The sequence below is a fragment of the Tenrec ecaudatus genome, chromosome 5 (genome assembly GCF_050624435.1).
Source record: "Tenrec ecaudatus isolate mTenEca1 chromosome 5, mTenEca1.hap1, whole genome shotgun sequence".
In the NCBI taxonomy this organism is placed as follows: Eukaryota; Metazoa; Chordata; class Mammalia; order Afrosoricida; family Tenrecidae; genus Tenrec; species Tenrec ecaudatus.
The window spans coordinates 145,340,528-145,591,092 of NC_134534.1; the positions used below are offsets into that span (position 1 = coordinate 145,340,528).

General features: G+C 48.3%; 6 protein-coding genes, 1 non-coding gene and 1 pseudogene across 17 annotated transcripts; 4 read left to right on the forward strand and 4 right to left on the reverse strand.

The window, feature by feature from the left end:
- The first annotated feature begins 674 nt into the window (after positions 1–674).
- Positions 675–27,969, forward strand: ACOX2 (acyl-CoA oxidase 2). Its single transcript, XM_075549969.1, has 15 exons — positions 675–774; positions 2,808–3,017; positions 4,824–4,986; positions 5,209–5,360; positions 5,740–5,847; positions 7,716–7,835; positions 8,091–8,206; positions 8,656–8,828; positions 10,729–10,891; positions 11,665–11,855; positions 13,200–13,379; positions 14,837–14,942; positions 17,802–18,019; positions 23,971–24,100; positions 27,754–27,969. The coding sequence occupies exons 2-15, from the start codon at positions 2,858–2,860 to the stop codon at positions 27,814–27,816; spliced, it is 2,043 nt and encodes a 680-aa protein (XP_075406084.1). The 5' UTR covers positions 675–774; positions 2,808–2,857; the 3' UTR covers positions 27,817–27,969.
- Positions 27,970–29,262: 1,293 nt separating this feature from the next.
- Positions 29,263–45,254, reverse strand: KCTD6 (potassium channel tetramerization domain containing 6). 2 transcript variants are annotated; one of them, XM_075549970.1, is made up of 4 exons: positions 45,031–45,254; positions 33,211–33,280; positions 32,198–32,239; positions 29,263–30,678 (listed from the first exon to the last, which is right to left on the reverse strand). In XM_075549970.1, exons 2-4 carry the CDS (start codon positions 33,235–33,237, stop codon positions 29,992–29,994), a joined length of 756 nt encoding a protein of 251 aa, XP_075406085.1. In that variant the 5' UTR covers positions 33,238–33,280; positions 45,031–45,254; the 3' UTR covers positions 29,263–29,991. The 2 variants fall into 2 exon arrangements, with proteins under 2 accessions (XP_075406085.1, XP_075406086.1); XM_075549971.1 differs by lacking the exon at positions 32,198–32,239.
- Positions 45,255–88,602: 43,348 nt separating this feature from the next.
- On the forward strand, positions 88,603–101,382 carry LOC142449272 (DDB1- and CUL4-associated factor 13-like; annotated as a pseudogene).
- Positions 101,383–104,665: 3,283 nt separating this feature from the next.
- Positions 104,666–109,076, forward strand: PDHB (pyruvate dehydrogenase E1 subunit beta). The gene is made up of 10 exons (XM_075549972.1): positions 104,666–104,771; positions 104,859–104,912; positions 105,772–105,879; positions 105,960–106,022; positions 106,126–106,161; positions 106,283–106,568; positions 107,103–107,213; positions 107,541–107,632; positions 108,181–108,322; positions 108,546–109,076. Exons 1-10 carry the CDS (start codon positions 104,730–104,732, stop codon positions 108,689–108,691), a joined length of 1,080 nt encoding a protein of 359 aa, XP_075406087.1. The 5' UTR covers positions 104,666–104,729; the 3' UTR covers positions 108,692–109,076.
- A 1,323-nt stretch (positions 109,077–110,399) lies between these two features.
- PXK (PX domain containing serine/threonine kinase like) lies at positions 110,400–209,184 on the reverse strand. Of its 7 annotated transcripts, none has more exons than XM_075549980.1 (19): positions 208,994–209,184; positions 174,208–174,258; positions 170,904–170,951; positions 159,907–160,093; positions 150,123–150,200; positions 148,109–148,182; positions 147,287–147,361; positions 143,520–143,624; positions 142,839–142,940; positions 138,959–139,120; positions 138,534–138,651; positions 137,260–137,338; positions 134,566–134,614; positions 131,205–131,282; positions 130,567–130,653; positions 130,056–130,125; positions 127,168–127,227; positions 112,768–112,807; positions 110,400–111,631 (listed from the first exon to the last, which is right to left on the reverse strand). In XM_075549980.1, exons 1-19 carry the CDS (start codon positions 209,093–209,095, stop codon positions 111,451–111,453), a joined length of 1,746 nt encoding a protein of 581 aa, XP_075406095.1. In that variant the 5' UTR covers positions 209,096–209,184; the 3' UTR covers positions 110,400–111,450. The 7 variants fall into 7 exon arrangements, with proteins under 7 accessions (XP_075406095.1, XP_075406094.1, XP_075406089.1 ...); XM_075549979.1 differs by having other exon boundaries at positions 127,168–127,230; XM_075549974.1 differs by lacking the exon at positions 112,768–112,807 and having other exon boundaries at positions 110,400–111,640.
- LOC142449458 (U6 spliceosomal RNA) lies at positions 123,709–123,815 on the forward strand. Its single transcript, XR_012784620.1, has one exon. It is a non-coding gene; the product is annotated as a U6 spliceosomal RNA (small nuclear RNA).
- A 2,799-nt stretch (positions 209,185–211,983) lies between the features above and the next one.
- HTD2 (hydroxyacyl-thioester dehydratase type 2) lies at positions 211,984–224,266 on the reverse strand. The gene has a single exon (XM_075549981.1). The coding sequence runs from the start codon at positions 224,264–224,266 to the stop codon at positions 223,721–223,723; it is 546 nt and encodes a 181-aa protein (XP_075406096.1). The 3' UTR covers positions 211,984–223,720.
- Positions 224,267–224,272: 6 nt separating this feature from the next.
- RPP14 (ribonuclease P/MRP subunit p14) lies at positions 224,273–232,601 on the reverse strand. Of its 4 annotated transcripts, none has more exons than XM_075549984.1 (6): positions 232,446–232,601; positions 227,527–227,623; positions 227,351–227,435; positions 225,556–225,632; positions 224,882–224,960; positions 224,273–224,404 (listed from the first exon to the last, which is right to left on the reverse strand). In XM_075549984.1, exons 2-6 carry the CDS (start codon positions 227,610–227,612, stop codon positions 224,348–224,350), a joined length of 384 nt encoding a protein of 127 aa, XP_075406099.1. In that variant the 5' UTR covers positions 227,613–227,623; positions 232,446–232,601; the 3' UTR covers positions 224,273–224,347. The 4 variants fall into 4 exon arrangements, with proteins under 4 accessions (XP_075406099.1, XP_075406097.1, XP_075406100.1 ...); XM_075549982.1 differs by having other exon boundaries at positions 232,378–232,601; XM_075549985.1 differs by lacking the exon at positions 232,446–232,601 and adding an exon at positions 232,186–232,300.
- Positions 232,602–250,565: the final 17,964 nt, after the last annotated feature.

Genomic DNA, 250,565 nt, shown 5'->3' on the forward strand with positions numbered 1-250,565 from the left:
GTACAGATGTGCTTTATACAATTGATGTATGTATATATATGAACTGTGAAAAGAATTGTATGAGCCCCAATAAATTGTTAAAATTAAAAAAAAAAAAAAAAGAAAATGCACTGCGGCACCATCAAGACCTGCTCATGGCTGCATTTTTGTTGCCCAGGTTTCCAGTCTGGTGTCGCCTTGTCTTCCGAATGTTTTCTAGGAATCTAGAGTCTAGTGCACGGTTTCAGGTTTGCACCTGGTGCAGCATGCACCGGCCAGTGTGTATGAGAAAGGCACTTTAAAGCATGATCCTGGCTGAAAAGTGTGTATTATTTTTGGGGTTTTTTTTTAACGATCCGCCGATTCGTGGGTAGTGGCAGTTTCTTTCCTTCGTTCGGTAAAGATTCCAGTCTGGGAAACCCTATGGGGCAGCTGTACTGTCTCATAGGGTTGTTATGGGTCAGATGGTCACCGTGGAAGCCGGTTTGGTTGGTGTCCTGGTGGCGGCTGTGCCGTTTCTGGATTCCGAATTCTTGTTGAGGCTCTGGGCGGCCGGGACCCGCAGGCAGGGGGGCCTAGCTCCTCCCGGCCGCGCAGCGCCGGGCCCGCGGGCGCGCTCCCGCCCCCGGAGCCCGACGCGGACGTCTGGGGGGCGACGCAGGCCCCGGCCGCCAGGGGCGTCGCTGACCCCGAGGCCCGGCCCCGCGGGGGGAGGAGCCTGGAGCGGGCGGGGCCGGCGACCAAAGTGGGGTGCCGCGAGCGGACCTGGGCTTTCGGAGCAGACAGCCGACGGCGGTGAGTCCGGCCGGCGGGGCGGCGGGGCGGCGGGGAGGGCTGGCCCGCCCGGGCGCGGCTTGCTTGCACTTCGAGGCCCCGCGCTACCGAGCATCGGGGCCTCAAACCTCGTTGCTCGTACCCGGTGACGGGGGAGTCAAAGTAGAGCAGAGTGAGCGGGGCTGGCAACCTGCGGGGCGGGGGGGGGGGGGTGCTCGGAATCTTTAAGGGGGAACCCTTTGGGCGCCACTAGGAAGGTGACATGAAGCAACACGTGGAGGCGGTGTTGAGCGGAGAGCCCCACATCTGAAGTGTTGTGGGCCGAGAGGGCCCAGCCAGGGCCTTCTGGGGGAAAGGTGGCCCGGGGTGCCCCAGAGATTGGCATGGAAGATGCCAGGGACAACAAGAGGGCGGGAGGACTGGGCAGTGTACCAGCTGGACCGAGCAGGAGCCCCGAGGAGCCGCTGCAGGGACCCAGTGGCGAGTGGCTGTGATGGAAGTCTGGGTATGACTGCCCGTGGCTGGGCCACCTCTGGAGCCACCTGCCCTTTCTCTAAGACGGTAGTCATAAGAGCACGTCCAGATGGTTGGGGTGAGGATACCAGTGCCTCAGAAGAGTGACCTGCAGCATTCGGGATAGATGGACAGCACACATGCTGTGAGCAGGGCCTCTTGGGACCCAAGAAAATAGTCAGTCCCCTTTATTTAGCATAAGCAAGCCTGTTGCTAACACTCCTAACAGTTCAGAAGTTGGGGCTCAGGGCCCCAGAGAGTTAAGTCACAGCCGCAGGGCAAGGTGGGTGCAGTGAGGGAGAGAGCGCCTTTATATCAAGGAGCAATTTCATATCAGGAAGGCTTCCAAGCTCAGTTCAACTCAAGTCCGAGGTCCGATGCTGGGTGGAGCATCTGCGGACTCACATAGCCAATAAGGCAGAAAGGTGAGGCAGGTAGAGGGAGATCTGCCAGTGGGTGCAGAGTTTTATGGATCTAAGGTCAGTGGAGCACGACAGGGTGACTGCTCCTAGGGTCAGGCGGCCCACAAGGGGCCTGGAGACAGGCACAGAGTCCTAGGAATGTGAAGGGAAGGGAAGGAGAGGGGAAGATCTTTTCTCATGGGTGACACGGTCATTATATGTTGGGCTGTGATTCACAAGGCCCACAGTTCAAAACTACCAGCTACTCCAAGGGAGAATCCCATAGAGTTCCCAGCTCAGGGCCACTTCAGACCCTGTCCTATCGGGTCACTATGAGTCGGCATCCAGTCAATGGCAACGAGTTGGTTTTCATATGCTTGTTTCTGGTAGAAAAGGCCACACCCCCAAGGACTGTGACCTGATTGACAGGGTCAGGGGGGCTAAAGTCTCAATGCCACAGAGGGCTTGCTGTGAAGGAGACAGGGTTCACTACAGGTGGGGAGCAGGCTCTCCTGCCCGCCCCCAGCTCCACGGTCCTCACCTCAGTGGGGTTGAATGAGCCCCAAGCCCGGTGGTCAGGTGAGTGAGGTCAAAGATGCCCCCACCCCCGTGAGGCCCCACAGTGGGGCTGCAGTGTGAACAGGGCCTGTGCTGTGCACTGGCTCAGATGAGTTTCTTCACTTACATCAATTCCAAGCAAGGTTCCCCAGGCAATACTCGGAGCACCAGCTGCAATGGATTGAGCTCATGGAAACCTTGTTGGCATTCATTGAGAAAACACAGGTTGAGCAATTGTTGCAAACTGCCCATTGTCATGCTTCCTACCCTGCCAAAGGCTCACTGAGAGGCATGAAGCGTGAGAGCCATGGTTCTCAACCTGTGGGTCGTGACCCTGAAGGACCCTTTCCCAGGGATTGCCCAATTCGTATCAGTAGCAAAATTACAGTGATGAATTAGCAACAAAAATAGTTTTATGGTTGGGGGTCACCACAACATGAGGAACTGTATGAAAGGGTCAAGGCATTAGGAAGGTTGAGAACGAACAGCTGCCTTAGAGGGCAGTTGGGAATCTAAAGGGATTGCTTTCTTCCTCCAAGCAGCCCCTGCTGACTCTCAGCCCTGGGCTGTCTTGTCACACAGGTTCAGAGCAGCCAGGCTGAGGTACTCTCTCCTCAGACCCCAGTGCAGGAATGGTCACCCCCATGCACCGAGTGTCAATGAGGGATACCTGGAGCAGGCATGTGAACCCTGACATGGAGAGTGAGAGGCGCAAGCAGTCCTTCGATGTGGAACGACTCACCAACATCCTCGATGGAGGTGCCCAGAACACTGAACTCCGCAGGAGAGTTGGTAAGGAAGGGGGTGGGCATGGGGAGACTACAGTACCTGCTTTCTGCCCCAGAATGCTTTCCTTAGAAGAGCCATTCACCAGCCCGTCATTCCATTAGGTGGTAAAAGTGCCTTTACCATAAACCCATCTGAGGGATAGAAGAGTTCTAGGTTCAACCACTAACTAAAGGTGAAGGTTCAAGGACACCCAGAGGCACCTTGGAAGAAGAAAAGCCTGATTCGGAAAAAGCAGCCACTGAAGATACTATGGTCGGTCGGAACAGCGCTGTAACCCCGGGAGAGTGCAACTAATGTCACAAAGCAAAATGTACCAAAATTGCTGAGCGGAACACTAATGTGCTCTGTAAACGATCAAAGTACAGTTTTAAAAACAAATAGACATGACTCTGCTGGATGCTCGCCCTCATGAAGAGAACGCTGCAGATATGAGCGCTATCAAGCAGTGTGGTGAGAAATCGAGAGGGTAGCTAGCTATCAAAGAATAGCGTCTGGGGTCTTAAAGTTCAAACAAGCAGACATCTAGATGAGGCATCAACTAAGTCCGCATAGAAGCAGCACACCCTCCCGTGTGATCCAAAGACTGTAAATAATCGAATCCAAATCCGTAGGAGAGAATGGTATCAGAGCTTAAATTTATAAACACCCAGTTTGCGGAAGACGACGGATGACAGTGGAAGGCATCCATGTGCCAGGTGCACACTTAGATTATGCCTCTGGTGAACCCTGACCATAATTGAGGAGTGTGAATAGCCTGGTTGTCAGACAAAGAGTATTGTAATGATGATTAACCTTGTAAAGATAATTGTTATCAGAGAACATTGTAAAAATGATTAGGTAGAGAGGTTAGGTTGAAATGCAATATCTTATTGGATCTTTCTTTTGACCTATTAAAGAGTTGTTAGTTTTTGTTGTTTTTAAGTGAAGGGGAAAGTCACATGATGAAGCCTCCAGTGGCCCTCTGACCACAGACCAGGGGTGGGAATAGTCTAGCGTGCAGAGTGCACTGCAGGTGCACTTAAGCTAAAATATATCATTTGATTTCCTCTGATCCATTTTAAAACTTCTAGTTTTTAGTATTTTCTACTTTCTTTTCAATTGAGGTTTACCTGTTGTTTTGTCATTGTTCTTAGTTTTTGTTTTATTTTTGTGTGTTCCTGTTTATGAAACACAGGATAGGTAGATAGAGACCTGGATTAATGGTCTCTTAGGGCCATGGCAAGGGAAGCTGGGGGGAAATCGGGGCCTCACAATGAGTACAAGCAAGAATAAAGCATTCTACAATTGATTGTGGTACTGATTGTATAACTCTTCTTGATATGATTGAACTACTGAATGGGATGATATGCGGATAAAGGGCCAAGAAAAACTGTTTTGAAAAGAGAAAAGGAGGCGAAGGGTTGTACAACTCAATAGAATGTCGTCAGCGTCTTGCCCAAACTCAAATTGAGGTTCTGCTGTATGTATTCCCAACATCAAAGATACACCCACAAACTAAATAAAAAGAACGTACATGAATCTCTGTGGGGCACAGTTCTACTCTGCACTTAGGGGGTTGCCTGGAGTCAGTGTGGATCTGGCAACCACTGCTTATGGGTGGGCAGTAGTAGACCTGGGTGCTGGTCCTGATTCTGCAGAGCTTTATAACCTTAGGCAAGGCCCTTTCCCCACCGATGGGCCACAGCTGTCCAACCTGCAACCCGACAGTAATGCAGGCTTCCTTCCCAGTCCTGTGGTGAGTGGGAGAAAGTTGCGAATGCATCAGGAATCTCACCTGTGTCCTTAAGTCTTTGTTCTCTCTCCTGGCAGAGAATATCGTCCACAGTGACCCAGAACTCAGCATTAAGGACATTTATTTTATGTCCCAGAATGAGCGATATGAGAATGCCATTCGGAAGACAGTCCACATCAACATGATAGCCCGGCGCCTAGGCTGGCTGGAGGATGGTCCGGAATTAATCTATGTTCACAGGTACTCACTCTTGGGGCATCCCCGCCAAAGAGGAATCAACCTGGGAGCATCATGACAACACCCCTTGCCGTCCTCCCCCCCAGCTCCATGAGCCAGTTTTTCCTAAGAGAAGCAGCACATGTTGGGAAACCAGGATGCCAAGTGCGCCTTTCCTCTTGACCCCTTGTCCCCACACTCCTGTTTCACAGCAGGCTTCTCAACAACAGCGTCTCTCCCCAACAGAGCCCTCGCTGGAGACTTGAGCTTCAACATACACAGGGTATTTCTGAAAGCCCTCAGGAGCCTGGGCACAACGGAGCAGATTGCCAAATGGGGGGAGCTGTGCCAAGATTTCCAGATCATCACAACATATGCACAGACCGAACTGGGACATGGTGAGCCGGGGCCTCTGCCTATGGTGCTTAGGTTGTGCATCGGATAACTCCCGAGGGCCTTGGCCACCTTTGATGATCAGTAAATTTAATGTGGCCACAGTCCAGCAGCCTAGAAGAAGGGCTCTCTTGTTCTGATTTGCACGCATGCATTTTGTGGGCAGTGGGACAAGTCATTCCTTCCGGAAGAATGCCTTGTCGTGGGCTGGCCATGAATTCCCGACATCCACAGGTGAGGAGGGAACCAGGCCTGGGTAAGCAGCCAGGAGCTGATGGGCACCCCACCCTGGGTGGGTGCCTGAACACCCTGGCCTGCTCAGGAACTGTTGCCAGGGGAAGAACCCGCCTGACCCAATGTATGATTCCCCGTTTTGCTCCCAAGGGACATACCTTCAGGGCTTGGAGACTGAAGCCACCTATGACCCAGCCACTCAGGAGTTTGTGATACACAGCCCCACACTGACTTCTACCAAGTGGTGGCCTGGGGACCGTGAGTATCCATTCCCTCCTGCCCTTCTCCAGGGAGCCGAGTGGGCAGGCAGAAGAGCATTGGGCCCATGTCTAGCAGACCACGCCTTGCGGCCCAGCTTTGACTGTGACCTTTGGCCAAGACAGTTTCCCTCCCTGAGCCCCACGTCCTCACTCTGTAAAATGGATGAGGGGGTATTATGAATTTTATCAGTGGGTGGCTGAGAAGTTCCCAAGGGACCTCTGAAGTAGGTGAGGAGTCCACCCAACCACATCCAGACACCCAGCCTAGTCCCGCCGGGCTCCCCCAACACCTCCAGAGCTGGTCAGCTACTGAAAGAAGGATTAAACTTGTCACCAGCTGGAGGGGGGGAGGCGACAATGAAAGTGAAATAGCCCTCCCCACCCCTGCAAAGCCACCAGCCCCAAACCTCAAGGACACTGCCCACAGAGACCACCAGTGTGGCACCTTCCCCTGTGACCGCCAGATGGCAACCATGCCATGCTTCCCTGGAGCCCAGGCCCTCGTTGTCACGCCCCAAGGAGGGTGGGCGGTCCCAGCAGTATGAGATCACCTCTGTGGACAGCAGTGCCACTTGGGTGGCCCGGTCAGTGAGTCCCTGTGTTGGAGTTTATAAGGCAAGTGTGAAGCGTCCAAACGAATGCAGGAGGGGAGTTGGGGCCAGGGGGCTGAGAATGGGGAGGAGGGCGTCCGCCCTGGAGAGAGAGGCACTTGCCCACGTCGGCCCACACTCCCGAGCCTCGGCTTCCGAACCTGGAAAATGGGGCTGGTGCCCACCCTTGGAGAACTAGATACCCTCTCTGGACAGCTCCAGAACAGCCTCTGGCCCCACCTGGCTTTTGAGACCAGGACCCCATCTATGTTGGTTTTTAGCAGATGATAACTGAGTAATTCATTAGCAGTGGTTTGGTTTGGGTTTGGCTCTGGGGGGGCTGGGGGAGGATTTTTTTCACAGTCCCTTTGGCAAAGTCACTGAGCGGTGTCCCCTCTGTGTGACCAGTGACTTTCCAAGGCCCCGCCCACACCCACCACCTTAGGTCCCAACCCGGACCCTACCCAGTCCATTCCGGCTCACGGTGACCCTGTGCGACAGAGAGCAGTACCCCGGTAGGGTGTCTAAGGCTGTCAGTCTCTTGGGGAGAGAAGATCTCGAAGGCTGAACCGCCAGCCTTCGCACGGCCAGCTGAGCGCTCAACCACTGTGCCACCACGGCTCTGTAGCAGGCTGTGGTCGAACGGAATTTTAAGATTCCAAGCTCCCTCAGGGCATTCCGTTTGAGCTGTCCCACTGAGATCCATAGGCTTTGTCCAGCTTGGCCTTTGGAAGAGAGGGCTCCCAGGGGGGCATGGGTGCAAGAACCAAACTGCCGTCCTAAAGTCCCTCCAGCGCAGTAAGTGCACAAAAGTATGTACAGGCAAGCGCACCAAAGCCCCCTTGGATCCGATGCCCGTTTGTTTCCAAGAGTGGCCAGGTAGGCTGATTGAGTCCGGGGGTGGGGCAGGTAACTAATCACTCACGCGTGCCCACTTCCGGTCTTCCCTCAAAGCCCGTAGCACCTCCACCACGTGGCCCCACCACGTGGCCTTTTGCTTCTTAGCACACAGCAACCCGTGCCTTACACACTGTTTTCAGGGAACCTCCCAGGGAAAAGGCCTCTCCCAGTCCAGGCTCCTCGGTGTCTCTTCCCCAGCCCCATGCCTTCTAAGGCAGCCAGGCCGAACCCACGCTGGGCTCACAGAGGCCCTCCCCAGCCCCAGGCCACCACGCTGCCTCTGCCCAATATGTGCTGGACCTGGGTGCAGGTGGCAAAGGCTATCTGCTCTGTGCAAGCTCCAGAAGTCACGCTGGGTCTCATCCTGTGCCCACAGTGGGACGGACAGCCACTCATGCCTTGGTCCTGGCCCAGTTGATCTGCTCAGGAGCCCGGCAGGGCATGCACGCCTTCATCGTGCCCATCCGGAGCCTCAAGGACCACTCCCCACTACCAGGTAAGCTGCAAGCTGCTCCCTCAGGGGACCCCACCAAGCTTGCCCGTGCTGGGGCCCCAGGGGGCCAAGGGAGGAGACAGGCCCCAGACAACTCTTCCCCTTGAAGGAGAGCCAACTGGCTGAGTGACCCTGGACAAGATTGAACACAGGGCTGTCCTCAATCTCCTCCCCTGTGAGACAGGCTGCCTGCCACCCAGGTGGGCTGAGGCAGGCCCTCAGGCACGGCTCCCTGACCCACGTTCCGGCTCTCTCTAGGGATCACCGTTGGTGACATAGGGCCTAAGATGGACTTTGATCACACAGACAATGGTTTCCTGAGGCTGGACCATGTGCGAGTCCCCCGGGAGAACATGCTGAGCCGCTTTGGACAGGTGGGGCCTGCCCTACCTGGAGGGGGGTGACAGAGGGTCTGTAGGCCCACACTGACTCTCGAGCTGTTTGTGCACCTGCCTACTGTTCCTTCCCCACCACACACCCCAAAGCTTGGGAGTCTGGAACCTGGGCATAACCCCAGCGTAGAGACTGCATGATCTGGGCGAAATCGCTTCTCATCTCTGCACCTCAGAGGCCTCATCAGGCCTGGGGTGGCAGGGCGATCCCAGGAGGGGAGGTGTGGGGATGGAGAAATGTTGGGGGCATTGTCTGCAGGTTGGGTCATGGGGAGACCAAGGGTGTGCCCCTCGGAGCAGTACACACACAGTGCGTGGGTGTGTTACCAAGCTGCACTCTGGCTGGCCACCGCATGTGTCTGTGTGGCTGCTGAGTGGTTTGCGGGTGTGGGGGCAGGCTTAGACCCAGCAGCTGGCCTGGGTCCACACAGGTCTTGCCCGATGGCACCTACACCAAGCTCGGAGCAGCCCAGAGCAACTATCTTTCCATGGTGGTGGTGCGGGTGAGCCTCCTGCTGGGCGAGATCTTACCCCAACTGCAGAAGGCTTGTGTCATCGCCATACGCTACTCGGTCGTCCGCCGCCAGTCCCGCCTCCAGCCCAGGTAAGGGTGCCTGTAAGCTGCTCACAGCAGACATAGCCACCTCTCAGTCCACAGTGGCCCTGACACCACCACCTCTGCCAGAGCCAGGTGCAGACGTTATCCACAACACACACACACACACACACACCCCACACTCCCCCACACCCCACTCCCTGTGAGGCCTTACTGGGCACCTCCAACCCCAGCTGACTGCTGGGTCTGCCAGTACTCAGCCCCATTGGCTCTGCATGTCTGTGTCTGACCCAGTATGTCTGGCCTTGTTCAGCCTGTGTCTGTCAGAGTCTGGGATCTGGCTGTGATTGGCTGAGCGGCTCTAGGTCAGCCTGTTGTCAAGCTAGGCCTGGCTGTGGCTAGCTGAGCGTGTCCTGTCCAGAGGTGTCTGCCTGAGTGTAGATGAGACTGTGTGTGGCTGAACTAGTCTGATTAAGTCTGCTGGGTCCATTTGCTTGTATATGGCTGCCTGGCCACCCTCCCACCCCCACTCGACTCCGCAGCACAGGTACCCTGCTATGCGCCCTCTGCATATGCCTGTATACAGCAAGGATACAGGATGCCCAGTCACATCTGAATTTCAGATAAACAAATCCCAAATGCACACATAGACTCACAACCCACACACAGCCATCAAGTTGATTCTGACTCACACTGCCCCAGCAGAACTGCCCCACAGGGTTTCCAAGCCTGTGATCCTGACAGAGGCCAAGTGCCACAGAGCAGCTGGTGGACTCAAACGGCTGACCTTGGGGCTCACCGCTGAGCGCTTAACCACAGCACCACCAGGGCTCCTGCACCTACATCCAGAGTGCAGCAGCATGGCGCCTAGGCCTATGCCGTCCCAGCGAGAGGCAGGAAGGGGGTGGAGCTGGACACAGCGTAACTGACCCGAACCTATGGGCAGAGGGAGGGCTGGCCTTCAGGCTCAGCTCTGCTAAGTGACCTTGGGCAAGTCCTTGGCCACCACCAGGCCTTGGTTTTCTCACCACTAAAGCCAGGCGTGCCCTCACCAGAACTGGAACTTGAGATTTGCTGGTGTTAATGCTGCGGCTCAAGGCTCGAGGGCACCTTGTGCAGTGAGCAGACCTGGGGCCAAACTCCGCCATGTGCTAACTGCAGAAGCTTCGACCAGCCCCTCAGCTCTTGGTTCCTCATCTACAAAACGGGGGTGCCACAGGAGCTGGCTCTGGGGGCCCTGTTGTTGGTACAGTATCTAGTCACCCCCTCAACCTGGCACCCTGAGCGGGCCCCACCTTCAATACCCGGGCTGGAGAAGCCAGAGGCACTCCTGAGGACGAGGGTGCTGGGAAGAACCTGGCCATGTCTGTCTGGAGCTCATTTTTCATAGCTGGGGACATGTCCCAAGGATGTTAGGGACAGAGTGGCTGCCCCAGAGAGGAGCCCCCAGGCCCCTCCCCACCAGTCCTCTAATGGAGGCAGCACATACCCATCCAAACCTTCCAGCCCACAGCTGGGCACTGAGGCTCCCACGTGCCAGACACAGCCTTGGGCACTGAAGACACAACCATGGGCAAGACACTCCGCACTCCAGCTGACATCTGAAGAGCTATCCTTTCACCCTTGGGACTGCATGGCCACCATCCAGCAGCCAGAGTCCTGGGCGTCATTTGGGATGTTCCAGTTGTGAAAGGATGACTGAGTGTGGGTCGGGTGCTTTATAAACCTCTCCACAGGGGTGGCACCCAGGGGCAGGCTTGTCAGCATGTCTGCCAGGGAACTCAGGGGTGCTCATGCTAGATGGGGCAGAAGCTTGGTAACAGTCTTGTGTTCGGGCAAGTCAAACAACGCAAACACACCCCCGTTAACTGTGGGTTCCTGGAGGTTTTCTGGCTTCGGGGACCTAGCGAGGTGTTCGTGGTCACCCTTTCTCTTCTCTCCCCATTAGTGATCCTGAGGCGAAGATTCTGGACTACCAGACACAGCAGCAGAAGCTCTTCCCTCAGCTGGCCACAGCCTATGCGTTCCATTTTGGGTCCTTGCGCATCCTGGAATTCTTCCAGCAGGCCTACAGTGCCATTCTGGACGGGGACTTCAGTTTGCTGCCTGAGGTAACCGCTCCCACCGTCCATCATCCCAAGGGTACCTGAGGTGAGCTGTATCCGGACACAGAAATCCACTCCTCCCACCCCCAGGCCCCAGCAAGCTTAAAAAGTGGTAGAGAAAATAACCACCCATTTTATCTAGAACACGGAGCAACAGTCTCTGGTCTGCTTTTGAGCTCCAGAGAGTTCTGAAAACCAAAGCCAGCTTAGAACTCATTCGCTGGCCCAGTTTGACTTGAACCGGCCCGACTTACCCCACTGAGCATGAATCCGTTTTGCTGTAGACATGTTTGATCATTCACTTGCCCCAGATCCCACTGGGGAGGATTATAAATCATGTACCTTACATGCCCTCTGTCTCCTTCAAAAAGCCTATCTTGTTCTGATGCCAAACACAGCTGGCCCCTGGTACCTCGGATCAAGGACTGTCAACTCAGCGGGCCAAGCACAGCTTCCTTCAACCCTTTCCTGGGCCAGCTCCCCAAAACCTCTGCTCCCCAGAAGAATCTGTAGCTCCTAGATGGTGGTGGGCCTGATCGCCGCATCCCCTCTTCCTGGTCCTGTTCTGGTTGCTACATTTGCCAGCTGTGTAGCTTGGCAGAGGCCCGTAAACTCTGAGCCCCAGCCGCCTCCCTGCTGAGCTATGCGCAGAGACAAGCCCTACCTCACTCACAGAGCTGGGCTCAGTGCACAGGCAGCGGGCTCAGGCAGCGGTGAGCACAGCGGTCTCTGGAGGATATGGCTCTCACAGCACCTGACCCTGCCCTCCGTTCCCGCAGCTCCATGCACTGAGTGCAGGTATGAAGGCCATGCTGTCTGACGCCTGCACCCAGGGGACCGAGGTGTGCCGCAGGGCCTGCGGCGGGCACGGCTTCTCCAAGCTCAGCGGCCTGCCATCACTGGTCACCAAGGTGACAGCCTCCTGCACCTACGAGGGTGAGAACACTGTCCTCTCCCTACAGATGGCCAGGTGAGGCTCCTGGGGACCCATCCAGCTTCTGCTTGGGTTGGGCCTCCCTCTGTTTCCCACAGAGGGAGTCGGCTTTAGGGAGCCCCGTCCAGGGTTTCCCAACTGCCACCATGCATTGCTGTGCACCTCCGGGCCTTCTCCACGACCCACTGCGGCTTCCAGCCAGGTAGCCTGACCTCTCCCTCCAGTGGTAGCACTGTCTCCTCACTGGTCTCTCAGCCTCCACCCTGCCCCGCCTCAGTCCTGTCTCCAATGGCTCTTAGAAAAAAGTCACACTCCACACTGGCCTCCGAGGTCGGTCCCTGACCCTGCTTGGGCCGCCCTTGATCCTGCCCTCACTTTCTCCAGCCACAGGGCCTTTGCACCTGTGCTCACTCCACCCGGGATTCTCTCCTCCCCATGCCACTGCGAACACGACCCCACGGAGATGCCCTCTCTGAGCACGCCATCTGGCACAGCACCACCCTGACCCTGTGAGCCGATACCACTTCAGTTCCTTGAGACCCATTATCACCATCTGCCCTGGTCTGCTCCCCCCTCCAGACAGGAAGCTCCTGGAGAACAGGAGCTCCCTCGGGGTTCCCCCAGGCCTAGCCCACAGGAGGCTGCAGCCTGAGAGGAAAGATGAACGGTGGGCTCAGCCTCTCCACACAGGTGGTCTCTCCTGAGCCCTTATGTCATGGGCCTCGCAGGGGACACAGCTCGTCACCCAGCCCAGCTCCCCTCTCCCCAGGGGTTTCCCACCACGTAAAATGAGGGTTTGCTGGCAAGCGTGCTCGGTGGCATTTATTGGGTAGATGTCCACAGGTTTATTGGCTAGGCTTGTCAAAATTATGAGGAGTGGACCTCTGCACAACAGCCCCTTCCCCGGGAGTGCCATCACCCGAGAGATGGGGGCAGCCACGCCTGGGGCCTCACTCTGGGCTGCAGGAGCCCAGGCTCTGACCTCAGGGGAGCTCCGAGGGAAAAGCCAAAAGTCGCCTGTAATCCTCCCACTCGTGTTCGCATTCCTACATCTGGCCTTTCTCCCTTGGGCCGGCACAGGGTGGTCACTCTGCAGTTCATCCTCAGTCCCCGCACAGGACAGTCCCGCCTGGTGCAGACACTGGGTTCACTCTTCACGGGGGTAGATGTCCAGGGTCCAGGTGGAACACCCCAGCTCGCAGCCCCAAGTCACTGCAGCCTCGGGTGCACCTGGGGAAGTCCTGGGCCAGGGGACCTCCAGTGAGGGGGCTGGGCCGACAGCCTGACCTGGCTCTCCCAGAGTGGGGCATTGGAGCCTGGCTTGATTGCAAGTCTCTGGAGCCGGGGTGACCCCAAGGTCTCACCTACCACCCATTCTAGGTTCCTGGTGAATAACTTCCTGCAGGCTCAGAGGTCCTCAGGCTCCACGTCACAGAGGTCGCTTCCTCAGTCTGTCACATATCTCGCTGCACCAGTCCTGGCCAGGTGCCCAGCACAGAAGGCAGCCGACTTCCTCTGTCCGGATCTCTACGTAGCAGCCTGGGCACATGTGGCGACCAAGTGAGTGGCACCCTCCCACCCGGGGGCAGCTCCTGCCCTCACAGGGCCTTCCACAGACCACCACCACCTTGTCTACCTGGTCCCCCCAGTCCAGCCACTGTGGGAGGAGGGATGGGGAAGCCACACCCATCAGCCACGGTCTACTGTAATCCCTCAGAGGACATCACCTGTCCCCCACCCCCACCAGTGAGGAATCTGCAGAACCTTTAGGGTGCGGGTGAGGTGCGGTAGGTGTTTGCTGAACAGGCATACTTCAGGGAGATGGCCAGGACCAGCCCGTCGCAATACAGCGAGTGTCGCTGTAAACTGCATCGTGTGGCTTTCCTGGTTCACCAGTGCATGTCTGCGCCGTAATATCACGGAAAAGTCTGAAGAACTGAGACGCAGGCAGTACCTGCTCCTCAGGAAACCTCCCCTGGTTACAAGACATCGTAGCTGGGAAGTGAAGACAAGGCAGTGCCATGAAGACATTGCACCACATTGTCCCGGGAAGTTAGTCCTCTGATGTGTCTGTCCGTAAAGCTGGAGACAGCAACACTCACGCGTCCAACCAAACTCACTGCCATTGACCGATGTCGACTCCTAGTGACCCTGCAGGACAGGGTAGAATTGCCTGTGGTTTTCCAGATGGTAACACTCTGAGGGTATAAAGGGCCCTCTCTCCCTCCCAAAGAGCGGCTGGTGGTTTCAAACCGCTGACCTTGCAGGTCGCAGCCTAACATATAACCACTCCTTTGAAATATCCCACAATCTGAAATTTATTTTCAAAGTAGGACTGCATGAAGGAGTAGAGACAGTGTTATTTTTTGGATCAAATGAGCTCCAGGGGACACAGACCAGACCGAGGGCTCATCTCATCCATCCTGTCATTCCAGGCACCTCCTGTGTGCCCGAAGTGTCTAAAACGTGCCAGGGCGGGGCAGCTCACAGACAGACCATCATGGAGAAGGCAGGAGGTGCACCTAAGTAATTAAGAAGGAAACCTTCTGAACTCCTCCCCAAATTTAAAGTAAAATACTGGAAAAGAAAACTCAGGATTAAATGGGGGGGTCTTCTAGCCCCCCTGAGGCCCTAGGAATAGGTAGCAGTTGTGCCATGAGCACCAGCATTGTGGCACAGTCACTCGGTCCATAAATAGTGCCCTGTCCGGGATACTCCAGGAGCCTGGCAGCGGAGTGGACTGCTAACCACGAGGTCGGCAGTTAGAACCCACCCGCCGCTCCTTGGGAGAAAAATGAGACTGTCTGCTTTGGCGAAGTCACAATCTCGGAGACACACAGGAGTGGTTGGACCCTGTCCTCTGGGGTCACTGTGAGGCAGCACTGACATGATGGCAGTGACAGGAAGTGTGCCCCAGGCACTGTTGGATGCACTCAAACTCCCCACTCCCACCCCCAGCCATTGAGTCAATAAAGGGAAGTGTGAGCCCCATTCTCGGCCTTTCTCTTTGACCTCAGGCTCATAAAGGACTCAGTGCATCAGCTACAGACCCTGATGCAGTCCGGCATGGACAGGCCCGAGGCGTGGAACCAGACCACCTTCCAGCTCCTCCAGGCTACCAGGGTGAGCTACCTGTCGGTGTCAGCCCCACGGCAAATCCCGGCTCCGCCCTCAGGCCCTAGGCTGGCTCTGTGGCTGTTCTAGTTCCCTGCCAAGGCCTCAGTCAGGGATTTTAATGAAAGGACTTAACTTCAAAGCAATCTGTTGGCAGCTCTTAGGGGGAAGGAAATGTAAGGAGAGAGTGTTACCGGATTTGCTTCAGGTTGTTCGAATATCCGACCATCCTCAGATGTCTGAGTCCGTTTCCACGTGCCTTGTGTTTGTGCATAACGCCTCCTTGAGCCCTCGCTCTGCACCGGGGCGGGGTCCTGGGCTGGACACAGTGAGGTGCCCCCTTCCCCGCCCATACCAGAGCCAGGCGGGGCAGCACTCCACCAGGAAGCCCAGGCTGCTGTGGGCTCTCTGCTCCCTTAAAGAGCCACAGCCTGGGCAGCCCCTCGGGGCCGTGTCACACTCGGCTCGATGGCAGTGGGTTCAGGTTGTGATTTGTGGGGACTCGGGTCCAGTGTGCACCCAACCACGGGGCGAGGCTAGGTAGGGGGTTGTTCCACTGTGCTTGGTTGTTAAGAGTTGGGAGCTACAGCCAGGCAGCCAACAGCAGCAGCAGGGGGTCCCAGAGCATCTCCACCTGCCGTGAGGCATCAGAAAAGGGGCTTGCCCAGCTGAGCTGAAGTGAGTCAGGGCTTTGGAGGGCAGGCAGTGAGGCCAAGGGAGCAGCGGGTACAAAAGCAAGAGGAAGAAGAGGCCTGCTGCTGCCTGCAAGGAAATGCAGGTCCTCCCTCTCTTGGAGAGGAGAGGAGAGGAGCATTTCTGGCCAGGGCTGGGCCGCCCACCTGTGAGGAGTCTGGGGGCTATGTCACAGGATGGATGGGAAGTTCACCCCAGGATTCTTAGCTGGCCTAGCAGACCATTGGGGAAAGAATGGGGTCAGGCTGGAGACCATTTAGGAGGCAGCGGCAGCAGTCTGGGTGCACAGAGATGTCAGTTAGAGACGGGAGAACAGGCCTCAGGAGCAGGGGGTCCGCAGCTGAGTCCTCTCCAGCCGGAGCTTGGGATGCCAGCACCGCCCATAGCTGGAAAGCCAAGGTTGTCACCCAACTCCCAGGCCTCAGCCCCCACTCCCCAAAGGCAGCCTTTGACTAGGAGCTGCTGGAGGGCTCCTTCCTTCCCGCCAGGCTGGGCAGGAGCGCCACCTGTTGACCAGGCACCACCGATTTGTAAGGCAGAATTGAGGTCATGATAATGGGGGGGGGGGCATTAAAGAACTAGAGGAAAGTTGTTTCATCAGTGCTATACTGCACCCTAACTGACTCGTCTCTTCCTTGTGACCCTTCTGTGAGGAGATGTTCAATTGTCTACAGATGGGCTATGGGTCTCCACTCCTTGCCCCCGCCCCCGCCGCCAGCTGTAATTCTTTATAGGAGTGATAATGCTTGTCTCTCTCCCTAAGAGCTGTTGGTGGTTTCAAACTGCTGACCTTACAGTTAGCAGCCCAGAGTGTGACCACCAGAGCTCCTCAAACAACTCACTCCTGACTCATAACAACCCAAATGACAGTCCCGGTGGGTCCTGAGCCTGTAACTCTTTTGGAAGTAGAGAGCCTCTTCTTTTTATCTCAGAGCAGCTGCTAGTTTCAAACTGCTGACCTTAAAAGGTTAGCAGCCCAAGGTGTAGCATAATGGGTCGAAAAAGGAAGAGTCACATTCCACAGTTTCTAGAAGTGTGCCTTGCCTACAAATGGAGCGGGCGCTGTTTGCCTGCGTGAGATCACGTAGTACGGACAACCCCATGGGAGAGATGAATCCCAGAGCTAGGGCATACTTTTCCCACACACACCAGGGAGGTAGCCCTGCCCTCAGCGTTAATGGGGTGAGTGACTGGGGTGCGCAGGGCTGGGGGAGAAGTGTGAGCTCCTGGGGAGCTGGTGTGGTCTCTGAAGTCAGCATGGATGGGACATTATGCTATGCCCTGGGGGAGCTGTATGCTCTATAAAATTAACGCTCCACCAGGTCTCACCTGGAAACCATAAATGTGCAGGCAGAGGGAGAGCCACTTGGGGGGGGGGAGAAGGAGGTACTGAAATCAGTAATCAGTAACACCCAGGGGGAAAGGAGCACCAAGCAGTCAGAAGGAACTACAGAAGCGAGGCTTGGAGGGGCGGGGGCTCTCACAGACTCAGGGCCATACTGACTTCCCAATTAAGTCAATACTGATTCCTAATGACTCCACTATGACTTCAACAACTGCAGACCCATTTGCGTACCTGTCAAGTGCAACCTTGCTTACTTGAAGGCTACACTCTAACTGGGGTACATTTTGTGTACATCTTGAACCCCTACTTTCTCACTCTGACACACACATACACACACGCTGCCCAGAACATCCTCAAAAGCTCACTGCCCATGTGAGTTTCTGAGACCTTAACTTTATACCGGAGTAGAAAGCCCAGTCTTTCTCCCGTGAAGAGACCTGCAGTTTAGAACTGCTGACGTTTCGGTTAGCAGCCCAACTTGTAACCACTGCTCCACCAGGACTCCGCCCTAAACATGGTCAGTAATAAATACCTGTATTCTTGAGCAAGCGGTGCTGTGCGCTTTCTCCCCAGGCCAGCTGCTTCTAATACTTATGCATCCACTCAGTTCTAGTGGAAGCTGCCCCAAGCAAAATGAGGAGACCAAGGACCAAGTTCCAGCATCTGCCAGACCCTGAGACACACACATACACACACACACACACACACACACACACACACCCCAATACACCACCGCTGGAAAACGCAGGGCCACAGTAAGCCCATGACAGCCGCCTTGCCCATGTCCAGAATGACTTGTGGCGTCGGAAACCATCCCCATGTCTTTGCAGGCACACTGCTGCTACATCATGGTGAAGAGCTTCACACAGACACTGGAGGAACTGAAACAGGAGCCGGCGATTCAGCAGGTGCTCAAACGGCTCTGTGACCTCTATGCCTTACACGGCCTCGTGACCAACTCAGGCGACTTCCTCCAGGACGGCTTCCTGTCCGGGGCCCAAGTAGACATGGCGAGAACATCTTACCTGAACCTCCTCAGCCTCATCCGGTGAGTGGCTGAGCCGCCGAACTGAGTCAGTAGTCTTCCGAAACGAACGCCGCATCCTTTGTTGGCAGGACACTTCAAACTCCAAGCCTTGGACACTCAAAATCTGGCTAGCTGGGGGTCTGGTCAAAGCAGCCCCCGCCCCAGGGAGGTCTGCACACTAGCTCCATGCCAGCATAAAGCATTCAGGTTAGTGAAAAAGAATTGGGCAAACATGTTAGAAGTCATGAGGCTGAAGGCGAAATGACGCCACTTCCTGATGTGAACGCTTCAACAGCGCCACCAAAATAGGAATGGTGCGTAAGGAGAGGGAAGCATGCTACACGTTCCTAACAAGGCTCCTCGTCATTGCTCGCGTCCCAGAAACACTGCGTGCCTGGTGCTGCGGTGCCAAAGGCTTTCCCATCACCGTCACTGAATCCTTAGCCCTGCGAGCAGGGTGCCATCAATGGCCCCCTTTACCAGGCAGGAAACTGAGGCGCATGGGAGTTAAGTCACTCAGCTCAGGTTGCACCATCAGCCAGAGGATGAGCAAGCAACTTCAGGCTTGTCTCAGCCCAGAGCACGCGTTCTTTACCTGCATGTTAAAGTGAAGCTTTGGGGTGTGATTTCTTTCAAACATCCTGTCTTTGGTAAATATGCTTAAGCAAAGTCTTACCAAGTTTAGTATGCGTACTTTAAACATCCCTCAACTTCAAAGCAAAATTTAAAACGACTACAGTTTATTCATGGATTTGTAGGACAATGATGCCATTTGGAAATGCAGTGTGAATGCAATGCAGTTTAAGGTCATGAAATATTAATGCCAGGCTTTTATCCTGTTATTTTATGCACATGCTGAGTGGTTACTTTAAAAATATAGCAGAACCAAACCTCCAATGTGATCAGGATATCTTTAAGCAACAAAAGTTAAAATAGTACAAACCATAAAGTTAAAAACGGGCTAACCTAAGAACACAGCCTCTTTTAGACTCCCCTGGGCAGAAAATATGATGCCTGGTGTGTGTGTGTGGGTAAGGGGGGTGGGGGGGAGGTAGGTGTATGACTTCTCCCCTACAAGTTCCCATGGTATATATTATTAAGACTAAGAGAACAAAAAGGAAACATTTGAAATTTGTTTAAAACTAAGATTTCCATGATGGAGAAATCATGTTACATATCGTTTATGGTTGTTCATCAGTCCCTAAAAGCACTTATCAATAAGGGTGTGTTTAATTAAATCATCAAAACTAACACTTGACACGTCACTTCTGTTATTATCTGGTATTGAACTTTCCTCTGTCTGGTGAACGCAATCATGGAAACCATTACTAACATTACTAAGTGCGGTGGAATCAAGCTCAAGTGCGTCTGATACTCTGATCTGCTTGTGCTTTGAAAGAGCATGTAGAAGACGGTGCTCTGCTAGCCCTCACGTGATGAGGAACTCACCTCACGGCATGCGCATCAACAGCAGCACTGCTAAGCCTGCCTTGGCTCCGGAGGCTTAAAGTTCCAGACAGACAGCACTGACGCCAAGAGGCAGCTTAGGCAGACAACAGTGGTCTGTGGTCTGTGCTTCTATGCTGGTCCTTAAGCAACCTGTCTACCAACCCAAACCACACCCACGGACATCCAGTCCGACTGACAGTGACCTGAGAGGGCACAGAACTGCCCCTTTGGCTCCTCTTAACCGGGACAGACCGCCTCAATCTTCTCCCATGGAGTGGCTGGTGGGTTCAAACTACTGGCCTTGGAGTTAGCAGCCAATATGTAACTCACTACACCACCAGGGCTCCTCCGTAGCCTGACTGCTACAGGGCAGTGAGGAGTGTAACAGACTCCATGCTTTGAATAGCTGTCACAATTCCCGGCCCTGATTGTTCATTGCGATCATCACATTGCTGAGAGGTCAGGTGGCACACTGTTCTAAATGACACCAAGAACCAGATCGCTCGCCTCTTTCTCTCAGGCAGGGGCAGTGTTCCCTGTCCTAGAGGGTCGCTGTGAGTCCGCACTGACTGGGTAGCATTGGGTTTGGTTTTTTGGCTGGGTGCTTCCCTGTGATTTAAATGGTCATAAACTCCTAGTTGGGGACTTTAAGGTACAGATGGCAGGTTGGCCAGACAGGCTTACTCATGCAGCAACTGGCACGAACCCACAAAGAAAGAGACAGAAGGGAAACATGGCAGAAAGACAAACAGGCACCCCTGATGCTGCAGACACAAATAAATCCTGATCCAGAAGTGGGGAAAGCCAGGGAGAACCAAGTTACACTGGGGAAAGCCAAAAAGAACCAAACTCCACCGAAGACTCCCACGCCACAGCTGCATGAGCCAATCGCCCCCTCAGGGTGGAGGAGGCTCGGCTGCTAAGATCAATGGAGTCTATTGGACATATCCGATTCCCCACTTCACCCTCTGAAGTTCTGTGGACTGGGACACATCCGGCCAGGAGGGAACACCAGGCTCCGGGAGAGCCCCGACCAACATCGAGGCGGAGATCGGAACAGGCAAGAATCTTGCTATTCGGAGGGAACAGACTGCAGGGAGAAGACTTCTAAAAAAAAAAAAAGTAATATCCTCACGTAATTAAGAGGAGATATTGCAACCACACACCCAAGAATGATAGTAGATATGAAAATGATAGAGGATATGAAAAACTCAACTGACGTTAGTAAGATAAAGTTGCAGAAGTCTCACAAAGAGATGAAGATGGGGGTGGGGGGGAAGAAGATAATAATGAAATAGGGGATGGGCCGCCCTAGCTAACCAGAGTGGCACCGCAGCCCACACAAGGCCTCGGCCCTGGAAATGGGGCAGGCGGGTCCAGACCGGGATGTTAGAAGAGCCTGTCAGAGCGGCAGGCACGCTTGTCTGACACAGAGTCGGAATCATTTGGACAGTCACTGTGCTGCCACTGGTCTTTCCAGTCTGATCTAGAAAGAAAAGACCGGGAAAGCAGCGGCAAGGATCCTTCATAAAACAGCTCACGGCAGTGTCTCAAAAAGGAAGTGTATGAGTGTGTCTGAAAAGGAGAGGGAGCACGGTGTCCGGCATGGAAGAAGCTTCCGGGCAGAGAATAGGCCAGTATGTGCTTGACAGGGCTGTGTGAGGAACAGAGAGGAGGCCAGGAAGGCCTAGAGCAGGGTGACCAAGGTGCAGAATGGGAACCAAGGTCAGAGCTAAGGGTGCACGTGGCGGCGGGAAGGGCAACTGAGGCAAGGATTGAAGCCGTCGGCACTGGACAGACACAATCTGAAGTTATCTGGTGTCTGTTTTAACACATCGTCCCCGTTGTCTCATGGACCACGGACTGGGGAGGGGGCAAGAGGGGAAAGCCAAGGGAGAGGGAGCGGGAAGAAGACCGATTGGGAAGTCCCTGGCTCAGGGTTGGCATTTGAAGCCACAAGACTGGATGATGCCATAAGGAGTGAGTGAGCACATGGGAGAGGAGCGGCCCAGGCAGTGAGTCTTGGGACTGTCCCATGTACAGAGGCTGGGAAGTCTCAGAGGTGACCAGGGCAAGAAGGATTTCACTGGCTGGTATGGGAGGAGCCCTGGTGGCATAGTGGTTATGCGTTGGGCTGCAATCTGCACGGTCAGGAGTTCAAAACCACCAGCAGCGCTCTGAGGGAGAAAGACTGGGCTACTCCTGTAAACAGTAAGTTTCAGAAGACCCCCACTATGAGTCAGCACTGCCTGGATGGCAGTGAGTTTGGAAGGGGTGGGGGGTGGGAAACCTGCACACACCCAGGTCATGAGAGGAGCTGAGTGGGACTAACAAGAGGGACCAAGGCGCTCCGTCATCAAGGGAGCCAAGGCACGGGTGCCATGGTGGAGAGGGAAAGGGGCCGAAAGCTGGTTTCGAAGATGGGCGAACTGACAGCCTGTTTGTCTACTGACAGCAGCGACCCTGTACAAAGAACTTGATATTGCAGACCAGAGGGAAGGCAGGAGAATTTCTGGAACAGTGTTCTCCAAGACTGTGAGAGGGGAGGGAAGTGCATCTGTCCTAAGAGGAGAGAAGACGATGTAGGTGTAGCTACAGGCCTGGGCCTTGAGGAAACTCTCTTACTGCTTCTATTTTTATTAATGAGGCAGCTAAGTAACTGTGAAGGCGGGAAAGGTGGATAGTGGCAACTGAACAAGGAGAAGGTATGAAATAATCCCCTAAGACAGTGGTTCTCAACCTTCCTAATGTTGCAGCCCTTTAAGACAGTTCCTCATGTTGTGGTGACCCCCCAACCATAAAATTATTTTCATTGCTACTTCATCACTGTAACTTTACTACTGTTATGAATCAGGCGACCCCTGTTAAAGAGCCATTCGACTCCTAAAGGAGTCACGACCCCCAGGTTGAGAACTGCTGCTCTAGGAGAATATCAGTGTGAGTGAGCTAGAGCAGTGTAATACGGCTGCTGGGGAGCAGCTAGGGCCCGCCAGAGCCCTCGTACCCTCGTTAGGATGGGTTTTCCCAGTGATCGGCTACGTGGAGGTGCAGATTTCGCGGAAAATTGAAGATAACAAGGAATGGTGTTTGTTCAACAAGGTGGTGCTGTTCATCAGGCTACTAATCATAAGGTCGGTGGTTTGAACCCACCAGCCACTCCTCAGGAGAAAGATGAGGCTGTCTGCTCCCATACAAATTTAGAGTCTTGGGAACCCGGTCTCGGATTACTATGAGTTGTAACTCAGTGGCAATGGGTTATATTAGTATTACAAGTTGCCTCTGAATGATGATTAGGGGCCATCAAGAGTTCTTGGGGAAATGGAGACAAGAAGGCTGACTGGTGATGAAGGCACAACTCTTCCTAATAAGACTGAATGAGTTGTATGAGATATGGTAATTACATCTTAATAAAGCCCTTGTCTTAAAAAAACAAAAAAAAACAACATCCAAGCACCTCACATGCTCTGTCAAACAAGAGTTAGGGACAGTAGAATCACATATTACGTTTTATATCCTGTGCTAAAAAGAAAGCATATGCACAAAGATTCACTTAATAGGTTAAAATAAAAGTTTGTTGCTTAAAGAGGGGGAAGAATTCTAGAAATCAGAATACTAGAGAGGGAGTAAACTAAAAAGATTGAATTTTTAAACTCTATTATTGTCAGGTCAGTTCCAATTCCCAGTGATCCTGTAGGACAAGGGGAAACGTACCCCATAGGGTTTCCAAGACTGTAGATCTCTGTGGAAGCCCACGGCCACGGCTTTCTCTGGTGGAGCAGCTGATAAGTTCAAACCAGTGACCTTTTGGTTAGCCGACAAGCACTTACCCACTGGGCCACCAGGCCACCTCCTGCTAGAAAGAGTAAAAGGCATGGGTTGTGGAGCCGCTGTGGAGGCTGATGGTTCTGCGTGTGTGATGTTGACAGTGAGTGAGGAGGGGCTGGTGTAGGCCACGCTCAATGGAACAGAAGATTCCAGCAACTGAGACCAGCGAAGCAAGAAGCGCAGGAGAGGGGTGGTGGGGAAGAGGCCAGCTGTGGTCCACGTGGTCACAGCGGTGGAAGGTCTGAGTCCTGGTCTATCAAGGTTGTGTCTGTATTGGGAGGCAGTGGGGAAGGGAAGACGTGGGGAAAGGGGGAAGGAGGCCTTTTGTGGTGAAGACTCAATAGGTAAGACTTAAAATGGAGCCATCCAGAAGTAGCAACCAGCACGAGATAGCTAGAGACTTTCGGTTGAATATGAAAAACACCAGCTAAGAGACTGACACTGCCGCTGGGGAAAGAGATGGAGGTGCGAGACCGGGCCATGTTGTTTTCAGAAGAACCACCAAGAACAGATTGACTCCTTATCCTGTCAGGGTAGAGCTGATCTAATAAGGAAAACTAAGAGAACCAGAGCTGGACTTGCTGGAAAAATGAATAAGGGCCCCATCTCAAATAAGATGTTGCTATTTCATCATCTCTGATTAATCAGATCCATGACAGCGATCTAAAATAAGTACTCATGAAATTTTATTTTCTCAGAAAGGACGCCATCCTGTTAACAGATGCTTTTGACTTCACTGACCAGTGTTTGAATTCCGCCCTGGGCTGTTACGATGGAAACACCTATGAGCGGCTGTTCGACTGGGCTCAGAGGTCACCAACCAATCAGGTAGTGGGGTGAAACAAACTCCCTGAAGCTTGGGAGGGGACGGGGCAGAGGACAAGCAGTGAGCGTGCTTCTGTGCGTCCCCATTTTAATTGATTTCCACTAGGTTGGAAAGCACTTGGCAGAGTGAGTCTGTTTAAAATATTTTTAGAGAATGCATCAAGGAAACCAGCAGCGGGGGTGTGGCTTGGCGGGAGTGCCGGCCAAACGCAGGGCTTGGAACCTGGTGCCGGGACCAGGGAGGCAGCGTCAAGCTTGGCACACGCAAACTGCCTTTTAAGTAACAAAATTCAGGAGATAATCAATCCCGCTGGTGATTTAACCACTCCATTTTGTACTCATAAAAGTGGGTATTCGGTGATAGGATGCTTGCAGGTGGGGGGTGTCCCTCTTCAGACCCTCCCCTTCACCCCAGGGAGCACAATGCCGGTAACAAAGACAGAGGCTGGCAACCCTCAGTGGCCCAGGAAAGCCATATAAATGACAATGCAAGGCTTATTTGAAAAGGTCCCCAGCCGTCCTAGGGGCGGATACCAGAAGCCTGTGTCCCTGAAGAGAAAGGTGGGGGAGGAGAGCTTGTAAAATCCCAACCTTTGGGGGCCAGAGTCCCAGGCTCTCTGCAGTGAGCATCCAGGGCAGAGTGACAAAGGGCAATAGAAGAAATAGACCCCGTGGTGGAATCTGGAACATGCAGTAGTGGACTGGATCTAGCTGATGAAAACGAAGCCAGCCCACAGGTATGTGATGGGTTAAATTCTGCAGTGTTCGTCAGAGGGGGAAGCTTCTTTTAACCTTGTCAGTCACTTCTCAGCAAAGGTGTGGCAACATCTCGTCAAACCGGCAACTCTGGAGCTTTCATTCACACTTAGCCTGGCATTAGACTTGCCTGTAACAACTCATGTCCTGTCATACGTACCCCTTCATTTAGCAAGCACACCAAGTGACAGCACAGCCATCGGCTCCCAGGGTGATCACCCCGCGGGACAGAAGACCAATCCATTCGTTAGTCCTAATCCCTCAGAAGGCAGCCGGCTCACTCAGCGATTTCCATAAAGAAGGCAGGACCCACTGACGGCTCCGCCAATCCAGACCTTCTTGCTGCATTATTTTTGTCATGATTAGATCTTCCCACTTTCGAATATTTGAATCCTGGCATGAAGATACAGGTCTTCCCACTCCTGTTAGCCAACACCCACCCTCCCTCAGGTCTACGGATAACTGGATGTTCGACACACACACCCTGCTCAGACAACTGTCTGGCAAGGCTGAAACGGGACAGCTCAAACCTGTCTTGCTGGTCACACAGGGCAGCATTCTAGATCTTCTGATTGAGCATTCTCACTAAGGAACACAAGGGTTTGGAAGTTGTTTGGCTTCATTCTAAACCTTTGCGTTCATAGAATCGAATCTCGACTGTAGGAGAAAACTGAGGCAAGCTCTTCCAATAAAGTTACAGTCTTGGAATCACAGGGGCAGTTCTACCCTGTCCTGTAGGGTTGCTGAGTCACATTCGACTCGATGGCCAGGAGTTTGGTTGGGGTTTTATGAGCGCCCTAGTGGTCATTGGATGCGTATGTGTGAACCCACCAGCCACTCTCTGGAAAGAGGTGGGGGGTGCCGGAAAGTGTGCTCACCTAAAAGATTCACGGGCTTGGTAAACTTATGGAGCCGCTTGAACTCAAGTCGACCCAAGGGCCGGGGTTTATTTGAGAGCAGATGTTGGACAGTGAGGGGCAGGGTCAACCCATAGCGTTAATTCCCAAACTCCCAACTCCCTGACAAGGAGTCAGTTCCCACTCCTACTGGCCCTCTGGGGCAGAGGCGAAGTGCCCTGTGGTTTTCAGAGACTGTGACTCTTTCTGAGAGTCGATTGTCTAGTCTTTCTCCTTCAGAGCAGCTGCTGGCCTTACAGTTAGCAGCCAGCCTCCAAACACCATCAGTAGGGTTGATAAGCCATCCGTGCGCTCACCCCACTTTCCTTCCACTGGCCTGCTGAAAAGGGATCCCGCTCCTCATCCCGTGAGCCTCAGCGGAACAGGCACTCCACATTAAGGGCTAAGTAGACGTGATTTCATGACCTACAGAGAGGAGGAGGGACCTGCTGGATAGAAAACACTGCAGATGCTCACCGGCCTAGTGCACTGCACGTTGCCGCCAAGTGGGCTGGGGCTCGTGGCAACCCCACGTGACACAGCAGAGCTGCCCCGTTGTGATTTAAGGACATGCCCACTGGTGGGTTCGAACCACCAAGTTTCCGGCTAACAGCTGAATGTCTTAAGCCCTGTGACTCCAGGGCTCCCTTCCCTTCCATTCCCTTGCTAAAAACGATGACAGGTAGCTTTCCTACACAAGATTATAAATGACCTTGGAGAATGGTTCCTTGAAAATGATACTTGGTTCCTGTTAACAGAGAATCACATGACCTTTCACCGCACCCCAGCTCCTCCCGAGACCACCAGCACAGCACTCTTCAAGTGGTTTTTAACCTGCTGTAAGGAATGTTGAAGCTGCCCTCAGAGCCATCTTTTCTCATTTGCAGGAATAGAAAGAGGCACTCTCTATCAGTATTTGAAATAAATTAAAACAGCAGCTACATTGAAACCTGCCTTGTAGACACAAAGCTGTAATTGGGGGTATATGTCACAGGTTCTGTCTGCCACAAAGGAGGCGCTGTGCTAAATTAGATGTCTGAAGAGTAACAGGGGACCCGCCTGTTATAGGTGGAGGGTGGCGCTTTAGCTCCAGGCAGGATGATGCTTCTCCTTCAACCAACAGCTAGGAGGGCACTGGGCTTTGGGGCTTTCTTCCTCAACAGGATGCTATTTCAAGCTACTCTTCAGAGTGAACCCCCACTGGCTCTTTCCCCTCCACACAAACTCACATGGAAGTGAATCCCTAGGAATAAAAGTAGAGAAACCAAATGAGGGCCTTGCCCCACCAGCCCACCAATAATTCCATTTGTTCAACCAATAGCTAGATGTACTAAACACATATGCTGGTTGCCTGATTGATTCAAGGATTCATTCATTCAACAAATATTTATCAAGCTCATGCTTTGTGCCAGAAACCCACCTAGGTATTCAGGATACAATGGAGAAGGAGACATGAATCCCAATTTCAAGGAGCTCACTGTTTTAGTAGATTAGATGGGCAAGAGATTAAACTAGTACACACTATGAAAAATAAAACCAGACCACGGGGAAACAAGTAGAAGAATGGGGTGACCTACTCGGACACCTGATTGCACTTTTGGGATCCTTGGTTTTATGAGTGGTGTTGAACCTTTTTCTCCTATTAAATTCCCAACTCACTGCCGTCGAATCAAATTCTCACTCCTAGGGACCCTGGAGGAGAGGGTAGAATGGCCCCATAGGGCAAAAGCAAGCGCTAGACTGTGTTTCTTGTTTCTTTGCTGTTTTCTTGTTTTAATCAGCCACCTGCATCCACCATGGAAAATCTGCACGAGAAAAGGAAGGCTGTCCTTTGGAGAAAATGTGTCTCCATATGCTCACACACAAGGAATTTTTAAAATAATTTTAAAAATTAAGGCGCTTATGTAACGGCACTTTTTAGAAGCTAAAGGCTTGCTTTAAAAGTAAAAGTGATTAATCCTCACAGGAATTTTGCCTCAGTAACACACTTCTTACCACCAACAGGGGAACCCTGCCTACGAGAAACACTTACGACCACTGTTACAAAGCAGGGGAGCCAAGCTATGAGGCATGGCCGCCCAGACTTGAGAGGTACAACAGCCACCACCCCCGTGATAATGCTACTGTGGCAACAGAAATAAAATGGAATTTTAAAGCAGATTGTTGATGTGCATTTAAAAGAGCAGCCTTACTTTTGGGGGACACATCTGAAGTTATTAAACGATGAAATGATCCTGTCATTTACTTGCAAACAATCGTGTGTGTGTGTGTGTGTGTGTGTGTGTGTGTGTACACGTACGGGGAGTTATTACTGAAACTGGCCCATGGGCACAGGGCACTGTGCATCTTCCCCATAAAACAGTGCAATATCCATCTGCAGTATCTGCTTGGTTAAACTCCGGGGTTTGCTTTTGATCTAGCAGAAGTCAATAGTCTCAGGAGCCTGTGTCTAGGTCCGTAGCACACAAAGATTCTAGGCCTTCAAAGCCCACACACCCACGGTGCGCACACACTCCTTCCCTCCAAAGTTCCTCTACTGAGTCTAAATAAGACGTAGGGTCCTGCGCATGCAGCTAATAGGACTTTTTAAAACCCAACTCGCCCACAATGAAAGTTATTGAAAATTCCGTAACAGACTGCAGTAGCTCAAGTTGTCCATATGATCAAGCAAATGTTTTCCACGTGTCACTTTTCATTTCCAGTGACCGTTGAACTGGGAGAGAGGAACAAAGCTCCGAAGGGTGTAAGGTTTTCAATTTGGAACTAGCATGGTTCCCTCTTCAGACCTGTTTTTACCCCGTCATTGTACTTGGATTGCCTCTCAGCTCGCTCAGCAACTGACTGGTCTTTGGGGCAGCCATCGACTCATTTGAGAGACGCCTTTTCTGAAGGATAATCTCATCTTCATGTCTCTGGATTTACTAAAACCCCAGCCATCTGTCAGTAACATTAAGGGAGTTGAACTTCAAGATGATGAGCATGGGATAACTACAGGTTCCTGGATGTTGGTTATATGTGGAGCCTCAAAATAACTTTTCAGAGCCAGTGAACACAGTTGACTTGTGTCCTCTCAGTAAAATATATTGAATTTCTAATCTCTACACTTAGGAGTGTGACCTGTTTTTCAGCAGCGAAAGGAAAGGTCAGACTGGAGTAGTGGCCCTAATGGGAGGCGTGGCTGAGAAAAGGGCAAGACCAGAAGAAATGCTCCGGAAACTGAGCAGACAGGCAGGCTCTTCCCCTGAACAGAGCGTAGCCCTCTCACACGCTGCTTTAGACTTCCAACCTCCAGAACAGTGGAAACTTCCTTTCTGCTAACATGACACTGTAGAATTCTGATCAACTCTTAAGTATCCCAAGGTTCCACTGAGATACCTCCATCAAACACAAATGTGCTACAGACAGTGTGCACACACTGGAGCATAAAAAATGCATATTTTAGATGAAGATAATCACCTTCCCCCAGTTAAATAACAATAATCAATCCATACAAACCTAATTTTCATAGTTCACTTTTTTATTAGCTTTTTCCTGGTTGACCGCACACTTGAGAAATATATACTGCACCAGGCTTAAAAAGTAAGATTTCTACCACAGGGACATTTTGTATTCAGAATCCAATATAAATATTTCTATTCAGACATTGCCATGGCTACAGATATTTGGTTGCTTGATTTATATGCATAGAAAGAAACAGTTGTCCTAACTGCGAAGAGCAGTACTTGACAAGGACTTTCAGCCGACTGGGACCGTTGCCCTTTCAGATGACCAGACCGCTCACTGCTCAGGAAACTAAGACACCCTACATGATGACCTGATTTTGTTTTCTCGGAGGCATCAGGAATCCTTTTGTGTATCCTTTCGTGCTGCATTATTTTTATTTGTTTGTTTTGTTTTGAAACTGTCTAGTTAAGTTAGGGGCCATTTAAGCAGAAATCATTGTAGCACGCTAATAAAAACAAAGCTCTGTTACAGGGTAGATTATATACCATACTGATTTCAGACTTCTTTTTATAAAAAAGCTATCTGGAGATGGAAGAGGCACATGCATACTCGGGTGTGGAGGAAACAGAATGCGGGGGAGTCTGCTAATGCACAGACCTGCCTTCCTGGTCCTCAATGCCTTCAAATAAATACAAATACTTAAAAAAAAAAAAAGTCCCACAGTGTCATTTTTTTTTAAAGCCATCTCCTTCCACCTGCTGGAAAGGGCACCTCCTGGCCCTGGTCTCCAGGAGGTGCTCAGTCGTCCGTCTTTCGGGCCAGCCTGCAGAAAGTCCAGTTGTGCTCCACTGTGTTCTCATTGGCCCGCTCGCTCATGTGGTGCACTCGGGTGTTGCGGATCGTGAATCCCTGCTTCGTAATGTACTCCATGAGGTGCACCCGCAGAGAGACTTCCTGGTGGTAATCACAGGGTCCAAAAGTGAAGGAGACCTGGCAGTCCCTGGTGTCCATCATGTGCTTATTCCACTTGGTGAAATAGTTGGAGATGCCTTCTAGTAAGGAGTGAACTTTTGTGGTGATGGTTAACTGGGTTATGATGACAGCCACTGGGTTGGAATACTTCGAAAGCTTCCGAGTACTAGATAACTCCACAACCTCTTCAAACGTATCCACGGGATACAAAGGTTTGGGGTCATTGAGACACTGGATTAGGGGCTCAATCTGATAAAAATCGGCTTCTTTCCGAAGCAGGTCAAATTCCTTAAAATCCAGGGGTAAGGTCAGCTCTGAAGTTCGTAAGAAGTTGAGGACGTATCGGAAAAGAGGTCCATCTCGATCGATGAAGTAATTGCCTTGCGGGTCTCTAGCAGTGGGGAAGTCCCCCCCAAACATAGCGCCAAGCATGGAATCAGGGTAGCGGGTCAACGTAGTGAGAGACGTGGTATACAAGTGTCCACCTACATTTAAGGTGACTGGGTCAGTCATCTGAAACAGGGTTAGGAAAGGATCAGTCATCTGAAATTTGCTTTTCAATCCTAACTGACAAATTAAGAAAATCAACAGTAACGAGCAAAGCAAAGCATTACTCCCGGCAGTGCAGTATTTAGACACCCTACGATGCTAGTGATGAAGTCACTTCCTTTCAGTGATAAACCCACCCAGAAAAAGGGATTGATATTCACTTTCAATATTGAGGGGGTAGCATAAAACCAATTCTTTAAAGACTATATCAAATATCTGAGCTAGGTATTTCCGGAGCCATTTCATTTCAGGCCCAAGATGGACAGAATTTTCAAGTCAGAGCATGTTACTGTAGGAAGGGAAAAGCCAAACAGAAATATGCTCGGGTAAGTTTTTTTCCGATTTAAAGTAAAAGACTTTGTTCAACCTAAGATAGAATAAAAGTGATGGAAATATGGCTACTTTCAATGTAATTTTCCTTCTCAAAAAAAAGGGAGAGAAATTATGAAATTCATTTTAAAATTAAAACTTTGCCAGGCGTGATGGGAAAATTCAGGAATGGTGAATGGTGGTGGTTGAACACGGTGAGCACATTTAATATCCTGGGCCTGCACATGTAACGACGGTTAAAATGCCACGCGCTTTTGTTCTGTTTACTTACTACAGCTGAAATAAAGGGGGTGGAGGGGGGTTGTCGGGATGGAAACACTGTTTTTGAAAACTAAGTTAAAATGTACAGTTTAGTCGATATAATCTAGCTACAAACCCATCAGATGCTCAAGGCTAGCAGCAGCTTTAACACTGCAGACAGTGATGGGGCGTGAACACATGGCATTTAATGGTGAGTTGTCGGTAGACACCCCTTGCTTTTGCTCTTTAACTGTCACATTTAAGGAAAACCACTCAGACAGACCAGCCTCAGGTGCTCTAGGCAGAGAAAAGATTTCTTTCCAAAAGGACAGAAAACACCCAGCAGAGCGCAAGTGAGGCAAGAGGCCTCTTCGCAAGCGGATCACCTCCATCCCCACACCTGCGAGGCCCTTTCAGTAGTCCGTGTGCCATGAAGGAAGGTTGCAGGAACAATACACTTTAAAGACCCAAAACTCTCCTCTCTCAAATAAAGGGTTATAAAAAAACTATCTGGTGAATTTAGATGATGTTTCAATAAATACACCCCCCAAAAGGCACCCCAAAGCAGCAAAATAAACAAGGGTTCAGAGCCCCAAAAAACGGTGGGAAGGGGTGGGAGCTACATACAGCCAAGGGCAGGGCGCCATGGTCCATTGACTACCCTCCTCACCTATTCCGGACCCGGGGAGGGGGGGGACCGGGGGTCTGCTCGGCCAAAAGGGCGGTGAAGGAGGAGATCAGCGAGACTGTCCGTGAAACCTGCGCCCGCAGACGTGGAGACGAAGCCAGAAAGGCAGCAGGAAAGGAGAACTCTTTGGACAAGAAAAGTGCAAGCCAAAAGGGAAAGCGAAGCAAAGGGAAAACAGGCTGAAGTAAGTAGCTGACCAAGGTAAATAACCAAATAAAGATGTACCTGCCGAAAATGCAGAAACGGAATACGAGGAGAGTCCAGCCTCTGAAGAAGAAGCAGAGAGAGAAGCCAAGTCTGGTTAATGTGTATACCATGCCTCATCAGTGGGCCCTGTTATCTAGCTCCCTTTTGTACAATCCAGAGGAATATTTTTTAATCAACTATTTTGTAAGGCAAGTTTTTAGTAGCTCTAGAAACATTTTTAAGGCGGAGGAAATCCCACTGTCCCATTTTTTTAAAGTATAAATGCTTATTTGTTAAGACGTGAAATCATTTACTGGTTGTTTATTTTTTGGTACAACCAGAATATAGTGGGATGTTAAATTGTGGGAAGAGCTGACTGTCTTGGGAGTCAGCCTATATTCCATGGGATGGGGGAGAGTTTTTGTAGCCCTAATACAAAACATACTTAATGGTAAGTTGAAGTCACTGCCATGTGCATTTGGACGACCTGAACATCTAACATTTTGTTTCCATGTTTTTCTTTTTAAATAGAGTTGTGTCTGAAACCCATCCTGTCATCCTGGGTTTCTTGTCGGAACTGTGTGCGTTCTGTAACACCTTTGGTCATGTCGTCCGGCTTTCACGATCACTTTGTCATGTGCTGTGAAGGGCTGAACATTTGAGTGTGTAGTATGCCGGATATTAAACTGTGAATAAGTGGGACTTAAGATGTAACAGCTTATCGACATTTGAAGATAATGGTACTTAATAACTTCTTTTTAAAAATTTCCCTCCAAATTTAAAGCTGGAAAGTCATTGGAATTTAGAAACAAATTGTTATCTATATGCCATTTTAGGATTTTGGTACATGCATTTAAGAATTGTGGGGGGAAATTGTTCATAATGTCTGTACTGATCTCAAAACAACCACTAAAATGCCAGTTACCAAAAAAAAAAGAAGCAAGTGAGATTATTAAAATTTATCACTTTCATTTCAATTATTGACACCTCAGATAGGTAAATAGAAAGAAGATACACAGAGCCTTCAAAGCACATCTGCTCCAGGGACTCACCATATAGCCCCAGTCTCCATTATCCATCTGCTCCAGCACTGCGTCTCTGGGAGCCCAAGTTCCAGGAGAGCTTCGGGAGGAGAAAAATAGACACGTGATCACGGATAGAATGATGAAAATAAAAGCAGAAAGGTTTTCTCCCACCCCAGAGAGCAAGCTAAATGCCAAGACAATACACTTCTCTTTGCTCAACTAAATTTTACACTAGCAGAGATTCCATTTGGGGAAGGACCTCCTATCTACCTACAGATTGGCAGTCTTTACAAAGACCAAGAACGATCCTGTAGTTAGAGGTGAGGGGAACTAAACCCACTGCCACTGAGTCTATTCTGATTCGTAGCAGCCTTATGGAACTGCCCCTTTGGGTTTCTGAGACTGTCAATCTTTTGGGAGCAGATGGCTTCATGGGTCTCTTGAGAATCGGTGGATGGATTTGAACCGCTAACGTATGGCTAGCAGCTCAACCCCACCAATGCTCCTTAGAAGAAAAGGAAGTACCCAGGAAATAAGCTAGCCGTTCAAATCCTACCTATCTTCTCTTAAAATACCGTTTTTAGGATTTATATAGAATATGATCATTTGTACAACCTGGTCCTTTTCAAAAAGGTCATGTAAGAGAAAGGGAAAGTTTTCATTACTATTTCAGCCCTCCAAATTTAGGAGTCTAAGTAAAGACATTAAAAAATCACTCACTTTCCAAGAAGAATACATCAAAATAGGGCGTTTAATACCACAGAAAGAGCACGTATACTTTTAAATAATGATGTGTTTCACCTTTGCACAATAATTCAAACACATGAAAAACAAACAACTTTCAGATAACAATGCATCTCGCGTTGTACAATCGTCAAAACACACTTTCAGTGCCAAATCATCAGAGCACAATTTAGGGCTAAGAACTCTAAATCCGGTTGAGAGTCCCTCCTCAGCTAGCATTTTACGGAGCGAGCGCCGCGCCAGCCTCAAGACATTGATAAACACCCAGATCCAAATGGTGCCAGTTTGAATTTATTTTTATCGGCAACTCAAAAGCACTTAAGCAAACAATTTCCCAGCTACTGAATTGCTTTAGTCAGTTCCTTTCTCACGCACTTCAGCTCCCCAATCAACGTGCAAAGCGAACTGCAGGGTAAATTTCAAAAGCTCTGGCGAGAGGCAGCACAGCAGCATGGACTTCTCCTCGGTATTTGTCCAGGAAAAGCAGCTCTAGTTTTCCCACTTTGAGAGGAATCTGGCACAGAATTCCCAGAACAGGCCCGGCTATGGAAGATCACAAAGGCTCTTTCTCAAAAGGTCACTCAGGCATGTAGGGAACATTTGCATAGCACAGCAGGAGCTGAAATCAGAGCCTGAAGCATCTATTTCTCTACCTTGCAAATTTTTCAAAGCAAACAAGCTAAAATGTGGACCAGTGGACTACAACAAGGAGGTCGGTGTTTATTCTCCACACTCAGCAACTGGCTATGGATCGGTCTCTACATGCTCTCGCATGAGAAATGGAACAAATGTCAACCCCGGGGCTGTTGCCATAACCTCATCTTCCTCCGCCTGGCTTCACAAACATCCCTGGAAGTAAAGCCTAAAGAAACAGGCGGAACCGATTTGTCTTGCAAAGATCTAATTCAGTGATCATGATGAACCAGATCTACAGTTCTGGTAAACCGTTCATCTCTGACTTCCTCCCATCATCTAAAATAGTCGCTCCAGATAGCCTTGAAAATAATTCGTTTCAGCCAACATTGTAGACCAAGGGGTGGGGAGCCTCTGAGCAACCTGGGTGCACATTAGATGGGCAATTCTTGCCTTCATGGAGCTCCAAGTCCATGGAAAAAGACAACGTGTAACCATGGAAGTACAGAACAGAATTCAAGAGCGCTATCAACAGAGCCCTGCTGGAGTGGATTAAGTGAGGGCTGCTAACTGTGAGGTCAGCAGTTGGCACCCACCACGAGGGAAAGATGAGGCTGTCTGCTCATCTAAAGACTGACAGTCTCAGAGACCACCTGGGGCAGTTGCGCTTTGCCCCAGATGGTCGCTGTGAGTCGAGTCAACTCAAGGGCAGTGGGTTGGGTTGGTTTTTGAAATGATAGGAGTCCTGATGACATCGTGGTTATCCCTTGGCTGCGAAGCAGGAAGGAGACAGTTCAAACCCACCAGGCCCTCCTCGGGAGAAAGGTGCCACACCCTGCCTTACAAGCTCCACGGGGCAGTTCTACTTTGTCCTAAGGGGTAGCTATGCGTAGGTGTCAACCCGACAGCAGTGGGTCTGTGGTTTGTATAATCCATAGACCAACAGAAGCCTGTTAGAAGAAAAAGAAGATTCTAAATAAGAAAGCTGGGGGAGGAGGGCCAGTGGGAACACAGCTCATTCAGAAGACAACCTGAGAAGGGATTCTGAATGAAGAAACAACCTAAGTACAGGCAGGGGCGTGAAAGCTTTTCCCACCACAACAGCTGTGGTAGGGTAAGCCAGAGCATGAGCTCGGATTCCTAAGAAACAGAACAGATGAAGTACCCAAGGCCCCGCGGCTGAAAATGAGCAAATACGAATTTGGGTTTTCTGACGCATAGTCTAGATCTTTCTGTAAATTCTCTCTAAGGGTAGAATCCAAAAGACCAGAATCTAAAAAACATTAAGTTGAAAGGGTCAACTTTAGCTTTCCTACAGCCACCTCTCAAGGGAGAAAGACAAAACTTCCTACTTCTGTAAAGAGTTACAATCTCTGAAACCCAAAGGGACACTTGGTTCTGCCCTATCTTTTGGGGTCACTATGATTCAAACTGGACAACAGCAACGAGAGACATGGTAAGAGAGACAGTCAGCTCTCAATACCTATCCACCCTAGCAAGGGGGTTGCTGTATTTACAAATTCACAAACTTGGTCTGTGTGAGTACAGGCTTATAAAAATTTCCCCAATGCTCCTTTACCTCGCCCCACACACAAGGATAAATTCGAGGTGGATCACAGACCTAGCAGTAAAACCCCAAACTATCAGGATCATCAGTGAAAACAATGGCAGGGACTACATGGACTATGAGTAATAATGAAGGAGATACACCCAGAGGAAGAGAAAACAGACATGCGGGACACACCAGACTGTGATCACGAGGTGTCGCAGGGATCAGGTATCAGGCATCAAGGGAAAAAAAATCCTATCATTGTGAACGAGGGGGAATGCAGATTGGGGATCCAAAGCCTATCTGTGGGCAATTGGACATCCCTTTGCAGAAGAGTCATGAGGAGGAGATGAGCCAGTCAGGGTGCAGCATAGCAATGATGAAATATACAACTCTCCTGTAGTTCTTTTTTTTTTTAAATCATTTTACTGGGGGCTCATACAACTCTTATCACAATTCATGCATACATCAATTGTGTCAAGCATATTTGTACATGCGTTGCCCTCATCATTCTCAAAATATTTGCTCTCCACTTAAGCGCTTGGTATCAGCTCATTTTCCCCCCTCTAGTTCTTAAATGCTTCCTCCCCCCTACTAGCATGATACCAATTCTACCTTACAAATCAGGCTGGACCAGAAGATGTACACTGGTACAGGTAGGAACTGGAAACATAGGGAATCCAAGATAGATAAGCCCTCAGAACCAGTGACGAGAGGGCGATACCGGGAGGGTGGAGCGAAAGTAGGGTAGAAGGGGGGAAAGGATTACAAGGATCTGCATATGGCCTCCTCTCTTGGGGACTGAAAACAGAGAAATGGGTGAAGGGAGATGTCAGGCAGTGTAAGATATGACAAAATAATAATAATTTATAAATTAACAAAGGTTCATGAGGGAGGGGGGAGCAGGGAAGGAGGAGGAAAATGAGGAGCCGATACCAAGGGCTCAAGTAGAAAGCAAATGTTTTGAGAATGATGATGGCAACAGATGTACAGATGTGCTTGACACGATGGATAGATGAATTGTGATAAGAGTTGTACGAGCCCCCAATAAAATAATTTTTTTTAAACCAAACACTTGTGTGCCTCAAACGACTTCATCAAGAGTTTAATAAGCAAGAGTTCACAGACTGGGGAAAGATATTTTAGTAGTGACTTATCAAAAATCTTATTACTAAAATCTACAAAATCCTGCAACCTTACAAGAAAAAAAATGAATAGCCCACGGAGGTGGGCAAAAGACCTGAACAGACGATTCACAAAGGAGGAAACCTGAATAGCCAAAACACAAAACACATGAGAAAATGTTCCTGATCACTGGTCATCAGGAAATGCAAAATAATTATGAGAGACCACCTAACACCCATAAGGATGGCTCAATTAAAAACCAACAGAGCAACAAATGCTGGCAGGGGTGTGGTGAGACAGGAACTCTCATTCACTACTGGTGATCTTGTAAATACATAGTCACTGTGCAGTGATTTGGTGATACCTAAGATAAATGGAAATTGAGTTACAGTATATACTCATGTATAAGTCGAGTTCTTCAGCACAAAAAACGTGCTGAAAAACTGGGGTTCGGCTTATACACAGGTCAGTGGTACCCCAGCAAGGTGTAACATCTCGCTGGTGATTGCCATTTCTCCACTATTCATTCAAAGCCCCACTGACACTGCAGGTTTTGAATGTTTGTTTACTCACATCTAACCAATCAGAGCCGTCCTATGACGTGGATGGCTCCAATTCACAGAAGCACCCTAGTGATTCACTTACGCCAGCAGCTGAACTGGTAAGGATGTGTCTGTGGCTGCGCTCCATCTCTCCCCTCTGGTCTCTGTGTTAATTCACATCCTGCATTTCCCACCCTAGGCTTATACTCGAGTCAATCAGTTTTTCTGGTTTCCCAGGTAATAATTAGGTACCTCAGTTTATACTCGGGTCGGCTTATATTCGAGTATATACGGTACCTTAAGACATAGCAATTCCACTCCTGGGCACATACCCAAAAGATAGAAGCAGGCTATGACCAAAACCTGCATTCCCATGTACATAGCTGCATAGTTCACATTGGCAAAGAATTGAGAACAGCCTAAATGTCCATCAATGAATTTTAAAACTTTGGTATATACACACAATGGAGTACTACGCATCCCTAAAAAATGATGACAAGATGAAACACCTCATCTTGTTGGAAAGAATTGAAGTGTATTATGCTGAGTGAAGTTAACCACGTACAAAAGGACAAGTACAGCATGAGCCCACTGAGATAAGTTCAAACAGCAGAATGGACATAGGCGAAAATGCACATTATCGTACAGTCCCCAGGCTGAGGGCCAGACACTCTGGCAAGAGCCAGACCCAACCCAATCAAAAGAAAAAGAAAAAAGATGCAGATAACACCGATGCTGAAAGACATCTTCCCCATACACACATCCTCCCATATGCCTTTACGGCCCATAGAGAGGTGGGGAATGAAAAAAGAAAAATAAACGGCAATGGGGGACTGGGGCACTAATCCACCCAAGGAGAGGGTACTGTTTATGTCCCCACAGAAGAGGCAGATAGAGAGTAGACTACATTCCGGTGAGCCAATCCTTGAAGCCTACGTTCCTGCTCAGAGCAGCTCGTTCACAGACAGGAATGCAGGGCCAGGCCTCAGATCGACATGATGTCCTCCCCTGGATAACAGCACTGCAGAGGAAAGCACTGAAGGTGAGGTTCTGGGAGTGCGGCTGGCCTGACCCACCCACGCGGGGCAAACCAAGAAGGGAGTGCAACAGACCAACAATGGGAGCAAAGCCACAAAATCCCTGAGGAATCCCAATTGTGGACTTCTGGCTTGCGGGGTAGCACTTGGCACCTCATCTGAACTGGTTAGGGGACATTCACAACGGGGCCACAATGAAAGTCTAAAGGTATAATAGGGTGGGGTGGGGTGGGGTGGTGGCACTAGACTGCTCCATCCTTGACTGCAGGAAGTGCAACGGGGTCTTATAGAAGGCGCACCCCTTGGTCACAAATGCTGCAGACTAAAAGGCAAAGAGTATACGTGCTGTTAGGTAAGCTGGTCCTGGGATATGGAACCCAGAAAGAAAGGGGGATTAGACTGAAGATTTTAGCAGGGCCTATTCGCTATTTAACAGAGAGATTCTCCTCTACTCTGGGGCAGGACAACAGTTAGACTTGGAACAGGTAGGGTAAGCATCACTTCTCGGCCTTTTGGCTAAGATCAAGGGTAGACTAAGCAATCCTGAGGAGACAGCAACGGGACCATTGGTTTAGGGGAAGAGGTAGAGGGAGGGGAGCAGTGAGCCAATAATGACAGGGACAGGGGAACAGCAAGAGATCTAAAATTGATGGTTAGAAGGTGTAGCATTCCTGGTTGTATGTGATCAATCGAAATGTATCTGAGAGGAATGGTTAATGCTAGGTAAATATGATAGTGAGGTAGAAGGAAAGAAAAAAGAATATAGTAAAAATTATATAAATAGGTATAAGTATAGATATGTACATATGTAATTATATACATATATAAAAACAGGTATATTTGCCTATGTATATATATTTATGTAAATATGCTAAGGAAGCAGATGGATTTGGGGCCTCTGCTTAAATCTTACCTCAGTACAAGAACGGTTGGTTTCAATAATGTGGCAGTGTATGACACTCACCTTCCCGACACTATCACCGAAGATTAAATGTGTGCATAAGCAAATGTGAAGAATGCTGATGATGCCTGGCTATTAAAAGATAAGAGCGTCTGGGGTCTTAAAGGCTTGAAGGTAAACAAATGGCCATCTAGCAGGGAAGCAACAAAGCCCACATGGAAGAAGCAGGTGTCAATGGGAATAGGTATCAGAAGTTCAAAAAGAAGCAATCAAATGGACGTGAAGGCACCTAGATAAAGTGGAGACCTAAAACCCACCTGTAAGATAATCGGACAGTCCCTCACAGAAGGGCCACATGGAAGGGATGATACATCCAAGAAGTAGTATAGCACTGATGAAACACATAACTATCCTCTAGTGCTTTAATATTTCCTCCCCCAACTATTATGGGCTTGGTTTTACCTCATTAATCTTATTAGACCTACAAATGTTCATTTGTGTAATTAAGATTGTTAGATGCATAAAATCCAAGCTAGATAACCCTTCAGAAGCAGTAATGGGAGTAATGGTCCCAGAGGGTAGAGGGAGAGAGGGGGTAAAGGGGAAGTGATAGCAATAATGACTGTATAACCCCATTCAAGAGGAATGACTAACAGAATTGTAGGATTGGATGGTGCAAGCTACGACATACATATATATAAATATGATAATAAGGGTTCCTGGGGGTAAGAAGGGAAGGGGTAAAAGGGAGCTGATTTAAAAGAGTAATGGAAGAAAATCCGTTTTGAAACTGACGTGGCAGAAACTATACAATTATGCTTGAACTATGTTATAATATCTGTAAGAGCTCCCAATAAAATGATTAAAAAAAACAAAAGCATTTCCCCAAAGCAAAGAAATGGCAGGAACCTACTCACTACCGTGTTGCATGGCTGCTGCCTGCCTTAAGTGACATAAAAAACACCCACCGGTTAACAGCTGATGAGTTAAATGGGAACTGGGAGACCAGAGGGAGGGGAAAAATAGATCCTGTCCACTATTAATCTTTCCTTTTGCCTTTCTTTTTTTACTGCTAAATCAAAAGATGACTTCTTGAGCAGTCATAAAAAGAAAATTAGATGATGCCCCTAAATCTGCTCTACAGTAAAAGGCAAGGTTCCGGAAAAAGGATGTAATGAAACCTCAACCTTAATAATTCAGGAAGGCAGTTACGTAGTCTGTGTAAGTCCATGTTTCTTAAAAAGCCCCCGAAAGCCACCCTCTAAGTGTGTAAAGCATTTCAAAATAAAATGGAGCCGAGTTACTCTTAAGAGACTTCAAATGATAACAAACTGTAATATATATACACATACACACACACACACACACATTAAAGACCCTTAAGAGGAAAAAATAGTACTGATTGCTTTGTATTTTATTTCAATTTCTGACTTCTGAATATCAGAGTGTGTTCAGAAACAAACCAACCAAAGAATCAAAAACAAAGACGTGGTAGAAAGCATTCTGAAAAAAAAAAAATGTTTTTAAAGCATTCTGGTTGGCCCAAAGCTATCAGCCTCTGAATTGGTAACGTTTGGGAACAGCTCAGCGGCAACCGGATGAGTGAAAGACAACAAGAGCTTCTATCTTTTCTATCAAATCACTTCCCAGAGCTGCTAACAATTAGAAAATGATTCATTTGCTTTTCATCTTCTCTCCCTCCTGGCACAGTCTCCAATGGAGGGCTTAATGAGAAGTTGAGTGCCAACCAGGCAACAGAAGGAGGATCTTGAAGTGGGCATCAAGTGGGCCTGTTTGATGATGGTAAAGAAAACCTTACTTACCATTTCGGAAACCCGCCAGGAATGGAAATTACAAGGTGACGATGGAAAGGGGGAAAAAGCCCTTCAGAGTGAGTCAGTACTAGCGGTCATTTGAACATGATCATGAAGCTCACAGAAAGGCTTCTGACTCTGAAAAAGCACTTCACCTACAATTCTGACCTGTGGCACACGTAAAAATGCTGTGCAAGCAACTTTCCTGAGGGCTAGACAGAGGCACCCAAGTTTAAGCTCCAAAGGTTAATTACAGCTAACGTGTAAATTCTGGCAGTCATGTGAACAGGTAATTAAGGAAAACTCACACTGAAGAACGCTTACAGGGCTCATGGAGAACTGTCTAAAGTAGCAAAGTTGAAGAACTGCACAATTCAACCATAAGCAAGTCAGACAACAACCTAAGAACCCCTAGCAGCCAGTCTCCTCGTTGTGGCAAAATTGTGATTATTGGCTTTATGATTATGAAGAACCCATTGAGCCCAACCATCACTTGTGCTATGGACTAACCCTGAGAATCCCTGTAGCAAGAGGCCTATTCCTATGGAGCCGCCCTACTTGCAAGGCAAACCGGCAAGCCCGAATCAGTGATGACAAGAACCCCTCGCGACTGCCTCTCCTGGAGTTTTCAAGGAGCCCTTGGAAATGTCTTTCTAGGGAAACCCTGAGGTCCGGCACTCAGAATCGCAGGCTCAAATTCTCGCCACGTAAAAACACTACCTCAAAATTACCTTTGTAGGGAGCTTCTCTGTTCTTAAAACGTGGGAGTTTGAAAGTGAAATACTCTTTACAGTCACTAGTTCAGAGACATCTAAAGGAGTCTTTGGGGTTCGCATTCGCACACAGGCTGGCACACGCAGACCGTGATTACAGGGTTAAGTTCTCCTTCACCAGACCACTGCAGAAACGGAGGTCCCTGTTCCCCCACCCCCAGCCCCCACAGACACACACTGAATTTCTCTTTCCCCTCCCTCAACCCTGTGTTCTGGGACAGGGATCAGCAAACTTCTGAGAAGGAAGAGACAGTCCTATCCTTCACAACAATTTAACATTTTTTCAAGGGCCATAAATACATTTTTACAAACAAATGAAATCACCATTATCTGAATGATGTCCTTTAAATTATACTTTCCTCTATTTTTATGCTTAACTTTACTTCAGAGCCAAAAGAGCCGCATATGGTTCCAGGGCTGCGGTTTGCTGACCCTGCTCTAGAAGCAAGCTCTGGGTTACAAAAGTGGCCTGAGTGCTAAGTAGCTGAGTGACCCCAGGCACAAAATCATCCTCATAAGATTCCCTAGTTCAGTTTCTGTGAGAGAAAACCAGGATAACAGCAGCTTCTGAAAAGGAAGGAGGCTGGATGAGGAATAGCCTCAAAGGCAAAAACTGACCTACTAGGAGACAAACATCAAGAGTAGCATTAGCCGGCAGGGAAGGCACGGGAGGAGAGCTGGATTTACCAGGTAGGGTCTGTATTGCAATTCTACTCCCTTAATAACTGCATGACCTGAGAGGGAAATCAGGAGTCCTGGTGGCATAGTGTCTTACGTTGCGTTACTACTGCAAGGTCAGCAGCTCAAAACCACCAGCCACTCCAAGGGAGAAAGATGAGGCTTTCCACTCCTGCAAAGGATTATAGTCCCTGAAACTGACTGGTGCAGTTCTACCTTGTCCTACATATAGGGTAGTAGCCCTAAGTCCGAATCAACTCCACGGCTGTGAGTTTGGCTTGGAGGGTTTGCATGGTCAGTCATTCTATTCTTCCACCTTCTCCTTTGGGGAAATGGAGAAAATAAGTGAGATCATGAACACACAGCTGCAGGCACACTGGCAAATATACAAATGCATCAACAGTAGTATAAACTAATGTTCAGCAGTAAACTGATAAAAGTGTGTGTGAACACCAGAGAATCCTGAAGGCATAGTGAGAACTGCTAACCACAAGGTCAGCAGTTGGAACCCACGATGGTTGAGGCAGTCTCAGAAAACAGCAGGGGCAGTTTTACCCAGTCCTATCGGGTCGCTATGAGTCTGAATCAACTCGATGGCAAGGGAGTTTGAAAGCTTGCTTTTGCTTTTGGTTTACGTGAACACGAGTCATTCAGGGCATTTACATGGAGACAGAACAAACATGGAGGAAAACTGCTCCTTAATGTAGGCTTTCCATCTCAGCTAGCTCCTTCTCTCCCCTCCAGAGTGCCAGGAAAGCGAACTCCCCAGGAGAGGCGAGCCATTTTCCAGAGACCACCAGCCATCTGCGCTCTGGACCACAGCAGGGACGTCTCAAGCATGACTCAGGATTCGCTCCAGGGTGGAACCAAATACAGCCATGTATTCCACTCTACATACACCCAACTGGCCAAGTCCAAAAGGTGCAGGAGACATGACACACGGAACCACCCTAGGGGTTCTTTCTGCACTCATGCTTCGGTGCAACGCTAATTCACGAACATTCCAGTCGCACACACCTTAGGAATGGCACCTGCGGCGAGCACGACCACTGGGACCCTAGCTAGCTCTGTGACTGCACAAAATGCCCTACTGGTGGCTGCAAGTTCCTCCAACCTGCCCCCCTGACTGCAGGAAGGACGGCTTTCCTTTGCTGAGCTACACGTTTGGAAACCTCTCAAATGCTGGGCTCAGGTCTGTGTTAAATTATGTCCCCTATGCTTTTTTCCCCCTATCACAGGATCGCTGGGGTCGGGTCGTGCAATTTGTGACGGGAGGGTAGGGGGCGGGCGGAATATGCAGGGGGGGCGGCGGGGGACAGGAAAGTCTAGCTCAGCCCAATGCTCTTCCATCACAAACTCCTAGAACTGTGTTAGAAACGGTAGCTTCAACAGAAACATAAGTGGGATATCTAAATAGGATCTGTCACGTTCCGCTTTCCCCCTTCCCCCCCCCCAGACACGGCCCCCGCCCCACGGCCGTGAGTTCAGCAGGTGCTTCAGGGGCTGCCGATCACCACGGCCATCGATCACCAATGACAGGCAGCCTTTCCAAATGCCTGGCCCACGCAAAGCTGAGGGGAGAGCGCTCGGCTGCACATCTGGGGGTCTCCTCCAGGCAGAAAATTGCCTCCGGCGGGTCGGAGCCCAGCCGGTCGGAGCCCGGCCGTGTGTGGGCAACTGGGGCAGGCAGCAGTTAATGGGCGCCACCTCCCCCCAAAATAGCCAGCCCGAGCCCGCCCAGCACGCGAGTCCCCACCCGGCCCCGACGTGGAGCAGGAGATGCTCGGGACCCAGCGCGGGACGCGGACCTCCGGGGAGGAGCGCGCAGTGGAGCCGGGCCCGCAGCGAGCGCGCGTCCCCGCCCGGCCAGGCCCGGCCGCTCGACCGCGGGCAGCCCCGCCGAGGGCTCCCGCCGGCCCCAGGGAGCGCGGCCCGCCTCCACCGGGCTCCGGGTGCCCCAGCCCCGCTCGCCCGCGGCTCGGCGCGGGGTTCCCCTGACGCCGGGCCCGCCCGAACCCCAGCCCCTCAGGCCCCGTGCCCGCCCCACTCACTGCGCCGCGGTGGCGGCCCAGCCGGGAGTCGCCGGCGGCCCGAGAGCGCGAGCGCGGGGACGAGCGAGCCCGAACCCAGGCGGCGGCGGCGGCGGCAGCGGCGGCGGCGGCGGCGGCAGAGGGGACGACTAAGCCCGCACCCGGAGTTGCGGCTCCAGCCGCCCAACGCGGGCGGGCGGCGCCTCGCGAACGGGGCCGCGGCGCCGCGGGCGCCCCCCAGCGGCGGCAGGGAGACGGAAGCCCGTGGCCCCGGCGGCCGGAGTTGCTCTGCTGGGCAAGGCCTGGGCCGCGCTCCGCCGACGCCTCCAAGCCCCGCCCCTCGGCCCCAGGCCCCGCCCCGAACGGCGGCCTGGCGAGCACCCAATGGCCGGCCAGCTCGGGAAGACGGCTCCGTCTCTTCCTGCAGCTCCTTCTCCGTTCCTTAGTGAGCACTTCCGAGCCTCCCGAACACGTGCAGGGCCTGGGAGTGTGTGTAGGGGGGAGAGGGGGGCCAACCCGGGAACCCGGCTACCAAACGGAAGCGGGCCCTAGTGAAGGAGGAGATAGAGGAGACTCAGTGACAAATGAGGAGGGAAAGGAGGGGTAGGACCAGGGGATTTAGAGGTGGCCTAGGAAGACGGGCATGGGGCCCCAGGCGAGCCCCTCCTAGCCCTGCTTTACAGGTGAGCCAAGCCCGGCCCAAGCAGCCTCCAGGTGTTGCAAAATCCCAGCCGTCCAGGGAGGGGCACTGGGGAAGCCCCCAAGCCACCAATCTGGCCGGCCCAGCGGGCGGGCAGGGGCAGGGTCCACACCGGCAGCAGAAGGGCAGAGCTGACTTCAGAGCAAAGGTGCAGTCCAACAGCTCTGAGGCCGGAAGGAGCTCTGGAGTTGAGGCTGGTGCGGGTGTGGTCTCCGTTTCTCTAGGAATCAACGCTGCAGGGATTGAGGAAATATTTAAAGCCGTCAGGTAGCTAGTTTAGGGACAGGGGGCTGTCCCTCTCATGCCTGCAAAGGCCGCCGTACTACAGGAGGTTGGAAAGAAATTAGACAACCCTTAGACACCTAAGAAGACCCCAAACTGAGCATGCGACTTCCCAAGCCCACAGCCAGGTGCGAGGTACACCTGCGTGGCCAAACTAGGCCATCTCCCAGGTGGGCTTCAGCCAGCCAATGAGGTCAACCAATACCATTAATCACGCCTCCCCAGCCAGGCTCGAAATACGCTGGCTATAAATAAAATAAAGATTCTGGCTGTGGGAAGGCCAGTCTCTTATTCTCTTTTTGCCCTGCTCCTGGGCAGTGGCTGGGCGGAGTGTGGGGGCACACACTTGCCGCCTGGGTGTGCCCACTCCGGGCCTGCTTGGGGCCCATATGCACCTACTCGGGGCCCACAGTCCTTCTACCCTGCCTCCTGACCACTGGTCGCTGCGATCCCCCACCCCCCGAGTTCCACATGTGTGCGTGCTCGTTCCCAGTTGTGAGAACTGCCCCGTCCTTCATAAAACCCACATGGATTACAAAACGAGCTTCGGAGTGAACTCTTTCATCGTGCGAAGCCAACAAACGCGGCAGTACCCACTCCAGAAACCTAGCAAAGCCGCAGAGCATAGCATGGACTTCGTCCTCAGCCTCCTTTTTCCAAGTCCCATGCCTTTTTGCTAGCTAGATAATTGGCCTTCCCAGGAAAACACAAAAAACCCACTGCCTGATACGATTCTGATTTGTCGCAATTGGGAAGCTGTAAATCTTTATAGGAACATCTTCCTCAGAGCAGCCAAGCTTGTGGTTAGCAGTTCAATGCTTTCCAGACCTGCCTTCCTTGTCTTCCCAGGTGGGGCTAGCTCAGTGATTCTCAACCTGTGGGTCGAGACTCAATTGGAGGTCGAAAGACCCTTTCACAGGGGTCGCCCAATTCATAACAGCAAAATTACAGTTATGAAGTAGCAATGAAAGTAATTTTATGGATGGGGGATCACCACAATGTGAGGAACTGTATGAAAGGGTCGCAGCATTAGGAAGGTTGAGAACCACTGGGCTAGCTAAAAGGCTTTCATTTTCCTGTTCTATGAGTCAGATTCTGATTCATAGGGATCCTATAGCGCAAAATAGGCTGTCCCTGTGCCGTTTCTGAGCCTGTAAATCTTTACAGGAGTAGAAAGCTCATCATTCTGTGGCTTTGAGCAGTTGACTTGGCCGTTTACAGTTCACCTATAACCCACTACTCACTCTGAGTCAGAATCTACTCAATGTCAGTGAGTTTGGTTTGGGTTTTATGAGGCCATACGATCAGATGGCAGTGAGTTTGGGTGTTGTGTGGTTCTTCACCAGAAAAATCATTTATCTTATTTATGCGCATCGAATTTCAGGTTGGCTTGTGGGTGACCTGGCTCTGGGATTTAACTTTTATCAGCATAATCATCACAGTTATGTCAGATATTTGATTTTCTCAGAAAACTCAAATTGATAGGCTAAATAAACAACATCCTTAAAATAATTAAGTGTTATGCAAATATAATTTACAGGTTTGAAAAGATTAAAGTAAGACAAGATGAAGATTCAGGGAAATGTGTGTGAAAATAATACATGCTGAAAATGTGACAAATATACATAGACTAAAATTTTGAAGGAAACATACTGAGTGAAATGGGAATGTGAGTGACATTACTTCTTAATATTCTAAGCTGTCTATAATTTCAAGAATGCATAGGTATTGAATTGTAATCAGAAAAATACAATTTTAATTTTTTTTTACAAAAGAAAAGGTAATTTTGGATGGCTGGCTGCAACAAAAAAAAAAAGGAAGAAGAAAAGGTCATTTTGAAATGATCGTTCAGATTTCCAGATCACTCAGACATTCAGATCTCCAGGACTGCCGCTGACTCACTGGGGTCTTGAAAGAATGGCTTCCCCTCTCGAGTCTTCTGTCTTCCTAACTCAAAACCAACAGATTCATTTTGACAGTGGTTTTATCAGACCTATTTCAAAGTGAAGATTTAATTGCAATTGTAAATTATATCTTTAAATGTTATACTCTGTAATGTGTTGATGACTTTTTAAAATGTAATTGGCTTTTGTATAGTGATACTCTGAAAACTTGAGGAAATTTCTTTTAGTTATAATTAGCTTGTAAGGTCTCTTGAATTTTCTGTATAAATCAATGCTTCTCAAAGTGGAAGATACCGTCCCCTAGGGGAGCACCGGAATGACTTAGGTGGACTGAACAAGCAGGTAACTACACTCCTGGATTATGAACTATAGGACAAAGGGGCAGCAGAAGGCCAAAAATATTTGGGATCCTATGGTATAAGTAATCCTGGTGTCATCACGCCGTGACAATTTGGTGTCTCCCTAGCCAGGCTTTAGTCATTGCACTGACTAAAGCCTTCAAAACAATATTGAGTAGCTGTGATGACATCACTGTGACAATGGTGGGCATTGCCTCCCTGTTCTTGACTGTTTCTGATGCTTCACCGTTAAATATGGTGCTTGCTGTAGATCACAGAAAAGAGGCACCGTTTTGTTTCTTAGTATATTTAACAATGGATGTTGAATTTTAACAAAGTGGGTTTTTCTTCCTAAGAGAAGGAAATATTCTCACAGATTTTAAAATATTAAACCATACATGCATTGCTTGGACAACTTGACCATAGGGATGGTTTGATTTTGTTTTGAATATGCTACCAGATTCTGCTCGCTCATGTTTTATTTGGGGTTTTGCATCAGTATTGGTGATGAGTAAGATGTGCCTACTCCTCTCCTTGTCTGTCCTTGTCTCTCCTCTTGTTCTCTCGTCTACGCTCAAAGTTATATGAGCCTCGTGAAATAAATTAACCACCTATGTCTGTTGACAAGTTAAGACTGGAGTTTGCTGTGGTCTGAATATTTGTGGGATTCTTCTGTAAAGTGTCTGGATCTCTTCGTTTGAAGCCTCGGGATCAGCAGATGAATCGCCTCAGGACTTGATCTGACATGAAACAATCTTTAGACTTCTCCCTCACCTCCATCTCTCCATCCCAGGCCCCCGATTCCAGTGTTTCCCCTCCTTTACATCTTTTGTGGTCTCCCCTTCCTCCCTCTAACATCCTGCCTTCATCACTCAATCTGGCCTCAGGGTCCGTCTCTCCACCTCATTAGTCCTCATTGGGAGCACCAGGAGCCTCCTTGTTGATGTGGAGTCTAAAAGAAATCTCACCTAGTCCTCGGTCCGAATGGCAGTGAGTTGAGCGTTCAATCTTCTCTGCAGTGATATGGTTCACTTCCTTCTACAGACAGCCTCTTCCCTTGCCTTCCAGGATGCTCTGATCTCGTTTTCCTCCCTCATCTGAAGTTCCTCCTCTCAGGCTCCTGAAGATGTTCCTCTTGCTTTACGTACCCTTTATGATGACTTGCCATCCCAGGCCATAATTTCTACCCTCTCTGCTCTTCTCCACAGACTGACTCTTCCATACCTGCCTCTAAGATAAAGGTTCTCAACTGCATACTCCAACCCATAATTCTCTCCTGAACCCCAAACCTACAGGTCCTGTATATTCTGTAGCCTAGACTATGTGACAAGCCCTTTGCTAAGTGCTTGATCTTCCAAGGCAGTTATCTATGAATAATAGGAATGTGGGATTATGAAGTTTGACTCTATAGAAATTGAAAGTCACCAAAAATGAAATAGAATGACTAAATGTCAAAGTCCTAGGCATTAGTGAGCCGAAACAGACTGGGACTGGCCATGAATTTAGAGACCATCTCACGAACAGATTTGGCATACAGGATGCTAATCACCGAAGACCAGATGAGATGGTGGGATGACATCAAGAACATCATACACCAAGAAAGCCAAAGGTCATCAGAGAGAGGAAAGAAAGAAAAGGCCAAACGATGTCAGAAGAGACTCTGAAGCTGGCTCTTGAACTTAGAGTCTCAAAAAACTCACTGCCATCAAGTTGATTCTGATTCTTAGTGACCCTATGGGACAGAGTAAAATTGCCCCTGTGGGTTTCCGAGATTGTAACTCTTAATGGGAGTAGAAACTCCTAATGGGAGTAGAAAGACTTCTTCATTCTCCCACAGAATGGCTGTTGGTTTCGAACTGCTAATCTCAAGGTAGGCAGCCCAACACGTAACTACTATGCCATCCAAGCTCCTTTGATCTTAGTGTAGCTAAAATAAATGGAAGGATGATGAAGCAAAAGAACTGAACAGAAAAGTTCAAAGTGTCTCAAGAAGACCAAGTAAAGTATCATCATGAAATGTGAAAAGTCTTTGCCCTAGAAAGCCAAAAGGAAAGAACATATTCGGCATATCTCAAGCTGAAAGCACTGAAGGAAAAAACATCTACCCTGAAGTTGCAGTGTTGAAGAATTCTATGAGCAAAATATTGAATGATGCATGAAGCATTTAAAGAAGATGGAAGGCGTGCACAGAGTCTCTCACTATACCAAAAAGGATTGGTTGACCTTCAACCCTTTCAACCAGTAGCTCATCTGGCCTTCGGGCATTAGCATCCTGTATGCCACTTCTGTTCTGGAGATGGTCTCTAAATTCAGGTGGGATATCCTCATGGTCGTATTTTTGACTTTCATGGAATCATCTCAATTTTCTGCAGCTTCCACCTAAACTTACATAACCTTTCAAGGGGTAGCATATCATCAAGAACCAATGGTCCTGAAGGAAGAAGTCCAAGCTATACCGAAGGCATTAGCAAAAAAACCAAAACTCCAGGAATTGGAGAAATGTCCGTCGAAATGTCTCAGCAGACTGATGCAACACTGGAAGCACTCGCTAGTCTACTCCAAGAAATTTGGAAGACACGCGACCAGCCAACCAAATGGAATAGATTCACATCTGTGTCCTGTCCAAAGAAAGGCAACCCAACAGAAAGTGGAAATTTTCAAACAATATCATTTATATCCCATGCAAGTAAAATTTTGTTGAAGATTATTAAAAAATAATTGCAGCTGTACTTCAACAGAATATTCTTTCTATTTTTCATCAACAGAATTTTCAAGCCGAATTCAAAGAAGATGTATAATGAGGGATATCACTGTTAATATTAGATGGATCTTGTCTGATAGCAGAGAATACTAGAAAGATGTTTACTTGGGTTGTACTAACTTATGGTGGACCAACACAAAAACGGGTCGAAGGGGTGGTTGTCTACTTGAGGGGTAAAATTAAAGAGACGTCAGATGAGGTCAAGCCTGCGAGTCCTCATCTCTGGCACGGCCATGACTTCGGGAGCCAGGTCCACGCAGAGAGAGCAAATATATTTCTAACCAAGGTTTATATGCGCTCGGGTGTGCAAGCCCCCCTAGTTACAGATAACCACTCCCCTAACAAAGTGGACTGTCCCCTAACCTACATGTCCCTGAGTACACAGGAGTAACCTAACACCAGTGCCTGGGGCAGGTCAGGGGAGTGGCTGTCTTCAGAGGCCAGAGAACAGTAACATGTCTGCTTCTGTAGCTAAAACTGCTGGCTACATAGCAGCCGGCCATGTGCTTTTAAGAGGTTCCTTTAAGGTAGACTATTATGGGAGGATACAGTGGGAAACCATATTAATTATGAGAATGTGATTGGGACTCACCTCCAAATTACAAGGGTGAAGGTCTTCCTCCACCCCAGAAACTCAGCCTGCTAAGCTTCTTATTATATGAGAATAAAGAATTCATCCGTAGACACTCTTCCCATTATCTGCTTCCCACACTATGCAAAGGCATCTCACTGTGGATCATAACCAACTAGGGATAACATTGAGAAGAATGGAAATTACAAAACACTTCATTGTGTTCATGTAGAACCAGTACACAGACCAAGAGGCAGTTATTCAAAGAACAAGGGGGTAGTGCATGGCTTAAAATCAGGAAAAGTATGTGTAAGGGTTGTATCTTTTCATCGTACCTACTCCATTTGTATGCTGAACAAATAATCAGAGACGCTACACTATCTGAGGAAGAACATGGCATCCGGGTTGGAGGAAGACAACCTGTGATATACAGATGATGCAACCTTACTTTCTTGTAAGCCAAGGACTTGAAGCCCTTGCTGATGAAGATCAAAAACTACCTTCAGTATGGATTGCAATTCAGTGTAAATAAATCCCAAATCCTGGTAACTGGACCAGGACACAACATTGGGATAAATGGAAGAGACAGTTGTTGTCAAGGATTTCATTTTACTTGGATCCACACAGCAGCAGTCGAAAATCAAAGGACGCATTCTATTAGGCACATCAGCCGCACATGATGTTTTTAGAGAACAACGCTGTCGTTTTAAGCACTAAGGTGTGCCTGATCCAAGCCATGATATGTTCAGTTGCCCCGTGTATGTGAAAACTGGACAACAAATAAGGAAGACTGGAAGAAGAATTAATGTATTTGAATTATGGTGTTGGGAAGACTTTTGGTGTGTTAATCCGGGTTGACTAGAGAAGCAAATCCAGAGACATTCATGTGTACATAAGAAAGAGCTTTATATCAAAGAGTAATTGTGATTGAGAAAACAGCCCAGTCCTGATGAAGTCCATATGTCCAATACCAATCTATAAATTCCTCTTCAGACTCACACAACCCCAAATTCAGGAAGATCAAAGGCCAGTGGGTAGAAAGTCTTGTGGATCCAGTGGCAGTGGAAGCATCCCGATGCTGGCAGGGGTTTCCACGTGGCTCCTCCAGCTCCAGGGCTCTAGCGTAGCTCCATGTGTCTTGTCAGCAAGAAGATAAAGCAGAGTCTGTGTGTATCTGGTCTCCAGAGAACTATCTCCGTGGCACCTCCAAATGAGGTCATTAAGCCGTGACCTAACTGGCTAGACCCCACCCCTTCATAAGTTGACACCATATCATGTAACTACCACAATTGGGAAATACCATAGACTGCCAGAAGAATAAGCCTTTTTGGAGGAAGTTCAGCCAGAATGCTCCTTAGAAGTGAAGATGGCAAGACTTCATCTCACATACTTTGCACATGTTATCAGGAGGTAACCAGTCCCTGGAAAGAGACATCAACCTTCATCAAAGAGAGGGTCAGGGGAAAAGAGGTGGATTCTCGGTGAGATGTGCCACAACAGGCTCAAACATAACGATTGTAGGGGTGGGGCAGGACTTGGGAGTGTTGCATTCTGCGGCACACAGGGTCGCTATGAGTTGGAGCTGAAATCTGTAGCTCCTAGCAACAATAACAGCATCCATTATGTATCGCTGTATAATAAATCACCCCCAAATGTAAAGCCTTAAAATGTACCTCACAGTCTCTATGGGCCAAGAAAGGTGTCTCTGGCTTAGGATCTCTTAGGAGTGTGCACTCCAGCTGTTGGCTAAGGCCTTCCTGGAGCTGGGGAATTCCCTTCCAGGTTTCCCCACTGGCTTCTTGTGTGAGGCATGAGTTCTTACTACATGGGTGTCTCCTGAAGACAAAGTAGCTGATGGCCCTCAGAGCGAATGAGCTAAGAGAGGGTATGGCAGGGAAGTCACAGTTACGTCTTCATAACAAACTCAAGGGTGTATCATCACTTCTGCCACGTTCTCTTGGTCCCACCCACACCCTCGGTTCCACTGTGGTAGGAGACCACACGGTGCGACGAGGAGGAGGAGGAGATGAGGATTATCCGGGTAACCCTGAGGTCTGGTCAGCACACCCTCGCAGCAATCTGAGGGCAGATTAACCTCCTCATCTCAGAAAACAAGGCAAGGAGAGGGGCAGCACCTTGATGGAAGTCACACAGTTGAGTGTGGGAGGAGCGATTTGAACATGGAGCGGCCTCGCTCTGATTTTCTCCTCCTCCATGGCCCCTCTAAGAGGGTCCACCAGCAGCCTCACCCTCACCATGTGCAAACCTCACCATGGCTCCTTCCCACCCCCAAACCTTCTGAGTCCCAGCTTAGCGGCTGGTGCCACCATTCATCCATCTGCCCAGACCAGAAGCTTTGAGTCATGCCTGCTCCTCCCTCCTCCTCCTCCTCACTTCCTAGTGCCAAACAATCCAGTCCTGCCAAGTCTTCCTTCCTCCTCAGTGCCACCGGGATCCATCTCCCCTCCTCTCCACCGCCATTGCTAGGGGCCCGGTCAACTTGTCCGTCGTCGCAGGCACCTGAAGTAGCCCCTCACCGATCTCCCTCATTCTCTGTGTCCCATACTGCCCACGCAGTCTGTCCCCTTCCCTCTGACAACACCCAACTGGTGGTCACCTCTCCTCTGTCAGTTCCTTCCGTGGCTCCCACCATCTTCACAATCAAGTCCACGTGCCCTCCACTGTGATGTGGCACCTGCCCACTTGTCCGGCCTGGCCATCTTGCAGTTTCTGGAGCCCACTGCCCATTGGTTCATCTCAGGGTTTGTTTACACTCTGTCCTCTCTGCCTGGATTACGCTTTCCTCCGACTCTTGACCTACCATGGACTTCAGCACATCACCGTCTGCTCAGCGAGGCCATCGCTGACTCCCCAGCCAGGCAGAAGTATCCTGGCTCTACCCCCACATTGCCTGGACTTCCCTGTCCCCACTTCCCAGCTTCTCAGCTGGCCCAGGAGCTCCTCCAGGAGAGTGGCTGTGTCAGCCTGCCTTCAACAGGACCCAGGACCTCACAGAGCGAGTGGTCTCTAGCACGGACTCCATAACTCTCTCCTTCCCTTCCCTCCAGCCGCATGGACAACGATGTTTCTCAGATGAATGATGGGGTCAGCTCCCCTCCAGGTTCTTCCTGTTTGCTGTTCGCTCTGCTGGAATATCCTTCCCTCCGGTCTGCCCGGCTAGCTCCTCTTCACCCACTAGGAGCTAGGGTTATCAGATTATGCCAATAAAAATACAGGACATTCTACTAAATTTGAGCTTCAGATAAACAGCAAATAGTTTTTTAGTGGCACCCTGGTAGCATAATGGGTACACGTTTGGCCTTGTGGTCAACAGTTTGAAACTACTAGCCACTCCTTGGGAGAAGCTGGGGCTTTCTACTCCCATACAGGGTTGCAGCCTCGGAGACTCACAGGGACAGCTCCCCTCAGTCCTACAGGACGCTCTGAGTTAGCATCGACGGGACAGCCGGGAGTTTGGTGGAGGTGGTTCACTTTTTTAGTGTAAGTATGGCCCAGACAGTTCATTAAATACAGGCTTCTTTGTACCTTCTCTGGCAACCTCCCAGCAGCCAGGACCAGATCCCTCCACCACCACCCCACCACCTCCCCCCACTTTGAGCCTCCACGCCTTCCCTTGGGTCTTCTTGCCCCACCCCCAGGCTCTGCCCGCCATGTGCCCCCGCTGGACGTCAACCCTCCCTGTTTTGAAAGTGTCAGGTAGCAGGTAGACGCTGAGCTCCTGGACAGGGAGGTCTGTGTCTTAGTCTTGGTTCACTGGGTCTCCTTGTACTGGAGTCGACCCCGGCCCCCGGGAGGAGGTCAGGGAGGTTCACCGAGCAGAGAAATGACCGTACAGCGAGCGAAGAGTGCAACGTGCACGGGAGGAAAGCAGGAGCCGGTGAGGGGGCGGCTGCCAGGCAGCGCCCACTCTCCGGAGGGCTCACCACGGGGGTGTGCGGGCCCCTGCCTCCCTTCCCCTTCCGAGGGGTCTCCCCTCTCCCCAGCCTCGGGACAGGAGGACTGGAGCAGGGCTGCATAAAGAAGCAGGCCTGTTCCTTTGAGGAGAGGTGGTGGTGGTCCACACCAGCCTCTGGGCATTGAAATGGGAAGCCCGTGGGATGCAGGAAGTCCCCTGTGGTGAATACTGGCTCCAGCCAACCACAACGTCCGCGGTTTGAGTCCAACCAGAGGTGCCTTTGAAGAAAGGCCTGGTGATCGCTTGCCCCCACCCGAATCAGCCATTGAAATCCTCCGGATCTGGGACTCCTGGGGTGCACAGGAATCAGAACTAACGCAACAGCAGCTGGCTTTTTCAGGGGTGGGGTGGGGTGAGGAGGCGGTAGGGCAGGCTGTCTCTTAGGCCCCATCCTGCTGTGAGGCTTAGGAAGAGGCTGGTGCGAGAGGTGCCCGCCCCCCACCCCAGAGGCAGAGCAGGGAAGTACAGGAAGGGCTCAAACACCAAACCCACTGCCCTGGAATGGGTTCCATCCCGCAGCGACTGTAGGGCTGGGAAGAACTTCCCCGTGGGTTTCCAAGAGGGTTAAATCTCTACAGGAGCGGCCAGCTGCTGCTTCCTCCTGAGAAAACGCTGGGAGGTTCTCATCGCTAACCCAGGGTGTCATCCCCTACACCACCAGAGCCCTTCCATGGGGGGCTGGCAAAGTCCAAATGCGCCACCTGAAAGTAAATATTACACTCGGGACCCTATGGCCATTTCTATCACCGCCCCCACAGCCCCTCCCAAGCTGGGAGTGGTCCCCAGGGACCACGGAAGGCAAGGGACCCCAAATCAGAGACTTGCTGGACTTCCAGACCCAAGACTTTGCTGAGCTCCTTCCAGCTACACTCTGTGGACTACAGGGAACATCCGAGGTCTGAACCACAGAGAATTCCCACCACCATCACTGCCAGGCGTCCTCGCTTGTGGGTGGGTCCTGTCTCCATGTATGTGCGCCTCTTGCGCCCTGGAAGCACTTTTGGGGCTCCGTGCCATCGATCTCACCAGCCAAGGAGCCGGCGGAGGTTTATAAACAGTCTGTCTTGGGCTTCGACTCATCGTCGCCCTGACTCAGAAATAAATGCCTAAACAGAAGCAAATGCGCCTAGCCCTCTTGCCCTTGCCCCTGCCTGGGGGCTGGCGGCCGGGGCCCCTGTCCACACTGACCCGGCTCCCGACCACCCCCTTGCACAGCTGACTCTCACAGGCAACAGCTCCCAATGCCTCCCCCACTTCCAGCCATGGCGGCGCATTGGCAAGTTTGATGACAGTGGTTTTCCTTTTTATAAGGCTTCTAATTACCTGTTATTTCTGGCCTTCTCTTTAATCGGCTTCCAGAACTCTGCTGGCAAACTACCTAACCAGGGGGAGGAGTCTGGTTCTCACCCGTCTTGGGAACGAGGCCCTGTAGTGGGCCCTGGATGTCACCAGCCTTTCTACCAGTTTGACTGGTGGTCAGAGGGAACAGGGCCTGCATTAGACCGAGACTCAGCAGCTCTGGCTCAGGGTGCCACCTTGGAGAACTTCACTGGCCTTGGGAATCCTGCGTCCCACGGGAGGGAATACAGCAGCCTGCTCCCGTTCTTCCCCACTTGCAGAAGGCCAGGCAACTCCAGATCCCGATGTGATGCCTCATCCTCCCTGACAGCTCAGCGCCCCAAACACTTGTCGATAACACATTTCAGGCCTTGTTTGTCCTCCCATCCCGTTCCCAGTCCCAACCCACTTCCTCTGCCTGTGTCTGCTTGCTTGGGAAACACAGCCCCTGCCTTTTCTGTCTATTCCCCCCACCCCCCTTGGGTAGTGTCTCCTCGGGTCCCAGGAGCTCCCACTCCCAACACATTTCAGTTCTCTCTCTCTCTCTCTCTCTCTCTCTCTCTCTCTCTCTCGCTCTCTCTCTCTCTCTCTCTCTCTCTCTCTCTCTCTCTCTCGCTCTCTCTCTCTCTCTCTCTCTCTCTCTCTCTCTCTCTCTCTCGCTCTCTCTCTCTCTCTCTCTCGCTCTCTCTCTCTCTCGCTCTCTCTCTCTCTCTCTCTCTCGCTCTCTCTCTCTCGCTCTCTCTCTCTCTCTCTCTCTCGCTCTCTCTCTCTCTCTCTCTCTCTCACTCTCTCTCTCTCTCTCTCGCTCTCTCTCTCTCTCTCTCTCTCTCTCGCTCTCTCTCTCTCTCGCTCTCTCTCTCTCTCTCTCTCTCTCTCTCTCTCTCTCTCTCTCTCTCTCTCTCTCGCTCTCTCTCTCTCCCTCCTTCTAGCCAGGGGCACCGGTGCTACCTCCCCACTTCTCACCCACCCAGGAAACTGTGAGCCAAGGAGTGGTGCCTGCCTCTGATAGAAGGTTGTGTTGCCTTAAAGTGCCCTTAGGCTTTGCGGGAGGTGCAAATAATAATATTTGTAAAGCTGCTATCGTATCAGATCTGTTCCTTCTCCAGGAGCTTCAGAGGGAAAGGGTATGATTACACGGCAGGCACGTGATTTTAAAACTGCTAAAACACCCCTCTGGTTTCACAGGGGGTGCGGGGGGGTGGGGTGGGAGCGGTTCAGCACCTGGGGGCTAACACTGCCTCCTTTGTTATCTCAGCAAAATTGAGAGCATCCAGTAGAGAGGTAACTATAGTAACCGTGGAGAGAGCTACATTTTGGGATCCTGAATTGTGTTACACATGTCATTTATTTCCTATTACTGACATCTGGTCCCCAGACACAGGAAGCGGACTGGGTGGGGCCCTGGCCCGCTCTCCAGCCCGGTCACTTGCCAGCAGTTGGGGCTTGCCACTCTGAAGCCTCTCTCAGTCCCCTCGGCTGTAAAAGGGAATGAAACAAGGCCTCTGCAGGGTGGTCATGGCAGGGAAACAAGCCCACTGATTGAGGAGAGGCTCTGGTCATGCAGTTTCTGGCACGCAGCGAGCGCACAATGAACTGGTGGCTCTTATTTTAATAACTAATTGCTGTACTGCTGGGTTGATAGGATAAATATAGAATGGAAGCTGTGGGAGGCAGCGGAAGGACAGGGCTGACAGAGGGGACGTTTTGAGACTGATGATTTGATTGCTCCAAGACCTCTCAAGCCGGCCATTTATTTTGGTTGCAAGGTGAACATCATCCACGTTGATGGTCATTACGGGACAATGGCTTCCAAGGATGTTCTTCCAGCACTTGTGAGACGAGCCAGACCTGTCTCTCATAACCTCTCTTGAGTAACATGCACACAACCTAACTCCGAACATGGTAAAATTAAGCTGGCACAGTGATATAACTATATGGAATAATAAAGAGAAAAAAATATACCGAGAGGAATTACTGAGAGCTGAAGGAAGGTCGAACATGATAGTGGGACAGGAGGAACGTGGTATACAGAAGATTTCTCCCAAGTTCTCTCCCCCAAATATATGCCAAACCTAGCTGCTTGCTACAAGTGGTAAATGACTATACACTTGGAGGTCAATGAAAGTGGGTCAGAGGTTATTCTCCCTGAGTTAGTTAGTTTATTGTGCTAACCTGGTTGATAAACACAAGTGGGGTTAATTGAAGGGCGTAGGGATATATGGCTCGGTGAGCCTCACCTTTCTAGTTCTCGGGTCTCTTGTTCTGTGATGGTCAGACCAGGGTGCAGCTGCCTTAGCCAGTTCCCTGCTTCAGCTAGCAAGGCTCACTTCCTGCAAGACACCCCCAAGGATAAGCCGCATGGACCTACCCCAATGCAGCCCTGGGTGCTGGAGCAGCCGTGTGGAGACCCCCGCCAGCACTGAGATGTTTACACATTCACTGATTCGGCTTTCCTCCTGCAGTCGGCGTCATAATGTGTGTTTTGTGAGATGGAAGAGGACTTTGTAAATTGGCGTTGGACATATGGGTTAATGTTGGACTTGTGGTTTGGGGCAGCACTGGGTTGGGATGTTTTCTTGATATGCACTTACCCTTTATATAAAACTCTGAGGGGAGAGGGAGGGCAGGCAAAAACCAAAACAAAACAACTCTCTTACACATAAGAGTTGCTGTGGATTTGTTTCTCTAAAGTACCCAGACTAACACATTCCCTAAGGATTATCTGTCATCTAGAGCAATCAGACTGTGTAGTCTGTCCCACCCTAAGTAGGGAACACTCCCTTCTGATAAGGATAGTAGTAGATTGTTTCCCTGAAGGAGAGCCCAGGGAGGTCAAGCCCACTCAAGGGGGACCAAGGTTAGGCTGTCATCATGAATCTAGGGTCCGCCCTTGTCACATGTATATTTAGTCCCTCCTCTTCCTATTATGTGCACACCCCTAGCTCATCCCCTTCCTGTTACACTTATGCCTACTGTACATGCCTTTCCTGTGATGCGTATGTCTATTGTGCATCCCCTCCCTGTGATGTATGTCTTTACCTGTAACTAGGGGGCATGCATGCCCCCAAAGATATATAGGCCTTGGTTAGAAATAAATCGCTCTCTCTCACTCGCTCTTGCCCTCTCGTCTCCCACCTCCATGTGTACCACCAAGAGGAGATGAGGTGAGCATGCTATCGTGAAATGTGTCTGACTTCTTTATTTTACTCTCCTCTCCCATCTCTCCCATTTCTCTATGACTTTACTATAATCTTTGTATATCTTAACCATACAATTGCACTTACTAAACCCGTGATAGTGTGAGGGGCTGGCTTCCCCCACAAAGGAAAGTAAAAGGAAATAGAGGAAAGAACTAGGATGTAAAAGACATTTATAGAGGTATAAATAGAGGCACATATATATGTAAATACATTAATATATAACTATAGGGATATAAGCTTCTATGTACATACATGTTAAGTATTAAGGAAGCAGATGGACATTGGTCCTCTACTCATGCCCTTCCTCAATGCAAGAACACTTGGTTCTAATAACCTGGCATTCTGTGATGGTCGCCTTCCCAACATTATCACTGAAGTCAAAATGGGTGCATAAGCAAATGTGAAGAAAGCTGCTGGTAACCAGCTATTAGAAGATATGTCTGGAGTCTTAAAGGCTTGAAGTTAAGTGACCATCTAGCTGGGAAGCAACCAAGCTCACATGAAAGAAGCATGCCAGCCTGTGTGATCATGAGGTATTGACAGGATCAGGTATCAGGCATTAGAACACCCAAAACAATCGCACTGATGTGAACGAGTAGGGTTGGAGTGGAGACCCAAGGCCCATCTGTAGATAACTGGACATCCCCTCACAGAAGGGTCACGAGGAAGAGACAAGCCTGCCAGGGTGCAGTATAGCACCGATGAAACACACAATATTTCTCTAGTTCTTTAATGCTTCCCCCCACACACACACACTAAACCCAGCTCGACCGGAGCATGTGCAATGGTACAGATAGAGTACTTGACACACAGAATCCAGGATAGATAACCCTCCCAGGAACAGTAATGGGGGTAGCAATACCATGAGTGTAGGGGGAAAGTGGGGGGAAAGGGGAAACTGATCATGCAAAGATTGATTTATAACACACCCCCTCTCCCCCCAAGGGGGATGATGAACAACAGAAACATGGGTGAAGGGAGACAGAGGACAGTGTAAGATATGAAAACAGTAATAATTTATGATTTATCAGGAGTTCACGAAGGTGGGGGGGGAAGAGGAACTGATACCAAGAGCTCAAATACAAAGAAAATGTGTTGTAAACAATGATGGCAACATAGGTACAAATGTGCACGATACAATTGATGTTGGCTGTTTGTAAGAGTTACCCCCCCCCCAAAAAAGAGCCCTCAATAAAATGATTTATAAAAATATAAAAGATTAATTACTATTACCCCAATGGTGTAGTTGTTACTCATTAGCCTAACAACAAGGTCAACAGTTTGAAACTACCAGTCGCTCTTCCAGAGAAAAATGAGGCTTTCTACTCCAGAGTTGAGTTAACCATCTCAGAAATCCCTGGGGACCGTTCTACCCTGTCCTTTAGGGTCAGTAGGAGTCAGCATGGACTCATGGGCAGTGGGTTTGGTTAGAGTTTCATTACCTGGGGAGAAAAGGAAAGCCCGCTTGGGCCAATTTATTTTTGTTTTTAGTAAACGTTGTTACTGAAATACAACATCTGTTTAGAAAGGTGCCCAAATCATAAGTGACCAGCTGGATGCGTTGTCACAGTGAGTGTGCCTTTGTAAGCAGCACTGAGCTTAGCGATAGACCCTCACCAGCATCAGACGCCTCCTTTCAGACCAGTCTTACCCTCTCTCCCCAGCTGTTTCTCTCCTTTCCCCTTCCCTCACTTCCATCTTGCCCTCCTTTCTTCTCCTTCAAGATATACTATAAAAACCCAAAAGGCCCCTATTGTACAGATCCATTTTGACTAAATCGATACAATTGTGTGACCATCACCAGCCTCCAGTTTCAGGATATCTCCATCACCACCACCACCACCACCACCACCACCACCCCCCCACCCACACACACAAAACCCAGCTCATCCTCAGCCCCAGGCAACCACTGTTCTGTCTCTGCCATGCTCACACTGGGCGTTTCGTCCACGTGGGGCTGGGCAGTATGCACTTGGCTGTGTTTCGATCAATTTGGGGATCGGTAAGTCTGTGGGTAGGAATCTGGCTGTTTCTCAAGTGTGGTGCATGAAATCACTTTAGGAGGTGTGTAGACAAAAATGTGATCTCTGAGTTGTACTATTGGTTCTAAGCTTCACGAAAATAAACGCAGCGGGGCTTCACAAAGTTCAAGGAAAATTTCAGTGATCTTCTCATTCCATTTTTTTCATGAACTTTTTGAAGCCCCTTAGTAGATCAAGCCCATGGCTTCACAGATAATATAGCTTAGAGCAGGGGTTCTCAACCTTCCTGATGTCGCAACCCTTTCATTCAGTTCCTCATGTTGTGGTGACCCCCCAACTACACAATTATTTCTGTTGCTACTTCATAACCGCCATTTTTCTACTGTTATGAATCGTCACATAAATATCTGATATGCGGGATATATTTTCATTATTACAAATTGAACATAATAATACATAGTGATTAATCACAAAACAATATGTAATTATATATTGTGAAATATTTATGCTTTTCGATGGTCTACGACGCAACCCCTGTGAAAAAGGGTCCCAAAGGGGTCACAACCCACAGGTTGAGAACCACTGGCTTAAAGTGACAATCAGTAAAAAAGAAATTAATCCATGTAAGGAAACTTATTAATGCCCATAATAGATATGCATGGATAAGGCAACAATTGTGAGGGTGGAGCCAGTGACGTAGTGGCTGCTTCTGTGAGCCCTGAATTCCCTGCACACTCATCAACAGAGAGCCCTTGACATGGAATATTCCGATTCTGCAAGCCATCCCAGTGTCTGGCTGTTCTTGAGGATGGAGTGCATGGAGATACACTTGTGAGCAGTGCTCGCCCCAAAGATGCTAGCGTGACCAGAAGAACCAGAATTCAGGAAGGGGAGCGAAGCTGTGTTTGCATGATGATGGATTTGGCTGCAGGGAGACTAGAATTTAGTCAGGTAGAGCAGAGGGAGAGGAAGGGTCTAGCAAACACAGAAGCCACCGAGTTGATTTAGACTCCTAGCGACCCTCTAGGACGGGGTAGAACTGGCCCTGCGGGTTTCCAAGATGGCAAGTCTTTACGAGAGTAGAAAGCCCTGCCTTTCTCCCGTCGAGCAGTGAGTGGTTTCACAATGCCGGCCTTGCTGGTACCACCCGAGTGTGTAACCACAGTGCTGACCTGCTGGCGGTAGCAGAGCTGAAAATGGTGGCGAGCTGGAGACAGGGCTGGAAATGTTAATAAAGGAGCTGAACACATACAAGCAACTATGAGCAATGTACCATGAAAAGCAATAGGAACTGTAGTCCGAATGTTTAGGCTGCCTTAGTCCTTTGTGGGATGGATGGATGGATGGATGGATGGATGGATGGATGGATGGATGGATGGATGGATGGATGGATGGATGACCGTCTGTTGTATGTAGACATCCCACATCTAACCCATCTTTCCTCACCTAGTTTTTCTTTATAATGAAACTTGGATTTCATTTTAAAAAGTCAACTTCTTCCACGTGACTTAGGAAATGGTGAGCTAATGCCAAGCTCAGAGAGAAGACTGACTGGTTTCTTTCCATCTCAGTGGTCTCATTGGGCCACTCCCATGTGATCTAGTTCTGGTCACTGAAATGTTGAGGATCTATCAGATGGGAGAGCCATGGGAAAGTTTCCCTGGCTCCTATGAAGGGGACACTGGAAGAAATGACCCCCTTTCTACCTGCATGTTGCTATATCTACAAGTGATATCTTTGGCTGCAGCTCCAGTGAACCCGGTACTCAGGAGCAGACACACCCTGAGGAGAGCACCTACCCTGCCTAACCCAAACCTGCTGCCGTAGCGTCGAATCAGACTCATAGCTACTCTATGTAGGGTTTCCAAAGCTATAAACCGTGACAGGCGCGCCAATCTCATCTTTCTCTAGAGCAGGGGTTCTCAACCTTCCTCATGCTGCGACCCTTTCATATAGTTCCTCATTTTGTACTGACCCCCCAACCATAACATTATTTTCACTGCTACTTCATCACTGTCATCTGCTACTGTTATGAATCAGGTGACCCCCGTGAAAGGATCATTCGACTCTCAAAGGGGTCAAGACCCACAGGTTGAGAACCGCTGCTTTAGAGGAACGGCTAATGGGTTTGAACCACTGAACTGTGGTCAGTAGTCCAGCACCACCAGGGATTCTTCAAGACCTACCTACCCTAGAGAAGTCCAGAGAAAGATAGGGACGCAGACACCACCGAGCTGCTGAATCAGCTTGCACCTGGGATCATGTCGTTTCTTGCCACGTACACCAGTTTGAGGTCAGTCATTTTTCTTTCTTGAGCTGAAAGCATCCGGCTGGTAGGCCACAGTCCAGCTGTGCTGATAAACCTGTCCAACGAGCTGGCATCTTGTACTGAAAGAGCTGGCAGGAGGACCTGACATTTAAAGCCCAAACTGGTAACATACTCTGAGAGCGGGGCTTGCTCAGCAGAGAAAGGATCTAGGCCCACTGAGGCTGCCGAGCGCACACAACCAGCCCCAGAGAGCCACTCTTACTGCTCCCATCTTCCAGATGAGGAAACAGGGACCCAGCGAGCCCGCACACCAGCAAGTGCCAGATCCAGGCCACTGGAGTCAGCTCTGTCTGTTTGTCTGTCTGATCAGAACCCTGCAGGGTGACCCGCAGACTGGGTCTGGCTGGGAGCCAGGGAGCAAAACTAGAAGATGGTTGGACAGGCTCTCAAATGGGGCAGGGGTGGGGGTGGGGACTAGAACTGAAAGGGTTTCTTAGACTTTTTTTTTTAGAGAGGGTACTTCCCTCACTTTGCTGCCACATCTGAACCAGGCACAAAATGATTCGAAGATGCAAACTTCCCGGTGAGCTGTAGAATCCATCCGTCAACAGCTATTTATTGAGCTTTGGACGTGGGCCCAGCTGCCAGGGGAGCTGCTGGGGTGGGGCGGGTGGGGGGGGCTGCGCTTCAGAGTCCCACGGAAAAGGATCAGACCATAGTGCCAACCGCAGGCCCGGGTGAGAATAATGATCGAAATATAATGCTAAACTGCCACACCTACTGTAGAGAGAGGTCTGGCAGCTCCTTAAGGACCTGGGATAACCAAGCCTGGGCTCTAGTCTAGAATCAGGGAAAGTGGGGTTCAAAGCCCAGCTCCTGCCATGTGCCCCTGAGGAACGTTATCCCCATTGAGCCTCAGTTTTCTCATCTGCAAACTGGAAAGGCCAATAGTGCTTCTTTCTAAAGCCTGTGGTGCTGATTTGGTGGGCCGGGGCTGGGGCCGGGGCCGGAGCCCGGTCCGTTTTGTACCCCGTGCAAAATTCCTATAGACGTTGGGGGCTGTTCCCTTTCATGATTCCTTATGAAAAAGCGCATGCCCACACTTATGTACTCATCTAGAACAGAGCTGGAGTCGGCGGGAGAGTGGTTACAGATCTGGGTCAGGCTTGCGAGGTGTGAATCGTGTCCTATCCTTCCCCCTTCCATTCAAGAAGACCGCACTCTGGGACTACTGCCTGGAGTGTGGGGCAGCCTCGGGAAGATTCCCAGGGCCCCAGGGTGGGAGAAAAGCAAGCGAGGGCCCCAAAGCCAAGGGGCCACGTGGGCAGGACCAACCGCACGCATCCCTTGGTGTTTGACTAAGTGGACAGATGACTCAGACCCAGAAAGTCCTCCTGTGTTGGCCTCGCTTAAGCCCCCAGGACAGTGCAAAAGCAGTGTGTGTGTGGAGCCCACAGGAAGCGCAGAGGGCTAAGCTTTTACACAGGCCCAGCAGGGTGGAGGCCTGGACTGGGGGGACAGAGTTCTAGAAAAGAAAGCAGTTTCTGGTCCCCTTCAGTTATGGACTGAGATTCAAACCAGCCTGGCAAGCGGAGTTCGGAGCTGCTTGTTGCCAGGAAATCAGGGTGGCGACAAAGGCCCACGGATCCTGGCAAGGTGACCCGTAGAGGAGATGAGGGGAGAGGGCCCCCTGACCACAAGGTCCCAAGGAGCCTTTGGTGTGGGCCTGGGCACAAACAAAGAAGAAACAGCAGGAGCAGAGGAACAAATAAGCCCGCCTCCTAGAAAGTCCCGCCCCCATCCCCCCACCCCGCCTTTCACACCTAATTCTTAGGAACTCCAGAGACTGGGGGCTTTCAGCCAGGGCTTGGCAATTAAAACTGTTGGGGTGGCACACCTTTCCAGGCAGGAGAATGTGGTGGAAGACCTGTGAATTTGTGATTTGACACTTCTGTGCAAATATCAGACTCACTCCGCTGGGCGGGAAGGTGTGCGGAGAGCCAGCTCGGGTTTCCATTAGGCCCCAAACCCTGCTGTGAAGTTCAGTTCTTTCCCAGATGAAAATTGAACCAGCAAGCTCTTTGAACCAGCAAGCTCTTTAAATCGGCGCTGACAGCTTAAGCCCAAATGTATGAAGCTTCAGGCCACAGAGCAGGCCCTGTGCTCCAAGAGTGCACGGTGAGGGGTGAGCGGCTGTGACTCAGAAGAACGAGGCCTAGATGTCATTGCTGTCGTCACTTCAGCAGTCAATATCAGAGAGCCTGGGAAACGGCCTTTGAGGGGACAGGGCGTGAACCTGTGCGATAGCAAAGTCTTAGTCACCTAACAAAAGGACAGAGTAGCATGAGCCTGGAGCCTGTGCTCTTAACACAGGTGAGTGCGGCTGGCTTCACTCCGGGGCTCTACCAACTGAGACTGTAGTGCAGGGACAGATGGGGAAACACCTTTCTGAGGCTCATCTTGGGGACTAGGAAGATGTAGGTAAGGAGGTAGGGTTTGCCCTGGTAGGCATGCTTCGGAAATGGCTCTCTGAGAGGCCTAGGAGTTGAGATGGTCCTTATGCCTTTTGTTGTTGGAAGTCTGGGAACGGAGCATTTGGGAATGAGCCTGGGCTTTATGAGGTGCCTGAGAACCAACCAAGACAATTGCCCAGAGGCCTGCACAGTGTGTTGTAGCTCTCCACACAAGGTTAGCCTGGTGGACAGGAAAGAGGGCTTCTGAAACCCCGAGAAGATAAACATGGATTCTGGAGGCTGCCAGAGAAATTGGTCCTGACTTCTCTTTCCGTATTCGTCTAAGGTTTATTTCATTGATTTCCTTAGAAAATCAAAGAGCTTCAGGCTCTCGTGTGCCTGTGACCCTGGTGCCACTTGAACTTTAGTGAATAATATTTTGTATAAAAAGAACACTGTGGTGCACCCACTCTAGAAAACAACTCGGGCGAGTTCTTGAAAATGTAGTCCTGCAATTGCCATTTGACCCAGCAGTTGCGTTACTTGGCATCTATCCAGAGAAATGAAAGCTTAGGTCCACGTAAAAATCTCTACATGATTATTCATAGAAGCTTTATTTGCAATTGTCTAAAACTGTGGGGGGACGGGACAAGGTGTCCCTCAATAGAAGAGAGGTTAAACAAACCGTGGTATATTCATGTCAGCAACAAAGAGAAATAAACTACTGACGCACAGGCAACAGCTTGGGTGGATCTCGAGAGCTAAATGGTAAATGCCAGTGGCGGTATGAAATGACAAACGTATCGAGATGAACTGAATAGTGGTAGCCAGGGATTGGGGATAGGACGGGGAGAAGTGTCATTTTAAAGGTAGTACAAAGCAGAGCTTTGAGATGATGGAATGACCTTGATCTTGATTGTAATGATGGTTATAAGAATGTACACATGAAATTAAATGGCTTAGTTATACACACGGCACATGCCGCAAGACACATATGTATTATGTCGATGTCACTTTCCTGGTTTTGATATTGGACTATGGCTACATCCCATGTAACCATGAGAAAGGGGTACACCGAACCTCTCGGAATAATCTTTGCAGCTTCTTGGGAATATGTGAATCAAAACAAAAACCCAGCTCCCTGCCCTCATAGAGACTCAGACTCACAGACGCCCTGGAGGATGGAGTAGAGCTGCCCCACCGCGGTTGCTAGGATGGAAGATTGATGGAAGTATCTTGCTCACCTTTCTCCAGAGGAGGGAAGAGCCACCCACCTCTCAGTGAGCAATTCAACCCCTGCACCATCAGGGCCTTTACATGACTGTATCATGATTTCAACAGAAAAAGTCTAAAGGAAAATTGTGGTTGAAATTATTCCCTGGTTTCTCAAAGTTTTCGTGGTAGACACTGTAGAAATTCCAGGGAGGAGGAAAGATGGACCTGCCTCTTGTACACAGAAAGATTCTTTATTGTTATTATTTTTTACATCTTCACAATATTCCATTTCATTAGTATACCAGAGAGAGAGAGACCTTTGCCCATGAATACTTATGTTATTTATACTTTTTTTGCTATCGTAAACAGCTATTAAAAATTAGTCATTTTATCCATTGTTTCTGTGATTAAGTCAGCAGTACAAATTCCTTAAGGTGGCAAACCAGTTTTCTTAATAATTACATTAGATTACTATAGTTATGCTGTAGTTTAAGCAAAATATAATTTTTTCAAGGAGCCCTCAAATTGTATAAACATTGTTAGTGGTGAAAATAAGAAGTTCAAGTCTACTACATCAGAAAATATTTCGAGTTGGTTAATTTAAGATACTCATTCATCTATTGATTTAAAGTACCAAACTCACTATTGAAATACAGTTCATTTTTACCTAGATCCAGAAACGATGTGCTGAAATCTTGTCCCCCTAAACAAAACAATTCACATTGAATAAGGCCAGTGTTATGATCATGAATCCAGAAAGGCATCTTCAAACCCCAAGGACATAAAGGAGTGCCAACGTGTTAAATAAAATGTTTTTCCTTTAGGCAAAACCCTATTTTTTATTAATCTAATCACGTGATCTCAATCTAAATGTTTGGAATGTTAAGAAGAGTCTGCTTTGTGCCTGGAAATGGAGTGCTCTATTCACCCTCTCAAAGTTCATGGTACACTGTGTGGGTGAAGTTTTCTGGGCAGCCTTTCCCTTTTCAGCCTTTGCTGCCATGAAGCCAAAATGTGGGCTTGGAGTTTGAGTTTTGCAACCCACAAACAATGTGGCAAAGGCCAGGAACATAAGTATTAATACTTCTGGAAGATCCCCCATTTGGTGAGTCACACGGCAGCACCCCAGGGAACAGTGGTTTCTGGCCCTTCTGCGGTCTGGTTTTAGCAGGCAAGTGGAGAGGGCGCCCTCTAGGGGACAACACAGAAAGCACCTTCACCTGGGAGAGAATTTAGCAGGGCACCTGGCTTTCAGGCTTTACCTAACACTTTCCAAAACTGAATCTCTCCCCAAATAACGGATGTGTGAGTGCTCATGCATATAGAGATGATTACGAGCTTCTAAAAAGATGATATTGGGGAGAATAAACAAGAAATGAATGACAGTATTTGGTTTGGAGGGGTGGGGAGGGGGGAGTGGTAAGGCAGAGGAGGGGAGACAGAGAAAGGAGACCCCCATTGCTGCCCCTATGAAAGCCCAGAGAGTTGAAAGAGTGATCCCGTGAATACTCAGACTCACCACCTGGGTTCCACAACTGTTAGCCTTGCCATATTCGCCTTGTAGATTCCCATCTCACAGAACAGTATTGTAGACCCTCTCAATGTTGGACTGTGTGTCACTGATTCAGTGTGATGCATCTTATTAATAATAATACCCTGGTGATGTAGCGGATTAAGCATTTGGGTGTTTAAGGTCAGCAGTTCAGACCGACAGCTGTGGTTTCTAGGAGGAATTATGAGGGATTATAATAAGTGAGAAAGGCAAAATTCAGGCTCAGACTTCCCCCCAGAAGAATTCATTTCAGAGGACAGCACTGAAGCTGCAGCTCAGGGAGAGGGACAGGTCTGATCAGAGCACATGGGAGCAAATGAAGGCGGAGGAAGAGAGAGTGGAGCACATCATGGCCCACCAAGCCTTGAGGATGATATTCCCGCTCAGAGCAGCCAATCCACAGAGAAGACCATATGGTCAGCCCCACTATGAGACACGACACCCCTCACTAACCCATAGTCCTACAGGGTACAACACTGGAGACACAGTGTGGGAATTCCACCTGATCTGATCCTACCACACCGAGGCAAAACACTAAGGGCGTGCAACTGAACAGCAAGGGCAACCGAGCAACAAAGTCCCCAGGGAATACCAAAAATAGACTTTGGGGCCAGGGCTTGGCACCCCATCAGACTCATCCAGAAAACACTTCTAAAGGCCAACAAATAGTCCTTGAACTACAAAAAAAAAAATTCAGGCTCAGAGCCAACTAATTGCCGTCAGTCAATTCTGACTCAGTGTTTCTGAGGCTGTAATCTCCCTTGAGATGGCTGACCTTGTGGTGAACAACCCAATGTGTAAACGACTGAGCCTTCAGGGCTCCCTGGCCCAGAGCAGGCTCCACAAACACTGTCCATTTGCTTTCACGTCCCACAGTTAACCCACGGCCTTGGATTTCACACCTGCCGTGACCCTGACACAGACAGCAGAGATGAAACAGACAAGGCTCCACAAAGTTCCCACACTTGGAGTCCTCCAGGGCTCCTCCGAGTTGTGTCTGGCATTTGGGCCTTTTTGCAATTCTCCTTCTACTGTTCCAGACCTGTCTCAACTTCAAAGACTCCAGGGCGGTTGAAAGCAGGACGGGTCATCACACTCTGCAAGGAAATGGCCAAGCCTCCAGCCAACTCAGTGCAGGCTGACCAGTGGGCAGGGAGGAGGCTTGGTGTGGCCATGGCATTAAACCTTGTGTGGCCGCTCTGGAAAATTGCTTTGTGCCCACAAATAGCAGTGAGCTGCTAACTGGAAGCTCGGTGATCCAAAGCCATCAGTTGTTCCAGAGGAGAAAGATGGGCAACCTCAGAACCCTGCCCAGTCCGGGACCCCCCTCCCCACTGTGGTTACGTTTGAGCTCACTGCTGCAGCCACTGCATCAATCCATCTCCCTGAGAGTCTTTCTCGATTTTGCTGCCCTTGTGCTTTAGCAAGCATGTTGTTTTTTCCTAGGGAACAGTCTCTTTTGATAACATGTCCAAAGCATGTGAGAAGAAGTCTCGCCATCTTCACTTCTAAGGAGCATTATGGCTGTACTTCTTCCAGGGCATGTTTTGTTGTTGTTGTTCTGAAAGCTCACCATATTTCTTTCTTTCTTTTTTTTTAAAAAAAAGATCATTTTATTGGGGGCCTTTACAGCTCTTATAACAATCCATACATCAACTGTATCAAGCATATTTATTTGTACATGTTACCATCATTTTTTTACAAACATTTATTTTATAAACATTCCATTTGAACCCTTGGAATCCACCCGTACTTATATATGCATCAGTGTTCTGTGGTGTTGGTGAGTCCTGGTTCAACTTTCACATTGATTAAAAATTCCCTGGCTTGGGCAAACAGTGCCTTCATCCTCAAAGTGACAGCCTTGTTAGCTAACACTTTGGAGAAGTCGTGTGCAGCACCGGTGCTCAGGGCACCGTGGAACGCACTGTCACAGTCACTATCAGCTCAGATAGGGCAGGGTGGAACTTCCCCTGGACCGTAACTCTTCACAGGAGTAGAAAGTCAAGTCTTGCTCCCACAGAGCGGTTGGTGGTTTCAAACTGCTGACCTTGTGGATTGCAGCCCAATGTGTAACCACTCTGGCGCCAGGGCTCCTTGCTCAAAGCATTATGTCCTTTGATTTCTTAACCACTGTTTCCATGCGCTTGAACCAAGTAAAATGAAATCCTTGATAGATTCAATCTTTTTATTTCTTTTTTTTTTTCAATTAACCATACTGTTTGCCTGTTGGTAGAGTTGGGAGGACTTTGGTTTTTCTTTATATTTAGTCATCCGTACAGGTTGTAAGCCAAACTGAAGGCTACAGTCCTTCATCTTCATCAGCAAGTGCTTCAAGTCCTCCCTGCTCTCAGGAAGCAAGGTTGTGGTACCTGCATGTGGAAGGTTGTTAATAAACCTCTTCCAGATCTGATGCTGCATTCTTCGTCTAATTCAGCTTCTTGGATTATGTACTCAAAATACAGATGGAATCAATATGGTGAAAAAATACAAAACTGACGCATGCCTTTCTTGATGTTCAACCCTGTTTTGTTTGAATGGCCACCTTCTGCTACCTGTACAGGTGCAACATGAGCACAATGAAATATTCTGGCATTTCCATTCTTCACAGTGTCATCCGTAGTTTGCTACAATGTTGTGAGCCTTTGCAAAGTCAATAAAACACAAGTCAGCGCCCTTTTGTTGCTCTGCTTTCGGCCAAGATCTCTCAGGTCTTGTCCTCTTCTGAACCCAGATCGAATTTCTGGCAGCTCCCTGTAGACACACTGCTGTAATAATTGTTGAATTAATTAGTCTATTGAGCAGTACAATTGGCTCAATGCAACTCACTTCCATGAGACAGTTAATACACTGGCAGTCCTTCAACTTATGAGGGCTTCTGGGTGCAAGTCAAGGAAGCAGACAGCTGAGTCTTCTGTACAGTAACTCAGGCAATCCAGCCACATGCAGCAAACGGCAGGACAGGTCACTAACAGTCAGCCAGCAGACAGGGTCCAACAGTGCCCAGCTCAAGTGATGTATACACCTGTTGGCAAAACAGGTCTTGAAGGAACCTCAAGCTATAGCAACACAGTCCATGGGTTGGGTGTCCCACAGGTAGTGTAGCTTGCCCTTCAATTAATCCCACATGTGTTCGTTGGCCAGGTAGGCACCATAAACCTATCTATCACAGAAATGGTCACAAATATGAATCTCTTCCAGTCAGTTGGCCACGTAATGAGGTGTCTTTGAAATTTCTTGGTGTGGACCAGTGAATGACTCCAGTGCTTCACCAGTTTGGGGCAACATTTTGATGGGTATCCAGTCAATTCCTGGAGCCTAGGTTTTCACCAGTGCCTTTAGTGCTGCTTGGACTTCTTCCTCCACTACCACCAGTTCTTGATCATACACACCTCTTGAAATAGCTCAATGTCAACTAGTTCTCTTTGGTCTAGTGATTTTGTGCATTCCTTCCATCTCCTTGTGACGCACTTTGAATTTATCAAAATTTTGCTCACGGAATACTTTGCTACTACAGCTAGAAGCTTGAAGCTTTTTCTTCAATTCTTTTAGCTTGCAACCTGCTGAGTGTGCTCTTCCCCGCTGGCTCTCTAACTCCAGGCTCTGCCCATCTCACCATCATGCTCTGCTTTGTCTTCTCCAGCTGCCCTTGGACTTTGTGTTCACAGCAAGTTTCAGGGTCTCTTCTGACACCCATGTTGGTCTTCTTTGGCTTCTTGTATAATGACCTTTAGGTTTCTTCAGGTTTGATTTTGTTTTGTTTTAGAAATTGGTATTTATTGTCCACCAACCTTATTTCCATTTGCTAAAAATCCGTGGAAGAACAGCTCAAGATCCCTCGGTGGTTTTTCCTGTCCACTTAGTGCCCTGAGCAGCGGGGGCTGAGGGCAGTCTTCAACGGTGGGCTGCGTGCTCCAGTTTTCAGTCGGAACTATGAACCAGCACTGAGTGCACCCGTGAGCCCTTCAGATTAGTCTGCTACTAAGGCTGAGCGCCAGTAAATTCGGGAGCAGCTTAGTCATGCTGAAATCCTTCCTCAGTCACACCCTTTCCAGCAGTGGTCTGCTCTCCCTTTTCCGTCTCTTCTGGGTCTGTGTAGAAGCAGAGGTGAGGCATGACATCCCCTGGGTGCTCCAGGGAGATGGAGACCCGCATGAGTAGAACTCCCGGGGCAGCACCCACCACTTCAGATTGAGTGATGCTCTGTTTCACACTCACTGGCCCTGGTTTGGCTGATGACATTGGGCAGCTCCGTGGTCTCTTCCCACAGAGGTAGTCAATATGACTCCTGTGTGTTCCTTCTGGTGGCGTCCATGGGTAGAGTTGCTGATTATGTCGTTGAAAACAGGTGTTTTCAATAAAGTTGTCATTGGTCTTGCAAAATTCCATCGTCTGATCCCCAGCTGTGCTTCCATCACCACAGCCTTACTTTTCAAGTACTGTTCCTTCCTTTTTGTTTCCAGCTTCCGTACATAATAACTGCCAATCACTATCGAGGTGTCTTGATTGCATGGTTGGTCCATTGTAGACCACAAAGGAAGTAGTGTAAGTACTTGAATGTAGTGGTCGGTGTGTAAGTTTGAGTAAATCTGCATCAACCAGACTTTCTTATAGGCATATAGACATCATCTTATTACAGGCAGCACTGTGCATTTAGATAGCTCTTGAAATTCTCTGCTCCATATTGGAGGTGACACCATCATCCCCAGCCTAGTAAACCACCCGATTGTCTGAAATCAAATAGCCAATACCAGCCCACTGCAGCTTACGAATGCCTAGGACATCCATCCATTTCAAGTTTACATTTTCTTCGGTTCAAAATTCCTATGTTCCATGTTCTGATTATTAATGACTGTCGACAGCTACTCTCCTCATGTGGAGTCAGCAAATGAAGGCCCAGGAAGCTCTGCTCCATGCATGTCCAGACGGCCAACCTCCTTTGAGGAGGCAGCCCTTCCTCAGCCACATTTTGAGCGTCTTCCAACTCGAGGGGCTCAGCTTGTGGCACTATCACTGACAACGTTCCCCTGTTGTGGATAAGGCTCTCAGGGGCTAGTTTTCCAGAAACTGACCTCTTCTTCCTCCTTAGTCAGGAAGTGCTCCTGAAACCTGTCCAGCCTGGTAACCGTGCTGATATTCGAAATACTGAAGACATGGCTTTTAGCGTCACAACAACATGTGAGATTGTAGTCAATTAATATGGCCCTTCTAGCCACAGTCCCTTTTGTAATGTATTGTAAATTCTAGCCACTGTGCCTGTGGTTATAATCCCATTCTGGAAGGAGTTCTCTGTTATGCGAATAGACAGGTTCAAGGTGAGATGCATTCTGAGTTTATACATTACTAGAGGGTATGAATCAAGTCACGACCGTTTGTTTCCTTGGGAGTATGGTTTGTTGAAAGACAGAAATGACACCCCCATATAAAAGAGGTATTGTAGAAGCAGGAAGAGTTAGAATTTCCAGGACCATCAAGGAAGAAGAGCCACCAGTGGAAGGCATTGGCGATCTCTGTCTGAAGTGACAGAGGCCATGCCCCTGTGAGACCAGGGGCTGAGGCTGGGAAGCAGAGCAGACACCATGAGACTGTGAAGCAGGGCACCAGGCAGGCTTCCTGACCCATGGAGATCAGAGGTCAAAGGACCATGTAGCTGAGACACCAGAGAGAGACTTGGCTAATGTCTGAGAAAAAGTACTGTTGTGGACAAAAGACTATAAGCTTAATGATTTTCTGTTCCTGGCTTGTGGTAACCTGGTCACTTCCCTAATAAACCCCTATAAACATGGGAATTGTCTGTGACTCCTGTGTGATCATTACAATGGATTATAGAAGTCTAGAATATACAGTATTATGGGAGAGACAGTTGGTATCGGAGGATGGACTCAGCCTCAGGCTGGTAGGAGTTGGAGTCCCCTCCCTTGTGCAGCCAGCCAAAGTCAGAAATGGCCTTCTCGGTCTGTGGGCCGGCCCTAACCCCAACTACGTGGACACCCCCTCTCCCTGAGAAGAATGCACTTAGGAGGACAGCACTGGGGCTACAGCTTGGGGAGAGGGGCATGTCGGATTAGAGCACACGGGAGAAACACAAAGGGATGGAGAGGGAGGAGAGGACATCCTGGCCCACCAAGCCCAGAGGATGATATTCCTGCTCGGAGCAGACAACGCACGGGGAGGACCGTAGGGCCGGCTCCACCACAGGACACAGTGTCCCTCACTGAACCATGGCACTGCGGGGGACAGCACTGGAGACACAGTGCAGGAACAGTGCACCATCTGGTCCTATCACGCTGGGGCAGGGCAGAGCAGCAGGGGGAGCAGACGGATGAAACCCCCAGGCAACAACAAAAATAGACTTTGGAGACAGAGTGTGGCACCCCATCAGACTCGCCTGAAAAACACTCGTAAAGGCCATCAAACAGACCTTGAACTATTTACAGGCTTTTCCATTTTTGTCAGTGGCTTTCTTTTGGTTATTTTGGTTTTGTTTGTGGTTGTTATTGTTGGTTTTGACTTCCTTTGTTGTTTTATTTGGCTTTGCCTGGTTTTTTTCACTTTTTAATGTATCTGCATGTCTATCTAGATAATATAGGTGGTATAAATAATTCAGAGATGAAAATAACGGGACCAATGGTTCCGGCAGAATACAGGAGAAGGGGAGGTGGGAGAAATGAAGGGGGGTAACCAACCCAGGAACAAGGGAACAACAAGTGACATATAATCAATGGAAGGAAGGTAGTAGGAGGCCTAGTGGGGCTCAATCAATGGCAATGTAGCAACAAGGAATTACTAAACCAGAATAAAGGCCGAACATAATGGTGAGACAAGAGGAAACTAAAAGGAAATAGAGGAAAGAACCAGGAGGCAAAGGACATTTATAAAGGCCTAATCTAGGCATAAACATATGTAAATACTTATCTAACAAGAGGGGAATGGAACTATGTACTAATATCTATATGTTAAGAATTAAGGTTGCAGATGGGCATTGGGCCTCGACTCAATTACTCCCTTAACACAAGAACACTTTCTTTTAACAATCCCGCCTTCTGTGATGCTCACCTTCCCGACCCGATAGCTGAAGACAAAAAGTGTGCATAAGCAAATGTGAAGAAAGCTGATGGTGCCCGGCTATCAAAAGATATAGCATCTGGGGTCTTAAAGGTTTGAAAATAAACAAGCAGCCATCTAGTTCAGAAGCAACAAAGCCCACATGGAATAAGCACCCCAGCCTGTGTGATCATGAGGTGTCGATGGGATCAGGAATCAGGCATCTAAGACCCAGAACAAAACCATACCCAAGGTGAATGGCGGTGGGGGTGAGGGGGGATGGAGTGGAAACCCAATGCCCATCTGTAGACAATTGGACATCCCATCACAGGGAAGAGATGAGCCAGTCAGGGTGCAGTATAGCACTGATGAAACACACAACTTTCTTCTGGTTCTTTGGTGCTTCCTTTCCCCACTATCATGACTTCATTTCTACCTTACAAATCGGATTAGACCAGAACATGCACACTGCTATAGATAAAAGCCCACAACACAGGGAATCCAGGATAGATAAACCCCTCAGGGCCAACAATGAGAGTAGAGGTAACAGTAGGATTAGGAGGTGGTGGAGGGAGAAAGGGGGATTGATCACAAGGATCAATCTAGAACCCCCTCCCAGGGAGACAAATAATGGAAAACTGGATGAGGGGTGACAGAGGACGATGTAAGATATGGGAATAATAATCTATAACTTACCAAGGTTTGTGGGGGAGGGTGGGGGGAAGGAAGAGGGGAGAAATGGGGAGCTGATATATCAGGGACTCAAGTGGGAAGAGAATGCTTTGAAAATGATGATGGTGGCATATGTGCAAATGTGCTTGATACACTGGATGAGTGTATGGATTGTGATAAGAGATGTAAGAGCCCCCAATAAAAGTATTTAAAAAAGAAATTTTCCATCAACAACAAAGTATCGATTTGCTGTGAAATCGAAGGACAAAATGGCTGTAGTTTATTTGAATAAATAAAACCAAACTCAAAAATAAAAAGAAAGAAAGAAATGGCCTCCTTGCCATTTACTCCACATGCCAGCCACCGCAATAAGACAAACTCACTCTTACATGAGAGCCAAGTCCAATGTCATTGTGAGGCTCTGGGCGGCCTTTCTCGCTGCCAGCTGCCCAGGACTCCAGAACCTCGCCGTAGTCCCTGTGAAGAAGCCCTCTGCCTGGCAGGGGCCTGGGTTGTGACTGACAAGACTCCGTTGCTGCCACACCGAGACCCAGGGGGAGGGGCTCCCTTGAAGCCATGTTTGCTCTCTCCCTTCACCTGCGCAGGTGCGACCCTCCTGAGAAATGGCCCCTCCTGCAGGCTAGCATCGGACCCAAATGTGTCTGGCCTGGGTGCCAATTCACATCCACAGAGAAAGCCAAGGAAAGTCCACAGAGAAGAATGGTGGGCACTTACTGAGCACTTACTGTGTACACTGTGCTAATCAAGAGACAGGACATTCATGATCTCATCCAATTAAATAATCTCAACACCTGTAAAAGGTCCACATCGGTCACTGCTGTTTTGAAGATTCCCCTTGGAAGGCCCTGAGTAATGTACAAAGGCAAGCAACCAATCAGTTCTTTCACTATCATTTACCTGACAGTTTTACAAACCTTACCTCTGGCGGATGAGATCACTGAAGTCTAGGTGCCATGAGCTTGTGCTCACACAGCCAGTCAGGGGCAGCACCAGGGTGTCAGTTCCTGCCAACAGGATCTCTCCAAGTAGAAATGCAGGTGTGTGAGCTAGACTGGCAAGGGGGTAAGAAGTAGATGCTTGCGGACGCTGCCAGCAGGGCTGTACATTTAGAGAGCACGGAGATAGCAAGAGATCATTTAAAATGCGCACAGTCAGCTTACGAGCCCTGCTTACCACAAGGTGGGCAGTTTGAAACCACCAGCCACTCCATTGGAAAAAGGGGAGTCTTTCTAACCCCGTAAAGAATTACAGCAGGGGTGCTCAATACGTCCATCGCAATCTACTAGTCAATCGCAAATGCAGTGTGGGTAGATTGCACGGCATTAAAAAAATAGACATAAGCCTATCATCAATCCCGTCACTTAATTGATTTACAGCACAGCCAATCAGATGCAATCTTAGGTGTCAAACGCACGCACAAACAACTGCGCTAAGTGTGGCAAAACTGACAGGCTAAGTTATCGCCCATTTTTAGACCTTTTTTTTTTCTCTTAAACGTAAGAAAGGGTATTGAAATGAGTGGGGGAGCTGGACGAAGTAAGAAGACAGAAACATATCACTTTCATATGGAATGGGAGCTTTTGACACCATAAGCCGACATGCAGCTGAAGTCCAGAGCGCATGAACAGTTCTGGAACTTACTCGCAGAGAGTAAGTACTCAAACACGAGAAAATGTGCTACCTCCTGCACTGCATGATTCGGCTCTACTTATTTATGTGAGTCAGCCTTTGCCCACATAAAGATCATTATGTTCAAATACCGTTCCACCAGGACTGATGAGCATTTTGAAGTGTGCTTGAGGCTGGCTGTCAGCAGCTACTGTCCGGACTGTGCATCCCTGGCTCACTCCATTCAGTGCAAGTCATCAGAGTAAACTCAGGTAATGACAGAAAATGTCCATCCTTAATTGTGTTGTGTTGTGCAATATGGACTCATGCAGTTATGCAAGTTACATGAACATACATTGTACATATAAAGAATTCTCCATGCATTTATGAATAAATGTCCTAAGTAAATAAATATGTTTTGAATTTTTGTAGCTGGTAGATCATTTTGACTTGGTCATTTTATAAGTAGTTCGCATGCTGAAAAAGTGTGAGCAGCCCTGAAATACAGTCTCCAAAACCTACTGGTGAAGTTCTACTCTGTTTTATAGGGTGGCCAGGTGCTTGACCTTGAAATTCTTCTGGAAATATTCAGATACACAAACGTGGATGGAAATTTTATATATACGATCAGTCCTTGCACGTAGTTCATAACAACTAGAAGTGAGCAGCTTGACGCAGAGGGGATATATAAGTGATGACACGGTCACACTTTTGAATGCAATACCGTATCTCCAAACGCACTGCCAGTTGAGTCAAGGTTGACACGTCACTCCCCTCCTGTGGGCTTCCAAGACAGTAACTGTTACCCGGAGAAGAAAGTCCAGTCATTCTCCCTCGGAGCTGCTGAATGTTTGAACCGCTGACCATGCAGACCGCAGCCCAACGCATCACAACTGCACCTCCAGGGCTCCTCGTCCCATACAATCCCGCTGTAAACCCAAAGTTGGCGAGTCCGCATGCTCTGCTGCGCAAAGCTCTCAGATGTGTTTCTTGTGGAAAATGTCAAGTGCCGGACAGTACGCGTGTCTTCAAAACTGGACCAGCACTGGCATCTTAAACACCACGTTCCGATTCCAGGGAAGCTAGAGTGAGCACACGAAATGCAGCTATAGGTCCTAGACAGATTGCATGGCGCAGCTCTCGGGGGATTCTGGGAAGTGAATAGTCCGGGGAGATTGGGAAAAGGGACCAGAACTCAACGTTCCACCAAACGGATGCAGAGTTTACGACGTTTCTCCTCTGGGTTGTCCAGTCTCCAGCAATGGCTGCCTCACAACCCAGCTGAGTGCATCAGGTGCACAGAGCAAGAGATCTAAGACGGCCATCCGGGCCTCCTCCGGAGTTTCCTTTTGGTCTGTTCTCTCCTCCTCCTCGGCCTGCAAGAAGTTATGTGGGGGGCAGCAGGGGGTGGGCAGAGGGGGGGTGGCTGGCTGGCAAGGCGTACACTCAAAGGGGAGCCTGGACTGTGTGGAGAGAATACAATCGCCATTGCTGCTCTTCCTTTCTTTAAATTCTTTATACTGCTGTTGTTTCCCATGCATCCCCCCCACCCCCACCCCAGCTCCACTGATTGCATCCTGGGTGCAGACAGGGCGGGGAGTACACAGGGAAATGAAAACTCTAGCTTTCTGGCCAGAGGCCTGGGAAAGTGTTGAGGAAATCATGGATAGGAGGGATAGCAAGTGAGCCAATCCTGAGTGTGTATGAACGGAGTAGTCACCTGCGCGCCCAGGGATGAATACACAGCCCCTGGGGCCATGACTGGCCACTAGGTGGCGCACCTGTGTGACGAATCCCACTAGGATGGGAAATGCTGTTGCAATTGGCTTGGGAACCAAAGGCCTGGGGGACAGGTTGGAACTTGCAGCCTAACCAAGGAGTCGATTACCCTTTAAAAATAAAAAATCAACGCCAGCCAGACTGAGGAAGAAAAGGCACAGGCAGGTTCCCCGAATTAGAGACGAATGGGAATATTGCTAGGTAGCATAGCGTAGGGACTGGGGCGTCCATTGCGTATGCTCAGAGATTTGACCTCCTGGCCAGGAAGGATGGTACACCCAGGTGGGCGTTACACCTGGATTGGTCACCTAGGCCAGGTGAATTTGATTCAGCCAATGGGATCGACCAGTATTATCGACCACGCCTCCCAGTGGGGCCCCTGAAAAGGCAGAGGTTTTGCTCTGGGCTCTCCCCCAGTGGCTGCTACACGATGTAGCACAGCCGGGCTGTGGTTCAGAGCAGCCAGGCCTCAGTCCCGCAACTGTGCCACGGACTCTGTCTGGCTTGTGTTCCATTCACTGTAGAACCTGAAACTGCTACTATTCTCTATAAACTCACTGGGATCACAAACCAGACTTCAGCGTGAATTCTTTCTCGTGTGGAGCCAAGGACTGAGGTATATCTCTCCCCCGAGAGATCTAACATTATTTGCTGCCTTAACTCAGAGATATATAGGCGATGCTGCTTCTGGCACTTTTGGGGACAGCTCTTAATACAGCTCCACCGCCATGATGTTCCAGCCAGAAATTCCCATTTCCCTAAAGGTTCCTCGAACTGCCAGATAGATGTCCCTCCTATTCAGAGTCTGCTCTTGTGAGCAGGCGTTTTCAAAGGTCATAGGGCCACACCAAGCAGTGGCCCTCTTGGCTTGTGGTCTAGAAAATGGTCGGACCTAACGTCGGCTGCAGCGGCTGGTATTTGACCCCTTCCCTTGGGCTGAGGCACCTGCCTGAGGCCTTAGATTCATGGGACCCCGGAGGTGCATGCTGGAGCTGTGGTTATTGACCTTGAGGCATCAAGCGCTCAATAACCTTGTGTGTTTTATAGATGGCACTTACCAGCTCAATACCCAGGGATTTCCCCTTGGATATATCCTGTCCAATTGGGATAGATTTGATCTGGATAGGCTGGACAAAGAGAAGCTGATTTCTCTTTGCAACTGTCTTTGGCCACAGTATCTTTTAGCGAAAGGAGCATCGTGGCCAGATAATAGTGCACTTTCCCTTCCAACCCTGATTCGGCTAGAACATGCTTGTAGAATGATGGGAAAGTGGGGGAGATCCCATATGTTAGAGTATTTTTCCTTTTGAGGAGCAGTCGAAACCTTTACTCCCAGTGCACCCAGGACCCCCTGAGGGAACCTGGATGTAGGGGCAACAATTCCCCCAGCCCTGAACATTCTACCGTAGTAGAGGCAGCAGGGGAATTTGGTACCCAGACAATTTGCAAGCCTTTTACACTAATTTAACTCAAGCAAATTAAAAATGACTTGGGCAGTTATTCTAACAAACCGGGACAGTACATAGAACACTTCCAGCACCTCACCCTAGCCTATGATTTAACCTGGAAGGACGTAATGGCCATACTGAGACTATGACAGACTCTGAGGAAGAGCGAGTGCTCAAAGGTGCTAGGAAGTTTGCAGAGGAGTCACATGTGATGAATGAAAAGTACCGTTAACTGACCCTGCTTGGAATCATAGTGAGCTCTAGGACAAGTGGGCAGGGGAACATTTCCTGGTGTGCATCACAAATGGACTAAAGGCAGGTTGGCAAAAGGCCATTAATTATGCCAAAGTAATGTAATAGCCTAAATAAAGCCATTTTATATTAAGCAATCATTCTGCACCAGACCTAAAGTGCAAGCTCGGGCCTTATAGCAAAAACAAAAAAAACCCCAAATATCCCTTGTTCCTAAAAACCAGTAAAAGACTATCCTGTACCAGGAGATTGTGCAACTGCAAAGTCTGCTTGCTCAGTTGCGCTGCTTAACAGCAAGTTCTGCTCCTGTACCAGCTTGCTTGCACAGCTCAGCGGTTTAATGAAACCTTATAAAAACCCAAGTCTGTAAGCAGGGGGACCGGCGATCCATTTTTTCTTTTCAGGTTGCTGGTCCCTGCGCAGGTTCTCCTTCTTCTTCTTTTTTTGTTAATAAACTTTTCTGTGTCTTTCAATCTCACGTCTCAGTTGTTCTTGTCTGGCTCATGTACAACATTTTGGAGGTTCTCCGAGATTCTTGGGGACCAGGTTGTACATCAGCGGGACAAGCAAGACCCTGGGAATGGGTGAACTCCTGAACCTGTGCCGCAACTAGGGGAAGGCCTAGGAGAGACGTTCCTCCGCCCCAGTTGCTGGGCCCGGTCCTGAGCGCTATAGAAACTGGTGTGCACATCCTGAATTGGGAGAATAGGTTCGGTTGGACGCAACACTCGGACACTCCCAGAGGACCAGGGAGACGTCCCTGTGTTCTCCTGTTCCTGTAAGTTAATGCCCTGGTGGTCTTATTTTGTTACTTGTCTTGCATGTCTAAGATTGTTGTTCCTTGTTTATCGGTGTTTTCGTCCCTGGGTGGCTTGCTCTTGCTTCTGCTCATTACCTGTTATTATTTGATTTCCAGTGGCTGGAGTAAAGATCATGGGACAACAGCAGTCAACTCCGCTCCAGTGCCTCATATATATTTTTTTCTGATTTTTCTAAAAGGTCTAGGCCAAATTATGGATTCAAAACTAAGGCATACCACCTTAGGTCCTTTTGTGAGATGGATTGAGTTGTGGGAGTACCCAACTGGCCTTCAGAGGGTACTTTTTCCCTGCCCCTCTTATATCAAGTTCGAAGGTTTGTCTGTGGAAAACCAGGTCATCTGGACCAAATCCCGTACATTGATGTGTGGGTTAATACAGACCCTAACCGTCCTCCATATATTCGAAAGTTTCTTCCCCCTAAGCAGGTCCTGGTGGCAATGGAGAAGGAAACCCAAGCTAAAAACAGGAAGCCTCAGAAACTTTATCCAGTCCTCCAGAGTGCTGAAGAAGAACTTGAAATTCAACCGCTGCTGCCGCAAGCCCCCCTTGAGGCAGCCGGACTCTTGGCCCCTCCTCCGTACATGACGGCCGGGATGGGTCCGGCGCCCGCCCCTGTAATGTCTGCGCCTTTCAGTCCTCCCCAGACCCGGGGGTGAACAATATATGTAAACACCAAAAGTGAGCAAAATAAGCTGGCTGGGGCTCCAGTCGGCATTTTCCCATTAAGACAAGCTGTTCCGCCCCCAGGAGCAGAGCAGGAAGTCCCCTTTATGGTTTATGTTCCTTTCTCTACTAGTGATCTTTCCAATTGGAAGCAACAAAACCCATCCTTTTCTGAGAAGCCCCAGGGTTTAATCTCTTTACTGGAAACTGTTTTCCTCATCCGTCAACCTACCTGGGATGTTTGTCAGTAACTCTTGCAGGTCTTGTTTACTGCAGAGGAGCGGGAAAGAGTCCGGCGGGAAGCCCAGAGGGTCCTGCTCGGGGCTGACAGCCAGCCAGTAACTGCCCCCATCTACGAGAAGCCTTGTTTCTACGCCAGCGTCCTGCGTGGGACCCCAATGATGCACAGGGCAGGGAAGCCCTGACCAGGTACCGCCAATATCTGTGGCAGGGAATCGGGAGGCTGCTAGGAAGCCCATCAATTTGTCTAAGGTAAGCGAGACAGTGCAGAGAGCTACAGGTGAGTCACCAGCCGCTTTCCTTGAACGCCTAGTAGAGGCTTCTAGGCTGTATACTCCAATTGACCCTAAGGCTCCTGAAAATCGCCGGGTCATAAATATAACATTTGTAGCACAGTCAGCCCCTGATATCTGCAAAAAGCTGAAAAAGCTTAAGGGGTTTAAAGGTAAAAATCTTAGTAAGTTAATAAAGATAGCCCCAAAAGTTTTCAACAACAGGGAGGATCTACCTGTAACCACCACAAAGCAGATGACAAAAATCATGGTGGCTGCCCTGCGGGAAGAAACAGACCAAAAGCCCTGGGAAAGAAAGAAAGAAAAAGGCCCAACCATGTGTCACAACAGCCACATATGTCTGTTGCCAGTTCCAGGCGGGGCCAAGAAAGCTATCTACCAGCAGATCAACGCGGTCTTGCAGACACCTTTTCCAGAGACAAAGCGCAGGGTGCGTGAATTCCTGGGCGCGGTGGGGTACTGCCGTCTGTGAATCATTGGTTTTGCAGAAATCACCAACGTACTGTATGAAAGCAAAAAGGAAGAAGGACAGGAAGTTCTGAAAACTCCTGAGCGTGAAGCTGCCTTTAAACAACAACAAAATTTAAAAAGGGCCCTTCTGTTGGCCCCGACCCTGGCTCTATCGGATCTGCAAAAACCATTTGAGCTGTTTGTAGCAGAAGGTAAGAGGGTCACCAAGGGGGTCCTTATGCAGCACCTGGGACCGCGGAGAAGACCCGTGGCCTACCTATTAAAAAGCTGGACCCAGTAGCTGCTGGCTGGCCAGGATGCATGTGGGCCATAGCAGCTGCTGCAATGTTGGTAAAGGAAGCATCAAAGCTCACGTTGGGCCAGGACATTCCTGTCACAGAGGACACTCGGTGCAAAGCCTGCTAAGAAGCTCACCTGACCGCTGGATAACCAATGCCCGCGTGCTCAAATACCAGGTACTGTTGCTAAACCCACCAAGTGTCCAGTTTTCCAAAACAGCCACTCTCTACCCTGCAACCCTGTGGCCCGACAAGCTGGCCGAGGAGCCAATCCATAACTGCGTGGAAACCCAAGGAAACTCAAAAGCAATTAAAGAAAACAACCTGGCTGACCACGTGGTCAAGGAAGCAGCCGTGGGTACTCAAAACCTGGGAGTGACAATAGCCCTAGTCGAAGGTAAGAAGCCGCCTACTCTACTTCAACCTAAACTGCTAGTTCACCCTGTCTGTTCTGAATCTGAACTTAAGTCAGCCCAACAGCTGGCAGAAAAGGCAGCTCAGCTGGCCTGCGTCAAGGACCCAGACGGATGGCTGATCCTGCCCGACCACCGCAGGCTAGTCCCAGAAGCAGTTGGGCGAGAATTGGTGGACCATCTTCATAAAACTACTCATTTGGGGGGGAACTAAGCTGTACCAATATCTGTCTAAAAAGTACAAAATTCCAAACCTCCAAAAGTGGACTCAAGCAGCTACTGAAAAGTGCATCACTTGCGCCCAAGTAAACGGCCCCCACCAGGTTCACCCACCACTTCAGCATGGAGAGTGAGGCCACTCCCTGGGCCCATTCTGGGAGGTGGACTGCACTGAGGCAAAACCAGGACTGTATGGCTATAAATCTCTGTCAGTCTTTTCAGGATGGACAGAAGCGTTCCCGACCAAGCAGAGACAGCCACCGTGGTATGCAAGCTGCTTTTAACTGAGATCCTCCCCAGGTTTGGCATTCCTTTACAAATTGGCTCTGATAATGGCCCGGCCTTTGTAGCTCAAATTTCTAAAATTATTAGCAAAGCATTATGCATTAATTAGAAACTTCACTGTGCCTACCGACCTCAAAGCTCAGGACAGGTAGAGAGAATAAATAGAACTTTAACAAAAAAGCTTTAACTAAATTATGCACAGAAACTGGCGAAAACTGGGTCAGACTTTTGCCTTTTACCCTGTTGCATGTGCGGTGTACTCCTTACTTCAAAAATCTAACACTGTTTGAAATTCTATATGGCCGGCCGCCTCCTCTCTTACCAACCATAGGTGTAAACCAGTTAACCTGTCTTACTAACGCTAAACTTTTAAAATCTATACAGGCAGTCCAAGAAATCTGCAGCACCAACAACACCTTAGTGGAACCATTACCACCTTCCAGGAGGGGCTGGACTCCCATCTGGCCAATAGGCCAGCCCTGGCTGAAAAGCCTGGATCTCTCTGTATTGAGTCTGGGTCAAAGGTGGACTGGACCTTACCAGGATTAATGTGTTTTTTGGACATCAAGTGCATTATTGAGAGGAAAACAAGTCACATCATTGTTGAAGCCATTTCTGCTTATTTTATTTGTAATTTATGATTTGATTTGACTACAGTAATGGGGGAGTTGTGATTGCTGGAGAAGATAATGATGACTTAATCAATAACTTAAAAGAAGCTCAGTATATCCGCAAGGGAAGAGTGGAACAAGCCTTCAGGGCTATTGACCGTGGAGATTACTATTTGGAAGGCTACAGAGACAATGCTTACAAAGACTTGGCCTGGAAGCATGACAACATGCACCTAGAAGCCCCAAGCATTTATTCTGAAGTTACGGAAGCATTGCAACTTCAACCAGGATTGTCTTTTCTTAACCTGGGAAGTGGAACCGGATATTTAAGTACAATGGTGGGCTTGATTTTAGGTAATTTTATTTTTGTAAAATTTTATTCTCAAGTAGATTAAGTAGTCTATATTTCTGTATATGATTTATAGGGTATATGGCTTTGTATATCTTTAAGTGTGTGTATTCACAAAGTAATCTTTCTTAGATGTGTAAACACAAGGTAATATTCTCATCCCAGCCCTAATTGTGGTAGTTATACTTAGGTCCTGCAGACCATCCGAAACTTACAGCAGTATGTGCCAATAGAGAGAGGTTGGAAAACAATCTACCTTTACCCTAAAAGGCTTACAAGGGGAAGGGCACTATTACCAAGGATCCCCAGGAGCCCACCAGTGTAGTCAGTATTGTGCTACTGTCTCTGTAATCCCCTCCTTAACAGACCCATACCTATTGGTTGCGCCTGCAGGCATGTGGTTTGCCTGCTCCACTAGAATCACTCCCTGTTTGTTTTCCCTAACCTTGTGTGCCTCTAAACGGTCAGCTATTTAGAAAGGCCTCTTAACTCTTTAGCTGAAGTCGTACTGCAAAATAGGCAGGGTCTTAACCTCCTAATACTCAAGCAAGGGGGTTTATGTATGGCCCTGGAAGAAACTTGTTGTTTTTATGCCAATCATTCAGAAATAATTAAAGATAGTGGAACCCTAGTCAGAAAAAGACTTAATGAACAGGGGAAAAAAGTAGAAAAGATCAAAAAAGATGGTTTCAACAAATGTTCAACTGGTCACCCTGGCTGACCACCTAAGTGTCCAGCCTAGCTGGCCCGCTGCTCTTGCTTTTACTGGAACTAACTTGCAGGCCGCTCATCATCAACAAACCAGTCCAGTTTGTGCAGGACCGAATATAATCTGTTAAGTTGTTAGTGCTAAGCAAATCTTACGAGCAATTAGCCCACAATGAGCCGCCGCTACAGTCGAAGACACACACCTGGAAGATTCACAGGTGTAGTAAAAACAGGGGGAAATGTAATAGCCTAAATAAAGCCATTTTACATTAAGCAATCATTCTGCACCAGTCCTAAAGTGCAAGCTCAGGCCTTACAGCAAAAACAAAAAAACAAACAAACAAAAACCCCCCAAATATCCCTTGTTCCTAAAAACCAGCAAAAGACTATCCTGTACCAGGAGATTGTGCAACCGCAAAGTCTGCTCGCTCAGTTGCACTGCTTAACTGCAAGTTCTGCTTCTGTACCAGCTTGCTTGCACAGCTCAGCGGTTTATTGAAACCATATAAAAACCCAAGTCTCTAAGCAGGGGGACGGGCGATCCATTTTTTTCTTTTCAGGTCGCTGGTCCCCTGCGCAGGTTCTTCTTCTTCTTCTTTTGTTAATAAATTTTTCTGTTTCTTTCAATCTCACGTCTCAGTTGTTCTTGTCCGGCTCATGTACAACAGTAACAGCGATTTACCAGGGACCTGCGGAGTCTGCTGTAAGCTTTTTCGAGTGGCTAAAGGAGGCCCTGAAGAATCATACTGCTGTAGACATAGAATCTTATGAGGGGCAAGTCTGAATCAGGGACAAGTTTCTCACACAGGCTGCACCAGACATTCGCAAGAAGCTCCAAACACGAGTGCAGAAACCTGAAGGAGCTACCCCGGAGGAGATGGGTGCTTGTGCTGATACGGCCTTTTACAATAGGGAGCAGGAGGGGGAGACTCGAGCCCGGGAGAAGGAGAGAAGGAAGGAGATCCAGCATGCCCAGGTATTGGCTGCAGGTAATAGCCAACACGTGTCAATGCCTCCCAGCTTTCTCAGACCTTTGAACCAGGAAATGGCTATGTTTGCCGGCGGCCGGGTCAGTGGACGAGGAACTGCCCTAACCAGAACAAGCCTCCTTGAACGCCACATTTCCGTCCCAAGCAGACGGGCCACTGGGCTGGCCTCTGTCCTAAGGCCAAAAACCTGGAGGAGGGGCGCCCACAGGCCAACGTGCAGCTGCTAAGGAGGATTGAAGGCGCAAGGCCCGATAGCTGGGCAGCAGGAGATAGCTGTTAGTGGTCTGAAGCCTAGGCTTTCCAAATGTTCCTCCCAGTGGAGGAGCCACAGATTCCCTCACAGGAACTATGGGCACAAGCCAAGGGCACTGCTACCTCACAATCTTACCCTTGTTCACTGCTTGTCCATTTGTTTTTCCAGAAGTTCTCAGGTTACCAGGGTCTCTGAACCAAGTGTGCCAGCTTCAGGACCACCAGCTCCTGGACCACCTCAACATTCATCCAACCGGAATGGACAACCCCTTCCAACAGAGTAGGAAGGGTGTGGACACAAAACCCCACTTTTGTCAGCAGGCAGTAGCTAGAGATGTCATCGTCCAGTACCCCAAAGATTTGGGTCCCTATCTCTTCCGGGGGTAAATGTTAGGTAACTAGCATAGGGACTGGGGCATCCATTACGCATACTCAGAGGTTCAAGCTTCTGGTCAGGAAGGGGTGGTACACCTAGGTGGGCATTACACCTGGATTGGCCCACCTAGGCCAGGTGAATTTGATTCAGTCAATAGGGTCGACCAGTATTGTCGACCATGCCTCCCAACAGGGACCCTGAGAAGACAGAGGTTTTGCTCTGGGCTCTCTTTCCCAGCGGCTGCTACACAATATAGCACCGCCAGGCTGCAGTTCCACAACTGTGCCGTGGACTCTGTCTGGCCCGTGTTCCATTTACTGAACCTGGAACTGCTTCTAACTCTCATAAAACTCACTTGGATCACAAATCAGGCTTTGACATGAATTCTTTCTCACGCAGAGCCAAGGACCAAGGTAGCTCTCTCCCCCGAGAGATCTAACAATATCATTGTGGATCCCACAGACTAGTAAAGCATAAGTGAATACTATGAACAAATCAATACTAATAACGTGGGCAACATACATGAAGTAGGCCAAACTCCTAAAAAGATCCAAACTAACTACCAACGTTCGCCCAAGAACAGACAGCCAGAATACTCCTACCTACCCCCACCAATTCTACATGGTCTCTTCCAGAAAACAGAATAAGAAGAAAGATGTTCTCCTTCATTTGATGAGGCCAACAGTACCCTGGTACCAAGCCAAACCAGGTGACGCAGAAAACTACATGCCGATATCCTTCATGAACATAGACATACATATCATCAGCAAAATGTCAATTCCACATCAAAAACAGCAATATGTATCTATGTGTCAGGGGAGCCAGCCCCTAACAAATCATCACAGGCCTGGCAGGCACAACTGTACGGCAATAACAAATAAAGATTATAGTAAAGTCATAGAAAATAGAGGGAAGAGAGATTGGAATAATGGAGTCAGACACATTTCATAGTAGCATGCTCACCTCAGCTCCTCTTGGTGGTACAGGGCAGGAGAGAGGGGGAGGGGAAGGAGGACAATGGGAGAGGGAACAGGGGAGCGAGGATGGGGGTGGGTGGCGAAAAAACAGCGGGGGTTGGGGAAGAAACAAGAGAGCTCTTTATTTCTAACCAAGGCTTATATACCTTTGGGGGTATGCAAGCCCCCTAATTACAGGTAAAGACATATGTCACAGGAAAGGGTTGTACTACAGATAATACAGTAATGGGAGGGGGACAGTGTAGGGGTACACACACTATAGGAAGAGGAGGGATTAAGGGTACACATGTGACAAGATGGGCAGATCCTAGATTCTATGGCAGCCTACCTACCCTTGGTTGCCCTTGAGCTGGAGACTTGATTTAGCCTAAGCTTTCAGGGGAAGCAACCCACTGTCCCTAAGAGCAGGGAGTGAGCCCCGCCTCTTCTGGGAGAAACAATTTGTCTGCTTGCTCTGGAAGGCTGGAGTCTTGACAATCATTTACCATTAGTTGCAAGCAGTGGCCTAGGTCTACCATATGCATTTGGGGGAGTCGAGCTGGGGAACAGTCTTTTTTGGATCCCACATCTATGTGTGTGTGTTGACTTTTATGTGCTAACATGATGTCCTGCAACCGTGCTAAACTCATTTAGGTATGATTTCTAGAAGCTTTTATGTCGATTCCATGGGATTATGTATAATAATTTCTTCTCTGGTGTTTTAAATATTGTCGGTGGCCTTTTCTTTCTTACTCCATATTTTTATCTTTATATTAATATTATTTTCTTCTTCCTGTTTTATTTTTGGTTTTCTTTCTGTTAAGTGTCCCAGTTAATGAATCACAGAAGGCACATATGCAAGAGACAATAATTGATGCAATGGTTTATGTGGGGTAGGGGTAACAATGAATGTGGGAGGGGGAAGGGAGCATTAGAACTGATTGTGATGATGGGTATACAACTCTTTAAAAAGGCAATTTACAGGGAATGCTTAAAGTGGACTTTGGGGCCAGGGCGTGGTGCCCCAACAGACTGGACTGGAAAACGCTCCTAAGGGCCAGCAAACGATCCCTGAACTAACTACAAGCTTTTCTCTTGTGAAAAAAAAAAGGCAATTTAATTATGGAAGTGTATGATATGTGAATGTTTTATCAAGAAAACTACTAAAAACAACCCCCCCAAACAAACAGTCTCCCCATTTAAAAATGCATACTACATAAAGTTGTGAGAAGAAGAGTCAGTCTCCTTGCCCTAGTTACACAGTCTCCACCCCCAGTAACCTCTCCTCATACTTTCTTATGGATTTATAGATTCTTTCCCATAAAATATATTTTGTACAAGCATTTTGCATACTTGTATACTTATGTTTACATACTTTACTTGCACAGATGGAGACTTACTTCCACAACTAGCAGCACTGTTGTTGATAAAGTAAGACTACTATTATGCCGCCAGTCCCTGGAGATGAAGTGTGTCTTCTCTGTGTCTTCCTAATGAAAATCGAAATAAAATTTCATTCCCTGGGACCTTCCATGGGAATTTGGCACTAGGTTGTGAACATGTTAAACAGAGTTAAATGCCAATAATCGGATGAAAATGTGTTCCACATCGTGGACCATCAAAGAAATCAAAGTTAAAAAGAACAATGAGATAAAATATGCGCCCAATAGAAAATTTTAAATAAACATCACCAAGTATTGGTTAGGATTTGGAGCAACTGGAACTTGCTCTGTCTGAATAGAACTTGCTTTGGCAGGAATAGAAAATGGTACCATCATTTTGAAGAAGTGTTTGGCAATTTCTTATAAAGTTCAACAAACACCTGCTCTATGACCCAAGAAATTCACTCCAAGAGCAATAAAAACATGCATCCATGCAGAGATTTACATGTATACATGTATAAGAATATACATGTATGTTCTTAGCAGTTTTGTTTGTAATAACCCCAAACTGGAAACAGCCCCAGCATTCATTGATGCAGACATAGATAAGTTATAGTCAAGAAGAATAACTTATAAACAAGCTGATTCTAAAATGTATATAGGAAAAAATACAAGAAAATGCATATGAAAAGATAAAAGAATTGGAATATCTAAAACAATTTTGAAAAAGAAGCAAGAAGCTACAAGAAATATACAACTCAGTTTTAAGACTTACCATCCAGCCACAGCCCTCATCCAGGAGGGCGGACACACAGACCGACAAACGAGAATGAAGTCGATCCACACAAGCTAGAAAAATAATTCAATTCAATTCAATGGATGCTGTTAAACTATTTACAATCCTTAGGAGAAAAGAAAACAACCACAACAAAGAAATTCTCCACCTAAACAGCACGCTTCATTTTAAAAATCAACTCAAAATGGATCACAGATCTAAATGTAGAATATAAGGCTTTCAGGAGAATAAAATAAACAATTCCACGCCAAACAAGGACACATTCTTAGAAACATGCAAACGCCTCACCTTGGTGAACTAGTGCTGCTGTAACAGAAATACCACAAGCAGATGTCTTAACAATGGGATGTTTTTTTTTTCTTACAGTTTAGGAGGCTACAAGTTCAAATTCAGGGTGCCAGTTCCAGGAGAAGGCTTTCTGTCTGTTCTGGGGGAAGGTCCTCTTTCCTTTCAACCTCTGTGGACCAGGGCATCACTTGGAGATCTTCTCGTGTCTGGACATCAGCCTTTCACAGGATCGAGGAGCTTGTCAACACAGGGCCCCTGGGTCCAGAAGACGTGCTCTACTCCCAGCTCATTCTGCATGCTAGTTGAGTCCCTCCCATCTTTGCTCACTGGTTTCATCTCTTTTATATGTCAAATTAGATTGACTCAAGATACCACCTAGTCCTATAGAGTGGAACCTGCCTCGTTAACATAACTGCCTCCATTCTTGACTCATGGACATCCTTGAGGCTGGGATTTACAACACAACAGATAGTTATATCAGGTCCCCAATCAGGGAATAATTAAATGATACTGAGAATCATGACCTACCCAAGTTGAAACACAATCGGTGGGACACCATTCAATTCATAATACTACCCAAACGGATTGAAAAAGAAACAGAAAATCTCAATAGACGTCTGTCAAGTGAAGATATCGAATCAGCAATCAAAAACTTCCCCAATAAAACACCTGGACCAGATGGTTTCACTGACAAATTCTGTAGAATATTAAGATGAATATCAATCCTTCTCAAACTTTCCTAAAAGGTAGACCAGGGGGACCCGCTTCCTAACTCCTTCTCTCTGGTCAGCATTCCCTAAACAAAGGAACCACAGACCCATAGGGCTTATAAACATGGGTGTCGCATTCCCCAGCCACAATACTAGCAAACCAAATTGAGCAGCACATTAAAAGGATTAGATACCATCGCGAGGTGGGATTTATCTCGGGAATGCGAGAGTGGTTAGACATAAGAAAATCAGTCAACCTAACCCAGCACTTCAGTAGCATGACGTGAAAGAACCAGATTACAGATTACAGGGAGTGGAGTAGTTACATGCTGGGCTGCTAACCAAAAGGGCAGAAGCTTGCACATGCCAACCACTCTGCTGGAGGAAGTGGTGGCAGTTGGCTTCTGTGACGGTAACAGCCATGGAAAGTATGGGACAACTCTCCTCTGTCCAAGTTGATGGGTGTTGTTTCTTGGGTTGGATTACTTCAATTGATGTGGAAAAGAGTTTCCTCAAGATGAAAACATTTCTCCCTGCCCTCAAGTCAATGCTGGTTCATGGCAACTTGTGTCGGTTTCTGAGGCTGTAACCATTGACCGAAGCAAAAAGCCCAGTCTTTCTCCTGCAGAGCTGCTGGTGGTTTCGAACTGCTGACCTTGCGGATCACAGCCCAACACGTGCTGAGGAACTGCATCTCAGAGTCTCCAAAGTGCCCAGACAAGCTGTGGGAACTCTTCATCAGAGGGTTGAGCTTTGAAATAACAAAAATGGCTCTCCCGAGCAAGGGGGACCTTCCCAGGCTGGGAGGTAATGAGAGGTTCCAGCACCAAGTGCTCATGAGAGCGGCACTCAGCCGACTGTAGAAGAGCTGGATGCAGCTATGACTGCAAGGTCACGCAAGGCAGAGGGAAGAGTTCTGGAAGCAAAGGAGGCTCTGAGAACAAGTGCCCACTTACCTGTGAGAAGGTGGCATCAAAGAAGACACTGGAGAAGGAACTGGGACGGGAAGGCTGGTGGAGTTGGGGGTGTACAAGTTGCCAAGATGAAGTTGAGGCAGGATTTCATAAATGATGCCCTTGGAACTAAGCTGGACATACAGACAGTTCTGAGAAACCATGGTCCTTCCTTCCATCTCTTTGAGGTTCCTCGAGAGCACACGAGAGCTTTAAATGCTACCACACTGGAGCGGGTATTTGCAAAAACAATTCTTTGCTTTGCAAATGGTCACCCGGATGCAGTCAATCACTCTTGGTGGGGGCAAAGCTGTGAAACCGTGGGAAATGGATGGACCAGGCTATGGTCACTGCATAAATATGAGGAAAGACGGCATTTTGAGGAATGCGGTCAGCAAGTAGACATTTGGAATGAACAAAGAACTCGTCCGATATGTTCAATGACCTGGGGATTTTACAGTCTTGTTTTTGTTGTCAGGCGCCATGGAGTCAGTTCTGACCCACAGAGACCCTATGCACAGCAGAACGAGCGCTGCCTGGTTCTGCGCCATGCTCACAACTGTCCCTGTGTCTGAGCCCATTGTTGCAGCCGCTGTGGCCATCCATCTCGTGAGGGTCTTCCTCTTTGTCGCTGCCCCTTCCTCTCCAGGGACTAGCCTCTCCTAACAATGTTTCCAAAGTATGTGAGATGAAGTCTTCCCATCCCTGTCTCAAGGGAGCACTTGGTTATACTTCTTCCAAGACAGATCAGTTTGTCCTTTTTGCCAGCACACGATTCAAAGTGATCGATTCTTCTTCCATCTTCTTTATTGAATTCCAACTTTCACACACACATGAGGCCATTGAAAATACTATGACTCCCACGTGGAAGAAGCACACCAGCCTGTGTGACCACAAGCTGTCGAAGGGACCCTGGTCAAGCATCAAGGAACAAAAAATCATAGCATTGAAAATGTGGGTGAGTGCAGAGTGGAGACTCAAAGCCCAAGGGTAGCCAACTGGACACCCCTTGCTGAGGGCTGTGGGGAGGAGATGAACCAGGCAGGGTGCAGGGTAGCAACGAAGAAACATATAATTTTCCTCTAGTTCTTTAATGCTTCCTACTCCCACCCCCCACCCCCACTATCATGATCCCAATTCTACCTTACAAATTTGGCTAGACCAGAGGACGTACATTGGTACAGATAGCAACTAGAAACAGGGAATCCAGGACAGATGACTCCTCCAGGACCAGTGGTGAGAGTGGTGATGCATGGAGGGTGGAGAGAATGTGGGATAGAAAGGGGGAACTGATCATAAGAATCTACGTATAGCCTCCTCCCTAGGGGACGGATAGCAGAGAAGAGGGCAGGGGGAGACGTCAGACAGTGTAACATATGACAAAATAATAACAATTTATGAATTATGAAGGGTCCATGAGGTAGGGGGAGTGGGAAGGGAGGGGGAAAACGAGCAGCTGATATGAAGGGCTCAAGTGGAAGGCAAATGTTTTGAGAATGATGATGGCAACAAATGTACATATGTGCTTGACACAATGGATGTATGTATGGATAGTAATAAGAATTGTACAAGCCCCCAATAAAATGATTTAAAAAAAGAAGCAGCATGGAATATTTTTTTTTAAAAAGAAAGAAAATACGATGGCTTTGATCAGGTGCACTGTGGTCCTTGAAGTAACATCATTGCTTTTTAATACTCTGAAGAAGCCCTGTGCCACAGATTTACCTAATGTAACATATCTTTTGATCTCTTGACTGCTGCTTCCATGAGCATTGACTGACAGTAGACACAGTGTGAAGTTTAATCCAATTGAGATTTCTTTTGGGAAGTTGTGCTTCTGACAGGAAGACAGTACTCTATGATATGAGGCGAGCGACTCTTCTGAACAAAGGCTATGTTCGATAGGAGAGCAAATACAATCGGTGGGAGGCTATGGAGGCCTTTGTGTTGACTGCAGCCAACGAAGCTTGGATGGAGCCAATGGGCCCCACGTCTGCGGTGCTTGATGTGGACTACTCGCCCACCGGGAAGTGAGTTTGTGTCTTCCGGCTTTGAGAAATCTATTCGAATCATTCCTGTGGACAAAAGTCAACTCAGGGAAGTCTATCATGCAAAGCAAATGCAACGTGTCACCTCTGACAACAAGGACGACGTGTGTGGCCCGACGAGATGAACATCGCCTGTGGAAAGCCAATGCTCTGATAAAGCGCGTGTGCTTTCATCACAAGGAAAAGCAGCCAAGGACTCTAACCAGAAGCTGAAGCAGATGTTTCCACATCACCCTCAGATAAAACGTAGAGCTGGTCACTGGCATGTCTCCAAGTTGGCCGCGAGTCAGATTCTGGAGCAGCGGATCATGAACGAAGCTCGGGGTTGGAAGGAAGAGAATTCATGTCCATTGAAAGCTTGGATCGGTGCCATTGAGAAAGAGTATCTGGTATTCCTATCGATCCTGAGATGCAGCTTTCTTACTCTCCTGTGCTTTGCAGACTCTACCAACAATAATACTGGCTCCAGTTACATCAGGAACTTTTACCTTCTTTTGGGCAAGCTTTTGCAGTGCTCGCTTTGGCATCCTTGGAAAATTATCCCTAAAAGTAGCCTCATTGCTAAGACTATCCAACATTATTTCCTTGATCTGCTCTCTTCTCTCATTGAAGAATATTTGCAAGTTAAGTTGTCTGCTGTTGGAAATTGCCATCAGACTCTGCTACGCTATGGCTGATGCTATGCATGTTCATTTACATTCAAGACCACACACCTTGGCTCCCCCACAGTAGTTTGGATAGACTGCAATGATTCGGCCTTCGAGTCCAGAGAACATTTAGAAGAACGAACTCAGCACTTGCTCCACTTGAGTTTATTTTCAGGGCTGTAGTTCTATATGGGCTTTCTGAGACTTCAAAGGTGATCATGATTGACCTGCACTTGTGTACCTTTTATAAATAATATTAAATGTAATTCTTAGTGAAGTCAAGATAAATAAAACATCCTTTTTCTTGGTTAAACAAACAAACAAAACAAAAACCCTGAAGAATATCACCTAAGAGATGATTTGGAGCAGCATGGGAAACCGGAAGTGATTGAAAGTGTGATAAAGAGGGGCTTTACTTCTGTAACGTTTCATGGCCATGATGCCGGAGGTGAGCCCGTCCCTCGGGAAATTCTACCATGCTCTCCCTGTCATTGAGTCAGCGCTGACTCAGAGGGACAGAAACTGTCCCTGTGTACGGGAGGAGAAAGGTCATTCTTTCACCCAAAGAGCTGCTGCTGGTTTTGAACTGCTGACCATGGGAATTGCAGCCCAATGTGTACTCACTACACTACCAATTCTCCCATTCTACGCATAGCCATAGCCGTGAAGCAAGGAAATCCCAGTCAAGATAGGAGATATCTGTCTGGTCAAAAAGGTTCAAGTACAGTAGTGGAATTCAGATAATTTCACTACCAGTTCACTGTCCCAATGACTGCTTTACGTGTATTAAAAAAGTCATATACCAAAAGGTAGTTATTTCATAAGTTAATATTTAAAGAATAAAGAATTAGTTACACAAAATTAAATTATGTGTGAGTTTTAAAAGAATAATGAAAAAAAATCTTAGATAATACCTGACACTCCCCCCCAAAAAACCAAAAAAACTATTTAAGATATTTCCATACTGCTTCTTGACTGGAGTCCTCACTTGCAATAGTCTTTGCTTTTACCTGGGCATCAACTTTTCTTTTTTAGTTTTAATCATTTTATTGGAGGCTCGTACAGCTCTTAGCACAATCCATCCATCCATCCATTGTGTCAAGCACATTTGTATATATGTTGCCATCATCATTTTCAAAACATTTGCTTTCTGCTTGAGCCCTTGTTATCAGCTCCTCCTTTATTTCCCTTCCCTCCCCACTCCCCCTTCCCTCATGAACCCTTCATAATTTATAAATTATTACTATTTTGTCCGACATCTCCACCCACTTTTCTGTTGTCCATCCCCTAGGTTACATGTAGATCCTTGTAATCGGTTCTCCCTTTCCCCCCCACCTACCCTCCACCCTCCCGGCATCACCACTCTCACCACTGGTCCTGAGGGGTTCATCTCTCCTGGATTCCCTGTGTTTCCAGCTCCTATCTGTACCAGTGTCCATCCTCTGGTCTAGCCGGATTTGGAAGGTAGAATTGGGATCATGATAGTGTGTCGGTGGGGGGGGCGGTGGTGGGAAGCATTTAGGAACTAGAGGAAAGTTCTATGTTTCATCGGTGCTAGAGCATCATCTTTTCACTGAAGGAGTAGGACCCCATTCCTTTAGAAGCAGGCCAATTAGACTAGTAGTCATCAAAAGGACAGCAGGTTTTACGAAATAAATAAATATCACAAGCATGGTTCTAATTTGTATACCTATCGACGGAATGAACGTTACTATGGGTGCCTAGAATGTGCGGTTACACAGATGAAAGTTGGAAAAGTGGAAATTTGTGATTCCCACATTGGGCGGCCGCCCAGCTGCCCACCTTAGAGAACCCCGAGGAGAAGCGCCATTGTAACAACCAAACTCCACACGAAATTTAGGTGTCGGTTCTGCTGAACCAGGGCGAACCGGCTGAATCCCAGCACTGTTGAAGTATTTCTGGAAATCATTTGGTGGCCACGGAGGAGGATTTGATGGAAATGGCAGCTCCAGGGATGGAGGGAAGGTCACTGGGTAAGGCAGCTGTCACGTAGCTGTGGAGATGGTCGATGTAGATGGTGGGGGGGGGGGGGGGGGAGAATGGTCGAAATGGACTTGGGAATGATGGGAGCCACTTTGGAAGTGGCAAAAGCCACAATGATTTTTTTTGGCAATTATAGCAACCAACCTTCAGATTTTGCACCCAAGAAGGGAGGAAACTCCAGAGAAGGATGCTCTGGCCCGTTTCTGGTGGTGTCAAAGCACGTGACCAAGGTGGCTAAGGCAGCTCGTGGCAGTATGGCAGTGCCGGGTTGGATGGCTGCCCATAACCCAGCTCCGCAGAAGACGAGAGCCAGAAAAGTGACAAGGAAGCTACAGGCTGCAACAGGTTGGTCAACTCAGCTAAGCACAGTGATGGCAGGCCCGGCTGTCACGAGGATTTATATTAGCTAATATTTACTCATGGGGATGGGCAAAACCTCCAGATCTGCATGTATGACCAACCACGGTGACTCTATGCTTCTTCTCTCTGTAAAGTGTAATTCCAACAAAGGGCTGTGATATCGTGGTTTTTGTTTTGTTCTCCCTCATGCTATTGATGGCTACATGTGTGACCACGACACTTTTTAAATAAATAAGATTTTTTTAAAAGATAAAATGAAACTGTTCATCTTTGGTGTCTTTATCTCTTTAAACAGAAAATATACCGAGCCTTTCCAAAGGGGCCCTTGAGAGACTTTGAAAAGGAAGGAACCTGGGCTGATGGATGTACGTCGTGCCATCTGAAAATGCCCGTAGCTGTAGTTTCCAGAGAATTCGCACTGAGGTCTGTGAGCTAGCGTGGCCTCTCAGACTGAGTTGCCCGGGCTGGCAGGCCAGGCTCAGCACTCCTGACTTGGGGGGATCTTGGTGTAAATACTGCCCAAGGTCCCTACCCTTCGTCCAGAGCACAGTCAGATTCTGGCTTTGGGGGGCCAGTGTCCCTGACTCTTGCAACTTTGATCCTGAAATGTTTCGTGCTGGGGCAGGATGTGCAGTTGGGTTACACTTTCCTTCTGAATAGACCTCTGGAATCGCTGCGAGGCTGACATCTCAAAGACAGGGATTTCTCGGGCTCTCTAGGAAGCGTGGGAGAAAGACGGGCTTTCTACTCTCGTAAAGAGGGCCAGTCTTGGGAACACACGCTGTCCTATGGGGGCACGAGGAGTTGGTATTGACTCAATGGCAGTGAGTTTGAAGTTTTGGGTCTAGGAAGTACTGGGGATTCTCGGGGCCTCCAACCAGGCTTCTTGCTGAGCAAGGGCAGGGGCTAAATGGAAATGAATGTTGGCAATGGGTGCCATCTCTCCACTTTACAGACGAATAAGGCGAGTCCCAGAGATGAAAGACTTCCTTTACGCAGCTGCCCACTGATTGATAGGTCCAGCCCTGCCTTGCTCCGGCTCTGAGATCCCACTCCGGTATTTCCCGTCACCTCGGCGCAGTCTGTTCAGCATGACTCTTATTTCCCGGACTTCCCACAGTTTCACTGCTCCAGAACACTTCCCTCCTACAGAAAGGGAGGAAACCAACTGGGTTTTCAACTCCTCCTTCCCTCACAGCAAGCCCATTAACTCTAGTTTCCAACGGCCCTCAAACCTGTCTGTCTGGACGCTGCTTCCTTGTCCAGTTCTCTCATCTGCTGCAGCCTCTCCTACCCTCCTGTCCTGCAGCTTCTGCCCTCACCCCAATACCCCTTTCGCCAGCAACTGGGAATGGGGGGGGCCTGCAATCTTGTTACCCCCTTGCTGCACTGGCTTTCTAGAATAACCAACCCAGATTATCACTGCCCACACAGATTCCCAGCTCCAAGCTTGCAGACGGGAGGCCTCACTTTCTGGGCCACAGGATGGGCTTTCTGTAGAATACTATGGGGCCCTGTAGGGACTAAAGAAGTCCTCACTGGTCCTACTTTCCCCGTAGGGGCAACAGAGGGAACTCCCAGAAGCAAACTCCCTAGAGGGCCCCATCTACTTTAGGAATGTGCGTTTTGCATCAGACCTTTCTAAATTCAGACCTTTCTAAATTCAACCTGATGGATTTAACCAATCTCTGTTTCAGTTTAACCGTCTGCAAAACGAAGCCACAGTGAACTAACACTTCATCTGACAGGTGGCTGTGAAAACTCAAGGAGGGGTTGGCGATTCAAACCGACCCAGCAGGGCCATGACCTAATAACCTGGAGATCTGCTTCTGTGCAGATGACAGACAAGAAGACCACATGGAACAGTCCTACCCTGCGACATCAGGGGCGCCATGAACCAGAATTGACCGGGCGACAACCACGGTTGGTTTCTCAAAGAAGCACGCAGGATACTAACGAGCCACACAGCGCTGCCCAGGCTCACTGGTGAGGTGGTGAGTTCCCCATCAATGGTATGTGTGCAAGAGCTATTAGGGCCCAATCCGCAGGCTCAAAATAAACAGAGCTCAGTCAGTACAAAGTAGGATCTCATGGATTGCAGTTGAACTATACGCACATAAACTCCAAATCAACAGTACCTTAATATGCCATTGGATACATGATTGATGTGAGCAATACAATCACCTTATACCCCAGGGGGATGATTGACAATGTTTTTCTTTCTTGTTTCTTCTGGGGTTTTTTGTTTGTTTAAATCATTTTATTGGGGGCTCGTTTACAATCACAATTTACGTTTTGATACTTTCTCTTATCACAATCCATACATGCATCTCCATTGTGTCAAGCACATTTGTACATTTGTTGCCCTAATCATTCTCAAAACATTTGCTTTCTGCTTGAGCCCTTGGTATCAGCTCATTTTTGCCCTCCCTCATGAACCCTTTATAATATATGTTATTATTTTGTCATATCTTATTCTGTCCGACATCTCCCTTCACCCACTTTTCTGTTTTCTGTCCCCCAGGGAGGGGGTTTTATATAGATCCTTGTAAGCGGTTCCCCCTTTCTACCCCACTTTCCCTCCACCCTCCCAGTATTGCCCCTCTCACCACTGGTCCTGAAGGGATCATCTGTCCTGGATCCCCTGTTTCCAGTTCCTATCTGTACCCATGTTTATTTGTTTGTTTTTGTGGTGGTGTTGTTCTTGTTGGCTTTTGATTTTGCATGTGACCACCAAGTAAATCAGTCGTTCAAAACCCATTAACAAGCATATGCAGTCTGGGCTCCCCCTGTAATTATAGCCCCAATCCAAGAATATAACGTGGTCCTGCTCAATATTTCCGGCATGAAGATATCACTGAAGATAAGGGTGTGGTGAAGAAAGCAGATGGTGCCTGACTATCATTGGAATGGTGTCTAGGGTCTTAAGGGCATGTATGTGAAGCATCAACCAAGTTCACTTTGAAGAAGCACACCAGCCAGTGTGATCCAAAGATGACCAAAAAACCCAAATATGATGAAGGGGAAAGCATCAAAACATAAATTGTGATCACCTAATTGTAGAAGGGTATGGAGGACAGTGGGACAGCCCAAAAACCATCTGCAGAACATCGAGTCAGATTAAGCCTGTGGCCACAGTGGAGGAACAAGAAGAGCTTTGCTATCAGACAGAGATTATTGTGACCTTGATTATGGTGGACTGAACCATGGTATAACATGGCATTTGGTCAGGTGACCTCCCTCTGGACCCAACCTGATTTTGTTCTAGGCTTAACTATGTATCCTTTGTGCCATAGCAGAAATCCCTTCTCTGGCTTTTTAAATGTTGCTGGTGGTCTTTTCTTTCTTACGCTTTATTTTTACTGTCTTTAGATTGTTATTATTATTTTCTTCATTCTGTTTTGTTCTGGCTTTGTCTTTTTGTTGTTTCTGTTAGGTTTGACAGTTTATGAAGCACAGGAGTGGATGCATAGAGACAGCAACCGCTGCAATGGCTTATGGGGTGGGAGGAACTGGGAAGCAAACAGTGAATGCGGGAGGAGGGAGGGAGCACTAGAACTGATTCTGATGATGTATATACGACTCTTTTAAAACGTGATTTAACTTTGGCAGTATATGTTATGTAAGTATTATATCAAGAAAAGTACTAAAAATAACAAAGATTTCCCCCCCCCCCCACTATCAGTATCCCAATTGTACCTTACAAATCCGGCTGGGCTGGAGGATGTACACTGGTGCAGATAGGAACTGGAAACACAGGGAATCCAGGGCAGATGATCCCTTCAGGACCAGTGGTGAAAGTGGCGATACTGGGAGGGTGGAAGGAAGGTGAGGGAGAAAGGGGGAACAGATTACAAGGATCTACATATAACCTCCTCTCTGGGGGGCAGACAGCGGAGAAGCAGGTGAAGGGAGACATCGGACGGTGTAAGACATGACAAAATCATAATAATTCAGAAATTATAAAGGTTTCACAGGGGATGGGGGAACGGGGAGGGATGGGAAAAAATGAGGAGCTGATACCAAGGGCTCAAGTAGAAGCAAATGTTTTGAGAATGATGAGGGAAACAATTGTACAAAAGTGCTTGACCCAATGGATGGATGGATGGATTGTGATAAGAGTTGTACGAGCCCCCAGTAAAATTATTTAATTATTTTTAAAAGGGGGAGAGAGAGAGAAAGACAACAAAACCAAAAGAAAGTGAAAGCAGGAAGCTAGAAAAAATTTCAGACCAGAACCAATAATGAGCGTAGTGATACCAGAAGGAGAAGGAGAAGGTGGGGTGGAAAGGGGGAACCCATGAAAGGATCTACACATAATCCCTTCCCTTTAAATTTATAAAATTTATAAATTATCAAGGGTTCATGAGGGAGGGGGTGGGCAGGAAGGGCAAAAATAATGAGGAGCTGATACCAAGGGCTCAAATATAAAGAAAATGTTTTGACAATGATGGCAACAAATGTACAAATGTGCTTGACACGATGGATGTATGGATTGTGATGAGTTGTACGAACCCCCAATAAAATGATTTTTAAAAGAAAAAAAAGGAAAGAAAATAAATTAAATTCAACCCATGGTGACTACGGGTGAAGGAGAAAGAGTGTTTGCTTAGGGGGCATTGAATTTATGCTAATGGTGGTGGAATAATTTTTAAAAGGAAATTAATGGTTGTACAACACAAAAGTATAGTCAATGGCACTAAGCATACAGGTAGAAGTTGTGGAATGGGAGAATGTTTGGTTGTGTATATTTTTTGCAGCAATTTAAAAACGTATAAGTAGAAGGAAGAAGAAAATGTTCTAAAATTGATAGTGGTAGTGATTATACAACCCTTCTTGATATGAACTATTGAATTGTATGAATATGGATGAAATGCCAATAAAACGGGAAAAAAATTTTTAAGCTCCTTGGTGCCAAAAGGATTCTGGTACCTCTTCGGTCCCTCCCAGCTTTGAGCCATCCTGCTCCTCAGAGTCCAGCGGGTCAAGAAACTGGCGGCGTCGTGACCGCGGCGTGCGCCTCCTGTGTCAGCCACCGCCCATTGTCAATAAAGTTGGTTGATTTGAATCGACCTCCGACGTAAGGGCAGGGTCACGCCGCGCGCCCCGCCCCTCGCCCGGTGGGAGGGACGTGCAGGCGCAGCGCCCTGCGATTGGACAACGGCAGGGAAGAGGCGGGGCCTGCTCCCTTTTATCGGCCCGCCGGGTGTCTTCGGCAGCGGCGGCTGGAGGACACGGGCAAGATGGCGGTGCCCCTTGCGCTGGTGCGGCGGCCCTTGCAGCAGGTAAGCAGCGGCGAATGGGCCCCGGCGAGCCTCGCGCTCCTTGCCCACCTGCGTCCCCTCTGAACGCCCCTTCTCTCTCCCTGCCAGGTGACTGGGCTGCTGCGGAGGCGATTCCACCGATCGGCGCCGGCGGCGCTCCAGGTAACAGGCTTGGGCGCTGATCCGGGCTGGGAGGGTAGCCTGTGCTCCCCGGGCCGAGGTCGGGGTCGGGGCCGCGCTTGTGCCATGGCCGGTTGGCGGCCTCGGGCCCTCGGTTCCGCAGCCTCCCGCATCCTGCGCGCGGCGCGTCTCCGGGCCTTTTTGCCGGCCTTGCAGTGGGCCGGACTCAGCAGATCCCTCCCTGCCCCTCTGCTGTGCAGGCGTCAGCTCCCCCGCCCCGAAGCCCTCTTGATCCTCAAGGGGCGCCTAGCCTGGGAATGCTGCACCCGCGAGGCTGGCAGGGAGCAGATCGGTGGAAACAGGGCTTGATGATGTACCCTCACCTACCCATCCTGACCCCACTTCAATCATTTCTGTTTTAAATTAGAGGTGGTGGGTGAGGCTTGAACAAGATCGTGAATGCAGCGTTGGGCAGTGCCTGGCACCCGGGGACTGCTGATGCATAGGATCAGTAAAGTCACTCTGACAGCTCTGCGCCCCGCAGCCCACCAAGTGTGGAAATGAAGCAACCCAATAGACTTCCAGCGAGGAGTCTGCCAGTATGGCTCCTCTGGCCAAGGGGACCGTTCTCGGAAGATTGAGTGTAAGCTCATGAAGACACCCAAGACGTGCTATGGAGGCTAGAAATTAGTGTCAGAGTTCCTTCTTTGTGCGCTGAAAGAGAAGCCTGGGCTAGTGTTCATGGAAACATGTCTTTACCTTTCGATTCTATTCCCCCCCAGGACTTCTGGAAGCCCCCCCGGTGCTTTGGGCAATGTAGTTAAGTATAAAAGGAGAGAATCTCAATAGCAGCCTAACTAACCTTGCAGTTTGTCATTGGCTTGGCTCATTCCCACGACAGGTGACAGTTCGAGATGCTATAAACCAAGGCATGGATGAGGAGCTGGAAAGAGATGAGAAGGTTTTTCTGCTTGGGGAGGAAGTTGCCCAGTATGATGGGGCCTACAAGGTACGTGCAAGTTCAGCAAAATTGCGGTGGCTCTTTGCCCCAGGTATGCTTAAAAGTAACGTGGTCAAATCTAATGACAGGTAAGCCGAGGCCTATGGAAGAAATATGGAGACAAGAGGATCATAGACACCCCCATATCTGAGGTAGGCTGTCTGGCAAGAAACTACATTTTAGCAGCCTGTTGGTGAAAGTGTGCACTGTTGCTGGTTTTATGTGTTTTCCCTCATTCTGGACCTTGCTTTACAGATGGGCTTTGCTGGGATTGCTGTAGGCGCTGCAATGGTATGTGATGTTGTCTATGGAAACCATTGTTTAAATACTGGGGGACTGGTGTAGTGGTTTGCCCCTCCCCGGTGCCATCAGTTTGTTCTTTTTCACATCTGTGGCGTTTTTATCTTGACAGGCTGGGTTGAGGCCCATTTGTGAATTCATGACCTTCAATTTTTCTATGCAAGCTATTGATCAGGTTATCAACTCGGCTGCCAAGACTTACTACATGTCTGCAGGCCTTCAGCCTGTACCCATCGTGTTCAGGGGTCCCAATGGTGCCTCCGCGGGTGTGGCTGCCCAGCACTCACAGTGCTTCGCCGCCTGGTACGGGCACTGCCCAGGCTTAAAGGTGGTCAGCCCCTGGAACTCAGAGGATGCAAAAGGACTTATTAAATCGGCCATTCGTGACAACAATCCAGGTCAGCAGTCACCCTTGGGCCCCTTTTATGAACATTAGGACCTCAGATGAAATCTTGGCTTAAAAGGCACCATTCAAGGCTTGTAGTGGGGCTTAAACAGCCCTGGTGGTACACTGGTTAAAGCACTCAGGTGCTAACCAGATGGTTGGCAGTTCAAACTCATCAGCTGATCTGCAGGTACGAGAGGAAGCAGCTTCCTCTGCAAAGATTACAGCCGTAGGCCCTCGACTGAGCCGCTTTGTGCTGTGCCTCACAGGTTTCCGGGAGTGAGAACTGACCTGAGACCAGTGCCTTTGGGGGGTTGGGGCTTGGATTTCGCATGTAAAAATGTTAGTGATTTAGATACGATGAAGATAATACAGCATGTGAGTGGTTTTTCTAATTTTAATCAATTAAATGGCAGTGATTTTGTGGGCTGTTTGGTTTTTGTTACTACAGTGGAACTTTTCCAGAAATGAAAGATACTGTTGTGCATACATTTTTAGTGTTCTGGATATGATTTGAGAAGTTGCTTTTGCTTAAATATTTTTACAGTGGTGATGCTTGAGAATGAACTGATGTACGGAGTTGCCTTCGAATTATCTGAAGCAGCTCAATCTAAAGATTTTCTGATTCCTATTGGGAAAGCCAAAATCGAACGGCCAGGTAAGACAGCGTAGGGCATATGAAAACACGAGTTTGAATCCAGCCCCTCTCTCTACTTTGAACAAGCCATTGCTCTTCCTTTGAATAGAAATAAATTATAAACCAGCGCCAGTCAAGACTGTGTGGTGCCCCAGTTCTTCTTTGTCCTTGCTTCCTCCAGCGCAGTCCAGTGGGCTTGCATTTTGTCCCTGGAAGGCTGCCACGTCCCTCATGCCGCTGAGTGAGGTTGTGCTGCAGATTTTCCAAATGGGCAAGAGCCACAGTGGGCTGTGGGGTGGTACAAGGTCTTTTGTTGCAGGCTGACCTCTGTCACCACTCTTGTTTCAGGGACACATATAACTGTGGTCTCCCATTCAAGACCTGTTGGTCACTGCGTAGAAGCTGCAACAGTGCTATCCAAAGAGGGAATTGAATGCGAGGTCGGTGGATGTTCTATATCAGGTTAACAGGGTGTGACTAGTCTTGCCTTGTCACTAAGTCTTGATGTTGCTTGAAGCTGAGAGAGCCTGCTTGCTTCTCTAATCCTTAATCTTAGATTTTTAACCACCTGTGTTCTGGACCTTTTAGAATCACAGATACTTTGTCAAATGAAGACCAACCTTTAGATTTAGAAGTTGGGAGAGAGGGGAAACTTTAGAGCGCAGTGAGCCTCCCGTATTCAGGACCTACAACTTGCTGGTTATACTTGGGCAAAGTACGGGCCCTCGAGTCTCAAGTTCATCAGCTGTAAAATACAGGTCATAGCAACACTGTTCTATCACAGGGTAGTGGTGAAACGTGTACTTCACCTAGTGCCTCTAACATAATCTGGTATGTCCCCTTCTACATTCGTATGTGAGTAGGCAAATTAGATTTCCCTAGACCCTGAGGTGGACAAAAAACCAGAGAGGAAACAGTGTGGTGGGGAAAGGCTGTTTGTGGTGCCGTGCGTGGCTCCCTAAAGCACATTGCTGATGTTACTGTCTAGGTGATAAACATGCGCACCATCAGACCAATGGACATTGAGACCATAGAAGCCAGTGTCATGAAGACAAATCATCTTGTAACCGTTGAAGGAGGCTGGCCGCAGTTTGGAGTAGGAGCTGAAATCAGTGCCAGGATCATGGAAGGTAACGTCAAAGCAACTGGTTCTTGGACACCAGTCAAGCTGTAGCCAAAATTGTACCTAAATTCCAAATAAAAATATCAAGCGCTAGCCGTGGCCAAATGACTTAAACTTTTACCTTGTTACTTTGGCATGTGTCCTCCCTCTAGCTAAATGTCGAAACCTCCCTGTCCCTGTCCTGACCCTCCCTACTCTGCCCGCCTCTCGGATGAGCCCTTCTCTCCTAGGTCCTGCCTTCAATTACCTGGATGCTCCTGCTGTCCGGGTCACTGGTGCCGACGTCCCTATGCCTTATGCAAAGATCCTAGAAGACAACTCTGTACCTCAGGTCAAGGACATCATATTTGCAATAAAGAAGGCATTGAACATCTAGATTGGGGTTACATTAGAAGTCATTGGAATTTCTTTAAAATATTTGCTGATACATCACCTGGAGCATACCGTCAGACCTTATTCATAAAGTTATCTCTAAAGCAACAACAGATGTTTCCGTCTTTGGAAAGAAGTTTCAATGGGCTTGCCTCTGGAAAACCTTTGCTCTCCGTGTTTGTTTTTCTTTTTTTTGTCTGTTACAATTGCCATGTTCTTCGAGGAAGACCAATGTAAGATGTTCGTCACACTAGAAGCCCAAGGGATTGATGTGGCCTGATGAAAGATACATCCTAAAAAGATAACTTACGTGTATAAAAGTAAAGTATATAATATACATTTACTGTTAAGTTGTTTTGATAGGGAATAAAGGAATTCCTTACTCTTAAGTGTCTGTTTGTATTTTTAAAATTATAAAGGTAAGGTGAAAGTCTTTTTTAAAAACTTTTAATATGATGAAGGGAAAAGCATCAGCGCTTCAATCATGAACAGTCTATTTGTAGCAGGCTCTGGATGACTGGGAGGCCAGAGTCCATTGCAGAGCACCGAGTCAGAGAGCCTCTAGCAGATCCCCTCTGGACTCAAGTAGCTTTTCTGTCAGAGGTTATCAGTGATGGTGAGGGGAACTACAGTACACTTGGTCAGCTGACCTCCCACTTGACCCAACCTGAATTTGCTCTAGGTTTAAACATTTCTCCCTTGTTCCATGGCAGAATTTTCCTCTTTGGCTTATTGTGATAATGGTGGTTTTTTTCTCTCTTACTCTTTATTTTTTTCTTTCCGTTTCATCTTGGTTTTGTTTTTATTATTTCAGTAGGTTTCCCAGTCTGTGAAGTGCAGAAAGGGTGGGTGCAGAGAGACAGTAACTGATGCAGTGGGTTACTTGGACAGAGGGACTAGGAAGCAAGTCATGAATGCAGAAGTGGGGAGAGAGCACTCTGGCTGTGACGATGTACAGACAACTCTTTTAAAGCAACTTAACCCACGGACTGTATACTATGCGACTGTATCAATAAAACTAGTAAATCAAATTAGTCCAATGAGGAAAAAAACAAACTTAGTTTTAGGAAATTCGTACCAAAAGGAAAATAAGCTGATACTGTACAAAAGGATACCTTTTTACTCAACCGCCCAAGCCTCTCCCATGGTGGCTAAACTAACTTCAGGAGGACTCTGGCCTCCCAGCACCCGGCAGGAACTAATCTCCTCGACATGAGTCGCACTTGCTCTTTTCCCTCGCCCCAGCCAGACATGGTCACACACTGCGCCCTTCAGACCCTGAGATGGGAAAGACGGCTTAAATTAGAACCACAGAGGCCCGACCTCATTGAAATAGCACAACAGGGTTTTTAGCTCTTGCTCACTAGGAGTGAGAATGTACAAAAGAAAATAGTTATCAGAGTGGGAAAGAGATTTGTGGAATGGTGTGTAGATGTATTCTTTGTAAAAACCCAAAGGCACACAACTGCTGCTGAGTTGACACCAGCTCACAGCCAACCCATAGGACAGGGAAGACCCACCGAGGTGGTTCGAGGCTACTACAGGAATGGAGAGCTTGCTCTTTTCATGAGCTTCCTGGTGGCTTTGAACTGCTGACCTTGCTGGTCACTGTCCAACTGGTGACCACTCTGCCACCAGGGATCCTTGTTTCTAGAAGGTGCTGTGAAGGTTCTCCTTGGAGATAGCTAGCCAGGCTACAGACAACATTTTATTGACATGGTTTATTTTAATAAAAATACAGCTACACATATATCACAGATTACATGACACTATACACAATGACATTCTCTGCATAGTAGCCAACACTGATGTGTGTGAGAATTTTAAAATGGATTATTTATAATCCTTTAAAGTGCAATTTATTTCAGGGTTTAAGCAAATCATAAGATAAAGAATCTTCCCAATAAATGGTAACATTAAAAAGATGGATAAATCTTTCAAAAATCAGGATTGATTTCCATGGATGAGAAATTTACTTGTTTGTCGGAATGATCTACACCCTGCCCCCAAATCAAACTGCTGAGGTTAAGACGGTCCTCTCATTGGCAAGAGCTTTTCCTGGGATCTCCCTATCTTGTCTGTCAGTACAGCCTAGCGGAAGGGAAAATGGGTCACTGCTACGGCAGCCCTGAGTGCTGAGAACCATGTGGTATTCCTGGTGGAACGCTAGACTTTCCCTGTCCTTTCTGGGGGCAAGGGAGACCTAGTGAGTTCTCTGAGCTCAGCAACATAACTGACGGGCTACCGTGCTAACGGCTAAGATGGACACCAGGTGGCAAAATGGGGAGTTAGCTGTGAAAGCCCCAGAAGAAGCTTCAGAGCAGGCCCGAGCTAGGAGCGGAATGTTCCTCGGAGCTGCCTGACGGGTGTGAGGGTTTGCAGCACCACCGCCAGTCACTGCTGTGGCTTAATCTCCTCACTGGTCGTTTGTCCATTTCCTTCCACTGATAGAAATACTGATTTTCATACGCTGCTGACCCCAAGAAGATGTCCACTAGAGGAGAGACAGGACTCCTCTAATAAGATGTAATAAGGGGGCAGGATATTTATCTCAGGGCAGCGCTGCCAGTCTCTCTTCCCCTTGAGCTCTCTCTTAAACATGAGTACCTGCAAAATAGTAATGTGGCCGTACTGGCTCAGCAATGGTTTGTCTAGGAAGAGGGTCCGTTAGGAGTTGGGGGAGGGAGGGAAGACAAAGGAACGAACACCCCCCAACCCCCCAGTGTAAACAGGATGCGCTAGCCGACTTTAGGAGCACTGTGGTCACAGGTTTCGGCTTTCCTCAGAGTTCCTTTGTGGAAATTCTGGATGGAGCTGAGCAGGGCCCCTCGGCCCACGCCATTCACAGCCTGGGGAGGCAGCTGTGCAGGCACCTCGGGGCTGCCAGGTGGCAGGGGGGCTGCTGGTGGTGGAGGTGCCGGAGGAGGTGGAGGTGGAGGCAACGCTGATACTCCTGGGGAGGGAAAAGGGGCCATCAGTGGTCACCTCCTCCACGTGCCCTGCGTGCTCCCGCCGAGGCCTGGGTAAACCCCACGTGGCCAAACGGCACCAGGTTACCCAGTTTCCTGAGCTTTAAGGAAATGCCGAGCTAGAAAGTTAGAAGCCCCCAGGGATAATGAGTTAATAGTGGCCCTTGCACCCAGATAACCAGGTGTGTGTGAAATATATCACCAGCTACATGAAGCTACATTTGGTGACAGTCTCGGCATGGATGAGGCTCCACTCTGTTCCCAAGTTCAGCCGTGGTCTCAGAAGAAGAGCCCCTGGGCTGCCAGTCCAGGCCCCGGGCAGCCCCCCACTGCTCCATGAACAATTCCAGATGGAGCTCTGCAGCCAGAGCTGGGCGGCCCGAGGCCTCTATCAGCAGGGAACGAGCAGGGCTTCGGCTCTTCCCATGTGCACAGTACATGAAGGAGGTGATTTAACATAAAGTGAGAAACCACTTGGGATTCCCTGAAAGGAGCTTACTGGGTTCTATCCTCTCCCGGGGGAGCCTGCCTGCCCATTAGGCTGTATTACAGAAATAAAAAATGCTAACAATTGTCGGTGATGCAAAGCAGGGCGCAGCAGGGGGTCTCCCCCCAGAACAGAATTCTCTGAGATGCTGCTTCTGCCCACTCTGGCCCCACTGAGGAACAGGCTGGAGGCCTATGTGGAGGCTCAAATGAGACTGGGGTTTGGGGCTCGACCCCAGTGAGAGAGGAGAGGGAGACTGAGCAGGCTTCTCAAACTTCCTTGGGCTGCTGGGCACACTAACCCTTGCCACTGAATTTTGCATTTTCAAAATCAATGAATGAATTGTCTTCTCTGAACAAAATGAATCATCGAGTCTATAAAGGGCCCTGTCTTCAAGAATGCTCCTGGGCCTCACTGCGATTTGCCCAACTGCTTGCTGCTGTCTCTCCACTCCACCCACCCTGGGGAGGTCCTGCTAGGATGTTCCCCCCAAACACCTTCTGAGCTTGAGCTCACAGGCACGGTGTGTTGTGCACACTCACCCATAAATGCCCGAGAGAAGCGTGTGGTGGTGACCAAGGGCGATGGGAAGTAGCTATGGTTTTACAATTCACAGAACACCACTTACCTTCCCTTACACATCTTTGACCCAAACCCACGGCAGCTGGACTGGGAAAATTGCACAAACACACTCATGCTCTGTGGTCCTGGAATGCTCGCATGCGGCATACCCAGGTAGCGATGCAGATGAAGACGGCACACAGACAAGTGAACACAGGTCATTCTCACTGGCATGGGTCCACAGCAAGTCACCTCGTGCAGAAAGGTCTAGTCTAACGTGCATGTGCAAAACTGTTCCCAGCTGAGGTCACGGGGTTACCATGAAGAAAGGGTGGGGGGAACAGGTGGGATGGTAGGGGTGGTATCAGTTTTAACCTGAAATGACTATGGAGGTAACACCACCGGGGGGAAATGGTGTGAGGTAAGCATTCTTCTGAAGGGTGCTTTCCACCCACCCCTCCGGCCTAGGACCCCAGGAAGACAAGAAGGGGCGTTGGGTGAAAAAATTGGCCCCAAACACAACTACTTGGCTCCTCAATGGACCCCATCCTTCACTTGGTCTCATTAGCAGGTACTCACAATTCCAAACACAAACTCACTGCCACAGTCTCTGGGAGGCTTAGGGCTCATGGGAGGGACCTTCCTTTCCCCCACGGAAAGGCTGAAAGCGCTGCCGCTCGCAAGGACTCTCTTTGGAAGGCTGGCTGGTGTCAACTCACACGCTGCCCAAAGTGCCACAGGTGACAGGCGCCTGTGAAGCAGCAAGTGAGATTTCTGGGCACACGCTCTGGGAGAGGCTGCTCCCTCAAAGGGGAAGGAGCCAGGGCATCCGGATGTCCTCACCCAGAAGCCAAGGTGTTCCCAGAGGGTCTGTGGGCCAGTGGGATTCTTCACTGGGCCTAGGGGAGCTAAGGCGGGTCTTTATAGACACCAGACAACAAAGCCAGGAGAGCCAGAGCCTAACTCACCAGCTCAGACCCCTCTGGAAAGGGAGAGGAAACCTGCAGTCAGAACATACGCACTGGGCGGTGCAGGAGCAGAAACCTGGGGACGGAGCCCTATCCTCTGGGTTCCTGCAATGCACTTCCTTTGGCCTCCTCTCTCTCAAGACCCATTGGGACCTACGTTACAATACACAGGTCACAAAGGTGTGAGCTGGGAAGGCCGGCAGGGGTCCCATGTGCTGAGGGACACCCCTGAGCAGTTTCTCCGACACTGCGGTGGCCTGTTGCCAGCTGTGGGACACCGTCCGGCGAGTTCGAATGAATGTCTTCGTATTGAGGGACTACACGTGACCGTGCTCTGCAAGGGAGCCCAGACCACAGGGACTCTAAGCATCTCACAGGCTGCTGTCCATCGAGGAGAGCAAGCGGGTAGTAGTTGTAACTCACACGTGGTCCCCAATGTGCTAAGTAAAAGGTTCACTTGCAGTCTGAGCTCATAGGCTGGTAAAGTGATCGCAAGAATGCGTGTCAGGGCTTTGGGCAGGGATGCAAGCTCAGCACTGGATGGAGTAACGCCTCTGGGGAGGGAAGGTTAGCAAAGGCTAAATTCAGAGTTAGCGCTTTGTCCTGTGACACACCTGGGAACGACTACCTGTAGCCTGAACATGCCACTTCCTTAAATCTGGGTGGTGTCCTCCCCACCCCTCCTCTGGCCCCAAGGGACCTCTCATCTAGCTTATTCCCCCAGCTCAGACAAGTCCTGACAGATTTCATGTCCGATCAATTACTGAGCCCACACAGCTTTGAAGAATACCAGCCCTTACCCTTAACAGCAGGATGGGTGAAGCTCCAAGAGCACTTACTTGTAATTAGAAATAGCCATTCAGGGCCCTGAAGAAAAGAACATGAGTGTGGAGGGGCACAGCTACTGCCAGGAGGGCCAAGGAGACAGTGCCAGATGTCCTGCTCACATCCACGGGCTGACCTGTGGACTCGGCTGTCCATGCGGGCACCCCCAGGCAGAGCTCTCAGTTTGGCAAACAGCCGTGCTGCCTGACTACAAAGAGCGAGTGTGGTGGGCTTCCTGGTGCGAGGGTGACTTCTGCAAGGCACCCAGACTCACCATCCTGCTCTTGTCCCGGTCAGGCCAACCTAGCCTTCTCTTGGGCGAAAACTCTGAGCCCACTACTCCACCCTTCCCAGGTGCCCTCCAGCAGAACACAGCCATCCAGCTGGGGCCCGGTAGGAGGTCCAGCTGCCTGTCAGAAACACAGCCTCATGGAAAGGATGGCTGGAATGTCCACTTTCCGGGGCGTCTAGTGGTCTGGGGATGTCAGAGTTCCTTTGTGGTTCATGCATGCAGGAGGGGAGGCCAGGTGGTCACCTGCCAACACCAGACCCACCTACCAGCGCTTGGGAGAACGAAGAAGGCCGCTTCCAGAGAAGACCTGCATGTCCCTACTGCCCCTTACAAAAGAAATGGTTTCCCTGCGTCCAAGAACCCAACTGCCCTTTCCTTCCATCGGACTAAGGAGGAACCAAGGTTCTCAGCAGCAACAGGACTTGAGAAGCAGGGTTTCCAAAAGGAACATCAGCTCACATGCCCTGTAGTAGATCTGCAGGCTTATGGCTCCTCCCCCAGCTAGCCTTGAATGTGACAATGAGTGAAATGAAGATTCTGAAGGGCATGATGAAGATGAAAGGGCGATGAATGAAGTCACAGGGGGCTTTTTAAAGATGCTGCATTTCATGACAACGTTCAGATTAGGAGACTGTGGCCTGAAATCTGCTTTCCCCGTTGCTTCTCACGCCCACGGCCCAGACCCACTGGGTCTCACTGAACAGGCAGAAACAGAGCATCTTTAAGGCGAGGGGAATCAGCATGGCTTACTTTACCGAAAATTCACGTTCAAAATGGTGCATGCTCTACTGAAACCAGTAGAGAGAGAGAGAGAGAGAGAGAAACACTCAGGTCATTATTCAGATTTTAGTATGAGTTGATCAAACGGTAAAACATTGTATAATATTAGTCACATGCAGGGCAAAATGAGGAGGCACTAAGTTACCACAGGTGGGTGGTGTGCAGACACGGTTGGGACCGGTTCAGAACATGGCACAAGGGCGAGGAGAGTAGCCAGTGGGCCACTCTCCTGCCTCACTCTTTCCTCTGAGCCCATCAGGGCTTCTTCATGTGTGAGCACAGCACTGGCCCTGGAGGCGCGGCCTCCCTGGAGAGTGGAACATGCACTTGGGGAACACATTTGGCTCTGTGACTACACGAGGGCTGCTTATCAAGAGGGCTGGACGATTAAAACTCCCTCTCTCCCAAGGTATTTTTCTCTCCAGGCTAGTATGAGACTCGTCCTTGGAACACTGGAAGGAAGAAGTGTGGCTGAGGGTGGACGACCAGAGAAGCAAGGTAAGCACATGCTTTCTGGAGTTTGTTCATTAATCTGTGGTGTAACTAGTAAGTAAGCCCAAGTAAGCCCTGCTTACCTAGCTCACTGGCTAACCCACCTGGGCGTGAGGACAGGGCAGGTCAGAGGATGAGCATCTCGGGGCAGCTGCCTGGGAAGGAGCAGGGATCCCTCCTGAGAGCCAGCGGTCTGGAGGCTGAATTAGGCAGGGGTGGAGGAGAGGAACCAGCAAGTTCTCACTTGCTCCTGGCTATCCAAACCCAGCCCACTGCTGTGGAGTCGAGTCCCACCCACGGTGACCCCACAAGACCGAGCAGGACGGCTCCCTGAGGTGTCAGAGGCTGTAAATCTCTACAGAAGCAGACAGCCTCATCTTCCTCCCCCGTGGTAGGTTTGAACTGCTAACCCTTTGGTTTTCAGGCCAATGCTTAACTCACTTCCCCATCAGAGTGCTTTACTTTTGGCTATAAAACCATTGTAAAAAAAAAAAAAAAAAGCCAAGCAAGCATTTACCATGTCTTTCTTTTTAACGGATTCGATTTCAAGTTAGATATGAAGGATAGAAGCTTTCCCTGGCAATCATGATTTGTGAAGCAACTGTCTGCCAGTCGCAAAGAAAGTTCCTTCTCGCAATGATGTCCCCAGGGAATACCAAAAATAGACTTTGAGGTCAGGGCTTGGCACCCCATCAGACTTGACTGGAAAGCACTCCTAAAGGCCAACAAACAGTCCTTGAACTAACGACAAGCTTTTCTTTTTTGTTGTTGTGTTGTTTGTTTTGTTTTGTCATTGGCTTTTTATTGTTTTGTTTTCCTTTGTTGCTTGGTTTTGCTCTGTCTTGTTTTTGTGCGTGTTATTATCTCTGCAGGTCTGTCTAAATAAGGCTAGATGAACAATCTGGAGGCAAAAAACAATGGGACTGACAGTTTGGTGGGGGGCATGGGAGAGGAGGAGGTGGGGGGAAAGGTAGTGGTGTTAACAAACCCAGGGACAAGGGAACAACAAGGGATCTAAATCGGTGGTGAGGAGGGTGTGGGAGGTCTGGTAGGACGTGATCAAGGGTAATGTAACCAAGAGGAATTACTGAAACCCAAATGAAGGCTGAACATGATAGTGGGACAAGAGGAAAGTCAAAGGAAATCGAAGAAAGAGCTAGGGGGTAAAGGGCATTTATAGCTCTAAATAAAGGCATGTACATATATAAATATATTTATATATGAGAATAGGGAAATAGATTTTTGTGCATATATTTATAGGCTTAGTATTAAGGTCACAGATGGACATTGGGTCTCTATTCAAGTACTCCCTCAATGCAAGAACACTTTGTTCTATTAAACTGGCATTCCATGATGCTCACCTTCCCAACACGATCACTGAAGACAAAGCGGGTGAATAAACAAATGTGGTGAAGAAAGTTGATGGAGCCCGGCTATCAAAAGATATAACGTCTGGGATCTTAAAGACTTGAAGGTAAACAAGTATCCATCTAGCTCAGAAGCAACAAAACCCACATGGAAAAAGCACACCAGCCTGTGTGATTATGAGGTACTGAAGGGATAATTTATCAGGCACCAAAGAACAAAAAAATCATAGCATTGTGTGCTCACCTCCCAGATAAGATCGCTGAAGACAAACAGGAGCATAAGCAAATGTGGTGAAGAAAGCTGATGATGTCTGGCTATCAAAAGATATAGCATCTGGGATCTTAAAGTCTTGAAGGTAAACTAGCAGCCATCTAGCATGAAAGCAACAAAACCCACATGCAAGAAGCACACCAGCCTATGTGATCACAAGGTGTCAAAAGTACCAGGTATCAGGCATCCAAGAACAAAAAAATCATATCACAGTGAATGAGGGGAGTGCAGAGTGGGGACCCAAAGCCCATCTGTAGGCAACTGGACATCCCCTTACAGAAGGGTTGCGGGGAGGAAACGAGCCAGTCAGAGTGCAGTGTAGCAACTATGAAACATACAACTTTACCTTACATACAACTGATCCCAAGTTTACCTTACAAATCTGGCTGGAGCAGAGGATGTACATTGGTACAGATAGGAACTGGAAACACAGGGAATCCAGGGCAGATGATCCCTTCCGGACCAGTGGTGAGAATGGCGATACTGGGAGGGTGGGGTTGAAAGGGGGACCAATTACAGGTATCTACATGTAACCTCCTCCTGGGGGATGGATAACAGAAAAGTGGGTGAAGGGAGAAGTCGGACAGTGTAAGATATAAAATAATAATTTATAAATTATCAAGGGTTCATGAGGGAGAGGGGAGCGGGGAGGGAGGGGGAAAAATGAGGACCTGATGCCAGGGGTTTAAGTGGAGAGCAAATGTTTTGAGAATGATGAGGGTAACAAATGTACAAATGTGCTTTATATAATTGATGTATGTATGGATTGTGATCAGAGTTGTATGAGCTCCCAATACAATTTTTTAAAAAAAGAAGAAGAAGAAAGCTCCTTCTCCTGGGGAGGGACCAGGAAGGCCCCTGTGGGGCAGGGGTTGCAAGACCATGCACATGGTGAACAGCTCCGGAAGAGACCAGGTATGCTGGGGGCACGGCCCCAAGCACCAGTGTGGGGAATGGGGCGGTGGCAGCAGGGGCAGGAAGAGCACAAGCCACCTCCACCCTTCAGAGACCAGCTGGGTGGCCCCACTTCCCAAAGTGGCTGCTGGGTGTCTACAGAGTCTTTGAGCAAACAGGTCATTCCTGTGGCCAGGCGTGGATTTTGAGCCTGGAGTGGGTTTCAGACTTTGATTTCGCAGGACAAATTCTCGAAGTTCCAATATTCTAAATAAAACCATCTCTTTTTATGTCTTACCAATTCTTGGCCTGCCTTCCTGCTATGTCAAGGCCCCAGTCACTCTGCACCCAGCATGTCAGGTTTCCCTCCTCCCTCTCTAGATGCTTCTAAACTGCCACACGGAGGTTTGCACAAACAGCCGGTGCCTCTGCTCAAAATCGCTGAAAATCGCACACTGTGACAAGAGGGCCAGAACTCTGACGCAGGGCAGACTCTCACGGCGTCTACTTGAGAGCGCCTTGGACCTGGAAGGCACCTTGAGGAGAGCAGGGACTTGACGCCCGCCAACGGCTAAGGAGCCCTGATGGCCTAGCAGGACCCTGATGGCCTAGCAGGCTATCTATTGGGCTGCTAACTGCAAGGTCAGCACTTCGAAACCACTGGCTCCTCCGTGGTAAAGAGATGAGGCTCTCTGCTCCTGTAGGATTCACAGCCTTGGAAACCCACAGGGGCAGTTCTGCCTGGTCCTACGGGTTGGGGCCGACCTGATTGACAGGCCAGAGAGTTTGGTTTGAGTGTGTGAGCTAAGCAAATAAAGACAGAGCCAGCTCTGAGTCTGTCTCGAGCATTCTGTGACCAACACGGTGACTCTGGTCAAGCCCCTTAGTCCCACAAAAGCCTGTTTCCTCATCTGTGGATTAGAGATGGCATCCAATCCACCCTCAGTGACTAGGAGGATGACTTCGGGGATTCAGAGAGCAGCGAGTCTTAATCCCTTAAGGGCGTGGCTCAAAATAAGCCCTCAAAAGATGAGGGGGCTTCAAACGTTCATGGAAAAAAATTTCATTATCTTTTCATTCTGTGTTTCCACAAACCTTTAAAAGCCCCCTCATAGGTATGAGTAGTGAACAGTTAGCAATTTAAAACCTCCTGCTTGCTTAGTACTTTAGGCATTGGGCTACTAACCACAAGGTCGACATTCAAATGCACCAGCCACTCCATGGGGGAAAGATGAGGCTGTTTATTCCTGGAAAGATTCACATTCTTGGTAACCCTTTGAGGTAGCTCTGCTTTGTCCTATGGGTTCACTCTGAGTCAGAATCCACTTCCTGGCAGTGAGGCTTGCTAAGTTTTCCTAAAGTGCTCCTTGCAAACCTTCATCCCACCCCACCCCTTTATCAAAGCAAGGTCTGTCAGTGCTCACAGGGTGGTGGGAAGGGTGACAAACCGGGACCTTCCAAGCCACCTAGCTCTCTGACGACAGCAGGTAAATAAATACTCAGTGACATTTACCCTGAAATCAGTCAGGATAAGGAATGTTAAAGTTCATAAAAGAGTGACCTTCCAGAAGTTAAAAAAACACAACCTTTAACAGAAAAGAAAGTGCTAGGGATGTTATCACTAAAAAACCAGGGGGCTTCTCAGAAGTGTTTCAGAAAAATCTCCCCTCGCCCAGTGGCTCACTGCCAGGCGTAAGGAGATGGTACTCCCCCATCTGTTCAGTAAGGACCCCGAGTGAAGGTCCAGAGAAGGCAATGCAGGAAGGAGGTGGAAGGGCCTGGCCCAAAGGGGTTTGCCAGAAAGGGCTCAGGAGGGGAAGGCCTTTCCACGTCCAAACGTCTGTCACTGTGCCCCATCCTGAAAAATAACGGAAAGTAAGACCACCCTCAAAAGACCCACACGAAATCCTCCGTCCTCCAGTGGCCCAGGCAGGGTCTGCAAGATGGTGAGTCTGGCACAGGAGCAGACAGCCGCATCTTTACCTGTGCAGTGGCTGTGGGTTTGAGCTGCCGACCATGCAGTCCAACGCTTACCTGACAGCACCCCGGAGCCCTTTCAGTGACCATCAACGTGCTAAAAACGTGTCTGTTCTCCAGCCAGTAACTTACTGACGTGAGCGAAGGACACCGCATGTAAGCAAGAGGGAGGTGGACAATGATGACGGAGACAGGTAAAGACAGAGAAGCAGAGAGTGCTCAAAGAAACGGAGGTCAGTTCTGTTCGACAAATGCGTCGTACTACACTGGTGACCTCTGAGCGGAGGCAGGGTTACACATACAGACTGAACAGGTGTGGGAGGGAGAAGGAAGCATGACAACGTGTATTTACAAATGGTGATGACCGAGGCTACTTAGATATCCATGAATGTGGTCAAGCCTACAGGGGCAGTTATGAAGACTTCTTACACAAAAACACAGACCCGAGGGAATGACTCCCTGGGCCTGGAGGACAACAAGCTCAATTAGCATCCGAGTCCCCAAAGACAATGGTCTATGTTTTGGTCGAATGAAGAGTAAATGGGGTCAGTTTTTATGTGGGTTTTTTTTTTGGTAACTAGAGTCTTAACCTCCCTGGCGGTAATTCCAAGTGTGGCTTGGGGTAAATGTTAACTGTCAGAAGCGGTAACCCCAAGTCACACTCAGGATAACACTGCAGAGAAGTCCCTTTACTGCTCCCTGGTCCAGCGGTGTCCTCGCTGTGATGGCAGAGCGATCTGACTTCCTCGTTCAGTCCATTCTATGCGTGCAGTGTTGCCACAAGGGGGCGGAACTGGGCGGGAAATTAAAAACTGCAAGTCTAAAAGAGACATACACACACAGTGATACAGTGTAACCTGTGAGGATTACATTGTACAGTGATACAGTGTAACCTGAGGATTACATTGTATCAAAGCAAATCACCTCAGATTTGTCCCTAGATCAGTCTCCAGTGCCCAGCCTGCTCTTTTACTATCATTTGGAAAAAATTTTTGCCTGGAAATTTTTGTCCAGGGCATCAAAAAAGTGTCACTTTAGCACAAAAGGAGCTTTAGATCAGATAAATGACAGCGACAGTGACTTAGAATTACTTGCAGAATTGAGCCATAGCGGTCCATGGGGAAATTCATCATCGACACTGACACTGATCAGCTAAGTGACGACAGTGACGATTCCGCACCTGAGCTCATCAATGTGTGACCTTGGTGCTCTATTGTCTGTGGTATGGAACAGGCAAATCCCCCAAGATTCCTGTTTACTGGAGCACCTGCCATGAAAGTAGACATTGACCACAACAACCCTCTGGTGTACCTACCATTATTTCTGACCGATGAGGTCATTGAAAAAATTGTTACGGAGACAAACTGGTACAAAGAGCAACAATCCACTACTCTGCTTCCTGTTTTCAAGAAGCAGAAAGTGGGAACCAGTGACCAAAGATGACATTTGGAAATTTCTGGGCCTAATAATACTTCAGAGAGTGGTGGGAAAACCCCTGCAGAAATGGTATTGGACCACCAATAAATTACTTGCAACTCCCTTTTTTGGCACCGGCATGTCAGAATACAGATTTTCCCTGATTATGAAATTTTTTCACTTCACAAACAATGAAGAATTTGGGTCCAAAATTACTGACATTAGACCGCCAGGGAGGTGACACACTTGTGAGCAAGCCACTGTGGGTTTCTCCCTATCTGGAAGAAAGAAGAGTGAAGAAATCGGAGAACGGTGGACACAATTAGTCCAAGGACAAATGGACCACGCAAACGTCAGTCTCCACAACCAGGAGACCAGAACTAGATGATACCTGGCTAGCATTATCAATCACTCTGACAGGGATCACATGAGAACATTCTAGATAGAGCAGGAGGAAAAAAATATGCACTAAAAATGCAAATTGTAAAAAAAAAAAAGGAGAAAAGACTAGGTTTCCTGTTTGGAGGGAGCCTGGTGGGCTTCCCAAGGCCATGGTCTCTCGTGGGTCCCAGAACTGGTCCACAACTGAACTCACTCCCTGGCTAAATTCTAGGCCGAACAATAGACAAGAACACACTCATTCTACGGAGGTGCATACACTTTAGAATAATGAACTATCCGAGTCAAAAATGTACCCAGGACAAAGTTCAGATGGAACCACAGGGAGACATGATAATACATAGTGATGATTACAATCAATGACATGAAGCAAAATGTGAGTCGTTAAATGGAAAAGTGGTCTGCTCTGGAAACCTTCACCCAATTCACAATGAAACGTTTTCTTAAAGAGCCCTTAAACAGACAGAAATGCTTTCAGGAAGAAAGACTGCTGCCAGACAGGACTTGCCCAAGTGGATCCAATAGTCGACACATGGCGGACACGTGGCCCAGGGTTGAGGCTTGGGAGCCAGGGGGGAAAGTGAGTGTGTGAATTAGGAGAGCGGTCTCTCCAATTCCTGGCCCTTCACAGTGGAGGGCACGGAAGCCCAAACACAGAGAGTGACTCACTCAAGGGGCTGTGAGGGCTTACTGTGTGCCAGGCCCGCTTCTAACCCTTCGTAAGTGTAACTCACTGAAGCCTCGCCACAACCTGGGGAGGCTGGCACCGCTATCCTCACTCACAACGGGGAAACTGGAGCGTAGCGGGGTGAGGTGGCCATCCATGGCCCCAGCAGTAGGTGGCGCCCTCAGGCCAGCGCCTGCCACTCTCGGTGCCACCCTCTCGGTTCCCAGCATGGGCTGCACTGTGGCTGTTTCTTTCAGCAGCCTCCTTTCCTTCTTAAAAACGCTGCTTCCACCACCACAAAGTGGGAAGCCACTGTCCTTAATGCAGTTCCAGATAAGCATGCTTTTTAAAAAAACCACAAGCTGGGTCTGGAAGTTAAGACGTAAATGGGAATAAAGACGCTTCCAGCAGCAAGATGGGCAGAGTGTGAGGGGGCCTGCGGGAGGCTGGCCTCCTGTCCTGCAAGGAGGGACTAGTCTAAGTGGCAACCGATAAGCCAGAAGTTGCCACCACCATCCTTAGGGCCCAGTCCTCATACCACGAGGCCTGAAGGCAGGGCAAAACCCGGACCCACTGCCACCAAGTTGAGTCCAACTTATGGATTCCGTCAAGTTGAGATAGCAACTCAATATAGGGTTTCTAAGACTTTGAATCTTGTGCTCGCTTCGGCAGCACATATACTAAAATTGGAACGATACAGAGAAGATTAGCATGGCTCCTGCGCAAGGATGACACGCAAATTCGTGAAGCGTTCCATATTTTTACCAGCGGTGGGAGAGGCGACACCAGGAGGGAAGGGCATGTAGAAAGGGAGAACCGATCTCGGAGATCTATGTGTAACCTCCTCTCTGGGAGATTCTCAAGTGGGAGGCGGGTGAGGGGAGACGCCGGGGAGTGTAAGATAAGATATAATAATTATTTATAAACTATCAAGGGACCAGGGGTGGGATCGGGGAGGGAGGGGGATGGGGGGAAAAAAAAAGGGAAACCGAGCTGATTCCAGGAACCCAAGTGGAAGGTGAATTATGAGAGTGACGAGTGCAATGAATGTATAAGGGTGCTTTGCTCATTTGATGTATGCACAGATTGTGATAAGAGCCTTATGAGCCCCAATAAAAAGATTTAAAAAAAAAAAAAAGAAAGAAAGAAAATGATCAGGGCAAAGAATGTACGGATGTGCTTTATACAATTGATGTATGTATATGTATATGTATGGATTGTGATAAGAGTTGTATGAGCCCCTAATAAAATGTAAATAAATAAATAAATTAATTAATTAAAAAAAAAAGACTTTGAATCTTATGGGAGCAGACGACCTCACTGTCCTCCTCAGAGTGGCTGGTGGGTTTGAACTGATGACCCTGTGGTTAGCAGTCCAATGCTCACCTGACAGCACCCCGGGAAGCCTATGAAGGGCAAGCCTACGCAAACGCAACAAGGATATACAAAGCACCTCCCATGTGTCCTGTGATCTGTTTGGGTCTCCCAGGTGCCTTGCACACGATACTCAAGCTGTTGCAGGTGGGTGGACTGGTTTTTCAGGGGTGAGCCTGTTTAAGAAGGGGAATCACTGGGAGAAAAATTCACTCTGGCTGGATCCCCTTCTTCCCCCACACTGGAAAACACTGGCCTGAACCGTGTCTATCATTTTAGAGCTCCTGAGAGGAACAGGACATGGGACCCTTGGAGGGCCTCGGCTTTGTCTGCACCGTGGGGAGTGCCGGCCCGGCCCACAGCAGGCATTCAGTCACTGCATCTGGAATACAAGGAATCATTTCACAGCCGGTACCCCAACTAGGGCCTGATAGGCACTGTTGTGGCTGTGTGTGACTTGAACCCCGGTGCCCCGTAAGACAGGACTGCTACCCTCTAGGGTTCTGAATGTGTATGGAAGCAGATTGCCTCAGCTTCCCCACCTGCAGCGGCTGGTGGGTTTTACCACTGGCCTTTCAGGTCCTGGTCCACTGCTTAACCCACTGTGACGTACGCCAAGGTCCCTCTGCCTAATTTCACCCCGCTGCTGGGGATCCTGATTCATAGCCGCCCTACAGGGCAGAGTAGAACTGCCATGGGGAGTTTCTGAGGGGGTAAATCTCTATAGGGGCAGACAGCCTCCTCTTTTTCCTACAGAGCTGATGGGGGCTCAAACCGATGACCCTGCGGTTAGCAGCCCCATGCTTAGCCTGCTGCATCACCTGCTGCCTCGTCAGAGCTCCTTTCGCGTAACATTGGTTACGGTTCCTTATGAAACACATTACAGGCAATGCCCAGCAGAGGTCAGAGCACAATCTTTTCACCAAGAAAAACGGGAGCTGGTGTCTGTGGGGTGTGTCTTATTTCCCAGGTCTAAGGTCTAGGGTCTCCTGCTTTCCTTCACGGGCCCGTCAGAGCAGGTATTGCCAGGTTCACGGGAATGCTCCAGACTGCTTCTACTCACCTCGCTCCAAATGTTTCCCACGCAACCGTAGGGACCAAAGACTGCTCCTTTCCCTCCCTCTCTCCTTCTCAAAGTTTACTCAAGGCCAACAAACCTGCTAAAGCCCCTTTCAAACCCGGGTAACAAGAGGTGTCACAAAAGAACTCCGAATAGACTGTGAATCCCCAGATTAATTTAAAGGGGAGGTCAGGGAGCCAGCTTCCCGGGACCACACCTGAGCAGACAGTGCCATGCAATGGGTGGCTCCCTAGGTACGGGTCCTGGTGGCACCAGTGTTAAAGCACTCAGCTGCAAACCAGAGGGTCATCGGTTTGGGCCCACCAGCTGTCCTGCGGGGGGAATGACTTGGCAATCTGCTCCCATAGAGATCACAGCGTAGGCAACCCTCCGGGGGGTTCCTTCCTTGTCCTGTGAGGTCACAGTGAGCCGAGTGGCTCCCTGGCACATGGGTCCTCCCTGTACTGCTCCTCACCCTCCTTAGTAGGACTAAGTGACCTGAATTCAATATCCTAAAGAGTTCCCTGTGCTAAGAAGTATCTCCACAGTGTGGGCAGTGGCTCTCCAGGAATTTCGGATCAGCCTACATAGGTCGCCTCTACCAAAGTTCTCTTGGTGCTTGTTTCTTAGCGTGACCAACACCTGGGAGTGTTCCAGTAAAACTGCTGACAAACTCATACAAGGGAAGAGCAGGCCACCCCCCTAAGCCAGGTACTTTGCTACTTCAAACAGCTCTGGCCCCAGGTCATCCTGCAGTAAACCCCCAGTGGCCATCCTCAGCCAACAGTACAGTCATCCAAACAAGCTCCCTGGCGTGGGCTTGCTGTCAGCCAGAAGCTTTGGGGAGCCGTCAGGTAATGCTCTTGGGGAGCCCCTGGTGTGGCCCCAGTGAGTGACTATGGGATCATCAGCTCTTCCATCAGCCTCAGCGAATGACTCTCCTTTCGAAGAGCTGCTGGCTCCCTTCTGAGCCAGTGGCCATGCCTGTGTGGCAACACCAGCTCTCAGCCATCCAGAACATCCTGTTCACCTAAGAGCTCGTGTGTTTCTGCTGGCCTTGAAAAGAGAGCAAGTCTTAGGAGTCCACGCTACAAAATTATAGATGATTTTTGTAAGTGTTCCCCCATGTACATGACTTTCACGTTTCAAGCAAAAGTGATAATTTCTGATGTAACTCACAGGGGAGAATCAAAGGCCAGTCACAGGAAAAGATCTGGGAAATTAGACGCATCGCAGGGCAGAGCAAAGCACGGATCGTTCTCGGGAAACTGGAAGCCTGGGTGCATGCTTCATTCTGACAGGGAGGCCCTTCCTCAGGCTGGCTCCATGAGGTGAGGGCTTGGGCAGGACATGGCTCCCGGGCAGCAGCCTCTGTTTGGTCCAGTTGAGCACCGCAGGGACAAGCAGTGATCTGAGGCTCCGGTCCAAGGGAGGCTTTTTGGCAGAGAGCCAGCTTAAGCCAGAGAGCAGTTAGTGGCCCTGAAACAGTCCCACTCCCTGCGAAATCTAGACCCTTGCCCTCCCCCCTCCCCCCCCAAAGGACATGGCTTCTTTGCACTCCTGTGGTTTCTCTCGAGAAGGCTGAAATGCCTGCACCAAGGCAGGAGGGGAAACTGGCCCCAGGCCACCTTGGACTGTGGCATGACGGACAGTAGGACAGGCCTTTGCCTCCATTACTAACCTGCTGTAGAGGGTGGTGTCGGCGATGATGGGGACGTGAGAGGTGAGCTGGCCCCAGATCCTGCTGAGAAACACAGAAACCCTCGTGTGGACTCCAGCAAGGCATCTGGAATATGGCTCGAGCCGGAGCCCACGCACCTCTGAGGCTCTGCACTCGGTCTCGTGCGTGCACCTTGTGCACAACCACAGCTGCTGGGGAGCCAACTCTAATCCCAATGCCACAGTGTGCACTCGGGAGGGGAGGCCTGAGCTCCATGGGAGCTGATCTTCCAGAAGCAGACTGCCAGGCACCTCCGGGCGCACTCACACCTCTAAGCTTCCGTTAGCAATCTAGTACATTGGTCATTTGCACCACGCAGTGACTCTGTGGGCTCACGGTGAGTGAGAACCGACTGAAAGGCAACTGGCAAAGGTGACAGCAGAGAGAAAATTCAGTCTGAGCCAGAAGACCGGAGGCCTCCACCCTGCTGCATGGTGCACACCCCCCCAACCCCTGAAGCCTTCACAAAGCCACCTCGTACTGCTTCCTGCAGCCTGTCCTACTGCTCAACTAACGGCTTGTGCAACTGGCCCCAGGATCTTTTCCTGGCCCCAAGCTGAGTGGCCACACACACAGGGCGGTACAGAATGCTCCCATGGGGAGCTCTCCAGAGGAAGCGGGCTCTCGCACAACGCCCAGCCAGCAGTGTGTTTGGGGGAGGGGGGCACTTCCACTCTATCAGCTGGTACAGCCCTGGTGGAGCAGTGGTGAAGGGTGTGAACGGAAAGGTCAGCAGCGGAAAGAGGAGGTCATTTGCCTCCAGGAGAGCTCACACAGTTGGAGACCCTCGTTCTACACTGCCCTGAAGCTCAATGAATTAAAATCACATCAACTCCATGGTAACAGACTTGGGTTTGGTTTGCCGTTCAATGAGAAAGGGTCGGCCTGTTCAGTCTGTGGAGTTCCCACACCCTGTCATACCGGAAACTCGGGGGATATGTTAGAGTAATGGGCTTATTCCCAAACATCACCTGCTTTCTCTGAACCTAATAGAAGATTCCCAAGTTCTCGGCATCTGCCCATTGCTTAAAATCCTTCAAAAATCTTCTCCTGGTCTGACTTAGAAGTCGTCCCAGTGGGACCCAGGGGGGCTCTAAAAGCCCCCCTCTCACACCCAGAGGTCCCAGCAAAGACTTCACTCACCAAATTTCACCATTGGATGCTTCCTGGGGCTGAGGGCACATACACCTACAGGGAGGGCTCGAGACCCCGAGAAGGAAAACCAGCTGAGCCTCCAACCTCCACCTCATTCACGACCCACAGTGCATGCTGGTGCCTCACAGAGACTGGGCGTGGCAAGAAATGCCCTGAGTCATACTGTCCCTAGTTTAATACCTTCCCATTCATCTGCAATATTCCCCCAGCTACCTATAAATAAGAGGTTTGGGGGATTTTCCTTTGTACCGAAAAAGGAACTAAAAATGACCCAGGCTGTGTTCATACAGCTTTGCCGCACAGTGTCCCTCGCAGTGGGGAGAAGAGCGCACTGTGACTCGAACAGGGTTTGGGGATGTTCTCTGAATTCCACCCACAACTGCTACGTTCTTCTCCTCAGACCTCTTAGGGGCACTCGGGGTCCGCCTGGCAGCATCAGCACAGAGCTCTCCATGAAGGAGACCCTCAGGAAGGGGCAGGGCACCGTCAGGCTTGCTCTGCTTCATCAAGAACTCCCGTCTGGACAGAACAACTCCCGGAGTGTCACAGCGCACACTGGTCGGAGACACAAGTCTCTGTCTAAAGATGGCTGCTCTGTGCACATTCCATGGGCCTCGGGGAAGAGAGGCCCACTGGTCACAGAGGCCCCTGCCCCTCCTCCTCTCTTCACATCTATTCTCAAGGGGGTCTGGGGTCTCCCCTGGGATGTCAACATGATTCCTCCTGGGGTCTATGATCGTCCTCTGCCCCAGCTCTCCCAAAGTCCAGCTCTGGCCGCCACTACATGCGACAGGTGGTCCCATCCTAATTCTCTTGCTCACCCTTCAGTTTCTCCTCACATCCTTAGAAGAGGCTGCACGCATTGAGAAGGCTGAGGAATGAGTTGTAAACACCCCCCAATTCCCTCTCTCCCACTATTTAAATACCACTGCCCCATCAACTGGTCTTCCAGAAGCAGATGGGGGGGCTTCCCCAAGACTGAGACAGACAGGTGGGCTCTTCCTGCAATCCCGTGCCTTCTTGGCGGACCTAGCTCCCAGGCATCCTTTTTATAGCTTCACCTTCTTCCTCTCTGTGCAAAGGGACAATCACCAGTCCCTCAAGTTGAAACAAGAAAATGTCCTTGCCTGGTCTCCCTAAGCCGGACACAGCTGTGTGAGTTAGCAGAAAACGTCCCCTTCTCTATCTAGCACTCCACGGAAGGCCCAAGGGATCTGACTCTGATTTCCAAAAACAAGGCAACGAGGCCCAAGGCCAGTTGGGCGAAGTGAGGAGCAGCTGGGAGTGGTCCGCCAGCTCAGGTCAGTGCTCTCTGTACCACCTTAACTATCATCCTGTGAATGTCCCGTCCACCACGTGGGGACCAGAGCAGAGGGCAGGATTGAGGGTCAGCTTTGCTCGTGGAGGCACTAGTGGAAAATGAAGCGGCCTTGTCTTCTAAGGCCAGTCCATTTGATGTTCCACTGCTAAGGCTTCTGTGTCTTTGATGATCAAGTCTTAGCATCAGGAAGGAGGAGGGCTACTCTACTGCCTCTGGGGCCCCTGTGAGCCGCACATGCCATATCGGGTGCTCCTCAGGGATGGAGCACTATTGCCCTCCGCCTTCACTAGTCTACTGGCCACTGGAATTCAGCCTCTTCACTCCTGACCCTGACCTCTGGAGCCGGGGCCCCACCACATCCATAACCAGTTACCTGAGTTATTGGAATTGCTGTATTTTGTTGAATGTTCTTCACTGTTCTCAATAGCAGACCGCTTGGATTTCTTTAAAAATAGAAGAAGGGGGAGAAACGCAATGAATAAACATGGTGAAGCTGGAAATTAGGATAAAAATATTTTCAGGTCCACAATTAAAATTGGTTACAGACAAGGCCAGATTTGGCCTCATAACTTAATACAGCAAACAAGTCACAAGCCAAATCAAAGGGGACAAGAAAACCAGGAAAGCTGAAGTTACTGTCTCAGGCCCCTCAACTCCCCAATTAGAGCACGCCACAATGGGCCCCGCGAGCCAGGAAACTACATGGTCTATTTCTCGGCTGATACCATGCGGCTCTCGTTTAGAAGCGGCAAACCAGTCATCTGGAAATGATTTTAGCTTTCAAAGAGATACAGCACAAAATCTGCTATTAACTAAATGTGCGCCGTTGGCCTCGAATTTTCTTCACATGCAGTCAGGAATTCACAGAGGGAGGCCAGGCTTACCTTCCGAGCTAAAATCTTTCTCTTTTTCCTCTCTTCTTCTGAGCCGTGGTGTGACTGCGCCCTCGTCAGTCTCCGGTGCTGGTGAATCTAAATGGAAGCACGGCCGACATGAAGCCGCCCGCTAGGAAAAGGCAGCTCCCGCATGCTTTGTCAAATCCTGTGACTGGGATGAGACTTCTCTGCCCAGGCTGCAGGGCCCCGGGATGGGGTCTGGCTGTCTGGGAGGAGGGAGGTGGGAGAGCGCACACCCTTCTGGCTTCCCCGGGTTCTTTCCTGGGTGGGTTCCTCTCCTTCACAAAAGACAAGCGTGGCCCTGGACACCAAGAGAGCAAGGCTCAGGTGTGTCCTCTGTCACCACTTCCCGATGTGATGTGGCCCTACCCAGACAGGATGACCGCCCTTTGGGGACTTGTGTGCTGCCCCTGCTGGAATGACTTCTTGGAGGGCAGGACTAGGTGAGGTATTCAACTCTGTGCCCAGCATCGAACACGGACCAGCTTCAGAGCAAGTGTCTTGGAAGGGCTCGTGGAATGAACGGAGTCAGAAACCAACCACGTGACCACCACAGCAGAATCTGCCAAAGATGGGCCCCGGGGCACTCAGAGATCTCAGGGTAGTGGACTGAACTTTCAGTTTACCTGTTTCTGTTCTTCAACAAGTCTCTTTTCTATACATTCTTTGGCAATTCTCAACGCCTCTTTTAACTTTGTGGGGATCTGAAAGAAGAGAGAAAGTACGTAGTCCATTGAGTAAAATCGCCAGAGTTTCTTGGGCCTTGGTTTCAAAGAAGGGGCAGTTGTTCACCAAGAAGGAGGTTATCTGGTATAACGTCTGTTGCAGGCTGGCCACACGACCCTAGCCCACACTCCGGTATCCCCAACACTCAGCGCTGTCCCATTTTAAGCAACGTGCACCAGCAGGGAAGCATAAACAAGCACGAAGGTTCTGAGGAATTCTAATCCTTTACATTTCAAATATTCACAGGGATTTTCTCTGTGAAAAAATGTGGTGTCCTGCATTTCACAGGTGAAGCTGCTTCCATGGGAGGTCTGCAGGCCTTGAAACAGACACCCAGACCACATGGAACTTCGGGGCCGTATTAGTCTGTAAAGCATTTACATTTTTAAACACCAAGAAGCAGACCGACGTCTGCTCTCAGGTCATATAACCTTCTAATCTGTTCTCCCAAGCAATCAAGTGGAGAGCCAGCCTAGTGCCCACGAACCACATTTCACCCCCTGGATACGTACATCTTGACTCATTTTAAAGTCTCTTCAGTTCTGAATATTTTCTGCTTTTCTATTAAAATTTTTTAAATTAAAAGATCATTGCATTGGGGGCTCTTACAACTCATAACAATCCATACATCAATTGTATCAGGCATATTTGTACATATGTTGTCATCATTCTTTTCTAGACATTAACTTTCTATTGAGCCTTTGGTATCAGCTCCTCCCTCCCCACTCCGACCCTCATGACCCCTTGAAAAATTATAAATTGTTATTTTTCATATCTCACACTGACCGCTGTCTCCCTTCCCCCATGGTTTCTGCTGTTTGTCCCCCTGGAGAGTGTGTGTGTGTGGTTATGTGTCTATCATAGCATATCATCCCCCTTCCTCCCCTCCACTCCCCACTACTCTTCTGGTATCACTCTTCCCATTCCTGTTCCTGGATTCTGTGTGTTGTGAGCTCTTATCTCTTATCCGTACCTATCTAACTGCTCTGGTGTAGTCCGAAGTGAGAGACAGTACTGGGGTCATGATAGTGGTGGGTGAGGAAGCCTCAAGGAACCAGAGGAGTATTGTGAGTTTCATCGGTGCTTTACTGTGCTCTGATTGACTCACCCCTTCCCTGTTACCCCTCTGTGGGGAGATGTCCCATTGTCTAGAGAGGGCTTTGGGTCTCAGCTTCGACCCCTTTGTTCTCAACAATATGTTTTTGTTTGTTTGTTGTGGGACTTCTGACGCCTGCTATCCGGTCCTGATGACACCTCATGATCGCACTGGCTGGTGTGCTTCCTCCATGTGGGCTTGTTGCTTCACTAACGGATGGCCGCTTGCTTAACTTCAAGCCTTGAAGACCCCAGATGCTTTATCTTTTAATAGGCAGGCACCATCCGCTTTCTTCAACACATTTGCTTATGCACCCGTTTTGTCTTCAGCAACTGTGCTGGGAAGGTGTGCATCACAGAATGCCACTTTGTTAGAACAAAGTGTTCTTGTATTGAGGGAGGATATGAGCAGAGGTCCGGAGTCTGTCCACTACCTCTGTCTATGAAAGTTTTTCTATGTTCTGTCTAGTCATTGCCTAGTCTGTTTGTTTTCTGTGTGTTTTATAGGATTACATTAAATCCTGCATGGTAGATCTATAGCGATAGTAACTGGATTACTAATTGCCTTGGGGCCCTGCAGGGGAGGTTGAGGGGGAGGAGAAAGGCTGAACTAACAAGGAGTATGAGAAGAAAGAGTCCGAATTTGATCGTGCTGATGACTGCGGAACTCTCCTTCATATGACTGAACAATTAAATTGCCTGACATGTGAAGCATAGGCCAATACAAGTAGTCTTCAGAAAGCAGTTACATTTAAACAAGTGCGTTGAGTAGACAGACCATGGTCCAAACGTCAAAAGGTATAAAAGGTACACAAGGAGCCGTCTTCATCTACTTCCCATCCACAGAGTCACCAGTGTCCTTCCAGAAGGTCAATGTGTAGACGTGAAATTAGTGTTGCCTTTGAAATCATATTCTTGCCTCTGGTGAAGAGGAGGCTAGCTCTTATCAAGATCCCTGCATCCTAGAGGCAGAGTATTGGGCTTGACGGGAACAAACTGAGTGGCCAGGCTGAATACATTTCCCCTGGAGCTTCAGTGAAGAAGAGATAAACGGAAATTTTGTTTCTTTCCTACTTTGGGTTGAGACGCTGTGACTGTCAGAACTCCTCCAACTGCTGGCCAGGACAGAGGGTCACTTCTCTCTCACTTAGACATATCGGCTAACCCCACCTTTTTGTTGCTTTCTGAAATTCTCTCGTCATAGTTTTTCTGTTTGTTTGGTTTTGTTTTTCAATACAGAGAGGAGAAAGAGAACTGCTGAGAGCTAACCCCTCAACCAAGATCTGGTTCCCACAGAGTACTGTCCTCATTGTTCAGTGACAAGTGCAAGGTTTCCAACAAGTATCATTTCCAATTTTATACACCAAAAAACGTGAGCTGAGAGATGTGGTTCTTGCTCAGGGGTGATTTCACTTCCCGTGAGCCACTGGCACTGACCGACTGGGAGAGACCATTCTGGTTGTGAGAGGTGGAGCCTGGTACTAGCATCCAGAGCAGGGCTGGGAATCTTAAGTACCTGCTAACATCACACACCTCACCAGAGAGCAGCAATTCCAGCCATCACATTTGGGGTGAGTTAGTTAAATGTGTGAACAAATATAGCAGGCTAATTTTGAAGTTGATATTTTTAGATAGCCTGAGAATGATGTTGTAAATATTCAAATGGCCTTTGGCAGGAAAAAGGGTCCGCAGCCCTGATGTGGCAGAGAGATCAGGAACGCTGCTAAACACCCTACAGTACAAAGAGAAACCTCTCGCTGCAAAGAATTATCTGACCCCACGCGGTAAATGCTGGCTGAGAACCCTGCTATGGGTGAACTGCTGGTAAGGAGAGAGCAAAGTGCCTGCTGTATGGGGTCCCGAGCCCACCACCCCACATAGCACCACTGCTTCCCAGGATATTGCCTTTCTTTTTTTCCTAGACGTATGTTTTTTTATGATGTATCTTATATTCTTTTTGGGTCCCTTTGCCCATATAATACTTTTCCATGCTATCACAAAGTATCTGTAAATTTTGTTTTAGTAAATAAAAATAGTTTATCAAACAGATTACGAAATGGTTGCCAAATTATAAACCGGACTGTTCGCAATTTTTCCCCATTAAAAGGTAGGTTTCAGAGTCAACTTATTTACTTCACAAACCAAAAAAATTCTGATTTGCTTTACCTTGAACTGTGGCTTTTCAGATGTGGCTAGTAAGACATCACTGAATAATCTGTACAGGAATAGAACAAAGACAGAGAGGTCTTCCTTCAACCAGGTGCACACTCAGGACCGGATCAGAACCAGTAAGGCACCTTTCAGCCCGGAGCTCTGCCCCCACCCTAGCCCACCTATGTCCCCACCTCAGGCTCCATCCATCATTTATATCTATCAACCAACAGGCCAGTCAGGGAACCCCCTACCCTCCACTCCCTCCCAGGTGTCTGCGGTGGGGGGGGGAAGTATGGGACCAGCCAGGTGCTACAGGCTGTTTCCCCACCCTGCCAGCGGTCCTCTGGTCCTCTCGTTCTAGACAGTAGTTTCATTAACAGCAGGCAAAGAAGTATTTGTGCAAATAATACATATCATAGAATCGCTGCTTTTCTTCCTTCTTGCTTCGTTTGCTTTAACCTCGTGGAGTTTATTCTAGAGATCATCGGAGTAGAAATGCTGTAAGTGGGGAAAGGAACTGCCCTGATTTTAATGTAAAAAGTAAATCATTTTCTTCGAAGAAATGTTTTGCCTGCTTCAGAAAAAGAGCAGCTTTTAGGTAACATGATTTCTCTCTTCAAAGGTAGTTTGTGAAACACAGTAACAAGAGTGACTCTGAAATGCGCTGGATAAAGACAAAGAGAGGATGTCCGTAGTGTAGGGCAGAGTGAGCCCCCCTTGAACACATCACTTAAACGACAAACCAAACAGGCAATGCTGCGCAGCAGCGAGGGCAATGCCAGCTCCCTCCGGTGGACCCCTGCGTGCTCAGGAGGTGGGAACATGCAGCCCCTCCTCCTGGGCCGCACAGCCACTTACTCCCCAGAACAGATTTTCACTGAACATGGTTCACACTCCTTCCAGTGCCCTTCCCTCTCAAGGCTGGGAGTCTGGAGTAGAAACTCTTTTAAACATTTTTAAAAATTATTATTATTATTATTAAATTGGGATGTAATACATGTATCCTATCATTTCGTAGTTCCAGTCATGTCAAGTAGAATTGCACAATTGCTACCACAATCAGTTTCCAGGAATTCTCGTAGAAATGCTTTTGTGAAGAAAAAAATACTTGAAGGAGGAAAGTAGCTGAGCTTTGGAGTCAGGGTAAAAATGCAAACACAAACAAATCCACATGTAGTATGCACTCGTTTTGTTCTAAGAGATGGTATAGATTTCTTTTTCCAAGTGGGTGTCTGTCTTTTCCCACACGGACACTGTCGTGGGGCGGGGCTCCACGGCTGGGCTGAGGGCGTGAGCCTGGGGCAGGGTGGCGGCCTGCCCTGCCCATGGCAGCCACCCAGGGCCGAGGGCGGGCTAGAACACAGCTGCTGCTGTGTACAGTGGTCCATTCTGAACCACAGCGACCTCACAGGGCAGTGTAACTGCCCATAGGATTTCCTAGGCTGAAATTCTTTTTTTTTACATCATTTTATTAGGGGCTCTTATCACCATCCATTCATCCACTGTGTCCAGAGCATCTGTACATATGTTGCCATCGTCATTTTCAAAAAGGCTGAAATTCTTACGAGGGCAGGTCTTTTTCTGGCAAGGCAGCTGGTGGTTCCAAAGTCAACCTTTGGGTAGGCACTGCAACAAGCCCTCTGTACGCACTGGTAGGAAGAATGGCTGGGAACCCAAAGTTATCTCCACTTCTGAATGGGCTGCATGCGCTGACCCAGGGTCTCCTGCTCTGGGCCCCGCGTTACTGCTGGCTGGGGACATCTGTCATACAGCAAGCTGGGCCAGACAAAGCACCTGGTACGATGCCTGGAGCAACAAATGCCCGTCTCTTTCCTCTCCTTCCCCTGTCCCAGGGGCTCCCCCTTCTCGAAGGCCAGGTTCGGGCCCCTGAACACAGTGTCAGGGCTCCGTGAATAAAACCTGAATCGTTATTAATCACAAGGGACACTTAATGAACACCGAGCATCCGGTATCAAACTAGAAACCGCCTCATTCAATCCTCCCAAGCAACGTCTCAAGTGAATGTTATTATCTCCGTTTTACAGTTGAGGAAACTCGGCTTCCAGAAATTAAGTGACTTGCCCAAGGATGCCCAGGTGGTGCCGCCTGCCTTGACCACTCTGCTGCACGAAGAAACAGACACTGTGTCCAAGGGAAAGACCCGCAGCTCTATTTGGAACCGCCTCGACGGACCTCTCACACCGCTGTTCCAGAGAGACTGTCTTCGGGGTCTGGGTCATGTGAGGTGGTTAACAACGTCACCCAGTGGATAAGTGGATGAACACAGACATATGGTTTCTGGGGGCCCAGAAGCTCCCTGCCCTCCTCCTGGAGGGCACCCCCTCTGTGGTCCTGGGACCTACAGCCCACCCACAGCTGTGGCCTGCTGGTGCACCGCAGCAGGGTCACAGAGGAGAGCTGGGGAGGACGGCCCTCCTTGGGCATCGCTTCAACTCGGGGCTGCACACACACACGACTGGCATGGACGGAGGAGAGGCAGGCGGGGAACCACAGGCACGTGAAAGGCAGGAGTCATAAGGAAAGTGCGACGGGTCATGCCGCAACTCAGCATCAGCATGCAGGTCCCGTGGACCCGGTGAGGACCCAGGCGCGGGCTCTGCTCTGCTCTGCTCTCGCGCCTCGGGCACGGCGGTACGGCTCACACACGGTTATCAAGACCACAGCCAAGGCACGCGATTGACTTACGGCATCTGTAAGAGGCGGGAGACGGTAGGCATGCCGTTTTTACAGGCTTCACAAGACAGCGTGGACTCCAACACGGCCACTTGAAATGAACAGATACACGTTTTAGTTCCACAGATAAAGCTGGCAAACCCACCGGGTGATGAAAAGTTTGACGCCACTCGGTAACAACTGTCTGCAGGCTGATCGGGACAGTGCCAAAACTCTTCACACACAGACAGATGGCGTACACAGGGACGGGGGACATTGGCAACACTGATGCCGCCGGATGATTGACAGGAAACGGTTCAGAAACCACATGCTGATGCAAAGAAAGCTAACTGCATTTCAAGAATCATTGGAGAGTGGATTCAAGATATCATTCACGAAAATGTTTGCGCTCTCGAAAGAGAAGTCAACGCCACACAGAAGCACAAGTCTGAGCCTGAAAGACATCTTGATACTTGCCTGCTTCCGATCAAAACTGGCACCCAAAATGCCAATGGTTGTCATCTCCGCATCCAACACCTGGCATGCCTTCAACAAAAGCAGCCAGTGTTTTTCTGGCCACAGGACCCTGCGCAGTTTCAGCTGCTCAAACTCAGCACAAAGCAGCCCCAGGGTCCGGTCACTGGATGAGGGGTTGACTCCCAGGACTCAAAAGCACAATGGTCCAAGAGCTGCCCTGCCCTGCCCTGCCCGCAAGTTCTACCGGAGTCAGCTGTGGAGAGGACAGAAGGTCCCTGGGAGAGTGGACATTGATTCCTACACATTCCTTCTGAAAGGTGCCTCCCGCCTGTCTGCTGGCTCACTGTGCCTTTTCAGATAATGCTGACCGAGCTCTGGGAGCCAATTGGCCTGGGTGTCTGCATCCCCGTCTGCCTTTTCCCCCGTGTCAGCTGGATTTGTATCTAACTGGCTTCCCGCCCATGGCTCTCTTGCTCCTCCTCAGCCCCACTCCAGCTCTGTCTCCGGCTTCCCGCCTGAGGCCTGAAGGCTGGCTTCATGTCCTTTGCTTCTGGCTTTCCCTTCTGCACCCAAAACCTGTCACTGGGGGCACCCTGGCCATTCTCATGTCCTTGGCTTCCCAATTTTGACCCAGGAGGCACCAGACAGGTGGACAAATGGAAAAGGCACCTGCATTTTTGCTGTAATTAGGTCAATTACTCAAATCTGGCCTACTTTAAAATCGGCTAAGAATTTCCAGTGGGGCCGGGGTGGGGGTGACATAACGGGAAGGGAGTGAGTAGCTCTGTGGGCTGGTGGGCCCCGAAGATGGCTCCAGAGCCCATACTGACCCACAGCCATGGACGGTGCAGGAGGAAAGGAGTCTACAGGCACCGAGTCTGGTGGCCGTCCGTAGGTCATTTCGTACAGTAAGTGGCCAAAGCAGTGAACATCCACACTTTCCAAGGTCTGTGGAAGAAAAGAGCGGTGGCAAGTTCACTCTCCAGGTTGGTTTTAGGAGCCTCAGTGCTCCAAGGACGAGGTTCCACCGGGAAACACGGCCAAGGGGCCCTCACGTCTCCGGCTTGGTCTTCCCCACCACGCTTTTCTCCCCTTCCTGCCCCACCTGTCCTTTCCACTCAGCCTCCTGAGACCCAGCGGGGCCTTGGGAGCCCCCCGGTCAACAGGTCGGACCCACCTTGCCGCCCCCTCCCTGCTGAGGGCACTGCCTCGGGGGGAACTTACAACCTTCTGCCCCCTGACTCCCACAACTTACGTTGATTTTCCTGAACTGTGAGAAGTAGGGGCGGTAGAAGGCAGGCAGGCCCAGTAAGGAATTCTCAAGGTCTAGCAGCCGGCAGGTATCCCCGTCTAGCATCACATTGGAGGCATGAAGATGCCCGTACGGGAATCCCTTGTCATGTAGGAACTTCAGTACCTGCGCAACCAGGGCGGAGTAGAGAACACCAAGTCAGCCAACGAAAAGGTAACCATAGGTTATCCTCCTCCTCCACCACCACCCCTCGCCAAACCAGTCAGATACAACAACACATGTTAAACTTTGTTTTTTAAGTCCACATGTTCTGAAACAAAATCAAACCGGCACTGGGGCGATTCCCAAATGCCATCTCCGCCCATTTCTTTGATTAGGGGTGAAGCTGAACACTTCCCAGCTGTGAGCTACAGCCCCAAACTCATTTCCTAAGGATAGAGAAGCCAGGCCCGAGTCAGCTTGGGGAAATTAACAGCTTTGACGCCAAACACGACACCATTTTCTGATCCCAATACGTCAAGTGTCTTCAGGGTAAGTCTTGATCCTCTTGGGTAGATGAGTAAAGCTATAGTGTTCCTGCTTCCACCAATTATCAAAGGCCAGAGACTGAGTTGGAAATATCTCTAGTCCAGTCTCTCTTCAGACCCGTTTACTAACCGAGATACACAACCAGCTCCGAGAAAAAGCAGCAAACTTCTCATCTACCAGGTGAATAAAAAGCGTTGATTCGAACTCACAGAGACCCTCTAGGACAGAACAGGACTAACCCATTGGGTTTTGTAGTCTTCACAGAGGGAAGGGGACTACCACATCTTTCAAACATCTCACCAGCCTTTCAGTAAGCACCACAGAGCCGCCACGGCTCCTTCCCCCAGTCATCTCTTTTACAGCTGTCAACTCGGTTCCGACCCACACCGACCCTGCAGGACAGGGTACAACTGCCTCTGCCTCTGTGGGTTTCCGAGACTGTAACTCTTTACGCAAGCAGAAAGCCTCACCTTTCTCTGGCAAAGATGGTAGTTTTGAACTGCTGACCCTGCAGTGAGCAGCCCAATGCTGTAACCCACTAGCTACCGGAGCTCCTACTACAGGCCCTGTAAAGACCTGGTGAGGCCGCAGAGTGAAAGCCAAAGGAAGCACCATCCCTGGGCAATTCACTGAGATCCAGGGGGGAAAAAAACAAAAACGTATGACTTGTCTTTCTAGTTTTTCCATTGTTTTGATTTTTTTAATTATAAATTAGGTAGGGGATTACATTTCAGATCATGTATTTTTTTTAAAAACTCATTCTTTCTTAGCTTCTATTTATAATATACAAAAATGTACCAGTGATAGTACATGTAGATAATTTATAAATCATTAAGTATACATTAGAGGGATATACTTGTTGTCATTTTCTAAATAACATTTCTTTTCTTGTTGTTGCAGATATACACAGCAAACCTGAAACTGCTCTTTAGTGATGATTCCACAGTGCAAGCAGCTTAGAGAAGACTGAACTAGAGGTGACATGGGAAAGGCTGCAGACTTCTCACTCTTAGTTATATTTCTGTAAGGCAGCCATTTGGTTATGGATAGACCATAACAAAATGAAGAATCTTGGCTCAAAGATAAACTTCAACCAGGAATAACACAAAAATTGGTACCCACACAGTTAAGCTCTTAAAGTCAGGCACTACGTTCCAAAAGCTAGAGCTTTGGAATTTTGTAGGTAGAAACTCCTGTCTTACGAATTAAAAAAGGGGCAAAGGACATGAAAAGAGAGATCACCAAAGAAGACATCCAGGCAGCCAGCAAACATAAAGAAAATGCTTCTGATCACTAGTCATTTGGGAGATGCCAATCACAGCAATGAAATGCTCCCTTGCACCAGCCACTGATAGCGGAGTTTTAAAACGACAGAAAACAATTTATAAAGGGTCAAGGGTTCATGAGGGAGGGAGGGGGGAGAATGAGCTGATACCAAGGGTTCAAGTAGAAAAAATATTTTGAAAATGATGATGGCAACATATATACAAATGTGCTTGATACAACAGGATGGATGGATTTGGATAAGAACTGTAAGAGCCCCCAATAAGATGATTTAAAAAATAACAAATGCTGAAGAGGGAGCGGAGAGTTTCGAATTCTCAGGCACACTGGTGGGACTATAAAACAGTGCAGCCACGGTAGAAAGCAGGAGGGTGCTCCCTCGAAGCACAAGGGGGACTAAAACTGCCGCCTGCCCCAGCAATCCCCCCATTGTGCAAATGCCCCAAGAATTCAGAAAGAAAGCACGTGCTTATATGTGCACACCGAGAGCAGGAAGATGGAAACAACCTAAGTGCCCGCCAGTGGGGGGAACGATAAGAATACGTGGTCCATGCACACAGGGAGACTGTGTCACACTGAAGAATAGCACAGGAACCATGAAATGCCTTCTGGCATGGACGGATTTGGAGGACACTTGGCTGAGTGAAGTTAGTCCATCGCAAAAGGATAATTGTTGTATGAGGTCACTGGTACAAAAGAAAAAAGCAAGAACAAAAAATCATATCATTGACTGCACACCTCCATGACACGATTGCCGAGGACAAACGGGTGCATAAGCAAATGTGGCGAAGAAAGCTGATGGTGCCCGGCTAACAAAAGAGATAGTGTCTGGGGTCTTAAAGGCTTGAAGGTGAACAAGCGGCCATCTAGCTCAGAAGCAACAAAGCCCACATGGAAGAAGCACACCAGCCTGTGTGATCACGAGGTGTTGAAGGGATCAGGTATCAGGCATCATCAGAACAAAAAATCTTACCATAGTGAATGAAGGGGGAAGTGCAGAGTGGAGACCCAAAGCCCATTTGTTGGACACTGGAGATCCCCTCACAGAGGGGTTTAGGAGAGGAGATGGGTCAGTCAGGGTGCGATGTAGTACCGATGAAGAACACAGCTTTCCCCCAGATCCTGGATGCTTACTCCCCGCAACTACCATGATACAAATTCTACCTTGCAGGACTGGATAGAGCAGAGGATGTACACTGGTGTATATGGGAGCTGGAGACACAGGGAATCCAGGGTGGATGGTACCTTCAGGACCAGGGGTGTGAGGGGCGATGCTGGGAGAGTAGAGGGTGAGTGGGTTGGAAAGGGGGAACTGATTATAAGGATCCACATGTAACCTCCTCCCTGGGAGACGGACGGCAGAGAAGGGGGGGGAAGGGAGACTCCGGATAGGGCAAGATATGACAAAATAACAATCTATAAATTATCAAGGGCTCATGAGGGAGGGGGGAGTAAGGAGGGAGGGGGAAAAAAGAGGACCTGATGCAAAGGGTTTAAGTGGAGACCAAATGCTTTGAAAATGATTAGGGCAAAGAAAGTACAGATGTGCTTTATACAATTGATGTATGTATATGTATGGATTGTGATAAGAGTTGTATGAACCCCTAATAAAATGTAAAAAAAAGAAAAAGAAAGATTTTCATACTCCACCTCACCCCCGATAGGATAAAGATCTTCATACTCCCCCCTGATAGGATAGGGAGTTAAAGAAGAGAAGGGAAGCTGTGTGTTAACTTGGGTGAAGGGGAAGACGTTATTCCACATGACAGAGAAGGGAAAATGTGGGGGAAGGGACAGGGCAAACTATCAGGACGTTTGATAAGATGCTGAAGTTGTTCAATAAAATAAATGTTCTGAAATGTAAGCTCCCACATAACTCACAAGAAAAAGCTAGAAACTAAGAAAGAAAATAAATTTCTGCCATCATCTCAAGTATGGCTTTTGTAGAATAGAATATGGCAGTGCTTATAAGTAATCACACAACTTAAGTTGTTTTAGATATTGCTTGAGAATTTCCCCCCAAAGACTAATGCAATTCAAAAATATATATGATAATTAATAAACCTCTTACCTCTAATATTTGCCGCCCGTATCTTTTTATTTGCTGGAGTTCAAGGCCTTGAGTCTTCTTCGGGTTGCAGTACTTCTTAAGGAAGGGGTCTTTTGGTTTTGCCTTTGGAAAAGACGAGAGTACATATGTCAGCAGCAGAGGGGATGACCATGGACAGTCAGGATGAGAGAGAGAGGGAAGGGTGTGTGTGTGTGTGTGTGTGTGTGTAAGAGAGAGCCAGCCCTGTGTGTCTGTGTGTGCACGCGCGCAGGAGGCACAAGAGTGAGAGAGAGCCAGTCCGCAGATGTGGGTCTGTATTAAAACAGTCTGTGTAGCTGATATGAAGACGCTAACCTAAGTTCTGGCCCTTTGCGAGGCCAGGCTTGGGTTTAGTCGATACCAAAGTCCCGCGTCCTTTTAGAATTCTTCATTATTGCTTTGCTACAAGAAGGCCACAAACCTAAAGCTGACCTAAAAGAGCAGCTTACAATGTAATGGACGTGGCTGCCAGGTGTGCAGCCTTCCCTCAAGGTGAGGGAAAAGAATGCTCTTTAACCAAACTGGGGCGTCTTTATTGCTCAGAGCAAACTAGATTCCAGAGCCCTTGGGGGCTAGCTTCTGGGACCTTAATGATCAAACATCAGTAACAGGTTCTAAAGGGCTTGGAGAACTCCATCACGACACGAACTTGTGCCACAGTACCTTGTAGATCAGGTCCTTCAAAGTTCCTTTTTCGTTGAACATCCTAATGAGCGACACTGAGGATTCACTGGCCGTGGCAAAGGTGACTCGGTAGATGTACGGGTGCTGGCAAACAGAAAGGAAACGCACATTGACTAGTCCCAGCGTCTAGGTCCTCACGGCTTTCCTGACAGATTTTGGGTGGTACATTTTACTGTTACACAGAAAATAAGTAACTCCTCTGGGTAGCTTCTCCAGGTCCCTTCAGATCTGGGATCTGACCATGCACAGCCAGCACCGCCTTGAGAGTTCAGTTGTGCACAATTGTGGTCAGCCTGGTTGGACACATGGCATTTTCTACGCATGACACAACTGGATGGTCAAGCAGCACCTTGGTTTTTAGATAAGCCCAGCCCCATAAACTATACTGACAGAACCAGGCTAGCAACTCATGTGGCAAGCTCTCCATGTGACCGCCTCTGCGTGTGTGTCCTCACAGTGCGGGCAGCAGTCTGGTGGCAGAGATGGGAAGTTGAGTTTGGGGAAGGGTTTTAATATTCTGTGTCGGCAAGCTGGCAAGTAACACAGCAAAATCTCGGCCAGCCAGCTGGGGAGGAGGGTAAACGTGTCTTCACTCCCAGCTTTGTCTAACGTTCCACACGACTGCTGGGCACCACGACAGCCAGGACACAGCCGAAGCAGCCTCCTTTGGCGTTTGAGCCCTTCCCCAAAGCAGCGAGCACGAGCCTCCCAGCCCTCCTACAAGCGTCTACCCCGTGATGATTCAGCGTCCTCAGGGAGGACGCGGGGCAGCACTGATGTCAACCAAGGGAGGGTGGGGACGAAGACAAACTAGTTCATGACCGAAAGGAAAGTCCTTAGCTGACCTGGAGTTTTGGCTCCACGAACAAACTGGCTCTAGGGTGTGTTGCAATAGTCATTCATTTGCTCAGAGGAGCCCTGGTGGCCACAGAGTTACTAGGTGGACTGCTAGCCGTGAGGTTAGCAGTTTGAAACTCCCGGGCACTGTGCGGTAAAAAGATGAGGCTTTCTACTCCCATGAAGTTACGGCCTCAGAAACCCACTAGGAGTCTCCTCCACTGGATGGCTGTGGGCGCATTTGCTCAGAGGAGCATCAGGAGAATGGTAATCCGGCAACGAGTCCACGGGGTCTGGGACAGGCGGTGGAAAGCTACGCCTGGGGAAAGGGAGGCATTGGCGGAAAAGGTTTTCCTGCCCATCACCCCAGAATGGCTGCTGCTGATTGTTTTCAAGGCTTTCCTGAGGGGAAATTTGCACGTCATTAGAATCCACCTGCTTCAAGCGTAACATGCAGAGGTTTTCCGTATCCTCACCACTGGGCAACCCAAAGAAACTCAGTGGATAAACGAAAAATCCTGAGACTCTACTGCTTTAGTGAACTGGTTTCAATAATTACTAGGGGGAGAAGGAGACGTTCTTCCTTACAGTAGAATGGCAACTAATAAACGAGCAAAGGAATAAAATCTTCTCAAACCACTGCCCTCGAGCGGACCCGACTCAGAGCCGCGCTGTAGGAGAGGGGGAGCTGCCCCTCTGGGGTTCTGAGACCGTGCATCTTTAAGGAACTGCCCCTGTGGGGTTCTGAGACCCTGCATCTTGACGGGAGTGAAAGTCCCATCTTTCCCCAGTGGATCGGCGGGTGGTTTTCAGCAGCTGACCTTGCAGTGAGCACCACAATGTGTAACCACCACGCCACCAGGGCTCCTGAATCAAAATCTTAGTGACTGCTAAGAAGGAATGGGTTTGATGAACAGGACATTTATATAGCTCAGCACAGCGCCTCACAAACTCTTTATTTATTTATTTAAGTAGTTCTCTTCAGAAAACAAGGAAAGATGGATACAAATGTTTAGCTAAAGCTTGCTCACTCTGGCTTTTTTCTTTTTAAATAAGGGGAAAAAAGGAACTGGAAGTGACTTAAATGTCTACTAAATATCAGTTGAGTAAACTAAATTATAAAGCAACTGCAAACTCATTGCCATCGAGTCTACGCCTCCTCATAGTAGGGACCAATGGGGCCAAGGAGAATGTCCCCTGCGAGCTTCTGAGACTAAGTCTGCTTTCTCCCAGGGAGCTGCGGGTAGTTTCGAATGCTGCCCTTGCGATTAGCAGCCTAACACGTAACCCCTGTGGCACCAGGGCTCCAAAAAGATAGACAAATGGAAACAAAAAAAACAAAACAAACAAACCCAACAACTCTGGGTGTTAGAACATTATATACATAATACAACTTTTCTAAAAAATATATAGTATATAAAAATGTTAGAAAGAAAAGTATTACCCATTGGTTCAAATTTCTGACTGGTGGGATTGCACAGATCAGTTGTATTTTCTTTGTTTTTGCTTATCTGTGCTCCCTCCCCTTTCTGTAACCGGGATGTCCTACTTGGATGCACAAGTGCTAAGAGCTGGCCTGCTCACAGGATGAGTGCCAGGCTGAACCTACCAGAGGCTCCGCAGGAGAAAGAGGTGACAGTCTGCTTGGAAACCCTATGGGACAGTCCTACTCTGCCCTGGGGGATCGCTGTGAGTCGGTATTCAACAGCGCGGCTATGGGTTCGGGGGACTTGGACACACCTCCTTTTTGTTGCTGCTGTGACCTAAAGCACATCCATTAGAAGATATACAGAAGTGAGTGCTGACAACCTGCTTCGCATAGTCAATCAGACTCAAAGGCCTCAACGTTTTCCTTGGCAGCTCATTAAAAACTTAGTTTTTTTAGCTTGACAAGACATTGCATCTGTAAAAGTGAACTGGCCAGCGCCCAACTGAGCATGCCAGCATAACTGTGCACCGTCCCTCCGTGACTCACGTTAGGGTCCCGCTGATGAAGAACATTAACACTAACTCAATTTCCTGGTCAGATTCGTTTTCTTCCTTCAGGGCATTCTGTATATACAATGAAACATATTCATGTGGTTGGGGTTGCCCCCTCCCCACTGAGGGTCTGGATGAGAACTCAGTATTAGCATATGTAATGCTAAACACTCCTAAAAGTCAACTAGTACATCTATAACGTCCTAACTCAGGCAGCCAAGTGGCTCCCTGGCCTCCCATCATCTAATTTATCTTGTTCGTTCTGCCTTCTTGGGCTTGAAACAGATCTTCTGAGTCCACTGATCTAAATGCCCTCCTCCAGGACTAAAGCTTGAAGAAATGGCTGCAGTCCTGCCATGGTGTTTCCTTACAATGCAAAGGCTGCGGTTACACCATCACACGGGCCAGGGCTTGTTCAGATGTCACAAATACCGTGGCCTCTCATTTTCAGGAACCGGTACCCAATAAGCACGGTATATTCAGGCTTACTTGTGCTTCCTTATGAACCTGTAGTGAATACTGAAATTTCACCTTCCTTCACCACATCAAACCCCACATCAGAGATTCTGCTTCCAGGTATGGCTGCATATGTCTCTCTCACAACCCCACAGCCCTTTCCTACAGAATCAGAGCCTCTTTTCAAATGTACCATCTCTGGCAAGGATAGAGCACCCAGCAAGGCAAGACAAGCATGGGCTTACTTACGAATCTGTAGTGAAAACTGTTCCCTACCACTTAGTGACTAAGCCCGTTTACCCTGCTGCCTGGGCAATCAACCTGCAGGGGACAGGCCAGCCTTCTGATAGTTCGGCCTCTCCCGGCTACAGGCCAATTCCAGCTCTTCTCTCCATGTCCGCCCACCCAACAAGGTCTGAATCTGTGAGGATCATCATCTCAACACCAAGGTTAAGAGCAGGACGTGTACTCACCAAACAGGAAGGAAGCAGTTTGATCAGACACTGGAAATCTTTATCCGACAGGTACTTGTCAGGGCCAAGGTCAGCCTGAAAACATGGGAGGAAACATCAGGTTCTGCCTTGGTCATCAAAAGGAAGAGTCCCTCAAAGCCTTGCCCTTTCACTGTATTTGTTGAAACACATGATTGAAACTCTCACACCTAAGTCCTTTCTGGTGAGGTAGTGTAGAAACATAACTAAAGCAGGATTCAACTGTACTTCTACCCGATCCCGTTACCCAAATGAACCTCTCAGGTGAAAGACAGAAGATGATGCTCAAGTGTTTTCTTCAAAGAGAAATCCTCAAGTTGCTGGCCTTCCAGAGGCTCCAGAGAGAACTATTTTAAGCTTTTCCCATTTTTCTTAAAATGTTTACTAGTTGATCATATCAATTTCCATTACTATAGTAAAATGCTTAAGCAAAATGGCTTAAAGTGATTCATCTTCGATACAGAATGGAGGCCCTTAGAAAGTAATTTGTGACTTGAGAGCACAATACAATGTTGTAACTCTTTTATTGAATTAAAGGAGCCCTGGCAGAGCTTTGGATTGGGCATTGGGTTGTTAACCACACGGTCGGAGGTTCAAACTCACCAGCTGCTCTTTAGGAGAAAGACGAGACTGCCCTTTCAAAGGTTGGCAGTCTTGGAAACCCCATAGGGTTGCTTTGAGTTGGAATCGACTCAGTGACAATGGGTTTGGTTTTGGGGTGTTCTTGTTAAATTGACTTTCATGAACCCACCTAAATTCCCTGAAATGTGGTTGAAGCAAAACACCACAAGAAACCCAGCTTACCCAGCTTAACACTAGACAGTCTTTGGGCTGATTCTTAACCTTCATCAAGAAGTATTTCTTTCTTATCCTCCAACCTGCCCAAAAAAAGAAGAGATGCTTATAGTTACATGATTTTAATACCATTTTATATAAATTTCATTGACTAAGCAATTCATTAAAAAGAAGTCTGGCAATATTACCCACTGCTACACTGGCACCAGGAATCCTGGTGGCAGGGTGGGCTAACCACTGGGTGGCTAGGACAAAGCTCAGTGGTTTGGGACCCCCAGTCATTTGTGGGAGGAAGATGAGGCACTTTGCTTCCATAGGGATTTACAGCCTCAGAGACCCGAGGGAGCAGTTCTACTTTGTCCTGCGGGGTTTCCATGAGTCAGGATTAACTCAAAGGTGGTGGGTTGGGTTTTGTTTAGTTTGTTTTAATATATAGCCACCAGCAGAACAACCACTTGATAAAGTTAGCGTAATAAAGGCTGCTCTAAAAACAGCATACAAATTATTCTTTTTAAGTAAATAGCACTTTATTGTGTTTTCAGTGTAGAAATGATGAAAGAGATAGACATGGAAAGAATTATGGTTCTGAAATTGCAAGGTAATTCTGATGGGCTTTACCTAAGATTCATGAAGTGTTTCATGCAGTCGCTAAAATTGAGTCGTATCTATTAATCATTAAATAACAACGACAACTGAACTATGCAATTGTATGATTTGAAATTATATGCCAATAAAATTGTTAAAAAACAACAACAATGCACATGGAACTCAGATGGGATCAAAGTCCCTCTCCGGACGCCCTGGTTTTGATGATGGCTGAAACCAAATGTTAAGAGCCATGTCTTCAAGTGGTTGGAGGGAAAGGAAGTCGGCTGAAGAGCTTTGTTGGTCCTATCTGACCTCTATTTGAAGATGTTTCAGTTTACAGAGCAAGTACAAGGAAATACATGTGGACAGAGCCTCCGGCGAATCCCCTCTGACCGGACACCAGGGACGGGAACGGTCTTGCTGTCGGCAGAGGCCATTGGAATGTGGATGACTGCAGATGTGGTTAGGTTAAACTCTAACACCTGATCGTTTGATTTCCCTTTTTTAAAAAGGGGTAAATTAATAGTTTATTGTCATCTGTAATCAGATGGTCGTTGGGTGTATAGTCTTCATACTTGATTCTTGTTTTATGTAAATACAAAAAGTTTTACACAGCTCATGGCTGGTCACGTTTTCACAAAGCATCATTAACACAACTCGTTCACGGTCGCTTGTTAGCACCAGAAAACTCGCCACCTTTTGTTCCCTTTTATAAAACTGAAACGTTGGCATGCCTCTGACGTCACCCTGTAGCAACATCCTGGCAGGCGTCCACATCAAGTTCAAGGAAGGGCACGTTGGCGTGCTTTTTCAGGGGACACAAGAATAGGACGGCATGGTCATTTTGCTGGGCCCACGCCCCGTGGCGGCAACGACGTCCAGGAGGTGCCGCCCGCCGCGCTTCTCTCGGGCACTGTGCAGGTGGTGCGGGGGCTGCCGGAAAATCGTCCTTGCTTTTCCTCTGCTTCACCATTTCGACTCCTGGGGTTTGACGAGCGACTGGCGTCACAAGAGGGATCGGAACAGGGCACCGGACCAAGCTTGGACCTGATCTTCCTTTTGACCTGTTCTAAAATTGTTCCAGTTTTTAATATATTCTGTTTCTTTTCGATGGGGGTTTTTCTCTGTCATTGGTGTTAGTCTTGTATATAAAATCCGGGATAGGTGACTCTTGAGCGGCAGTACCTTGGTGTCTTGGGGCCGTGGCAGGGGAGGTTGGGGGGAATGGGGAGTCATGACCACGAGTACAAGAACGAAGAGCACGTACTAAAACCAACTGGGGTGATGTTTGTGCAAGTCTTCCTTAGATGACGGCACCATTGAATCGGCTGGCATGTGGATTCTAGACGTACAAACCTGTTTACTAATGGGGGAAAAGAAGGCATTCCGCCTTGCTATTTGTCTTTTTTCAAGAACAGACAGGCCAGTTTCTCACCTATGTCTTTCAATGGCTCCACCACCTCCCACTTTGGTTCTGATCGGAAGAACATGGACACCTGCTGTAAGGCGATCTCTGCAACGACATGTGAGAAACTCATCAGCCACAAGGCCCACAAGAGCGCCTGTGCTCAAGACACTACTGCTGCAAGGCAGCCGCCCGCGCTTCTCAAAATACTGACTGATTAGTCGTGTGGGGAAAGGTTGGTTGGAAGAGCTGAAATATGTAAATGAGCTGGCTAATGTGGAAAACAAAAGGTTTTATTGAAAGATCCAAGTCATGTCAATGAGAATTCATTATCTGCCCCAGACCACCAACTAAGTCAGCTTAGAACGGCACTTAAAGTCGCTCCCAGTGAGAGTTAGCCCATCGGCATTCCTCAGGGAATTACCGCTTTCACGGACAAAGAGGCTTTAGCTTTAAATGTGTATTGGAAAACACCTATGCACAGCACCAATACAGCTCGATTGTGGGAAGTCACCCAGCGCTTCTTAACGGAAGGAGAAAAAAACCCTATCCTTTGTGTGTGTTCCTTTATCATCTGAATGCTCCCCCTTTTCAGCCGAGAAGAGGAAGTCTGCTGAGGTTCAGTACATTAAGAAATTATCAGTGACTGTGCTTTCACATTTCCTGCCAAAAAAGCAACATCTATAATTTGCCACTTCCCCTCAGTGCAGTGGGTAAATGAAACCACTCTGGATTCCCGAGAGCACGCTGCTGCCCTCCAGATTCACTGTGGAAACCACCTCTGCCTGCGTTCATTACATTCCAGGCCCACTGGTGAGACGTGCGACTGGTGCGGGAGCAAAAATGCTCTCCGTCAGCACAAACGCTCGAGCCTGGGATTATCATGCGCCGGCTGGACGGCCAATCTCATTCGGATGGGCTTTACAGAACACTCCGAGTGAAGAGATCCAGGAGGGCGGGGGATTCGACTTACTAGTGATGTGTTTACAGACTCAACATCTACTCAGAAGAAAACACGAGAGCTAAAGGCAAAGCTGGCTCTGTTCCTACTTGTTCCAACTGCCCCAAAGCAGCTAGGGCAAATAGGGCAAAGCAGTTGGCAGGATCAAGCAGGAAGAAAACTCTTCTGGAATACTGACATGAAGTGTGTGTGCTGCTTCTAAATCAACTTGACCACAAGCTCAGTTGAACGCAAAGTACCTGTGTGAAAATTACTCGTGTCCCCTTTGTGGAGGATGGTGAAAATAATGCTATAGATGTAGTACTGGTCTTCTCAGACCCTTCAGAACGAACGATAAATGCCATTGCATAATAATTCCCCACAAAATTACTATTCAACAACACTTAACTATGTGTTACTAGGTACTGTACCTGTCAGGTACAGGGGAAATAACCGTGAACAAATGGACTACGTTACCAATAACTTGCTGTTGCCGTTCGGTGCCATCGAGCCGGTTCTGACCCATAGCAACCCTGTGCACAACAGACAGAAACAATGCCTGGTCCTGTGATTAATTAAGGGCTGGGAAAGAGCATCTTTTACAATTTTTTTTTTTTAACCTTCAAGATCAAGGTATTGAAGGGCATTTTCTTTGCACTGAACTGAATTTGTTTGTTGGGGGGGGGGGGGGGGAGTAGCAAAAAATCACATGCAAAAAAGCACTACCATGCTTCAAAAATAACCCTCTCTCCCTCAGATTCAAACAACACGCTTAATGATCATTTCTTCTACTCAGAAGCCTTCACTGGCTTCCCATTTCCTTCCCACACCAAGACCCAGCTTCTAGACCTAGTGTCCAACCTGCCTCGGCTGTCGCCGGCCTTTCTGGCTTCTCTCCCAGTGCAAGGGCTCTCATACTCTCTTGGCTCTGAAAGTGGCCTCCCTTGACCTCGGAAGAGTTTTCCTCTCCTGCATATCTGTCCTTCAGGGCCCAGGCCAAATGATAGCTTCTCCAGGAAGCTCTGGCTGCTCCCCTGGTCACCCCTGATCCCTCTCCTGTGCACTCTTGGTACTGTATCTGCCCCTTGCTTATGGGACACACCATGGCCTGCCCTACACTCATCCCGTGAGGAAACATAGCAATCTGGGAAAAGTCCACCATCATGGAACTCCCTCTCCTTGGGCTGTTCTGCCTGGAGCGTTGGCCTCTGTCTCTTGGCCTGGTTAACCCCCACTCACCCCTCAGGACTCAGTGTAGCCACTACCTCTCTGAACAGCCTCCTACCACTTTCCGATCTGGACCATCTACCTGCCCGCCACATCCCAGCGGTTTACCTGCCTGAGCCTTCACCTCCCAGTCTTCCGGCATAAGTGCTTTGGGGTTGGGAAGACTACACCTTCCTTGCTGCTGTTTTGATAGCACCTGGCAAATAGTTGGTGTTCAGTAAATATTTGATGAAGCAAGAAGGATGGACTCAAATCATGTCGAATGGATATTAAGTCTGTCCTGTTAGAAGGTGAAATCCCTAGAAAGTAAGACACCTGCTTGCTCTTTCTTTCACACCGGCACTAGCAGGAAAACTGTGAGCTCAGTAAATACTGATCAACACGGCCCAGGCAGGAAACGCAGAGAAGCTGTGCGGGGCTTCCTATGCTCCCCGCTGAGCTCAGGCTCCACATGTACCAGGGCCCTGGCCGAGAGCAGCATCTGAACCCCTGGATCCCAGCCCTGCACTATGCAGACCCCAATCTACGCAGCCCAGAGCCGGTCTGGGCCGCCCAGGCTCCCAAACCCTTGCTCTTGTTTACACATAGCTCCTCTTCCTCCCTTTCTCTGGTCCCCAAAGCCGTTCCTCTAGGTCTTCCCTGAGATTGTAGGACTAGGTGGGAGTCGCATCACCACCAGGTCCCTCCCCAATCCCTCACTTCTTGAGGCCCAGAGAACAGAAATACTGCAAGTAGGAGCTAGGCCTCCTGATGTCCGGTCCAAATGATTCTACGTGGACACGAAAAGCCCGTTCTCTGAGCGCTCCATCAGTAAGGGTTGCTAAGGGAGAATATGTGCTTCACCACACCAACGCCTCTACACTGAGACACCTGCTCTCCCTGTGGACCAGGTGGCCCTCAGTTAGACTTACTACTCCGAAGAAACCATTTCTACAAGAACTAGAACCAGAACGATCCCTGAAAGAAAGGGTAGTGAGCCTTTGGCTCCTTTATTGTGGACTTATCCTCAGAAAAGACTGATCACAAGTAAGACAGCCACACGAGGCTGCCCCACTCCAGCAAAGCAAGAAATCAAGTGACACGCATAGAGGGGCAAACGCTGGCAGCCTGAGCGCCGAGCAGAAGGGCAAAGAATGAGATTGACACCAACAGGAAGAAACCGAAAAACAAAAACCCAGCAAACAGAGACAGACACCGCACGAAGACTTTAGCAGTGTGACCGCCGTGAGACAAAGCCAGCAGCAGTCCTGGGAGGGCACACTGCAAGGCAACTCCGAGGACCAAGGAAGTGTGCAGACGTACCCAGAGTGAAGCACAGTGAGCAGGGTATGGCGTGGATGGAAGGCAAGAGAGGGTAGGAGGGTGGATCCGTTTCAGGGATCTTGGCGTCCACCGAGCACAGGGTGGGAGCCAGGATTCCAACACAGGATGACTCACCAGTGGCAGCCATATATAACAGGTCCACTGAGTGTCTGCAAGAAGTGCCCGGCTTGACCAGACTCTGGGTAGCACCCCCTTCCTTGTACTTGGTCAGGTATGGGTCCTGACTGCTGGTTGAAGCCAACAGGAAGTACCAAGATATCTACCCTTGGTGACTAGAAGACCATACTTTCCCTACCTCTGTCCCCCCAGTGATTAGTGGGCATGAACCCCTTTACTCTGCTGCCCCCCCATGCCCATGCACCACGGTGTAAGCCCACCCTGTCCACCGCCTCTTCCCATCGCCCTGCCTACCAAGCATCGGTTTCCCACCATATCTGTCCCACCTGCCACCCATCCCTCCACTGAGTGGGCAAGAGGGCTCCACAGTGTCAGTAGCTCAGCCGCCCCCCCCCCCCAACTGGCCCAACCATCAAGGAGAATGGCAGCCACAAACAACCACAACAAGAAACTGAAAGAGTGGCATTAGGACAGAGCCAATGGGGATAAAGAGGATCACAACAGAATAGGAAGAAAAAATTTACCCTACCAAATTTCTAAGGATGTATTAAAAAAAAAGAAATAGACAAATTTCTCAAAATGCGCCATCTACCTAAACAAATACAGAGATAGAACATTTAAATAGACCCACGACAAAAAATGAAGATGGTGTACTATATAGTACTCAACAACAACAAAATCCCTGGCCCAGACGGTGGTACTGGAGATTGTAGAAGAGGCAGGGAGACTTCCTACCACCGTTTAGGAAGCCAGCACATCCCTGACGCCACAGTCAGGCAAAGAGAAGACGCACAACCTGCAGAACAGCAGCCCTCGTGGCTACAGAGGGCTGGATGAGGGGCTTTTTGAGGGTGAGCAGGGGAGGCGGGGGTGGGGGAGAAGTGGGGAGCTAATTACAATGAGTACAAGAACGAAGAAAATGTCCTAATATTGATTGTGGTTATCATTACACAACTCTTCTTGAGATGATTGAACTATTGTATGATACTATGTGAAAATAAAACTTTTTAATAGGCATTTAATGAAATCCAATTCCCTCTACTCACAAAAAGGCTCGGCAAAAGAGGAATGGATGGGCAATTCCTCAACATAATTAAGGCTATAGCTACAAAACCAACAGCTAACATTATTCTCAAGAGAGATGGAAAGCATTCCCCTTGAAACTGGGACTGAGGCAAGAAATGCCTATGATCACCACTCTTATTCAATATTGTACTAGAGAAATCCCAGCCAGAGCAGTAAGGCAAGAAGGGGAGGGAAGGGCACCTGAAGACGAAAGATCCCTACCGGTAGTTTCTAAGTCTGGGAAATCCTGGATTCCACAAGAAAGCTACTGGAATTGAACGTAAAGTGACAGGGCAGGGAATCAAGGAAACAGAACGTTAACAACTGGGTGGCGATGTGTATCCCCAAAGGGGAAAACAGGGATAAATCTAACCAGACCCACGAGGATTCGCATCGAGATGGACTGACAATGCAACTACAAGAATGGGTTCAAACAGAACAGCAACTGTGAGGCTGGCCCAGGACCGGGCAGCGTCTGGTTCTGTTCTACACCGGGTCAGAGTCCAAGTGGATTCAACGACACCTAACAACAGCGTGTGTTGAAGATGACTGAGCGGCAACTCATAAGAACGACGACGATTCGGATGAATCTCTCACCACTTCTCCACAGAGAACGCAGGGCTAATTTTCTTTCTGTGGATTTGTTAACCGTGGCGAAAAAAGAAATGGAAGGCCCAGCATTCTCAGCTGGAGACAGCTGCTGCTGCTGTCCCGAGGGCCTCACCAGGGAACAGCGTGGCATCCCAGGCTCGGCTCCAACCAGGCATCCTCCTCTCAGTTGGACTCATAAGCAGGAAGAGTGACTACATTAATTCTGACCACCGCCTGAGAGAAGAACTCCAGACCTACTCAAGTAAAACTGGGTGGTGAAATGAGAGCAGACCATTTGGAAAATTCTAAGAAGCAGAGAAGAGTTAGACGTGGGCAGGTGTGCCCACTGAAGCCTAGACGGGCCCAGATCTGGAGCCCTGGCGTTGTCGTGGTCATGAGTTGGGTGGCTCATCTTGAGGTTATCAGTTCAAAAGGATCAGCCACACCACAGGAAAAAGACGAGGCTTTCTACTCCTGTAAAGAGTTTCAGTCTCAGAAACTCACAGGGGTATGTGTACCCTGTCTGGTGAGCTTGGTTTATTTTTTTGCCTACTCCTGTTAAGCTTTCCAGTCTCGGAAACCCACAGGGGCAGTTCGACTCTGTCCTACAGGGTCGCACACCTCACAGTTGACTCGATGGCGGTGACTTTTGAGGTAGACAAGGAGGGCCATAGCCTTCACAGTGAACTGCTCAAATCCCTGGAGCCACGGAAGGGTTCAGACAAGCCGGCCTGGGGGGTGAGGAGGAGGGCGGCAACCAGTGCTTTCTTTCCCCGAGACAGCTGGTGAACCAACCTAGAGGCAAGACCAGTCCGACATTTTCATTCAAAGAGGAACATAAATCAGCATCTCCCTGAAAACAGCATCCAAACCACTACAGGATGGTGCCCCCTGAGTTTCCAGTGGTCCTCTAGCCCTGCTCGCATCTTCTGCTTTGGACTCCTGAGGGTCTGCCAGCTGTGAGAAGTAGGCAAGACGGAGGCCAGCAGTGGTATGGGAGGGGGTCCAGTAGAAGGAAATGGAGAGATTGGACAACTTAGCATTTACCAAATAGCATTTACCTTGATACACTTAGACTGGAGTGCAGTCACACACACAAAGCCAAAGAAATCTCGGGGCGGGGGATTCAGACTCCTCTATACAATGAGAATATTGGTTTGGGTTTAGTGTGTCCTGGGGCACAATGGCTATGTGCTCAGCAGCTAATGGGAAGGGTGGTGGGTGGTGGTAGATAGAGCCCATCCATCAGCTAAATAGAAGAAGCCCCGACCATCTGCTCCTGCAAAGATGAGAGCCTAGAAACCCCCCCGAGGACAGGTCTCCTTTGCTACCTGGGGTCACCCAACAGCTGCAGCAGTTTTCTTTGTAACCGCCACAACCTGGAAACAGAGTCTTGACAAGCCTGCTCCAAGAGCTCCCACTGGGCTCACTGTACTTCGGGCACCAGCTCCCTGCAGCCAGAGAGCTGCAGCCCAGCACCCAGGCCTGCACCAGCAGATGGCTGGCGTGTGCTGAATGACATGTGCACTGCACCTCGGTGCCCACGCTGGAGACAACATTTGGTCTCGGGCACTAATTCAGAGGGCCCACTATTGATGGGTTCTCAGCAGTCATTCCAGAGGACCCACTGGGCTGGCACTGGAAGGGAAGTGCCGAGAAATGGAGGCCCTGGGGGATGCCACCTGTGCGGGAGCCCCAGGCCGATCTGCCATGTCTTCCATCATACATGAACCAGAAAACAAGTGGGGGGGAATTTGCAATCCTTAGACCAACCCAATGCTATATTTCATAATTCTGAGTAAATGCAGCTTTGAAACAAGCTTTCTTTCTCTTGATTACATTTGAAAAAGTGCATCCCCTAGACCCTGCCCGGCACTTCCGGTAATAGACAGGAGGGCATTCTAGAGTGAGGGTTCTCAAACGGTAAAGGTGCATACAGGTAAATAAAGGGGGTGCTATGAGCCAGAATCGACTCTATGGCAGTGAGTTGTTTTGTTATTGTTATGTGTTATGTAGTTCCTGATTCTGCACAGGGGGACGGAGTGGGGGGGAAAGGGGAGATGGGAAGGTGATGAATTCTGCATATTTGACAAGCTTCCAGCGTGCCTAGGTGGTACAAAAGTTACCATACAAAAAACCAAACTCACTCCCATGGAGTCAATTTTGACTGACAGCGGCCCTACGGACTAGATTTCCAAGACTGTAAGTCCTTAGACCAGTAAACAGCCTCATCTTTCTCTGGAAGAGCGGCTGGTGGCTTTGGACCGCTGACTACAAGACCGGGGGCTTGAATCCACCCAGAGGCACTCTACCTGCAAAGCACAGGCACTGAGAAACCGTCCCGGGGACAGCTCTACTCTCACACCCCGAGTCACTGTGAGCTGGAGCTCAGTCAATGGTTTGGTGGCACCCCAGGCGGTGCAGGTGGCCAGAGGACCACAATGTGAGCAGCAAGGTCCAAGAGCGGCGGCTTTCCCACACGGTTACACAGTGAAAGCAGAGGGGGAGCTTTACAGACCTCCTGCGGCTGAGCCCCACGCCCAGCGCTTCCCATTTAATTGGCATGTTGGTGGCCTGGGCATGAGGGTTTTTTAAGGACTCCAGGTGACTCTACTCTGAAGGAAAGTTTATTGCATGACAAGCAGATCTCTATTTTCCTCTCACGCAAACAAGACTAAAGCTTCTGTCCTCTAATTACTTTAAAAGCAGAGTGTTAAAGCCTCGATGATCTGATACAACTTGTTCTGAGTAGCATGTAACAATGATTCTCTTAGCAGGGAAACGAGACTATTAATAATGCCCAGAGTTCTAAGCCGAGTTTGGCGTTAAGAAATCAGCTGACTTCTGCTCGCTGGTTTAGTCCCACAACCGTCTCTATTGGACTGCAAAAGGCTGCGTGCAACATTTACTGTCAAGTATTTAGTCCCACATTCTGCTGACATCCTGCTTTGGTTTTGGAAAATGGCATTCCACCCAAGACCAGGCTGCCACTCTGATCCAGGGAAGATTTGGAAAAGAACTGCCTTTTCGTCCTGTGGCTGTTTCCCACTGAGTGGGCCTCAGGGAGCAAGTGAAACCACACGGAGAGGGCCCCTCTGAGTCACTGCTGCTCTTACGGTAAATTCACAGAAAAATCAGACACTCTATATCCCCGTGGTCAATACAAAACAGCCAAATAGATACCAAACTGAGGATACATACACATTAATCACTCTCTGTTCTATTAGGACAGATCAAACTAAGTATACAAATCGGCCTGACAACATGTTTAGTGCTTCTGTTCCACCTCCTAGTTCAGTGTGTAGGTAGTGCCTGGGGTCTGTGAAGCTTGCAAGCAGCCTTTCAAGATACAGAGACTGGTTTCTATTTGCCAGAGCCGCAGAGGAAGACGGAAAGTTAGGAGCAAGAGAAGGATCTGAAGTGTGTGGTTAAGTGCTCCTGAGCAACTGTGTCCTTTGGCACAAGACCACAGCTGAATGGCGCCCTGCTTCCATGGCTGAAGAATTTGATCAAAGACTACAGCAGAACCGTGATCAAAAGGGGGAAATGTAAAACAGAATTCCAATATCTGTGGAGTCCAGACTTTCTGTAGCCAAGGGGGGATGCATAAACCCCTGAAACATTCACCCAAGATAATCTTTACATGTTGAACCAAATGTCCCCTGTAGTCTTCTAAAACTCAAACAACACTTTAGCTAAAATAGTAAAAAATCCCTGCCTTGAGAAGTATGCTCTTTTAAGATCGCTCCAAGTGGGATCAAGTGGGCAAGAGCCACTGGAAAAATGAGATGGGAACCTCAGGGGTTAGTGAGTTGATGTTCATGGGGGAGGAACAGCCCAGAAAGGAGAAAGGAGGGTGAGAATGTTTGCACAACTGGAAGACTGTCACAAGGTCATTGAAGTGTACCTGCAGAAATGGTGGAACTAGTATGTGTTTTGCTGTGTATATTCTTAGCAGCAACAAAACAAATTTAAAAAAAAACAAAACAATGGGCATTCCCGAAGAATATGTACCAGCATATTATTTATGCGAATGTTAAAAGATGCCAAAACAGTATATAAAGTATACATAGTTTAGGGAAATTGATATGTACACTTGGAATATTAAAAATGGAAAGGATGACTAGAGACCAACTTCAGGAGGGTGATTACACTGGTGAGAGAAGGAAACAAGAGAACTCTGTAGTGATAGTGTTACACATCTTTTTTAAAGAAAAGTTATTAAAGATGGCAAAAATGTCGATGTTTCTTCAAATAATAAAAGAAAAAAATTATCTGCCAAGAAAGGACTAAGTAGACACACATGATCAGATATTTTTCTGTGGAGACATGAATGAACAAGCAAACTATTATTTTGGAGGCGAGGTATTTTCTTCTTACACATGTACAGTAAACTGAAGCTCAGTAAGTATGAGTAAATGAAAACTACCCTCTCACAAACATGGGCCCCTCCCCACCGGGAGGTGGGGTTCCCCCTCACAAAGGGCACCGCCAGCAAAGGCTGGCGGGCCTTGCCCTGCGTGATGGCAGCCCACGCACGCCTCAGCTTACCAGTGTAGTTTGCAGCATAGTTGTTTGGATCTAAAAACTTCTTAACCAGCTCACAGTTAGACAAGATATGGTTTGTGGTGATGGCATTGAGATAGTTCTGAAGGCCTTTCTGCCTCTCAGCGATGAATTCACGGTCCATGTTTCCGATCAATTTTTTGGGAGGGAGAGGTAGACTTAGGCCTGAAATCTTAAAAAAGAAAAAGAAAAAAGAGGGGCATATTATACTCCGGTTCTCCTCAAACACGAATCCTGAATGATAATAGTTCATGAAATCGACAACGCTAGGATTTCAGTGATGGCAAATGTCAAAGGGTGACATTGTGTGCCTGAGAACTGATAAAATACTGTACGAAACAGACTTGCTTTAAAGCTTTGGTATAGTCTTTAGTGTTTTTATTAGCTACATAGGTACACTTTTTATTTTAGGAACACAATTTTAAGATTCAAATAGTTATTTGTTATCATCGGCAGCCTCATGACACCCCTCTTCCAAGATAGCCTAATGCAGTGGTTTCTTCAGGGGAGAAAGCTTACATTGCTATATCTTGATTTTTCATCTTAAAGTATTAGCTCATAAACTCCTCACTGTGGAAGATGATGATTAAGTTTTTTCACCATCCTGACGTTTCCCGCACATACATCCCTCCCATTCCCAGTCCTTCTGGTGTAGCTATCATCTCGTTTTATTTAGTACAATATCCACGTTTACTTTGGGTAGAGATCCACAATCCGGCCAAATAATTACACTTACTTTTCCTTTCTGACAACTTGTCTATATTTTTATTTCGGTTTTTATTCAATGCCAAAGTTTCTCTTACCTCATAGAGGGAGCAATTTCATCTCCAGAACTATATCCCAGAGCTCTGACCTTCTCCACTCAGGGCTGTTGCCCCTACATCTGTCATGGGAGCTGGGATCTTGAAGATGCCCAATCTCTCTCCTATGTCCAGGCCCCACACCTCCCTTTACATTAATTAATGATAATTTTAAAAAGATAACCCCCTTGCTTTTGGTGGAGCATAATCTTTGTCAGTTTTCTCCAAAGGGAACAATAGTGATATATTGTTTGAAAACCTGCATTTGTGAAAATCTCCATTCTAGGCTCACACTTGATTCATAGCTAGTCTTGATGTGGAATTCTAAACTGGGAATTCCTTTTCTTCATAATTTCAAAGAACTCCTACATTGCCTTCTGGTTTCCAGAACCGCTGTTACATATATGAAGCAGTATTGGTCCTTGATCTTTGAAGTGTGACCTGTTGTTTTTTGCCACCAGGAGCTTGTCTCTCAGGTCTTAGCGTGTGAATTTTGTGGGCTTGATTGGAGTCTATTTTAATCCTCTGTGGTTCTTTCCATTGGGAATCTCATATTTGGAAGTTCCTGGGTATTTCCTAAAGTTAGAACATATTAGAGTATTAACTTTCTTCCTCTCCATTATCCTCTACTTTCTTGTTACTAGATCGCCTGTTTGCCACATTGGACCTCCTGGACTATTCGTCTGATTTTCTTATCCTGCCCAGGGTCGCGGAGTTGGCTTCAGCTCGAAGGCAGTGAGGTTGCTGTTGGTGTTTGAGTCTTTATTTTCACCCTGAAGAAACACCACACCACTTTCCACTTCACTTCCTCGAGCATGCCTTCACCAGGTAGTCTTCTCAGAGTTTGCGTGTCTGCTACCATCTGTTTTCATTTCTGAGTGAGTTGGGCTGCTGATCTTGCAGCTCCCATAAAGATTTCTTGTCTCAGAAACCCACCGGATCTACAGGATGGCAGTGAGGTTGTTTGTTTCTGTTTGGAATGCAATGCAACTGCTTATCTCTCTGAAATGGCCTCTGACTACATACTTTCTGCTCCGCCCAGAAAGTCTTCTTCGAGTCTGATGAGGATACCAAAAGGCTGGGTGGGCCTGGGGGTTAAGTGGCTGAGGGTTTAACTGAAGCAGATGAACTCTCTCAGCTTATCACTGGAGAATCCCTGATCTCAGTGTCCGTGGCTTTTCTTTCCTCTGAGGCTGGGCAGATTCTCCATAAAGAACCTCCCTGTCTCCTGCCTGAAGGATGGCGTCTGAGGAATGAGTGACAGCAGACGTCTGGGTAGAGGGCCTATGCTACCTGTTTAGGAAAGAGTACGGGTCTGCTGCTGCCAGAGGAGTGGGAGGCCAAAGGTGGGAGACCTGGGGGACCTGGCTGCTGCTTTTGGAAGGGGGTGGGGGAGAGACACAATTTAAGTGATTCACAACAATGAGACTTTCTGAATACGCTATTTTCTTTCCCTTTTAACCCACTTTTCCTCCTTGCACCACTCTCCTTCCACATGTACATGCATGGGCCCGGCTTGCAAGGCAATACCTGGTGGTGCCAAGAACTGTACAGCTTGGGGGGGCGGAGTCCGTGTAGATTAGTAACTCAGTGGGGTTGTTTCCTGCTGACCCCTGCTTCCCCAAATTTGCTGTTACTGTTCATCCATGACTGTTAGTTTTCAAATGTTTTGTTATTCATTTTCTCCTCCTGCATTATTTGTCCGTGTGTGTGTCTGTGTGTGTGTGTGTGTTTAACTCAGCTTAATGCTGTTTTAGAATGGTTTCTGGAGAAAAAAGTAAACAAAGATTCTCAACCTACTTTTGCTTCCTAGTTCATTTAAAACTTTTGAGTCTATTTAAAAAAAAATTTTTAAAGGGAGGGATCTCGGGCTGCCATCTCAATTCAGTAAGCAAAGCCACTTTCAAAAAGTAGTGATCACCATTCAATACTGTGCTTAGGTCAGCAGTCCAAGTGGCGGGGTATTGATTGAGGGTAAGGTCCAAAGACAAGGTCATCCTGAATTCAGACAAGGTTGTAACCGACACCACCCATGTGGGAAAAGCAAGCTTGGCCTCTTCTGCGCGGTGCTTTCTGAGCAATGACGCAGACCTTGACTGTGATGTTAGAGAAGACGAAAGGCTGGCTGACGATTCCGGATGCCTATTTCTCCAACGAGATTAGGAAAGCATGTCACAGCATTCTCAGTATTGATTTCCTGCCTTTGCATAACCGACTGCCAGATAAGAAAATTAAACTTGGTGTTGTTTTCTCATCCATGCAATTGAGTTTTACTTAGTAGCCATTTCTTTTTAAAATCATTTTACTGGGGGCTCTTACAACTCTTATCACAATCCATACATACATCCATTGTGTCTAACACAGTTGTACATTTGTTGCCATCATCATTCTCAAGACATTTTCATTCTGTGTGAGCCCTTGGTATTTGCTCCTTTCTTAATGAAAATAAAGCATACTTATAAAGACAGCTAGTATACACCCAAGAAAATAACTATGTAGTTATTTTTGTTTGGAGGCATGGTGTGTTAAAGGTAATAAAGTACTTAAAACACAACTAATTTGTTTTTTAAATATTTTTATTAAGTTGCAGAATATCTCTGTGTGTGTATGTGTATAAGCCTAGGGTGTGGTTACACATACACACCAAAAAATATTTAAAAGGACTCATGCCAACTAATTAACAATCATTACCTCCAGGAGTGGGGTCATTAATTAATTCTTTCTTGAAAAATAATTCTGTATCATGAGGAGCTCTGGTAACCTGTTAAAAGACAGCTAACCGCAGGTGGGCCGTGCAAACCCACCGGCTACTCCAAGGGACAGAGATGCAGCTTTCTGCTCCGCTAAAGATGTGTGGCTTCAGAAACGCACAGGGCAGTCCTACTCTGCGGGATATGGTCACTGAGTCAGCATCGACTCAATGTCAGCAGTTTGGTTGGTTTGCTTTTGTCCTTTGCAATGTTTACAGCGCTCGTGTCTGATTTGTTTCAATCAAGAAACAAAGAACTCTTGCTGATCAAATGGACTGAATGTAGGTGCAGCAAGGATAAAAAGAAAGTGAACACAAACAAAAGCACCACTTGCTTGCACTGCATATACAACAGCATAACCAACTGAAACGTACCCAGGTCAGAATGGAGAACCATGTCTGACGTCAGTGAATTCAAACCCTGCTAGTTTAGGTATTTCTCATTCACGATAGGGATATGAAAATGAATGGCATAAAGTCTGTTTTGAACCTTGTGGCCTCCAAGATTCAACTAATGTATTTTCTCAAGCTTCATTTCACGTTAGGAAAATGTGTTGCTCTGCCCTGGCATCCCATCGGTTCTTCGGAATCACCAGGTGAAGCGAAGAGTGTGTTTTGCCAACACCCGAAAGCAGCTGGGATGGCAGCGGCCCTGCAAGGTCACAGGCTGGAGGTGTTTTCTCTGACCTGGTTCAAGAGCTCTCGATCAATCGTTCTAAGAGCGCTAAAGCAGGGCCTGTGTGGGTTGTGTGTTGCTTTAAAGCAGTGTCTTTGTAAAAAGATTAGCATTCAAGAGACATACCCTTTCTCAGCTTTCTTCTAGAATTTTGAAAAGGCTTACCAATCACATGATACAAAATGTACAGCTCCAGTGACTAATCAAAACCAAACCCACTGCTGAATAATTGTGGTCGTCACCTAATCTGGTGTCAATTTAAGGATTAAGAGTGTAGGGGTGGAGTCTAGGCTGTCAATCTGGAGATAGCCAATGAGACTTCTGTGTGAAGGCATGGCCTTCTCCTGAGGATTCTGGGAAATCTGGTACTTCCTCCTTGGAGGCGGAAGACACCTCTCTCTCTCTGCCACTCCCTGGGAGACGCTGCCGAAGACAAGCCACATGGACGCAATCAGATCTTGGAAGCCAGAGAAGCCACAGAGATCCCTGCCAGCACTGAGATGCTTACAATGCCACTGGACCCAAAGACTTTCTACCCACTGGCTTGTGATCATCCTGCATTTGGCTTCGTTGCATGTGTTTCGTGAGTCTGAAAAGGACTTTGTAGATTGGTATCGCACATATGGGCTAATATTATGGCCTTGGACTAGACTGGGTTGGGATGTTTTCTCAATGTTCAATTCCTCTTGTTTATAAACCTCTCCCTTATATTCATATGCGTATTTATGAATTTGTTTCTCTAGTCTACCCAGACTAACACAATAATTGATTCCAACTCATTCCAACTCAACCTTATATAGTTTCTGAGACTGAGAGAGGGAGAAAACAGCTTCATTTTTCTCCCTCAGAGGGTGAGTTTGAACCACCAACCTTGTGGCTAGAAATCCACTGTGTAACCCACTATGCCACTGGGACTCCTTGACTAGTGAAGAGGGAGGAGAAAATACCAGCACAGAAAGTGATCAAGTTCCTAGCCCTTGATGTCCTGGATTCCTACCCAGATGATGGCTTCAAGTTAGGCTGTCAATGTCCCACAGAGGCCAATTTTAAAGTGTCCCATGAAATTCCTTCATGGGTTCCTTGTAAAAGGAAACTGAATACAAGAAAGCCAACAGAGGAAGAAGTCCCTGGAGTTTCATTCATAATGTCTGTAGGGTCACCTCCCCAACCCCACCCTCTCTCCCCAGTAGGAGCCTAGAACCTGTAACGTGGCCTACTGCTAACCTGACATGACTATATTCATTACACCACAAGCTCATAAAAACTAGCTTTTGTATGGTGGAAAGTGCGTCTGAAGAAAACGCTGAATCAGTTCCTCGCTCCTTACTCACTTCCATCACTAGATCTTAATGACCTGCATATTGCCTTCAACCAAATATGTTTCAGACAGCATTCTGAGATGTTCTAAACTCTCAATAGACCCCCCACTTTGCTCCAATTCCCCCAGTAGGTCATGAAACCTATACTAGGTCAACAAGAGGTAGTAAGATCCAAATCACTACATTTGTACAAGAGACCTGGGCGATCACCTAGTTCAACCTCTTTGTTTCAGATGGTGCGGTGTAGTGAATTATTTAATATGGCTCTTCTGGCATGGTTTTTGTTGCTCCCATCAAATAACCTTTTTGCTGGGTAAGAGAAGGTGGAGAACCCTGAAAAAATGTAGCTGTAATTATTGGCAAGATTAATTGTGATGGCCGTCCCGCTGCCATCTCAGAAGCAGGAAGGAAAGAGCTCACTATTGGCCAGAGAGAAGAGTCTGGAGTGGAGCATGCCTTTTGGACCCTGAGATCCTTGTGCACGGAACCTCCTTGATCCAGGAGACAGCTTTGACAGGAGCGGAGTGGCACAGGACCAGGAGCTCAGGCAGGAGAGCGCTGTGGACTCCCCAGCCCATGAGTGACGCTGAGTGCCTTCAGGAAGGAGGCTGGTTTGTGGAGTACAATTACCTCCAGGCACTTAATTGGGGGAGCTGGGTTTGCTGGCTCATAAGCTAAGTTGAGTACCTTTAGGCAGAGCGGTGGGTCCTCTGGGCACTTATTGGCAGCCCTAAAATAGCTTTGTAACACTGCAGGGGGAGGGCAGAAGCCAAAAGCCCCTTTAGCTAAGGGGCCTGCCTGCAAGCAAGGCTGAGAAGCTGTTCTCTCCAAATAATTGTATCCTGAGTATTTGTACCCTTGTTAACGTGATAAACAAACCCCTTTATTATGAGTGCAGTGACCTATCCCACTCATCTGAAAAGTAGGGTGCTGTAGGAGGAACAGACGGTTGGTGTCAGAATTCGTGGGGAGGTTGGAGGGTGGGTTGTGCGGCCTCAGCACCCCCGGTCTCACTTCAGGAATCAACCTTGGGAGATCATGATGGGAGTTCAGATTTCCTTCCCCTTGAGAAGCCAGACGCCACGGCCACACCACCTTCTTTTCTACAGCGAGGCCAGCAGGCTGAGCAAGCAAATGACTGGCCTGCGGCCTCAGTGATGGCACGGGGCGGAGCCAGGATGCCTCCCCTAGTCAGAGGGCTTCCTGCCCAGTTCCCATAGTCTCAACCTCCCGCTGCTTCCCTTTCCCTCACTGTGTGCTGTCTTCTTTGGACAGGCACGAATTTTGTTGCCTAAAGACAAACTTCGTTCAGTTGAGTTCATGGTGACCCACTGTAACCCTCCAGGGCGGAGAGCTGCCTGGAAAAAGGCTTTCCAAGGTCACCGCCTCCTCCCTCTCTTAGGAGCTGCTGGCCGGTTTGACCTCTGACCTTTCCAGGAGCAGATGAGCACATCATCACCGCAGGACCACCGCCTCTTTCTGCTTTTAAAACAGGGTGGTGATTCCTCTTTGCTGTGTATACAATACATGCTCACGGAAAAATGTACCTTTCCCCACTTATGGAGCTAATGTGGCTTTTTGTGTGGTGAGAACTTGCAAAGTACAGAACTGTAGAAAAAGCCATAAAAAAACGCAGAATCCCTAAGACCCACCCCCAGGGGTAGGGTGGGGGTGCGGCTACCACGGTTAACCCAGCCCCTCCCATCTTTTTTCCTAAACCGATGGTATGGCTTTTCACACCACATGCAGAATTTTACACCCCACTTTCTTTTCACTTCCTGGGCTCTGACAACCCTGCACGCGTGTTCCATTTCTCTGCCTTCAGCAGGGACCCATCTCTCTGTGGGAAGGGTGATCAAAGCCCGAGAACCGCGGTCACAGCTTGGCTCTGTGGTTCTCGTGGCTCTCCGTCTGCTTTAGGGAGGCTGCTTTGAAAAGGTTTTGGTGCCAAGAAGCTGCGTGTGCTTTCTGCTGTTTGTTTACTTGGATCCAGAAAAGCCTCCCACTGAAATGATCCTGGCTGCATCCTGCCCGGAACGTGCCAACATCAATACGCTTGCATGTTTGCATTTGAAATAAGATGCACATTTAAAGGGTGTGTTTTCGAAGGGGTGCATACTGTGTTCAAAAGACCATATCTGAACAGTCATGGGTGTCCAACCTTTGATCTTCAAAGGAAGAGCAAACGGGAGGTCAGTCCCCACACCCACAGCCCGCCCCACTGTCTCCACCATCCGGGCTGGGGTCTATCCGTGCTATTTCCACTCCAGTCTCTGAAAATTCGTAGTCAGCCCTGGATGGACCTCAGTACAAAGGCAAACTTGCTTCCCTTGTTTCAATCTCGGAAAGGGTTCAGAAATGCAGAGCCCAGTGTAACTCCCAAACACAGAAATGGCACGTGGGTCACTGCCTCTGGAGGGGTTCACGGGGAAAAGCCACTGCTGGATGGACCGCCCCATGACACCTTATCTCGCATGTCACCCCATGCCCAGCTTTAGTTCAGCCACCGAGAATGAGCTACTAAAATCCTTACAGGGGACCAATGAGACCGGTCAATGGGAAGAGCACAATCATGGCCAGTATTCATTCTTGCCGGAGATTGAAATAAAACAGAAAGACCTGTGCTGAAGGCATGCCAAATACGGCAGTGACACAAAGGTTTACTGACACTGAGGGAGAGCGGGCCAGCGGCAAAATAAGGCATCGTGCTTTCAGCAGTGCTGCCCGACAGCCCTGCCCCCAACCACCACAAAAAAAAAAAAAGTTTGGACTATATAACTGCTGTTTTCTCAAGTTCGGTCAATAAAACTTGGCCATCTGAAGGCCCCTCCCATGGCCAGCAGTCCGGCTGACCTTTGTGGGCAGGAGGCGAGGTCACGTGGAAGTAGTGATGCTGGCCAGCTCGCCAATGGAAGTGGAAGTCCCTCATCTCCCGACTGAGCGGTCAAGCCAGGCATGTCTCTGGCTCAGACGTAAAGGGTTTCTGCAATGACTGTCCCTGAGAGGTGCACATGATTAGGGGGACTGCTAACTGCAAGGCTGGCGGGCTGGGGGATCGACTTCTGCAAACTCAACTGCAGAGAGGCCTCTTTACTCTGACACCGGAGGCTGCCATGCTGGGGGCAACGTGCTTCCATGCTCACCCAACTCGGACGTGTGGCACACAGGCCCAGGGGTCTCAGCAAACCAGAGCGTTTGGAACCCAGTCCGCCCACTGAGGACGCACGTAATGCATGCTGTCAGCACGTCCTCTGCTGCGGGAGCCCCCAGCTGACCGCTCACTCAGTCAATGCCACGCTGGCTGGTTTTGCCACGTCTTCACTGTCCATGGTGGCCACAGTATTAGAGCCGAAAACGGAACCCTTTGCTTGCAGGCACCTACGGTTTACAGTGAGACCCTTAAACCCACTGTTGAGTCTCATAGATTTGCCCTCCGATGAGCTCTTGGCAACCGCTGACTGTGTCCTTGCACACAGAGTGTGTTTGAAGTTAAGACTGCCATCACTCCCCCAGCCAGCCAGCAGGGAGGCAGGGACTTGCCTGGGTGTGCCCTTGGTGGACGGATACATGGTCGTGAGTCCATTCTGACCAAGTGAGGAACATGTCATTCACAGAAGTTAGAAAGGTGTATTTCAGGGGGAACGCAGCATTTCCTGTTGCTGCAAATGTCCACCTGTGAGGCGCAGCCACGCGGCCTTGGTTGGAGTCCCTGAAGCACCCTTGGAAACATCTCTAATCGGCAGTATGCAAACTTTTCTAATTCTGGCCCCTCTTCTGTCATCCTGGCTGGAAGGGTGATGAATTGACCAGCAGCCAATTATGATTGTGTGACAGTGTCCTGTGTTCTCCCTTCCTGTCTAAGTGTCCCAGTTTCAGTGTGTCCTTAGACACCGTTAGGGCCTTGTGCCGACAGCGTCCCTCATCCAGATGACTGTCTTGGTCTCTGTCCTGTTTAAGATAATACGTGTGTCCCTATAAATTATATTAATTTGGAGTCTCTTCCTCGCCCCTCCCCCCCATAACCACCAAGTTAAAAACCAAAACCGAATCCGTTGCTGCGCAGTCAATTCCAACTCACAATAACCTTAGAGGGCAGAGCTGAGTTGCCCCATGGTTTCTCAGGCAGTAATCTTGATGGAAGCAGACTGCTCCTTCTGTTTCTCATGGGGCAGCTAGTGGGTTTGACTTGCTGGTCAGTACTTAAGCACTGCACCACCATGACTCTTGAAGATTAAGGCACATCAAGAAACCAAACCAAACCCACTCATGGCATTGAGTCACTTCCAACCCCCGTAGATGACAGAAGAGAAGCACTTCAGTTTCCAAGGCTACCTTCACAGAGGCAGACTGGCCCGCTGCTTCGTTTGAACCCCTGGCCGTTAGGTAAACAGTGGATTAGGGCTGAAATTCTGAGCGCCCCGTTTGCCGAAGGCTATGGACGACAAAGAAAACCTAACATCCATCTGCCGAGTGCCCACATAGATGAAGCCTCCATTGAATTCCTTCTGACCATTAACTAGTGAGGAGAGCAATCTTGCTGTGCATTGGACAGTGGATTACCTCTACCCCTCACCAGCCAGCTTCGGGAGGGGCTTGCCTGGGTGTGTCCTTGAAGGGAATCACCATACTGGGGGTGTCCCTGGAGGTCAAACAGTCCTGTCCTGACTGCCTTGATCAGAAGACCCAGGACCAATCTTAGAAGCTCTTCTGACCAACATAAAGTCCTGGTCATGACTTTGTTCCTGCTTCTGCAGTCCCACCTGTAACCGAGATGCACTGATCCGAATCATGAACTTGTGAGTTTTCTTTTGCTTTATTTAAGTTATGACTGGTGCGGTCCCCCTCATCCAGATGATGGTTCTTCATCTTGGTCCTGTTTAAAACCTAACAAATGTTCTCCTTAAATTATACTTCAGCCTGGGGTCTCTGTTGGACTCTGAAACCTCAGCCAAGCACTTAATCACTGCAACACCAGAGCTCCTTGGCCACCGAGTTCCCCACTGCCAGCAAGTCCGTTTTGATTCAAGCGAACCTCAACTTAGGCGCATTTCATTCACACAAGCTAGAAATGTGTATATAAGAGAAAGAGGTCACAGCAGAAAAAAACAGAGTTGACTGGTGCCCCAGAACCAGCTCCATCTCTGTGGACAATGAGCAAGCATTGCTCCTCTGTGGAGAGAAGGTGATACCACAGGGTGTCCTGAGTGTGCTGAGGACATCGGCTGCTACCCAGGTACTCAGCTGCTGGGAGACTGTTAACGATAAAGTCACAGGCTGGTGCCCAGTGGTTATTTTTAGAGCTACCCACCTCCAGCTGTTTGAAGAGCAGCCCATCTCTGTTGTCTGAGGAACTGGATAGGCCCTTGTTCCTGAGAGTGCCCATTCCGACCAGTTTTTAAGTCACCCCAACAATCAATACGGAAGCTCAAAACAATTACCTGTAAGCTGTTGTTCAGCAGATCAAAGTCGCTGTATCTTCTAACAACCTGCAAGAGACAAGACGGTGGTCTTGTGACTCAGATTTTCACTGACACAGTATTTCCTGATTTAACGACATGCGGCACTCTAGAGCTCTCAGGGTGGAGGGTGCTTGACTAGACAGCCCAGGTAGCTGGCCACAGGAAACTGCTAATGCCAGCCAACACATCACATGGCATCAGCAGGGGTACGCCAGATGTAGTCATTTTCAGAGCAAATAATCCTTTAAATGCTTTCTTAAGTACCAGAAAAGATAAATAAAAGACTAAAGAATTTTCTGGTCAAAGCAAAAGGAGGTAGAAAGCTTTAAGGCAGTGGTTCTCAACCTGTGGGTTGCGACCCCTTTGGGGATCAAATGACCCTTTCACAGGGGTCGCCCAACTCATAACAGTAGCAAAATTCCAGTGATGAAATAGCAACAAAAATAATGTTATGACATGAGGAGCTGTACTAACGGGGCAATAGGAAGGTAGAGAAGAACTGCTTCGAGGCCATTCATACTTTCCCTAAATAAAACTACTCCCACTTGAGAGCCCACCATGCTAGAGGCAGGTCTGCCCCGCAGGCAGAGATGCCACACCCCCTCCTACTGCCCAGGGTTCCTCTTTCTGAGTTCCTGATAGACAGCTACCTTGGAGTGTTTGCTCGTTCTTTCTTAGTTATGCTGACACTACGCAATTCTCCACAGCTAAATCCTTCTAGCTTCCCAGGGAGTGTTCTGCTTTTGAACAGTTTGAATTCAACTGTCATAGACTATTCTCAAAGGTTAGTATGCAGAAGAATTACCTGGAAATTCCCCAGAGAATCTAATTCCATAGGTCAAGGGAGTGGTTCAAGAAGCTGCCTTTTTATTAAGTAATCTCATGCACTCGGATACAATTAATCTAGAAAGATGCACCAGGCATTGATTTTTAAGGTAGGACAAGGAGACTGTACCTTACTGTTGGCTCCATCTGTCAGGTACATACCAAAATATTAAATAGAGTAACAGAAGAAGAATCCAGAATAGGTGCAAGATACGGAGTATGTGGTGACCAGAAGGGGTGGGTCGGTGGGTGGGTGTCTCTCTCTCTCTCTCTCAGAAGTTGATTTCACGTCTATTTGTGAGTCAACTAAGGAAGGGCATCCTGTCTTGGAGAACACCCTTAAACATTACTAGTATAGACTCTCAGTTTTAAAAAACCCACCCCATCTAATGTTGCAAATCATGCATTTTGACAAAATTTGTTTTGTCTTTCATGATCCAGGATTTTAGAGTTTGTCTTTTAAAAGTCTACAGCATTCTTCATATGTCCTATCAGAAGGACCCAATTTGGAAACTCCAGTAAGTGAACTGGAATTTACCATAAACGCCTGTTGCAGATTAAGGAACTGACATACTCCTTTGGATTTAAACCTGAAGTGCGTTAATGTGGGAAGAAGCAGAGGACTGTGATCCCAAGGTCATGGGCTTTGAAGTCATGAGACTTTGGTTCAAATCTATTGCTGTGGGGCTGCCCCATAAAGAATAACTGGAGACTACCATATATTTGCTATGTTCATGTTTTCCCTGCTTTTTGTGGTGTGTCTGAATTCTGCAGACAGTTTTGCCTTAGTGAATGAGTGTTATCAAAGTTGCTGCCTTGTGCCTAAGTCTCATTATTCCTTAAACAGTGTTCTGTCACGTAAGTTTCTTTAAATCTGTAGAAGTTAATGTCCCGTGTACTTTAGTTTAAAAGGCTTTCCTGTTATATATTTTCATTTTTAATAGTATTTTCAGTTCTCCCATTGGCGAGATTAATGATGTTAATCTTAGAATTAACAAATGCAGATTATATTACTTCTCATGAAGCTAATAATGCTGCTCTTAAAGCAGAATATATATTATACACACACACATGCATCTTAAAAACGAATGAATTTTGAGCTCCCACTTAATTTAAGCTCTAATCTAAAAACACTTGGTTTTGGTGTGGCCCTGCTCCACACTGGGCCTCATGAAGGGAGGGGAAACCAGATGGCTCTTGGCTATTAGAAGTAATAGCGCCTCACTCTTTAAGGCTTGTCTTAAAACAAGCAGTCATCTAAGTGATGTATTACCTAAATCCACACAGAAGCAGCACACCCGCCTCTGTGATCAAAGAGTTTTTAATAATACAATCCATGATCAGAGGAGGGGGCAGTGTATGAGAACTTAAATTCTGAACACTCTAGTGTGCAGATGGCTATGAGTGACAGCGACAACCCAAAATCCATCTGCAAAGTCTCCACAGTGATGAAGCCTCAAGTGAATGCTTTCTGATGTGTCTTTGTTCTGTGTAAGACTTGATACTGGTTCTTCCTAAGTGAGAGTCGAGATCTGGGACCTCCTTTGTATATTACAACAACGTATGGCCGTCCCTCACAAGTTCAAAGAAGTCAGAGCACAGTGGCTAATCACACAAGCTCACCAGAAGACAAGCGGTCCCAGCCCTCCTGTCACTAGATGTGACCTTGGACAAGCCACTCTTACCATGCAAATTCAGAATGTAGATAATACTACACACAGGCCTGGGGTTTTCTCCTTTGTTTTTATTATTCGACACATGTTAAATATTTACTTGTTCAGAGAGAAGGAAGTTGAAAGTCTAGGCAAATGGAATGCCAACTATGTGGCCACTGTGGTTAGAGACTGTGTAAATGGGAGGTAAGGCTTGAGCCCCGCCACAAAAGACAAGGCAAGATTTTCACAAAATTGGCATAGGGGTGGGGGGCAAGAAATGGTCCCTATACAAAATCCACCCACCCTGTGTAAAGCAACCAGGCTGGGATGGACCTGAGAACTGGCTAGGAAGTTTCTTTCTCTCTGAGGTAAACACTGAGGGACACAGAGCCTGGGAAAATCCCTCAAGCGTCGGCAATGGGTCTAGCACCCGAAATTATCCAAAATGCAGTGCCCCAACTAGACACTAGTCAGGGCACTTCGCTCCCCTTTCTACACGTAGACGGTACTCTAACCTCTTCTCCTGATCCTCATCTGTAAGAGAAGAGGTTTGAATTTCTAGGAACAAAACTAGAAATTTGGATATCCTTTAGATATACTCAGTTGCAACATAATATATGAATTTAAATAAACAACTTTCCGGAAACAGAGAGCATTTTATAATATGAGTTTTAAAAGTTTATACCTAAGAGAAGTATAATTTATACTTATGCATATTTTGGATTTTCTAGATTTTTAGATGCCCTAAGTCAAAATGTTGGCTACAGTTTACACACTTTTCTAATGAACAACAAGATGCTTACCTGCCAGCTATTTTCCACAGAAATTCCTCTCTGCACTCGAATGATATATTCCTGGGGGGAGAAAGTTGGGAATAAATAGCCTCAGTAACAAAATTCCTAAGTTAGAAAATTAAAAATATGCAAAATATCAGATAAAGTAGACATCACAGTAAAAATATAATCACAGAAACAGAGGGACATTGCAAAAGATTTTTAAAATAATTAAATAGAAAAGATAACTCTACCAAGACATACCAATCCTAAATGTATCTGCACCAAACAATAGAGCTGAAGCAAAAACTGATCAAACTAAAATAAGAAATAAACAAATCTGCAATTATAGTGTATGACTTCAATACCTCTGATAGAGCAGTTGACAGACATAGATGAATTGAATAATACCAGTAGCCAATAGACTCTAATTGACATTTATAGAATATTCTATCCAACAATAGCATAACACTACATAGTCTTTTAGAACACTCATACAACATATAGCAGTAACGACTATATACTGACCACAAGTTAAGCTCAATCAATTGAAATAATAAAGAGTAGGTTTATTTTAACATAGTGAATTCAAATTAGAAATCAGTAACAGGCAAATCTCCAAACCAACAACACTTTTGAATGGTTCGTAGATCAAAGTTAGGCGGTAGCATACGAGCGAGAACCTAAGGTGTAGAATGAAGAAGTTCACAGTGCACTGAATGTATTGGCCATAAGCAAGGATCCAGGGATTAATAGAGTACCCATCGAAAAGCTTCAGCAAGCTGAAGAAGCACTCACTCACTCATCTATGCCAGGAAATTTGGAAGACAGCTGCTTGGCCAACTGACTGGAAGAGATGCATATTTGTGCCCATTCCAAAGAAAGGTGACCAACAGAATGCTCAAACTATAGAACGATATCATTGATATCACATGCAAGTAAAATTTTGTTTAAGATCATCCAACAACGGTTGCAGCAGTAACTGACAGGGAGCTCCCAGAGGTTCCAGCAGGATTCCGAAGAGCAGGTGGAACAAGGGATATCATTGCTGATGGCAAATCTCTGCTCAAAGCAGAGAATGCCAGAAAGCTGCTTATTGTGTTTCCATTTCCTTGACTTGGAAATTGAGAACCGGGAAGAGAGTGTTTGTAGACAAATTCTCTACGCTCATATTTAAGGGGGCTGAGAGGCAGATTCTGGTGGGGGAGGCCTTCAGGCTCCTGAGCTGGAGATACATCCCAGTCACATTCTCTTAAGTGAAAGTTCTTCCCCACCACGCCCCCTGTGATAATGCCCATTTTAAGGAGCTGCTTGCAAGCACACGGCTGCTTACTGTATGCTTGAAGGTTAACTAACCGCTTGAAGACTATTTGCCAGAAGGTTGTCTGCCATCAAGATCCATCAGACCACCCCACCCCAAATACAGTCCACTTCCTTATGATAAGAATCATAGATTGTTCCCCTGGAGAATTGCTCAAGAACACTTAAGCCTTACTCTGAAAGCTCAGAGAAGACCAAGGTTAAGCTGCCATCTTAACTCTAGAACCCGCCCATCTTGTTACACATGTACCTTCCTGTTACTTATATGCCCCTAATACAACCCCTTCATGTTCTGTACATGTTTGGCATGGTTTGCATGCCTGAGATGACATATGCCCTTGAGAGAATGCATTCACTCACTCTCTGGTTCTGGGTGGTCATGGAAGAAATGAGCCCTTGCATGCCTTGCCTGGTATTAATTTAATTTAAGCTTCAATTATACCACTGCCCCCTAGGACTCATTCGGTTGTGGAGACTGGTCCCCCACAATTGACTATGCAAACGCATTCGACTGTGAGTTCCATAAAAAACTGTGGATCACCTTGAGAAGAATGAGAATTCCAGATCACTTCACTGTGCTCACGAGGAGCGTACAAGAGAATACTCATGGCATAAAATCAGGAGAGGTGTGTGTCAGGATCGTATCCGCTCACCATGCTTGTTCAATCTTTGTGTTGAGTAAATCATCAGAGAAGCTGGAGTATCTGAGGAAGAGTGTGGCATCAGGATTGGAGGAAGGCTTATTAACCTGTGGTACGCAGATGACACAACCATGCTTGCTGAAAGTAAGGTGCAATTGAAGCACTTGCTGATGAAGATCAAGGACTGTAACCTTCAGTATGATGACAACTCAGTGTAAGGAAGACCAACATCCTCACAACTGGATCACTACATAACATCGGGATACATGGAGAAAAGGTTGAAGTTGGCAAGGATTCTGTCTTACTTGGATCCACGATTAATGCTCATGGAAACAGCAGTCGAGGGATCAAAGATGCGCTGTATTAGGGATCTCTGCTGCACAAGACCGCTTTAGAGTATTAAGAGCAAGGATTTTACATTAGGCCTGACCCCAGCCATGGGGCGCTCCATTGCCTCATATGCCTAGGAAAGTTGGACAATGAATAAGGAAGACTGTAGGAAAATTGAATGCATTCGTCACAATTGTGCTGGAGAAGAATATTGAAAGTACCATGGACTGCTAAAAGGACAAACACCTGTATTGGAAGAAGTAAAGCCAAAGTTCTCCTTAGAGGCAAGGATAGCAAGACTTGGTCTTACATACTTAGGACATGTTGTCAGGAGAGCCCAGTCCCTGAAGAATGTTTGGTACAGTGGAAGGGTGGCAAAAAAGAGGAAGGCCCTCAACGAGATGGGCTGACACAGTGACTTCAACATGGGCTCAGGCACGGGTACACTGGGAGGGAGGCAGGCGCAGGGGTAGGCAGCTTTCATCCTGTTGTGCACATGGTCACTATGGGTTGGGGCCGACTCGCTGGTACCTAACAACAACAATAGATTCAGGAGGAAGTTTTAAAGAAAAGAAAATATACACTGAATGAAATAAAAACAAGATGACTGCACTGACAAGTTTGTTACATGTATAATTTGACTATCATTTATAATGTATTCCTTTAATATAACACAATTTATGAGACAAATCAGCATTGAGAAGAAAATGTATAGCACTCAATGCTTACGACAGAAGAGAGGAAAAGACTCAAATAAAAATCTAATCATCCAAGAACCTAAAAAAGCCTTATAGAACAAAAGAAACCAAAGACAAGAGCTGGAATTAATGAAATAAAAAGCTGCAAAGAGACCAATAAAATAAAGTTCCAGTAAAATACACCAAGAAAAAGAAAAGGGATGAATTGCTAATGTCACAATGAAGCAGAGTTATCACCCACCCACCCCCATCCCATGGATCGCAAAAAGATACCAGGAGAACACTAGCAACAACTCCACACACAAATCCGACACGTTAGACAAAATGGGCCAGTTCTTCAAACAATACAAACGTATTACAACTTGATCGATCTGTACAACCACTAAGGAAATTGAATTTATAACTTAAAATCTCCCCAGAAAGGAATCTCTAGGTCCGATGGTTTCTCTGGAGAATTCTCCCAGATGTTTAAAGAATCTGGTGAACGGCCACCTCCGGCTCCACAGGCGTCTTTCCCGCGTCCTTAAATGCCGTGGTGGCAGGGGAGTTTCCTGACCCACTTGTTCCTCAGCAAGAATGATCAGCGGTGAGGCGGAATTGGAGCAGGGAACGGAGCGCGGTGAAACAATGACCGCATATTGCTCCAAGAGCTAAAGAATTAAAATCAACTCTACACAAATTCTTCCAGAAAAATGGAAGAGGAAGAAACATTTTACAATTCACTTGAAGCTGTTATCCTGACCACAACCAGACATAAAAAGAAAACTACAAAGTAATCATCCTCATGAAGAGAGCCTAAGAAATTCTTACCTACATATTAGCAAATAAAATTTATCAATCCATAAGACGAATTATACGCATGAGCAAGTGGGATTTATTCCAGGAACATAAGACTGGCTCACTATTCTAAATCCATTAATACAATCCATTATATTAAAAGGCTAAAGAAGAAAAATCCCATGGTCATACTAATTGCGGAAGAAAACGCATTAGAAACAACTCAACACCGCAGTACGGGGAATTAGTTAACATGGCCCTTCTGGCCACGCGTGGTCTTATGCTCCCATAAAACGATTGGGTGGAACTGTGTGAATAAGGTGCTTGTGGTCCACCCAGATGATTAGACAGAATTGCTAACCATGCAAACAAGGTGTATCAAACCCTCCAGAGCAGAAACCATGTAGTAAATAAGGTGTAGAGGATTGAAACAAGGCGATAGGTCAATTTTGCCACCCCCTAAACTAAAACCCAAACCATCCCAAAGGCACAAAGAGGAACTTCACTTTCATCAAGACACCAGATGTAGAGTAAATCGAGACCTAGGAGTAGAGTCCCCAGTGTCCCTGCACTGAGACCCTCTTAGACCCAGAAGACACAGTTGTAGCGCCGCCGAAGGCATGCAGCAGCGAGAAGCCGCGGCCAGCCCAAGAGAACAAGGCAGCAGGAGAACCAGATTAGTGCCAGGGTGTGGTGGGCTCTGTAGCCCATGGAGAGAGGTGGCTACCGTGGGTATACCGACTCACCGAACGGGAGAGCTAAGCACCTTTGGGTGGAGCTTCCCATGAGTGGGGCCTAGCAGCCCACTAACTGGTAGAGCTAATGAACCTTGTAACATTGCCTGAGCAGGCTGAGGCCAGGCCGACAGCCACAGAGAGATTCGCCAGCGGGCAATAGCTAAGAAGACACTGTCCTGGTGGAAAATCGTGCATCATGCACAGTCGTGAGTGGCAACCTCTTACCTTCTTAAAGCGCAGAACTGTGAGTGTGGCTTGTGAATTCTGTGTGCCCACTACAAGTTACAGAGCCCGGGAAAGGAGTAGAAAGTGCCGGGGGGGGGAGGGTCAGAATTGCTAAAAGGTTAGCGAGAGGCAGTATGTGTAACCTCCACCGCACAGGGATAGACTGGGGCTCTCATGATCAGGATTCTCCTAGAGGTTTGAGGACATCCCCACACCATTTGTACAAACATTCATTCATCATAGAAACTCTCAGTAAAATGATAATAGAGCGAAACGTCCCCAATTTAGAAAACCATCTTTTAAAAAATACAGTGAACACAATAATTGGCAAAAGACTTAGTACTTTCCTTTAAGATCAAGAACTAGGCATGTAGTCCAAACTGGGGGAGGAAAGGAGGAAACCATAAACACTTTAAAAACATGTATTTTGCTTTAGGTGAAATTACATAGCAACTCAGTTTTTCCATTAATAGCTCAGAAACACATTGCTCTGTGACACTGGTTACAAGCCCCACAATGTGTCAGTAGCCTCGCTACTTCCTCCCTGGTTCCCCATTCCCATTCCTTCAGTTTCCCTGCCCTCCCTGTCTTCTCATCTTCGGTTTTGGGCAAATGCTGCTTTTTGATCTCCTATAGTCGATGGTTATGATGCGCACCCGCTACATGATTTTTACCCATTCTAATTCAGACCTTCTTGTGGTCTTGGTCAGAATGGATACCATCTATGTGGTCTGGTCTCGGGTTTAAGTTTTAATTGTCCTGTGACCCAGGCAGGGGCGCTAGTGGCAGAGTGGGTTATGCTCCGGGCTGCTAACAGAAAGGTCAGTAGCTCAAACCCACCACTCACTCTGGGAGCTGTAGTCTCGGAAATCCATGGGGCAGTGTGATGCTGTCCTATAGATTCTCTAGGAGTCGGCATCGGCTAGGTGGCAGTGAGTTTGGTTTTCTGGTTTGTTTATGCCCCAGGTGGAGACTCTGCTCAAACATTTAAGACTCCGGTTACTACTTATCAGACTGGGCTGTGAAATATTATCTTTATGAATATTAACTTTATGTTCCACTGATAAGCCTAGATGTAACCAAAGCTATAGTCCTTAGCCTTAGTGCAGTAACTCAGTCCCGATAGCTAAGTAGTTTCTATAGCATTGCCCCTGAGTGCTCTCTTTATGGGGGGCTTCAAACACTTTACGGAACAGTGGAATGAAAAGACCATAGACATTTGCCACAAACTTTTAAAGCTCACTTGATTATATGAGCATGTTCGCAGCATGTGTAAACATGTCTGTTGAAATAGCCACCACCATATCCATATGCATGTCCACAGGGAGCCCTGGTGGTGGTGGTTACACACTGGGCTGGGATCCCCATGGTCGGCAGTTTTAAACCACCAGCAGCTCTGAGGGACAAAGACTGGGCTTTCTACTCCCCAAGAGTTACAGCCTCGGAAAGCCACAGAGGGTTGCTATGAGCAGCACTGACTTGATGGCGGTGAGTTTACATCCAAGCATGTATGTAAGTGTGCTCCCAGATGACCTCTCTCATCTAGCTAGCATACATAGTTACTCACAAATTACGCCTGGCTCTGACTGCCCGTGCGGAACTGCGTGTGTTCCGAATTGGCGGCAGTTGTCCATTATCTTGCAGACTGCTCAGTGTCTTCCTCTGCCGCGGTCACGTTGTGCTGACTTGCTCGTAGGGTGTGCTTCCTGTCCCTTCACCAGAATTAACCCTTTTCTGCTATGCAGTTAGTGCTTCGCCCTCCTTCCACTTCCCTCCGTGGAAAGCATCAAAGAAACGCATCTTTCTGCATGTAATTCTGCTCCTGGCATTTGTAAAAAGTGGTCTCAGGGGCCATGACTTACGATGGCCCTTCTAGTCACAGTCTCTGTAATGGGATTACTTACATGAGGTGCTTATGGCCTATCAAGAAGATTGGATGAAAAATAGCTGGTTAATAATGTAAACAAGGTGCATGGCAGCCTCTGGGGGAGAGACCACGGGAAGGGGGTGTTTGGAACCCTAGTAAGGGTTGAGAAGTGGAGGGAGGGGGACAGTGGGTGCTGAAACTAGCAGAGGGGAGAGAGATGGGAAGTCTGCCTGCTCTTTACAAGAATCAGCCTGGAGCGGATGCTGACGGTGAGTCTCTCTTCTAGAGAAGTTGGAGGAGGGCAGAGGTCATACCATTTTTACACAGCCTCAAACAATAGCTGCCCTTTCATGTTTGACTTACTTCACTCAGCATAATTTCACCCAGGTTTTTTGTTTAATCATTTTATTGGGGGCTTGTACAACTCTTATCACAATCCACCATCCATCCATTGTGTCAAGCACATTTGTGCATTTGTTATCATCCAGGTTTATCTGTGTTGTACAGGGATTTTCAGAGTCACCCCCATTCTGTATTGTTGTGCAGTGTTCCAGTGTGTATCTATACACCACAGCTTGTTTGTCCATTCATCCACGGATGGACATTGAGGTAGCTTCTATCCTTTGTGGATATCCCACAATGAACATGAGTGTGCATACGTCAATTCATGTCCCTGTTCTTACTTCTCTAAAATATATAACTAGGAGAGGGGTTGGATGGTATGGAATTTCTGTTTCTTCCTCTTTAAGGAGGCACCAGAGATGATTCCGTGGAGCTGTAGCTTTCTGCAGTCCCATCAGCAGTGTACAAGAGGTCTAGTCTCCCAACAGGCTGACGAGCATTTGCTGGAGTGTGTGTGTGTTTTGTTTTGTTTTCAATAAAAGCCATTATTGCTGGGCTGACATGGTATCTCATAGTTTTGATTTGCATCCTTCTAATGGTTAATGGTTGGGAACATCTTTTCATGGGTCTGTTAGTTGCCTGAATATTTCTTCAGTGAAGTGTCTGCTCATGTCCTCTGCCAATTTGAAAAATGGATTGTTTGTTCTCTTGTTGATGGGTTGAAGTTTTTTTGTCTTTTTGATTTTTTCTTGCCCTGTCTGGCGTCTCCCTTCACCCCTTTTCTGTTGTCCGTCCCCCAGGGAGGAGGTCACACATAGATCCTTGTAATGGGTTCCCTCTTTGCAACCCACTCACCCTCCACTCTCCCAGCATTGCCCCTCACACCCCTGGTCCTGAAGGTATCATCCTCCCTGGATTCCCTGTGCCTCCAGCTCCCATATGCACCAGTGTACAGCCTCTGCCCTATCCAGACTTGCAAGGTAGAATTTAGATCATGATAGTTGGTGGGGAGGAGACATTTAGGAACTGGAGGAAAGCTGTGTTCTTCATCAGTGCTACATGGGTTGAAATTTTCTAGACGTTTTGGAGATTAGGCCTGGTTAAGTGTACATAGCACCCCACCCACCCACAAAAGTTTCAAGGTCTGTAGGTTCTTCTTTTACTCATTCTTATATGGAATCTTTGGATGAGCAAAGGTGTTTCTTATTTATGAGATTCAGAGGCATACAACCACTGGGATAAATCTCCAAAGAAATACACCAAGTGGAAAAGTCTCAAAAACAAGCCAAAGTGCAGTATATCTCTGATGAAGCATACAATTTTCCTCTAATTCTTTAATGCTTCCTCCCCCGCCCCCATTATCATGACCCCAGTTCTACTTTACAAATCCAGTTAGACCAGAGGATGTGCACTGGTACAGATAAGAGCTGGAAACACGGGGACTCCAGGACAGATAAATCCCTCAGGACCATAGCAATACCAGGAGGGGAAGGGGAACGTGGGGCGAGAAAGAGGGAACTGATCACAATGATCTACATATAACCCCCTCCCAGAGGGGATGGACAACCAAAAAGTGGGTGAAGGGAGACATCAGCCAGTGTAAGACATGAAAAAAACATGATAAATTATTGAGGGTTCATGAGTGAGGAAGGGTAGGGGAAGGGATTATGAGCTGACACCAAGGGCTCAAGTAGAAAGGAAATGTTTTGAAAATGATGATGGCAACATATGTACAAATGTGCTTGACACAATGGGTGGATGTATGGGTTGTGATAAGAGCTGTAAAAGCCCCCAATAAAACGATTTTAAAAAATAAAGAAAAAGTCTCAAAAAGCCAGAGTCAATGTATGATTCTGTGGATGATAACAGCCTTAAAATGACAAGATTAGAGCAGGAGAACAGATTCGTGGTTGCTGGGAGGGAGTTAAGGGTGGGGATACAGGAACAGACCTATGAGGGATCCTGTGCTGATGGATGTGTTCTGTAGCTTCATGACATCAGGGTCAAGATCCTGGCTGGGACACTGTACTATACTTGCCAAGATGTTCCCACTGGAGGGAGCAGGGTAAAGGGGACATGGGATTGCTTTTATAGTATTTCTCTTAACGACATGTAAATATATTTATCTCAAAATAAAATGGTTAATTAAAAAGCGCCAATAAGTAAAACGTAGGCATTCAAAACTAAGTGAGACAGTCCTCAGGAGACTGAAATCCACGACTGCTAGTGTTACACACAGACAGTTCTCAAGGGCCAAAAAGAAAGCAAGTAGAAAGATAGAACAGATACACGGCGAGCACTGAAAAACAAGAGTCCAGTGATCAATTCCCACGCCTGCCTTAACATAAAACTCACCAGGGGAAGTGCTGACAACCCACCTTTCCAGGCCTTTCCAGACCTGCTCAATCCAAATCTCTAGGATAGAGACTTAGGAATAAGTTTTAATTGCTTTCCCAGTTAATTCTTAGGAACAAGGAAGCTAGAAACACTGACCTGGCCCAGCCCTCTGCTTGTTAACAAACAAGAGCATCCATACTTTCTCCTCAAACATGCGGAACTGTTGTAATATCCTTGGATGGCATGATTCAGTCACTGCTCAGAACAAACACTTGTCAACACAGTACTAAACAAATCCTTTCTCCTACATTAACTCCAATGAATTCAGTAGGTTACTTAGTAAACAAAGGAGACAAATAAACATTGTTAACACGGCAACCGGATTTTAAAATAGGCCTTATTATCCCATCCCTCATTTCCATCTACACAATTCTGTTCACATGGCAAACCCAGAGACAGTCCGCAACGCTGGCACTTCTGCGCTCCTGCGGGACAGTCAAAGATGCTCATTCAACAATATTTGCTTAATTATTCTGAATTGACATTGACTGGGTGCCTCGCATCATGCTGACTTGGTTTCGTATGGGCCTGTAAATACTCGCTAACTGTTTTGTGTAGCGTTGGAAACCACCTAAGTGATATGGTGCTGTAATTATTCTTGAACACATGAAGATAAGATGCTAACCTCTTCTGAAAGTCTTCCATTTCGAGATCAGTCCTTCAGCGTTGAACTGCTCTCCTCTCAGGCTTGTGGGAACACTGCCCACTATCCTGTGCTTTTACATTCTAATAGTAGAGCTGAAGTTAGTAAGTACATCCAACTGAGTTTCAAACTACTACCCACGGGTAAGTTTCTTTCTCTTTTTTCTACCCAATGTGGGGGAAAACGGGAAATCTCCGCCTTCATCACAAGCACCCTTTTCTTCACCTCCGTTTGTCCAGGGAATACTAGTACTTCTTAAAATTCCCATTTGTTACTGGGTGCCTGCTAGGTACTAAGTAAATACTTCCTGCTTGCCTTACATGTTTTGAATGTACAGTTCCGAAATATCTTACAAAGATGTTGCAACCGACTGAAAACATCTGAGCGCCCAGCCTGTCCCCAACCCTGCACTTCAATCATCCTGGGGCCCTAGCCAGGAACAAGGAAGGTACCACTCTCCCAAGAAGACCCATTCCATCACTAGCAAAGGGCCCACAAGAATGTTTGGAAATGGTATTATACTGCAAGGGAAGCACCCGGGCCCTGCTGTCAGACTGTGAGGTCCCCAAATGCTATCTTAAGTGATGTTTCTGCCAGGACTCTGCACGTAGGTCAGTGGTCTCCACCGAGATCGATTTTGCCTGGGGGACATGTGGACAAACGGCAATGTCTGAAGCCGTTTTTGATCCTCACACCTGGGGAAAACGACATCCACTGCACACAAGCCAGGTCCCTTTAAGGAAGATTCACTGGCTCCCCACATCAAAGGTGCCAAGGCAGAGAAGCCTGGTGTAGGTGCACTAGGGGCCCCGGCAGGTCATCCCAGCCTCCAGAGGATTGGGGCTGTGTGCCAACACGGGCGATAGGTCTGCCCACCGCCTCACAGGAAGCAGCTTTGGGCTGGTGGCCTTGATGAAGATTCTCTTCCCACTCATGATGTTAGACAGGGGTCGGGGGTGGAGGTGGGGGTCAGGGGTCTCAAGTTGTCTCCTTGCCATCGTGCAGAGGTGGCAGTAGCTATTTTTGTTACCATCTGCCCTTGGCCTTATGGCCCTATGGCCTTAACCCACATGCCACACCATTCACAATCTGTCAGGTGTCAGACTAGTAGGTGTACTTAGTTCTTGGTTCCCTGAGAAAGAGGCACACTCAGGCCAGGCACACTAGGGAGTGGTCAAGAATGGGGCTCCAGTGTAGCCCCAATAGCCCAGCCGCCATGTAGTTGCAGATACAGAAAAGAATGGGAAGCAGGTACACTGATTTCGCTCAGAAAGAAACATTTTTTTATTTCACTACAATGGGACAAATTGGTCCTGAGCTACAAACACTGCAATTGATTCAGTTTGCTTGATAGCACCACCTCTCCGGACCTGTGGGAGCGCTTCTGACAGAAGGGTGCCAGTAAGCTGAAAACCATGGAGCAGCTGTCTCCCGCTTGCTAGCAGGTAGCAGGCTGCCTCCCCCCCTCACCCCCATCATGTCTTCCCTACTCCCAGTGCCCACACATAGGGTTCCCGAGGCGTGACTCTTTATGGAAGCAGACTGCCTCAGCTCTCTCCTGTGGGGTGGCCAGTGGGTTTGAACCACTGATTAGCAGCCCGGTGCTTAACCCAACAGCACCACCAGGGCTCCCAGCTTTAGTAAAGCAAAGAGAAGGGTGCCCTGCCAACTGGCAGGAAGAAGCCCAGCATTTGAAGCTAGCCCTTCCCTCCTGGGCTGGAATCAGCAGCCCAGAATTCTCCCGTGAGTCATTCCCGTCAGGACCACTCTGATGAGTGTATAACGGAGTGGAGAGACCATCAGGCCTGGAAGGAGCTGAGAGGGCCCTTCAGGGCTCCAGGCACCTCTGAGTCAGAGGGAGCTCTGGCGTCATCACCCTCCACCACCTGCTGCCACTTCCCCAGAGGGCCTTCTGCCTTCCTGTTCCTCCTCTCCGCACCACGCCCTTATCTTGAGGGGCCAGGAGGACGGGGCCAGGCCTAGCTCCATCCTGCAGGTGGACATGCTGGTAAGGCAGTGGGCTGATGATGAAGGTCTTCACTGGAAACGCACCAGGACCCCATGAAGTCTGACTTAGATGAGGGGAGAGGAGAGAGACTCCATGTAAAACGAGCACCAGCCCTGTGCCAGGCCCTTTGCTGGGTCCCCTCCCCCAGCCCTTGTCCTTCAGCCCCCAAGGAGGTGGGTGTCCTTGGCTCAGCCAGGCCTAAGGTAGCACAGGGATTGGGAAGGAGACTGGAACACGGGTCCCTGTCGACTTCCCCCCTGCCATGGGTGGCTGTGGCCCCCAGTGACGTGGGAAGTTTGAGTCTTTCCGGGGTTCCTGAAAGCAGGGAGAGCCCACTCATGAATGGAACTGCCACCTCATCTCCAGCGAGTGAGACCTGCTGACTCCTGTCTGGGCGAGGGCCACGTCCACAACTGCCAGCTAAGGCTGCCAGCACAGGCCATTCCCGGGTGAGCAGTCCCACTGGCATTTTGGGTTTTCTGAGGTTCTGAAGAATCTGGGATTTCACTGTACAATAGGTGATGTGCAAAGGTAGCTGGGATTGCTGAGATTTTAGGGAAAATAAACAAGAAGAACACTTTTTCTAAATCTATTTGCTCCCAAATCATTTCAGTGAGACGATAAACACAGACGATTTCAGAGACAGAAGTTAAAGTCAACATGGGACAATCAAACAGGCTTCACCCAACAAGTCACTCCTCCCTTTGGCCCAGCGACCAGACTTACGCTGAGACTCCAAGTACAGAGACACAAATGAACCTGTCCTGAGGGCATATTGCAGACAGACAGGGAACTCTGTTGTATTCTAGTACTACCTAGGGAACTGGGGGTGGGGTGTGTGTGTGTGTGTGTGTGTGTGTGTGTGTGTGTGTGTGTGTGTGTGTGTGTGTGTGTAACCCTGCTGTATTCTAGTACTACCTAGGGAACTCTTGGTGTGTGTGTGTGTGTGTGTGTAACCCTGCTGTATTCTAGTACTACCTAGGTAACTCTTGGTGTGTGTGTGGGTGTGGGTGTGTGTGTAACCCTGCTGTATTCTAGTACTACCTAGGGAACTCTTGGTGTGTGTGGGTGTGTGTGTGTGTGTGTGTGTAACCCTGCTGTATTCTAGTACTACCTAGGGAACTCTTGGTGTGTGTGTGTGTGTGTGTGTGTGTGTGTGTAACCCTGCTGTATTCTAGTACTACCTAGGGAACTCTTGGTGTGTGTGTGGGTGTCTGTGTGTGTGTGTGTGTGTGTGTGTGTGTGTGTGTGTGTAACCCTGCTGTATTCTAGTACTACCTAGGGAACTCTTGGTGTGTGTGTGTGTGTGTGTAACCCTGCTGTATTCTAGTACTACCTAGGGAACTCTTGGTGTGTGTGTGTGTGTGTGTGTGTGTGTGTGTGTAACCCTGCTGTATTCTAGTACTACCCAGGGAACTCTTGGTGTGTGTGTGTGTGTGTCTGTGTGTGTGTGTGTGTGTGTGTAACCCTGCTGTATTCTAGTACTACCTAGGGAACTCTTGGTGTGTGTGTGTGTGTGTGTGTAACCCTGCTGTATTCTAGTACTACCTAGGGAACTCTTGGTGTGTGTGTGTGTGTGTGTGTGTGTTTTATTTAAATCATGCTCTCGACCTCCCAGTGATTCTAATTTGTTTGGGCTGGAGCACAGGCATGAAGTTTTCAAAAATTCCCTGGGTCTTTCTAATGCACAGCCAGGGCTGAGGACCACAGTTCGAAAGGTATAGATCAAACCAGGAGGTTACCTCTTAAAAGAGACGGGAAGTGGTGCCACCCCCCACCCCATCCCACCCCACCCCCCCACCCCATCCCACCCCACCCCCACACACACGGAAGAAGATTACTGAACCAAACATGCACTAAACCGCACAGTCCCCTGCACCCCACACCACCAGCCTCGGTAAGGACTTCTTGAGTAGACACATCCGCCTCCGTCCTCCAGGGACCGACCCCTCAGCGGCACCCGGCCGTGGCGGTTTCCACAGGCACCACTCTCACCATCCTCCCGTGGCTTCGGAGGTTGCAGGAAACTACCTTCATGCTTCGCCCTGAAAGGCTGGACAGGGCTGAGGCTGGGGTAAGGACAGGCCTGACTGTCCAGTGCCCGCTGACCACTCCACCCTCTGGGTTCACTCCCAAACCCACTTCTCTGCCGGCACTTTCCTTTCAGGAGCAAGTTCTCAAAGCACGATGAGCATCGGCGACTTGCGGGGTATCCAAGACCATGCTGCTGAGCTGCTCGGGAACCCTCTGACCCGAGGGCAACCCCAAGCTCCTCAGCATTTCTGCACCACCTGACCCAACCCCTCCTTTCTACCCAAGCCCTCCTCTCCGTGTGGTGTGCCAATGGGGAACGCACATGCCTGCTAGCGGGCAGGTAGAGAGTTCAAATCTACCCAGCAGGGCATTGGGGAAAAGGCCTGGCAATCTACTTATAAAAAATCGGCCACTGAAAACCCAAAGGGTTTCACACTGCTAATCTGGCACACGTGGAGTGGCCATGAGTCTCGCTTGTCTGCATCGTAACCACCCTGCTCTTGTTCCCTTGCTCTGACGGTCTACTGGTTTAACATGTGAGGAGCTAAGCTTTATAATCATTTTTCTGCTGTTTTGGGCTCGTGTCTGCCTATGTTTGGGAAGGGGGTTCTCTCCAATGATATTAAGTTCTCCGTGCACTCCTGTACCCTCCGCATCAGGCCAGCTGCAGCACAGCAAGCCCTGGCTGGCAGCTCCTTCTCCACTCCTTGCTTGCTTGCTCCTTTAGGGAAGAGCGCTGCTCTTTGGTCATGGGCACTGAGATTCAGGTAAAGTCCGAGAGCACGGCCCGTGTGATCTCCTAAGTCACACACGTTGTAAGAATCCATATTCAACCCCCGGGGTCACACAGGGGCTTAGCTGCAGCTCAGGGCCCAGGGTCACCACCACCATTGCCCCGAGGGACAGTGGGGTGGGCGAGGAAACGCCCGCACTAGAGCACCAGGCCTGGCAGCTCACAGCCCTGCACATGTCATTCCAGATTCACCAGTGCTCCCTGCTCTGCTAATCTGCCGACATTTTTCATTCTTTCAACAGCAGGTTTTTCAGTGCCGAAAACCCTCCTGTTTTTGCTGGACAGCCAAATCGTGTACAGAGAACTGGTTCTACACAAGCGAAACCGAGCAGGGCTTTTACAGGGCAGCTGAAAAATCCCCACCAGCTGAGCCTAAATGTTGGCAGGTGAGGCAGGCTTCTCCTTTTCAGCCAGGTGAAGTGAATCGAACTTTTATTTTAAAACCTAACTGATGGAACCTTGATACCCTGGCCTTGGGCCGTATGCAAACTACCCTCACCCCGCCCCACCCCCTTCCTGCTCCATTTTCCACTGTGCATTCACACAAGGGACGGGGCCACAGCACAGGCGTCCTTTGATTCCCACAGGGAGATAGATGCAGCCGCTGCCTCATCACCCTTGCTTCTGCCCCCCCCCCCAATCCCCCAGCCTTTGAAGGTCTCTCCTCTATGAGAGGGTCCCCTCTCTGCCAGGAGCCCTGGTCCCCAGGCTGACTTCAAAGACAGCCAATGTTCCAAGGAGGAGAAATGCTGCACTTAGAAGGCCCTTTGGCCCCAGACATAATTACAAGTCTGCAGAATAATTATACAGCCTTTTAAATAGTCAGTTCCTGTAACGCTGGATAATGGCCCTTACATGACACCAAAGCAAATTACCTAATTTGCTAAAATGGGAGCCCAGAAATTCCATTTTACATCAATGCAAACAAACTCAAAAACCTGAGGTTCACCTGAAGTGGAACTAACTTAGAATAATAATAATAATTTATAATTCATCAAGGGGCCACATGGGGTGGGAGCTAACAGCAAGAGCTCAATAGAAAATAAATGTCTAAAAAATAATGATGGCAACATACGTACAAATGTGCTTGATACAACTGATGTATGGTTGTTACAAGAGCTGTAAGAGCCCCAATAAAGTGTTCTTCAAAAAGAGAGTGTAACCGACCATCTTCATCTGCTCAGTGATCCTCACTTCTCATAGGCCCGCGGCCCTAAAGCACAGACATTGATGCAGTGGGGGAGCACTCACTGGGACTGAGGGTGAGGGTGATGATTTCACTCTAGGAGGGGGGGAGCGGAGAAAATGCTCTAAAATGGATTGTGGTAGTGACTGTGTAACTCTTCTTGTTATGACTGAATTATTGAATTGTGTGATATATTGATGAAAATGCCAATAAAACTGTTAATAACCAAAAAAGAAAGAAATGGGTGCAGTGAAATGACGCTCACAGAACAGCCCACTGCCTATTTCCTGACTCTCCAACACCCCAGGCTCACTCCCTGCGGTCCAGCCCTTGCTGACTCAAAGGAACCCTATAGGACTGGGCAGACCGCCCCGATGGGCTTGTGACACTACCTCTTTGGGGGAGTAGAAAATCTCATCTTTCTCCCAAGGAGCAGCTTAGTGGCTTCGAACTGCTGTCCTTGCGGTGCGCAGCCCAACACAGAACTGCTACACTACCTAAACTCAAACTCATGGCATCGAGTCAATTCAAACTCACGGCAAGCCTGTTGGCCAGGGTGGAGCTGCTGGAGGCTTTCCGTGACTACAGCTCTTGATGGGAGGAGAACACCTCTTCTTTCTCCCGCACGCCGCCGCCACTGGGCTCCCTATTTACTGACTAGGAAGCACTGGTCGGAAGTACTGGTTCCTGTGTCTGCTCTGGCATCCAAGCAGCCATCTTCCACCCTCACCACCCTGGATGGGAGCTCTCTGAGCACCTGCTGAGAACTCAGTGGTCCTCACATCTGGTCTACCTGCCCCCAAGGACAGGCCGCTGGAGGGTCCTTCTGAAGCGTGAGGAGGAGCTGGTCACTGTGTAAGGAGCACCGTGCTGCCTACACGCCACAGCCCAGACACAAGGCCCCAGGCTTCAACACCCAGCTGCCATCGACTGGTTTTATGGCCCACCTCCCCCAGCCTCAGTTTATTTTTTGCCAAAAGGGAGTTATACCTTTCCAAGAGGGGTGCTGGTGCACGATAAGGCAGCTGGAGCATCTGACACAATGGCTGGCTCTGTAACGCTCACTTTCTTCCTCGCTGAGGAAATGGGGGACACAAGGTCTGGAGGGGACGCTCTTGTGGCTTTAATCAGGCCAGAGCAGCACCAGGAGCAGCCCCGGGGGCAAGATAAAAGGCAGCTACTCTCTTTGAACAAGAGAAACTGTTTTATCCAGTGCGGATTTCGGAGGGGTACACCATCACAAGGGCCTCTCCTGTTCCCAGTCCCATGCCCCACTTTTAAGGTGGGGAAGGTGGGGGATTCATCAAAAAACATCCCCTAAAACAATTTAGATATCAAATGTACGAGAACGAATAGGTTAAGTAGGTTTTATGCATATGGTGGAAGAAACACACACCTTTAAAAAGCTGCATGAAAGGGGCTTTTACTATGTGCGGAAAAGCGTGTTGCTATGGTATTAGCTGTAAAAAAGAAGCACGCTTTTAAATGCGGTGAAAGCAGCCCTGGCCGAGAGGCACGGCCTCGAGGTGAACCGCGCTGCTCTCCAGTGAGGACGCTGGCAGTATCATCCTCTTGCCGGTTTTGTCTACATCTTTCACGTTGTCTTCAATGAGCAGGAGACAACAGGAATAAAACAGTCTCTAGGTTTGCTACCTATGTGATTTCAAACAAAGAAATCCTGAATGAGAAGAAAAGGACTGAGTTGATTTGAAGTGGACTCAAGGATCATATCATGAATGATCACTGTAGGCTGTCACCTACTTCCCGCTGGCAGGGGTCCTACTCTGTCAGCACTGTTTACTGTGCCAGGGAGGGAGCAGAAACCCCAGACGAGAGTTGAAGAACGAAATCTTGCACATGTGTCCGCGTTGGTGAAACATCTGGTGGGCAAGCGACTTGGAAATCTCAGGGTGAGGTCAAGCCGGGGCGGTCCCTACTGGTTTTAATCATTTATAGCAGAATCAGCCACAGATGTTGCAATGTTCTCCTAAGAGATCATATCTAACTTCATATCCAACTAGTGCCTCAGAACAAAGGCCTGGTGATCTGCCCCTGAAGGGTCACGGGGGGCATGACCCTTTCCCCAGTCATAAGAGCCAGAGCACAGACAGACATGTGCACGCCCATGTTCATCACAGAACTGTTCACAACAGCAAGAAGATGGGAACAACCTAAATGGCCATCGGCGGGTAAAAGAAACAATACACTTCTGAGCACACGCATAGTGGAAGACGACATCATTAGGAATGACGACACAACGGATCTGGAGGACAATATGCTGAGGGACGTTAGTTAAATACTGTATGGGACCAGGGTCATAAAAGAAGAAGCACCGGGAGGGTGGAGGGAAAGTGAGGGAGAAAGGGGGAACCGATTACAAGGATCTACCTATAGCCTCCTCTCTGGGGGACGGACAGTGGAGAAGTGGGTGAAGGGAGATGTCGGATGGTGTAAGCTATGACAAAATGATAATAATTTATAAATTATCAAAGGTTCACGGGGGAGAGGAGAGCGAGGAGGGAGGGAAAAAATGAGGAGCTCTGATACCAAGGGCTCAAGTAGAAAACACATGTTTTGACAATTATGAGGGAAACAAATATGCAAAAGTGCTTGACACAATGGATGTATATGCGGATTGTGATGAGAGTTGTACAAGCCCCCAATAAAATGATTTAATTATTTAAACAAAGAAGAGGCACGATAAAGGCTTTCATACCAAAGACACAGACTCTGATGGTTACTGGGGGTACTGGGGACAGGGGCTAACTAGAGGCTAAAGCAGTGCTTGCCAGAATGGGTAACACCCCCACTGGGGGGCACTGGCAGGCCCAGGGGCTGCAAAAGCAGATACCTACACTTTACCCTGGGTGACAGGCTACAGCACAGACGTTTTCATTGGCAGGAGGACCCTCAGCAACTTGTCTTCTGAAAAGGGGGTGGCAAGCTAAGTAAGTTTGGGGACCTCTGGGCTAGGGAATAGACAGGTGTTAGCTAAAGGGAAGGAGAGGGTAACGTTCAACAAGAGGAAGAAGAGGGGCGAAAGCAAAGGAGACAGAGCAACCCACTATGCTGGAGGTTTAATAAGCTGTTTACATTGTTGAATCCAAAAATGATGCCCTGAAATGTTCATCCCTGCCCGACGCCCTATAAAAGTTATCTATACAACATAACAAACAGCGTGAAGCACAGTTCCACTTTGCAGCACATGGGGTTACCTAAAGTTGGAACAGTGCAAGGACAACTGGTTTGGTTTGAGTTTTATAAAAGACCTCTTCAGAATTAAATGTACTAACTGCCCCCAAAAAAACTCAAATAACTCTGTCTTGGAGGAAGTACAGCCAGAATGTTCCTTAGAAGTGAGATGGGTAAGACTTTGTCTCATGTACTTTGAACATGTTGTCAGGAGAGACCAGTCCCTGGAGAAGGCCATCATGCTTGGTAAAGTAGAGGACAGCCAAAGAAGAGGAAGAACTTGGACGAGGTGGATGACCCAGGGGCCGCATCACTGGGCTTAACCACAGGGTCGCTATGAGCCAGACCGACTCAGTGGCACCTAACAACAGCTGCCACATTGGGGGAGCACTTTTGTTGCCAAGGAATAAGGGTCCTGACTTGCCTGCTGCTGTTTCAGCCAAAGACAGTGACCAGGTTTAGTTGAGAAACTCTTAAGTTTATTCTGCAAGGACGAAGCAGAAGGAAACTGAGATTTGCTCCCTCCTAATTACTTTAACAAATCTAGTGAAAATCAAGCAAGTTATATACCACAAACTCTGACAAAAAGCTAGTTTCGCAAAGACCACAAGAAACAATTATCTATACGTGCATTTTCCCAGGGATTACGTCGACCAGACCACCATCCCCTGAGCACCATTCTGCACTGCTTATCTAATTAGGGGTGCCTGACTACCTATCTTAATGACCTTGCATTCCACGTCTGCCTGAGTTAGAGACCATCCCTACTGATTTAAGCTTAAAAGGAATTTTTACTGATGTGTGTGTATGTGTGTTACATTTTAGATTTCTAATGAATGAAATGTTTTTTTTTGTTTTTTTTTAATTAAATGCTTTTATTGGGGGCTCTTACATCTCTTATGACAATCCATACATTCATCCATGTGTCAAGCACAATTGTACATACGTTGCCATCATCATTTTAAAAGCATGTTCTTTCTACCTGAGCCCTTGATATCAGCTCCTCATTTTTCTCCCTTCCTCCCTCCTGAAATCTTACACTCTCACCTCCATTCCTTTCTGCTTCAGTTTATCATACTCCAACAATGGCTTGACGTAAGCACCACTCTCTGCCTTACACAGCAAGGCCCCCAGGACCCAGAGAGTGAGTGCTTAAACAAAGAGACACAGCTGACGCTGCCTGAACTTGTTGGACGCAGGCACAGCAGGCTTATATTCTAGAGCAGCGGGTTTCAACCTGGGGGCCGCGACCCCTTTGGGGGTGGGGGGTGGGGGTGGAACAACCTTTTCACAGGGGTCGTTCAATTCATCACAGCAGCAAAATGACAGTGATGAAGTAGCAACGAAGACAATTTTATGGTTGGGGTCACCACCACATGAGGAACTGTGTTAAAAGGTCACGGCATGAGGAAGGTTAAGAGCTTTGGGCAGACCGCCTCCCTGTCGCGTAGCCTCTCATTCTGCCAGCAGGGCAAGCGGAACCATTCAGAAGAAGTGTGAGGGGCAGAGAAGGGGTGAGGACTCCAGTCTGGGTCCTAGGGAGTTAGCCTACCTGGAACACTGCCAGGCTGGAGGCTCCTGATGTTGGCACTCATACTTGCCAACACATCTCCCGCCACAGGGACACATGGCACTGCACAGGAGGAAGAGGTAAAACAAGCCCGGCCCTGAGTGGGAGGGAGGCTCTGAAGCAGCAGAAAGGGGCAATTCGTTTATGGACATGTCTAAATGAGCCCTGGTGGCACTGGGGGTTAGGCGCTGGGCGGCTGAGCCCAAGGTGGGTGGGTGGTCTCTGTGGGAGAAAGGTGAGGCACCGGCTCCTGTAAAGACTGACAAGCTATACAGGCTTGCTACCAGTTAGAAGTGGCTCAACGGCAGTGGGCTAACATGGCTATCCAAGGAGCCCGGGTGGCACACTTGGCAGTTAACTGAAAAGGTGGTGGTTCGACCCAGCCCCCTTCCCCAGGGGCACTGCAGGTAAACGACCTGGAGAGCTGCTTTCCTGAAGATGCGGCCTAGAAACCCCTGTGGGGCAGGCTGGCTGCCACAACCATGAATGCTCACACATCCATTTGTCAACAGCCACTAACAGCCTATGCACCTAGAAAGGAAGCCTGAGGAACTCCTCACCTGAGCCACTGTCTGGCTCTCTGGGTCTAGGGGGTCGCTAAATTGCCTTCTTGAAGGCCTAGGTTTGTGGAGCCAGTAGCAGGCCCACCGCTCTCAGGCCCCGATAATATGTTGGGTTCCGGGTGACTCCCAAGTCATACCTCTCTTTTGTTCAAAGCCCATTAAGGTCATACAAACCTACACTCCACTTTGATCTATTTTAAAGCAGTTTTGGTTTTTGTTGTGGTTGTTTTTAAAAGGTCGGGGAGGGAAAACACACATGGATTAAGCTTCTGGTGAAACCCCCCTGACCATGGACTAGGGATGTGAATGGCCTTGCTATCACGCAGAATGCATTGGAAAGTGGATTGCAGAGACAGTTAGGTTAAAAGGAAACACCCTGTCATTGGATATCTCTCAGGATCTATTTAGGCTTGCTCTAGTTTTTAATATTTTCTACTTTCTTTTTGACTGAGGTTTTATCCGTGCTACTTTGTTACTGTGGTTAGGTTTTGTTTTAACGGTTTTCTGTATATGAAATCCAGGAGAGGTAAATCTATAGAGACAGTCACTGGATTAATGGTTCCTTGAAGGCATGACAGGGAGGGTTGAGGGGTATGGGGGAGCTCATCATGAGGAGTACAAGAATGAAGAAGCTGTTCTAAAACTGATGGAGGTGATGACTGGACAACTCTTCTGGATGTTATTGGACTATGGGATTGTATGACATGTGAATTATATGCCAATAAAGCTGTGGGAGGCAAACAACCCCTCACTCTGCCACCCCTAGCCTTATGGTTCAGGGCGGTGGTTCTCCACCTTCCTCATGCCACAACCCTTTCACACAGCTCCTCATGTGGTGGTGACCCCGCCCCCAACCATAACATTATTTTCTTTGCTACTTCATCACTGTAGTTTTGCTACTGTGATGAATCATCATGTAAATATCTGATATGCAGGATGAATATTCATTGTTACAAATCGAACATAATTAAAGCATAGCGATTAATCACAAAAACAATATGTCATTCTATATTGTGAAATATTTATTTCTAATGACAAATAAATGACATTTGGTCTTGAAACATGGTGTAGCCTGGGTAACAGTCTTCAGGTCAGGTAGGTACCTATATGTGGGCGGACCCTCCTGGAGACACACAGAGGAGCGGGTTCTCGCTTCCTAAGACCCCTGTGAAAGGGTTGTTGGACCCCCAAAGGGGTCGCAACCCACAGGGAAAGAACCGCTGGTTTAGAGCAAGGTGTCTAGTTTCTGCACCTCATTTTCTTCAACTACAAAACACAACGAGTTGGTAGGACTAAAAGGGAATCTTGAAAACAGTGAGGCAATTTCGTGCAAAATTAAACACACACTACTATTGGCTCAGTAATTCCAACCCTAGGCATTTGACCAGGAAAAATTAATATAGGTCTACCCAAAGACTTGCACCCAAATAGTCACAGTTGCTCTATTTACAATAATTTCAAACTATAAGCAAGCCAGATATCAGCAGTTGGTAAAAAGGTAACAAATTGTGGCACATCCCTACAGTGGAACACTCTGAAACCAAACTAAACTCACTGCCATCAAGTCGATGCCAACTCATGGAGACCCTTTCGGACAGGGCAGTCCTGCCCCTGTGAGTTTCAGAGACTGTAACCCTTTGCAGGAGGAGCAGAAGGCCCTGTCTTTCTCCTGAGGAGCGGCTGGGGGTTTCTAACTGCGTAGGATCGGAGCCCAGGTCATAGCCACTATGCCACGAGAGCTCCTCACAGTGGATACGACTCAGTATATAAACAAACATGCAGCAACATGGAAGAATCTCAAAAGTCTATGCTGAGAGCAGCCAGACACAGAAGAGTCCCCATAGGCAAGATCTCCATTTGCATATGCCATCCTAGAAAAGGCGAAACTATACTGACAGAAAGTAGATGGGCATCATCAGGGTCAGAAGGATACTGACTGTAATAGTTACATAATCTGTTATCAATATGAGAGGATTAAGAGTGGAGGAGTTTAGCTTATCAATCAGGTCGCAGCTTGATGACCTCATTTGGAGGTGCTAAGGAGATAAATAGTTCACTGGAGGCGGGACACATGCTCACTCCCTACGAGACATCCCTGTCAAGAAGATACATGGAGCTACACTAGAGCCCTGGAGTTGGAGGGGCCATGTGGAGGCCCCTGCCAGCACTGAGATGCTGCCACCGCCACTGGATCCACAAGACTTTCCACCCACTGGCCTGTGATCTTCCTGCATTCGGCGTCATTGCATGTGTTTTGTGAGTCTGAAGAGGAATTTATAGATTGGCATCAGACATCTGGGGTAATGTATCTTCAGTGCAAAGCTTCTATTTGACTGCACTGGATTCTTACATCCCTCCCTCAAGCGATTTTGAGTCTTTTCCCCCTTGTTACAGAATACATCGTATATACTCGTGTATAAGCCGAGTTTTCTTTTTTATTTTTGAAGAAACAGTAGTTTCTTTTTCTAATCAATTGACCAAGCTGCGAAACTTCAGGCCTCAACCAGTGTGCGTGTTCCTGTTTCCATCGCGCAGCCTTCTGTTGGATGAGCCTGCTCCGCAGCAGCTGGCGCTCCAGTGGGTCCGCGTGCCAGACCGCGGGGCACGGGGGCTTTGGCTCTCGGGCATTCTGTCAAGTGAATCTTCATTCCGGGGCAGCATCACATCCCCAGTCCATCCACCTCTAGTGTGGTTGGCCAAGGAGTCCTGCTTTGGCTGCTAGAGCTTCATTCTGCTGAATGTGATATTCCTGAAATGTCATGGATATTCCTTGTGTCAGTTTTAAATGTTTCTGGAAGCATTGCACTGAACATTTAGTCTCTTCAGGTTTCGCTTCTCGTGTGAAGTCTTTAACAGTCCAAAAAGCAGGTTTCTGTAATGGTAGGTTCCAAGAAATTCCTTAAACCGGCTAGACCAGAGCATGGACACGGGTGCAGCTAAGGGAATCCAGGACAGATAAACCCCTCAGGACCAATAATGAGAGTAGTGATACCAGGAGGGTAAGCGGAAGGTGAGGGGAGAAAGAGGGAACCAATCACAATGATCTGCATATTAGCCCCTCCCAGGGGGATGGACAATAGAAAAGTGGGTGAAGGGAGAAATGGGTCAATGTTAAGACATGGGGGAAAAAAGTATAAATTATCAAGGGTTCATGAGGGAGTGACTGGGGAGGGAGGGGGAAAAACGAGAAGCTGATACCAAGGGCTCAAGTAGAAAGCAAAAATTTTGAGAATGATGATGGCAACAAATGTACAAATATGCTTGATACAATGGATGTGTGTATGGATTGTGATAAAAGCTGTATGAGCCCCCAATAAAATGTTTTTAAAAAAAGAGTTATAGTCTCAGAAATTCACAAGGACAGTTCTGTCCTGCCCTGTAGGATCACTATGTGTCAGAATTGATTTGAGGGCAGTGAGTTTTGGTGTTTGGTTTGGGTCAGCAGATTTAAATCCCTGTGCACCTACGCTGGCAGGCCCTCCTCTGAGAGCGAGAGCTGAGATGGGTGCTTGATAGAACCCTGATGGGATAGTTGTTACACGGTTCGGCTGCTCACCACACGATCAGCAGTTTGAACCCACGGGGAAGTTCTACTCTGCCTATCAACTGTCAATCTAATCCACTCCATGGTGTGAGTTCGGGGGCACACATGGGCTCCAATGCTCAAACTCTGGCCTGGCTTTCAGGAGATCAGCAGGTATGTATGTGTGGGGGGTGGAGGTGGGGGTGGGGGTGGGGGGCGCCTGCCCACTCGCCACTTCAGCTGCCTCTGAACATCAAAGGGCACCTGGGCAAGGAGACCCTCCCTGAGTGTGGCATTCGCCCAGGCTGAAAAGAAAAACAGAGAGAAACCGAGCTGTTCTTTGAGATATCACTGGTCATCTTTGCCACTTCTTTGTGTTGGCAAAACAGCCATGGTTGTCACTGCGCTAAACATTTAAATGAGTACTTTATCTTTCTCCACCCAACCAAGATTGAGGAGCCGAAAGGAACCAGGAACTCGGGCAAATACAAAGGTAGTGACCAGAAAGACTGGCTCTCCTGGGCTGTGCTCCAGTCTGAGTGCCACACGTCCGTTTGTCCGCACAACTGTGCTCATGAGGCAGGTGGTCTTGACAGATGACGACCCTGAAGCTGAAGAGACTTAGCACCTTGTCCAAGGCCACTGTGGGCGGCGGAGGAAGAGGAAACACCCAATAAACAGGGGAGGGAGGAAGGAACAGGAGGGTAACATGCTTGCAGCTTTGAAAGCAAAACGCTACACAAAGGTTTGTCACCAGTGGCCACAATAGCCTGAAGTGGGTACACCCTAGTGGCCATCAGCAGATCGTGGACCCTGTTGTCAGACGCCATCGAGTCAGCTCCCACACAATGGCCTCAGTACAAGAGAAAAATTATTGTTCTCACACAGCCTCAGGGAGAGACCAAGCTCTGATACATGCTACCCCACGGAGGGATCCTGAAATAGTGCGCATGACCTCATGAATGCGGTGACTCCGATTCTCATTCCTAGTGACTGTGCAGGTCCAGGTAGGGCTGCCCTGCAGGGCCTCCAAGGCTGTGATCTGTACAGAGGCAGACTGCTCATCTGCCAAGCACATAACTAAGCCACCAGGACGCCTTAGAAGGTACCTAGAATAGGCAACTTACTTAAGACACTAGAAATGTGGTTCATAGGGAGTAGAGGGAAAGGCTTATGAGGAGATGGTGTTTAATAGGTTCAGGGTTTCTGTTTGGAGTGACGAACGAGATCTAGAAATAGACAGTAGTGATGGTTAAACATGACACTGCGAATATTCGGAACACCACTCAATTGCATGTAGTAGGGTGACAGATTTTATGTTATATATATTCTATAACAGAATTTTTAAAGATGTTAACTTCAAGGGAAGCTGAAAATGGATGGAGGAGACACAGGAAATTCTACTACCCTTGCAGCTTTTCCATAAACCTAAAATGATTCCAAAATTATTTTTCAATTTATTTATCTATCTATTTACTATATGACCTCACTGTTTAGAACATGTAAATGCTTTCAGCTTTGGGGCAAATGAACTTCTCCGGGAATTTCAGAGGCAGGAAAGTGACTGCTAGCTTAGTATTAAGAAAGCAGCGGGACCCAGGAAGGATCTCCTGAACCTCACCTCGAATAACAACATTTATTCCACAAATCCATTTATCCAACAAACACGTGCTGGATGCTCACCCATGTGTGTGGGGATCTTGCCAGTTTGCCGCCCCTTACCACCAGACCCCGCTCTCTGCCTCTAGCGCGGGAAGGCAACACTCAGGCCCAGAGGTCTAGGAGGAGCTGGGGGGAAAGACATGTTTGCTGATCATGAAGGGGGTGACCCACACAGCCACGCAGAGAGAGGGGCCCAGAGCGGGGCATTGCGCACCCAGCATGGCCTGGGCCTCAGTGGGTCAGCGTGCAGTCGGGCTGGTCTGGGGTGAGCAAGCCTGGGAGGCTTTCCCCTTCTACCTCTGCAGGAGGCTCTGGGACACACACACACACGCGCACGCACACACACGCACACACTCATGCACGCCTCAACAAATAATGAGGAGAAATGGCATGCTTCTGACGGGTCACATCAAATTAAAACATTACAACAAAGCAGCGGGTGGTGCCATGTCCAGGGCTCAATGGCCCTGCTTTCCAGACCGGAGCTCCATGCCCCTCCCTTTGTCGCCCCGACTAATAAGCCATCTGAGGCCACACACCTGAAGGCAGACCATAACCTAAGGCACCGTTGTTCCCACCTCGAGGCATCTCCACCACAGCTCTACTCCCTGGCCAGGGAAGGCGAGCCAGGTGGGACTGTTTCAATGCACCCAGCTCCCTGACTACAGTGCTTAATTCTCCAAGTCTGTAGTTACGCCTAGTGACCCAGGAGTGATTCCCCTATGACTCACAGCCTCAGTGAACTCCCCAGAGGTCAGACAAGCATCTCCATGAGCATTCCTGGGGAGAGGTAATTCTCTGCTGGGATCCTTCAAAGAGCTGACGAATCCCTGGCTAGCCCACAGCCGGAATTCAGCAATGTTAGGTCACTAGCCAGGGTGACTGAGAGCCGATGGGCTTGAGGCTGGTTTGGGGGGACAGGGAGAAGGTCTAGAATTGACCAGGGTGATGAAGAGACACAATTTATGAATTTATCAAAAGAGTGGTTTGTACAGCAGGTGAATTCAATCTCAATAAAGCTTAAACTTGTTTTTTTTTTTAAGTTTCCAGGAAGACGGAAACTTGGTACCCCCCGCCCCACCCCCCCAGGTGGTTACTCATGGTCTCACTCCAGACCTCCGAGAGCCTCTCTGGAACCAGACTGGACGGACTCCTTCATGCACATTAACTATTTTCATCACAGATGACGCAAGAAATCATGCCGTAAACTGCTTTAATGCAGCATTTCCTAGATATGAATGCTAACAAGAAAAATGTTCCGCAAAACAACGCCACTGAATTGCAGGACTACTAGTTACAACTTGATTAGAAACCAAGTGGAGAAGAACTTTTTTGACGTTTTTTCCCTCCTCCTTTTTCTTTGGGACTTCATTCTCAAAGAAGGTATTGAGACCAGCGCACAAATCCTAATTACCACCATAGGAGATATATCACAGTTAAAGTGCTAAGATACCAGATCATTTGAGGAAAAATCATTAGAAATCGGTGACTACAAACACGAGCCCCAGCAAAACAGCAGCATGAGCTCGGAACATGTGCAGCTGAAACCACGTGACTCGTGGTCCTTGGGTAAGAATGACAGCTCTGGCCGGCGCCCATCAAAAAGGAAACAAGCCCTGTAGGGATGCTGACACATACACGCTGGAGTCTGAAAGACATCGATGGAGCTGTGACTACGGGGATGTCGTTAGAAAAACAGTCTGCTGGAACATTGCACAAGTCATTTTGTGTCCCCGCCTCTGCCCGTGTCACTGGGTGCAGCTGGGGACAGTGAGGTCCCTGTGCCTTCTCTTAGGCACCAAAAATTAATTGCTCGATATGTAAGACCATGACCATGGAATTCTCTCTTGCTTCCCACTGTCTGAGAGCAGGCTGAGACACATGACTATCTTGATCTTCAGCCAGAAATGGGCACACTTAACCCAAATTTAGTCGTAATGGGCACACTTAACCCAAATTTAGTCGTCAGCACGGTCACCTGGAAAGCAAGTGACCAATCTGCACAGACCCTTCCCTTCCTAGTCCAAGCATCTCAAGTGCTTGTCCCTTATTCCTTTGTTACACGTTTCAAACTGAAGGCCCTTCAAAGGACCAGTGTCACTCCTTCTCAAGAAGAATCACACCCTTGCCCCCACCTTCTGTATGCAGAGTTATCCCTGTGGAGCAGATGGTGTGCGCTGGACTACTACCCTAGTCACGGGTGCTTCCATCCCACCCAGCGGCACCAGGAAGAAAGGGCTGGCCATCTGCTTCCCTACAGATCACAGCCAAGCGAGCCCTGTGGAGCTCAGCTCTGCTCCGCAGCACACGGGCCCCAGGAGCCGGCCTCAGCTCTGTGGCGATGCTTTCGTTCGTTTGTGGGTCTGGTGAGGGTAGGGCACACTGACAAGACTGGCTTCCAGCTGAATGAGGGGCTGTTTTGCCTACACCGAGTTGCCAGGCCCGTGTTCTAAGTCAGTGGGGGACTTGCCTCTCTCCAGCCTTTTGGGTAGTAGCAGAGCGTGTAAGCGGTTTGTCCACTCAGGACCTCTGAAAACAACGGTTCCAGGAAAGCTCCTGCTGACAAGCCACCCGCCACTCCAGCACGTGCGTGATCCGTTAAGAACCAATCGACCAGCCAACAAGCCACCTCCACTGAGTCAGCTCTGACTTGGCAGCCCTATCGACGGGGCTCCCGAGACTGAGTAGGAAGCCGCCTGTCGCTCCTCTTCCTCCTCCTCCAGGCAAAACAGCATTTGAGGCTGCTTCCCCTTACTTGGGACACCCACAGGAACGTGAACCCAAAAGAGTGAATTGCTTTTCTTCTTGTCACAGAGAAGCCACTCTACGGTCTCTAAAGCACCCAGAACAGGGACCACTTCTTGCCCTGCAGCAGAGCACGATTTGCCTGAAACGGGCCCATTTTTAGATTCTCCAATCAGTAAACGTCCATCTTGAACAATCTCCAGATCGCAATCCACATGGAAGCTGTCTGGTCCAGTCACTGCTTCCAAAGCTCCGTGGTTCATGTGAGAGAACTTCAGCCTCAGGAGCCTGTTTTCTCCTCGGAGCTACAGCCAGGTTTCCCGTTTGATCCCTACCTTCCCAGGGGGTGACATACAAGGACTGAGTATCACCAGCCCGCGGCAACAGGCTGCGGAAAACGGACTTCTCCAGTGGGCAGGGATGATGTACAGTCTGTGAATGAACCAATGACCCGTCTCTAAAAGCTTCCAAAACAGGGCATCTGGCTGCATTCTCTCTCAGTTTTTAAAAGACAAACGTTGGGGGCGGGGAGTAGGGAACTGAGTAGAAAATCACAACAATTACTATGAATCTCGTATGATAATGTACGCAAGGGCTGCCGGCCCTCCTGAGTCCGCATGACTCTGCATCTTCACCAGCATTTAAAAATATATATCCATTAATAAGGAATTTGAACGAAAAATTTCAAAAGGCATCCCATAAAAGAAACCCAGATAGATTCTGGTAATGGGCGCTGGGGTCTCCTTAAAATATCCATATCTGGAAGCGAGGACGATCCTAGCGTGGCATCCCATTTTAATCAGAGTCGGGAAACTACAAAAAACGAAGCCTAAGAAGTGCGGTCAACCAAACCACAAGAACCCTACAAACATGGTGTTTGGGCAGGTAAGGGGCCTGGTGGCCTTGTGCCCGCCTGGCAAAACCCAAGACCACAGGGCAAAGCAGTGCTGGTTGCCGCTGGGCCGGCTCGGCCTCATGGAGACCAAGTGTGTCAGGGCAGCTCTGAGCTTCGTAGGGGCTTCAGGGGCTGGCTTTTCAGAAGTAGGTCGCCCGGCCTTTCTTTGGAGGCAGTGGAGGACTGCCATCTCCAGCCTTTGGGGTCGCAGCAGAGCACATTAACGATCTGCCCCACTCTGGGCCCCTCAGAACAGAAGCTCTGGGAAAGGTGCTGTCTAGCCTAGCCTGCATCTCCAGCACATGCCTGGCTCGTTTCTGAAAAACCACTGCCCTCAAGTCAATTCTGGCTCCTAGCAGGGGAGAACTGCTCCTGAGAGTGTCTGAGACTGTACCAGCCTCATCTTTCTCCCTAGCAGCAGCTGGTGGGTTTGAACCTTGACCTTGAAGGTAGCAGTCCAATGCTTAACCCAAGATGCCCACCAAGGCTCTTCGCCTGGCACATCGTAAGCATTAAATCCATTTTGGTTGAATGAATGAGTGTTGAGTTAATATGCCATGCAGGAATGCAGCTTTGAAAAATCAAGAGTTCAAGGAGAGATCCAGTTTCAGGTATGATTTTAACATGGAATATTATCCTTTCCACCGTTTATGCCTCAAATATCAAATTATCTTTTCTTTCTCAAGAACAAAATGTACCAATACAGTATAAATGACACTTGATCCAGATTAAGAAGACTATTTATAAGGGGGGGGGAGGCGGAAACACACAAAAACCTGAGATTAAGAAGCTGTCATGCTACCTTGTCCCAGCCAGCAAAAATGGGATCTGCATATATGATAACACTTCTCAAAAGGGTCTGCTTTCTTTGGCTTCGGTTTCAGCCAGGTAAGCGTTCTTTCGGTCCATGGACCTTAGTGGTTTTTATTTCAGGTAGCCAAGAGCCTACATTTCCCTCACCTTCTCCCTTGACTGCATCTGGTCAAGGGCGGCTCACAATGACCCTAGAGGACAGGAGTCAGTTTCCGAGACCATACGGTTTACAGGAATTTAAAGCCCCGTCTTTCTCGCAAGCCGCTCTCTTAGTCCTCCCAAACTTTCTCACTACTCACCTGGGTGGGGGTTTTTTGGGTTATTTTTTACCAGAATTCCTTTTGGTTAAAAGCCCACCCCCTTCCTCCAACCCCATGTGTAAGCATCTAAATACTGATTTTGTAGAAGCTTCATAGCCTTGCAGCAGAGTCCTGGTGTACTTCCTGAAACTAAACTAATCATGCTCCATAAACAGGAAAACAAAATCATCTGACCCACCAAACCAACCACCACCCTTCACCCTTTCTGCCATGTGCTCACCAGAATATACCTTCTGGGACCATGCACCCCTATCATTGTCCTTCAAAAACAAACAAACATAAAACAAATGTCCTGACTTGGAGTCAATCCCAATCCATACGCAACCCTCCAGGAGATGGTAGAACTGTCTCTCTGGGTTTCTGAGCTTGTAACTCTTTTTGGGAGTCGAAGGCCTCATCTGTGCCCCTTAGAGCGGCCGGTGGTTTCGAACTACTGACCTCGTGGTTAGCAGCTCAGCAAGTAACCACTGTGCCACTATCATCCTCCTGGCACCTGCATTTTCCAAGATGGGTTTTGCTACCCCTGAGCTTTTCCTTCCCAGGTCCAGAAATCCTTAAGCACGCTTAAACGGAAATGTTCTGCTTCCCCAGGCTAAACAAGCTGAATGGATGAGAGACACGATGGACAGACACGGCTCTTCTTGTCATAATAGCCCTCTAACCCGCTGAACCCTTTGGGTGTGCGTTTTCAGAGAGTAGGTAGAAGGAAGGAATGTTTTCTAAATACTTGATGAAGATGATTTCATTTCATTTTAGGAGGCAGGCATTTATTACCTCCTTACAGGTGAGAAATTGTGCATCTAAAAGGTTAAGTGGTCCATGACACGCGGCTGAAGTGTAAGCTCAGTCCTTACTGACCTCTCCCAACCCAATGGCCGTCCACCATATACACTGTCCTTTCTCCATTTGTTTCCATCCTGCAGCCAAGCAGCCGTTTCCTAGAGATTCAGGATTTCAAGGGGAAGGCAGGTCTTTGACCTCTGGGGCACCATCGCCACCTGCCCAGGCTTCCAGGCCTTCAGCTAATCAGCCCTTCAGACAGCTAGAACATCATCTTGTCTCTTCCCAGCCGAAAGCAGTACCTTCCTCTCCAAATGCCACCCTTAAGAGCTCCCATTTGCGAAGGCCTTACTCAGAAGACGCTAATGGTCCAAAAAGTTTGCATCAGCGTAGGCTTTTCTCAATAAAGTCCAAGGCTGACGCAACATTTCCCAGCTTCAAACATCACAGCTAAAATAACCAGAGCAGTTGAAAAATTACGCAAGACAATGCTGCATGTTTAATCCCTTGCATCTGCTCTTCGGGTCTCCGGTGAGTCACTGTCTTTTGTGTTCAGTCATCATTAGAGGAACTGCTGTATTCCACCCTAAATCATTTCATTTTGTGTTCTGAATAAAAGCGCTGCAATTAAAGAGCCCCCGCCCCTCCACCCCACCCAAGCAGATCAAGTACTGACCCCCCAAGTCTCTTCCTAAGATGCCGTGTGGCTCCAATTGTCACCGCTGTCGGTTTACAGAGGAGGCGTGGTAGGGATGCGGGTCACTGACTTACTCATCAACAACAAACTGAGGAAATCCTACCAGATGCCAGGAATTGGGACCCAAAAGGGAGCAAGAACTTTTCCCTCTCTCGTTGCCTGATGGAAAGGGAAGCTAAAGAAATCATTACCAAACCATCCAAGGTCACAGTGGAGGTGTGGGCCAGTCTGGAAAACCTCCTGGAAGAGGCACTTATAAATGACCTGTGAACATATATAAGCACCTCTCGGTTGGCGTCGTGAGTTACGTGTTGGGCTACTGACCACAAGGTCTGCGGTGCGAATGCACCAGCTCCACAAGAAGGTAAATGAGGCTTTCTGCTCCCATTAAAAGTAGCCTCAGAAACCCACAGAGGCAGTTAAACTCTGTCCTGTAAGGTCCCCCTATGCGTTGGAATTGACTTGGTGGCAGTGAGTTTGGTTTTGGGGGAGGTCTCTGTGCTCTGGATGCAAACTAACCCTATAAGACTCAACCCCCTCCCCTGAAAGGGTGTAAGCTTTACATGGCGGCGGCAGTCAAGTCTAAAAGTTTCATTTCAAGGCCGAATTGTCTGACTCCTGGTCCTCAATTACAACCCTGGCGCATGCTCTCTGGGGCCCAAGTTTCCGGGAGTTCCACATATTCTGGTCTAGATGGCGTCTTCTCAGATGTCTGGAGACTAGGATTATGTGATAAACCAAATGTCAAAAAGCTTAATCATGTTCCTAACTGGAAATGAACACTCCAAACAGCCCAAGCCCGGCGCCGGAAGGAGAACACTGAGGTTCCAAAGGACCAAAAAAAGCAAAACTCACTTTCAGGCAATAGAGTGAAAGGGCTCTTTTGAAGTCACCAGAAGAACTTGAACAAAAAGAGAAACAGAAGGCTATGGGGGGGGGGGGTGTCTAGCCTCCAGAGGATGAACAGCAAACACACTGCAATAGTAAACAAACAAGCCTGGAGCCAGGGGCTGGCTTGGTGATCTGGCAAAACATCACAACCTAAACCTAAGGAATCTCCCCCACCCCCAATTCATTATTTCCCAAAGTCCCACCAGCTGGCAGCACCAGGTTTTTGTTTGTGTGTTTGTTTATTTATTCATCTGGCTAGTTCATGGGTTTACTGCTTGTAAATCATAACACCCAGTTTGCCTTTCAAAGCAACGTAGGCACATGGGCAAACGAAAACAACCATGGATAAAAAGTGCCATGGAAGTCAGGCAAAGCAACAGAAACGATCCCTGCCTGCGTTTACTGTCAGGATCTATTATTACTCCTTCACACTCCTGTGGATTGAAAGCTCAAACGAATGCTACTGCTGGCCCGCTGCAGGCATGGCTCAGGGGCATGGCCCGGTCAGGCACCTGCCTTGGCAGGGCCCTGCTGACCGCCCTCACCAACTTACCTGCCTCGGCCAAGCAGCTGACCTGGAAATGGGGCTACAGACCCCGTTCACTTTCGCTTTGCTGCCCCAGTAAATGCATGCTGCCATTTGGCCCACCTCTCAGACACCCAGCGCCAAGGAGGGAGACTCAACAACCCCAAAAAGAAGACTGGCCACAGCCAGAAGGGGATCCCGGGAGCTTTCTCAACTACTCCCCGCCCAGCCCGGGTGGACCTGGAATCCAACCCCTCTCTCGACGCGAAGCCCCTTTCCCGGGCTGGATGTCCCACCTAGGTCTGGCTCTTCGAGGGGCGGGGGCGGGGCACCCTTAGCACCTCTCAACCCTGGCCCCGGGGCTTCAGATCCCACTCCGGGCCGGAGGGCGGCCTGCCCCTAACCTCAGCCCCGGGGAACTGCCGTCCACCCTCCGTCCTGCGGCAAAGGACCCCACTTCCACCTTGGGGGCTGCGGTCCCCTCCCCGGCCCCTGCGGACTCGGCGCTCGCCTGGGCCCCGGGGCCCTGACCCAGACCCTCGGCCGCGCCCGCGTCCTCCCGGCCCGCGCCCGCCGCCCGCAGCCCCCACGCGGCCCGGAGCCGCCCGCCCGCCCGGCCGTCCGCCCGGCGGGCCGCGCACCGTGTGGGACTGCAGGCTCTGGCTCGCCTCGATCGCGGCTGTCAGCGGCACCGTGTCGTCCAGCAGCACCTTGCCGGCCGGCGGCTTCTCCATGAAAGCCATCTCGGGACGCCCGGCCGCCGCCGCCTCGCAGCCAGAGGCAGGAACCGGAGGCGTCTACTCCCGCCGCCCGCCCGGCTCCGCCGCCGCCGCCGCCGCCGCCGCTGTCAACACGCGCCGCCCCGCGCGCCGCCGCCACCCGCAGGACCCGCTGGGTCCTAGCGCCCGTCCTACCGCCGACGCTGTCAGTCCCCGCCGCCGCTCCTGCCGGGTCCTAGCACCGACGGATCACGTGCGCGCCCTACTTCCGCCCCGAGTCTCCAGCAGCAGCTACCTAGCTCCTCGCAGTCACTGAGCAGACCCAGTACTCTTAGCAATAGGCCTTGGACCTGCGAACATGTCAAATCCGAAGACACCATGCCCGGAGCCCTGAGATCCAGCATCCTTCTGGCCGAGAGACTCCCCAACCAAGCCTCAGAAGCTGGGACTGTCAGACTCACAGAAACCCTTAAATCTGGACCTCTCCCACCCAGTCTCTCCAGGCCCAAGGACCTGGGACCTCAGAAAAGGGCGCTCAGGATTGGGCTTCCTGTGTGCCCAGAGACTTTCTGATGAAGCCTTTACAGAGACCCTGGTACGTGGCTCAGCACATTTGAGAATTTGAGATAGACCCTTACACCCAAGCTCTCAGAACTGAGAATGGGAAACGTTGGGCCTTAGTCCAGAGACTAGGCCTCTACCCTTGGCCCAGCTCTGAGCTGACCCCGCAAGACCTACTTTAGGCCCCAACCTTCAGCCAAGGTCCTCAGACGTGGAGTCCCAAGTGCCACTGTAACAATGCCAAGAAATTCAACAAGAGAGTTGTTCTTTTTTAATCATTTTATTGGGGGCTAGTACAATTCTTATCACAATCCATACATCCATCCATTGTGTCAAGAACATATGTACATTTGTTGCCCTCATCATTCTCAAAACATTTGCCTTCTACTTGAGCCCTAAATATCTCTGCTCATTTTCCCCCTCCCTCCCTACTCCCCCTACCTCATGAACCCTTCATCATTGATAAATTATTATTACTTTGTCATATATTGCACTGTCCGACATCTCCCCCCCACCCCCCACCCCGCCGCCGCCTTCTCTGCTGTCCCTCCCCCAGGGAGGAGGCTATACGTAGATTCTTGTAATCAGTTCCCCCTTTCTATCCCACATTCTCTCCACCTTCCAGGCATCACCACTCTCACCACTGGTCCTGAAGGAGTCATCTGTCCTGGATTCCCTGTGTTTCCAGTTGCTATTTGTACCTATGTACATCCTCTGGTCTAGCCAGACTCCTTCTCTGAGCCCTAGCTGTCCCATCTGCAAAACAGAATAATACTTATCTGCAAAGTCTGATTTACAGATTTGGGATAGGAAGAGATTTAGCACCTATGAAAAATTCACATCATACTAGTTTGTTCCTTCCCTTTTAGGTCACAGAATAGAGGATTTCTAACCCATAAATTTGTCTGTGGTGCTTTAGTGGTTACACAGTTGAGCTGCTAACTGCAAGGTCAGCAGTTTGAAAGATGAGACTTCCACTGCCCGTAAAGAGGTACAGTGTCAGAAACCTGTGAGTTGGAATCGACTCAGTGGCACAGAGAGTGAGAAACTACTGTATTGCAGACAGCAAGGGACACTATTTATTGGTAACCCCACCACCACCACCATTTGACATCACAGCCAAGGCCTGGATTATATCTCAAAGGTACCTCTACCTTCTCCAGGACTCAAGCTTAATGGGCTTGTTGTGCAACCACAGTGGCCATGACTCATGAAAAGGGGACCCAGAGAAGGAAATGCTGCAGTCCGTAATTCCGTCTTCCAAATCATCAGCACATTTTCCATACTCCATTCTCCTCCCAACATGTTTAAAAGCAGCAGTCTCTTAAAGCCAGATACCGTTTAGGGAAGACTCCACCTAATACTTCCATTTGTGTATGTGAGAGACAGAGACAGAGAGACAGAGTTTTGCTTTTAGACAAATGGATCATTTTGTTGCCCAAAACACAGAAACTAAAGTCCTGCTTTTATCTCCACTCCTCTCATGATGTGGACAAAAACAAGCTCTTCTCACATAGTGCCGGTGGGAGCATTGATTGATCCAACTTTTTCTGAAAGTTGGCAATTTGCTATGGATTGAATTGTGTCCTCCCAAAAATGTGTGTTGTAATTCCTAATCCCATAAATCCTAACCACAAATTTGAGTTATAATCCCCACTTGAGAGTGGGTTGTTAATCGAGCAGGAATGATGTGGGATGTGTCTTGAGTCCAATTCTTTGGAGGTGTAAAGAGACGACAAGCAAGCAAGTCAAGATGGGGAGGTGAGAGATGCAAGCCCCCTCAAGACTTCCTCTAAAGCTAGCACCCTGGACTTGGACTTTTAACCTCCTAAATTGTGAGAAAATACTATACTGTTTGCTAAAGTCACCCACTTGTATTTCTGTTAGAGCAGCACAGGCTAACTAAGACAGGATTTATCCATTCAACATTTATTTGCTAAGTATCATTTGGAATCAACTCAATGGCAGTTTTTTTAATTATATATTGCAGTTAATTGTAATGTCTCCTTTCTTTTTTTAAAATTGTTTTATCAGGGGCTCATACAACTCTTATCACAATCCACACATACATCAATTGTGTAAAGCACATCTGTACATTCATTGCCCTCATCATTCTAAAAACATTTGCTCTCCACTTAATTCCTTGGCATCAGGTCCTCATTTTTTCCCCTCCCTTCCTGCTCCCCCCTCCCTCATGAGGCCTTGATAATTTAGAAATCATTATTTTGTCATATCTTACACTGTCCGACATCTCCCTTCACCCACTTTTCTGTTGTCTGTCCCCCAGGGAGGAGGTTATATGTGGATCCTTGTAATTGGTTCCCCCTTTCTACCCCACCTTCCCTCCACCCTCCCAGTATCACCACTCTCACCACTGGTCCTGAAGGGATCATCCGCCCTGGATTCCCTGTGTTTCCAGTTCCTATCTGCACCAGTGTACATCCTCTGGTCTAGCCAGATTTGTAAGGTAGAATTAAGGTCATGATAGTGGGGGGAGAAAGCATTTAAGAATTAGAGGAAAAAAACAAAAGAATTAGAGGAACGTTGTATGTTTCGTTGTTGCTAACCAGCACCCTGACTGGCTTGTCTCTTACCCACCACCCTTCTGTAAGGGGGTGTCCAGTTGCATACAGATGGGCTTTGGGTCCCCACTCTGCACTCCCCCTCATTTACAGTGATATGATTTTTTGTTCTTTGATGCCTGATAACTGATCCCTTTGACACCTCGTGGTCACACAGGCTGGTGTTGCAGTGGGTTTTTTAAATCACATAATGGGCCCTGTTCTAGAAGCTGGGATTTGACAATACATGTCAGGACTTTGAACATATTCTCATCCTCTGCAGTGCAATGGATTGCTTGTGCCTCACCAAGTGGATTGGACAGCTTGATAAGGAATGCATAGAAGATGCATATCACCCTTGTGGGGGCAGGGCCATGCAAATAAGGTATATGCAACCCCTGTGAGGAAACTGGTCAGTTTTGTCATCCCTTCAGGCTTAAAATGAGACATCCCAAGAAGAAAGCCTTTGAGAACCAAACCAGCTGGAGCTTGGCCCCATTTTCACTGCATTCTAACAGAACACACAATTCAATGTCTTAGTAATAAATTCCAAGTTGTCTATAGACTCATAGTTTATAAGCACATTCACGTGCCTTATCTCTCGATTACCCAACAATGCTCCGAGGAAGACATTTCTATCACAAAATTTATAGTTTGTTTTTTCTTTGACGATTACATGATTCGAGGAGAATGCTTGTCTGTGGGTGTATTTTAGACACACAATGACAGTAGCGCTTTCTTTCAAGGTCAATAACTGTGACTTGCAGACGTCCTGTGCTCTAGGTTCTGTGAAGGCTCTAAGTGCACAGAATGCTCCGTCCTTTTCCTCCGATAATGTTTGGGAGGGAGGGAAGATTGTCACCGAAACAAAGACACCAGGCCGTCCATAACAAGGACTGGAATTGAGGCAAAAGTCATAAAATAACCACCTTTTCGGGTCTTCCTTCCTAGGAAAAGGAAACTGAAAGCGATCAATCAGGTGTTAGATGAAATGAAACCAGAGACAGTCTTTAAGCCTAAACTTTTCTTTGGAAACATCTCCCGCAGGAAGCTCCTCAGGGGAGGAAATACAGTGATACCGCCACTGTCGAGCAGTCCCAAGCCCCCACTTTCCACTACTCCAGCAGCCAAGTTCAAACAATAAAAAAATTCTGCTTGGTGAGCATAACATTGCTCAATCGTCAAAGCGAACATCCGACTTAACAAAACCTGTACCAATCGAGAGTGAATCAAACGTCATGTTGCTCCTCAGACACAAAGAAAGAGGTGGCGTTTCGGTCTAAGCGCCCTTTCTCTCAGAGGACACAGTGCTGTGTCAGGGCATGTCCTCGCTTGTCACTGTGCTTTCTGCGGGCTTGTTTTGCACTTCAGCTGCCTAAAATATCCTCACGGTGCATCGGAGGAAAGAGGACAGCGGGTGATCCCAGCAAGGGAGCTCAGAGGACCACTGCGAGAACGAGGACAGCTTTCAAGACAGAAATCACGGTGACATCTGAATCAGGTCACTGCTGGCCTGAGCTGATGGCTGGACACAACATGGCTATGTCAACATGATCAACATCCCTAAAAAAGAGGGAGCAAAGGGATGAATGTCCTGAAAGGTATGACACGGTTAACCACAAAACAAAGAACCCAGACCACCGAAGAGGTCAAAAAGTTACTGTAGGTTTGCAAAAATCGAAACAGCCGGACAGCGGTAGTGGATCTGAGATGGTGATGTGCGTGAAGGCTAAACGCGATTCAGTGAAACGTGGAGCCCGGCAGGGCTGAGCAGGGGGTGTGAAACAGTCAAAGTGAAAGCAGGCAGACACAGGGGCAGAGAGGCAAGGGCAAGGGCAGGTACAGACAAAGCCGATACATTCGTGGCCAAATTCGACGAGGGTTTAATTCCAAAGCAAGGGTTCAACTGCAATGAACAGGACCTTGGGCGGGAAATGCCCAGTGAGACCCTCATGACTGGAGAGGAACAGGCACTGCCAGGCCACAAGCCTAGGACAGAAAGACAGGCGCCCCCTGTTTCCGGGTGGGAATGCGAGCGGGCATTGTAAAGCGAAGCCCACGTGAGTGCCATTCCGAGAAGCCACATGTGTTTGAACAGGAGAACATACTGGAAAACAATGTGCGTGGACGGCAAGGGCAGCTCATACAGCCTGGTGACCGGGCAGCGTTTCACTGAGTGGGGACAAGAAGGGCTTCGGCCTCGCCGCGTGGAGAAATCCTTGCGGGAGAAACCGTGTTGGTCAAGGGCGCCCAGGGCGAGTGGGAGCAGAGGGGCGCCTTTGTCCCGGTGCGTCCTGGCCCCATAGGACTCCGCTCAGCCAGCCGCGGGCCGCCAGCCGGTGCTGAGTTCCAGAAACGACACCAAAGCACTGCTCCAGCCGGCTGTGAAGTAACCTCAGACAACCAGCTGACCTTCTAGAGTTCTAGAAAACTCACGTCCACATCCTTCACTGCGGTATCACCCTTATCGCAGTGTGTGTGTGTGTGGGGGCGGGGGTGTCTCTCCTATGACCATGACCTCTGCATGGCGAACGCAGTGGCCAGAAGCTGTGACAGAGACTGTGAAGGCTGCGAGGGCTGAGGAGGAGGCTCATGTGGAGGATTTTTGTGTCTCTTGGTCGGTCAGGGGTCTCAGGTTGATGAAGAGGATGAGGCAGCGTCCCTACGGAGCATAGTGCAGAGCTCTCCGCTGAAGAACGCCAGGGGGAGGAGGAGGAGGAGGAGGAGGAGGAGGAAGAGGAGGAGGGGGGGGAGGGGAAAATTATGCTAGCTGGACGGAAGTGGCCACTTTCTGGGCAGAACCTAGCACCCAGATCAGGCAGCGATAGTCAGATTGTGAGCCTGGAAAATGACAACGCTGCTTGCTTTAGGAATATGTAATGCAAAATTATTTATTTAAAAATTATTTTATTGGGGGCTCTTACAACTCTTGTTACAAACCATATAGCAATTGTATCCGACATATTTATACATATAATTCTTTACTAGACATTTACTTTCCATTGAGCCCTTGGGATCAGCCTTTTCCCCCCTTTCCTCCCCTCACCCCAACCCTCGTGGTCCCATGATAGATTGTAGTGTTATTTTCAAATCTCACACCAACCACTATCTCCCTTTCCCCTCTGGTTTCTGTTCTTCTCCCTGGCTGGGGGTGTGTGGTTATGTGCTATTCATTGCAATCAATGGCCCCCTCTCTCTACACCTCTCCACTTCCCCTACCTTTTTGGTATCTCTATTCCCATTCCTGTTCCTGGGCTCCATGTGTTGTGAGTTTTATCTCTTGCCTACACCTATGTACATGCTTTCCAGCTAGTCTAGATTGGGAGGCAGCACTGAGGTCATGATAGCCGGGGGTGGGGTTGTGGAGGCCTCCAGGGAACAGAGGTATATTGCATGACCCCTTAGTGTTCTACTGCACCCTGACTGACTCACCCCCTCTCTGTGACCCCTCTGGGGGGGGGGGGGGGAAGTTCCATTGTCCACAGATAGACTTTGGGTCTCCGCTCCACCTCCTTCCATTCTCACCAATGCATTGTTGTTTGTTTACTGTTTGTTGTGAATCTTGATGTCAGTTGCTCAGTCTTGATGACACCTCATGATGGCACTGGCTGGTGTGCTTCCTCTCCACCAGCTTGGTGTTGCTCTAATACTCACAGGATCTCTACCCGCTCCTAGATGCTGGTTCCACTTCCCTAGTTGTTCCCCTGTCCATGACACTGTCCACTCACCACACCCTTCTCCCAACAGGAATATTTTTAAAAGAAGGCAGAAGCAGGTGTCATTAGACAAATTTTTAGTGAGGTAAAGACCAAGGCTAAGTGTATTGCCATCAGGCATTATGGAAGGAGACTCTCCTTCTCATTTCTCCCCAGCTCCCAGTGTGCAGGAAGCCTCTATGTCAAGTACCTTGACCATAATAATAATTTTGTTTACTGTAATTGTTTTGATAGTCAATGTACTATATTTACTGTGTTTCAATGTGTTAGAGGGAATTTCCACAACCTAGGGCTGTTAACTTTGTGTTAAGGTCCTGGAAAAACTGAATTGTGTAAGTGTAATTTGGGGGCCTCAGGACAAATCTTTTGGTTTTCCATTATTTCTTATGGGAAAAATATGTTCAGTTCTGGAACTTTCAGTGATCAAACACAAATTTGGAGCCAATTGAGTTTGACAACTGACGTATCACAGTACTATGACAAGCCTTGTCAAGTTAATTTCATCTTTCCCCAATCAGCCTAGTCCGTGATCCCCTGGACTTCCTGGATCCCTAGATCTACTGGAGACCAGGTTCCCCAGCCCAGCACAGTCTCAATAATCAATATCCATTTGACTTTCCCCACAAAATGTTGAAAACAAAGCATGTCACCCCCACAATTTCTGCATGTACACTTCAGTGACATGAATTAGTCTTTCTGTTGTGTAGCAGTTCTCATTGTCCTTTTCCGAATGTCTTAGCCACCATTAACCTAAACTCTGTGCCCCTCGCAAACCCCACCCCTTCCTCTACCCATTACTTGCAGTTACTAGTAAGCTTGCTTTCTCCACCTTTAGTTCGTGTCAACGAGATCATAGGAGACTGGTCCTGTTGTGTCTGCTTTATTTGGCTTGGCATGATGTCGGACTCACCCATACTTTGGCACGCGTCAGGACTTCACTTCTCCCCACCGCTGAGCACACACAGCATGGTATTGCACATTTCATTTACCCACTTACTGGACATTTCCGTTTTGCTTATTGTGAAGAGTGCTGCAACGAACATCACCATGCAGCCTTGTTTGTGTTCCTGCTTTCAAATCCTTGGGCTATTTACCTAGGATTGGAATTGCGGGGTCATAGGATAGCTCTATGGCCTACATCTTGAGGAATGGCCAAGCCAGTTTCCGGTGGCTGAACCATGTTCTATTCCCACCAGCAATGGGGGCAGGTTCCAGTTCCTTCACACCCACGCCTACAGTCATGGTTTGCCTATTAGTATTGCCATTCCGATGGGGAAGACGCGCTGTCCCGTGAGGCTGCAAACGTGGCCCTGGCCAGAGCTGACCTGAATCACATCAGATCTAATTCGTTTCCAGGCTCCAGCAGGGAAAATTAAGGAATGCAGGCACCTCACCTTTTGCTACAGGTGCACCTCAAGACTAGCAGCAAAATAATGTTCTTCAATGTCTTGGAGTGTTTTGATGAACTATTATAGGTTTTGTTTTGGCTCACCACCTTTTGGCAAGAATGAAGTGTGAGGTTCATCCGTTTCCTCAGGAGCATGACATTCCACACCGAGTGACTTTGTGACAACCCACCTGAGGGAGCCCTGGTGACACAGCAGTTACACAGTGGGCTACTAACTGCAGAGTCAGCAGTTCAAACCCACCAGCCCCTCTGAGAGACAGATAAGGCTTCCTACTCCCGTAGAGCTTCAGCGTTGGAAATCCACAGGGTTGTTAGGCAGTGAGTTTGAGATTCAAGATCCGGACATGAAGTACCAAGGATCAACTCACATTTAATCATTTCCCTACATGTTTCCATCACAGGGAAGTTTCCAAGATGCTGAGATGGACAAGAGCCACCCTGGAAATGGTTTGTGGGGCATTAGCCCTGTTCTGTTCATGTAGTATGAACATTAGTCTTGGTTTGCTTGGAGTTTTGTGGACTGAAATGTTTCTTCTACTTGAGTGTTTGGTCCCAACCCCTAAGTCTCTGAAGATGCTGAGACTATTTGTGTGTCTCAGGTTTGCAATCCAACTGAAAACAAGAACAAAGCCCAAGAAACATCTGAGACCACAGAAATTGATCAAGAGCATGCTCCATCTGTCCAAGTTGCACAGAGCTGGTTAACAAATCAGGCCAACATGTGAGGCAACAGCAGCATGGCCCTGCAGCTCAGTGACAAGCTAACTAACCCTTGGCAGGTTGTTTTAATAAATCGTTTTATTGGGGGCTCTTACAAACACATTTGTACACGTTGCCATCATTTTCAAAATTTTCTACTTGAGCCCTTGCTACCAGTTTTCCCTCTCCCCCTCATAAACCCTTATCATCTCACTGTCGTTTCTTCACCCAGTTTCTGTTGCTCATCCCCCCCAAAGTATGTGTGTGTGTAAGCTATACACCAATCATTGCAACCAGTTCCCCCTTGCTCCTCTTACCTTCCCCCCACGCTCATGGTTTTGCTACCCCATTGTTGTTCCTGGGGGAGGTTATATTTCAATATAAAAATCTAATAGATGTAACTGAATAGCAATTTTCGTTGTGAGTAAATTGTCCTCTGAATCATACTCAAAGAATATAAAAGAAAAATGACCAGAAATTCAGCACAGAATGGAAGCTCATGGTTACAGCACAGACCATCTCTTCTTCCAGACTAACACTCAAGTCAGGAGAACAAGATGAACAATGGCCCGAAGATTTGCTGCTTAGGGAAAAAGAAATGAGTGGCATTTCACCAATATGGAATATTTCTAAAATGTCACACAATTGTCCAGCACATTAGGCTGGAATTGCCTGAGTAGCTCCCTTTGGCAATCACACTCTGCATAAGGTGCAGTCTTAGAACGCCCCTCAGTGCAAAGAGCTAGTATCACTTGCTCTGCTTCTTCACTCGTTTTCATGTGACTTACAACAGCCAAGGCTGCCTCTCAATTTCCAGGAGGGAATTTCCTAGTTTGAGGGTGACCCACACTTCGAATGGAGAACCATTCTTTCCTACAGACTTGTACAGGACTTAAGATGAGAATGTTCCCTCCAGTAGGCTTAACACCTAAGGTATGAGGAGACTGACTCTTGGTGAAAATGACAAGTCATCCTAGCTGAGAAGCAACAAAGCCCACATGGAAGGAACACCAGCCTGTGTGATCACTAGGCGTCGAAGGGATCAGGTATCAGGCATCAAAGGGAAAAAAAATCCTATCATTGTGAATGAGGAGGGAGTGCAGATTGGGGGCCCAAAGCCCATCTGTGGGCAACTCGACATCCCCTTACAGAAGGATCATGGGGAGATGAGCCAGTCAGGGTGCAGGGTAGCAATGATGAAACATACAACTTTCCTCTAGTTCTTAAATGCTGCCTTAGCTCTACCCCCCCACGATCATGATCCCAATCCTTCCTTACAAATCCAGCTAGACCAGAGGATGTACACTGGTACAGATAGGAAATGGAAACACAGAGAATCCAGGGCAGATAAACCCCTCAGGACCAGTGGCGAGAGTGGCAATATCAGGAGGGTGGAACAAAGGTGGGGTAGAAACGGGGAATCAATTTCAAGGATCTACATATAACCTCCTCTCTGAGGGACGGATAAGAGAAAAGTGGGTGAAGGGAGATGCCAGGAAGTATGACAATATAATTGTAAATTCAGGGGTTCGTGAGGGAGAGGGAAGCGGAGAGGGAGGGGGAAAATGAGCTGATACCAAGGGCTCAAATAGAAAGCAAATGTTTTGAGGATGATGACGGCAACTAATATGCTGGACACGATGTATGTATGTTATGTGTGGATTGTGAGAAGCATCGTATGAGCCCTCAATAAAATGATTAAAAAACTGGCCATAAAAAAACCGTCATTTACAGAGAATTATCACTAACTGCCTACTTCCATGTTCCAACTTTTTAATTGATTCAGAGATCAAAGGCAACCAGGACACTTAGGAGTTTAACGAAGTAGAAATGCCCATGTTGAGAAGCTGCGTTAGGACAGGAATACAGTACACATCCAGTATGTACAGTAATCAGCGATCCACCAGGTCCCACACTTCCTGCCAAACTTAACCTGCCCATAACTTGTTGTTAGTCACCCTTTCAGCAATTCTACTCTGAATAGTTGAATGTTAACTTTGGAAAAGTGGCAGGCATGGCTGTAAGCCACCAATACTGTGTATATAAACATGTTAAGTGTCATTGGGGATATCTAGAACATTCAGAATGAATAAAGAATTCTACAGAATGCTGGATCCTGAAATCAGCACACCAGCCTATGTGATCATGAGGTGTTGATGGGATAAAGTATCAAACACTCAGAAAACTCCTATCAATGTGAATGAGGGGGCATGCAGAGTGGAGAGCCAAAACCCATGTGAAGACAACTGGACATTCCCTTACCGAAAGGTCACAAGAGACCCAGTCAGTCAGGGTGCAGTGTAGCACCAATGAAACACACAACTTCCCTCTAGCCCTTTAATGATTCCCGCCCCATCAGGACCCCAATTCTACCTTATAAATTCGGCTAGGCCAGGGCATGTACATGGGTACATATAGGACTCACAACACAGGGAATCCAGGACAGACAGGCCCTCGAGGCCAAAAATGAGACTAGAGATACCAGAAGGTTAAGGGGACAGTGGGAGAGCGGGAATCAATCACAATGATTTACATATAACCCCCTCCTCGGGGGCCGGACAACAGAAAAGTGGGTGAAGGGGGACATCAGTCTGTGTAAGACATGGAAAAAAAAACCCCTATAAATTATCAAGGGTTCATGGAGGGAGGGAGGAAAAAAATGAGGAGCGGATACCAAGGGCTTAAGTAGAAAGAAAATGTTTTGAAAATGACGATAGCAACATATGTACAAATGTGCTTGACACATGGATGGACAGATGGTGATAAGGGCTGTACAAGTCCCCAATACAATGATGAAAAATAAAAAAAGAGAATGCTGGTTCCAGTTACTATAGTACCATACAACTAGACACCATTATACAATTAAAGGGTTCCAACAGCCATGCTTATGGCAAGGTGAGTTCAAAACCACCAGCTGCTCCATGGGGAAGAGGCTTTCTGTGCCCACAGAGGCATTCTGGGATTCATAATCCCACTATGAATTATAATAGGGCAGTGAGGACTACAGCAACAGGAGGATGAAACACAAAACAGTTGTCATCAAGTAGAATTACTGCCACCCTCATGTGCTTTTAAAGCCACATGGTGTTTAACACTGTGACCTTTCAGAGCAGATCACTAGGACTTACTTTCTGTCCGCCTTTGGGTGGGGCTGAATCACTATTTTGATTGGAACATCAAAAATTTGGACAAGCATTTAATTGTTTGCCGAAGATCTTTTAAAACCCTTAGGGTCATGGAAAAGTGTTTTGGAGCCAGGTAGATCCAAGTTTGAATCCCAGCGCTGCCAGGTACTAGCTATACAACTGGCAAAGTTATGCAGTATGTTTCCTTGTCTATGAAACAGGACATGAGTACTTTACCTTACAAACTTGTTTCAAGGATTAAAGGTGATGTCTGGCTCATTTATGATTTCAGCAAAATGGAAGCTAGTGATTCCTAGTCATGATCACAGCATACTCCACTTATATTTGTCAACGTCAACCTCATCGAATTTTCAGCACAGCATTTCACATGTAAAATGAAAGCCAGTCTTCCCCCAGGGGCTCTGAGGCTGCACATGACTTGCCTTTCTTAAAACACACTCTCACATTGGTGTTTTCTTCTCTCCAGAAAGGATAGAATACTGAAGTGTTGAAGTTTTTTGTGCACTCACTGCCCTCTAGTGAGGAAAGTAACTTTGCAGTCGTCAGCTCAACTGAACCTCTTCATGCACACACTAAAAAGACCAATTTACTGATTAAAGATCAAGTTACTGATCCACCATCTAGGTGAAAGACATTTTTAAAGAGGAAATGTAGGCTGACACAATCAGAGATACTTATCTTCCTCATCACAACACACAGCTGTGGTGATCCATGCCACCTGCCAAAGCCAGAGCACAGGTGGACTCCAGGTATGTCTTGTCTTTAAGGTGTTGGTTATTTTGGAAACAACCACTTAATACTTAAAATACTATGTACATCTCCTCTTCAAAGTCCCCAAACTCTTAAGTTTGCTACATGGTCTTCCTTACACTTTTATTTTGTGTGGTGTTTTAGAAGCAGCATACCCGTACATACTCAAGTATAAACCAACCCGAACATCAGCCAAGGCACGTAATGTCACGACAAAAACTGCATTAAAAATGTGCTGAAAACTCGGCTTAGGTGACCCTGCTCCTCCTTCACCCACAAACTTTATCGGTGTTGGAGGCAGGAACCTGTGTGTAAGAACTCAGACTTGCTGGAGCCACTTACGAAACGTGAGCAACTGTTATAAGACAGAAACGAAGATCACGCACCAGAAAAGGTGACTCCAACACACTGAAAGAATATGATGTGCACACCAGCATCCCATCAGATAACACAGTTTAAGGAATTTCTTGGAACCTACCATTACAGAAACCTGCTTTTTGGACTGTTAAAGACTTCACACGAGAAGCGAAACCTGAAGAGACTAAATGTTCAGTGCAATGCTTCCAGAAACATTTAAAACTGACACAAGGAATATCCATGACATTTCAGGAATATCACATTCAGCAGAATGAAGCTCTAGCAGCCAAAGCAGGACTCCTTGGCCAACCACACTAGAGGTGGATGGACTGGGGATGTGATGCTGCCCCGGAATGAAGATTCACTTGACAGAATGCCCGAGAGCCAAAGCCCCCGTGCCCCGCGGTCTGGCACGCGGACCCACTGGAGCGCCAGCTGCTGCGGAGCAGGCTCATCCAACAGAAGGCTGCGCGATGGAAACAGGAACACGCACACTGGTTGAGGCCTGAAGTTTCGCAGCTTGGTCAATTGATTAGAAAAAGAAACTACTGTTTCTTCAAAAATAAAAAAGAAAAACTCGGCTTATACACGAGTATATACGATGTATTCTGTAACAAGGGGGAAAAGACTCAAAATCGCTTGAGGGAGGGATGTAAGAATCCAGTGCAGTCAAATAGAAGCTTTGCACTGAAGATACATTTCCGGTCACTCTGCCAAACCTTATAGATTATTTCACCATGGGCCAGTTAGCTTTAACCTCTGGCCAACTCCCACATTAGTCGCCAGGGAAAGGCAGAGATGCGAGGGGCCAGCTGCACATCTAACTCCTTGGTCACGTGTCTCCTCTGGCCACGACCCTCGGTGGTAGGTGTTGATAACCTTACTTTGTAAGATGAGGCCAAGGTTGCCTAACCCAGGCCAAATCTGCTGACCTACAAGTCCTTCTCCAGGAACAGGAAAACCCATGGAAAGGCAAGACCCACTGAAGGCTGAGCAGGACACTATGTGGTGTGAAGAGTTAAGAAATGACAATAAACATTGACCCAGAAACTGCTGAAATGCACGCCCTAAGGGTAGTTACTGGCGAAGAGCAGGCCCAGCTTCTGTTGACGCCTTCAGTAATTGTTGGACGATTCCAAGTTCACAACAAAATGGATTCTACATAAATGTGTAGGCTGGCTATCCAAATGCAGGTCTGAAATCCTGAAAGTGAGACCTTTAGCTAAAATGAAAAGCTTTGCCATATTTTTTGAACTTTAAAAACGATGAGGAAATCATGCGCATCCTGAGTGAGTGACTCATAAGGTCAACTTGAAAAACAGACACCTCAAAATTCTTCTAGTGACATCCCTGCCCATCAACACAGGCTTCTGCTTTATCAGCGGATTCTTCAAAAAGAGCAGACATCCCGGTCTTAAATTACAGCAGCCCTGATGTCTGACCTTGCAGTGCTAAACGCTTACTTCAGGACGCAGGAGCTCTGGGATGGCAACTTTCACCCAGCCTTCCATCACCGTTTTTTTGCTTTCTGGTACAGAACACGACACTGCGATGAAAGCCATGAACCGCTTCAGCCTTTTCACCTCCGCTGCTGCCCTAACGACTTCCCCCACGTACAACGGCGCTGGAAAGTTAATTTCCTGAGAAAGAAATACACAGCCTGGTCCTGGCATTTTGGTACCCAAGAGGGCAGAAATAAGTCCATTGATCAAAACGCCATGCACAATTGTCTGCCCAAACTTGGTTTGTTTGGCAAACTCTTGGTTTAAATGCAAAGGGTTGGCATCCCCTGTTAATTCTGCAAAGAGAGCCACGTCCCTGTGTGTGAAGGCCCTGCTGAGCTCAGCCCGGTCGCCGACTCTGACGTGTACGCACTGAAGGCGCTGCCTCTGCAGCACGGGCTGGTTCACGCGGATGCTCTGCTGCAGCCCGCCCCACCAGAGGCGATGGCCAGGCATTCCTGAAAACATCTTCGGCAGGCACAAGTTCATGAGCATGGGCTTTTCAACTTGCTTCAGCCTTCACACAGTAAGCGAGCTCCAGAGTCGTTTTGAGAGTCTTCCGAAATTGAAGTCTCTTCAGTCCAACATGAGTTCCCTGCTATTACCAGACAATGCAAGCAGAAAGGGAGAGACCTACAAGAGAAAGAAGTTAATGCAGTTTCAGGGGAAATGGTCCTGAAACGCAGGACAGTGAGTAGATGGGGAGCTGAAACATCCAGTGCTACAGGACAAACCAAGCTGACAGGGAAGTACTTTAAAGAGCATCCTGGGGGAGTGGTCTTAGAACAACGAGCAGTTGGCCACGGTATGCTCAGAAAAGCGGTTCTAACTCATCAAGGCACTGTGCATGCTTTAAGGAATTCAAGACTAATCTAAGCGCACTCCATTGTTTTAGTCCCCAAACTCCCACACAGTTTAACATGAGTGCTTAAAATCTAAGGTTGCAATTTAACGTCTACATCAATCTTGGAAGCAAGGAAGTCCTGGGTTTTCCTCCCTCCGGCTGGATGACGTGAAACATACTAGACTTAGACAGGCACACACAAATATGTTAACAAGCGCCGATCCACCACTCAGCCTGGTTGGGGGCAGACGGAAGAACAGCTTTACCTGAATCACCCTGAAAGCACATTTTCTGCCTTGGTACGATCCTAGCAGGGTCAAGGAGCTCCACAACCTGACAAGCCCACTGTGGAAAGAGGAGAACACACCGTGGAGTGAAGACCGGCCTCTGCAAGGTCTCCTCGTGCTTCTGTTTCGATGACCCAGGAAGTGAAGCTGCTTTCTACAGACCCTACTTAAATAAGGAAGCCTTAAAAGCACAAGTGTGTGTCACAAGCAGAGGACAAAATGAACCACAATTAGGACTGTTTCTAAAAGGCGTATTCCCATCCATCAACTAGGAAACGCGACATTGTTCAGGTGTAGTTGATTTTTGATTTACAGCAGTCCCCTGTGACAGAATGTACAAAGGCGGGGGGGGGGGGGAGGGGAGGAGGTGTTGCTGTCATTTTGGGGCCACCAACTCTTTCTCCCAAGCTGCTGGGTGAGTTAGAATGGCCAACCAATTAGCAGCCAAGGTCTTAACCTGTGTCACTAGGGACCTTTGGGAAGCTGCAGACATATGTCTGAGGCTCTCTACTTTATAGAGTATCCGCTCCTGGGAGATGACACTCATATTGGCTCCCACTCAAACTCCCTAAAGCTGCCCAGAGTTCACAAAGACAAAACTCTTTCCTCTCTCAGACGAGTTATTTCCCTCTCTGCTAGTGCCCCACTCAAACCTGCTGCAGATTCTCAAAACGGCCGACAAGGTCTTCTCTTCATACGTCAGGATGTCCAAGGGCAAAGCAGCACCAACCTGAGCGTGGAATAACGTGTTATCATCAGACGAGTATCACCATTATTCTAGAACGAAAGCCTCGACCTTTGAGCTTCCCTCACAAACACACATCTGATGGTGTTGGGACACTGTGTTCTAGCTGGGTTGCCTTCTTCCTGGGCAGCTCCTGCGCCCGAACTGTCCTCCATTCTTCATACTAATCAATGTTCACTCACCCGCCACATGCCTTTGTTTAAAAGTGCCTCCCATCCCCAACAGGAAATGCTTCCCCTAATCCCTAACACGAAGCTCAATCTCAGGGGACCCTGCGCTTCCCCTAGCAAGTTTCCCCCTGAAATGAACCAAGACGATCAGTTCCAAATGGCCAAGGGCCATTTCTCTTTGCTTACTGCTGCATCTCAGGGAGCAGGTGCTATTTCTGGCACCTACAGGGGGCTTCAAATCTTTGTGGAAAAACTTCAAATATTGGTTAATTCCATTTTCCATGAACTTTTCGAAGACCTTGTAAGAGAAGACCCCGTATACATCTAAGATTCTTTTATGAAACCTTTTCTTTGAAAAATGAGATTCACCAGAGTTTGCAGAGAACAGACAAGGAGGCCCTCCTCCCCCAATGGCAGTACCTTGCATAACAACATCAAAACCAGGAAACAGTGCAAACGGTTGACTCAGATTTGCTCAGTTATTGTCAAATTTGTGTGTGAGTGTAACTTGATGAACTTACATAACTACAGAGAGCTTCCCAGTAACTACTATCAAATCATAAAAAAGCACTGCAGTATACCTCAAGACTCCTTCATCCTACCCTTTCCAGTCACACCTGCCCGTTTTCCCACCGCTATGCCCTGGCAAACACTAATCTGTTCTCCAAGTGACATACATGATGATGCTCCAGGTGTGTTACATAAGTGGTATCAGGCAGTCTTTAATCTTTTGGTACTGGCTTTTTTTCACCTAGCATAACTGCCTGTAGATTCACCCCGGCAGGTGGGTCTATCAGAAGGTCACTCCTGCTTATGACGAGCAGTGCTCCAAAGTACAGATGCACCACAGATTGCTTCTCGTTACCCAGTGCAGGACAGGTGCGGCGATTCCAGGCTTGCACAATTACAAAAAAGCAGTTATGAACATCTGTGGACAGGGTTTGGTTTTGCTTGATTGTTTTTTAGCACAGAGAATATAAGCGTTAGGTCATAAGACAGCTGCATGTCTAGATTTTTTACAAAAAGCAGATATATCTGTGTTCCTCGCTGGCTGTGCCATGCTCGCCCCTACCAGCAACACAGGAGCGATCCCGTGGCCACCCCTCCTCACCACTGGATGGTGTTACTTCTTGGTTCGGTCGTTCCGGTCAAGTGTGCAGCAATCCACGGTTTTTAAGTTATTTCTCGACAACGGCTAAACATTACACATCTTTACCCACATTGACCTGCCAGCCGCCTAGCCTCTCTAGGGAAAAGTCTGCTCATGTCTTTTGCCCATTTTCCTGATGTTATTTTGAGGGCTTTATAGTCCACCTTTAAGGGGACCCCACAAAATTCACGGGGGGAAAAAATCCATTATCTTTTAGTTCCTCTTTTCTATGATTATTTAAAGCTCCTCATACTTGAATAAATTTATCAAAAATGCATTGTTTCTGCAAGTCTGCTTCTGTATTCCAAAATAATGTTTGGAAAAGTGTTCTTTCTGTACTGCTTATAAACTTCAGGAATGGTCGGTCTACAGTCAGTCCGTACCTCCCCAAAGAGGTCCTTCAAAGCCGAGATGATTAACTGTTTGAACTGGGCAGCACTCAGTCTGACCCCTCGCTCTTGAAACTCTCTGTGAAAGCAAACAACAAGCGTATGATTAGCTTTAGGATTTTCAGACTCACACCAGAGATCTGAAATGGAATTTACGAGACTGAACTTACAGGCAGACCTTCATGTAGTGGTGCTCAGAGGGATTTTTGTAAACTATTCTTTCATATGTGGTAGGTGAGCCAGGTATCTCTTCCATTGCTTCCACACCTACAGGAAGAATCAAGAGGACGAGAAGCGAGTTTCCAAAGATTTCCAAGTACAGTAACTAGGGAGCTCTGGTGGCGCTGTTGGCTAAGCAGTGGGCCGCTAACCACAGGGATGGTGGTTAAAACCCGCCAGGCGCTCCTCAGGAGGAAGATGACGCAGCTCCCGTGAAGATTTACAGCCTCTGAAACCCTTTACAGCAGCGGTTCTCAACCCTTGGGGGGTGGGGTGTCGAATGACCCTGTCACAGGGGTCCCCCGATTCATAATAGTAGCAAAATGACAGTTATGAAGTAGTAACGAAAATTACTTTATGGTTGGAGGGTCACCACAACACGAGGAACTGTATGACAGGGTCACGGCAGGTTGAGAACCACTGCTTTACAGGATCACTATGAATCGGAATCAATTTGCTGGCAGTGAGTTTAATTTTCTTGACAGTACTAGCTGTCTGATAAAATAACCTAATTCTGGTGATGCTAAGATTAGCCATACAAACACTAAGGCGGTCTCTCTATTTCATATACGCCAGACTCCCTGGCACACTGAGAAGGCTGTATGAGCAGGTGCACTGTCGTCAAATGAGGCCTTTTTTGTCGCACACTGTTACACAATCCTTTCAGCACCTCTAAATAGAAAGCTTGATTAGCAGTCTGACCTGGTAGACCGAATTCCAAATGCACTAAGAGTGGACATTTTAGTCCGTTTGGCAAGTTGATGTCCAGAGTAGGTTTGTCATCAATTGACATACCACCCTTTTTGAAAGGAGAAACCCACTTGTACACTTGAGTTTTTCCCACAGGGCTGTCCTGGTAAGCTGTGTTCAACATCACAATAGCTTCGGCGGCATTTTTCCCCTGAGCAGGAAACAAAATTTCACAGCTGCATGCTGTTCTCTCAAATTGGCCATCACAAAAAAACGAGGTTCAAGCAAAACGACTTTCACAAAAAAAAATTCACTGTAACCAGAAAGAACCTTCCCAAGCAATGCCACCGGGTCAAGTTGCTCCATGCTCACTCCATGGAGGAAAAAAAGTGTACTACAAAAGCTCTGCCCAGTTTAGATATTTTCGTTGTTGTTTTTTTTTGGGGGGGGGGCAGTGTACCCTCTCATAAAGCCAGTCTTTCCAGGGGCCAGCATGGCTCTACCTAAACCACACCCAGCTCTCCCACCTCTGATCTCCCCTCCTGTTACCCCCACCCCACTGGCCTTCTAGCCTCTCTGTGCTCTCTGATAGACTTTAGCTCTGACTCTCCCCCAGGTTGGGAAGGGTCTTCTAGGGAGCCGCAGGCTCTCTCCCTCCTTCCCCAAGCTGCTTCAGCGCTTTGCTCAGCTCTCTCTCAATCGCACTCCAAGTCCATCTCCTCCACACTTACCACCATCTAACATAGTCAGGTCATTAACTTCCAGTTACCTGTACTCTCTTTTCCCTCTTTCTGGTTTTTTCATTGAGGTGTCCTAAGGACCTGAGACAGTGTCAGATACAGTAATGGTGTGAGGTCTGGGGGGCCGACTCCAATCCCAATCACTCAGTGGACACCTGCCCCTCCCCCAAGAAGAATTTATTTCAAAGGACGGCATTGAATCTGCAGCTCCGGGAGAGGGACATATCAGATTGGAGCACATGGGAGCAGATGAAGGGGGAGGAGGAGAAAGTGGAGCACATCCTGGCCCACCAAACCTTGAGGACGATGTTTCCATTCCACAGAGAGGACCACATGGCTGGCCCCACTATGAGACATGGTGCCCCTCACTGACCCACAGCCCTGCAGGGGACAATACCAGAGACACAGTGTAGGAATTGCACCCGATCTGATCTGCCACACCGAAGCAAAACACTAAGGGGGAGCAACAGAATAGCAAGGGAATGGAGCGGCAAGATCCACAAGGAATGCAGAAGGTGGACTTTGGGGCCAGGGCATGGTGCCCCAACAGACTGGATTGGAAAACACTCCTAAAGGCCAACAAACTATCCTTGAACTAACTACAAGCTTTTCTTTCTTGTATATTGTTGCTTGGTTTTGCTCTGTCTTGTTTTTGTGCATGTTATTATCTCCACAGGTCTGTCTAAATAAGATAGGCTGAATGAATAATCTGGAGGAGAAAACAATGGGACAGTTCCAGGGGGACATGGGAGCGGGGAAGGTGGGGGGAAAGGTAGTGGTGTTAACAAGCCCAGGGACAAGGGAACAAGTGACCCAAATTGGTGGTGAGGAGGGTGTGGGAGGAGGCATGATCAAGGGTAATGTAACCAAGAGGAATTGCTGAAACCCTGGTGGGGTATGAGTATGATAGTGGGACAGGAGGAAAGTCAAGGGAAATAGAGGAAAGAGCTTGGAGGCAAAGGGCATTTATAGAGGTCTAGATAAAGACATGTACATATGAAAATATATTTATATATGAGGATGGGGAAATCGATCTATGTGCATATATTTATAGGTTTAGTATTAAGGTGGCAGAAGGACATTGGGCCTCCACTCAAGTACTCCCTCCATGCAAGAATACTTTCTTCTATTAAATTGGCATTCTATGATGCTCACCTTCCCGACACAACTGCTGAAGACAAAGCAGGTGAATAAGCAAATGTGGTGTAGAAAGCTGATGGTGCCTGGCTATCAAAAGATATAGTGTCTGGGGTCTTAAAGGCTTGAAGGTAAACAAGCGGCCATCTAGCTCAGAAGAAAGCCCACATGGAAGCACACCAGCCTGTGTGATCACAAGGTGTTGAAGTGATCAGTTAGTAGGCACCAAAGAACAAAAAATCATATCATTGTGTGCTCACCTCCACGATTCAATCGCTGTACACAAATGCATGCATAAGCAAATGTGGCTAAGAAAGCTGATGGTGCCCGGCTTTCAAAAGATATAGTATCTGGGGTCTTAAAAGGTAAACAAGGGGCCATCTAGCTCAGAAGCAACAAAGCCCACACGGAATAGGCACACCAGCCTATGCGATCACAAGGTGTCGAAGGGATCAGGTATCAGGCACCATGAGAACGAAAAAAATCTTACCACAGTGAATGAGGGGGTTAGTGCAGAGTGGAGACCCAAAGCCCATTTATAGGCCACTGGATATCCCCTCACAGAAGGGTCTCGGGGAGGAGATGAGCCAGTCAGGGTGTGATGTAGCAACAATGAAAATGACAACTTTCCTCTAGTTCCTAAATTCTTCCTCCCCATCCCCCACCATCATGATCCCAATTCTACCTTGCAAGTCTGGCTAGAACAGCGGCTGTACACTGGTACAGATAAGAACTGGAAACACAGGGAATCCAGGACAGATGATCCCTTCAGGACCAATGGTGTGAGTGGCGATACTGGGAGGGAGGGTAGAGGGAGGGTAGGTTGGAAAGGGGGAACTGATTACATGTGACCTCCTTCCTGGGGGATCGACAACAGAAAAGTGGGTGAAGAGAGATGTCGGACAGTGCAAGACATGACAAAATAATAATTTATAAATTATCAAGGGCTCATGAGGGAGGGGGGAGAGGGGGAAAATGAGGGCCTGATGCCAGGGGCTTAAGTGGAAAGCAAATGTTTTGAGAATGATGAGGGCAATGAATGTACAAATGTGCTTTACACAATTGATGTATGCATTGTGAAAAGAGTTGTATGAGCCCCTAATAAAACGATTTAAAAAGTTAATTGAAAAAAAAATAGTGGTGACCTCTGGAGGAGGATATTGCCCAGGAAGTAGTAGTATGGAACCTTCTGAGGGGCTGAGAAGGGTTCGTACCTTAAAATGGGTGTGGGTAACAAGGCTGTATGCATAAGCAAGAATTCATTGAAGTATACACTTAAAAAATGGGAAATCATGTCAATTATACTTCATCTAAACATTAAAAATAATAAAAGAGAAAAAACAATAACAGTGTGTAACTGTTGGAATTGGGAGTTGTCAAAGTGGAACAAGTCTGTTTAAAGTCAATATGAAGAGTTCTATTAGAGAAAAGTTCTGCAAAACTGGGAAACGGTCGAAAGCTTTTGAGAAAACAAGCCGTGGAGTTTAGAATGAGAGGCTTATGAATGCAAAAGCCACAATGAAGGGGTACGTGGGGCATTCCTGACAATGGTCAAAGGCGCAGGCATGGAGTTAGATCTGCATTATACTGTTGGCTTATGTTAAAATATTAAAGGTTTTATTGGAAGCATAAGATCACCAATCAAAGTGCAAAGGATTCATGTGATCAAGTAAAAGAAAGGGTTTGATATAGAAAAGCGTTAAGAACGTTTCTGTTGAACACTAGTTCATTCTAAGTACATCCCTCTAACGCTCCACCACAACGTGCTCGTTAACACCGAGGAGGGGAAGGTAAAGCAAAACCACGTTTTTCTGTCGAATCGTTTGCTTCATTCTAGGTCAAGCTGGAATGGGCATTTCCGCAGAGGTGCCGGGCAACATTGTAACGACAAACGCTACTTTAAAAGATACAAACGGGGTTGTTTAGGGTCAGCTGAGATCTGGTTAGACCTTAGCTAGAAGCTGTAGTCCCGTCAAGAGCCTTCGTTTGAAGATACTCGTTCCTCGGACCGCACCCCGCACTGTTTGCGAGTTCAGCGCCCACCTCACGACCGACACGAGGTGCGGTCCGGCTCAGTGCTCCCTGAGGCTGCAGAGGTTCATGGCCAAGTCTCGCCCTCAGCCCGGAACCAGCTCCCCGACGTCCTCCGCCCGGGAGGGGTAGGCGTCCCAGGCCGCCCGCCCCCCGTACCCCGCCCCCCCCCCCCCCGGTCGCTCGCACCGAGCGCGTCCGCACCTGGCGCGTGGCTCCTACGTCACCAGCGCGGCCGACGGAGCCCGCTCCCGAAGGAGGGCCGCTCTGACCTGGGCTTCCACGTGCCGACGCCCAGGTGGCGACGCTTGATGCCGCCCGCGACGCTTCCTTCGCGGCAGGAAGCCTTCAGGGCTGGCGACGCGCACCCTGAGGCGCAAGCCTGGGCCGAGACAACTCCGGGCTGGGGGACGCAGGCTTCGACCTGCCCCGCCCCCGGAAGCGTGCGTTCTCGGCGGCGCGCAGGTGACGTAACCGTTTACGACACGCAAAGACGCAGGCGTGACTTCCGTCCGCGCTGGAGCTGGCCTGGCGGGCTCAGCGCCCCCTGGGAGCCATTGCGGGGAATGCACTATCTGTGCACCGGCGCTGTCCCATCGCGTCCACCTAGGTGAAAAGCTGGCGGTTGCTTCTTTTAGGGCCGCGGTTCTCCACCTTCCCGATGCCGCAGCGGCCCTTGCTAATGTGATGAATCGTCATGTATTTATCTGATATGCAGGATGTATTTTCTTTTTAATCACTTTTTTAGGGACTCATACAACTCATCACAATGCATACATACATCAATTGTGTAAAGCACATTTGTACATTCATTGCCCTCATCATTCTCAAAACATTTGCTCTCCACTTAAGCCGCTGGCATCAGGTCCTCATTTTTTCTCCTCCCTCCCTGTACCCCCCTCCCTCATGAGTCCTTGATAATTTATAAATTATTATTTTGTCATATCTTGCACTGTCCAACGTCTCCCTTCACCCCCCTTTCTGTTTTCTATCCCCCAGGGAGGAGGTTATATGTAGATCCTTGTAATCGGTTCCCCCTTTCCACCCCACCCTCCCTGCAGGATGTATTTTCATTGTTACAAATTGAACATAATTAAAGCATAGTGATTAATCACAAAAACAATGTCATTCTATATTGTGAAATATTTATTTCTAATCTAATGACAAATAAATGAAGTTTTGTCTTGAAGCATGGTGTAGCATGGGTAACAGTCTCCACACAGGGTAATCATAGGGGCATCTCTGCATGTGGGCGACCCGCCTGGAGACGGATAGAGGAGTGGTGTCTCGGTTCCTAAGACCATCGGAAATATGTGTTTTCTCATGGTCTTAGGTGACCAACCCCTGTGAAAGGGTCATTCAGTCCCTAAAGGGGTCACGACCCACAAGTTGAGAACCGCTGGTTGAGGACAAGCAAGTAGTATCTCCAAACAGGAAACTTTGAAAAGCAGGCATATCTTTGAGTCTCTAGAAATAATTACTGGGTAAATGATTTCCTGAGGGACAGTTTGCGTTGTGAAACCTACCATGAGGAAGGAAGAGAAGGCTGCTGGGGGCTAGGCGGGGAGAGAAGCAAAGAAAGATGTGAGTTCAGCTGAGTCTAGCCACAGCCTAGCTCCAGGGGAGACCTAGAACAATCACAGGACTCTGCAAGCTTTTGAGGCAATGGGCAAAGCCTTCTTATGTGCCCTTACCAAGCTGCAGGTTCACATGCTCCCGTCATTGTGTGTTGCTTTCCTAGATGTAACTAATGAAAACATGGGGCCTCCACTTACATTTGAATTCCAGACAAACAATCAATTGGGAATATTTGCACTAAAAACTTTGCCTGGAGTTCAAATTTAACCTTTCACAGGGGTCGCCCGATTCATAACAGTAGCAAAATGACAGTTATGAAGTATCAACGAAAATAATTTTATGGTTGGGGGGGTCACCACAACATGAGGAACTGCATGAAAGGCATTAGAAAGGTGGAGAACCACTGCTCTAGGGCCATCCCCCTGGCTTGCATCAGGACTGGGGTTAAGCCGTTTGACTTCATCTCCCCCACCCCCACCCCCCTAAAAAAAGATTGCAGGATCCTCAGAATGGAGAATTTGGGAGGGGATATTGTAACTAAGCAGCCTATTTCTGGAGGGATAGTCTTCAAATTCAGACATCTCTAGAATGGTATCTCCCTCTCCACCTCTCCTGGATCTATAGGTTCAGACCTAAAAGAACCCCATGATATAAAGGTGAAGTGAAGAATTGAACGGAAAGGATAACAGTACGATAATTTACAAAAAGAAAAAGGAAATAAACTAACTGCATGATGGTCACAGTTTATATGTATTTGTGTGTGAATGCACAGAAATGTCTAAAAGAATTTATGTCTACAATGGGCTGATGGAAGAGGGTGGCATTGTGGGGAGGTTACAGGAGATGCACACTTTAGAATAATTTTATTTGATGTATTTTAAAGTGAGAGGGAGAAAGGGCAAGAGGACTGGGGCCAGGAAGGAAGAGCGAGGGGCGAGAAAGAGCACTGGCGGAAGAGCATAAGAGGAAGTCACCGTGCAATACTTCCTGCCTTTATCCTGGCCCGCTCACTGGCTGGGGAGGCATGAATGAAGGTATTGATTGACCCCATTGGCTATGTTAAGCCCATCTGGGTGGGGTTATGAGCCTGGACCTAGTTTGGATCACCCAGGTGTACCTCTCACCTCGCTGGGGGCTTGAATTTGAGCATGTTCAGTGTGTGGGGGGGTGTCTTCATAGGTCACCAGAGTTCTTCCCAACTTCCTTTATGGGGGCCTTTGTAGACATGGGAGGGACAACCCCTTGTCCCTGAGTCTAGCTATCTAACAAATACAACAAGGAAGCAGATGGACTGTGGGCCTCTACTTAAATCTTACCTCTGTACAAAAACAGCTAGTTCGAATAATGTGGCAGTGTGTGATACTCACCTCCCTGACAGGATTGTTGATGACAAAGTGGGTGCATAAACAAATGTGAAGAAAGCTGATGGTGCCCAGCTCTTAAAAGATATAGCATCTGGGGTCTTAGAGGCTTTAAGTTAAACAAGCAGCCACCTAGCAGAAAAGCAACAAAGCCCACATGAAAAAAGCACATCAGCCTGTATGATCATGAGGTGTTGACCAGAACATGTATCAGAAATTCAAAGACAAAGTCAAATGAAGGACAATTGCAAAGAATTGAAAACAACCCAAATTTCCATCAACCAATGAATGGATTTAAAAAGCTCTGGTACACAATACAATGGAGTACTATGCAGCCCTAAAAAGCAGCAACACAAAGCACATTATCTCATGGGAAGAGTTGGAGAAAATTATGTTAAGTGAAGTTAGCCAAGCACAAAGGGACTTGTACACGAGTCCACTGAGGTAAGTTCCAAAAGTACAATGGGCATACAGGATAAGCTACTTTGTGCATAATGCCCAGGTCAAGGTCCAGGCTATTTGGAAGGAGTCTGACCCAACCCAGAGATGCATAAGGCTGCCAACTAGGAAAGAGAGGATTAGAGAGAGACAGAGGAAGAAACAAAACAAGGGTGATGTGGGAACAGGGCACTAATACACACACGGGGAGGGTATCATTTATATCTCCACCGGCGAGATAGTTAGTTTATTGTGCCAGCCTGGCCGATAAACACATATGGGATTAATTGAAGGGCGGAGACATAAATAGGTCCGTGAGAACCCTGTCTAATACAATAGGAAAGAGAGAGAGGAACGAGACCCCATCCCGGAACATCAATCCTGGAGTGCAACACGCTGGAATGGAGCAGTGAACTAACGAGAGAACCCGGTGGGCCCATGCTGAGCGATGTTGACCCCTCTCCATAAGAATGGAATACAGAAGACAGCACTACAGATAGAGCCCGGGGAGAGTGGCAGGTCTGTCCAGACCACACAAGTTTGAACTAAGAGAGAGAGAGAGAGAACCTCATCATGGCCCACCAAACTCTGGGGACAACATCCCTGTTCGGAGCAGCCACTGCACAGAGAGGACTGTAGGGCCGGCCCCACCATGAGAGAGAACATTCTCTCCCTGACCCCTGGTGCTACAGGAGACAGCACTGGAGACACTGCGTAGAAAGTGTGCCTGGCCTGCTGCTTGCACAATGGGCAAACCACGAAGGGAGTGCAACAGGGCAGCAAGGGCAGCAAAGTCCCCAAGGCCCCGAGGGATCCTGAAAATGGACTTCTGACTCAGGGGACAGGGCTTGACACCTCACAGACCCGGTTGGAAAGCACATCAGGGTCAGCAGACAGACCTGGAACTATCAGGGTTTTTCCCTCTTTTGCTCTATGTCTAACTATATAAAATAGGCAAGAAAAACAATCGAGAAAAAACAACAGGATCAGAATCCTGGGGGGACATGGAAGAGTAGGGGGTAGAGAGGGGGAGTGGGGAGCCAATAAGCTCAGGGATGAGGGAACTACAGGAATTTAAAATCGGTGGCGAGGAGGGGGCTTAATGCCTGTTGGGGTTTGCTCAAGTGCAGTGTATCCAAGAGGAATTACTGAGAACCGAGTGGAGGGTGAGCATGATAGTGGGGCAGGAGGAAGGTGAAAGGAAACAGCATTGATGAAACACACATCATTCCTCTGGTTCCTGAATGCTTCCTCCCCCACAACCATGACTCAGTTCTACCTTACAAATCTGGCTAGACCGGAGTGCACACATTGGTACAGCTAGGAGCTCTGGACACATGGAATTCAGGACAGACACACCCCTCAGGAACAGTAGCGGGAGTAGCAATAGCATGAGGGCAGGGGGCTGGTGGAGACGGCCAACGGGTGGAAGGGGGAACCCATTACAAGGTTGGATATATAGCCCACCCCCAAGGGGGACAAATAACAGAAAGGTGTGTGAAGGGAGACAACAGACAGTGTAAGGCACAAAATAACCACAATCATATATAATTGATCAAGGATTCACAAGGAGGGGAGAGTGGGGGAGAGAGGGGGGAAATTGATGTGAAGGAGTATAGACAAAGTGGAGACCCTAAATCCACCTGTATGATAATTGGACAGTCCCTCACAGAAGGGCCACATGGAAGGGATGATCTATCCAGGATGCAGTATAGCACTAGTGAAACACACAAACATCCTCTAGTTCTTGAATATTTTCTTCCCTTACTATTATGCTCTTAGTTTCATGTCATTTATCTTGTGAGACCTGTGAATATCCATTTGTATAATTAAAGTCAGTCAAAATTCATGATAGATAAACCATGAAATCCAAAATAGATAAACCCTTCAGAAATTGTAATGGGAGTAATGATTCCGTGAGGAGAAGGGGACAAAAAGGGGGCTAGAAGAGGGGAAGGGGGACTGATAGCAACGATGACTGTACAACCCCACTTGAGGGGAACGAATAACAGAACTGTAGGTGAACAGATACATGGGATGGTGCAATATATGGCAAAATAATAATAACAGTAATATATAATGATAGGGGCTCCTGGAGGGCATGGTGGGGGGTGGAGGGGTAAAGGGGAACTGATATCAAAGAGTTCAAGAAGAAAATGTTTTGAAAATGATAGTGGCAGTGATTGTACTATTACGTTTGATCTAATTGAATTATTAATTGTTTGAAGATCTGTACGAGCTCCCAATAAAATTAATTAAAAATAAAAATCAGGACCTGCTCCCGATGGACACAGAGAGTGCTCTGAACCACACCCGTCTGCACTTCTTCCTTCTACTTGCAGAGAACATTCTTCACAAAAACAAACTCTTCTTCCGTAATACTTAACCTATGAGGCCTCCCTGAACACAAGAACACCTTGTTCTGACAACCTGGCACGCTTTGATACTCACCTTCCAGACATGATCGCCAAAGACACAATGAGCGCATAAGCAAATGTGGTGAAGAGAGTGAATGGTGCCTGACTATCAAAAGATATAGCGCCTGGGGTCACACAAGCAGGCATCTAGCAGGGAAGCAAATCAGCCCACATGGAAGAAGCACACCAGCCTGTGTGATCATGAAATGTTGATGGGAGCAGGTATCTGGTATCAAAAGATCCAAAACAAACAGCCCTCTCTAACCTTCACCTAGTTCACAAAAAAGTTTTAAAAAATAACCATAATGGAACTTTTCCGTGAACTTTTAAAGCCCCCTCATACTGGAAATCAACACATAGCCACAGTGACACTTACTTTGGGGACACACAATTCAATCCATGTCAGATGTCAAATGAAGAAAGCTTTGCTTTCTGACGTTGTTTTGGATTTCAAACTTGCAGATAAGAGGTAGCGTCTGCATTCACAATTCCCTCTTTTAGGGATCCTGAAGATGCCCTGGTGGATTATGCATTGGGCTGCTAGTTGGAAATGTACCGGCTGCTTCAAGGAGAAAGATGAGGCTTTCTGCTCCCATGAAGATTTACAGCCTGGGGGAAAATGAGGAGCTGATCCCAAGGGCTCAAGAAGAAAGAAAATGTTTTGAGAATGATGATGGCAACAAATGTACAAATGTGCTTGACACAAAGGATGGTTGGATGGATTGTGATAAAAGATGTACAAGCCCCCAATAAAATGATTTTAAAAAACGATTTACAGCCTTGGGACCCACAGGGGCTGATCTACTTCGTTCTATAAGGAGGTTTTGCGTCAGAATTGATTCCATTGCAAGGAGTTTTGGGGTGTCTTTTTCCAGAGCTTTTTCCTTTTTCTTTGAAATTAACTCACTTGTCATTAATGACTCCATGTCCATTTCAATTTTACTTTTCCTCTTCCTTTTTAAAAAAAATTATTTTATTGGGGGCTCTAACAGCTCTTTTTTGGGGTGTCCTAGTAAAACTTCATTTACTTTCTTCTTTTTAAAAAAACTCATTTTATTGGAGGCTCATACAAATCTTATCACAATCCATACAGGGATCTATTGTGTCAAGCACATTTGTACATTTGTTGCCATCATCATTTCCAAAACATTTTCTTTCTACTTGAGCCCTTGGTATAAGCTCCTCTTTTTTTCCCTCCCTTCCCTACCCTTCCACCCACGTGAATCTTGGATCAATTATATATTGTTATTATTATTTCGTATCTTACACAATCCATGGTCTCCCTTCATCCACATTTCTGTTATTCATCTCCTTGGGGGGAGCAATATTATCCATTCTTATAAGTTCCCCCTTTCTCTCCCTTCCTCCTCCCCGACCATCCCCCTGCCCTCATGATATCCACACTCTCATTACTGTTCCTGAGGGGACGATCTTTCCTCAATTCCATGTGCACCAATGTGTGTTCACCAGTCTAGCCAGATTTGTAAGGTAGAACTGGGTCATGGTAGTGGGGGGAGGAAGCCTTCAGGACTAGGAATGGTGTGTGATTAATCAGTGCTATCCTACACCTTGGCTGAATTATCCCTTCCTTATAACCCATCCGTGGGGGGATATCCAATTATTTCCAGATGGGCCTTGGTGGGTCTCCACTCTACCTCCTCATTCACGCCAAGGCATGTTGTGTGATCCATGTAGGTTTTCATGAAGGATAGGGCAAGTTTCAGGTGGTACAGTCTCAGAAGGGTGCATGCTATGTCAGGGACACGTGCCAAGCCTCGCGCCCACGGAAGCCACATTGGGGTTCACAACTGGACACAAACAACCACGTGGAAGAGAGCACCCATGTGTGAGGAACTGGGCGGGGGTAGGGTGGGGGTCTCGGGAAGCCAGAAGCCCAAGAACCCTACAGGCTAAGAGCATGTGGGCCAAGAGGCTGTGGGCCCCAAGTAGGCCCAGAGAGGGTACATGTGCACCTGTTCAGAGAAACCTTCCCTCTCTCCCTGCCTCTAACCAGGAGCAGGGTAAGAGAGCCAGGGGGCAAGAGAGCGTCCAGAGCTTGCCCCTGCCTGTATTCTAGCCCACCTGTAACTGGGGGAAGGCATGGTTGAAGGTATTGGTGGACTCCATTGGGTGGGTTAAGCCCACCTGAATGATTTCATGAGCCTGGGCCTAGTTTGGGCGCCCAGGTGTACTTCCCACCTGGCTCAGGGGCTTAAGTATGCGTATGCTCCATTTGGGGTCTTTATAGGTGTCTAATGGTTGCCTGATTTCTTTCCAATCTCCTCTATGGGGGCCTTTGCAGGCATGGGAGGGACAACTCTCTGTCCCTAAGCTAGCTACCTAATAGTTACTGGGTGGGTGGGTGAGGGTGGGGACTGGTCATGTTAGTAGTTAGTGGGTGGGAGAGGGTGGGACTTGTGCTAGTAGTTAGTGGGTGGGACTGGTTGTGCTAGTAGTTAGTGGGTGGGTGAGGGTGGGACTGGACGCGCTAGTTCTTACCAGGAGAATGCGCCTTCCAAGAGGACATGACTCAAGTCTGTCCCTTATCCAGTCACCAACCTTACTAAATCACACCCTTGTTTGAGCCGCACCTTTATCTTCAAACAGATAAGGAGAGAGAAGGGAGCAGAGAGAAGAGACCTGGCTACACCCACTTTTCCCTGGTCCTCCGCATGGCTCAGTTCCAAAGACCAGGTTGCTACACAGCAATTGGCCTGAGATGAAAACGGGCGATGGCCATGTCCCCTCACCCCTCACTCTGTGAACGTCTCACCAGGCCCTGCCAAGCAACCTTCCACCACTGCAGCCTCCCCCCTGCAGGAGAGCTTGGCACCCACTGTCACCCACAGAGCAGGGCTGCCTGGTGTTGTAGAGCCACAAGCCCGGCTGGCCCAAGGGCCACCTCCCTCCTCATTCCAGGATCCCTTTTCTCCCTTGTCCTCACTGTATTTCCAGGATGGGTTACCTGGCTCAGCCCTTCAACCATCTCAAACACCTTCTGGGGCCAGAAGGTGCCCTGTCCCCTGCAGGAAGCCCTGTGTGTACACTGCCCCCTGAGTCCACCCTGGCTTCTTGCCTGAGCTGCTCCAGCTCTTACTGGGTGGTCCTTCCCCCCCACCCCCAATGTCCCCACGAGAAAGAATAACACGGAGCTTTCTCTGAGCCTGGGATGACCAAGCCTGGCTTCTGCCCTTGACCTTACATTGCAGGTGGCTGCCTGCCCCACCCTCACCTGTGCCTGCCCAGGAGGGGCCATCAAGGAAGGGTAAAGGGCTGTACAGATGCTGCTCAGCTGATATGGGGTCCCAAGAACCCCAGACAAACATGAGTGCCCATCTGGGGGCTCTTTCTGATCATGGCCCAGCCCAGAACTGGGCCTCTTGGAGCAGGGTACAGGGCGCTTCTTTCTCGCAAGCCTCGAGGGCAGCTCACCCTCAGCAGCCCACCGCTGCTACCCAGACCCTATTCCCCTGCTGCGGCAGTCAGATGATTGTATGTCCACTAGACACGCCCGGCTAGGGGTGGAGGTAAAACCATCAATCCAGTCCCAGCTAGATGCTGGGTTCTTGGGGGTATAGCCTTCTGATAAGCGAGGATCCTGGAGCGCACCCTGTCTGTCCCCTCACCTTCCTGTGTTGCGGCTTGGAATAAATGACAGCCACTATCATGTCTTGATCATTTAGAAGAGTCTTTATTCGGTTAGAACCGGACTGCTAGAATCTAAAAGCGATTCTTTGTCCTTGGGACAGTCAAAGGGTCAGTGTGGGATTAACCCGACGTCCTTAAACAGCTTTTTAGCTACATACAATTTTCAAGACAAAGACAATAGTGCTAACAAAATAGAACTAAAATACATTCAGTTTGAAATGTACCAGCCTTATTTAAGCACAATATTTTTATAAGTGAACAAAACTATTTTGTATTTTTATCTATGAAGGTTTATAAGCGTTATGCCTTTATGCCCCAATTTTGGGCAATCACTTTCTATACTGCCTACTTATGTGGGTTATAAAAAGACTTCCCAGCTTTGTCTCCCCCAAAGATATTGCCAGCACATGGTGGGAAGTCAGATGCTTAGAGATATTCTCCCTGAAGGCATTCAGCCATCAGTCTATAGTCTGGTCCACTGTAGGTGGGGCTCACACCCTACTAATAAGGATAGTAATTGTTTCCATGGAGAACCAGAGAAGTGGTCAAACCTGCTCAGTGACATCCAAAGTTAGGCTGCCTTCCTGAAGCTAAGATCTGCCCATCTTGTCACATGTGTACCCCCAATCCCTCCCCTTCCTATTGCATGTATACCCCTAGATCATCCCCCTCCCATTACTGTATTACCTATAGTACAACCCCTTCCTGTGATGTATGTTTTTACCTGGAATTAGGGTGATTATATGCCCCCCCCAAAGATATATAAGTCTTGGTTAGAAGTAAAGAGCTCTCTCCTGGATCCCTCTCCCCCTGGCCTCCTTCCCCGCTCTCTTGCTCCTGAAATTCCCACCTTCCACATCCTCACTTGGACCATCAGCGGGGCTGAGGAGAGCTTGCTACCATGAAATGTGTCTGACTCCTTTATTTCACTCTCTCTCTCTTCTATCTCTCTGATTCTCTATGACTTTACTATAATCTTTACATATTACCACTGTACCGTTGTGCCTGCCGGGCCCATGATGATTTGTTAGGGGCTGACTCCCCTGACATACTTATATTAACCTAGTGCTCTGAGGAGACAAGCATGTTCTTTGATGTGAAGAAGCTTCATTCCGATAGGAACCTTGTGAGTCTGCATCCATAAGCAAAGTCAAATTAGGAAAGGTCATCCATAAAGTCAGCAGCCAGAAGCACCAATTCACAGGCTCACCAATCTTCTTTGCATCTGGTCGGGTTTTGATTCACTCAATGTGTGCTGCTTCACTTGGCTCCACCGGGGTGCCCATTTGGTCCCCTTGCCTTTGTCTATGGGCCCGCTCACAATTTTTTGGTAACCAACTTCTCCTCTTTTGGGCGAGGCCATGAGCTTCAGTCAACCCACACTCATCTTCTTTAGTTCCTGTGAACCAGGTCCTCGGTGTCAGTGACCAGACTGAACTCGCTCCTTACTGCTGAATTTCTTTTCATGTCCACACAACAAGTGCACCCTGGTGGTCATCTAGCAAGCACATCAGGCTGCTGACAGGCTTCTTTTGATGTAGTGGTTCTCCACCTTCCTCATGCCGCGACCCTTTAATGCAGTTCCTCATGTAGTGGTGACACCCCCAATCATAAAATTATTTTCATTCCTACGTCATCACTGTCATTTTGGTAGTTATGAATCAGGCGACCCCTATGAAAGGGTCATTGGACCCCGAAAGGGGTCTCGACCCACAGGTTGAGAACTGCTGTTTTAACATTTAGTCCTAGAGAGGAGTTTCTTCATGGCTTAAAAAAATTTTTTTCAGCCTTAGGTGCAAACCACTAGTTTAAAGTTTAAAAGAAAACAGAAAGGGCTCCTTTTTCTTCTGCCGACAGCAAGCTTCGCCTGTGTCTGCAAATGTCCAAATCACTCAAAGTACTGGGGGAGGCTGACCTTTTCAGAGCCTTCTTTACATCCATTCAAGTCAATGGTGGAAAGCAAATAGCCTTACAAACTTTCTGTTCTTTTCCTGTTCAATCATCATTTTTATTAATTACTGTATTAATAACAATAGTTAAAATCAAACCATATAGACCTACTAAAGCCAGATTTTAAACCCAATCTTGTAAACACATTTTTATTTTAACTTTTACTTAAACACGTTTATTGACACGAAATATGCAGAGCGAGCATTTTGCAGCAGCAGAAAACTCTTGTACAAAACGTTAAAGACACTGAGCAGCCAAAAAGTGTGACCCCAAAATAAGATGAGAATTAAGCGGAGGTGAATGAGACTGCATTTCCTGGGGAAGGAGGAGACAGACGCTTTAAAGGGGAGCTATTTGAGCTGATTTTTAACTCCTCAGGACAATGCAGACAAATAGGAGGGGAGTTCCACTCACTGTGAAACCACTCAGGTGCTCCCTGACCCACAGGTGAGAGCTCTGATTAGATGCCAACACACCTACACACACACACACACACACACACACACATATATATATATACGCACATATGTACATATATTATATATTAATTCAAAACCATTTATTTCCTTCTGATGATGAGAAAATATAAACAGACAGTTGCCAGAAAAAAATTAACGAAAGTAGAGAAAAACACCTTTTACAAGCTGAACTTACTTTTCTTGGAAGCAAAGATTAATTACCCACTCAAAAACACATTCTGGTTCCCAAACCTCTGGGTGAAACTGCCTAATTCTTTCAACACAGACACAGAGCTGGACAGGTTGTCTATTTTAACAACACTGCAAAGCAGGTAAAACTTTAGGAAGGCAAAAGGTCCCTGGAGGCCACATGAAAAGCACAGTACAAAAAATTAAACCAGGAGAACTGAAAACCAAACCAGACCTTTTCTGTATAAGCTGTTTAAATTGTTATTTATTTTTACAATAAAACAAAGGCACAAACACAAAGAATCTTTTGCCAAGTGCCCTGGCAGATTAGATTAATATTTATTCAGTTTGTCCAAATCCCAGGTTTATCGATAAAACCACTCCATGTCCTTTAAAAAATACTACACAGAGGTTTAAAAATTTTAAAACAAGAAATGCTTGGTCCTGATTAAAATTCATTTACTTTTAGCCAACAATTTAAGCTTGCCCATAGAAAGCACAAAAAAACAACCAAGAGAAATGTTTTTGTTTGTTTGTTTGTTTGTCCAGAAGTTCAGTCAGCCAGGTCTGCGACTGCGAGGCTAACCCAGTCACCGGGAGGGAGGAAAGAGAAAAAGCAAAAAGAAAAAAAAAGTACATTCCAGAGTGGCAGGATAAACATGAAGACATTACATACATCAACATTTATATAAAGAGGACAATAATCAGGCTGACCAAGTTACACAAAGAGACAAACAGGGATGGTTAGCCAAACCTGAGTACCAAACTTGTGAAGTGATGGTCTGAAAAGACAAGCTGCTAACCTAACAAGTCACTGAACTTGTTGTCAATTCAACAAGTTATTAAACCACATGCCAAGACAAGGCACCAGACTTGTTGCTGATTCAGTAAGATACCAAACCACGTGGCAATTCAAGGCACCAAACTTATTAAGTGACGGTCTGCAAAGACAAGCTGCCAGTTCAACCAGTTACCAGACTTCGCAGCCAGCGTCCTGGTGAGAAGCGACAGGGAAGAGCTCCGACCGCGTCCAGTCCCCTTCCCAAGTCAAGCCACATGGCCGGTCCCACAGTTAGACTTACCTCTGGAGGACCAGGAGACTCAGGCCAAATTCCCACATTGTGGCGTCCCCAGGCAGCTGCTCACTTGGGAAGGCAGGCGTTCAGGGCCCTGGTAGCCAGCGGGCGTCCCCCCTAGAGGGCCCACACTTCCAGGCGAAGCTGCCCGGAGGAGGCATAAGACACCGTGGCTTTCCTGGTCAGGGAATCAAAATGTTGCGGCTTGAAATAAATGACAGCCACTATCATGTCTCGATAATTTAGAAGAGTCTTTATTCGGTTAGAACCGGACTGCTAGAATCTAAAAGCGATTCTCTGATGGCAGTCCCGAGTCCACATGTCAGTCCATCTGTAAGCCAAAAAGCTCATGTATTACCTGTCTGGGGTTCAAGCAAGCACGAAGAGAAGCAGAAAGCAAAATCAATGGGTTAACTGTAACTTCACGAAGAGTAAGCATGCGTTACAAGGTACACTTCTTATCATAAAAGAAACAATGTCAAAATTGATGATCACATCCTGGTGATCATGACAAGATTAACTACACCATTCAGATTACGACATCCAAGAGAACAAGATTGAATCAGAACAAACGATATATTGAAGAATAACCGAAATTCATTGTCGTGTCCAGGACCCGGGAACAGGGAGGACATTCTAAGATTAATCCGCAGCAGAGACTTCCCATCAGAGGAGGGGAGAAGGGACAGGTCAACTAGCAGTCAACGTTCCAAGATGGGAGGGAGGAACGGGCAAGTGACTTAGCTTACAAAAATGGAGTTTCTTTTGCTAGTCTGCCTCACCTGCTTCTTGGCCACGGACCCTGAAGCTGCTGGAGCCCTGCCCTGTGTCCACCGACATTGGATCCACACAACTCTGCACCCACCAGCCAGTGATCCTCCTGAACTCCGTGTCAACTGCATGTGGCTGCGTGGGTCTGATGAGGGACCTGGGGACTCGACTTCCTCTTTTTTAAATCATTTTTTGTGGGGCTCTACCAAATCTGATGACAATCCATCATTCAATTGTATTAGGCACACTTGTACATATGTGGCCATCAGCATTTCAAAAACATTTACTTTCTACTTGAGCCCTTTTATCAGCTCCTCTTTTTGCCCCTCCTTCCCCACCCTCATGAATCCTTGATCACAATATATTGCTGTGGTTATTTTGTCTCACACTGTCCATTGTTTCCCTTCACTCACATTTCTGTTATTCGTCTCCCTTGGGGGTGGGCTATATAGCCAACTTTGTGATGGGTTCCCGCTTCTCCCCTTACCCCAACCCATTCCCACTATGTCCCTTCCCTTACTACTTACTAGTCCCACTACTGTTCCTGAGGGTTTTACCTTTCCTGAATCCCATGTGTCAAGAGCTCTTATCTGTACCAATGTGTGTTCTCTGCCTAGCTGAATTCACAAGGTAGAACTGGGTCATGGTAGTGGGGCGGAGGACACATTCAGGAACGAGAGGAATGATGTGTGTTTCGTCTATGCTATACTGAACCTTGGTTGAATTGTCCCTGCCTTATAACCCTTCTGTGAGGAGTGTCCAAATTGTCTGCAGATGGGGCTTGGGTCACCACTCCAACCCCCTTCATCCACATCGATAGAATTGTTTGTTTGGATCTTTTGATCCCTGATACCTGCTCCAATCAACACTTCATGATCACACAGGCTGGTGTGCTTCTTCCATATTGACTTGGACTGGACTTTCTTGATACAAAGCTCTTTCTTATACATATATGAGTATCCCTAAATTTGTTTCTCTACTCAAGCAGACCTCACACACCTGTGGGCACCAAGCAGCATCCTGTCCGCCCCGCCCGCCCCACCTCTTGCCTCCCACTTCTTACTCACCCAGCACCCCGACATCTCAAGGAGACGGTGGGCTACCCCCTCTTGGGTGGTGAACTATTACGGCGCACAAGAGCTTCCTGTCTGTGCGCACTCAGGGACCGCAGGTCACGGACCCTATAGAGACCTTGGTGTTCTTTACAGTCAAAGGTGTGTTGTTTTTGTGCAAAAGAGTCAGCAGAATTTTTTTATTTTGGTTTTTGTTGTTGTTTTACCATTATCCTAAATGTGAAATGTCAATAACAAGATGAGGAGTATGTGTACCACCCAGAAAGAAGAGCCAGAAACAGAGCACACCCTTTGGACCGAGGGTCTCTGTGCTGAGAACCCCCTAGACCCAGGAGAGGATGGATGCCAAGACACCTGGAGAGCGCCCAGGCATGTCATACCCACGGATGCCAAAACAAGACCAGGACCTTGCCCCAGAGCTGACGGAGGGAAAGCCTTCCCCTAGCTCCAGCGCCCTGAATTTGAACTTCTAATCTCCTACACTGAGAGAGAATAAATCTCTTTGTTAAAGCCATCAACTTGTGGTATTTCCATGATCACAGCACCAGCTAACTAAAACAGAACCCATGCTCAATGTGAACAGAGAGAGGCTTTTTATAGGCTCTGCCCCACTTACTGTGGCTACTCTTACAATGGCCAGAAGAAATTGGACTGCATTTGATCCTGCAAGGCTGCCCCAGACCCCACCGGGTGTTGTATAACATGGGGGAGGGGTGGGGGGGTGGCCCACACACGCCAGAATAACTTTCTAACACTGGAGGGTTTCTCCATTCTGAATCCCATCTGGTCCCGAGAATTTTGGTCAGAGACTGGGGGTGTACACTCAAGCAGCTGCCTTTCCAGGAAGCTGTCTTCAGCCCGAGTCACTCACCCCTCGGATGTGTTGACCTTCACCTTCAAAGGCCACATCTCTACAACTGGGCTTTCTCCAAGCCCAGCTGAGACGTGTCCTCAGGGCAAGAGCTTTGGACAAATGGCCCTGATTCTCCTTTGCAGAGCTAGGAAGGAGTCCTAGGGGTATCGGGAGGGGAGAGCCATACCAATCCTGGTGACAACAGAGGCTGGGAAGGGGAAGGCAGGCTGTCCTGCTGCTCCATCAGCAGGATGCTGCTGGAATCCAGGTGAGCTGGTTGCTGCTTGGGCATGAAAGGGTTTAAGTATTTGCAGAATGAATGACTACTGCCTTTCCCGGCAGGAACCCCTGCCAAGAAGCATGGCCCCGGTGATGTGTGCATGAGGCTGTGTGCCCAGGCCTGGTCCTGGTGCTTCTGGAGGGCTGGTGTCCCGTCAACAGAGCTTTCCTCTCAACAGGTGAGGTGGGCAAGAAGGTGAAAGTACAAGAGGGGGAATACTAGTCATGTGTTTCCATGTTGCCTTTGACTGCAAACAGAGGAGCTTCCACAGCCCCTCTATTTGTCAGCTGTGTGACGTTGGGCAAGAGTCTTCACCTCTCTGTGCTATCAACTGGGTATGGGGCTGCACTTGCCTGGAGGGGATGCAGGACAAAGCTCAGGACAGCCCCGTAAAGAGCTAGGACTCCATTGTCCAGCCTCGTCAGCCCGACAGACATTCCCATCGCACACGTTTCTGGGAACTTCCAGAAATGGGGAGCCAGGGGAGGAGCACTTTTCTGCTCTCAAGTCTGCCTGACTTGGTGAGGCCAGGATCGCAAAGCCAAGGAGAATCCTAAAACCCCACGTTAAAGGTGTGCTTCAAAGGACTCTTCTGTATTCCCTGCACAGGACTGCCGGCCGGTACAGTGGCCAGCACACGCTGCCTGGATGGCTCCTCTGTGGGAACCTGGGAAGGTTTCCTAAGATGCGCTGTTACTCAACCCAGACCATATCTCCCCCCGTGGCAGTGTTTCTGATCTGGAAACTTAGGTGGCCCTGAGGAAACCACAGCAGCCAACCTCCCGAGGCGGGCCTCCTCCACCAGAAGTACACTGAGCTCTTATAAAGAGGGGCTTGGAACAAGTCTACTGTCTCTTCTACCTCGTGATTTCTGCACGTCTCTATATTCTTTCCTCCTGTTTTCTTTCGCGTGTGTGGTATCATGGCTTCATTTCTCCCATCATTCCGAGAGACGCGCCCTTTCATTCCCACAGACGCAAGGAAGAAAATGATGGCGATCACGCCCCTTTGAGAAGGATGCGAGACTAATAGAGTGCACTCCAGACTGAGCCAAGTTAGATGTGATTCTAAACCCACTAACTCAAGCCGTTCTGTCACACCAAATCGTATGCAAACACTGGACATCAAATAAGGAAGACTGGAGAAAGATCGATGCATTTGGATTATGGTGTTGATGAAGAACACTCCATCACAGACTGACAGAAAAGCAAACAAGCCTGGGTTGGAAGAAGAACAACCCGAATACAAAGATGCTAAGATTTTGCCTCATAGACTTTGGACATGTTGTCAGGAGAGACTGGTCCCTGGAAATCATGCTTGGTCGAGGGCTGGTGAGACCGAGGAGGACCTTCAAGAAGTGGGGTTGCCCCAACGGCTGCAACAGTGGCTCCAACATACAAACAACCGTGAGGATGGTGGAGGACCAGCAAGGATTTTGCGTTGTTGCACATAGGGCCGTGATGAGCCAGAGCCAACTCGATAGTGCCTACGACAATAATTTCATATTCAATTTCCTGCCCCCTAATTACATTATTTATGGACCCATCATCACTCTATAACACTGCCTGTCTGATCTTCACTGGCATCAAATTCTATTGACCCATTAAAAAAATATTTTATTATAGTTTGGGTGAAAGTTTATAGGATGGATTAACTTTCCATTGGACCATTTATACACATTTTGTTTTGTGACAGTAGTCGTAATCCCTTCAATGTAACAGCTCTCCTCACACTCCTCCCTGTGTCCTCCATTTCCATTTCTCTTTCTTTCCTACCTCTTCCTGACTTTCAGCTTTGATGGCGGGTACTTGCTGCCTTTGAGTCTTGTGTGGTTGACTGCACAGAGCATTGACCGTACTTTCCTCCGGCCCTGACTTACTGTCTACGTCTCTTGTGTGGCTGAAAGTTGAACCCTGGGGTCCTTCTAATTTCTGTAGGTCTCTTTTCTAGTTTCCTGGGGTGGAAATATAAAGTACTGACTTTCTGCTTTTACTCTTTTCTAATTTATACATCTAGGGCTATCAATTTCCCTCTGGACACTGCTTTAGCTGCATCTTCCAAGTCAGATACAGTTTCCGATCTTCTTCTGTTTTAAAAGGTCTATATTTCACTCTTTTCTGAGAAACTAAAATATTGAGTCTTAGCACAGAATCTCATTTTAAATGATACAAATTCATCTCACTTTGTTTCCAGAACTACTTGGCTACAGTCTCTTCATAACAGGATTTGGAGGAATTAAACTCCTGGAGTGGTTAGGACAGAAGTAGGTACTAAATGCCACAGAAGAGGATCATAGGAAT

Bases quoted from the DNA above. Each gene is read 5' to 3' on its own strand.
- ACOX2 (XM_075549969.1), top strand. From the start codon at position 2,858: ATGGTCACCCCCATGCACCGAGTGTCAATGAGGGATACCTGGAGCAGG. The intron at 11,856-13,199 runs GTGAGGCTCCTG...CACCCATTCTAG, and splicing joins CTCTCCCTACAGATGGCCAG to GTTCCTGGTGAATAACTTCC. The intron at 18,020-23,970 runs GTGAGTGGCTGA...TTATTTTCTCAG, and splicing joins AACCTCCTCAGCCTCATCCG to AAAGGACGCCATCCTGTTAA.
- PDHB (XM_075549972.1), top strand. From the start codon at position 104,730: ATGGCGGTGCCCCTTGCGCTGGTGCGGCGGCCCTTGCAGCAG. The intron at 104,772-104,858 runs GTAAGCAGCGGC...TCTCCCTGCCAG, and splicing joins TGCGGCGGCCCTTGCAGCAG to GTGACTGGGCTGCTGCGGAG. The intron at 107,214-107,540 runs GTAAGACAGCGT...CTCTTGTTTCAG, and splicing joins AGCCAAAATCGAACGGCCAG to GGACACATATAACTGTGGTC.
- KCTD6 (XM_075549970.1), bottom strand. From the start codon at position 33,237: ATGGATAATGGAGACTGGGGCTATATG. The intron at 32,240-33,210 runs GTGAGTCCCTGG...CTTCTTCTTCAG, and splicing joins ATGGAGACTGGGGCTATATG to AGGCTGGACTCTCCTCGTAT. The intron at 30,679-32,197 runs GTACATCTTTAT...ACCCTGTTTCAG, and splicing joins CGTTTCTGCATTTTCGGCAG to ATGACTGACCCAGTCACCTT.
- RPP14 (XM_075549984.1), bottom strand. From the start codon at position 227,612: ATGGAAGAGATACCTGGCTCACCTACCACATATGAAAGAATAGTTTAC. The intron at 225,633-227,350 runs GTACGGACTGAC...TTCCACGCTCAG, and splicing joins TGAAGGACCTCTTTGGGGAG to GTTGGTGCTGCTTTGCCCTT. The intron at 224,405-224,881 runs GTAAAGCTGTTC...TTTCTCTTGTAG, and splicing joins GTGCTTTCAGGGTGATTCAG to GTCTCTCCCTTTCTGCTTGC.
- HTD2 (XM_075549981.1), bottom strand. From the start codon at position 224,266: ATGCTCATGAACTTGTGCCTGCCGAAGATGTTTTCAGGAATGCCTGGC.
- PXK (XM_075549979.1), bottom strand. From the start codon at position 209,095: ATGGCTTTCATGGAGAAGCCGCCGGCCGGCAAGGTGCTGCTGGACGAC. The intron at 148,183-150,122 runs GTGAGAAACTGG...TTTTTTGGGCAG, and splicing joins GGAGCCATTGAAAGACATAG to GTTGGAGGATAAGAAAGAAA. The intron at 112,808-127,167 runs GTTAGTAATGGA...TTCCCAGTCCAG, and splicing joins GACACCACCCTCTACAGCAG to CTGCCGTGGGTTTGGGTCAA.